This window comes from Harpia harpyja, chromosome 9 (assembly GCF_026419915.1).
Source record: "Harpia harpyja isolate bHarHar1 chromosome 9, bHarHar1 primary haplotype, whole genome shotgun sequence".
Lineage (NCBI taxonomy): Eukaryota > Metazoa > Chordata > Aves > Accipitriformes > Accipitridae > Harpia > Harpia harpyja.
Genome location: NC_068948.1, coordinates 35,834,026 through 36,102,831, shown reverse-complemented (window position 1 = coordinate 36,102,831; position 268,806 = coordinate 35,834,026). Strand labels below are relative to the sequence as shown.

At 40.0% G+C, this 268,806-nt stretch overlaps 1 protein-coding gene across 3 annotated transcripts; it reads right to left on the bottom strand.

Moving 5' to 3' along the window:
• Positions 1-37,209: 37,209 nt before the first annotated feature.
• TMEM132C (transmembrane protein 132C) lies at positions 37,210-260,459 on the bottom strand. Of its 3 annotated transcripts, XM_052797469.1 has the most exons (9): positions 259,918-260,459; positions 195,324-196,212; positions 134,185-134,331; positions 94,364-94,547; positions 67,919-68,062; positions 51,771-51,976; positions 51,016-51,289; positions 49,744-49,935; positions 37,210-40,228 (listed from the first exon to the last, which is right to left on the bottom strand). In XM_052797469.1, the coding sequence occupies exons 1-9, from the start codon at positions 259,991-259,993 to the stop codon at positions 39,029-39,031; spliced, it is 3,312 nt and encodes a 1,103-aa protein (XP_052653429.1). In that variant the 5' UTR covers positions 259,994-260,459; the 3' UTR covers positions 37,210-39,028. The 3 variants fall into 3 exon arrangements, with proteins under 3 accessions (XP_052653429.1, XP_052653430.1, XP_052653431.1); XM_052797470.1 differs by lacking the exon at positions 195,324-196,212 and having other exon boundaries at positions 259,918-260,429; XM_052797471.1 differs by lacking the exons at positions 195,324-196,212; positions 259,918-260,459 and adding an exon at positions 138,754-138,947.
• Between the last annotated feature and the right edge of the window lie 8,347 nt (positions 260,460-268,806).

The following is a 268,806-nucleotide window of genomic DNA, read 5'->3' as shown; positions in this document are numbered from 1 at the left end:
GACTTTCCAGGTGTCTTTAAATTCAAAGCACAACATTGAAAAGTAAGTACTTGTTCAACATGAGAGCAGGTATCTGATTAAAGTTCATTAATTTTACTCATAAAGAATTCTGAAAAGAATAAGTATGTATCTTGTAATGCCTATGCAATCTACAATCTAATCATGTATGAAGAATAGGTGCCTGGGACCCTGTGTTTCATTTGAGATTATAAGGTGGATGCATTGCTCATATAATTTTGGATCTTTCAAGAGTACAGCAAGACCTGTTTTCTCAGACCTTTGTGTCTACAGTTTATACTGAATATCCCTCCTCAGAAAAGGGGTGAGTTTTTTTCATTTATTCTGCTTATGTAAACTTCCAGAGTGAGCTTAATTACAGTAGTTGAGGCGTCCATCAGTGTTTCCCTTAAAAGTCTGTATTTAACTCTGTGAGTTATTTTTGTTTTGGTTTGGGTGGTTTTGGTTTTTTAACAAAAGTTGCTCAGGGCTGACACTTGTCAGACAAGGTTTCAGCTTAACAGTAAACCTGTATTAAAAGATGCATGGAGTTCTTAACTTTTTTGTGTGTTTGAAATTGCTTTTTGAAAAATGTTGTTCTAGTGATTTTGTTTATATGCAGGGCAAGTTGCGTTACTGCAGACAAGCCCTCTGGGGAAACAGATTACAATGCTTTCCATTTGAACAGTCAATAGTTCGAGATGCAAATTCGTTTCTGAGGAAGCAGAGAATTTGTAGACAAACACTCGGCGCTGCTGGTGGAATAATGCACATACCTGAGAGCATGGTACCTGCTGGCCCCAGAGCAAGGATGTAACTGCGGTGAAAGAACAGGGACGAGAACTAAGGTCAGAAGCTATCGAACGTTAAATATGTAGATAGACACTTTGCTCCAGGTAGCACTAAGTTCAGAATAGCAATGAACAGTACTTTCAGTCAAGATTGCCTAGTGACAGTTAATATAATCTGGCTGTTGGCTGTTTTTTCATGTCATGTAGACAATATGGTTTAATAGTCCTTTCCATCTTGGAATTAATTTTTCCATTACAGTATTCAAGGCATAGATTTTGTTCTGCGAGTCAGTGGAAAGAATAGTTGTCAAAACCTAGTTACATAGTAATTGGATCCACTTACAGGGGTTTTCAAATGAGCCTTACTACATGATTAGTAATCTCTAACCTACAGTCTGTTGGACTTAAAAGATCATAAAGAAGGATGAAAAACCTTACACTTTTACAAGCACAGAATTGAGAATTAATTACAATCCATCCCACTAACTTCAGTCTGCCAGTGGCTGTAGTAAGGCTTGAAAGAAGAGGTAAAATAACCTAGCATATTGAAGAATGATCACAACAGAAAGAACTAGGAAGTTTAAGTGGCTACTTTATACCCTGAAGGATGAAAGCTTACTTTTCTTTCCATTCTTTGATTAGTTCTATATTCCCTTATATGTTATTTTTTATTATCTTTCTTAAACATGCTTCCTTTATCAGCACATTCTCCTACAGTGAGGAAGTTTAAAATACCGATGTAACATTAATGGATGTCCTTTAATGGAAGGAATGTCTGTGCTCAGCTGAGCTGTGACTGCCTTTTCTGTAGACAGTCCTGAGCTAGCTAGATACAGATTAGAAGAACTACAGCACAGGTTGATATGGACAATCCTTGGCTAGCTCTGCTGCTTTACAGCAGGTGACAGTACATGTCATCAGCATCCAGCCAGCAGTCTTAGGTCTAGTCTACACAAACTGCAGGCACATTGAGACTGCAGTGTAGACATACTCCAATACTGTATTCCTCCTTTGGTGCATAGCTGCTGTACAGTATTTTACTGATAAGACTTCTCATCCCCCTTACTAGGAAGTGTTAGTCAGTAATGAGATTTAGTGATACAACAGAGTCCATAAATCACTTTTGACAGGGAATAGAACACTTTAATGAACAAGGGAAAGCAAAGTAAATATTGCTTAGGCTTTTGAAGATGGAACTTCAAACAGATAACATGCTTTCTGAAAGCTGTGAGATATACTTGACTATCTCTGCACATCTAATGCTGTACATCACAATCTCTTCCTATCTATCCCATCACCTTTTCAAGAATAGTTTTCTCTTGGCTCTGAACTCTCAGGAGACCCTAAGGTCTTGAATTGTTCTGTCTGCTGTAGCTATGGAAACTGGTTAATACTGTGTATCAACACAAAATGATTATAGCATATTTAAGTAAATAGTATTAACTTGATCATAATGACAAATGGTTTTACTGTCAGGCAAGATGCTATAAACTACGAGTTTGCAAACTAAACATCTGTGAAAAGCAGTGTTCTGCTCAGAGTTAGGATGAAGAGGCTTGAGGGCGAAGATGCTAAGGGCTGGTGTATAGCTCCAAGTTTTAGGCAGATTGCTATGCAGACACTGAAATAATTAAAATGTAGGGAAGGGTTTCCATTAATTAATTTCACATTTTAGAATTTTGTCAAAGCGATCCAGAGTTAAAGCACAACTTCCTAACATTGTCTGGCAAATTAATATCCTGCACAGGAAAATCTGGATTAAGTTCCTAGAGTGAAATAATGAAGACGACACCTTGGCAGACTTTGAAGTGAGTTCTCATCCCGCTCGTAGCAAGGAGGAGAATAATGCAGTTGCAGGAATTCTGGAGCCAAGGAGCATGAGTGAGATCCTAGTGATGCCTGTGAAGTGCAGCTTTACATTTAAATTCTTGTTCTTTCCTTTGAAAGATGTCCCAAGCATTTGATAAGCTCTATCCCCTCAATTCATGACACACTGCCTCCTCTGGGGAGAAGGGTAAACAGTCAGAAGAAGAAAAGCAGTCAAAGGCTGGCGTAAAGCAGATATACAGATGCAAAACTTCATGTACGTTACAACAAATATGATACTTCTCTTTCTAGCTTTGTCTGTACGTTTTGGGGAGGTGCTTTTTTTCTGTTGAATTAGAAAATTATCTGAAGGCTGGGGTGACTGCAGAGCGCTGGCTTGGCTATCTTATTTGGAGGTTTAAAAAGTAAAGCTATGCTAATAAAGCATTTCTAAAAGTGAGCTATTTTCTCTCTTTTTTTTTTTTTTTTTAATTTCAGTGTAACTTATTGTCAGTGAAGTACTCCTTGACAGCTTGATGACTCAGTATGATTTCACAATAACAGTTATACCCCAGCATTGAGCTCTTGGCTGGATAGATGTGAGCGCCCTCATTGACTTCAGCAAATTCCAGTATTGCTCTTAATGCTAAACATCAGGAATTTTTCTAAGACATTACTGACTGATAACCTCCATACCATCTAAATATCTGTCAGCTCATCGCAAATTAAAAGAAATGTGATTTTTGGTATGTGTCCCAATATTTCCTAGGTTTTTAATGCAGAATTTAATATTGTATTCAATGTCACTAATGGAAGGAATTCAATTAACCGTTACTTTACAAAAATCATTGGTGGTGGTCATTTTTGTTGTTTCTGCTGCCTCCGTCCACCAGCTGGCACAAAAGACCTTAGAAGCAGTGCAGTGTTATGGCAGATGGTTTATGACTAGAGGTGATAGTCTGGGTTTGAGACTAGAGTTCCTGGGTAAGAGAGAGAATGTGCCTTTCCCCTTCTCTTCCAAGTAATTAAAGAAAAGGACAAGCGATCCTCTGTGTGTAGGTTTGCGTGGAGTAAGACCGGAGGGATGGGACGATGTCATTTGGGCTCACTGCAGACAAAGGCTTTTAACTTCTATGGCATCTTGTGCAAATATGTCTTGAGATGTCTGTCTTGAGGCATAAAAGCCTGAAGACGACATTTCAAAAGGTTGAATTTGTGAAGGTCTGAAACCCTGCAGACTAGCCTGGATGAAATAAGCTGGTTGTGCATTTCATCTGTTTGGCATAAAAAAGAACCTTCTAGATGCTGCAACCTACAATTTAAGAGTTGATAAATTTCATCTTGATTCTTCCAGAAATGAATTAAAAACAACCCAAATGTTTCTACTTAAAAGCCTGAAGGACTAAAGGGAGACAGATGATTATTCTCAAACAGCAGACATTTCACCTCAAAGGCGTAACTTAGAAACATGAACCAGGTGTTCCTCTGCTTGTAAATACAGCACAGGCACTGTAAGAGGTAAATTACTCAAAATGGCAGAAAAAAAGTAGAATAAAAGTAGCAGAAGGGATCTCTGCTGTAATCCAAGCTTGTATGAAGTCATATATAGTTAAAAGGTGTGTAGCTTTAAAATTAATGAATTATTACTGCATCTTCTAATTTCTTCACTGTTGCTACATGAAAATCCTATAGAGATACTTCCACAGGGCTGTCAGAGCTGCACTGCAGAAGATTCACAAATCACTCGCCATAGTTTGGTTTAGTTTAACGTTGGTGCTAACAGATAATACAGATAATATTTTCTACAGTTACAATGAGGTATAACCCAGTAGCGGTCATGTTATATGATTAGTTATACCTGCCTTCTCTTACTGCTGTGGATTACACAGCCCCTTGTTATGGTAATTATTAGTGTACAGCCTTGGCTACACAGATTATAAAAATAACTTTTATTCAAATACAAAACCTTAGATTTGTAAGTTAAGTAGTGATGGGAATAACGGGCCATTGGACTACACCTCTGGTCTGTCTTATCTGTCAAAGGTGAAGCTATTAGGAAAAAAATTACTTAGAGGGTTGTTTGGATATCATGGTGCAGAAGGTCTCTGCTGTGATTTAGCAGTAGATTTGAGCACAGTGCTCAAATCTCAAAATCAATGCTTGAAGAGTTACTCTAAATCAGACTAGAAGAAAGAAGTAGAGAGAGTAGTCATAGAGTAAAGGTCTAGAGTAAAGGTCTAAATAGCTTATGTTGGGGATTGTCTACAATGGCAGATACCTAGGAGCTTATCTAGAAGATTAGTCTGTCAATAGCTGTTCTACATTAACTCCTTACATTGATACTTATTCTGTATGGACTATCAGTCTTACCAGTTTTAGCAGGTTTTATCTGGATTAATTCAAATGAGAAAAACATTTATAGTATGAAGGAGGGCTTAGAGAGATGTTTGAGTCACCTCTGACAACTCAGTGGTCACCAGGTGAGCCCCTGCTAATTGCATGTAGTTTTCATCTCCAAATTGTGAAGCAACACAACTGAACACAAACCCTTCCCTTGTATTGCAGGTATCCTTTTCATTGTACCAGATCACAGGGAGGGCAGGCTGAGAGCCCTCCTGTAACTAACTACTGACAAGAGCTCAACAGACATGTAATAAGTGCTGCAATTCATTCTTGTCTCTGAACCTAACAGGTCAACATAGCAAGTCAGCATAGACAAATGATTACACCATAAAATAAGCAAAACTGAATTTTAAAGCATTTTTGCAGCGTAGAGAAGCCAAACAGATACTAAAAGTCTAGAGAAGCACTTAAGTCCTGTTTCAGCAGACTTGAATCTTGGTAGTTTAACCATTACAATTTTTCCCCTCTTTACTGCCTTATGGTAGCCTGCACTTCAGTTGTGTAGCATTCTAATTCATTTACATCTATTAACTGTGCCCAGGAACAGTGGAGGATGGTGGGTAAACCCTGTCAGTGATGCTGTTACAGGCTTTCAAAAGTTTAATAATTTAAAAAACTATATCATGCACATCCACAATCCTTATAATTTCTAAACTCCAACTCATCAAATTTGATGATCTCTAATGTTATGAAATTGTTCTACACGATACAAAACTGTCCAAATTCAAGTACTTACAAAATCATGAAGTGCTACAATAATTTAAAACAGCTGTATGCTTTGCAAAGCACTCTCATATTGCTGGGAACACTTCAAATATTTTTATAAGGATGTCAAACTGGAATGTGGTCAAATAACCTTTTGAAGTAAAAGCATTGGACATCAAAACACACTCCACAGAGCAAGAAAAGCACTTGGAGCATCTTGAAAAATAATAATTTCAGCTCATTTCTAGCTTGCAGCTTTCTGAAGCAAAAGCGTATGATGATGCAGTTGAAGAAAGATATTTGTCCCCTACGGATGTGTTCCAGAGTTTGGGTCCTGATCCTGCAAACAAGTGTTTGCTTAATTTTTATAGTAGGGGAACTTGTGACCCCAAAGCCGAGCATGTTTTGTGGCTTCCTACAGGCTTCCATCCTAATCAGTTCTTTCGACAAACCATGGAAAGTTGATGTTGGTGGGAGTTCACATTCACAGTCAGCATTATCTGACCAACACAGTGAACCCAATGGAGCAGAAGAAAAAGGGAAGAAAAAGTGCTCTCGAGCACCGAACAACGCAGTCTGGTATCTCCTTCTGCTGTAGCAAAAGAAAACAACATAATCTGCAGATTCTACATTGTCCTAATTCTTACTAATTTCCATACCCAAGACAGCAGCTGGCTATCCACAGAAGTCTGTCTGCTCTTAGCTATCGCCAAAATATGTGGTCTTACCTATGTTATGTCCATACATGTAGTGTGCCTGCCTATGCATACACCAGAAAAGTTCTAGGAAACTTTACATGATTTCTCAGCAGTTAATATATGCTGAATCCAGCAGCCTGATTTTCATGTTTCTTGGAAAAGATGGCTAATTTGGGGTTCAAATTAGTTTTGTTTAGTTTTGCACATATGAGTAAGACTTGACAGGAGCTGCCTCTAATTAAAATTGTGCTACTGCATCACTCAGTCCTACAGACTATGTAGTGGGAAAATATGCCATGATAACATCCTCTTTCAATTTCCTCTTTAATTTTTGGTACAATAGATGTATTCTCTTCTGCTTTCTAAAGAAGAGACTAATGCATCCCTGAAGTTAATAAAATGATATGGGGTCATTTTTACTGAAAGAAAGTTGAACATCTGTTGTGTCTATGGCAGTATATTAAACAATATTTTATTATTCTCACTTCTCTGACCTGATTCATGTCTCTGGCAGGCAGAAAGCCCTATTGTCTGCTTTTCATATACATGTAGCAATTTAAAATGTGCCTGTGAAATAAAATTTAGAGGTACAGACCAGCTGCAGATACAAGCAGTCAAGGAGAGGTGGTATTAACGGTCCCTAGCTGTCCCACATAAGCCCACCTAGCTCGTGAGCCCTCCCTACTCCCCATTCTGTGAAAGGGCACCTGGAAATTGCTTCAGGGGACAGACATAGTGCCTTGCGAAGCAAGAGGAGTCCTTACAGTGAACAGCAGTGTTGCAGAAGGGCCCACAGCCCTCAGCCACTGCAAACTGCAGCAGTGCTCTGACCAGAGCCGGTGTTAGCAGTCCTCTGCATGGAGCAGCACCGCTGTGTGCAACAGCTGTACCTTGTAAGTTTGCTTAGAGTTCATTCCACTCCACTCACACAGATCAGCTAAGGGCTCACCAAGAAAGGAACTTCTTGTGCGTGTGCTGAGCATGATGCAAGTCTAGCAAGAGAGAGCATCTGGCCACAGAGGCATCTGGGTAATGGTATGCAGCGAGGCCGAGCACTGAGGCAGGACTTGCCCACACCTCTGCCAGAATGACGTGGGCTCCCAAGAGATCCGTGTGCCTGGGATGTTTAAAGCAAGCCTAGATTAACAGAGTGTCAGACCTGCTCTTAGTCTTTTCTAGCTCTAGTAGGAGTAGGATGCTACTAGCTAGTATGAATGAGAGGCACATCTTATTGTTCCGAGTTTACGCAGTAGGTGACAGATACTTTGTTTAAAAGGGTTTTTTGCAGATGGGAAACAGACTGCCTGACTGCTCCTGCATGTGAAAAGCAAAAGGCCTGCCCACAAACAACAACAAAAAAACCAAAAAACAAACAAACAAAAAGTGTTAGCTTACAGTCCCTGCAGTTGTCTGCTGTAGCCAGATCTCTTGAGTTCCCTCAAGGTACATGGAGGGGAGGGGGAAAAAAAAAAGAAAGAAAAAAAAAAAGTTTGGGAATGAGGAAGCTGTTCTGGGGTGGGTTTGGGTTGTTCTGGTTATTGGGGGTTTTTTTTGAATGTGGGTAATGAGGTAGTCTTGGAGAAATATGCTGATTTACTTTCCCTTAAGCTTTGTGGAAATTACAGCAGTTTTGGTAATGCTTCATATGTACTGTGGGGAAGCACGTTGGGAAAAGGAAGGCAGATGAACCTTTTTAGTTATTTCTCATCCAGTTCTGATGGAGTCTGGGAGCTCAGGGACAGGCATGAAAGAAAAACACTTCACTTCCTATTAACATTTCCTGACGCCCACTTAAGAGCCCTGTATGTGCCAGCAAAAAAACAAAACTAGAACATCCGTGGGAAGAGAACACAAAAGCGATGTGAGCGTAGCCAGAGCTGTGCTCAAGTGCAATTTACAGTGGGAAGGAAAAGACTGGCTGAGGCATTTGCCCAGCTCTAGATATTTTTTAGAGATGTTTGCCCCTAGTTGCCAGGATTTAAAATAGATTTGTTTATAGTGAGCGTAGTAAAGTGACTTATCTACTGAGAGGCTGACAGTTACAATTAAGCCATCACTGTTGGCATGAGATACAAATTAAAATAGACGGCAGGTTTAAATGGTATTAGAAAATGCCCATTCATTCCATTACTGCTTTTTCTTAAATAAAACCAACTGAATTCTGTTAATATATGAACTGAGATAAAGTAACACCTATTCAGGCCAACGCCTTGTCATTGGGCAAATCTGCCTTTGAACTCTGATTCTCGTGGCAGCAGTGGCATTATTTCAAGCTCAGCTTCCCAGCCCCTCTGCACCCCAGCATGGGAGGAAAATGGGTCTGAGGTCCTGCCGGTGGCTCTGCGTGCAGCCGGCACCCCATGGGCCTTCAGCAGGGTACGAGAGAGGTTTAACTTACTGCCACTGATTCCTGTCTGCTGAATTTGAACTTGATGTTGTAGCCCAGTGAGCTGCTGCTTCAGAGCTCTTACTGCTGTGTAGGAAAAGCAGCCTGGGCTGCCTGCAGCTGTACCCCAGCCATTGCTTCTAGCCCATTCTAAGCGGCACTGAGGGATGAAGTGTTTCAGGACAGAAAAGAACCCTTGCCCTTTCCCCCATCCATCCCCTCTCTTTCAGGTCTGTCACAGTTGGTCACAATTAAAAGGTAACTCATATTTATGGCCTTTCTCAGAAATCAGCCTCTCTGCAAGTTCACCCACCCTTTATTGCTGTGATGCCTACAAAAACAAAACTGTCAAACAGTTCAGCTGCCTTTTGTGTTACATGGCATTGCTTCCCTCTTCCCCAGCACTCTCTCATTTTTCTGTAAGCCAAGTGCACATCTAGAGAGATATAAAAGACACTTCAGTTCAGGATTTCTGCTTGTTCAGTGCTTAGCACGTTCCTGACTCGCCTGTTAGGGATTTCCTCAAAACAGAAATATCGCTGATGGAGGAGTCTCAAGCCTGAGACTGCATTTGAGACTAACCAAATGTCCTGCTTCATTTGCATTTTGTCTCGTTTCAAGTTTAGCAGAACCCTGTAAGTTTGAGTGACAGCGAGTGGCCTCATCTCCCCATACCATTGTGGTACAATTGCATAAAAGCTTGTGCTCAGCGCAAGCTGAATATTCCCCTTCTTCCCCCAATTCCCACTGCAGGAAGGCCTCAATCTACTCACAAACATCTTGCAACTTCTCTATGATGAGCCATTGACCAATTCACCACTTGCCTTAACTGTAATTCAGAAAGTAACTATTTTCTCACTGCCTCTGTGTCCTCGAAGGGTTACACAGCAGCCACAGCCCAAGATGCAGCTGTACAGCGAGTTTCAGTAACATCCATTTCATTAGTTAGTATCACAAAGCCTTTGTTCTTGTGGAAATAGTGCTGTAACTACGGGAAATGAGTGACTTTGTGCTATTAGCATGGATTGTGGAAGTCACTTCACAACCCATCGAGAGGTTTACATGTCAAGGGATGAAAACAAGCTGTGCAGAGCCCAACGGAGGGGCCCTTGCACTGCAGCACTGTCTGGAGACCCCGCTGCGCCTTGAGGGAGCCGGAGGGATGGGGAAGATCTCAATTTGATTCCTGACATTACTTTTTCAAGGTCAAATAACAAGTCTGTGGCAATTATCTGTGCCTCAGCTCCCCCCATTTGTATAATGAGTGTAATGATTCTGATTTATCCGACGGGCATTTTGAGGGTGTCTTCAGTTCATTAATGTGTTAATGCACCTTGAGAGTCTTTGTTTTAAGGGATTGAACTAAGAACTAGAATAGAATTAACATCTTGTCAGATTCAAGACTTCTTCATGTAAACTGTAATCACAGGCTTAGGTAATTATTGTGTTTCTATTCCAAGTGTGGCAAAATAAGACACAAATAAATAATTAGCATAGCCACATGTGAAATTCCAGCAATTAAAGCTTTTTCTTACTTCTGTTGGAAACCAAAGCCTGACCACGGACCATGGAGCCTCAGTAGCCACTGAAACCTCTTCCACACTCTCTTCTCATCTAGAACTAGAGTACAGAAGTCTCTGCACTCTCCAGCCCACAGCTTACAACTGCACATTACTCCACACACATTACCTACACTCAGCACCATCAGTTGTGAATCAGCCGTGAGAATTTCAGCTTTCAGGTGCAAAGAGGCAGGACTGAGTGTCTAGTACTAAGGTATTGTACAGTTTAGTAGAGCAGAAATAGGGATAAAGCCATGGCGTAGCAACACACATGACTTCTTAGGATTTCCACACCAAACAGCCAAGTCCAGAGCACACGTGCTCTGAAAAACCTTGTTTGGGCCAGGGAATCCAGTCCAAAACCCTCCACATAACCCAGGCATCAATGGTCCTTGGCTAGATTTGGTAGTGGGAAAAGCTTCCCCCCTGTGAACAAACGTTAAGTCAGAGTCTGCCCCGGTGTTATCTCCTCCTGACATTCAGTACACTTTCCCCTTGGCGAACTGCACATTCATGTTACCTTTTCTGGTGCCGCTTCAGTACACCCTGTGTGATGATCTTCATTTGTGTCATTCTTCCCAGTCAAACACCAAGCCTATTACCACTAATGCACTCTGACGAGCCAGCCATCAGGGACAGACTGTCACTGCTGTCCTGCTCACATTTAGCACTCACCCTCCTGGCATGTTAACTGCCTTTTGAGCGTGCATGGATCCAGCTCCAAGCACACTGGGTTAGGTGAGCCCACCCTCTCCTGGTGGCAGCACTGGTGGTGTCTGCTGGCTTTTGCAGGGAACTTTGTATTTTGGATGCTTCAGGCTCTCTAGAAAAACCAGCTATAGGACATCTTCTGGTTTTGTTTGTTTGTGGCAGGACTTTCTTTGGACTTCAATCCTGCATGCTATGAATGCCTCTCTCATTTAAACACTCGGGGGAGCAGCACCCTACTTGTAGGTTGCCAGAATGGCTCAACTGCCATGAGAACTGCAGCATCTTCAGGGGCCTCCCGAACTGCTCCCAAGTAGTGTAATCCTCCTCTCCTTGCCTTCTTTCAGTGATAAGGAGGGGATCCAGCTTTCCCTTAATGGTCATACTTAAATTACAGACTTGCACCAATTACGCTATCCTACCTATTCCATTTGCTATTCCATTCCCAGGGCCAAAACGCTGCTTTCTGCATGGCTGCACCATTCAATGAGCAAAGGCAGCTTCTGCTCCAGGGAGTCTTTCCAGACTTCATGAAATTCAGGAAAAAACTGAGTAAGAGTCCCTGCTATCAGTCCACTATCTGTATATTAGGAAGCATTTGAAGGAAATACGTTCTCCTTCCCCCCCCAGTTGTTTCCACCTAAACCCTTCATTAACACCATAGTGAAATTTTCCAGCTAGGAAATCAAACTTTGTTTTCCCCCAGGGCAGCTCAGGTGATAACTGCTTAGCCACTAGCAAATGTTATTATACCGACAGGTATTCTCCTTTTGTTTTCCATCAAACTGATTTTCCAGCTCTACTCTGTATCAGTCAATGCATTTGCTTCTCTATTTCTTGCTTGTCAGCTATGCTATGCTGTGCTTCGTGTGAAGGTGCGAGAACTGTGAAGCAAAGCTGAGTGCTGCTGTCACCTGAAGGGACACAGACAAGGCAAAAACTCATGGAACTAAGGCATGAAAATGCATGTGTTAAAATATTAAAAAATCATCTGGGCTTTGGGTGTGCTTTCAGAGTTTATGGTCATCTAGAGGCAATGATGCATTAAATTGGAAAGCTATTTTATTGAATAATATTGGAAAGGTTGTTTGCAAAAAAATAAAGGTTGGGGGACTACTGAGCTCCATCGGTGGCACAAGTACAGTTCAGCAAATTCATTAACTCCCAGTATCCTGGAATTTTTAACTGAATCAATGCATAGAAGTAAAAAGATAGATGAATTTTTTTCCCCCAGTTAAAACAAAGACTAGACTTCACATATGCATACTCCACTTGCATCATTCATAGCCACGACACTGCAATCACAGATTGTATCACAAGTAAAACAAAGAAAAGCAGCCTGATCAGGGATGCTTGTGTAAATCTGGCTGTCACAGGATCCCATTTTGCTCCCTCCAAGAAACCTGGGTGGGCACATTTCTGTCTCTCTCAATTATCCCCCAGGGAACAGGGACAGACCTTCTGAAATGGAGGCCTAAACTGCTCTCTTCTGGGAAGACATTAATTTAAATATTCAAAAGGATCAGCCTACACTCCTGCTAACACGAGATCAGATCTCTGCATTTCATCCTACCTATCACTGCTTCCTCTGCGCTACAAGGGGTAAGGCTCAAGAGCAGAGGTGAGGATACAAGCACAGCGAAACCTAGGCTGGCAAGGAAAACCACACATTAGCAGAGTACCACCACTTCTAAGCAGGCAACAGGGCTTGGTGGGGCAGTTTAGCAAGACTCAGCTTCCCCCCCCGCCCCCCATCACCATCTTCAAGCCTCAGATAAAGCATCCTGTTGTCCTTGACCTTGTACAAGCACGTAACCTAACCACTTTGCATCCAGACAGGCACATCAGACAGCAGACACCGTATCTACATCCCATGTGCAGAACTCAAGGGGGTAAGTAATTTGCCCAGATCACCTGAAAGCTTGGAGGAAGATTGGCAATTCAAGTCAGCTCTCCTAGACCCCTGCTTAGTGCTCCCTGCCCTCTCTCCTGCCCCGGCACATCCCCAAGCCTATATGCCTGGGGACTCCTTTACTCTGAATACGCCTCTCGGGGCTCAGCCCCATGAATGCTGAAGGAGGGGCAGGTTACTCATAGGAGTACTGGCTGCTGTGCCATCTATTTGCTTTTTTATTATCTCTGAGGAGCTGAAAGCCTCCCAGAGCTGGGATTTTTCAGGACACTTCATTTTCATAGTGACTGTCTTAACAAAGGTAAAAGCCTCACCAGGGAGCATCCCTGAATACAGAGGACAAACAGAGGGCTTGCTCTGCCCGCTCTGTGTGTAAGCATCACTCAGGCTGCTGGTTTTTCCTTGGTACTGTCCAAATATTGACTGTGCTCAAGTGCCACTAAAATAACATTCAGTGCTTGTGCAATCACTTCAGGCTGTGGAAGCTCTCCGAGAGAATAAATATTTTGCTGGAGTGCTGCTTTTAAAAAAAAAAAAAAAACAAACCACTTTGAGAAGAGTGTTATTGTCCCACAGTCAGTTTTAGAGCAGGACTTGAAGACATGAAGCATGGGCTGGCCTACAAATAATCTTTGGTAGAATGAAAGGAAGGAGGGAAGCAAGCGAGGAACCCCACAGCACTATAGTTTGGCATCTCAGAGGGGTTGAGCAGCCTGCACTGGGGCACGGGATGCCCCAGGAGAGCTAAATGCAAGTAGTTGGCTCCCGGTAAGGAGCAGCAAGATGGGGCCAGGACAGAAGAGGCCCCCAGAAGGGCAGTGTCATACAGACTGGGCTCATGTGCGGTCCTGGAAAGAGTCTGGATTAGAGAGAGCACGAGGAGAGAGTAGAAGAGGGAGCACCAAAGCCAGATGCCCTCTCCAGAGGCTGCAGTCCCCTGCGCACTCCGTGTCCAGCAACTCACGACTAATCTCCCAGCAGGGAGAATTTCAGAGGCCAGAGCAAACCCACAAGGCTGCAGGTTTCCAGAAACAAGTAACTTCTGACACAATGAGCAGGGCTAGTGCCACCAAGACCATCCAAGGAGTTTTCTTCCTGGTACCAGAGCAAATCTGATGCACAACATCCCAGGCTGCTGCATCTTTCAGAATATTTTTGTTAAGTGAAAAATGAGTTTTGAAGAAAACTTTAAAGCAAAGCATGAAATTCTGCTGCTCCTGAGGCTCTCTAAGGCCAGAGTCCTTTCCCTCCCATGTAACAAGCAGTAGGAGAGGTGAAATGACATAGATAATGAAGAACGGGAAGATAAATAATAAGGAACGAGGAAGTAAATGAGGGAAATAACTCTTCCATTGTTAGAACAGTCCTAGTGGCAGCTTTATAGCAACTTATCATTTCTATTTAAAGCCTGGTTTGGGGGCTATAATCTCTCAGCTGTTTTCTGTACCATCTGGCTGAAATTTAGCATAAAATTTGTTATCTCAGAGATAAATGAATTCTTTTCCCTTTATCAAAATTGCAGTATTTGGGCAAGGAAACGAAGATATAGAGACCCACATTCAGGAGTGTTTTGATCAGCTAAGGGCAATCTGCCCTTTAAAAATAGCTTGTTGAGATAATCTGGTCATGGGAACGATCTCCAATCCTTCTGCAGTATTTTTCAACATTGTTTGAACGCATGCCCTAAAAGTCCCATGTGCGAAGCCTCAAAGCTAGATATGCTGAAACAGCCCCCCAAGAAACTGCCAGGTTAGTGCCATACCCAGAGGGGTGTCCTCTCGTTTCCCCCAAGCCACTTGCCAGGGCTCACAAGCAGAAGCCCCATGGCCCAAGCCCAGGTCTGGCCACTGTGGGAAAACAGCACAGCCAGGGCTCGAGGAGCTTCTGGAAAGAAGTGTGCCATGGGCATCTCTGTGCAAATCCAGCAACTCAAAGCTATTGAAGCTATGCACAGCCTGGCACTGCATGTGCTGCCTGTTCCTACCTTCCAGCTTTGGCTTTGCCCCAAGTTTACTATATGTCCCTGGTCCTGTCACCTCACCCCACTACACTCATTGCATTGACTTCAGTCAAGCACTCGGAGATGTCCGGGAGGGAGAGCTTTGCTCCGCTGCTGCCACGTGCTGCTGTACTTGCCAAGGATGGACAACATACTCAAGCATCACTTCTTGCTCCGATTCCAGGCCACCATGCTTGGGAGACCGCGCACGCCCTGGAGGGAGCACAGGCTGGTTACAAGTAGCCCTGGGACACAACTCACAGAAGTCAGTGGCTTCTCACATGCTCTTTGCCCATCTGTTAACCTGAATAAAGGTTTCTTCCAGTCCTGGCCAACTAACAGGGACAAGAGTTACCACCTACCCATTTGCCCCACCAAATGCATTAGCTCCCATTTCACAAGCTTGGGATGCTGTAACTCCATTTCTGTGTTTCACAGCTGAACATTTCTTTTCCTGTTAAACCCTAGTCAGCTACTTTCTACTTCATTTTACATTAAGCTGATTATTTCCATGCTCTGTGCTGCTTCACCCCACTATCATCTTCAGCCATCCTTTAAGTTAAAGGTGTAGAGCTTTATCTGCTGAAAGGAGTCTCTATTTTGCAGTCTGGACTTCGATTATGCAGCAAATAATATAGCTCAGTGGAGGAAGGTTGTTGGAATAATTTGTATCTTTTATACAAACTGATAATAAAAATTTAGCTCCTTGATGTATTTTTCTCCCTTAAACTGTAGTTATGTTTCCTTGAATAGATAAATGCAAGATAAATTCAATTACAGCATAATTTCTCCCAGGATGAATAACCTTTAAATCAGCTCTGATCTCAAAACACATTATGAGATAACATACTGTCCATTACATTGTTGAAATTGGGGCTATGGTAGTGCCTAGAGTTGTCAGTATGAATATCAAATTATTTATGTTCGTCTTTGCATCCTTGAATACCAAATAAGCTCAGGAACACTGACAGCAAGAAGCCCTGTTTAAACACTGATTTTTAGTGGAGGCAAGAGGTGCTTGCTTGACAGCTCTTGAAATTGCAGTGCACTATTAATCATGGAGATCTGCAGCAGCACTCTGAGCTCCCATTCTGCTGTCACCTTGCCAAGAGTTTCCCCTCCTCTTGGCGAACAGTTCAGAAATGAAAGCTCAGTTAAGTCTTCCACTTGGCTGACTGCATTGCTGCTGCTCAGAGCTGGTGCTGAAATAAAAGGGGAGCCACCGTACCATTTTGAGTGGGTACTTCGGGTTTGAGCTGTTAATCAGGAGCAATCCTGAAATGCGTGCCTTTCCCCATCACCCCAGTCACAAGGTTTATGAGTTCTCTTTACCTCCTCTTTCATTTTCCAAGCCTGAATATTTAACACAGCTATTGTCTGCTTCTGGGGGACGCTTTTGTCAAAACAGTATTCATTACGAAAGTAACATGCCTTAATGTAATCCCTCTCCAAGGTTAGCAGCGTCACATGCTGGAGTTTTAGTGCTCGAGGAGAGCAGCAATGACTTTATGCACCATCTGAACACACTGTGCTCTGTGCCATGAGATTTCCTTCCCGCAAGTCAAGTTAACCCTACGTTACATGTGGCAAAGCTTCAGATGGTCCAACTTTCTGAGACCAAACAATCCAATATGATTTTAACTGCAGACCTGGGAGAGGGAGGGGAATTTTTTTTCTTTTTAAGCAAAAGGGTAAGTCCAGTTTCACTTGGGAAACACATGGAGAAGGGTCTCGCTCAAGCTAGAAATCTGCCAGGTCACATTCTGCAAAGCAACCTCTGTGCAGGTGGTTTGAGACATCTCTTCTGAAAAGCCACCATCCAACAGATACAGTTCAAAAAAAAAAAACCCCCAAACTAAAGCCATTTGAACAAGAGTCTGGGGGATCAAAATCTACACCAAAACAATAGCTGTGCTTACAAATGTTACTAGTTTAAACAAGAGGAAGTTCAATAGCTCATTTCACATCGGAGGAGGCAAACCAAACAATGAACATACAGTGGACTTGTTTTAGTGGGATGGATGAGGGGACGCTGAAGTAGTTTTTGTTTGACTCCAGATTAAATCCCCTTGGCTGACCACCTAACTGTTCAGTTTGGTCAGCGAGTGAAAACTAAAACCGAGTTACTAACAAAACCCTCCCAACAAGCTGTAGAACATGCTGGAGCTTTAGAAAGCAGCTTTTTAACTCTCTAGCAGTTGTTTTCTTTCCTAAATTTTAAGGCCATCAGCATGTCAAGCAGAAAATTCAGTCAGCTGTAGAGAGCTGTAATTATCAAGACTGTTTACAAGAAGCTTTGATGGCAACAAGCCTCTTGTGCAGGAAGAGGTTTACCATTGAAACAATTTGAGTGTCAAAGTCTCCAACTCAAGTGCCTGGATGGCTTGTTACTACCTAATGAAACGATGGGGGCAGAGCAAAAGGTGCCGTTAGAGCGGCTTGAGGCAAATAAGCGTGAAACAGAGAAGCCTTGAGCAAGGAGCACGGATCACCAGCTTCTCCAAACCTCACGGGAGCCTGAAGCACTGGCAGCAGACTGAGCACCCAGGTGCGCACTTCCTGATGCCGGCAGCATTCCCTGGACAGCGAGCTAGCAGCCGGCCACAAGAGTTCTCTCGAGTTCAACAGAGGCCAAAAGATACTCAGAGCTTGTCAGCAGGTGACCTCAGTGAAGGCTGTTGTACATTATGCCAGGCATGGAGAGGAAAAAAAAAATACCAGCTGAGCAATGCAAGTGTTGGTGGATACAAGAAGAGCCGAGAGGGAATGGGGAAGGGCAGCACTCTCCTAGGAGGAAATGGTGGTTTGTTTAATGCCCAGACAACAGGTGAAATGGTTGTTTGACAGAAGTGCCTGGAAGCTCCTATTCCTGGTTTTGTTGCAATTTGCATTTTCTTTTGTTAAATACTTTATGACAAAAATAACCTCCTGGGAATTCAGTACAACTCGGGGCCAGGCAGTCTATTTACATGACTAAAGTTATGTCTTACATTCAGTGGTCCTGGATATCCACTACGTTTTGGGGTTTTTTTTTGAAGACACAACCTAGACTTGAATTAAAATGCAAACACTGCACCCAGCTGACAAAACCGTGGAGCTGCCATGCCCAGGGAGGCTGGGCCTCCCCACGGACTCAGGGAGCACCGAGCTGCGGCTTCTCTCTCCTCATCCTCCTGAGGACACTAGCCAAGTACCAAACAAGGCTTTTTCTTCACTCGGTACCAGGCAGCCTTCTGCAAGCCACTTGCAATGTGCTTTCTATTTCCTACTAGACAGAGCTACCTCCAAAATCAAAGCCTTCAGATATAATTCAATACATGCATCTGATGCCGCTTACAGGGGGAATACCGGGTGCTCTCGGATGCAAACAAGCTGCTTTCTCCAAAGCAGGAGCTGAACTTGACAGTACAAAAAGCTGCTGTTGGTCACAAACCAGCCAAGGGCCCACGTTTATCACTGGGATTTAGATGGCCCCATTTGACAAGCCTCCGCTAAGCGACTCCGCAAATCACATTACGTTTATCTGCCTTTGTTTTCCTCCAGCCAAGGCAAGTCACTTTCTAAAAACAACAGCTGTTAGTCACAACCTTCCAGTCCCAGGGAGTCAGCATAACTTATGAAATAAGACTGCCGGGTGTGATTTACCAAAGAGGGAAAACCATTTAAATTTACTTGACATAACCAACAATAATCATTCTCTCCGCCTGAATTTTATAAATATCTGTGCATTGCTGGTGATGATGTATGAAGGAGACAGAAGACGATGCTTTGAAGCTGGGAAACGAGGCTGGCCCTGCAGGGCTGAGGAAGTATCTGTGTCGGAGAAGCACACACGTACAACAGAAGGCGTCATTTTTATGGTGCAGTGAAGCCTCTGTGACAGAAAGCAGAATTATTGTGGCAGTAATCTTTCTGAAGAGACTCTCAGGTGGGGAGGAGAAAGGAGAGGTCGTCTGATTAGATGGAGTTGTTCAGCAGCTGAACCTGGGAGTATTTCGCAGTGAAAATACATTTGGTAGGTACTGCCTGTACATTCTATGAAGTCATTTTGCTCTAGGTCAGCCATAGGAACCCAGACACGTTTTTGCAGCGAGAGGCAGCATTGCTCAAGGCGTACCGAGAGGGCACAGGGACCAGGCACACACCCTTATCCTGGAGTGGCTCTGGACCATTGGATGCTGAGGAAAGTAATTTTGTACCTCAGCCTCAGTTTCCCTTCATTTTAAAAAGGCCAAAGTCAGCTTTTTATGCTATTTAATCAACTTTTTCAGTGTTTTAAAGCACCTAATACAAGTGTCTCTGTCTAGCAGAAATTGAAACTCGGACTAGGCTGCCCATGACACAAGGCTACAACCCTGGAGAAAAAAAAGTCCACAGTAAAGGCAAAGCCTGGTCTCAGACATCACATCTGCTGTCCCTTTGCTGTGGCAGAGCTCTCACAACTGCCCAGAGGGAGCTGAGCATGAGCAAGGCTGAGGAATGGCAGGTGGAAAACAGTAGTGGGTCACATCAGCCAAATCAAAACTCTCCTGACCGTGGTGGGATTGAGCCAAAGTAGCCCCACATAGCTCTGCCCTATTTGCACGAGTGATCCCACATGGCTGGGCCCAAGCTGTGTTCAGAGGGCGGCAGGCAGGCACAGACCTGGACCGATACTCAGCATTTAATGCTCACCCTTGTCACCTCTGCAGTTCAGATGTGCGGCTTTGGCTGCTCCATTTCCAGCTCGAGAGCACGGCAGCTCACACCAGGCAAAGCGGCAGTCTCTTAACAGATGCGTTCTGCCTAATTATAAAGCTTTCGCATCTTTGGCTGGCTGAAGGTTATATAGACCCTCTTTGGTATAAAGTATGAGACCAAACTGAAGTAGGGTCAGAGCTGGCAGACCCATACCCCTGCCTGCCCTCCACGGTATCTTGTTTTCCTCTGAGAAGGTCAGTCCTGTGATTAAGACTTCACAGAGAGGTCCAGATTCTTCCTGAAGCCACAGGAAAGTGACTTCCACTAACATCTGCTAACTTGTTAGAGACCTTTAAATCCTGCAGAGGAGGAGAACATGATCAAAACCCCTTTCCTATTACTAGAAGCATCAGGGGAGCTGCCTGCCTCCCCTCAAGCTTTCTTAATTCTGCAACAACCTCTCCGGGAAAAGCCTTCCTCCCATGCGTACCCCTAACCATCCACCAGCGTCCTTTCCAAGGAGGTGGCTCCTGGGTACAGCAGTCATGTGAGGGTAGAACAGCACGAGTCAGAGCTGCCCAAGGACTTTACAAGTGCATCCACTGTCTGAACCATCAGAGATCCCTCAAGACTAAACAAAAATAATAATAAAAAAACCCCACCAACACAGAGCAATAAAACCAGAATCAACCCTAACGTGTTCACCTGCTGCATGGAATCTCTCCAGAAACTTACTCTGTTATTCTAGCCACTTGCTACACATTAAAGAGTTTCAAAACCTCCAGTTTTACGATAAACAGAACTTTCCTAAACAGCTTTTGTTTTATTCAAAGTTTTGGTTTGAGGCAGGCATTTTTCATTCACGAAGATTTTAAATGCAAGCCAAGCCAGATTCAAGAAGGCACTTACTGAGGAAGCTTCATCAAGGAGAATTACACCTTTAGACAAATGGTCGCTTTACTTGTATTACCTAATGCACCACAAGTGATTTAAGAAAGACAGTGTGGAACTTCCAGTACAGAAATTAATCTACTTTATGATAGCAGATTGCTCTACGATTCTTTTCAGAAAGCACTTGCACAATAATTAAGCTAATACGTACATGATCAACAACACACCATCTATTTTATCCATACATTTTTTTCTCCTTTAACTGTCAGTATTTTCCATTTTTACTTTGCAACTATTTATAACAAAATGAAACAAACCCCAGTATAACGTTTGCATATACACACACAGTTGTGGCTACAAACTGTAAAACAGAGCTTTCAGCAGCAGATTTACCGTGGGGGTTTGAGGGACTAAGTGTTTGACTCTTCCCTTTCTGTCTTGATTACTAAATGCAACACAATCATTCTTCAAAAGCAGCCCTCCCTCAACACCTACAGTGTTCTGCTACTAAGTTTTGCCAAGTTTTCTGCTTTTATGAGTGAAGAAAGAGGGAACCCCACTATGCTGGTGTATGTTCAGGTTCAGACTTCCCTTTGACAGCCTGAGCAAGGAAGACAATAGCAAAGTTTGCTGTTTATTGTACATGATGATAAAAAACATTGCCAATTAAATAAGCGATAGTATACATCCATGAAAGTTGTATACAAGACTTAAGGAGAACTCTGCAGGCTTACCAAAACACCACATGAATGGCACAAGGCAGTTTTGTAGCTGTAACAATGCTGAAGCTGGAAAGAAAGGTTTCTCATACTTCCAAGTAAAAATGGAAGCAATGGTGATTTAGGACTCTAATTTCTACTTGCAAGAGTGATTGAAACCATATTCTAATAATACTTTGTACACAACAATAAGGACAGAGCAAGATTTCTGAATCATTCCTGGGAAAACTACAGAATTTTAAAAGATTTCTAAAAAGTGTCAATTTTTTTTGCTACATGGGCCCCTGGATCACTTTAAATTATTAGCTCATCTTTTACATGATGCATGGCTTTCTCCTGGAACTAACAGATCTTGTACACGCATTGTGGATGCACTTAGCATATGCCACCCTTTGAGATCAGTCAAGTTAAGCATGCATGTAACAGGGCACTAGAAGAATTAGACAGGGGTTTATTTACACTGCTGCAAGCTTTCTGAACACAGCAGAGATGTAGAGTTAGGACCCTGGGTGAAAGTAATTATAGGCAGTGTCCAGGGCAGAGGTATACAGAAGAGACCAACACAGCGACAAGGGCAATTGAACAGAGCCTGGTGAGAGCAGAAGGAAGGAGCCAGACAAATGTATCAGTGCTCAGGTCGCAGCTTTCATGTTCCATTATCTACAGGCACTGGCTGAATAATCCTGCCTACAATGAGGCCCTTTGAAACGCCCCAAGAGATGCTGTGGACAAGATCAAACTAAGAGCCGAGTATGGGCATAGAGTGGCATAATGAGCTTCAAATGGTGACCGAATGTCACAAGAACTGTCACCGAGGCTGGAACTCAAAGGCAGGTTTCATGGGGGATGAGTCAGAGAGGCTGCAGACGGCACTGGTGGGACTTCTACCCAAATGGCGTTCAGGACCTGAAGTTTTTGGCTGACATCTATATTCAGAAAGCCAAATCCCAGAAGTTCTTAGTGGAAGAAAGAGAATAAAAATGTAAAATTATTCAGAGCAGAGTAAGGAAAAAGGAGAAAGGATACCCTAGCAGCTGGGGCAGAGATCAGATAATGGACATACGTGAAGTCACGAAGAGGAAACACAATCGAGGAGCATCAGAAGTGGCAATCAAACTTCAGAAGACTGATCACAATTCAGTCTTCCTGAAAAGGTCACAGTATTTCTTTTACGTTTGGGGTTTTTTCCTCCCAGTTCTAATTTGCCTTCTTTTCAGACCTTCCCTTACCTTTCTCTGTAACACAGCATCTCACTTTGCTTTTTCCAAAGTTTGTTTTGTATGGACCATGAAGGCTTGAATGCTGCTAGAGTACCCAAAAGAAAAAGCCCACTCAGATACTTGGATTATTTGTAGAAAAATCATTGCACAGTTCAGAATACAGTCACATATACTCTAAAAAAAAAAAAAAAAAGTAAATCCATTCATTGGATCAAATGGATGTTTAATAAGAGGGACTAAGTAGCTGTGAACCTGCAGGGAAGTCATGGGTCATCAGTGACACAGTTAAAGCTTCAGCTGTAATGACAGAGTGGAGCTCTCTGCTTTCAATCACTTTTGCCCTTCTACAAGCAGAATACTGGTAGAAGCTCATGCTCTTCTCTAGCCTAAAGCTGACAAATGCTTGATAACCCGGGGTGTGTTTTTACCATTACTTCGGTTTGTAAGTTATACTTCAGTGTGCTGAAAAATGAGCAGAAAGAACTAACTGAGGAAGGAACTGATTCTACCTTAGTCCTCCAGCTTACGAGCATCCAGATATAACTGATATCAGCACTACTTTCATGGAGCCTGAGGACAGCTTCTTTTCCTCAAGGACCATCGAAAAGCTCCCTATACCCAAACCTTGACTGGAGGCAGCAGAACTATCCCAGATCCACCCAAAAACATGGCAAGAGAAGCCAACACAAGCCAGTCCAATAAGGTGGCACATTGCAGCTTGATGACTGCACAATCCATTAAGAGCTTAATAAGTTGTGGGAAGTGCATAAGCATAAAGGCAACCCCAAGGTGTGCAGAGGCAGGCTCCCTGATGAATTAAAAGAAAATGAGATTTATGTTTCGACTGTCATCCCGATGCAGTGTCTTGGAGAGCAGCCAGGGATGGCTGGGGACTCGGCCATGTCAGGATCCTCCAGTTAGCAACTGGGCTCTCTCCCAAACGTGGGGGGGCATTTCAGTCCGCTGGGGCTCTTCTGAGCTCTCTCAGCACTCCTGAGAGGGCAGAGGATGGATTTGTGTTGAGGCATGTATTTATATGTAGGTGTTTAGGCTGTTCATAGGGAAAACAGAGAGGAGAATTATATGCCCTAAGAAGAAAACTGCAGCAGCACTAGAAGTGAACCCTAATCCAAGGCTGTTCCCCACTCACTAGCACAGAAGACCATCTTATCCTTGGTATAATCCAAGGCAGAAATCTGGACTCTGGCAGCATTAAGCTAAACCAAACAGAGATAAGGAAAAAAAAAGAAATATTTGAAATCCACAGTCCCGCATGAACTTTACAGTGGGCTGAATCGGTTCCTCTGATGGATTACCCTTCTTGGGATTCTTCAGTGGGTGTGCCTGGATCTGGAGAGGATTTCCAGAATCATAATTGGGAACTTAATGCCTTTTCCGGCTTCAGCCAACCTCCTTTGTCCTTCACAGGTCCCAGCCTCACCAGCTACTCATTTAGATGAGCCATTTGACCTGTCTTTACTCTGTAATCAAGAGCAGCATATGGGAATCAGAATGAACCAAGGCTGCTCACTCGCCTTCTGTAATTTTGTTTAGCTCAGTAGTGTGATAAAAGGAAATCCATGGAATCAGTATTAGCAATACCAAGTCTGAGGGCACTGGTTGTCCTTTTATTTTCCTAAATTCAGCCTCAGAAGAATGGTTTCCAGACAAGAAAATTAAAGCATGTCAACATCATAGCAATGGGATTATTTCCCCAAGTGCTGAAGGAAAGAGAAAAGGAAAAGAAAAAAGAAAAATAAGAGAATCGTTAATATTTGGGCTTAAGCACAATGGAAGCATCTGCTCGTAAATGATGAGGGAGAGAAGTACAGATGTGGCAATTTCTGGGTTGTAAATACTGCACGGCTGTGCTCACTCAAGTGGCCAAAGATGAGGTCTGGACGGACTTCACAGTTCCTTTATTGGCCCGATATGAAAAGATTAACCTATCCCCCATAACTACAACTCTGCTTGATGCTGAAGGGAAAAAAGAAAGATTTTATTGTACTTGCAAAGCAAAAGTAATTCTCTTCCATTGCTCACAAACTTTATGTGCTTTTAGCTTAAGGCAAGTCTGTGTGAATGGACCATAATGCAAAAAAGGAAAGGAATAACAACATGTGGGAGGGTTTGCTGAGGGAGGGAAGAGGCATCTGTGTTAAAACTTTTTATTGCTTACTCTACAAGATGGCAGGTGAAAGGGATCAGTTACTCCTGGAGCATTCCCCAGGAAAACATTTGGTATGAAAGTTGGTACCGGATCTGCTAGATTGCTTACAGCTATGGATCAAGGAAGGGAATTGATGCTCTGCTGCTGAGTGGGGTGAGTGCCCTTCACATTCTGATCTCTATTGTCATGGAAAAACACCCACTGATATACTCATGCCCCAGCCACCACTTCAGGCTGTGCTCCATGACAAGTTTAAAACACAGCAATAGGAGATTTTGTATGGAAATCTATGCAGAATACCCAATCCTCTTTTCTCAAGTACTACACAATGTTTTCCTTTAACTGCTTACCTTCAGCCCTGCCCCAGCAGGATGGTACAGAGCTGCCTTTGTCACTCTGTCAGGAGTGCTCACAGTGCAGCAAGGTACAACGCAGCTGTGCACTGGTTATTCAAATACTTGGGGGATGTCCTGGTTTTGGCTGGAATAGAGTTAATTTTCTTCCTAGTAAGTGGTACAGTGTGCTTTGGAGTTAGTGTGAGAATAATGTTGATAACACACTGATGTTTTAGTTGTTGCTAAGTAGCGCTTATCCCAAGTCAAGGATTTTTTCAGTTTCCCATGCTCTGCCAGCAAGCAGGGGTACAAGAAGCTGGGAGGGAGCATAGCCAGGACAGCTGACCCAAACTAGCCACAGGGATATTCCATACCATAGGACGTCATGCTCAGTATATAAACTGGGGGGAGCTGGCTAGGAGGGGGATCGCTGCTCGGGCATTGATCAGTGGGTGGTGAGCAATTACGTTGTGCATCACTTGTCTTTTCTTGGGTCTAATTTCTCTCTTTTTGTTATAATCCTTTTCATTACAAATGGTTTGGGGTTTTTTATTTTAGTTATGAAACTGTTCTTATCTCAACCCACAAGTTTTCCTTTTTTTTTTTTCTCCCCAATTCTCCTCCCCATCCCACTGGGTAGGGTGCAGTGACTGAGCGGCTACGTGGTACATAGTTGCTGGCTGGGGTTAAACTACAACCTGGGGGTACAAGAGGGAGGAGATACCCTGCAGCCTCCTCTTCTGCCTAAGTTAAAGTTAGCTTAGGTCATGCTTCTAGGTAGAAGCACAACCAAAGCAGGGCAAGAGGTGTGCACTTCGGGGAAGGGTCGTGAGCAGCCCAACTGGAGAATAAAGAAAGAAGGTGGGGGGGTGGCATATTCTCAGCATTAATTTACTTTGCTATAGCTTTATCTGTGGATAGAAATATGATTGAAGAGACCCAATTTACAATGAGGTATCATGCAGAATAGCCTATGCCACAACATATGTGTGAGGAGCAGCAGCATAGTAACCCTGGGGCAACAGGACCCGCAGGGCCACCTCACCTGGTGTTGAGTCCCAGCCTTATTTCTCTCCTTGTTCACGACTCTTTCTCAGTCAGGTGTGGACACACAGAGAGCCTGTAGCCTGAAAGCTGCTGCTTTCATAAAACTATTTGTACTCTGCAGAGATCATTAGCAACTAACATAAGCTTTTCTGATGTTCTTTACAACAAACAGTGATACAGAAAGCAGAAAGAACAGTTCTACAGGTTTCTCCCTCCCCGCCCCTTCCTTAAAAGTAATTTTTCTAAAGACAAGACACATTATGAAGTTGGTAATGTTTACTTGCTGCTAAGAGCTGCAACTCCACCTTAGGTATGATACATCTCCGTCATAATTATACTTTTCATCTTCATTTTTAAACTGCTATTCATTCAGAAAAACACTCTATTTCTCCCCCCCACACTCAATTATTCTAGGACGTCCCAAAGCTAGTATACCTGTTATATTCGAGGTGCAACTATAAATATTGACATCACTGTATCTGTATTTGCAGACAGAGGAATTCCACCGCAGTGGAACTGCACTATCCAAGGGCAGATCCTTCTCCCCAAGAGATACATAGTGATGCTAAAATTGTGCAATAAAACCCTGAATCTCTCAGCAAAGCTTGCAAGTCACCAAGGTAAGTATTTCAGCAGTGACTTCTTGTTTGCAGAAAACCCCCACCTATTTGCCTGGATCACAGACCCCTTTTAGGCATAAGGATGTAGCTGCTTACAAAACCTTAGGCTGTACTGATTATACAGAACTCCATCAGCTCTAGGTCTGTGTGTGCAGAAACTATTACCCAATAGATTAGGAGCAAGCAGATAGGACTCCAAAATATGTAGCATGCCATACTTTGAGTGCCATCTTCTGGCAAATAGTACTGCATGCCTGCATTTGTATACAGAGCAGGAGTACAACACACTGGTTAAGCGGCTAATCGCCTCCTGCAATCTTGGCCAAGATTTCTGCCTAGGTGAGCACTCGGTAGTTTCCCTTTACTATATCAGGTTAGCACTTACGTTCCTGAGAAATTTCTTCTTGGCTATTTAGGAATACACCAGCTCCTGATCTTCCCCACTATCAGCCTGGTTTTAATTAACCTTGAAATCTTAGGACTATCTTTTTCTTATAATAGATGCATTACAATTTTTCTTTATAAACATCATAATGACGAAACCTCTGGATGGAAGCCCAGGACAGACAGTGCTAGTCCTAAAGGGCACTGCACAATGCCAAATGAGTCTGGCTCTTTCAGATTGAAGATTTTCTGCCAGGTAATTGCTAATATTTCTGCTAGATGGGGAGCTCAAAGAGACGAGCTCAAGGATCAAGATTTTCTGGAGCTGAATTTTACTGACTCAGAACTGGGTACCTGGCATGATTTTAATAATTCTTTACTAGATCACATCCCTGAATTCAGGAACACCAAGTTACCACTTAAACAAGAGGATTTAGGCACTTACAAGTGAAAGAATTCATACCTAAAATAGCCCTCACTCTTCTGTAGTGTTCAGTGGCATTCCTAATGCACCTGAGTTTTGACTAACAGCCCAAGGCTGAAGAAAGGCATTTTCTACAGCTCTGCATTAACTAGGGATCTGCAAAAGCCTGCAAATTGCATTTTTAACCATTGTGTCACCAATATCTGAGGGAGATTCAGGAATTTCCAATTCTTGCATATCAGCAATGCTGCATGGAACTGAACTAATTAAACTTGTCTAATTAAAGCCACGGGGCTCTGGTGGGAAATGGCTAGCAAGCATATTTGCAGGCCTTTTTAGAACCAAAATTGCATCAAGCCTTGTTCAACCATCCATTTTCGTTTAAACATACGAATGCAGCTGCTTGTGTGCCACCTCCCTGTGAGTGCTTTTCCTTAAGGCAATTCCTGCACTACCTGAAAATGAATTCCCACTTTCCAATAAAGGCTGAGTTTTGAATTTCATGATTATTTTGGTTGCCTTATTTTGACCTTCCTACTAAAGGTCCATAGATTTGTTTCTGAATCTAGGGTTGGCTATGCCAGCTTAGTGCAATGAAATTCCCTAGTCCATACGGACAAGAAGTGGATAAATTTGCAGAGAGAATTTGAAGTGAATTTATTCTAAAGAGCAAGACAACTTGTTCTAATAACTCCAAAACACAAGTTATAACATTACCTGTATTAGTTTCCTAATTTAAGGTAGGAAATAACTGTTGTTAGACAGATGCTTGATGAGAGAAGAGACAAATGGGCTAATTAGGTTGATACTTTTTCTTAAAGTGACTTCTCAGCATATGGAGATTTTTATGTCCATTACCTCAGCTAGAAGGCTGACATCAGGCTTCCTGGCTGGCCTCCCCCTCTCTGCCCTCATGCAGCTATCAGAGTATTTCTGAAAGAACATATGCTTACTGCTAACTGAGCAGGTTTTGTGACGTGAAAAGGTCATTTATTATTGCCTTCGCTGTGCCATTGAAGGATCACGCTGGCAATGCAGGATGCTGCTTCACACAGACACCCGTCTAGAAGCAAGGGAGGTGGGAAACAGCCACCTCGTCTCTCCCCAAACTTCTCCAAGCATTACTGTGATACCTCAAGACACCACAGAGCATCATGGTCTCTAGCTCTCCTCCCTCCCCCATATATGGCTCTTTCTGCCATGAATGGGTCTGTAGCAGAGATTGGCATTCCTATGTTTAGTAGCAGTACCCTAGAAGGGAACACGAGGCTGTGAAATTCCCCCTTTCTCAGACACCAAGAGGTCTAAAGAGAAACAGGGTTGCCTACAATTCAATCAGTCTCCAGAGCAAGCTTGCTGGAAGATTCAGTGGTACTGAAGGTAAAAAAGCAGGACTGGGAGAAGAGAACAAGACATAAAGAGGCCCTGCATTTGCTGCAGATGCTGATAATTTCATGCAAGATATACATGCAAATCAATTTTCTGCATTTGTCTACACTGAGGTACATCCCTGGGAAAGGTTTAATTTAATGTCCCATTTGCACCTACTTCCCATGTGCCTATGCCCTTCACCAGCTGAAGGATTGTACCAGCCAAAGCACTGGTTTATATCATCAATTGAAAGGACTTGGCTTCTCCCTATGTTTTTCCAATGAGACCAACACAGAGCAATTCTTCTTAGCATCAACCCTATCATTGAATTTGATTACCTGCTGGTTTAATTTGGTGAATTGTTAATTTGAATCCACTGATTTATGGATTCAGTTTTAATAGCAGCCTTTGATTGCTGCATTATTCCATTCTGGTAGTTTAGGGAAATTGTACTGGATTAATTTAGCAATATGCCTGTTTCATTTTATATTTATTTGCTCATCTTTTTAATAAAACCTGTAAGTACATAGGACTGGTTATTTTATCAAAGCATAACCTGGTTCATAAATCCAAAGCTAAGGGCAATTTAAGCTAGGGTATTAAAAATATTGAACTAAAATAAGACACAACAAAAGCTGGGAAGACATACAGGCCTTCTCTCCTCCTTCTGCCCTTTCCACACACACTTTCACTTTCTTCTCCCCACCACTCCCCAGTAGCGTATGCAAATGGAAATGTAACTTGCTACAGGTCCACACAATATATGTCAACCTACTTAGGGACCAGACGAATACAGGAATATTTAAATACTGTGCAGTTGGCCATGCCCTACCTGTGGCGCTCCCATGCCATTCCCTTGGCCCCATAGGTCCTGCATCCCAGAAGCTGCAATATCAGGAAAAGCTTCCCATGGCAATCCTTGGGTCACCAAAAAAACCTGTGGGACATCCCCACACCTGCTCTGGTGAATAGAATGGCACTGAGAAGAGGCATGGGACATCTGCATCCTTAGCCTTGTGCTTCCAGCTACCTCAGTTTAACTAGACTAGATTTTTTAACCCAGCTTGTTCCCACTGCAGGGCGGGGAGGGGGCAAGAGGAAGACTTGATGAAGAAAAAAAAAACCAAAAAAAATCTGCTTCTGTGTCTTTAGCCTTTTCTAAACAGAATAATTGTGTTTTGATCTGCTTCTTTTACAGGTAGCAGCTGAATAAATACAAGACCTATTATAGCACTTAATTCATGGACAGATGATGCTACTGGAAGGACTGCCAGGAAGGAACCTGAAACATACAGGGCTCTCCAAAAACCTGTATTACAAGAGGTCTGTACTCACAGACCTGCGCAAACATGAAGCTCTGTGAAACTTCATGGGAAATGCTATACTTCGTAACCATTCATTGCTATGACGAACCACAGCACTCACTCACAATCGCGCATCATCACAGGTGATAATTCACTCTGGCCACTTCGACAAGAGTGACACACTCATAATTCTTATATAAATTTTTAATTTCTTCCTACTTAAGAGTAGCTGAATATCTCATTAGCACATGTTTAGGAATCTTCCCTTTAGCCACAAGTGTCAGGCCAATGCCAGGTTCTATCACCAGAGTCCACAGGCTTTTGTTCAGAGAGCAGGAACCAGGGCAGCTTTGGGGGGAGCTGAAGTCAGAGCACAGACATTCAGGTTCCCTGTCTCCTTAAAGCCACTTACAACTCACGCAGCAACAAAACCCTCACTCACACGTACCCAACTGTACCTACCTGGGTCCCACTGGTACTGCCTGAGGGAAAGTGCAGGTCTACAGATAACACAGCAGAGTTCTGGTAGTCATGGTAGAGCAGTGGAGAACAGCACTCCCTTTGTGGGGGAAGACATCTGGATTTATAACAGTTGTTTCTTCCCAGTTGGGAACTAATCCCTTGTACTCCACATTTGGGGGAAACTTCCATTTCAGCCTGCTTAGTGGGTTTCCAAAAAGCCCTGAAGTTGTCAGTTATCACACCCGCTCATTTCCCTCTTTCCCCAACGTGATTTTGCATTTTATTTTTGTAATAGTAGGCTTTAAAAGAATAAGACACAATGGCCTACAAAGCAGAGAAGATATTCTTGGAGCACTTTAAAAAAGTGTGTAAAACTCATGCCATGCTGATGGATGTGGTATGACGAAGCTAGAGGCATGATGGAAAAAATAAATGGCAGATCCCAAAACGCAGGGGTGGAGTGGAAGAATGGGAAATGGTGACTTGATTTGCCAAAGTGTTTCTGTTAAAGAATATTAATCTTTTCAGACAATCCATGAAAAGGCCCTGTAGCAATATCGTATTAAATTAAAAGAGTCTCATCATTATGGTAACCTCAGCTCAGTTTTATAAGATGTATAGTGTCATCATAACCAAAGAAGAGTCCCCAGATAATTATGCTCCTATAGCAATTGCTACTAAATGACACTGAAGTGACAATCGTTAGCTACACAGCATTTTGGGTGTCTGTCCATCTCGAAGCAGGCTTTCTGCCTGCAGTGCAGCTGTCCAACCAGAGCCTCATGAGCTGTACAATTCAGTTTGGGAACCAAAATCTTCCCTGTCATCAGAAAACCTACAATTATGACCTGCTCCTAGAATAAGTCACTATCACATACAGCCAGATTATCAATTATACAGACAGCCCTTACCAACAGTACTGTACATCATCCAGTTCCTCAGGTGTCAGCACAGACTGTCAGAGGGGAGGCTCTGGTACCTGCTCTGCTGCTCCCACTCTGCGTAAGGACAGCCAGGCAACATAGGCACCCTAAGTCTCGGGTGAGTTGTGTAGATCTTATCCCCAAACCAGGAAAATTATCACTCCAAACCAGGAAAGACCACAACAGTCAGGGAAATTATACATATGTTACAGAAAGCAAACTAAGAAAGCAATCCTAGCCTTCATAGAACTTAAGTCTTTATCTTTTCTCTCATGGGACTTTGTTCTCATCCTTCAGTTCTGCAACACAAACTGTCTGCATCTCTTTCCACCTTCCCTCTCCCCTCAGTCCACAAGAGATCTGAATAATATGAATTTGTACCACTGCCTTTTCAGTAGTAATGCTGAAAGTTAAATCAGCCGTCTCAGGAAGCTAGATGGCAGCTTAAAACATCCAGCAGTGGAAGAAACAAGCAGTGAATGAGCAGAGTTTGATAGGGCCGATGGCAGAACAGGCATTTCTCAGTCAGGTACCTCTTCCACTAGGCCATGTGCGAGACAGTGGCAAAAATACCAAAAGCCTTCTATAAGATTTCCCTCCTATCCTGCATTTGTAGCCAGACAGAAGTGCCCAGATAATTATGGTGCTGCAATCTGTTTATTAAGGATTCCAACTTAAATCGTGGCTTCCAGGAATGCAGTTGCTACTCACATGATTTGAATTCAGGGGATTAAATTTGCCCCTTGCAGCTGTCTTGCAGCACAAGGCTCAGAAGGGCTGAAAGCTACTCCAGCAGCTAGAGCACAGATGTGCTTCAGTGTCCCCTGCACCCACCACCCTAAATAGCCACAGAGCATGCTGGAAACCGGCTACCTGAAAAATCTTCAGGTACATGCTCAAAGGGAAAATGGAGATGGGGGGAAGCTACCAACTATCTCTAAACATGCTACTGCACCTCCAGAAAGATGCACGACTGGCTGCGATGTACCTGACAGTGCACAGAGCAAGCCCTCCAGCAGCCAAGGGGATGATTAGTACAGGGTGCCTTTGCGACATGATATGGCTCAGCTGAACATCAGACATTGTCTCCAAGATGCTTGCGGCTGGCTTTGACACCGTCACTTCACACAACGAGCTTTAATCCCTCCCTAGCATAAGCATAAAAAGAATGGGTCTGAGTTTGTCCAAAATAAGTAATCAAGAGGGAGAGTTACTTGGTAATTTGCATCATTATCTCTGTCTGCTGCTGCATCTTTGCTGACAGCTTATTTTTAAGCACTGAAATCCAGCTTAGGAGTCTTTCAAAACAGAGCAACGCTCTTGCTGCTAGGCTACTTGGTCTTGGAGCTTGGCAAGAAGGAAAGAAGAAATACATGTTCAAGCACTGGGGGGGGTCACTGTCCTATTTCCAGCCCAGCAAGCTGGGTGTAGCACCATGAACTAACTGCATCCCTGCTTTCCAAAAGCGAGAGCCTTTTTCACATCACCTCTCAAATTTAATCAACATCAAAGTACATCTAGAAGCTGAGGGCAAGTCAGCATGCTCACTGGTGGAAGGAATATGGACTTCCTAGCAGTTAAGCCGTATCAGAAGGATTCAGGATCCAGCATCTGATCCAGGATGTTCCATGTTGACTTTGCACTATCAGGTGTTCCCAGGCACATGTACCAGGCAAGCTGCATCTTATTCCCTTAGCAGTGGCCTTCCCCTTGCCAAAGGTAAGGCACGATCAACACACCGTTTCTCTTGCTGATTCCCAAACTCAGGACACCTAAGCAAGCAATTAGAGTTCTCCTTCCCTCCACACACAACCCAGTAATAAAAAAACCCCAAACAAAGCAGGACTCACTTTTCACCAAGGTCCATTCTGTACCAGCAGCCTCACAGCAACAGGAAAGCTCCACTTCTTCTCTCACCTTCACCTACTCTCTCCTCCTGCAACCATCGTTCTTCCATCCCACGACTGCCTCGCACCACGCTGTACTACCCCACCAGTAGCACAGCTTTCGCAGTGCTTGACCTTCATCTGCAACAACCCAAGTGCTCTCCTCTCCCCCAGCAGGCTGTTACTGACTGCACCAGATGATTTCACTAATTACCTCCCTCCAGCCGACAGGCCCGGCCCTCACACAGGTACAGTTGTGCTCCCGCGTTCACCTGGCATGTGTCGTTTCAGAAAATAGGGCCCCTTCAGCCCGCTCACATTTTCATCCTTTACCAACAATTGGAAGTCACTGAGCTTCTCAGATGAAAGGCTCTCCTCTAAGTGCAAATTATTATTAATGAATTTCCATCTTGGCTCCTTGACAGAAAAATGTACCTTGCAGTGTGTTATCTTTGCAGCCACGCACCCCTGGCACTCAGAGATTCCCTCATCTGGCAAGTAAGGCACGTTGCCAAGAGTGATGTTCAGAGCAGCTCTCTGCGCCCGATCCCAGTGCCTTTGTAACTGCAGCACAGCAAAGCTTAAGAAATGTAAATCCTGGCATTTGACCCAATGTGAATTTCTCAAATAAATGATATTTCACAGCCTGGTGGTTTGCTCCCTGCTGAGATATCATTTACGGTGGCTCACTCAGAATTGGGCTTTGACGGAATTTTTGGTCAGTGGAAGATAAATTGAAAAACTTCAGTATCCGCCTCTGTCTCTGAAGTATCACATTTTGTAGCTTCAGAAAAATTAAATGCGAAGGCAGGGCTGAGTTTTTCCCTTTTTTTAATTCCCTCTGTTGTCTCTTCAAATACAGCCTGTCTCCCTTTGCAAAGACCATGCGATTTTGAAGACATGCTCCTGTTCAGCCATGAGTTACAGGAGTCAAAATCAATGGCCTCTTCTAAGCATCCTCTGGGCTTAAGACCTACAAAGAGCACAGAGAAGCACAGTGCCAAGATTTCCAGAAAAGAAAGCAAGCCCCTTTGCAGCTCAGCCAGCCCAGACGTAGGCAGCAGGTACGTACGGCAGTAGGCTGCTGCAAGCAGCAGGAGACACTCTCCCTGCTTTGTTTGAAGCAACATCCTAAACAGCCAGGCTGGCAGGTGCTAGTAAAGGAAATATCCAGACACGTGAAACAATTCCTGCTGCTGAGGAAGAGAGCAGGCTGTGCCAGGAGAGGCAGGCATTGCCCCCATCCTGCCCAAGTCTCCAGAGCACTCCTGGTAGCCTTATCTCTTCCCACTTTCATGGCAGGGGGAAACAAACCCCTCATCCTGGGAAGCATACAAATTCTGTTCTATCATGTGGCAGACCAGCTTAAAACTCTTCCTAAACAGTCAGGGACTTCTCACATACGTTAGATCAAAAGTCCAGGCTCCTGGCTGCTGTCAATTAGCATGGCAATACCAGATGGCTTCAATGGAGACATACAGATTTACAGCAGGTGTGGATCTCAACAGAAATGCTGTAGCTGTGACTAACAAAACAGTTGAAGCAGGACTTTGGGACTGGAGAAGCTTCCCGAGTCCTCCTCCCTGCAACCATCACAGGCCTTGCATCATGTGGGCCTGTGGTTAAACATATCATGTCCTGTGTGAACATATTTTCCACATTTCAACTGCTATCACATATATGGTACAGAACCTGGAGCAGTGGTTCTTCTTCTTCACTATATTACAATGTCATATTGCAATAGGCAGTACATCAGGTGTCTTTCTCTTACAGCTTTAAAACCCCACCGTGTTGCCAATGTGGCGATTAGCTGAAGTCCATTAGTTGATAACTCAGGAACTAAAAGACATCAATAACAGGCATGTGTTAGTAAAAAAACATCAGAGAAAACCACTTTATGTGCTTCAGGGATGTTATGTTGCCATTTAATTTGCTTTGGGAAAGTGGCCGCACTGCCTGCCCCTGAGTGCTGCAGCACTTAAGAAACTGCTGCTTAAGCATCTCCCTTTGGCCATGCATGTGCTTATGTTGGCAGTTGTACATGATTATTAGCATTTGCAAAGTGATTATTATGGCACAGACAGGATAAAGAGTAAGTCAGAACTGTAACAAATGTCCATGGTAATCTGCAGCATTTGTAAAATGCCGTATGTATTTGTGAATGGCAAGCGTCCAACCCAGTGTTACAGGCTGCAGTCAATGGACTCTACGTGTGCAAGCCTCTGAAATCACCCACTTTGGAGAGACTCTACAGAGACTATTTTTTCTAATTTAAATATAATGATAAAATACTGCCACTGAGAACTGAAACGTGGCTAATCATCAGTGAAATCTTGCTCCCAAGGAGGCATCATGGGTGTATTGGCCAATGTCACAAGGATCATCATTGTATATTAAAATTAATTTTTCCAAAGGGTAGTTATTCCAAACAGACTGCCTAAGTCTGAATCTACAGACAACAGAGAACTATACGTGCAGCCAACAAACAAAAAGCAAAAAATAGTGATTATTTCAATTACTATTGAAACAATGAATAAGCTATAATTTTCCTATTCATAACATAAGAGCTCTGCTCCTCTTTGGGAGTGTTGCATCCAGTATGAGTTGCATTAATACAGGAGTTTGTCTTTCAACAAAAATTTACATCACTGTTTTTGAAAAGGAATTGCAAAATAGTTTCTCACAGGAAACTTTGATCCCCCACCCCCTGCCTTTTAATTTCAATGAAGACATGTTCATCTTTCTTGAAAAAAGCACTTGAGGTTTTGGAGAGCAGGTGAATTAGGAATAATGTTTTCGTTCACTTTTCTTAGACAATGCAGTGAGATAGCAAGACCAAGAAAGACATGCACATGTCACCATGAAAATACAGAGCAAGATGAATTCTCCTCAGAAGGTTTTCTCAGTAGCCAACTGTTTATGTTTGATGGAGATACCCTTTTCTCTTCTGATCCTATAAAGCCTCAGCTGCGAAAAGCCATGAGCAAAGTCAGGGTGCATGGACTAGAAACAGTGATTTACTAGTTACCCCTTTCCTCCCCAGCCAGTGCTGTACCAGTATCCCAGAAAGTGCTCGGGAGCACTGGGTTACTGGAGATGCCATTCTTCATATGTGCTGTAACAGGGGCTGTTCAGCACATTAACAGCCTTCTTAAAAAAGCACTTTGAACAATTATATTCTGCGCTACCAAGGGGTATTATTTTTGCTCCATGCTATTTTTCTGTTCCTCTGCTGTTGTATTTTGCAGCTCCATGCTGTGAATGCCTTTTTCACCTCAGAGACACCTATGTTTTCCCAGGAAGATATACTGATCCCTGAGGTGTGGCTGATGCATCACTGTGCTTAGCTTGTAAAGTAGCTTGGGGTCCTTTGGGATACAGGGTGCTTTGTATATGTCAGTTGTGATTCAGTGAAACTTGCTTCCATCTGAACCTACTGTATCAATCAGAGAAGCAACATAATTAATTATGACTGGGCTGCACGAAAGTTGCACACATCAGAAGCAAGAGTCCTGGAGTTGTTCATGCTGATGGTAGGCATGAAGATGAACAAGATGAATAGTGACACTGCCATGAACTGTGCCTGACTGCTGTCTTCTCCTGCCATCCATCATCATCACCACATGTTAGGTGGGAAGGGGAAGTGGTTCACAAAAGAAGGGTCAGAGTAGTGAAAAACTTTCATATATCTCTATTCTCCTCTCTTCGGAAAGCAGCTTAAATTTTGTTTCAGCTGTTAGGCAGTGGATGCAGTACTTCAATACAGAAATGACAGGAGCCCCCTCCCCTCAGAAGAGAGAGGTTGATTTGTCAAGCCATGTAAAGCATTTTAATTACAATTTGTATAACATGTATAAATAAATATTACATTCTTTCAGTCTACAATGCATACTAGGCATATCTTGTTAAAACGTCCATCTATGTTACTGGCTGGCAGGATTGATTTTGTCCAAGTAAAAAAACCAAACTACTGAGTTTAGTAATAAAAAAAAAAGAAATACATAGTAAAGACAGGACAATGCAAGTGCTTCTGGCTAACAGTCAGGACATAATACTGCTTTCCAAAAGGCTGGATATACCATCTTCCTTTTCGTTACAAAAGGTTTTGGATGACAGTGGTTTCCTCATTGTATAGATTTTGATCTCTTTCCTCCATTAGTGTAAACTGGCACTGAGTCAACACAGTTCTGCCAGTTTACACAACGAATCTATGACTCTATTTTGTGTTTGCTTCAGATTTATTACTGGTTTTGTATTTGTTTATTCAAAACATCAGCTTTACTATCTAGTCTAAAATTTTCAGTCTTAGCTGGTCCAATGGCAAAAAAAATCTATAAAATAGCTCCAGATATTTCTTGATCTTGCTTCAGCAATATTTCCCTCCCTTCCAACAATCTGTCCAGAGGCCAGCTCTCCCAGTACAAGGAAATAAAAGTTTTGGGACAATCAGTGTCTTTCTGTCCATTCTTCTTCTCGCTTTCAGAGCTTGTTGAGAGCTGGCAACATTAGAATAAACAGAAAAATACCGCACAAAACTATGAATTCATGGACTTCGCAAAAAACCAAAATCCAGGCTGTACATATTTGGCCTGTGATGGTCTCAGTTCCAGGTACATTTAAAATGCACCAGTGGGCACTCCCATTGGTTGTTACTCCTAAAAGCTAACATAAAAAAGCACCTTCCTCCCTTGGTGAAACATAGGAACTTTGGTTGTGGAAATTTAAAACAAACAACTAAATAAACAATCCAAACCTGAAAGTAAAATGAATACTTCTTCCAAACAGAACATATTTCTAGCTAGGGTGAAGCAATGGAGGCTTAGGCTTTCAGAAGAAACACCACATGGAAATTCTTAATCAATACTTATCCCCTGAATTCTTTAAATGGCAGGAGATTATTTATAGCTACCTTAGAAACAAAATGTTCTTGGTCCACTGTGAACTTAGTGAATGCAAAATTTTCCTGTTTCCAAGACATTTAAAAGAAAAATACAAGAGGGAAAATTATTCTGTTTCAACTTACAAGACAAACAGAAAAGTAAAAATAAAAATACCAGCTAATTTCTTCCTCCTTCATATGTAATGCCAAAGACACATCTTCACTTCAAATGAAGGAAAAAAAAGAAACGGCTTGAGTAACAATCTAAAAAGTCTCCCTGTGGGTCATATGTCCATAATTTTGATGTTTTATTAGAAACACAGGAAAGTTATTGTTTGTCTCTTGCTTATTCTTTTCATGCTCTTAAATTCTCTCTTTTATTTTTACAAATATTTTTGGTACTTTGAAACATTACTATCATTATTATTTCTATGACCCATAAAACAAATTTTCACAACCTCATCTTGCCCGGTTCATCATACGGGTCATACCATTTCCTTGTTCCTTTCTGCTATTTATATTCCACTTCCTAAATCCATGAGTAGCAGAAAAACTGCTGAAAAACCAAAATGAAGTGAAAAACAAAAATAAACCATGGACAGTTTGGCAAATTTCCTTCCCTGATTATATAAACTGCCTCATCGTTTCTCCTGGTGATTCCTTCCCCTCCCCCTCTTCTGCCCCAATATATACTGTAGAACTGAAGGCATCAAGGTGTGGTTAAACCCAAAAAAACCAGCAAGGAGCTACACTTTGTCTTTGAACTTCTCCATGTAGTTTCGTATCTCTTTGGAGTCCCCCAGGTCCATATCCTGGCACACCCACTTAATGTCATCGTCATTGCTACTTAGGATTGAGTTGACAGTAGGACAACCATCGTCGGGTGGGATGGTAGTGAATGTCGTGAATTTTACCCGCTTCCGCTTAGATGTCGGCGAATGTAAAGGTTCAGATTTCTGTTCCTTTCCGAGCTTGCCCCCTGAGTCAGCACACCTGTGAACCTGGCTCTGAATGTTCTTCTGAGCATTACCATTGAGGAGCTGGTTGCTCTCCTCGCAACCCGAGCCTCGGTCAATAATAGTTGTGTGCTCATCCTGCTGAGGTGATGCATCTGCTGTGTTCTCCAGCAGTTCTGCTTCATTTCCCAGCCAGACCCAGTCATGGGAATGGGTCATGGTGGCCTGTCCTTCCACCAGAACCTGCTTGTGACGGTACTTCAGTGCAAATGTTGCACAGTTTATTAGGAAGACTAGAATTGCCAGGCAGAAGACCCCTAGCAGAGCATACATGCCAATCTCCAAATCGCTAAGGCCCCTAGGTGTCTGCACCAGGTCATTTTCCTCCATGCCTGCATTGCCTTTTGGTAGGTCTACTTGAGCAGGGAAGTTGGTGAAGTCTATAGGAATGTTCTGCAGCTGGCTGTCATCCGAGAGTTTGCCACCATCCAGCCTATTATTTTTAATTACTTTATTTTTTATTACGGATTTTGCTGTGGTGCTGACTTTCCTGATGGCGCCTTCCTCTCGCTCTGCTGAAGAGCTACCATAATATCGTCCATCCTGGCCATACCGTTCCTGATCTGACACTTTGTGCCGCCGGTCGCTGGCATGGTTTTCAATCTCATCAGCATCATAATCTCCACCTGTATCAGAGTCTGCATCATTCTGGCCAAACTTGACTTTGATATTGCCATTCCCCACAGCCAGGACACTTTTCCTCTTGGACTTTTGGCAGGCTTCAGAAATCATCATGTCCACCTTGATTAACGTGCCCTGACCTTCACCTTCTGCTGCCACAACTGGCCATTTTAAGGCAGAGTTCTGGTGGATCGAGACAACAGCTTCATCTAATGATACAGCAGAAAGGGAGAAGTCCTTAGAGTCATAAATGTCCAGCGGAGTCACGGAGCTGTCACTGAACTGAATCCAGGTGCTTACTACAGCTTCCTGAAAGGAGAGGGATATGGTTAAAGACAGGGGCTTAAATAAAACAGCTCAACCCATTGCAGCTCATCAATCTCTCAGCTCTGAATGGTAGCTGCAGGAAATGGAAGACCATGGCTCTGCACTGCATTTAAAGCAAACCAAGCTTCAACTGATGGAGCAGAAAATCGGTCACATTTTTCACTAAAGGTTCCACTGTTGTTCTTCCTGCAAATGTTTTGCAAAAGAACATAGAAAATAATTGATATGAGATGTCCGTAATACCAAAGTACCCATTAGCAAGCTACAATTTACATGATTTATAAAGAAAGTCATTCCTGTCATATAAAACCTGAAAGAGACAAACCAGAAAAATTACTAGAGGCACTTGACAGAACACTTATTTTCCTCATGTTCCCCATGCACAGGTGTCACGGGGAGCTGTCAAATTAAGCTAGGCATAAATATCTTAGCAGGAATAAGGAGCTACCACAGTATATTGGAAATGGTTGGAGCAGAAGATTCACCTGAAAGAAAAAGGCTCACAGAACACTCGCCATCTTGCTGCAGAAAGGTTTGTTTTAAGTAAAATACACTTTATCCTTGAGATAATTAAAAAGTCTGCCACATTTCTGTGTCAGAGAGAGGAGGATGGGGATTCTGGTATGATCTCTACAATAAAAATACAAATGGCCTGGATTTAATTGGACTGTCTTTGTTCTCTGCAGGTAGCACTGTTAGAAGTCATCATTAGAAGCAAACACAAAGCTAGAGGTCAGCTCTCCGCCATTTGAAATCCCATCCAGATGATATAGATATTTACTTCTCCACGTCTCAGTAGCTTGCTTTGCAGGAGATTTTTTTATTTTTTCATTTGCTCTATGTCTTGCCCGTTTAGCCAGCAGACGTGCAGGCAGATTGCTGGAGTGCAACTTCACACAAAACTAAAGTTCTTTTCTTCCCCAACTTAAGCCGCAGATGGCCCTAATAACTTTACACTTGGGTGCATCAGAACAACTGGGCTGAAAATCACCATCCACCATCAGGGAAAAACATTGCCACCCTGTTAGCGTCCAGTCATAATACAAATTTACAACCTAATATGGTTTTCAATTGGCTACAATTTGTTACGCTATGGTTATAAACAAAGGGAATTGCTACCCTTCTAGTTAAATTTAAAGCTTTTCAATGAAAACAGCAAGGGGCATTTAGCTGTGCAGAAGGTTGGACTATAATGAATATTTGATTTCCAAAGTGCTATCAGCAAGTTCTTGAGGGACTGAAAGAAGAAAAATAAGTCGTGGCACAACAGGAAAGAAGGCAAAGTTCTTGATGATTCAAATGCACTTCAAACAGCTGAAATGGAGCCAGGGTAGCTCAGAAGCTGGGAAGGGTGAACTGTGTAAGGAAATTAAAACAGCTGATCTTTCATTAGAGAAACAACCCCGAAATGGCTGAACAGACAGAAACATAAAGCTGCAGGGCACAGCTCAAATATATATCATAGAAATCTATAGTACAGCAAACCCAGTCGTGGGAAAGTAAAGGAATTTTTTTTTTTTTTAATGGATATGAGTAGAAAGAAAAAGACGCATCTCCTCTGGCAATTCAACACCCTGTTGCCTTCCTTCTCCCTAAAACAAGAGGACAGCCTTGTGTACCACTGGGGAGGTGTGTAAGATACACCTACTTTTCATCAACCTATGGAAGGAAAAAACACCAGCATCATTTCAAGTATATATGACAACAGGCTTGACATTGTTTGCCAGTGGTGCTCTCTTTCAGAGAGCAGAATGAGAAATTAAGTGCAGAACTTTGTACAATTAAGGTTGGAAATTATGAGGCCTGTGCCTCCTCCCAGCTCTGCTGGGGGCTTCCACAGTTCCACATCTCTACAAAAGGATTTACGTTACTAAATCCTTTATGCATTCCTTAATAGCCAAATACCTACCTTAATAGCCTAGCATACCTAGCCTTGCAGAGCCCCAGATCTGATTATGGCCCTTACTATGCAAGTAGGTTTTACTGGTGGTAGAACAGCACCTCTGAGGGATCTGGGGTCTCCGTCCAGACACTGGAGAGGAACAAGTATGAGGAGCCATATATTCTTCTTTCCCATCTTCTTCAAGATATCCACATCCCTGTTTGGTTTTCTTATCTTGATGCCTGTCTGCTTTAACAGCCCTCAGGCACCTTTCAGGTTAAGCGTTAGCTAGCATAGAAAAATTCAGGCCAAATGGCTAGAATTTGACAAAGTTGTAAGCAACTTCAAAACAACTTTTATTCTTTACACTATTTCTCCACTATTCTGCATTCCTGGTTTTATGAAGCAGAGACAGAGAAAAATGAAATGGCAGTCAGCTGAAATTTGCAGGCACACATGTGATTTACTACAGATAACAGAGGTGTGCAATAGCTTAGCCATTATTTTCAACCAGCATTGACGTTTTTTATTTCCAAGAGACCCCTTTTTCATAGGAAGAACCAATTTTTTCACAACACAACACAACATTTTCACGCTTATACTATGGACAACATTACTTAAAAGGAAAGAAAACAAATGAGAGAAAGAGGGACAGAATTTCAAATCCTGCCAAAGTATATTGTATCAGCCCAAATATTCTATTTGGCAAGAGATCATGTCCTCTCATTCACATCATTAAAGGAAAGCTGAAGGCAGAAGAAGGAAGTGAATTTCCCAAATGATTTTAAATTCTGAAAAGATAAAAAGAAAAAAAAGAAAGAAAAAAGAAATGATATAGTACCACGTCCTTCAAAAAGCTGTTTCTGCAAATCCTATGTACCGCATCAATAAATCCCCTCCAAATCTCTGACAAGGTCCTCTAATTACTATCAGCAGATGAAGATGGATTGGAGCCTTCTTACCTGCAAAGTTGCTGCCCCTAGTCTGATGCCCTCAACACTGAGGTGACAGATGCTTGTATTCATTAATTATCAAGCATAAACAAATAGTTTGAGGGATCATCTGGCTCTCCAGTCTTTCTTTCTTCCACTTTTCCTCTCTCTTTCACATATGCACGCGCGCACACACACACACACACACACACACTCAGATGCACTGCAAGAACAAAAGGACCACAACTACACATCAGTGCCAGTGTTTCTTAGAGAACAGGATGATTTGTATGGTGACTGTGATGATGTGAAGTGAGTCAGATAATGTACATTAGATTATGTTCACGACAGCAAAATCCAGTCCAGAAGAGATGAAGAAACTGCTTCCCACAACCACTGTTGATTATCAAAAATCATGCTTTCCTTAAGCACACAAAAAACTTGCTTTATCAAGACACATTTTGAATATATTTTCCCTTGTGCCTTGCTGTTCTCTTCCCCCATTCCATGTATAACTTCAGCAAGTTGGCCAGTTCTTGATCTGCTGCAGTTCCACCACCTTTTCTGGCCTTGAATTACATTGCTGTTTATCGGTCCAAAGATGCCACTTGATAAATCTTCCTGGACAAACTTCAGTTTGCTTTTTGTTAGGAGTTTTATCTCCCTTGTTATCCACTTGTTACATTTCAGTGAGTAAAACAAAGGGGAAATTACCAGGGTACAGAAGTAACATGGCACTAATAGAAACCAACAGACCCTGAGGAACTCTGTTTTGCCTGACCTGGAATACTTCAAACCCTGCCACATGAGTCACCACAAACACTATTGTTTGCTGGCTATGTCTGTTCCACCTAGATAAAACAAGAAGGCTCACACTCCAAAAGGCAACCTGAATGCAGGAAGCAGAGCTGGGTTGGAAGCTCAGTAGAAAGCCCATCATACAGAGATCTAATGAGTCCCTCTGTGCTGGGACTCGCACAAGTTGCCTGTGAAAATATGGGAGCCACAGTGATGATTATTTTGCCCTCTAAAGCATCATACAGCATTTGAAAGTCTGCTTATCTTAGGAAGTTCCACTGAGCCCATCTGTAGCATCACAGTCAGTGATTACAAAGTGTCCCTTCAATACCTCCTCAAAAAGCTGGGGTCAGCTTGACACCAGGGCATCCTACCTTGTATTCTTCAAGCAAAAAATAGGGGACTAAAGTGTGTAGGACTGGTTGCATTTTAGAGAATTCTGCTGCTTAGAAACACAGATGTGAGGACTGATCAGTATATTTGATTTTATTCCACGCTCGGAATAAAGAGGCCTTTTAATGGTCTTCGTTCACTAAAGCACAAATAAAAGTATTTGTGAATAAACCCTCAATTGCTGGGGTCAGCTGCAATAGTCCTGGGGTGAGGCAGGACACCAAAGGCAAGAAATGGATGGCTGGATGGCTCTGCAGAAAACAAATACATCCCTCCCTCAAATAAAAGCAAGGGAATACTGTTCTCAGCAGCTTCTATTAGACCAGCTCTGATTGTTCTATCAAAGTATTACATGTGCATTTATTTTTAAGCCCGTGGCTTGTGTAGTAAAAATTGGGCTTGATCGTTATGATGTGGAAATGAAAGGCAGCCAAGACTCAGATCTTAATTCAAACCATGCATTCCCCTACTGTGTATTTCTTTCTCTCCTTTTTGTCCAATCTGCTAATGTGACAGTCCTTTCCAGTGGGAATTTGCTTGTATTTGCAAGGGAAGAATTCAGATTCTTATCTAACAATACATCCTTTCTCCCTTTCCCATGCTGCTTAATTCCTTTGTCATACTTGTAAGCCATTACGTTGCTCTGTCAGTTTAAAGAAGATATAAATACAGTTTAAGTGTAATTTATACTGCCAGGATGGGGTAATGAATCCACACCATAAAAATACTCCTAATATCTGTTACTTAACTGTGAGATGTCTGTGAACTCTCAGAACTAATCTGCATGAAGGACGTAAGCTAAAACAGGACAGTATCCTGTCAATTCAAAAGGCAAGGACATGTAAGTAACTCCAGCTTGTCACTCTGACTCAGGTGGTGCTGAGCACCCTCACCTCCTATCAGAGTGAGAGGGGACATCCTGGAGGACACTCCCTGAGGTTACAGATGACCTCACAGGGTTGGGTCTTTTTACTCATGTCAATGGGAGCTACACATGTGAAAGAGAAGAACTTGGCCTTTAGAAAGCACTAACGTTGCTCTTTTTCTCTAAGAAAATGTCTGCAGTTTTCCAGCAGCACGGAGATATATATTAATACACACAGCTGTTTATTAAAGGCTTTCTTTTTCCTTTCTTCACTCTCCCATTTCAGTTCATTAGACCACATGCAATACCCTACAGTGATGAAAAAGCTATGATATGACTGTGAGTTTCCCTGCAGAGCCAGCTGAAATTTAAGAGTCCTTGAAGCTCATTCAGATCAGAAAACACTTAAACACTGTAGGTTTTCTTTTATTTACATTTTGGAGAAGCCTTTAAGATGGCAGTGTTGATTTTAACAACCGTCAGCAAGCCAAATGGAACAGCTTTCCTACCTGAGCAGATGGCCACTAAAAATAGACTGCTCACAGCTACAGTTTCCAAATTTTCAGAATATATTTCAAATTTGATATTTAAAAGTTGGTCAACCTGCATTTATTTTTAGACACCTAAATCACTGATCCACTTTTCAGTGCCAATGAGCTCCCCACTGATGAAAAAAAAAAGAAGTATGGGCTCAGCATCCCTCAAGGTCACCTCAGGTAATTAGTTGCCCAACTACAGATAAAGATACCTAACTTAAGGCATCCAAGATAAAAAATTTTAGCTTGTCTTCTTTAGATTGCTAAGTACTTGGAGAAACTGCCAACTTTTCAGGACTCGTGTTTTGGCTGCTTTGTGCTACTTAAGCAGACATGGTGTGGTCATTATAATCAAGGAACTAATCTAGTCATTATATGCATTGAAAGAAAGTCACAGCGAAAATACTAAATTCATTCCTATGATATTGAAAGATCTGTAATAGCACAATCTGTAGAACGCTTTATGCTTTCCATTGCATGCTACAGATGTACTGCTTAATCTGCTAGGGACAATATTGTGCCTGCCGGAGTACCAATTACCCAAGGACGTTTGCTAATCTGTGTTGAAGCTTGGCTATTGAATGTGCTAACGTGGAGCCAAGGAAAACATTTGACTAAGAACACATTGACTGTTTTTTTCCATATAACAATGCTGAGACATACACAATCATTCCTGAGAAAAATAGAAGCCTCAGCTACCTTAACTGTTATTTTGTTTTTCAGTTGCATCAGTAAGGTTTGCATGAGTTATTTGGGCCTTTTTATAAACTTGTTTGAGAGGAAAAGACACACTTAAATAATGAAGTCCTTGCAACATTCAAGTATATGTTTAGTTCTGGGCTGTCTCCTTGAAAAAAACCCTCTTTCAAAAGGGCTTGATTTTCAGAAAACACTCAGCACTTGCCTTCTGAAATTTCAGCTCAGTAAGGATCTCAGCTGATATACTCCAAATCATGAGTCACTTCTTGCAAAATTCAGCCCCAAGTATTCCTACATTTGCATTAATTCTTCTAAGGGCAAGTAACTTTAATGTTATATCCTTCATCCAAACTGCAAATGAAAGGAAAAGATGTACGTGACTCTAGAGGCCACTCCTACACTAAGACTATTTCGAAACTTCAATGTATTTTCTAGTGTGAAATCTATTCCCATCTTATTTTTTTGGTGATGCAAATGCAAAGTGCCTAAGGTCTCTTTTCAACGGCCCTTCCTTGGGCAAATCCTGTCTATAGGCTGAGTAAGATTTAGGCCTGAGAACAAATGAGTGGCTTACAATAAGGTAGGAAGTGAATTGCACAGTATGCGGAATTAGCTCAGGCCTCCAGGATGAAGGCACTGCCAAAGTGCCCGAGTAACTAGGAACTGTGCTTACGATCCACACTGACCCGGCATGACCAGAATCAGGATCGCAAACACTCACAGTGCTTGAGCAGGAACTGACCCTCACAAATTCCCCAAAGTGAGGAGTGATGCTCACAGCGAAGCCTTCAGCTGGGAAGCAGGCAGGACACTTCTTTTATTCCTGATGAAGAGGAGGTGGTGGGAAAACAACCAGAGGCAATGGGGGTGGGCAGGCTCCAGACTGGAGGAGCTGGGAGGAGAGGCAGAGACTGAAGTGGGATTCCAGAAGAACATGCTGCTCTATGTATGCAGGAAACTGGGACAGAAATGCATTGAAGGAGTGGGAATAACTGAGTAATTTGGGACTACTACTAAGCAACCAGATTTCCTTGGGCGTTCCAGATCCTGGTGTAGAGAAAGTTTTCCACTGCCTTTAATAGTGTCTAGGTCCTGGTTTTTTTCCAGATGGAGTCTGGAGAAGAAGCAACAGATTTTAAGCTTCCTTTTACTGAGAAAAAGATGCTTGATTTTCTCTTGCCTCCTGTTTTACAGTTGGTATCTTCAGTGAGCATGATGCAGTAGTGCTATCTGTAGGCCCAGAAAGAGGACAGTAGGGACAGCAGCATCCCACACTGCCCAGCAGTACCAGAAGCAGAAGGCATTGCTCAGAATGAGAGCCTGATATGCCCAGTCACTTCTGTATCAGAAATGTGCCACTCTCAGGAAATTGAAATTGTCTCGCAAAAGAACATCAGCTTAAACAAAATATTTCACTAAAATTGTTCCGTAACACAGATGCTGGGAAAAATAATTTCAAAACAAACCACGTTTTGAACGTTTACACATTTTTACTCTTTTTTATTATTTTATAACTTGCCAATTGTAGTGATATAGAATCATAGAATCATTTAGGTTGGAAAAGACCTTTTAAGATCATCAAGTCCAACCGTTAACCTAGCACTGCCAAGTCCACCACTAAACCATGTCCCCAGGCACCACATCTACATGTCTTTTAAACACCTCCATGGATGGTGACTCAACCACTTCCCTGGGCAGCCTGTTCCAACGCTTGACAACCATTTTGGTGAAGAAATTTTTCCTAATATCCAATATAAACCTCCCCTGGGGCAACTTGAGGCTGTTCCCTCTTGTGCTATCGCTTGCTACTTGGGAGAAGAGACTGACACCCACCTCCCTACAACCTCCTTTCAGGTAGTTGTAGAGAGCAATAAGGCCTCCCATGAGCCTCCTTTTCTCCAGACTGAACAACCCCAGTTCCCTCAGCTGCTCCTCATAACCCTTGTGCTCCAGACTCTTCACCAGCTTTGTTGCCCTCCTTTGGATGCAGTCCAGCACCTCAAAGTCTTTCTTGTAGTGAGAGGCCCAAAACTGAACACAGTGTATAACGACACGTGATATCATATTTTGCCCTGCCATAATACAATAGGAGATGTCATGTTGTGCACTACTGAAATGCCCTGTCATAATATGCCATAACCTGCTGTTGATAAATATCTTTGCATACTCAGGACAGATCATCTATAAATCTGAGAAGTTGACAATATATCTGTGCAACTTTTCCAGATTGACAAGCTCTTTTATCTGCAAAGCCATGATTCTTCCAATGATGCTCTGTCCTACATAACAGAATTGGGTTAGGAATGGTTTAGCTTTTGCTTTTACAGTCTCTGTCTGAAGCCAGTATGTCTGACATGGTTTCTAAGCCCTGGAGAAGGGTATAAATGGGTTAATTACATAAGATTCTTATGTTTACAGGATGCAGTAAATGGAACAGATGGGCAGCATGTCCTTCTAGTTTGGACATTTTCCTGTCACTAAGTTATAAACCAATCTAAATTATTTTTATGTTCCAGAAAATTAGGTAGCAATAATCATGAAAATGGGCCATAAAACTTGACTTGAGATCTCTCCCTATCTCTGTGAGATGAAACATAGTTTCTGTGAGAGGAGTAGCTGTGGACAGACTTAATTGCATGGTCCCCAATCCTACTCTTCAAATCAACTGACTGAAAGAGCAATGAACATATAGTTTGTTCCACTGCTACTGACCCTTGTTTTTAATCTGTTCCAGAGCAACTGTTTGCCTTGATCTGGTGGTGTTGTCCAATCTTCTTTTCCATGTGGGTTGTGACCTGAAACATGCTGGTTGAAAGACTCCCTTCACAGAGACAGGAATTTGCTGGCTTAAATTAAGTAGGATCAGCACATGAACTGCATGACGAACCCCCCAAAATCCATCTAAAAAATAAAAGGAGAGAGGAGCCTGGCAGTCTGCCGTGACTCCAGGAGGAAAAAGAAATGTATTTGGCTATCTTCTGCCTCTATTTTATAGCTCTTCAAAATATTAAATTGTTGTGACACACAGAGCTCTGTGCTTTCTGGCATGGAAGACAAGGGCATGCTCATATAGCAAACAAGGATCACTGTCCAAAGACTGCCTGTGTTGCGAAAATAACAGATGTTGCATCATTTAAAGAAAGTTATTAAAAATGTACATAATATAAACGTCAGTGTAGCCAGAACTTTTACTGCAGATTAAGTCCATATTTGAAGTGAAGAAATGAGAAGACAATTCCAGAGTAACTCTAGAGGAAAGCAATTGACATGGACATGTACTACACCTATACTTTAACTTCTAAACTTGTTATGAATTATCACCTGTACTTCACATTTATAAAACACTGCCCCATCCCAAAAGGCAACGACAGTAAATATGGAGCGTACGCTACCTGCTTAGGAGTATGAAGCAACTCTTGGGCAATGGTTGTAGCCACAATAGCCCGACTACTTGCTGCACTTGGCTGAAGAAAGAGTGAAAGCCCAGCCACCAGCTGGACTCCAAGGTCTGTTATGGTCACTTTGTCATCTAGCACAGTCACTGTCTTCTCTGCCAGGATGGAGTCAGACAGGGGAGACAAAACCTTTGGAGAAACACAAAAGAATCAACTTAGGAAAAGGCTGATCAATTAAAATAACCTTTCTTAAGGTCATCACCCCTCCTCGTCTCCAAAGCTTTACACACAGGAATGAAACAGCAGAGCACACTGAAAAGGCAGTCTGATTTCATTAGCAGGGTCAGAAAAACCTTCAGTAGAGAGGTTATGGCTGAGAACATGGCATCCAATACTGAGAGCTATACTGTCTCAGTTGTGCTATTTGCATCACTTCACTAGAAGAGCTGATTTAAAACTTTCTTCCCCTGTTATTCTATGTCCCAGTATGGATGAGCTCATCAGACTTACTTCCCAACCATTTCAAAGGGAGGTTAGCAACATCTAGGATTTGTCCTTCACTGCTTTGCTTGGAAATTCTCATTTCTCTCTCTTTTCTGTTTCTGATGGAACATCAAGGTAGTATATCCTTCTCTTTAATGAAACCAAGGGCCATACTGCTATCTTTAGGGAACTAAGGATAGCTAGTTCATGGACATACTGTCTTCTCCACCTTCCTCATCTCATATCTACAGCCTAGATTAGCTATATTCACTCCTTATGCATTGACTTTAGTAAGGATTCAGCTGGGGCAGAACTGGGATACGATGTTGGCCACTCGTGTCTTGAAGGTTTTTAACCCTTGAAGGGTTATTAACCAGGTTGTATTTTTTTTCCTGAATTAATGTTTAAATAAATCAGAAGAAACTTGGCACAATCCAAAGATCTCCGTCTCAAAAAGCCAAAAATGGTGCCCGTCAGCTGACTGGTGGTAACCTGCATCCATGTGGGGCAAGAACTCTGACTTCTCACTGAGCCTGGAAATGCCGCCTCTCCTAAACACCTCTGAAGGCTCTATGGCTTCCAGCTCCCGGCCAGGCTGCATGCCTTGGACCGCCTCTAGCTTGGATCACTGTTGTTGCGTTAATGCTGTGTGTGACACTCTAGAAGGTCATAGGAATGTAATGGGAAATTATCCTGCTTCATGATAGCAGAACACTATACTGGATTTATGCCCACACACAGGTTCTCTATGGGAATGGCAAAATGTGGCAGTCTAGAGCACAGTACCTGCATCGTTGTCATTCCTACTTCCCGTCCAGTCAAAATCCTGCCTTCCTGCAGCTTGGCAATGTGAGGATCCTCCAGTTTCATAAAATCCTTCACGAGGTCTGTAATGTCAAACTGCCAATCTGAGCCCAGCAGGTAGCTCAGCTGACCCCAAGGGCTAGAATCCTCAGCTACAAATTGTGTGAGGACTCGCACCATGGCATGCTGGTACTGCAGAGTGCATCCTCTTCCTTTCCGCTCATCTTCATCCTCATCATCACTGTCTCTGGTGGGTCTTTTTTTGTAAGAAAATGAAGCATAAAGAAATGTTTTCAAGAACGTTAGTGAAAACTAACGTTAGAGTGCTAATGGAGAGTACCCCCTTAAATAACAGCCCTCCCTTCTGGTTTTTCGGACCATTGCCGATTCATGGCTATCTAGTATGATGAAGGACCATACAAATGGCCTATACCACTTTTTCATCTAAGCTGGTATGTCTGAACAACAACAACTCTGTAAGCGGACCTTACCAGAGCACCACACAGTACTCTGTTGCACAGGTCAGACATACACACAGAAGCAAAACTCCCACAAATCTTAAAAGCTTTATTGTATCTGCAGAAGTCCAGTGCAAAGCTGGAGATTCCAGTACTGCTGTTCCTCAGGGAAAGTTGCTGCGTTTTGGGTGCAGGTGTTGCAGCTGTTCTTGCTGAGAATTAAAATCAACTCCATTCATCTTACAAAAAGACCCAAGAAATTTAGCAACTCAAACTCACCTTTTGTTGGAAACAACTGGGACTCGCCAGCCTTTTATTTGGCTCAGTTCTGTGTCTGAAATGTCGATCTGAAGAGGCAAGCGTGGAACCCAGACTGTGATTTGCAGAGGAGCACTCAGATACTGATACGTGAAGTTCACAAGCGCATTCACCTTGCCCTTCATTTCTTTGCCATTGACAAAAACATAGTCACATCTGTCAGAAACCTAAGGGGGGGAAGAGAGAGAGAAAGAAGAAAAGGTAATCACTGTGACAAAACAAGCTCAAAGGGTAACCCTGGCATCTCAAAACCACAAACAAACAAAAAAGGCTCCCTTCTCTTTATGCATGTTAATGGTGGCCTTTTACAATGGGAGCAGCTGAACACAAAAATCCTTCATTGGTTTAGGAGGCATAATTATGCTGGAGATGCCTAAAGACTGGATACTATTTAGGAAGCTGGTGGTTGATTTTCTGTTTGTTATGCAGTGAGCCACTAGCTGATCACAGTGCTGCGGAATTTATAATGAACAAGGCTCCTTCATGGCTTGGTCAAGAGGAATCCAAAAAATCAAAACAGGTCTCAATAGAGGCAAGGAGCAAATCAAAGCTGTACCCTGATGGGTACCTTCATCAGGGGGTGATGCTGCTTTCAGTTGTCAAGACAAAGCTGGCTGTGGAGTGGATTTCATCCACTGAAGAGTAACAGAAGTCTACTCATTTCCTCCGCAATAAACATTATCTGTTTATAAATGTTTACATTTGGATTAAAGCTGTAAAGTATTTCTAAACACTGCAGCAGATTTATCATTAACATGTAAATGCTGTCCTGAAATATAAGCAAGCATTATCATAGTCATGTAAGAGTTATATCAGTAATCACTTCTTTAATCAATGTTGTAATTTACAGACCATTGAGTTTTCTCATTTATTACGTTACTGAGTACTAGTGATAAAATCACTCCTCAATATATAAATCATTAAGAGGGATGCAGATAGTATGAAGTGACTCCATGTGATAAAGTCATTGTCATATCTATTCCTAAAGGTGTCATAAATGTCTGGGGAAATCCTGTGGCACATTAATCATACATTAAGTGGCTAGCAATGGGAGCTGTTACATTACTAAATGAGCTGGTATGTCTGCAGATATTAACACTAAAACCAGCAGATCTCTTCAACTCCTGCTCTTGCTCCCATCCCGACAGAATTCTATTTCATCACCCATAATGAGTATCGTTAGTGGTGACAATGCATCTCCCCACCTGAACATATATTTATATTATCATCCCTTTTATCCGTGCTCCCATTCCCAGTATAATTTTATTCAAATGAAGATTATCAGCTGGAAATGCTTATGTCCCCAGGCTAATCAAACAGATGGATGTCCTCTGTGACCACAGATACAGGAGCTAAACTGTTCCCAGTTTGACATACACATCCCGTTTGTATCCTCTGTCAGGTTTTGGCACTGCTCACATTCTGGTAAAATATCCGATGGCGAGATTGCAAAATGAAACTTCAGAGAACATAATACAAACGTTTCTATGACTCATTGCCTAAGAGGGTTATGCTGTAACTGGTCTCTGTTGACTGAAAACAGTACTACATACTACAATACCTGACCCATCTGTCTATTTAGGCTTCTCCCTCAGACCATCTAAGACAGGTTTAAAAGTCTGAAGGTGGCATAAATTTATTCATTTTATCACTGTGAATGACATGCCCTATTTTTACATGTATTAATTTGAATGGCAATATAGAAAGGAGTTTAGTTCACACTAGGCTGTTTCAGAATGACTGATATAATCTAAAAGTACTATGCAGCAGACGTGCATAATACAATACCTAACACCATGCAGTAATTCAGAACTCTTTCCTAGATGGGCTGCTCTTTCTTTCTGTGGTGCCATTGCATCAGCTTCACCCTGGGAGAGGAAACATCATGAAAATGTTTCTCATGAAAACAACTCCAACTGCACAGCCAAGCAAGGGCTACATGTCAGGACTTACAGCCTTGAGCTCCTGACCATGGAGGCATTTCTGCCTAGAGCAGTATACAACCGCTAGCACATATTGGGGGCATTCAGCTCCTGTATTTGAGCTGCTGATGTATTTGAGCAAGCCCGTTGTCTCGCTGCTGTCTCAGTTACGTGGAAACAGGAACGGCCAGTGGGTGACTTGCCTCTCTTGATGCTTACTTACTGATGTGTTACTACCCCTCTCCCTGAAGGTCCCCGTGTCTCTCCACCAGAGATGGAGACCCTGCAAAGTATCTTAGACCAGATACCTAAGTGTTAGGTGGCTGAAGTTAAAAGGAATTCATATCTAATTAATATACCACATATGAATGTTACCTATAGCACAACATCCTCAATGAAGTTCAGGGTACAAGGAAGTCCTGGCTGATACAGACTCTTAATTTCTGTCTTCCTCTGTAACCTCAGGAAAGTCAGTTCAACTCTTTCTGTCCATTTTCCCCCACTGGTGTAAACAACAAAACCCAGGGAGCCTTGGTCAGCAACAGCCAGAGAACTGCACTGCACTTGGAGCATGGAACAACTTCTAGAGCCAAATGGGAAGTAATGAGTGTGCCTGGGGGAGAAGACCCTATGCCTGGAACATTTGACAAAGCAGCTTCAGATACGGCTCTTCTTTCCTTAGCCCTATCTTCCTTTGAGCAGAAGCATTTGGGAGGCTTGTCAATAAGATCTAATTTAATTCTTCTTGGAGCAGCAGCCATTGCCATCCTGAAACTGGTTCCATCCCATTCACTTCTATGGAGTTCATCCCAAAGACAAATGAATGAACTTTCTGAGTTAGTTGTATAAGTTGCTTATTTATGCACATAGTAAACAACACACACATGCTGATAAAAGATTTCTGGTAACATACTGGGCTTCAGACTGACCAGGTCTGGTCTAGATGTATGATTTAATATTATCTAAAGCCCAATGTTGTCAGTAACAGAACAAATGCAACTGCCAGGGAAAAAAACACAGTAACAATAGTAGCAAAACTGCAATTCCTAAACGGTTCTGGGCTGAGATCCAATCTCCATCTGTATTTGTAAAGCTGCTATATGCCTTCATGGGTATGCGACAAACAAATAGCTAAACAAATATATACAGCATCCTAAGGAGGTGGCTGCTGTAGCTACCACACAGCCTTTAGAATTGGTACAGGTTAATATTTATTACTGGACATGCATCAGCAATAGTGGCAGGTCTTTAGGAGTTGCATTGAGAAAAACATTACTCTTTTCACCAAGTACAAGCATTGCTAATGTCCTTACACATGCTCTTTCTTCTGTTCCTGTATTTCTGATAAAGAGGTAGTACACAGAGAGTACAGGAGGAGCAAAGCTTATATTGTGTTGTATTACTGTATGCATTTTAACTATTGTGCTTGCAGGTATCCATTCTTGAAGCAACACTGATTGCTTTTGACAAAGAAAGGCAACAGACTTCCCAACTAGTGCTATACAGGGGATGAAAGGGAGAAAGTATCTCAGCGTCTAATTCACCATGTGTGTGTGCTCTCCATATGTACAGGATTAAAGATATTCCTTCTCAAGAAACATTCAATTAAAGCTATTCCATAGTCTACAGCCTCTGTAAGCAACACATCTCAGCTAAGCTTAGCTATACTAGGCTAGCAGAATGAGAGCAAGTGGGTTTGCTTCCCTTGCCCTTGTCTCACACAGTGTCACTTGAAAAATAAATAAAAAGCATTTCTCAGCCTCAGAGAACAAATCCAGATGTACTGATTCTTCTACAATTTACAACATCAGCAAGCCACGTGTAAGGTCTGATTTTCTAAGCAGACACCCCTCACAAAAAAAGGTAGGGGTTATGTGGTGCAACAACAGATCCCCTTAGCTCAGATTAACTCAGATGGAAATAACATCACAGTCAACTTGTTTGTGGAGTTACTGAGCGCAGACTTGGCAAAACTGTTTTGATCTGTTCTCATACGGGGTTAAAAGAGATGGAAATAGGACTGGTAGGGACAACCTAAAACACTGTTGCATGGAATCATGGAGGAAGGATAGAAAGGTGATTAAAAAGAGTAATAAATTAAACTGGATCATATTAGAACTCAAATGCTTTTTAATTAAAAAGGTATATTTGTTCAAGCATTTTTGATAGATAAAAGTATCTCTCTGTTCTCCTCCAGGGTTTTGCAGTGCTTCTGGAAGGTCAGTGAACAGTACAATGACTGTCTCTCATCTGTGAGTCCTGCCCACAGTAGTCTAAGGAAGTTTCTAATTGAAGCTGGAGACTCTGTGAACAGTGATCAGTCTCTCATCTCCTGTAGTATTTATGCTTTTACTATGAAAACATCTTCCCTCTGAAAATGCCTTTTATCTTTGGCATCAGAAGCAGCGAGAGATGATGAAGGGAAAGCCTGCTTAGCCACCACCTTTAAGTGAACGGTTTTTTTCTATCCTGCGTAGCAGATCAGCAAGAAGTTTTGCATTTTAAAGAGCTTTCTGATGCTATTTCAGCAGTTTCTTTCATTATTAAGCTGCATTCAGCTACTTTCCCCCTTTTTTCTATTTTTCTAACTTCTCTCTCCAGATTAAAACTAAAATAAAGAAGCTAGACAGCAAAAGACAGGGCTAAGCACAATTCCCTAGAGGTTTCTTCTTTGTCTTTCTTTTTTCTGGCATTATATTTTTGTGCCCCTTTGTAACAAAGGCCATTGCCTTTCCAGATGACTTGGATAGATTCTCTCTGCAACAAATCACATTTTATTGAGCTGACAGAGAAAACTACTGCCTGGAAATCAAGAGACAGTCACTCCTGAATCACTACCTATGGCACTATGTGACTTTGTGATCTGGCGATTGAATGTACCTTTCCATCTCGTAATGAACAGATTAGCTGCAGTGAATATTAAGGAGATTCCTAGTACCGTTACCAGTCAAATGCAGAACCTCTGGGTCTTCCTTTACTTACTCCTTTCACATTAAGGTCTTGATCCCACCATGACCTCTGTATTGCAGAATTGCAAGAAGGGAGTCTGAGTTGCTTGAGGTCACCATAAAGGATGTAATGCCTTGGACTCTGCAGCCATAAAGGGGCTGTTGACACTTCTGTAAGAATATTGGTTTTACTGGGTTAAATTCTGCTACAGATTGCTGAGAAATCTTCATTCAATTACTGGTGGAGGCAGATAGTTTACAAAAGACAAGTTTCATGTCAAATATAAGCTAAGACTGTCTTTCAAAAGATGCTGAACTCAAACCACTGTCTGTTCTGTTTCCTACCTCTTGTACACAGAATTGGAAAGAACGACAATTGTAAGACCTAAAAATAAATGAGTGGTACTGACTCTGTGAGTCTAGTCTAGTCTAAGCTTGTTTATTTTCCTAGTGGTTTTTCACCTCTGGAGATATCAGCCCAGTCTCTGAAGGACAGTTCTGAAGGACAAAAAGAGACATTTTTAATATGGCAATCCTGTCAAGTTTATGAACACTGGAAATTTGTGAGGCATCAGTCCATTTTCTAGGTAGAGGTCTGTGTGGTTTGCCCTTAATTAAACATCCTGAGGTTTAAAAAGTCTCAGAACTTTAAGACTGAACCGAAGTGAGGAGATGTGATAATGGTAGATGTCCTGCTTGTATTCACCAAATTCAGAATCTTGTGTTTTGATGTGTAAACCCATTTACCCATTTCTGTTATACTAATGTAAATGTTGCTAAAGTATTCAAAGGTTACATAAATGTTTTAATATTTATGACAGCATTTCTATGAGCAAAAATATTTTTCCAGTATCTCTTGAAGGAATCTCAATTTCAATGAAAAAAATTTACAGGATAATTAGTAAAGAATAGTGATGTCCAGCACTTTTCAAATATACGACACTCCTAGTACTTCAGCTCAGTATCATCACTCTTACATACCAGAAGGGCAATTGAAGCTCATGGAGGTTAAGCTTTGTGAACAAAGTCATTCATTCCATTAAGGAAAACAGAGCACCAGAATGACTTATCCCACTGAATATACTGACACTTACATAATATATAGAAAATATTAGACAGTGATAATAATTCCACAAGCTTTTGGGACAATCCTTTAGAATTTTTTAATATTCATGTCCTTGCTATAGAATTTCTTCTAAGATATTTTTTTAAACAACATCCTCTGTAGAAAGGGAATTATCCTCTATTAAATTCTAGAGGTTTTGAGAGAGACTCTACATAGCTCTCTAGCCTTGATTCCAATTAAATACTATGGTTTTATACATAAAGGAAATCCTATGCTTCATGAAGATTAGGTGATGGTAACTGCTTCATAAAATGGATTTCAATGCCTGGCTGCATAATCCTGAATAATCAATAACCTACTACTACTGGAAAATGGAAGCTGTCTCAAGGCCCACACTACTCAGTTTTTCACGTTAAACTGTTTAAGTCTGGTAAGAGTTAAAGCTTCAGACCTGAGCTCTTCCATGATCTCTGGAACGATATTTACAGCTTTGTGACACTGTTAGAGCAGCCTTTAAAATGGAAGCATCCATTACAGGAGTTGCTAATTGCTAGTGTGACTTGACTTGCCAGAGCCACCCCTCGTTCCCACCAACTACAGCTGGAGCTGTGTTCAGTGACTCGGAAAGCGAAGTCAAAAGCTCCCCTCACAGCACGAGCGTAAAGGTAAATACAGTAATGCAGACTTAGCACTGGTAAGACTGTCATCTTAATAAATGAAAGGTTTGATTTTTCACATTACGTGCAAGAATAAACCTGAGAGTTGTTTTTACCTACGACCCACCAAAAGAAAAAGAATGTATTTGTATCTTGAAATAGTTGAGGAATAATTGCTCCCAATCTGGAAACAGTGATGAGGGACCAGGGCAAGTATTACACTTTAATAACTGATTTAAGCCTCATTCTGTCGCTCTTAGAACTAACCCTCTGCAATTTTCAATGGATAACATGGCTTGTGCGTTGGTGTTGCTTTGTGCTTGTAAACAGCTGCCACATTCCAAATGCGGTTTCAGTCCTTGCAATCAGTCCTCGGGCAAAGTTCCCAGCAACATGCACTACTAACATGGGGATCGAGCCCTGAGCACTGAAGAAGAGGAGAACTCTGTAAAATCAGGGCCATAGTTTAGAAGCAATTTGGAGACTCTGCTGAGAAGGGTCTGCATTTTCAGTATCAGCAGCCAGATTAGCAAAACTAAGTAGAAAACCCCCAAAGCTAGAGAGCATTTCTGAGGGAAAAGGCTGTACATTATCTAATCTCATTACAAAGATTTTGCTGGCAGCTTTGCAGAGCAGAAGCGGTACATTTAATTAACTGAATATCATTCACTACGACAGAACTGAGAGTAAAAGGGGCACAAAATGCCAGCTGAGACTGGAGGGCATCTATTTGCTCCCAAATGACCAGCTTTTGAAGCTGAACTGTAGCTGCACTGAGCCACAGGAGCTTTCTGCAGCTAGCATTATCACGTAAAACAAAATCTGTCTTGTTTTGTGCACTCTCGAGTCAAGTAATTTCTGAAAATGGGGCCGAACAGAGTTTGGCTTCTACTCAGTAGGGATATGCCAGACTATGTGTGCAGCATGGCCCCAAATATCTTGCATGGCAAAGCAGGATCACAGGGTAAAAGTAGGGACTTTTAATTCCATCTACAGGCTTTGGACAGTAGTTGCATATTTGAGAACATCACAATGCTTGTCATTTTCTAACTTAATATGTATCTACAGTATACAAATTCACAATGTGTAAATTACAGCTCTTGGCAGAAAAGGAAAGGAGACACAAACCACTGTTTCTTCTGACTGTATTACTCAAAAGGGTCTGGAGAAAACTGCTTATCTTCCCATCATATCTATAGCTGTCACAAGACTAATGTTATTTCTCCCATTTACTTTCCTGGTCTTGATCTTGCAGCTTTGAAGTTGATTTTGAAGCACTTTCTATGGACCTTGAGGCACTGTTATTGCTGCTCTGCTTTGATTTTTCATTTGGGATGTATAGGTTCTCCATACTGACATCACTAACGGAGGTAGCAAGCTGGGTGAAGGCATGAGATGACAGCGAAAGAAGTCTGCAAGGATATGGTTTAAAAGTTTCTTTAGCTGCCCTTGAAATTTTTGCATATTATGTGATGGCAAGGTATTTACAACTTTATTGCTGAATTTAAGTATCTCAGACCATGTCAATTTTGAGTTTCAATTTCCACAGAGGCTGACTGCTTGGGGAGTAGTGGTATACATTAACGATATAACATCTTACGTGAAAGCTCTATGTATTGCTGGCCTATATGCCATATTTGCATCTGACAGAAGTGTGTGGTAAAGCTTCATTTTTCTAAAGCTCCTCTGAAGTTTTTCCACTCTACTGATGTATATTGATCCCAGTAAATCACAGGACTATGAAAAGTATGGAGGAGAGCACGGAGGTGAACTTTCTATTTGCAATTCTGTTCAGAATATAACATAACATATTAGATTTACCAGAAGAAAAGCCTACAAAGGCACAGGGCTTCAGAACAGCAAAACAATGGAGTTTCCATGCTGTGACTTTCTTTCCTGTTTTTAAAGCTTTTCAGTTTCACACAAATCATAGGAACACATAGTATCAGAAGAGGAAAGAGGAGCCATGAGAGAAATAGGCTGCTGGGTTTGGACTCACAAAGAGATACGGCTTCTGCTTTCGAGGGCTTTCAAGGCTATATTAGGGTGTGGTGAGTAGGAACTGTATTTGCAGTTCATCAGCTACCGAACATAAACTTCAGGAAGGTCATTTGTGGTGGCCCTTCAGGGTATCTGCACCATGCAGTGGATGTGACAGAGATCCCATGCTTGTTCTGAGCCTGCTGGTGCGTCCCTACAGACCCATGAAGAGACCCTAGCCCAGGACCCAAAAGCAGCGTATCTGTGTTAGCTCTCAGCACGGCGTGACATGGTCTGAGCTTTCAGCTCCTGATTCTGGAGCAAACCGAGGGAAGACTTGCAAGCCTGAGAACGAACACACAGGCACCTTAAGAGTAGTCGTCCAACTTTTCTACATTCCTTCCAGAAAGTTATACAACTACTTCATTTTTTAAAATGAGAGTACTGCTACAGTTCTGACTGTGTGGGCTGAAGTATCTGAAAGAGGCATCAACCCTCCATGAGTAGCCGCCTGCACATTACAGCGGAGGAGGACTGGCAGTAGCTGCTGCTGTTTAGATTGACCCCTCCCTGCTTTCACTGAATCTTGCAGGACTGCCATAAAACCACAGAAGAGAGCATTACATTAAAGTGACTGCACAGAATATGGCCTGTTAGTAGACCACACTGGATTCCTGGAAATCCCACCTAGTATGACTTTTCATTTCTCCCTTTGTTTTACAGGGTTGAGTTAGGAATGAGACCTGGTTTAATCAGAAGTTTATCCACCTACTCGTTATTCAGCATGCTCAGCTCTCAAAGAGTTGCACCTAGCTAACAAACTCCAAACAGTGTTTTATTTGACCTAAGTAAAAAATGAACGATAAATCAATTGCATTATATTCACTGTAGGAGCTTTTTATTGGAAGTTAGTGTTCTTCTGCAATCAAAATAGCTGGTAGGAACAACCAGTTCTTTCTAGTCAGCCCCTTGTTTTTATTTTCTCCTATAACCTGCACTAAAAACATAATGTGAAGCCCTAAATCCTCTGAGTCTTGAAGGCTTTGCAATAAAGCCCCATACGAAGAATGGAGGTGTATGCTGAGGTGCAGAAATGCAATGCAAGTTTGGACGCTTACCCTGCTGTATGCAGCAGGAGCTGAAAGGTATGAGCGAAAATGTAACATGACCGTGATGTGCCAGGGTTTCTAATGGGACAAAATCTTCTGAAACACTGCTTCCCCTTGAAATCACCATCTGCGTCACACTTCATCACAACCCACCACATCATTATCCGCCTCCAGATGCTGCTGGTAAGAAAGCACAGGGAAGAAACCTTAGATGCCATGGGAAGCTTTGTTTTGAGCAGACTTAGCTTTCCTCTAACAGATACTTATGAGATTCCTAATTTTTATATTTTGGCAATATCTGTTATAATGTTTCACTGAACCAAGTACAATTATCTCCAAGCTATGTTTAGGATCAGAAACACCAGAAACATTGATTCGTTACAAGATCAGTTCTGTAATGCTCATGATGTAACACTTCAATTTCAATAGAAAAAGGACCAGATCTTGAATTAGCCCTGTGGAGAGTAACACACTAGATATTTAGGCCCTTCCTCAACAAGCTCAAGCATTTCCATATCCTTTAGCACTGCAGTGCACCAGGTATGGACATTCACACCCTGATTCCCATACAGGTTTTGACAGACCAATGTATTTTGGCACTAGCACTTTCTTTAATGTAACACTTCACACCCTTCCATCACACCAATGTTTCTGTCATCACCCATCCCCACCTCACCATTCCCTGGGTGCCTGTTTTGCTCTATCTTGGTTGCATGTCTGGAAACTTCAAAGGGATCCAGGGACCAGCTGAGCCCTTACAGTAAGTAGATCAGGTAGCAGAAGCTGGTGCTGCAGCAGGATGTTATCCCCCATCAGACCACCAGCTGTGGGGAGAAGCTGATCCCCATTTAGGTCAAGATATTTACAGTGTGCAGCGACCTCTGCTCTCACTTACAGAATATCAGGCTTACTTTTGCACGGATAGCCACACTTTTCTAGGTAGGGCTAATACAAACAAAGGGGAGGATGATTTCCCTTAGTGGTGGAAGCCTGCTTTTGAATTACAAAGTCTGGAATCCAGCCCCTATACTCAGAGAGCAAGTGATCATGTTGCCCCAGTACATAGTCACTGATTCAAGTCATAGTAAGTATCCTTCTGTTTGGTGCCTAAACAATATGATGAAAGGGCATCCATAGATCTTATTTTTATTAAGACTTTTTTTTCTGGAATAGCCATGGTACTATGATGAAACGTTAAGGAGCCTGAGGGACTGTCCCCATACCATTAAAACTTCAGGGTGAGCTTTCCTGATGGCTTTAATGAGTGCAGCCACTTTAATGAGTGCAGGATTGAGGCTTAAGAGTTCAATTCTTTAATAGCTGCCTGTAGCTCAGCCACTCGGCTTGGAACTGCATTCAACCTACTGGCAGAAAAATGCGTAACTCAACTTTTAATAAAAATACCTATGGAGGCTGCTAACTAGTGGTTCCTCTGCCTATCAAAGTGAAAACAGTGCTTCTGTATTTAGTTTTAAAACACATTTCAAGTTTTGCAAATACTGGAAAGCAAGGAAGAGCGGTGAAATTTCTTTGTAGTTTAATAAACAACTGTAGAGGTTGAAGCACAGCTGAGACAAGGGGAGCTCCCCTTGTCTCACAGCTATTTGTGTAAGATTGGGTATATTAAGACAATAGCAAAGTATCGTCTAAATAATGAAGTGCTGATGACTCTTCCTTAGTAAATAGGGTATTGTGATATGGTTCCAGATACACAATTTTAAAACTAAATTACTACAATTAGTACACAACTATTTATTTATCTCTTATGAATATGTCTGTCTGTCAGCTTCCTTATTGGCAAACTGAGACGTTCCTGCATCCTTTGTTTCACAGCATCCAGACTAACCTTTAATCTGAATAGATTCACAAACGGACAGCAGACATTTCAACATGAGTTTGGGTCTACTAAGAATTAATTTCATTTCATAAACTGTTTCCACAACAAATGGCAAAAACTCTGAAACATTTATGAATCCTAAATGACTCTTTCATATGAGTATGTTCCCTGATGTCAGCAGTATTCACAGTAAAGTTACTCATGTGTGTAAACGATTACTGGATTGGGCCTTTAAACAAGATCTGTAACCTTGACAGGTGTTAATAAGTCCCATCACTATTGCTTTGAAAGTGTCGATACCAGCAGTAGCTCCAGTCTTTTCTAGCTATTAAGCTAGAGTTCAACCATAAACCCCCCTAACCAGATTTTCAGCCCCCAACAGTTCACTGTTGCTTTGATCTGGGATTTTGTTTCAAGTGACTGTGATAAGAGAAGGACACCTGTGACACTCTGTCCTGGATTTTAGCTCCTAACAGAAATTCCTAACATTCTTGCAGTGGCCTTTACCTGCAGTTAATGTCATCCTCCACCCATCAGTCCCAATGAAGCCAAGAGCCCACTGTTCATTAACAACTACTGAGGGACATCTTAAAGGTAAGATCTGTGTTTCCATTTCCAGTGACAACCACAGCAGCTGCATGTGTGGACTAGTATTATCTGAATCCATGTTTTGATCTGAATACATCTCAAAGCTATTAATTCCATTTAAAAATGAAAAGAAACTAGTAAATAAGGTCTTTAGAGTATGGTTCAGGGCTAATACACTAAGACTAGTATCCAGCTTTTAATTTACCAATTATAAATAACAGCAATAGAATAAGAACACAATACCACGTATACAGCAACACAATACCTCACGTAACAATACCTCATGCAGCAACGGGGTAAAAGTTAGTCCAAGAATGATGAAATACAAACCCAAAATGTTTACAGTAGCTTCTGAAATACACAGCACTGAAGATTTTTGAACTCAGGTTATTTTAATTGAAAAAAACATCCTCAAGTTCGTAAGCATCATCAAGAGTTTTCAAACTGGAAAAGTCACAAGGTATTGCAAGTCTCCTGAAACTGTGCTCTTCTTCACAGCATGAAACCGCATCTGTTCTAGCAGCCAGGTGACCCTGGAATCCAGAGCAGTATTCGCTCTTGAGCAAACTGCACAAAAGCACCAGCAAAAGCAGCCATGTTCCACTTGAATTTCCACGAGATGAAAAGGAGCCTATGCATGTAACTGCAATTACTATTAATGGATGCAGATATATGGATTCTATTGGTAAATTCCAGCTCAGCAAAGTAAAATTTGGCTGTTGCTTCATTTTTAGTGCCATAATAAATTTTGTGTCCACTTTTAAAAGGTTGGACCACTGTGTGAAGGACTAGAGCATTCAAAGACTTTTAAAGTTCATGAAATCAACTGTAAATTTGGAAGTAAAGAGTTGAAACTATGAGACAATAAAGAAAGTAAAAGGAGTAGTAGTCAGCAGATTAAGACAGGACACAAACTGTGCACTGAGCTGCCTCGAGACCATGCCTATCACTGGGGGAACTATTACCTGTTATTTGCACATACATCTTACGTTTAGACTTCCACTGGGCTCTGTTACTGAGAATAATGTAATTGCAGCCAAACTGAAGGCACTGTTAAAATTAATACAAATAAGCTTTTATCAAATGGCCTTTCAAATTGCTGGGCAGAAACATTACCTTTAGGCTCTTTACATGAACCATACAAATGGACACTTATTTATTTGGTGACTAAATATTACAAGCCAAGTGCTAATAGGCACCGATCATCTTCAACTTCTAGCCTAATGCTGTTATGTTTGCCTGAATCCAAAGTTGTCAGAAATTCCACACAATTGAAATCAAACCAAAATATCTGTGTGAACCTCTAGATGACAATAGTCTAAGTATTGAATAGCTCTCATCAATAACTCCTTTTTTTTCTTAGTTTGTGGTTTAATCTACAGGCTTTCATACCTGTAAACGTGTTCTGGTTCTGCTATGACAGGGATGCTCAGGAACATGAACTGTAAACACATGCATGCATTCTTTGTTGAAGATACCATGATCTTTTCCCAGCAGATATAATTTATGATGACTGGACTTTTTTTTTTTAAAACAGAAAGGTTACTCCCAACAAGGTCTCTAAAACAGTATTTTACAGAGGAAAATGATATATCCAAAGAATTTAACATAAAAGCTTGATGGGGAATTTCAAAATGAATTAAGGATGAAAGGCCTTTGTGCCCCATTTGAAGCTTTCTGAGTGCTTTTTAAAATCAGAACCAATAGGAAGATGCCAATTTGACTTGAACCCCAAACTTCATTTCCCCATGTAAAGAAATTTCCTGGAAACTGGAACATTCTAGATGAAAAAAAAGCCCTTTTTTCTTTATGATGAGATGATAAAACCTTTTTGTCAAAGCATTTCATTGAACTATTTTTTAACTAGCTGTATGTTTTATAGCAGTTAGCACTCATGTCACAGATGCACTCCTCTAGAGATTCTGCATATATTTCTAAATACACAGAAGATAGTTTCTCTATTCATCTGAGCAATTTCAAAACATTTCTGAAGAGAAAGAAATTACACCTGAAAAATTTCTCTAGTTGATTCCAATAAACACTGTGCGTTAGCCTCCAGTTATTTGTTTCACTTCAACTTCAGAGTGGCTGGACAGGGAGGCTTCTAGAAGCCACTTAAAAATGTTCCGGTAGCGCAAACAGGCTCCATTTTAAGAAACCCTTTTAGTGTAGATAAATTATTTCTGTAGAAAATAAGAGAAGAGCACAGCAGGGTCCCATGTGCTAATCAAAGGACATAGTGCTTCAAGAAGACATGCTTTCCAAACAAATTGTTAGAGAACTACAATAGTCCAGGCTGTACTACAATTACTGCAAGAACACTCTTTTTTTGTAAGATTTGGGAATTTCATTTCTCCTTGATCAACATGCTCCAAAGCTATAAAACCCAGGAGTCATTTTTGCAGAGGGATTTTTATTTGGGAAATCATTGTGCTGTCATTTTCTATGCATCTTCTGGTGATGTAACAAATGCCCATCAGAAATATATTTTTTTCCCTGACCTGAGTTTTCCTCTGAATGGAAGAACTTAACACTGGTCATTTTCACTGTCGGAAAGAAGAAATCCCCATGGGGCTGGACTTATTTGGTGAAATTTTGTAAGCTATTTAAGCAAGATGGCTAATCTGGATGATCACAGCAGTCCTTTTCTAAATTTATTTTTTTTAATTTGTGAATGCTATCTCCTATTTTTTCTTACTCAGGAATGTGGTTTCCAATAAGGTTACAATCAGGATGACCCCTAAACTAAATTCCAGCTTTTACTTTGATTTGTAGTTAGGTGGCTTCCTTAGGAAAAAGGTTAACAGGAATTCTTTGAGATTAAAAACTCTGTAAAGCATCTGATGTATGGGAGCACTTCAAGCTCCAGCAAACTGGAGAGATTTGTTTGGCTCTGAAGGATCCACTGAAAGCAGAAAGCTTTCTGTAAAAGGCTTCTATAATGGCTTCATTAGTTCAAAGTATGACTATTTTTCCCACCTCCTTGGTTACTGGTATAACAAATGCTTCTACATAAATTCTACAATAGTGCAGCAAATTATTCAATAGTGCAAAAGTTCACAGGAGTTTTATTGCTCTCCATGAACCTACAAACTGAACTGACTGTAATACATAACGCTGCGGCATTACTATTTGTATACTGTACATCCAAGAGAGCTGATAGCATATTAAAGACACCTAAAGAGTATCATCACAAAGCCCACTGTGCTATATGCTGTAAAATCACATAATATAATAAAATCCCTATTCAAAAGAGCTTATAGACCAAGGGTAAAATCACCCTTGCTCAAAGACCATGCACCATGAAAGTCCTGTGTGGGAAGTGCAACGGGATTCATGCAGAGCATTGTCTTTGTACTGACACCCTGCACAACTGTGAATTTCCTTCAGGGCTTTGACTACATATTCACAGCTGAAATAGCTGTGTTGCCTTAAGACAATACCACCCCACTGGTGTTTGTTACTGTGCGACATTAAGCTGCTAGTGCTAAATTGATGGACCGGTCATGTGAATGCTTTCTAGCCACTTCTGTGCAGAATCAAGTTGTTAATTCAAAACAGCTCTCGGCAGAATGTGAAGTCGACCAGGATGACTTTGCATTGCAGTTGCTGAGGAATGCTCATCCAATCCATTCCACTGATGCAGCTGTGGAGGTGATAATCACAGCTGGAAAGGTGCTAAGAAACATCTGGAGAGTCAGTACTAACAGCAGAGCTGGTTTTGCAGTGAATGAACTCTGTGCACAGAGGACTTGAGGTGACATTACCAAGACATTTTAAAATTAGGACACAAAAATTAAACATTGAAATTCTACTGAAACTCAGTGTAGTGGCTGTACCGTTGCACCTAACTCTCTCTTTTCTTAAAAATCCCCTCCTTACGCTTCTGAAACAGCAGTAAAATTAATTTGCAGGATGGATTTAGCGGTTGTTCCCAGGCTATTATCCTTTTGTGTATAAAAAGACATGAAATTTCAGAAACCAATACATGGCATGAACTTACTTTAAGGACGTCTTCATCAGAGGATTTGCACTCAACTGATTCAGAGATGTCTGTCACAGCACTGTTCTCCTCAATGGAGACCACTTTGATGGGCACTGCCACTGTTTTTCCCGTGAGAATTGCAGTGTTCAGGATTTCCGTGTCCTGTACACAAAACAAAGCACAGCACTGTTCAGAGACAGCTAAAGAGATTTCCAAAAAGCAAGCATCAGCTCTTCAACTGGATTTACACTCAAGAAAGATGCATTAGTTCTCAGTGGCTAATGACTTAATCTCATCTTCTAATAGGCGCAACTTGTTAAAATGTAGTAAAACCCCAACTGTATTTTATCTGCTAAATAATCAGCTGCATTGCACACTGTTAAATAGCGAGCAACATGACTGCAGCTAAATTCAGCCCAGGCAGGCACACATCACAGGTAGCTTCTACTTTTTAAGTATGAGGGGCTTTTCCCAATAATTTACTTTCCAAAACATGAGTTCAGAGTTTTTACTAAACTGGATTGGTTTGGCAATGTTTGGAACAGGATACAAGAGCCTCGAAAGTAAAAATATTGCTCTTTGAATCTAAGCCCATTGCAAAGACAGGACCTCTCTGTGAACTTCGTATCTGGAACTGTTTCAAGATTATTTAATTTCCTTTGATATGGCCAATGAAGCAAAGTAAGGAATCCAGGAGGAATTAGTGATGCTATTAACTGCAGGGAAATAACAAGGAAATTTGAAGTTTGAACTTGGGTTGTGGCATACAAAGGCCTTTCAATATACCATTGACTAAGCCAACTCTTCTAACTCCTGAACTGTTTCAGCATCACCATACTTCCCAAGATTCCAATGCAGGAAGAACTTTGAAGTATTCTCCAAATTTTCAACTTCCAATTCTGTAACATGAATAAAATATTCAGCAAAATCCTCAGCACCAAAGTCACGAGGAATGCAGCCACTGACGTCAACAGCAGCAAAATGGGGCACTGATACTGTTGATACTGTTTTCAATTCAAGTTTAGTGAGTTTGAAATCTAGGTCAGATTTTCTTTTCATCTTGCAGCTTGTTATTTCTCAGGTTCTCCTACAGCTCTCATAAGAAATCCCATCAAATTAAAAAAAACCTGTTAAAAAAGGAATGTTGACTGTTCTAGAAAAGTAAGAACCCTAAATAATTCCTATGGCATATATGAAAACAAAGCTACCCAACACAGTAAATCAGAGCCAGATTTATAAATAACATAACTGGAAAGTCTAAAGCCATTGTCAGAACTCCTGTCTTTCAAAGGTAGAGCCGTTCCCCACACTAATTCTGCTGGGTACCTGGCATTTTTGAGCAACAGAGCGCTGTAGTGAAATGCATGGGTTTTGGAGCTTAGCTTCTGTCACCCACTCTTGAAAACTTTGTTCCAAAAGTATTTATTTCCATGTACTGGCATTTTGGTAAATCCAGAAACAGATGCAAAGGAGCAGATCTCAACATTTGTGAAAAAAACTCAGTAACAAACCCATCTACTCTCTGTCTGCGGTCTTCCAAAGCAACAAGCACTGAATAACCCATATCGGTTCACAAAAAAGCAGGTTCAACATATTTTCTGTTGTGTATTTGGCTACTGCAAGTGCTGTATGTCCTTCGAAATTAGTCTTTTGCCTTGATCCCTCAAAGCCTTATTTTCTGTGACTCAGTGTTAAACACTTCGAACTAAGGACTCCAGGGCAAAGGAGCAGCAAGAGAGTTTGTGGAAATGACAGGACATCTTTTCAGGCTATCACAGCTCTGCTTTGAAATGATTCTACTCAGATCCAGTTTTTCCTTAGCAACTGATATGTATTACTGATAGAGAAATCTAATTTAAAGGGACAGGCTCAGAGGAAGAGAAATCCCATAAATAGAAACGAGTTTCAGATATAAAACATACCCTGATTTACCCATATTTGCATTTAATGGTAATTTATGAAGTTCAAGACAAATCGGAAAATCATATACACACAAACCAAAAAGGAAACAAGCTCTGCACCACTGCCAAGAAGATAAAAGCAAAGACCTGATTATGCAATGAGGTGAAACTTTTGTGCCACAAGCAGCAGAGTAAATTCATCATCCAGGTTTAACTTGCAACAAACTGCCTGGCAGTCATTCGAACTTCCTCCAGCTCTGCTTTGCTCATGCCTGCAGCGTTGAGTCATCAGTGGCCTCAACATGAAGTCAAATGTTAAGAAAAATAGGAGAGAAGAGAAGCGGGAAGCCCAGCAGACAAGACCACAAGGCACTCTGACCCACGTGAGGATCCTGTGCTTCTGATTTCCCGGCCCTGCATGTCACCAGAAAAAGACCAGCTGCTTAGTCCGCTCTGGCATTGCCCTGGGTGATGGCGAGACTGCCACTAGCATGATGCTAAATCATGTTTGCTGCACCACCACCCATGGCTGCAGCTCAGCTCTCAGCCTACACCACAGCACCATGAGAACACTACAGGATAGGATTAATATCCAGTACTGCAGATAGGGTTTAAAAAAATGCGATGCAACAAAGTTAAATGCAAGTTGCTTCGTTTCTGTAGGCACAACTAATCCTATAAATACAGGACAGAAAAGATTCAACAGGAAAAGCTGCTCTTAGAAAAGCATTTCGGGACTAGAGTAGATCACAACTGAACACAAGTCAGTAATTGCATGCTGTTGTGGTTAAAAAACAAAAGCAAACCAACCAAAGAACCCTCCCGCAGCAAACTGTATGAAGAGGAGTATCACCTGTAAGATGTGAGGTACTCCTACTCAGCACTAGCAAGGCCTCAGCTAAAGGACTATGTCTAATTTTGAGAACCATACTGCCAAGAAAAACCTTCTCAAGTGAAAAGAAATAAAAAAGAACAAGGAGAATAAATTAAAGACTAGAAAATAAGATTCGTGACGAATGACTGAAAGAATTGGGATTGTTTAGCCTAGAAAAGATTATGGGGAAGGATGATTACTGTCTCCGTATACATAAAAGTTTTCAAAAAATGAGGAAGAATAAACTATTTTCTATGTTCATGGACAGGGCCTGAGGTAATGGGCTTAAACTTCAACAAGGAAGATTTGTTTGACATTAAGGCAATCTTTATTATAAAAATAATGATAACGAATTGATGGAATAGGTTGTCTGGGGCAGAAGAAAACGTCTAGCCTAAGAGATCTTTGCAGAATGCGTTATACATCATTCAGAAACAGCATAGGTTCTTTGAGTCAGGTAGAAGAGGAAATGGAGCAGGTGACCTCTTGTGGTTCCCTCCACCCCTGTATCTTAGTAGCCTCCATTTTTTCAAAATTGAATGATAACACAATAACCTATATATCTTGTTTTCTAAATAACCCTATTCTGCTTCACCCATCCCAAATAATATGATCCTTCTTCACTGAATAAAAGAAAATGATCTATACCTTTAAAATGGAAAAGCCTGACAGGCAAATGTGACAGATACTCCTGCTTTCTGCACTATATAGAGCAGAGCTGATGTACCAATTGTGAAGTAATAATCTGTCACTTCTGTTTCTGTCTTTCCAATAGGTCATTATTGGTGTATCTGAATTCTAAGTGGCTTTGATATAAAGCCATTATGACAAAGGTTAAAAAACCTTTTCAAATTTCCCAAGACCTTTCTGGAGAGAAGACAGAAAATTTGCCTACTGGCACATTATCAGCAATTAGAAACCTCAATCTTCTGCCCTTTGCTAATGGTTTCATTAAAGGAAGTAGTGTGCATCTGAATGAATTTATTTTGATTCATTATTTCGGAGATGCATCTGCCCCCAAAACTGTAAAAGGCATCGTTTATCATGATAAAGGGCTACCGAAATTTTACATCCCTTCTCTGTAGCCCGATATGAACTTCAGGAATTTCAAATTCATGATGTGCACAAAGGAGATGGAAACATATCATAGATATTATCTAATGGCTTCATAGCTAGTACCATTACAATCATTAGAAATCCTCAGCATTGTGAAGCAATTGGTAACCACCTAGCTACAGCTTTGAGCAGAGATGGAAACCTTCGTATCTCATCTCCACTGAAAGCAGTCATAACTCATCGGTATTACAGAGATTAAGAAATATTGAAGTATAAGCAAATTAATATATTACACACTATGTTAAAAGCAATTCCCAAATCTGCCACTTCTCTTAGTCTGTAAGTGCTCTATGCTATTCAACTGTGATATTTTAAAAAAACAAAACCAAGGAACCAAGTCTTGATTCTATTGTCTTTTTGTTTAGAACTAAAATAGAAAAATGTGTGTCCTACGTCCCTGTATATGGAATAGCCTTATGGCACAACTTCTGCCTCCTCTGTGTTTTCTTTATATTGCTGCAATAAAGCCAACAGCTTTAATGCAACAGAGAATTGACCCATTGTCTGCACCCATACACAAGCTGTTAGGCAGAAAACTCTAAATAACGTATGAAAGGATCCATGGTCCAAGACTCCCCAAAAGCCGAGCTGAAATTCATAAAAATAAAAGAAGCTTAAATAGAATTCTGTCTGCCTGCTCTGCAATAGTGAGCACTCTGAACGTGCACCACAGACAAGGGGGCTCTGATTCAGCACCCAAACTTGTTTCCCTTGCATTCTGCCACCTCCTGTAAAATCCTTGATTATCCACTAATAAGCAGAAATAACAGTTGACTCTTTAAGGATATGCCAAGCAACATTAAGAGAACAATTATTCTCACATCAGAACAGGAAATACGGTAGCTAGTATAGGTGGTGAATTTTATGGGTTTTTTTAAACGCAATATACTATCCTGTTTGCAAGCTAATTTGGGAGTATACAAACAAGATTACTAAGAAACCTTTAGAGAGACTAAGAACTCATTTAAAATGTAGGCGCTTTTCAAAATCACAGTATCTTGGCCATTTCCACATTCTTTAATTTTTAAAATCCCCCAAGAACTAATCTACTTTCTGTGCAGGCAGCAACTAAAGTTTTAAAATCAAATTTATTTTGTGTGGCAAAACACTGAAAGCATCTGATAGCAATGTTTGGACTTGTTCCAAATAAATTAAAAAATGGGGAAAGTAGTGTAAAGTAAATTGAAAAAAAACAGAAAGAGGATGAGTTATAAGTAAGCATCAATATCCAGGTTGGAAAGAAGTTTCTGTAAGTGTATTACAAACTCTAGAAAAGCAAGGGTTGTCATTTCCAAAGTTGAAATGGAGAACTAAATGTATAATTCTCATTGACTCAGAAGGGAGATTTGAGCTCTGAACTTCTTTGGAAGCCTCAAACTGTCTTTGCAACACAATGACCAAATCCCAACAACATCTGACTCTGCAGAGTTGTTTTTGTTGTATGAAGAACTACCTACCAATTCCCAATTAGGATGGTTCTTTCCTGTTACCAGGGCATCCCTTCAATGAATATAGTATATGAAGGAAATAATTACTATTTAAACATATTTAATTAACAAACAGTAGCACTAAAGAACATTTTTTTCTTGTTCCTCTAATGTTTACAGGAAGACTCTGGTGGTTAGACATAAGGCTGTAATCAAAGGAGATATTAAAAAGCAAACCATTGAATTGTGTGCATAAGGAATTACTTCAAAAATTTATTGGTAAGTTTTGACTTCAAGCTAGATCTCATAAACAGAACCAAGTAAATGTCTTCACCCGACATAGCATTTTGATCATCCACTAACAAAACATCTCCTCTTTCCCAGCCCAGACAATATCTTGTGTACTAGTCTAGCTCAAATCAGCACTACATTTACTTCCTCAAAACCCCAGCAAAGGACCTGAACCACCTGACTCTGCATCAGGGACACAGAATTGTACCTCCTCTACACAAACCTTCAGCGTGGTTCAGTGACTTCAGAAATGAAGCCCTGGGGTCACAACCTGATACCAAGTACAGATAAAGAAAAGCTTCTCTGCTGGCATATGTATACAGCAAGTGCGGTATGAAATCTTCATAACAGGAGCAACTTCTACTGCTTATCTGCCTTGCCTTCCCCAGATAAACAAAGAAAGTAAGAGGGCTGAGTGGCTTTCACACCTCTTTATAGCTAAGCACTTGATAAGTTGTGACTCAAGTGCAACTAGTTAGGACAAAGGGATACTCCCATTCATTTCTCTGCATTCTTGATTTGGGGGAAAAAAAAAAAAAAAAAGATTTAATCAAGAAGCCCACAGGCTAGAACTGGTGAGTTCTATCAGCCTACTGGTTTGGAACTCCTCTGTGTGTGCCTGTATCAAGTTACCACAGTTACGAATCTTGTTATTACATTTGAGTAGATCAGGAGAATAATTAACTGGCATTTCAAAGAAAAATGGTGAGACCGGAGTCAGGCAGGGAGTCAGACACTACATTATATCACACTGAGACCTGAGTTCAGTGAGACCATTATATAGAATTTGATGTATCAAAATCCTGAGACTTCTACAGAAGTCTCTGAGCTTTCCTGCTTGGAGCCAATGCTACGATTCAGAGTACTATAAACTTTCGTTGATACTCTGGTCTTGGTTACATCAGGGTTAATTTGGATAAAGTCCACTAGCAGTAGTATTTGTCTAAACATTTTCTTTCACAGATGCACTCGTGCTACTTCACAGAAAACTCAGCAGAACTGGTTTTCAGAAAAATCAGTACTTTTTTAGAAAGGGAAAATAACATCCATAAAGCTGATGTATGCTAGCCAGAGCTGAGAAGAAGTGTGTGCTCACATTTGGTCATTTGAAGTTAGGTAACACTACAGTTGACTCTGCAGGAATCTCACATTTTATTCCATCCCTGCTTCAGTCAGGGAACTTCCACCGATGTCAGTGGGAGCTCTGTGCAAAGAGCAAGAATACAGAATATGAGCCTTAGTTGCTTGAATTTAGCTGAAGAGCAAACCTTATGTTCATCCAACCTCTCAACTGTAAGAAGGCAAGCATTCAGCCTTGACTAATTTAGGAACTAATTCAACATTAAATTGCAGCAGAATGAGGAAGCAAAGTGACAGCTGTTTAATTAAACTCTAAATCCGATTAGATGGTGTTATCAAGAGAAATCCATGGGAGCATGAGGTCATGAGAATGGTCCTGTTTACAGGCTGAAACTCTGTAAGTGGAATCCCATAGAATGATGTTAATCATAGCTTAGCATTAAAATTTCTCCCTCACACAAACACACTACCTCATGAGTAACAAACCTATGCTGTAGACCTGAAGGTGTGACACAGAAATGCCAATTATGTTTTAATTTACAAGGAAAGCTTCTGGAAAAAGTTTGTGGAAAAGAGGCAGTTGGGCAATGTCTACCTTAAAATCAAAACACTATTTGTCTTATGGAAAAAGGACAGAAGCAGCATGCTTGTATGCTGTTGACAGCACTTGAATCGGTGGAGACAATGCCTATGCAGGAGAGCTCCAGGAGCTGTACTGTGCTTCCAACTATTGTTCAACCCATTGCCCTTGATGAAGAGTGACACCTTGGCAACACATTTACAAGAGAAGAAGATGGAGATGTGGGACATATAAAGTAAACTCCACATATGCCAGTTGTAAACACCATAAATAGTCTACTGATGAGCACTAAGTTATGCATCACAAGTTTCCAGGGCATCCTAGTTAGAGTGATGCACAGAGCTGTACTGCACTGCAGACAATTGTTATGCTGATTTGTGAGTCTGGTAACACAATGGTTGTAGATTTGAGTTATTAATACTACTAAGATTACAGCCGATTAACGAAATAACATTGTTAGGCAGCAGACTCTTTATCTACATAATCCTAGGATTAAAAGTAAATTATACATTGTGCTTTCTGCCAACTGGATTCTCTGACACTCCACATTCATGGACAGCATATACAAGAAGGGAAAGAAGCTGACATTCTGTTTTTAAATTCTTAGCACACAATTCAGAAGGACAGGAGTGTTTCTACAGACCAGAGTTTGCATGATTAAGGACCTCCCTGAGGCAGATTCACTCCACAGCAGGCAGTGGGCAAGGGCAAATTTTGTTGGTCAGGTTTTGGGTTGCTCTTTTCTTTCACTTCATTCCAATGCTATTGGCCCATCACATGTAAATCCTGCTCTGTTTCATTCATCAGTTTATAACATAAGGACTTTTATCTCATGAGTAATCTCACATTGCAAAAGAAATGGGGTAATGCCATCAAGCAGTAAAACCAAAGGGGGACAGCTTGCTTACTTACTAGTATCCCTCTGTATTCAAACATGGATCCAGATGGAATCCAGGTTACTCCATGACTCTAAGGTCCATACTGCCCAGGAAAATGTGAACTAATGAACAAATTAAGAGTGGTGAAAAATAAGGCCACTCAAAATCTACATAAGAAACAGACTTATTCAATAAAAGTTGCCATTTCTGCATTTTGTTTTTGACGAGCATAGTAGAACAAAGGATCTCAAAGTTTCTTTTGGATGCTAATTCTTTTCGACACATGACAACACTGTGAGGTATCTTCTCTTTATTAAATCTTTGTTAAATGGCCAACAACGTACATGGCACAAAAATTAAGGACAATACCTGCCCTGGAGAACAAATAATGCAGAAGTCAAACACAGATAAAGCATCACCCATGGAAAGACCCAAAGGTGCATGTTGGCATTGTTCCGTCCCTAGGATGCACAGCATTTGCTTGAAGACCTGGATCAACATGATGTCTGTGGGTCTCCAGGAGTCTTAAAGAAGGTAAGTGGAGGAAATGTGGAAACAGGGACATAAGAAAGGGATTCAGACTCATATTTCTCACCTCCCAGAAGAGTAGCTTTGACCACCATCGGTACACAGGTAAAATCCATGAGTGCACAGGCTAGGCTGGGGTCCCTCACCCATTTCTCCTGGGGCTGGACCACTGCAAGGAAAACAGTGGCAGATTCCTGGGGCCAGAAGGAGAGGAAGCAAATGGCACTCAGCTGGGATGGGAATGTCTTGGGCCCAGCACACTCTTCCCTGTAGTTTTTGTGAACCATGTAATTTATGACAAAGATCTGAGCGTCTTTTCAAAATGAGAACTCAGTGTTCTGCAAATGCAATGCCTTTTTAATCAATGATCTTGTCTCTGTTTAGTCTCCATATTGAGATAAATCTTAATTACTGGCCCCCTACATTAGCAACAAACCGTTCCATTTTATTCCCTGCTTGTACAGTTTTCAAATACCCTGCTAGTGGAATTTTTGAGTCCTGATAAATTATGCTCTGCAGACAGAAAAGGGGAATGTAGAACATATTAACAGATAGGGATGCAGAAAAATATCTTTGGATTCTTGGATGACTAATCCATGCTTTCCTTGCAGTGAGTCTACCCTGTTAGCATTCAGACGTGCAAAAGGGAACATATCCAATGATTACTTTGATTTAGCAGATGCCGGCTGTATTGCTAAATGTAATTCTATCATCACTCAAAAGTGAGCATCTCTTTTAAAAAGTAAGAAGAAACTGGAGCAACTGAACAAAATTAACCATGCCTTTAATTGCTTTGTTCTGTTTACAGTTAGTGATGTAAAATGATGGAAGAATGTTATAAAGCCATTACTCAGATTTGTGTATCAGTATGAAGGCCACGTTGACTTAAGGTCAGGTACAGAGGTCTGGACTCTACCCAGATTATTATGACAACAGGATCTCACTTCTTATTGCTTGTAATTTTGAATAAAAAAGTAAAATCTTACCAGAATAAACTTCCTATTTGCAAAGTCTGTAAACAGTATTCTGGCTAGCAGAAAAACGAGCAATAGACACAGCCTGTTTTATAATAAGGATGAATCCTCCAAACAGGACAGTAAGAAATATTTTGCTTCAAGCTGCGGGCTAATGAATGCCCTTTCTTCAGAGCTTATGGAAACAGCAATTATACCAGCAGACAAGGTAGCTTTCTGTGATCTGCTGAAGAGGGATAACCAGTCTCTGTCTCTCCATTTCCAACATGTTTGAAACTTGGTGGAATGAAGAAACCTTATTAGCCAGTAGGTTCAGAAAAGTTTAATGCCTCTGAAGGTCCTATCACTTCTTCCACTTCTGAACAACTGATAATCAAATTCAGATTTCTTTTAACAAATTTGTTTCAGAGGTATTTACTTTACTGTATTTGTTATACTAAGTTTATCATATGCAGTTCACAATAGCAATTCAAAACTTGATTTTGGAGCTGTAATAGTTTGCCACAGGCACTGAGACTAACCAAGAAATCTTATTTCCTCTCCCTTGTGGAATCAGGATCCAAGTGCTTCCATTAATATTTCTACCAGTAAAGTTCCACTGCCTGAATATCAACGCTACTTGTATTGATTATTTGTATAAAAGTAACCCCATTCTGGCTCCACATAATAGCTGGATATCAATATGCTGAGCAGTGACTATAATAAGAGACTGTTTCTACACCAAGGAGGAAAAAAAAGCAACCAGATCAACTGATTCTCTGCACATCTTGGTGAATAACTAATTCTTGTTGTTTTCTAAACAGATACAGGAAAGAGAAAAATCATTCCCACACCATCTGATACAGTTTGGGTTTGGTTTTCTTGCTGAATAAAATACTACAAAAATATTGAAGTGTTCTAGTTTTCTTTCCATTTTATTTTCCAAAAATATTTGGGGAAATATATAGCCCCAATGTTATATCATAACAAAACAAAAAATCAAATTAGTTTTATTTATAAATTACGGACCCCCAAATAACACTTTGGCTAAATGGGTCTTGATTTGATCCCTTATGGCTTTTTAAATTTTTTTATATATAAAACCTTTGTTTTATTTTATCTTAAAACCTGTATTTACCTAGCATAAAGTAAGGTGGAAGAGAAATGTATGGTCCTTCTCCCACAGACAGCATGGGTTCCGTTAAAACAATGATTGCTGACTCCTTAGGGAACCTGCATCCTTGGAGGAACTTAGAAGATCCAGATAGCTGAATCATGAGGGACCAAACTAATTACGAAGTATGTTGGAGAGGCATTCCCTACAGCAGCAACAACCAGCAAACCTTCTGCAAGGAAAGAGATGTCAGACAGATTCCCCCAAGACTGCAGACAATGAGTACAGTCTCCAAAACTCCTTCCTTCCACCTGTCACAAGAACTGTTACCCTGCTTGAGTCAGGCAGAGTAACGTGCTTAGCTCACACATGACAATGTATTACACTTGCGTTCAACCCCTTTTTTTTCAATGAATCAAGTCCTCAAGAAATAACTTCAAACCTTCCCTACCACCCTAAATTACTCTGACAAGATGATCTCATTAGATAATCTAACCCCCTAGGTGATGCAAAATGCAAATTAATAAGGACATGAAATAAAATCAACTGAACATTTTCATGCTTGATTGTGTCTTCCTTTACCACCTTAAAAGCTGCAAATGTGCATCGTTTGTCTTTTTTAAGTGTCTATCATAATCAATGTGTATCAACAGTGACTGAGCCTCTGGCTGGGGGCCTCTGTTTTCTAGAAGCTGTGACACTAAATTCAATTAGGTACAGCTCACTAAAACACAAGTATTATGCTAGAGCTGTCTTTATTTCCTGTTGCCTAGAACAGATATGTCAGGATCCAGTGGCAAATATGTATTTTCAAAGAAAGATGGTATTTCCTGCTGTGTGGAGGAAGAGTCTGTAACTGAAAACGACTTCAAAGGAAACAATTCTGGAACCACTTAAAACATAGAAAAAGTTTTAAGGACAACTGCAGGAGATGGGAAGCAGAAGCCCACACTTCATCTTTCTATAACTACTTAAAATATAGAATAAGGACATAAAGGTGACTGGAGAAGATGGGAAGCAGAAGCCCACATTTTATTTCTCTATACTTAGACACAAATGAAACAAAAACCCTGATTTTTTAGAAGATGCGTATGTGTAACACAGGAAACTACCTGCTCCTCTTTTTGAAATTTCATTCCTCACTTTCAGTATTTTGCTAAATTGACTTAGAAATGAAAGCACTTACATAGGAAACACATTATCTAGAGAGAAAAAATTGTAGTTATGGGCTGAATTGTGAACGATTACCTGAGATATTCCAACTCCAGCATCATTATTGGTTATTTTGAGCATAGAAAATGCAAACAGATGAAAAGCTGTGAAGTGACAGGTTAAAAGCCCTTATTCTGAGACCGACATACTTGAGAACCATCGCTGTTGTTGTTTCAGAGCATTGCTACTTATGGATATAAGTATACTTACAGATACTTATGAATACACTTACACCTGATGAATACAAGCAATAAACTGTCCTAAGTTCTCTTGAAAACTTACGTTTTTATACATTTATGTAGTGCATAAATTATACATATTTCATCTATAGTAGACATATGACAACATCTAATACACATACTCATATATGTAATTTTTTACCTAACAAGCACTCTTAGAAGAGTAGCCACGTGCTTGGAAAATAGAGTGGAGAGAAACATATTAAGAGCGTTAATTCAGTGACTGTAGCTACTTACAACATCCCCAGGAAAGGATAAATATTTGTTACAGATACCAAAAGCTATGCCAATAAAATGGCCTCAGAAACTGCAACACATTCTATCCTTTCTAATCACAAAAATAGCTTTTCATTTACTCAAACGTCTAAGGAATAATTGTCTGAGAAAGCCTTCAGCTATGATGAACACCTCTCATGTTTTCTCCATTGCTGAATAGTCCTATTAAGTTTATCACAGATGGGAGTGGGAATATTGGTAAAGCCTGAATGGGAGAGAAAGGCAATAGCCACCTGGTGATCTTATAATGGAATAGTTCATGGATTCTTAAGCAGCCATGGATGGAGCTATATAATATTTTCTTGCTGAAATAATTTCATGGCTTACAGTTCTCTTTTGTTGCAAAAAAGACTAATACGTGAAATCTGTCAATTTAAGGGCATTTTCTGGGCTCAAGATCTGTCAGTCATTTACTTTCCTCTTTCATGAGTCTGAGGAAGTTATTTGGAAATGGACCCTCAGTTAAATTGGGTTTGCTCCACCATTAAGCAGAACCACCACAGTTCTGGTGATGTCTCCAGTCTGTGACGACCGTGGGAATATAGCTGGTAGTAAAAAGGCAATTTTCATTAGCAATTTGAAATTCTTCCCATGTTCATTTCAATTAAACCTGCAGCCCTGTTATATAGTTGGCTATATATCTATAATAATGCTGTAATAGCTGTAATCAATAGACAGTTGCAGATTGAAAATATACAAGCATATTAGGACACACGCGTGGATGCACACACAATTACACACTACATGTATATACGTGAGAAATCTATATGCACACAAATACATACACAACTATAATGGAAACAAGATTATGAGGCATTCCTTGTTAACAGAAGCCACATACTTGATTATAGGCAGAGACAGTACTTTTCATTTTATATGTAACACATTTCTATCCCAGATATTTCTTACTGTAAATATTTTGCAAACATAATTTTTTAAAACCTGACCCCACTGAAATCAACAGTGATTTTGCCAGTGGCTTCAGTAAAGCCGAGGTCCATTCTATCAAGCATTATGGAGTAAACCTTAAAGAGTCCTCTGTAATGTGCTTTCCTTTAGTCAGACCCAAGCACTCCTATAAACCTCTGCTGACTTCCACCTGAAGGATTGGGGTCCTACTCCTCAGATAAAACTGATTGATTTATTTGGCTGTTACGCCAATAAGATATGACAGATACAAGGGGTTTTCCACCACTTAGTGATGATCTGGACGACAGTGATAATTTTGTTGTTGAGGGTTTATCCCTTAACATGTTGCAGATGTTCACTGTGGTCAATATGAAACCAGCATCATCATTGACATGGCTGGAGCCTGCACAGACATGGAGTACAACAGTAGCACAAAGTCATGCTTGGCAGCAATGATAGTAATCTTAAAGTGGTTTCTGTATGATGGGACTCAGGAAGAGCTTAAAGAAGCCTTACAGTGGGCTTCTGATGTTTACAAATACTTATGTACACTTTTTATTTGCTGCAGTTTGTAGTGCTGTGTTGTTCAGCAGTAGCAGGAAAAGCTGCCAAGGAAGTATAGTTTGATAAACTAAACTATACACTGAAGATATCCACATAGTTACAGACAAAAAAAAGATGGCATGTTTGGGGATGTGCTTCACAACAGATCCAATTCACAATTTGCAGCTCTGGGAAAAGACTGAAGTGCTTAAGAACAGAGTGCCATTTACATGCTCTTCAGTATCATGCCTGGCCTCCAGATGCTCCTCCATAAGGCCACCAGTCTCCTGTAGGTCCTGTGTCATACCTGGTAGTCCTGGATGGATGGCTCAGACTCTGCCACATCTTTAATGGTATTAGACACCTATGTGTAGGACCTGGATCACCTCCTTCTTTCTTCTCCTTGAATTAACTTATGCTAGTTAACTTTGCAGTCTGTCTTCTTTGTGCTTCAGCTCCCCATTTACAGAGGGGCTACTGCCCTTACTCCATTTGTTTACAGTGGAAGTAGAAACTCTATTACAGTCAATGAAAATAGGGTGCCTACTATAACCCACTCCTGGAATTTCAGGTGGAGCCCCCAGATTCTACTGAATATGAACCAAGTTTTATATAGTGCTACAAGCCACACTGGTGATGAATAAACTGTTCAGTTTGGAAAATCAAGGTAAAATCGTATCTAGCCTAATTGTTTCAAGGGAACGGCACAGTACTGATCACAGTGTGGGGTGGCATGCACTCTACAGCTGGGGTGAAACAATTTTAAATGCTTTACGGACTTTAAGGATTAAGTCTCAAGGACAATTTCTTGTTTTAAGTAACTGAGGTACTGTATGATACATGGATGATTTTTATGGCCGCTGTGGAGGGTTGTGAACTTGTTTTATTTGTGTAGATTAATATGTCATGTATTATTAATGAGTTATTTTCTCCTTCTAATAGGCAGTATTCATCTTCTATAAGTTCCTTAAGGTCCTCAATTTTCGGCTGTGGAGCACACATGAGCACTTGATTCAAGTTTGTGGATGTCGGAACTCTATTTAAACCACAGCGGAAGTGAAGCAGGCAGCTTCTGATAAATTATTTCAATTTAATTTAGTCTATTTTGAAATCAGCAAGAGAAGAGAGAAACTTGCTCTTTTCATATTTTGGCTGTACAGTTTTTAATTTTCAATAAGCAAAATCTGTTAAAACGACACAACAGAGATTCTTACAAAACTGCTATGAAAAAGTAGTAATAAAAATGCAGAAAATAGTCATTATTATTTCCTATTCTTGCCCCTAGATTGTTTTTCCTTTTCAAATAGTTTATTGATTTCACTGACTTCATAGCAGGTCCACATAAGCAAAACACACAGAGGGCAGGAACAAGATTACTGCATTAATGAGAGCAGATACTGTACAGACATCAGAAACTTACTACAGTTAAAAAGATGAGAGTGAGACAGGAAAATTAAATTACTGATCAGACACATGTCTAACAGACTGGTAGGCCTTATAATATATAGGAACTAAACCCAGCATATATGCAGAAGGAGGCAAATTAAATATATAAAGTATGTATAATCACAGATGCAATTATTTTCTCCTTACTCAAGAAAAAACATGTTTTACCTTCAGGGGTTGCTTTGCAAGATCATGCTGGCTAGAGGTTCACGGCTAGAAAAGCATCCTTGAAATAGGTTGCTATGATCATTGTGTAAGTCAGTGATATGAACGACAAAGGGATCAAATCCATTTGTTTAAAGCAATATTTTATTTGTTAGTATAACCTGGAGCAACCACAGTGATCATTATCTGAGCATCTCACAGCAACTTAAACACTGAAAGAGGCTTGAAAAAGGATCTATGTGCTTGAAAGCTTGGCTGTTTTTTCTAACTCTATTGAATGGCCTAATAAAAGACATCCCCTCTAGCCACAGACCTTGCTTCACTTATATTTTTACTCTTCGGGACTAGAACAACATTGCCAGTATTGAGTAGGGGAAACCGGCATTCATGTTTAAGCAGAGAATTTTCCTTTATAAAGAATCAGTAGTACAGAATGATCCTGTAAGCCAAATACTTACATGGTAACATAGGAAATATTAACTACTGTGTCCATTTTAAAGATGAGTAAACTGCTGTGGACCTGAGTGTTGCCAAAGATCCCAAAGAGGCAGAAGCTAACTCCAGACATGCGGCTCCCAGTCCATCAGAGAATTCCTATTTTTGCATATTGGAGTCTCCCAGTACTCAATGAGTAGTCCATAATTTGAATGAGGAATTGCTGAGTCTCGAATGACTTATTTATTACCACACAAAGCTCACTCCTGAAGCTTCCAGGCATTCTTAAAACATATGCCACAGGATATCTCATGCCAGCTGGCAGCTCCACTGTTAGTCACTGCTTTTCAATGCTTGCAATTGACATTTTGTCCCACATCCAGAATCTAAAACATAGTCTTCTCTGCTGGCTCAATCGACGTTTCAAGCCATATAAAAACTTGGTATTGGCACACAGGCATGTAGTACCCTATACAAAATGATTCCAAAGTACATCCAGGTCTTAGACTGATCACTTTGGTTTCTGCTGCTGACATAATATATGCAGCAGGAGGCCTTCTACCTTCTGTTAGCTCTCCAAAATGAGAACTCAAGATCACAAAGAGGTTATAGCAAGCCTTTTGGATCTCACTCAATTGTGCGCTGTTTCAGAACACAAAAGGAAGAGAATTCACCTTTCAATCACACAAGGTGATTTTGTCCACATGCTCTTTCCCCAGCTACATCCTGGTAAAATCTGGTTTATGCAGATGAAAATAAAAGTGTTATGCCAAGGTAAAAAATTTCCACATTAAAGAAAAAAAAGGAAAAGAAGAGATAAAGTGGTTCTCCCTGGAATGGCATATTGAGAGTAAAATTCAATAATGAACCTGAAGGTTTGAACTGTCAGAAGTAGTTTGGGGGTAGAAGGTATAGATAAATGGGCTATGCTGCAGAACCATACTATACGTAAGCACATTATGTGGTGCAGTAACATACTGGTGTGTTTTTCAATACTGAATTTACAGGCTAACGTTTCCCTCTATCGTTTTCTCAAACTCCCCAGTGAACTTGAATTATTTTTTTTACACTTAGTTTAATCAAAATACTCATTTCACAACCTCCAAAACATGCACAGCTCTGGTCCTATAGGGCCTTGGAGAGCAGAGTACAACACAGTCACTAATCCTGATAGTGACAGTCAGCATTCAATATTCAACCACTGTAATTAATAAAACTGTGCTGTTGCTATTTTTCACTAATAGAGGATTTCCAAAAGCAAATTGCAGCAATAAATTACATCATTACAGCCTATATTACTGTTCTGTGAGGTAACAAATCTTGCAGAAAGACAATCAGCTTTGCTAGAGAAAAAAATACAGAGGACAAATCAGACGACTAGGACCTGATTAAAATTAATGTCAGTGTTACTTTTGTTTCCATTTGCTTGCTGAAATTCCCCCTCTCACCCTAGCGTGCTGGTTTGCTGATGCTCATGCTATGGTGCTGGTGCTTTAAATATTAGGCATGATCTGTTTCTGAGGGGAAAAACAATCTTGATAGGTTCACTGTCTGTGCCGATTTACACTGCCAGGCCCTGCAGTTTAACTATGGTCTAAAGCACACACCACAGCAATGGGGCCACTGCCACAGTGTAGTTTTGGTCTGTTAATTCATTTAGCATATGTGCATCAATCTGGAGAGCTCGGGCGTTGCAGAAAGACCTTTGCATACAGCCCCTCTAGCCTGGCAAAGTAGGTTTTGTTAGTAGCACAAGCTTTGGTGTGGTCTTGGTACCCTTTTGATACTGGGATTATGAATAGATCAAATCCCATCCTCACCGCTGCTCCCCATGTCTTCATAGCAGCTGCTACGCAGGCAAAAAGAAAGAGCCAGAAGCATGGTGCTAGCTTTCTCCCCAGGACAGTACTGAACCCTGTTCTAGGTTTTAGTGTTTTATCTCCCTCAAGCAGAACTACTGAGTTTGAAGTACAGATTCCTAATGAATTCCATGACAAACACCCTCAGTGATGAGAGTCTGGCTGGATAATGAACTGTAAACTGAAAGCAGCGTAAGGCAAACATGCATCTAATAGCAAACTGAAGGTGAAAAGTTGCTGGGTTTTTTAATGCTTGGGGTAGCTCATTATAACACTGAAGCTTATAAAAGTCCTGGTGATTTTTTTTTCCCCATGCTCACTCATTATCTTACATTACAGTAAAGCACCTCCTTGTTGTCTAGATAGTTTCACTGTCCAAGCTGGACCACCTCAGGACCTCATTAATTAGAGTCCAGCCTAAGCAATTCATAATTCTGCTAGATGAGTATTTCACCTGATTGTGAAGAATGAGGTATTCCCCAGAAATATTAAAACTCTCGTTACAGATCAAAATAAACATTAGAAGCTGCCAATTAAGAAATTGTTCTGTTTTTCAGTATGGGTCACAGCTAACACACTTAATGCTCAAGCTGGCTGAGCAACTGCTGTGTTTGCAAACATACCTAGTCTGCTCTGGCAGACACTGTTCAGCCTGTCTCTCTTTTAAGTGACAGCATGAGAAGGTGGAGGCCATTTACTCTCTAGGGCAAACCACAAAGGTTTGTTTGTCTGGAGTAAGTCTGGGCAGTGCCTGGACTTGTATTTATCAGTTAGGTGAAGACAACAGATTGTTAGCTAAAGCTAATGAGAGTGCACTAGTTTAGAGGAAAACTAGTATATTAACTTCCCTAGAAGAGGGCATAATCTACCAATCGAGTCTGCTGAGTTCAATTCCCCTTCCAGCTCTGCCAGTACCTCATGAACAAAGTTGTGCAATGTTCTTCCATCTCACTTTACGTTTCTTCCAAATCCTTCACAGCAGAAGTGCAGTGCTGCAGGAGATTCAGAATCAGGCATAGCTTTTGCCTCCCATCATTGGCCATGGATGAACTCTGGTCGAAGTCTGAATTGCTTAACACAAGCTACAGTCTTACAAATCAGTAACTTCTCTGCCTTTAAATTCCACTTCTGTTTCAGCTGTAAACTTTGGCAGAGTATCAGCCTCTGAAATTGGTCTCCTGCTCCTGCTGCGAATCAGGGCTTCTCCGCCCTCCTCCATCTGATCTGGCAGTGAAGGCAACAGGGGAAAGCACCCAGGGTAAATACAGTCCTTAGCACCTACAGCATCAAAATACACAGCCCTGGGATGTCCTTCTCAAGCACTATCATCTGGGTCCAGAGCTCACTTTCTGCTCGTTCATTATTATGGCTCTGCATGGTCTCTGCTCACATGTGTGTGGCAGCTGTGAAATTGCCTTTGTGGTTATACTAAACATTCAGAATTTTAATCAGCTGTCACTTCAAATATAAACTGCTATTTAAGATGTCTTCTTTTGATGGACCAGTATCACAAACCTGAAGCAACACTTAAAGCAGTCCCCAAATCCTGCCCAATAAATCACAAGAACAAAAGAATCTCCAGACTTCACACGTTACACAAGGCATTGCCATGAACCAATACCAAAATTATCTGCAGCAGTGTGGACTTGACTCAGGCTAACTTGCAATGCTGAGAATCAGCGTAGGAGCACCTGGCTATCTCCGTGCAGCCCTGCACTGTGCCATGTTGTCAGCAGAAAGAGCCCACAACAGTACTCTTCTAACATGCACAAGTGATCAGCATCAAGCATGGACTGGCTGGGGGATCTCGAATCCCTATGCCTGCTACATTAGGACAAAAGTGTGATCGTATGTCCCAGCGTCAGCTGCGCTGTCCCTCTTTTCCCATTCAGGGAGCTCAGTTTCAACCAACCTTGAACAACACCTTTACTTTCATCAACTTGGCTTGCAGACTGAGAATTTTCTAGAGGTTTCTGACTTGTCTGTCATTTGTCTGTGCAGCACTTAGTGTTGTGAGACACTCCGAGGGCAGCATTTAGGTATTACCACAACACCAAGCATCCAATAATTAAGTCGCTGGCTGTCTCACTGCACATTCTCATTGTTGTGCAATTTTTCATTTGGTTTGCAGGATTTGTCTCCTGTCAAGGCTGAGAAGCATATATATTAAGCCTCATATTAGTATCTCTCTACTACAGGCAGGAAAATTAGCAAAGAAAACCAAATGTTCTCTATATGACAGAGATCTTTAAAAATCTGGAAGCTAGCTGACCCCATCTCTCCTCAGCATTTTAAAAATCCCAAAGTAATCCATTCAATAGCATTGTCAGATATGAGGGATGCTGGAAGAGGAAATTATACATACTGTTGTGCTGCATAGAAAATGACATACAACTCGATCCAATGGCAAAATTAATTCCAGCCAGCTGAGATAGCCTTATTGATCCATTCTCATTTCCTGCAAAAGGTAGGACTGAATGTGACTGTAGTAAAGAAAAGGAAAACAGAAGCTAGAGGCAGAAGTGCAGGGGTTGTAGAAATGACGACTGCGACTTAAAAAGACTTAAATTGAGCCATTTTGAATTCTTTATGTTGACTGCATCTTCTGACCAATTTAAGATCAATGAACAACAGTTGATCCTTTTTTTGCTTTTGTTTCCTGATGGGCAGACAACAAAAAAGCCAATTCTTAACAGATAAGATTAATCGATACGCATTGCTAGTCACAGCTCAACGCACTACGTGACACAGCCAATTTATAAGCAGGTATGCAGGCTCCTGAGTTCATCCGGTACAAATATAGAGCAATGACACAATCTTTAGTAAAATTATATCCACCATAAATCTAAAGGAAGGAATGCTATACTTGTTTAAACAATTGTAACCTGCCATGATGGAAATTGTAGGCATATAAGTGATTGTGGTTACTGCTTCTCCTTTAACATCAGAAGATTGTAACTCTGGTCTTTCATGGAGAGCACTCAGTCTTGTAACTGTAAAAACTCTTGACTTCACAGTATTATTTAGGGCTTCACAGTTGATTTGTCTCAGTTAGTATTACTAATAGTAATAGGATAGTTTTATATCAAATAAATTTACTTCAACTCACAGTGTTTATTTGATATGATTCATAATTAAATTAATCTGAGACAACACCTGTCAGCTGAAAAGTTTGATACGTAGATTATCTGTTTGTTTGTTTGTGATAAGCAAATCAGGAAATGGATGCATTTATATAGCCTCAGATTTTATCTTCTGGAAAGCTCCTCAGTGCCTGTTGCCCTCCCTGCTTCATTCAAGACTGAAAGATTAACAGGAGTGAGAATGCTGCACTTCTGTGACCTTGAAACAGATAGAGCTTTACAGTGTGAAGTCACAGACTGTGCAGGGATGAAAACTCTGTTTATTTAGGTCCAAATTTTAAAATGGTATTACAGGGATTTCATTACAATGAAATACCTTAAAAAAATCTTTACCTTAGGGACTGGCATACATAAATGTGTGTATAAAACAAACATTGCTTTGGGAGCTAAATTTTTGATCATCTGTATTTTAATGGAAAGCAAGTTAACAAGCATACATAAAAATGTCACAAAGTGGTTTTGGCTGAGTCACAGCTCTGCATGTTAGATGTCCATTCACTTCTGCAGCAGAACTGTCAATACATTGAGTTCTGAATGTAAAGGAAGTTACACGCAAACCAAGCACTTCCTAATTAAAGAACTTACCACTAAGCAAAAAGTATGTGTGGAATTGTGCCTAATGAGAAGCCGAGGAGAATCTCAGCTACACATCATTGATGGGTTTACCAGGGTACTCTACATAAAAACTCTGAACTTGGATTAACCAGCAGTACACAGGATGCTATTACACAAGGAAAAGATGCAGTTTACATCAGTAGAAAGGCAGGACGTGTAGAGACAGATTATATCTTTTATTAGACCCATTGCTATAGCTGGGGAGAAAAGACGAGCTTCTGAGCACGAGGCGTGAAACAGCAGCAACAACCTTTAAGAAATGCCTGAGAGCCATTCCAACTTCGATTTGCTCGTAAGCAGTTATCAATGGATTATCGAGCCTGATGAATGAAGCCTGAAAGACCCACTGAAAATTAGTATTATCTTAAAGAGAAATATGCATGGATGAGCAAGTTGCATGGCTTCCCATGGTGACCAATGTCTTTTGGAGTAAATTCAGACTAGAACTCTCAGAACAGACTCCTGACATTGGGTTTATGCTTCAGCACTTTAAGTACCTGGATTTCATGCAAGTCACAGTAAGAGATAAACTAATTCAGAGGGAGTTTATCCTGCTGTTGAAGGACTACTACTTCAGTTCCATATACAGGAACCCAGATGGTCTAGCATAAATATTAAACCATTGATTCCCCATCTTCGTCCCATGAAGGAGTTCTTTAATATTAATGTGCCTTACCGGCATCAAACAATGAACTTACACACAGGTCTTCTACCTTGTTCTATCCCAAAGCAAAATGTAATAGTACTAAAAATATGTATTATCCATTTAAAGCATGAAAACAAATCTCTTGATAAATTTCCTAAAACATGGTCTTGGGTTGGACACAAACATACAGACTTCTTCAGTGCAATTTGTCTGTGTGTGCATGCTCCAAATGTGAACAATTTGGGGTTTGTTTTTTAATCTAGTCAAGTGGCAAAATCAATATAGTTGGCTACATTTGCTCATGACAGGAGTTTGAGGAAAATGTGGAAAGTAAGTTAAGCAACCTTGTACACCTTAATTGGCAAGTTCTGAGGTTACTTGTGATTAATTGAGGAGGTTTCCAAAAGCAGCTTAGCAGATAATTAATTAAGCTCCTATGAAAGCACTTTCCTAATTGATCCTGCAACAAGTAACATGAAATAAAAAATGCCAGAACAGGGCACAACTCAGACAGTAGATTTTCTCTACTGGAAGATTAAATCTTTGGGGTAGATTTTTCCTGTCAGCAGACAGTGGGATATATTTTCTGTTTTGCCTTAAGAAATCTTTTTCTTTTCTTATTTAACTCCCCTACTTGATGAATTTTACAATCCCCAGTTTCTGTAGCTGTAGTATTTTGCAGCTGTTGTGATTTAAGTGAGTCAAGAGATCTGAAGGAGGGATTGTGTGCCTGAAAGAGCATCTATCTTTCTCCATCTCTATCAGATGGTCTCACAAATGACATTACCTCTTTACAAATCTTGCCTCAGTTAATTAATGCTATTCAATGATGGAAATATAACATATATATTTAATCTCATACTTTGAGTGAGACATATAGAATCTCATACAGCCTGCATGAAAGATATATTGAGTGGATGTTTGCACCAAGTGCCATACTCAAGAGTTTGGTAGCGAGAGTCCTGCATATGTCTGACTAGGATCTATTTTTGATGCATCACTCCTCACAGTACTTACTTAACTAAAATTCTTGTATGTGAGAGTTAGAAAGCAACAGAACCAGTTATAACATACATTTTTCTCTCTAAATACCTTGAAGGGTGAAATGTCCTCCAAAATTACTCAGATTGATTAACTTCTCAGGAAAATAATATGCTTACTTCAAATTTACATCCTATTTTTTCTGGGAAAAAGTTATTACACTTATTCTGAGCCCAGTACTTTTGATATCTCTTGCTCCTTTTATTTCACTGTAGGAGGATCACTGTGTTGCTGTTTTTTACTTGTATACACTATTTAGCGCAGTAGTTAGGCACACAGAGTATGGATTCTACTAAAAGCCTCTCTTTTTACCGTATGATGAATTTCCATTGATTTTTCAGCAGCTGTATCCTACCACTTGCTCCAATGATCCAAGAGCCTAGGCTCTTCTAAAATTCCAGGTTCAGTTCTTACTGACAATGTCAATTCTTTAATCTCTTTCATTCCAAAATACTGTAGCAACAATTGCACTAACCTTTTGAAGACCCACTTGTTTTTCATCTTACTACTTCTTTGTAATGCAATCGGGCATAGGGCAATAAAAGATATGAGATCTTTCTTCCTTCGTAAGTTTGGAATGGCTCACGACACATGCTTTACTCTGTGAGTCAGAGACAACCTTTATGTTATACTCAAACCAAGCAAAAGTTTGCTGGTTTCATTCTCAAAAGACTGATTAGGATGCCCATCAGACCAATAGCAGAGACTCAGTCAGATCCGACATCCTAATCCAGTACAGTATCTTTGGGCAGCTCCTTCCTTCCCTTTTTTTGGCCATTTGTAAGAATTCCGAATGACAGATTTTACTTTTGATGTTAGCAGTTTTGCTGTAGGAACACTCCATGCTTAAATCAACAAAATCTACTTTACCGTCTAGAGGGTTATGAAACACACTTCCTGATAAACATCGAGATCTAATTTCTGTGCACAATAATGTGCTGTTGCTTTACAGTGTGTAGTTGAGATAAAGAGCATGGTCCAACTTTTCAGCAGATACAGTATCACCCTCTCTCTTTTCAGTGTGACTCTTGTTTCTGAACAGGAGAACTGCCAGGTAATCAGCTCAACTAGAGATTAATGCCTAAATGAAGAAAGCACCCTGGCTTGATACGCAGTGTTAACTAACAGAAAACTCTGAAAATTCCCTTTATCTACTAACATCATGCTAGCAAAGCCAATTTTGCATTGGTATCCCATCCAACTGGATTCTGTTAACACAGTATATTTTGGCTCCAGCCAAGTGTTATCACAAGGTACAGAAATGAGATAAACAAACACAAGAAAGCTTTGCAAAGAGAAAGGTTTAATGATTTCATTGTTTGAACCCTTTGCACAACCCAGAGTGCTAATGGTACATCTGTTGGGAATAAAGAATCTCACCTTATATGATTTATGTAAATTCATTCATTTAGACCTCCAGTTCTTAAAGGAACCCTTGTAGGTAGATGAATTTTAATCTAGAATAGACACAAGTCTGCAAGTAAATCTTGAACCTTCTACGCAAATGCAAAGCCATTAGACCCTGACATGAGAGATTAAAAAAAAATCTTGATTCCCTCAGATATGGAATACAGAGAAGCAACTGATTAATTCTTTCAAGAAATGAACAACAAGATGTTAAGTCTGCCAGTAGACAGATGTCTATCATCTACTGGATGGCATCTATTTCAAAATAAAATCTGACCACAAAAGCCTTCTTATGCACGTTCTTGAGTCTTTAGAGGACAGATGCTCAAATATGTATTCCCTGTTCAACTCCACAGGTAATGAGGACAATTATTTCCCTCTCAGATCTGGAATGTAGCACAGGCTTTCTGCTGACTTAACAGACTTCGGGAAAATTGGTGGGCATGACCTCATTTGATACGAGCAGCAGTTTTACTCTTCAAAGGGGAAGAATATATTGAAGACTAGGACTTCCAGGAAATAATACTCATCTAATTATCTGCTTCAAACCACTGAACACTGTTCAAAGAAAAGAATGCCAGAATTTCACCACCAAGATTATGCACAGGAGAGGCAAAATTCACAAATGGAATGGATATGTCTAACTCTTCTTCCAAATCCTGAGCTCTAACACTGACTAATGGTAGCATGTGCAGTTCCTCTATTAATTGCCACTTGGTCCTGTTCTAGGTAGCTGGCATCTTTCCGCTTCTCCCTTTCCTGAGGATCAGCAGGACTTCCAAAATAAATGCTCAGTGCCTACTTCACCTGTGAGCATAGAAAAAAGTTCTCAGCACGTACCTAAATCCCACAGAAAATAAAATGCCTACCTAAAAACAGTGCACCTGAGATGTTGGAGACTCCAGTGAAACTTCTTGTTTGCTTGACTCAGAGCAGGAATTTAACCCTAGGTTGTTAAGGGGGGGGGGAAGAGCAGGAGGCCCTAACTCACAGGAGGGGGCCCTAACGGCTAAGTCTCAGTGTTCCCACTGTCTCAGCCTTGCTTTGCAGAAGTAATTGTATCTTCACTGGGCCAGAGGAAGAGAAGGAGACACTGCTTCCACAAATCACATTCGTGAGCCTTGTAAAGACAGGCAACGGGTGTGATTTCATGGGGAGTTAGGTAGCCCGCAACTGGTGCTACAACACTGAGCAGAGCAAGTAGATTTTAACCCAAGGCATTTTTCCACATGAAAGTCCATATTTCATTTTTCTTAAATATATTCTTGAGGCTATTATTTTTTTCCGTTTCTTCCTTGAAACGACAGGTTCTTATACTATTAGGGAAACAGCCAGCAAAATTAGTATCAGCCTCAGCCTACTAAGGACCAAGCAACTTATGCTTTAGCAGAAGGTGCTCGAGGCCCTCTAAAGTTGCTCTACAGCTTGTGAGTTCAAGCCATGTAATGGCAATTAGAAATGGGAAGGTAAATATACTTGGCTTTGTGTTACCAGCTGGTAGCCTGGAGGGAACCATGCATGACAGAAATTCAGGATTTAAAGTCTGAGAGAGATTTTTAAAGTGGCAGCATCCCTTTCCTCTGTGGTAAGTTTATAAGAACTGAAATCTTGTGATGTGTACAGACCATTAAATGAGGGCACGATTTTAGCAAGTAGTCCTATACAGCTATAAAATGGGGAGGCAGGGCAGAGAGCACTCCTTTGCAAGTCTGTCTGAGGCCTGGTATACGTTTTCCCAGACCACATACAGATCGGATGGAGCAACATGCTGAAACAGTTTCTTACCATTGCCAATGGAACTATTCCAACAAGATCCTTCTGGCAGATGAAGATTTCAGACAAGGTTATGTCTGTTGTCCCCTTCCGAGGATATTCCACCTGCCAGGTGATGGGCTGCGTTCCAGAAAGGCTGCTGAAACTGGCTATTTCAAAGTTCATCTGCACGACCTCATTGAATAAACTGTTACTTCTGAAAAAGGAAAACAGGGAAAGGGAAGAGCTATTACTTTTGCTGAAGAAGGCAAATGAAGTGAATCATATTAGCTACTGGAAAATGCAGCTATTTATATGCAGATATAACACAAGGCCTTTTCCAATCTACAATTTCTTCAGAGCATACAAACTGGAATTATTCAAAATGGGTCAGCTGCTTTTAGTATGAATACTATGTAGAGGGATAAAATTCAGGATATTGTATCTGATGAAAGCAAAATATACTTATTCCATTACATGTTTTTTATGATTTTGCAAGTACGATTCAACCCTACTGCAAGATGGATTTGACCCCCATCAACCAAAGTTAAGTCCAGTGCAGCTCATGAAGACTGAAGAGCCCAGAATTAGTGCAGCCCAAAAGAAGAACAAGATTCATTGTATATGTCCACCATCAAAATCACATAAATCCATAGCAATGAAACTCAGTGTAACTGATGTTCATATATGCTGCATGGAAGCTGTTAAAAAAATTAACATGATCAAATGGCAAAATGACAAGATTAGTCTAAACTTAGAGGTATGCTCTGGAAATTAAAAACCCATGTGGCTGAGACCGAATAGAAAGAACAAAGCTATGGCAGGCAACATATACTATGAAGTCAGGAGGCATAAGATAATTTGAATAACAAATATGAAAAGACATGCTGAAATTCTTTCCCTGGCATTAAATTTCTTTAACTACCTCAGAAATAAAAAGAATATATGAAAGAAATTATCTGCTAGTTTAATTTTTAAAAAAAGTACAAATTATTTGCATCAGAAATCATACATTAACTTTTCTGGAACTTCCCAAATATCTTTCCACAGTGTAGAAAGTCTTACTATTTCACAGAATATTACTTCAACCTAACCCTACGCTGTAATAATTTTAAAATGAAGAGAAAGACAGGCATCTTCCTAGCTTCAGTAACCCAATCCCAGCTCCATCACACCTTTGGATGCATTCATCACATAACAGCTTCAATTTTTCCTCTTTTTTTACATACAATACACAAAGGCCCATTTCTCAGAAAATCCATCAAGAACTGATCATGTACAAAGCACTTATATTCTCAAGTGCTAGACTTTCTTTTTAACTCTGAACAGAAATCACCATTTTTTATTACTTAAGGCATATTCTGTGCTTTACTTTCCATGATTACTTTGAAAGCAAATGCATTCCCCTGATAATTATTATTTTGATTATGGGTTTTCATTTGGTTGGCTTACTCTGAAAACTCTTAATACTGCCTAATGCTTTAAATTTATTTCCTTGCTGTTTTCTTGGTGTGTCAAAAGAGAGACATTGTAACACTTCTGCAATAGTGGTATACTTCCTCCATGCATTTAAAGAGTGATTTTGTGTAGTAATGCAATAGATGGATGGGTTTAGCAATTCATAACTCAAGACCAGCCTATTCCCATTTGAAGAGTTCCTACTAAATAAATCTTACAGCTTGTAAATACAAGGCAACTGCGATAACTGTAGTTTACACACTTCTGGGACATCTCAAAATGAATACATAGTAGATTGAACTTTGTAATTTATTTGAAAGCATGATTATATGCAAAGATACCTGAATCACCTGAGCTACAGTGTTCATTTAGCTGTTAAAGGCACCATTATGCCTTAGATTAATGACACCCGAAATGCCATTATTTTCACCATTTCTAGATCTGATGCTTAGTAACTGACAGAGGAAAAGTTTTTACATGTGATTGACTATCTCAGTGCTTTCACTTACGCTAAATAGAGAATAAATTTTTGTACACATCAAAGCTGTTCTAATAGATAATATATGTCAGGAAAGTTTTCCTGATAAGAAGTCTACGCTTCTCTAAATAGCCTCTGAGCAGATGTGCAGTGTGTAGCTTTACAACAGAAGCCCCACAACTCTACTGGTAGGATCAGAGACCTCTAGGTGGGAAGCTGTAGGTGGGAAAGAGGCCATTTCCAGCCAGCCCACTGATTCCTGATGCATTGACTTAGGTGAAGGCTGATCACCTCCTTCTGGCTCCCAGCTCTCAATTCACAACACCTAATCTTCCCTGGTCCTTCAGACAATTTCTAAGAGTTGCCTAGTGTTCTGCTCATGAGCTGTCCATACAGTTTACCTGCAGCACACACTCGAGCCTGGGTTTGAGCTACACAGGGGAAATACCCTGAACAAAATCTTTGGGCATCCTGTTTCTATGGAGCATTTCACAGTACACTTGACTGCAGTGTGGACAGACCACAGCCTGCTGAAGCTGGCCATATCTAGGTATCCACACACCTTTATAATGATGTCCTATGATTGAAAATGGGAAGTGCAAGGTGACCACATCTTTACTACAAGTCTTGCGATCCCCTGCAGCATGAACCTTAGTTCAGGCTGGCTACAGTTAGCATGCACACATGCATACATGTTTGGGAAATTCTCCAGGGATCATGTTGCAGGCAGGGACTAGTCAGCTCTCAGTGTAGACATAGTTTCTTTAAGTTACTGGCTCAGTATTCCTATTTTGTATTTCATACATTTATATATATCCTGTAGTTTACATGTGAAGGGATTCTTCTTTTATTCCAACGTAATAATACATAGAGGACTCCAGTACATGGTTGGGATTTTATATTTTAAGTCCACGATGCTCAATGACTTTGATTATTGCAATCAAAGAAAATGTCAACATTTTTTCATCTGTTATGTACACACACACACATTTGGAGAACTACGTGGCAAACTGCACAACTGTAATGTAAACTGCACTTGACTGCTATTGCCTCAGTTGCATTCTCAGCAATATTATCTTCACTGGAGCCACAAACAACAGCCTGTATCTCTAAGAAGCACTAAACTCCACCATAAACAAGTCTGACATAAACTGACCTCCTTCCTCCCAAATGTAGAATTATCAGAATCACTCCTCCACCACTAACAGTTACATCTGCCACCATCTGATCTAGGACTGAAATGAGGGACTTACTGTCCATGCTCTATTTATATACCATCTGTTGCAGTGGGGCTTGATGGTCATAACACTCCTAAGTTTCTTCTTCGTTCCAGTGTAGACATAGCTGTCTCAGTTTTGCACATGAGGACTGAAGGAGAGGCTATATGACACCCATAGGGTCATATGGAAGACTGGGACAGGGTAAGGAACTGATCTCTGCTTTTCCAAATCTCTTGTTAACCACTGGACCATCATTTTGGTATCAATGGAAATGGGAACCATAGCACTTGATTTTATAGTTTTAAATGGTCTTCAGTGTATGCATCTCAAATTCCAACATCATTCTGTACATGAGGCATATTTTTGATAATTGATGAGCTATTCTGTGAAAGAAGTCACTGCAATCACCATTTACAACACTGCCTCAAAGACACCTGCTTTATTTGGATTTCCAGTTCTCACCGAGCACTTGGTACCACTCGTTGAGCTATTTCAGCCAAGTATCTTCAGCCATGACAAAGATAGGCTGCTTCTTCCCAAGATATCAAGCTCTAGTGGTGGAGAGATACAAAAACGGTACCAAAATTCTTCTACAGAATTCTGTAAAACATGGCTAAAATGTTTCTTCTGTAAAATACGTGATGCAAAAATGTCCAAAAATATGCATGGTATAAGATAAAGGTTTTATTGGTACTTTCTCAGGATGACCTGCATAATTATTTCAACGTCTGCATTTGTGAGTAATGCACCCATCTCCCTCCATAGCGATAAAGCCTTTATACAATGTCACACTATCATCAGTTTCCTCCTTCTCTCTTCACACAGAAGAAACAGAGAGATGATCAACAGCTGGGAAAGCATCCACTTGAAAAAAAATATGCCTTCAGAGATGTGTAATGGCTGAGAAAAAAACTCCTCATGAAGCACATTTAATGTTCAGAGCTTGTTCACTGACTGAAACAGCAATTCCTTAATATCTAACATTTAGAACTGCTCAGCAGCCGGAACAGCAAGTAATTATAAAACTTTTCTAAAGTACACAGTATGCAGTGATTACAAATGAAGCTTCATGAAGGCAGGGCTTCTAAGGAATTGCTCTGGGGTGGATATATGAGCCTAATTTCATTGGATTGAGAGTTCTCCTGGGCCAGTTCACTCCTTAGATTTATTTTAATTTATAAATATGCTAATCATTCAGGGCTAGACTGGACCACGCGCTTGCACAAGGGAGCAAGGACTCCCTTTGATCTGCTAAACAGGCACTCGGGCTCTGGGTCTGAGCACACAGGCATAAGTGAGGAGCACTGAGCCCATAGATACTCCTTTGCTGGAGCAGATGGGCAATGACTAGGTGCTACTTATTGGCTACAGCAGCTGAGCCAGCAAGTTAGTGATGGGGTTAGTAATTTACTACTGGCATAGGCTAGCAGTAAATTATTACCCCAGGAGAATGAGGAGGAACTGTGCTGCAGAGCTGTGTGAATGCTTCTGAGGAGCACAGTTTTAGAAAAAGAAGGTGGAACAGAAATACTCTGTTAATGGAAAGGTAATAAAAAATGCATAAAAGACAAAACAGAAGTAACATAGGGGAAACTGCCATGGAATTCACCAGCTCTTGCCAACTATATGGACAGAACACACACTTTTTGATATCAGCTAGCGTTAACTTAACCAGGATTCTTGATTTTAGGATATTTTTGAGTATGATATTAAGCATTCCTTTGTAACTATTTATTGATTATTCAAACCTTGGGTGCCCTGAGAAATATCTACCCTTGGAAGGAGATTTTTCTTACATAGATACCCAGGACAGGCTGTATCAAAAGCTGTACTTAACCCTCTCTTCAACATAGGGGATTTAAAACATGGTATCATGTATACACAACCTACATATAAGCCCACGGATAGACTTCCAATGTGGGTAATACCACAGATGCTAGAATGCAAAACAGATTCTTTTTCTCTGCAGAGGTCTAGTAAGAGGTGGAATGATGTTAAACTTGTCAACGCTGAAACAGCTTGTACTGGCCACGCATGGTGAGGGCTCAGCGGAGCCCAGAAAAAGTGAACCACAGGCCCAGTGCTGCAAAGGCATTCACAGGGCGCAGTGGGAGAAGGCAGGCAGATAATTACTAAGAAAAGCAGTGCAGAGATCTCAGCCGATGTAAGATCCATAAACAGAAATCTTTGTTGAATGCCTGTGTACATGTGTAGACCAGGAGTCTCTGATGAGAGATTTCAAAGTGTTGGGTTATTGCTCTGAGTAATAGAGCAGTTTCGACTCTTAAATGAGTGAATCTTAGGACTGCTATGGGCTAAATCAATAATTTCGATTTAGTACAGTGGCTCTCAAAAGAGAAATTTTAAAAAGCCTAGATTAAAAACATTTTTTAGCCATCCTTTATTCCAACAGACTTTTACTGAAAGTGCCTAGGGATCCGAGAATACTTTGACCTGCTGAAAATTTAGCAACTCCTTTCCTCTTCAATACCATCCAGTTTGACAGTGACATCTTAATGCAAGATCAGCACTTACTAAATGACATAAAAAATTGAAAAGAGTGCAAACCCCATTATTCCTCAGTTACACTGCACAACTTACTCTTCACTAAAATTAATGTATTGAAGTACGTTACTACCATGTACAAACTCTCATCAAAAGCCAACGGTCAAACCGGACCCCAGAGCAATCTGTAGTTCAGCCCACTTAGATGTATACACCAATGCCTCTTCCCATCTTGGAAAAGACTGTAGTGGGGTACAGGACATACGTTCCTCTATTCCAGCTATTTTCAATTTCTTGCTTCTCCTGCACCTTTTCCTAACCACATTTGGTAACTGGGCCATCTTCAATAGACACACTCTAGGATCAGGATGAATCACAGCAATTTAAGAAAAATTAACAGACACAGAGATTAGAACCTGATCTAAAAAGTGTGACTGATGATGACTTTAAAGATGATGAAATTATGTGGGCAGCTCTTTACACATCAATTCACTTACATAGTCAGCACTCAATGCTAACAAAAGGTGGGTCATTAGCAACCCAGGTTGCTTTGAATCAGTCACTTATGAGCTAAATGCTATAATATCCACCACTGGGACCTTAAGCCATCCATTTCCCTTCTGAAACACTTGATCAAGTGGAGTGAAAATGCTTAATATAAGTTTCTTTCAGCAGGTCCTTAATAAGAGCTGTTACAAAGCTAATCCCTTTGAAAAACTGTGGAAAGGAGGTAGTAGTTAAAGAAGAATGCCAACTACTGGAGACAAAATACAGTTTAAATTTCTTATTTTGCAATATTAGCCTAGCTTTCATCTTTAAACCATAAAAACCAGCAGAGGAGAAAGAAAAGGATGATCTATTCTGGCAATTAACAGATACGGAGGACATAATTTCATGGAAAACTACCACATTAAAAGTATTACGAAGGTCTTCAAAGGAAAATATCCGAGGTATAACTTAGCAAACTCTTGAGCAACATAACATAATATACATGCATATCTTCAAAAGGATGATATAATGCTGTACTTGATTTCTTCATACAGTCCAGATGAGAGTTAGATTAGTTAATAAGGTTTCTTAGCTTTCTTGTCATAAACTGTGATATAAAACACAGCTTTTTGATTAAGGTATTGGACTAAGACAGGAAATCTCATTTCACTTCCCAGCTCTTCCACAGCATCCTTTAATGACCTCAGGCAAGGCACAAAGATACAGATCCTTACCTCTAAAATAAAATCAATAGGAATTAGGCATCATGGGGCTTTAAAAAACCTCTGGTGTCTGCTACTTTAGGCACCTGAGTATGGTACCTTTATCCCATTGGTCCTGAGCCCCAGGATCTCAGCTGGGTTCAACCACATGCCACATAGGAAGGAGTCAGAAAACCACTCATGGTTGAACTGCTGCATTATGCTGAGAGCTCCCACTTGCAAGGGAAATTCTTAGCTGATGAAATATGCACTGTCTGGGTGGCATAAGGTAGACAGAGCCTGGAATGTGATCTTTCTGTGCCTTTATTGCCCAGTTGAACAAGGTGAATAATAATTTTTTCTTCTAGTCTCAGAAAAAAATCAAGAGTATGCGGTGTCTGACTTCTCTGTACCAGCCTTGCCCACAGATGCTAATCTCAGTGATGTTAACTGCTATCCTAGAACAAACAGCAAAAGTCATGTTGCTAATTAGAGTACAGAAAAACAGAAATGCTCCTCTCTTGGACAGGCAGAAAGCTGAATGACATAGTCCCTAAAGGAGGGAGACCTGACTGTGGATCACAATAACTCACCAATTCCTTTTATGCAGAGTATTTTTTTTAGAGTCACTAATCACCTATAAATGCTGCAGTCAAGATAGCAGGCTCATTAGTCTTCTCTGATACTACCTCACATCCAGGCACAAGGTAGATGAGATTGATTTTTCCCTTTTCCCAAAGGAAGCAGGCATGCAACCCTCTGCCTCAGACTGGTGCCATCATATAAATGCTATGTGCAAATCCCAGTACTGAGCTATCATCATCTCCCACCTTTATTTCATTTTCCATTCAGTTTGCGCAAGATATTAGTCTGCTAATGTCCTCATTATAATTTCAGATAACAAAATACATAGGCAGATTGGTCAAGAAACAAGCTTTCACAGTGATTCATCATCTCTTCCTGCCTCTGAGAAGGACATTTTCTACTTAGTATTCATTCAGTCCTGGAATCTCTCCAGAATCACTGTAAGTAAGCAGTATTTTCCTCTTTCGGAGACAGCAAATGTGTAAGCACTGAAAATCTTCCAAGGGACATCACTGGAAAGGAGACCCTAAGCAAAGATTTTCAGAGAGATTCACTCCAAACCCAGTGCTTTCAAATGGAGAAAGGAAGTCAGAATCGTTCCGATCATCAGCATTAGATTATATGGCTCTTTCAGCCTGCTAAAAGCAGCAAGATGAGATCAAATACACAAAAGTATGTTTTATCATTCACTTTTAATTGCTTACTTTAACAGTTTGGGAGCAGCCAGTGAAACATATTCAGAGACAGGAGAACATCTTTGAAAAAGCAGCCTATATAGCATTTTCTGGTTACAAATATCTTGCCTGTGTGTTTTATTACATTTATAAGCAACAGTACCCCCGGCATTGATACAGAACAAGGTACTCCATTTTCTAAATCCATTTATGAGTTGGATGGACTCAGCCTCCTCTTTCAGTCTCCCCTTGTGTCTGTCATTCATACCAAGCCCTACCTGCAGAAACTACAATGCAGCATGACTCAAGAGACAGACCACCAATTTCTTGAGCATGCACTCCCAGGTGCCAAACTGGTATTCTCCGGGGGGATATAAAAAAAATCAAGGTACGCACAATTAGCAATGACATTTTGAAAATATGATCAAAATGGCACAAAGAAATAGAAGGGTCTGGTTACTAGAGTAGCCCCACACAGGCTACCCCCTCCAGTGAAGATGTGTCAGTTGCTGTTGACATGACCAGTTGATTTCTATAATAACTGGCTACTAATACTGGACTGTAGCAGACACTTGTGGTCTGTTATGCCCTCAAATGACACATTGATCAAAGAAAGGGATGCAGCCTAACTCCTGATTGCTATGCATAATATCCCTCCAGGTACCGCTCACGTAGATGTAAGCATATCAGGCATTTGCACCTGGTTTGAAACGAACTGAAGATGAAACTGCATTATGAATCAGGTGGCAAGACAAATCACATTTATATGTAACTGCATATGTAAATCAGATGTGTGATATGCACATCTGATTTTCAAGTCAGGTGTCTTCAGATTCCAGTTCCTATAGTTTTTACTGTGGTTTTTTTTCACTGCTCTGCTAGCATATCTGCTTTGGGGCTATGCTTGAAACTCCAAAAATATTTGTGCATAAAGATCCCTGTTCCTTTTCAACAGGGTAGCTGCACTTGCCTACTGGAAAAACACATAGAAAGTCAACCATTCACCAGGCATGTAAAGTTGATAAAATATCTGCATTTCGTAGAGGCAATAGATGTAAAGAAAGCATACATTTAATGGCATAGTAAAGGAAAAAAATCATGTAAGTAAGTGTCGAATATTATGGTGAAACAAGGAAGAAAATAACCCAAAGGTGAACTAAAGCAGTTTCTCAAACTTGCTGGCCATGAACAAAGTTCATGGGGCAATGAAAAGTCAAGCTGGTGGGTGACAGCCCCATGCTCTCCCCTACATTCCATTTGGGCACTATTGCAGTTTTTCAAGTTCAAGTGCACGAAGAAGGTAAAGGGATTTTTCAGATCAGAAGCAATGATCAACAACTGGTTGGTGGAAGCTATCTGAAGAGACCTCAAATTTAGCTGAAGAGCTTTTCTAGGTGCCTGTGAAGCTGCCTGAATAGAGAGTAAAAGATCTTGAAATGAGCTGCATCCGTTGAGAAATAAGCTCAACAGCTGCAATTTCATCACAGAGCAAACTCAGTTTGTGTGGAGTCCCTCGGACTAAAAGCTGCAGGGAATTGAATAATACTGTGTACAATCTAGAGCTAGAGAATACCAGCCTGGGGAAGGTAGAAAAGTAGTTTTATTTCTAGAAAGTCAATATATTTTTGCAAGCTTCACTAAGGAGCAGTCTGCAAGCAGGAATGTATTCCTTTTCCCCAATCTCAGGTCATAACTCCTGTCTCAGATCGTATTATTCCCCTTATTAGTATTTGTAGAACATATGATAAACTCTTTTAATCCTACTCCTTTCTTGTAAATTCTCTTTAATGTTGTATGCTGCACGCATGTTCTTTACTATGCTAAAGTAAAATACAATTAGGGTAAAGCAGAAACCCAAACTGGTCTAAGGAAAAAATAGTCTGAGCAGTAACAGTAGGATAAATATTGAGCTCAGCTGAAACTCTGTGTAAATGAGAATGACATAGGTGAAAATTGACAGGAAAGCAGAGTCAGGTATAGTGGTCTAATTTGGATCTAATGATTATTTGCAGGTATACTTAGACTTCAGGACACTGTCCTGGACAATTGTAAAGACTGGTCCACTCTGAATACATATGTCCAAAAGTTATCATCACAATCCTGAGTAATAATATTTTGTTCTTTCACAATCTCTGTAAACTGCAACTATGCAGTATGATCTTGCAAGGTCAAACTTGCAAAGGAACATTTTACCATCTCTTGGCATAGCTTTGCTGCAGTGCATTTAGTTTATAGTATAAAACTGTGACAAGCACTGTAAAACCAAGGCTGTGCATGGAGAAGTGTGAAGGACGGGGGCGGGGGGCAGTTTTGAAAGTACTGCTCACATTAAGCCTTCCATCCCTCAATTCACTATTTTGGCATCGTCAGGCTGGCCTTTACATGGTGACCATAAAAAGAAAGTGTAGATATCCAGGAAGAACACACATCTAATACACCTCAGCGTACATTATGCATGCAGTTTACCAAATCTGTCCTCAAAAGACAGGAAAGGAAAAAAACCCAACCCAAAGCCAGAAAAGTGAAGGATAAGGTGCACACTGACATTAATCAAAGTCCACTGAGATGGGGAAAACAGTAAGGCAGCACATATGACACTGAGTAACATCCAAATACCCCAGCATAAGGAGTGAAGTTTCCTAAAGTAAGACAGAGGAAACATAGGTTAGACAGCAATAAAAAGGGAAGTTTTAGCTTTTTCTCTCTATCTTTCTCCTTCCCCTGAAGGAGTAAAGAAGGAAAGGAAGCTGCAGGAGCCATGTTAGACAAAGAATCTTCATTTTGAGTGTACAGTGGAAAATCATAAAATGCCAGCAGTGGTTGCTGGGATGTTTTATTCTACTTTCCCTTTCACTTCCTTCTTCCTTGTCTGTTTTCCCTTTCTTTTTCCCTTCCCCTTCTTTCTGCATGTTTAAAACAAAAATGTATGATGGAGAGAGCTGATGCTAGTGAATATCCTGGGGAAATGAGACAAAAATGCAACCAACTTCTTCAGTCTGCAGTTATAAACCAGCTCTTACTCAAATTTACAAAAATCACGGACCCCAGAGCTTTCAGCATCTGTAGTTCTGAAGTCTGATGGACAAACCTTTACTTTACAGTTCATAAAGCAAAGCTTAACAACACTGCCTTCCTAATACCATCCAAAGCTCTCATTTATTGTAAATTTGAAAAGAATCTTATTAAAAGCAGAACCAACATAAATACTGGAGGAAGATCCATTACATTTCATGATACAGTTATTTGGTGGCTAACTCCAGTAGTTCACTTCTGTTCAAGGATAATAAAAGGAAAAATGTCCTCATGACATTCAATGGCAGAAATGTCATTGCTGAAATGCCTATGATGTGCAATTAACATTTTTAAGGAGTCATTTAAAAGGATACTGTCAAGGCTGATAGATTTGAGATTACACCAACTACCTATGTTTGGATTTCTGCATAATTCAGCAACTCCCTAGCAAGTTCACCCTTTCACTTCCAGATATTCCTATTTTTCTTTCTCTTTATGTCTACTGTATTGAGGGTACTATATGTATTTATCATTGACTTCTCCCCCATTGCAACATTATAATGTTGTGTTACAACTGCAATCATCAGAGTTTCTATCCAAAAAGTTTTCATTTTTTTAATGTTCTGCTTTCCTCAAGCAATTTGTAATTTTCACAAGAAAAAAATATATCATTTTGGAGCAAAAAGTAACTTGTGGGGCAAAAGCAATTCGGTGTTAGGGTGGAGTTAAAAAAAAAGTTAAGTTATTTTGTGTTACTACTGAAGACAACGTCACCAGCAGGATGGAGACTCCAGGTCTAGACTCAGCATGTTTGCGTGGAGAAAAGAAGTCCTGGATCTTTCTTTCTTGGCATTCATATCTGACACTTCTGCTTAATAGAATGAAAAAGCAAGAAAATACAGAAGATATTTGCTGTAGTAGAAAAACTGTCTTTAAGCAAAATGTTCATCAAAGTTTCTACGAGATGCCAGCTACTTTTTAAAGATTTCATTGGACGACAACTGAATGTTTGTATTTGCAGCTAAAACATTTCTTCTAAGAGCTGATAGCAGACATCAGTTTTCAGGCAGAGTGCAGACGTTCCTGTCTGACTGTCAGGCACATGAAGAGCAATGTGTCCTCAATATTTCAAGAAGACAAATGAAGGAGATGCGATCCTAATGTTAAATGGCCTGTGAGAAAAGCAAGTGCCTGCTCGACTGACAAAACACTTACAGATAAACTCCAAGAGCAACTTTGAAGTGATGACTCTGACATCTCTGGTTCTGTCCAAATCTGTTTTTTTCCCTACAGCACCTCAATTAGAAAATAGCTATGTCTAATTTGTTGGGAAGTCTCAGTTTCAAATTTACTAAATCAGGCCCCGATTCAAAGCAAGAAAACTCAATCGATTTGGATGAGGCTTTTGAGAGATGTCATGCTTTACAGAGGTAACTTTCCATTTGCTGGGAAAAAAATTTCATCTTAACTTGACCCCCAGGAAGAGTGTAGGAGTGCTAGGGGGAACCATAGGCTGCATGATATCAGAATACTCTTTAAACAACAGCGAGTTTTTTATTGCAGAAAGTAATAAACAAGTCTAGCACAGAATCTCTCTATGCACCATATAGTTATACATTTGTCTCACAGCCCAAAGCAAAGATTTAAAAATCTACTGTGATTTTTTTCCAAGCAATCCTTACTGCCTTTTTATACCCTTCTTTCAGTGCCTTTCTGCACTAGGTGAATTGAAATAGGTTTCTGTGTAATTATACAAATGACATTTAGGGGACACTGTCAGAAAGAAGGAAAAAAGATTCTGAAGAACAAGCCTTCCCTTTGTTACTGATATCTTCAACAGTATTAGTCACCGCTCCTGCTCTCTGCTGACTTTCGACACTTTGCTTGATCAGACAGGTGAAATTAGACTGATGAAAGTCCAGCTTTCCAAGGCTCTGAAGAAATGCAAAGCCAATAGCGAAAACTCATCTGCATATATAGCATATATATGTGGGATTAGAGTGGTGCAATGCTCAGTGAGATGAGAAAGAGTACAAAGAAGCAGGAGTAATCATGTTCACAAGGAACACACAAGTTTAAGATAACACACCTGTGATAACACTATTTCTTATGAAATCATAATCTGTCACCAGCAGGCTGATGGCAGCACAGGTCTGAAATAGCTATTTAGGATGCATGGGAAGAAGTAGTGGAAATTAATGATTTGCAGTCACATGGGGTGAAATTCACCACTGTCTGAATTTGTCCTACACAAATCCATGTATCAGAGCTGAACTCAAGACTGCAGACAAGGAGAACACCTGCTGACTCACCCCTGAATCACAGATAGGCTTCCTTCTGCTGCTTCAATCTAACCAGTAGGTAAGTCCAATTAGTTTAATTTCAAAACTAAATTAAGGGTTCTCTTCTCTCCAAGTGAAGATGGAACAGAAAAAGAGTAGAAAATCAATCCTACAGGGAAATCCTCACAGAAGTGTGCATCATCAGATTCACAGTCCTCTTCTCCTGGCAGGTACTTGCAGGAGGCGATGAAGCTTGATGAGATTTACAGGGGTGAGAGCGCCACGTGCTCAGGTTCTTTGCTGGTTTCTAAGGGTGGAGTTTATTTTCAAAGAACTGCCCACATCACACTGCACTTTACAATACAGATGGTCTGAAATGGTGTGAGTTTCATACATAAAGGTTTCCTTCATTTTATAAACAAGATTTAATTTGGATCTGTAATAACTACTTGCTAATGATCTTTCTACTAAATCTCCAGATCTCGAATCCTATCGATTTGTCTATCAGCCATCTCTTGGCCCAATTTGCTCCCCTGTAATGCTGCCTCAAGTACTTTTGCTGGAAGCAAAAACTTCATGCCAGCAGACACTTTAAAAATTACAGATGTCATTAACAATTTCTTCCTTAACCCCAGGTCAGAAGGCCCAGCCTTAGGAGCGCAAATGGCCATGTTACTGTGGATTGCCATAGCACGACTGCTCAGCTGAGCCCCAGTAGCTCATCTCAGTAGATGAACGGTTCAACTGGGGTAATTCAGTTGTATTTACGCCTTTGCCTGTATGTTAAGAAATCTTCTTACACTGGTATGAGAACACCAGCAGAATTGACTCCACAGCTGTGTGAATGTCAGGTAAGAGACAATTCTTAAAAGACAACCATTAGACGTCTGTCAGCCCAAGCTGTGCTACACCCTCATCTGAACTGCCAATGGGAAAATGCACTTATAGCTGTACGCAAAGAAAATCCAAGAATGCTGTCATGGATTCTTATTTGATAAAGCACTCTTGCAGGAGCAGTATGAAAAAAAGGTTAAAAAGGGGGAAGGATGACAGCCAAGTAGGCTGGGTGGTCTTGGAAATTAACAGTACAAATATAAAGGAGTTTGCCCCTTCCAGCCTCCTCCCAGCTACAGATCCTTAATCTAGTTTGATTTTCCTGGGGTAGCAATCTGTCAGATGCATCCCATTCAGAAGAAGATTATAAAAGGAGTGAATCATGGACATATTATTATTCCCCTCAGCATGCAGCACTTTTTCTTTAAATACAGAAACCGTAGCGTGCAGGAAATGATCCATCTATTAAAATTTGTGTCAACATCTCTCAAAACTGTTGAAGCTGTACAGTGAATATTGCTAACCATTCTCCTGTGTCTGAAAAATCAGTATGATGACAACACTGAAATATGTTACATGCGACACTTTGGTCCTGACCTTACTTTCACTCAAGTCAATCAGCGTTCTCCTTTTGATTTTGATGGGAGTGGGGCCACTGTTCCATTGTCACCTCTCTTGTACCCTCAGGTGCTCTCTCCAGCAGCACTGTCAGCTTAGAGAAGCCGGGGCACTTTCAAAGTATTTTCTGATGCCCAAGGCAAACCAAGAGATGACCTTTTCCACCAGCAGAGAGCTGCTTATAGGCTGCTATTGAATATTCGACCAACTGTAATGCTCTGCTCCCGAAGATGACCTGGCTGCATTGCATATTAGATGGGTTTTCCTTTTGCTGTCCCTCTCCCCCCATTAATTCAATGAATTGGGGTCACAGTCTGATTCTCCTCTGTTCTGCACCTTTGTTATTACCTTCACCTGGGACAAGACCTATGCTTTAGCATCACTTGGCAGATTATTCAACAGCAGGCTACAAAGGACTGGACAACAAACAGTAACCCTTTCTTTGCTTGGGGATTATTTCAACAGACAGAGATTTCAGGAATGCACATGGCTGAGTGATTGTCCATGCCTGGCCATGAGAAGTACATGTTTGTGCCCTCATTTTTTTGGTCACAAAATAAGGAAATAGCTGTAGCTGAAGTGACCTGATTCATTAGGTGACCTGAACCGTTTGGGTTACCTCCAATACCCTGATCAATATGGTGCCTCTATATCACAACAGAAACGCAGGTGTTGTTGGTTCAATGGAATTCATGCTAAAATCCCTGAAGAAAAACTGTCACTTCCAGAAATTTTAAATTCTGACTAATGCAGAGATAAAATCTCTGTGGAGCAATCTGACATTAAGAGTTGAATTTCCAGGGGTGTTCAACTCTGCTGCTCTGGTGAGGGAGCAGTGCTAAGCCAACATGGTACATACAAAACTGTCAAATACGAGTTATAAATCATGCAAACAACCTACTGTTGCTGACTGTAGAATATACAATTTGTACCAGAAAGAAAGAGGTTAATGTATTCTGGATGCGACGGTCTTCACAGTCTGTTATACATTCTAAACATGCTCATATCTACATGACATTCAATTGAAAAGATTTTTGAAAATGGACAAATATTTTCTTAATAATTTTCAGCAGCATTACCAACTCTTCCAAGAACTACATTTCACTAGGAAGTTAGCTGTTATTTTTGCAGATAGGATGTCTGTGTCATCGAGTTATTTCTATAAAGAGACTTGGCCTTTATGACTAATTTAAAGGGTTTCCCAAAGCAGATGGAGCGTTTTGAGTATAGAAAAAGGGATTTATAGGAATACTGAGCTCCAAGTATTCAAATATAAAGACAAAATTGTGTCTAAGGCAATACTGGGAAGTAAGAGGTGCTCTAGGCTATTGGAGGTTGTCTCTTCATCTCCACCAGATGTCACGTAGTGTAAATTGACATTATTCCTGACATCAGTGGATTTTTGTTCGATTCCTCTTGCTGATGATCTGGTTCACAGAATGAAAATGTCTTGGTGAAATGGACAGAGAAAGGGAAGAGAAGAAACAGAAGATATCTTAGCTGGCTCTATTAAATTATTGTACACTACTTCCATGTTCTACCTAAGCCAGCAGACAAAAAAAAAAGGCTTCTGGAATCATTGATGTAATTTACTGGCAAGAACAAAAACATCTGCAGCAAGCCAAAGAACTGAGGACATCAAAGTTGTGAATGAAATGCTGTGTGTATGTGTGTGTATACATATATATACAGTGGGAAGTAAGACAGACGCAAGAAAACATGTTGGACAGGCTGAATTTGTCAAGCTTAAATTACACCTACTTCCCTTCCCCATTCTCAGTTCTCAAATTATACATTAGATTTACATTATCCTTAGCTAGCCAAGATCTACCGTCAACCTCCTATGATATTAACCACACAACCTGGGCCCTTTCCATGCAGGGGAACATTGCCAAAGGGGATTCAGATCAGATCTTCTATTTACAGATAAATTCTCTTGCTCACTTGCTGCCCCTTTCCCTATTTCAAAGCTTTGGTAACTGGCCCTGGGTTAAGTGGCAGGCATCTCTGTTAGCTGTATGCTGTTGGCTTACAGAAGTAACACGTGGGCTAGTGTTAAGAGTCTGTGTCAAAGCCCTTTCTGGGGTCACGGACTAACTGTATGATCTCACACCAGTCATTTGTCTTGCCTGTCCTTCTATTAAGCCTGTCAAGAGAATTGGCTCAATAGAAGAAAAACAGGAGCTCCTTAAAAATGTATTGGCACATCGGAGTTGAACCTTTTTGGGTGAAGAAGCTATAAAAAATGACTCTGCAGTGAACTTTGAAATACCAATTTGTTAAAGAGGCAGTGATCTCCCTTCCTGAACAACGCTTTCCATGGTGTGAAGCCTTGCAGAGGGAAAACAATGTGCATTTAGAAACATTTTCAGAAGTATTTATATGAAGGACTGGTGATGAGAAATGTTTCAAAAAATTTTAAGGCTGCCTAAATATCTGTTCTCTAGCGAGCCTAAGTTACAGTTTAAATCCTGGCAATGTATTTATCAATATTTTCATTCCTGGCTGCATTTCCTGACATTTATGCCAAAACAAAATTCTGTAAAAGGTCATAACAGGACTCAAGTGTTATTAAGTGTGTGATCTAACAAACAAAACAAATGACCTTCATTCACACTTGCCTGATCCTTCCGTGAACTCACAAACAATAGATCCTGACCACTTTCTCAGACTCAAAGAAATATCCATCTTGGGTGAAGTCATCCATATGCAGAGAGTCAGCAGATGCTTTAAATGCCTCTAACATACTTCAAAGCAGGACTGAATTATGGCTTAGATTCTTTGTAACTATTTTCCCTTCTTTCTTTTTACAGTATTTCACTGAATACTGGCACACCATTGTGCTAAGTGGTATATTACATAGTAGAAGATGGTTTCACATAGCAGGAGACCTTGTGACCCACACAGACAAAACAAATGAGAAAAAGAGTAAAAGGATGTTTATTAGTTCCACTTATAAATGGAAAAATGAGGCCCAGAGAAAATCGAGTTACTTGTTCCAGATCACACCAAATATCTGCAGCAGCTAGAAACTGGACCTAACCTTCATTACCACGTCTGGATTGCAAGGGCTACCCCTTCCTTCCACACTGCTGAATAGCACTTGCAAAGTGAACGCAGGAAATCTGTGGGTGATGTGCGACCTGAAGCTCTATCTGCCAAATCACTGGTGGCTTTGCTGCAAGACCATCCTTGCACTTCCTCTTCCATGAGTACATTTCATTTCATTTCTCCCACACCGTATCTCAGACTTTTGGGATATTTCATAATACCACACCAAAGGCTCCCAATAGCAGCCAGAACTGCTTTTACTGCTGTTTAACACAGTATTGAATTTAAATGGCTAATGTATATGCCTCTCTCACACATGAACACAAACTGCTGCATAGCAAAACTTTAATTTATCAAATTAAAATGCACTATAGCACGAATTTATTGTATCACTGCTCATAAATGTTTTTATGCATTTGATTTTTTTTTTTGGTCTTTTATGGTTTTGGCAGTAGATGGAAAGCAATCAAGGTTCCATTTGAAGCAGCCGTGTAAGCAATTCTCATTTAACAGAAGACAATGAAAAATTAATCTAAAATGAGTGTAACTAAGTTTTCATAGAAACAACAAAACCACTCAGACATTATCATCTTCAACAGCTGTTTACTGTCTTCATTTACAAAAGTACCTGTCAAACTTCACTATTTCCTCCAGGAAAAAAAAGCCAGCCCCAAGTGCCTCTCTGAGTTAATATAATGCTCCACATGTAACAGGGATATTAAGGATCCCTTTCTTGCAATCATAATACTTAGCAGGGATGATTGAGGTGAAGTAATGTTCAACACTCCCACTCCTGCAAGTTTCAATTCTACACTTTTAACTACAGGAAAAAAATTCAAACACGGCTGATTGGTAAAAGCCTGGGTATTTTCCTCTCTCTCTCCTACTCTATGGAACATCTGTCTCCTCTTTTCAATGGGCAAAGCAACATTTGTCATTCCTGGAAAGTTGTTTACTACAAAACAATCACAACTTTCTCAGCATAAAATGAAAACACTTGAAGGAACTAAAAAAAGGGATAATAGCAGAACAGAATATTTTTCTGGTGGAAAGCTTTATCGTCTGGGGATGCATCTCCCAGTATCAGTTTGTTTCAGTGATGAATTTGGTCTGAAGAATTTGTTTAGCTGGGAGAACACTTGCAGTTGGTTAATACTATGCAATGGGCATGATGGGAAGGATGCCAAATAAACATCAGAAGGAAACCAAAGGGTTCAGGGAATGTGCTGCCTGGCGGTCTGATCCCCTGGCACAGAAGTTAACAGGGGATGGGCCAACCTTCTGATAATTGCAGGAGCAGTTGCTCACCCAGCAACAACAAAGTCAGCAGCTTAGTATCTCAGGAGAGAGAGGAAGACAGAAGTAAGAAGACAAATACAAAAGAGCTGAATTAATTGTCCCTTACATGCATATTCCCAGGCTGAATGCTCTCAAAGGCTGTCTCAAGTACTGTTGCTGTGCCTGACTCCAGATTTAGGAGATGGGAAGGAGTTAATTATTGAAGGGCAGCTACAGTGAGTGGGATGCACAGCTCCTATTGACTTCCTTAATAGTGGTAAAATGTGCAAATCCTGTGGACTGTAGCTGAATTTAAATTACAATGATTACAAAATATAAAGCCTAAAAAAGAGGATTTATACATGAGCAGATTTAGCCGAGACACAGACTCCCTCAAGACCTACATTTTGTTTACATGCAAAGCAGACTATGCCTCCTGAATGACTTTAAATCCTGATGACAATTATTTATATATCTATCCACTCTCCTAACATGGTTCTGTACCATAATTCCTGCTGCTAAATGCCTTGGGGAATATCTACTAGTTATAGGTTCATCCCTATTTTCTGGCCATTGTCCAGCAAACCACTTTCAATGTGTAAAGAGTCCTGATGCCTTCAGTGGGTCTACTCATATGATGCATAAGACCATAAGGACATGTTGCTTAAATAGATACATAATTTCAACAACAATAGCAATACGTTTCTCTTACTGCTTTCGGACAGAATTTTTATGCACAGCTCTTGGGGGTACAGTACTATTAGCCTGTTTTATGATATGCAAGCTAGGGAAAAGATAAATGAAGTGACTTGCCCAAGGTCATACAGGAGTTCATCAGAGAAATGAGGACACAAACAATAAGTGCATGTTTAAATTGAGTCCTGAGGATTTTGCAGAGCTCTGCCTACTATGTGAGTGGGCCTTTGAGTACTCTGACATTGTTATAAAGGAAATCAGTGAGGTTATATAGTAGGAATCAAATCTTTTAAAAATTATTTGCATCTACTATCATGTTAACCAGTCCACTTCCATCTCATCCAGAAAGGGCAATGAATGTTTAATTCATGTTAAAGCTAAGCAATCACAAAATGAAGGCTTTTATATACTCCTGATCCAGCTGCAGGAATAAACTTGAACACTTTTCATTGTTCTAAATTCCTTAACAATAATCAATATACAGTTAATTAGAATGGATTAAAAAAACCCCAAACATACAGTGCCATCTTTAAACAAAACCTAGTAGCTTAAAAGGTTTTGAATTCTGAAAGTGGGAAATATTTCTTGAGAAAAAGAAATGGTGACACACCCAATAAAGCCCTCACAGCTTCCTACAAAAAGATTTCTATCCACAGTCATATCCATATGGATTTTACATTCTCTCTCAATCACACCTATCAAAGACTTTGTATATGGTCAAGCTGACTGGTGTGGGAAATGTTAACAGGAGAAACTGCTACAATCTGTATGCAGTAAAATGAACCAGAGGCAGACTCAGACTACCGTTCTGTTTGGCTTTCACTGGCATGTTACTGTAATAAACCTTGGCAATTTGTATCCATGTCATCTGGATCCAGGAGTAAGAGTGAGCACTGGCTGCAGTTTACCAACTGAATTTTTGTCATCAGAAAATGCAATGGCATCAAAATAGAACTGTTTCCATCAAGTATTACAAGTCTGAAAAAAAGCCATATTGCTCAAAATTATATGGACTTTCAGATTTCATTGTCCTTCTGCTCAAGGAGTATCACAGGGGAGGACCACTAAGAAGTTGCTGCTGTTCCTTATGTCTTTGATCAACAAATTCTCTACAGTCTCCAAAGCTCTCAGAACAGCCGCTTTTCAGCAGTATCAAATTCACTGTCGAATGAAAAAGGAAGGAAGGTGACATAATCCTGGAAAGTTATGGAAACTGTCCCAAATAAAATTGGGTATTGAAACATTATGAAGATGGGCCAGGGCACTGAGAGCTCTCATTATGAGCCTCCCCTGATGTTAAATGGCCTGGAGATGGCTGTTCAAACTGCATTGTGTGCTGTTTCCCCAGACTAGTCATTTCCTTCAAGGCACAAAATTAAAGCAGTGATGGATGGACTACTCTGCTGTTTATCTGGCCCAGTTTCACAATGTGGCAGTGAGGAACTGTTGAACTCCAGTTAAAACAAAGGAGGTGCAATAAAAAGTTTCTATGAACATCCTTATTGAGCTTAAGGGAAGAGTTTATTATTGCTAAGTCACATAGCAGAGAATGAAATATAGGAATGAGGATTGTCACCTGCTTACACTAGAAAGGAACAAGAACAAACATGACTATCGATTTCACATTAACTTTGCTATTTTCAGCTGTCTCCCTCTTGCTGTTCCCCCTCCTGCCTCAGACAACATGGACACCAGCCAGGGCATGCCAGGCAGCCAGCACAGGAGTGATCCACTGCTCCCAGAGCGTGTTCAGCACAGCCCTGCTTCCCCCTGCAGCTCCACAGGGCAGCTCCAGAGCAGGTCCCTGCATCTCCTCTCTTACTTTCTCCATTTCAATGGCACAGTTACTTCTGTGCACTTCCCCTGCTTTGACCTACATAGCTCCCTGACTCTCATGCATCTCATGGATGTTGCTACCACTTTTCCTAAGCTAGACTTTTAAACCACCTATTCTTTTATGTCCTCTACTCATCAATCTCAAGTCTTCCGTCTTCTCTGTTGTCAAGCTCAAAACAGAGCTCTGCTCTTAATGCCAAGTTCTTCCCAAATCATTCTTGCTATCCCTCCCATTCCAAAGCACTGCTCAAAAGCTGGCATACTCTCTCTATGCTGGACTATAGCCATATCTGCCTTTCCTGCCCATGTTCAGTTTGAACCAGTAACAGAAACAGCATCCCTGGTGCCCCAAATGCCCGTGTTTTCAGTCTCAACTGTGTCCTCCATGCACGTTCTCAGAATCTATAGGCAAATTTGCAACAGAAGGTTCCTATTATATATGCTACCATTTTACATCTCATTTTTCTACCCCATTTTAAGAAATACTCTTGGTTTTCAGGTTCTGTTGTCAGACGTCTGGTTGGGATGGCAGGTGAAATTTCTGGAAGTACCTAAATTCCACTTTCAAAAGTGATGGGGTAGCTCTGAGGTTTTCAAAAGCACAAATTCCTTTCAAACTCCAATTGCTTTCAAACACATCTGCTTTCTCTCAGGCAGTGGGAATTCGAGGCCCCAGAACTTCTGAAAATTCCAATAGGTGTCAGACTGTTGAAATAACTGCTTTTTTAAATTTAGGTACTACAAACTATAGTCATCAAAGTATTTATGCATTGCTTCACTTGGCACTGCAAAACCTAAGTGAAACAGATGGCCGATGCAGGTTTCCAAAAGTGACTCAGATACTCAAGAGCTCAACTCACACAGGAAGTCAATACCAGTTTATCTTCTAAATGTCAAATGGCACTTTCGAAAATAGCACTTTCCATTACCAATAAGGACCTGAAACTTTGTGCTTTTTAAATGTTTACTTTGTACCAAGTAATACCCCAGGCTCCACCTGTCTGTCTTTTCATGTTCAAAGGACAAGTGAATACTTGAATAATGCAGTCCTTACAGGCAGGTCATCAGCAAACCAGCCCGCTCTGGAGCACTATATATTTTTTCTTGTAAAGGGCATTTTTAGGCAACAAGCTTAAGGCTTGGTGAGGGGGAGAGACCTAAAGAACATATATACTTAGAATTAGCTGCACAGCCTTCCCTTGCTTGCCATAGCTTTAGTTGTAAGGTGCAGAGGCTGCAACCACCCCACATAAGAGCAAAGTTCTTGTCTCTGGGGGCTTAAGCAGTGTTTAACAGAAATTTAAGCTGAATGAAGGAGGGCTGTGTTAGACAAGCCTGGATGGCCTTAATGACAATGGGTCATTAATACATGGGCACTGCTGAGGCTCCTTCTGGATCCCCTGTGACATATAATCCAGCTCTTCTATAGCACAACACTCCCAGAGCACGGACAGCTTTCTGGTCATCGTCACACAGTGGCAGATACCATGACTCAGAAGAGGTTGAAACACTAAGAATTAAGAAATGTTTGGATGCTATCCCACAATGCAGCACCTAGGAGAAAGTGCACTGGGTTTAAAGTAAATGTTATGGATACAAGACATTAACTGTTTCCCCCTTCTGACATTATGGACCCCGAGACTGGCACAGGCCAAAGCTCTGCTTGTGATGGTGAGTTCCCATGCATCAGCCATTAGATAATCTAGAGGTCACCCGAGCAACTTTCAGTATATTTCTGCTGCAAACGGGTAATTAATCAAATCAATGTCCTCCCCAGAAATTGACTGAAATTAGAGGGAGGACTGAGTTGAGTGCATTTCGTATTTTTAACCTGGAATGTCAAGTAGAGGAATAATGGCCATTATCTCCAGTATGTATCTTAGAAGAGGGAGAAGTTAGGGAGGTGATTTCTACCCACATCAGTAAGTCTAAGACAGAGTAAAAAGACAGATGAATGTGGAAACTGGTTTACAGAAGAGACTAGAGGGACGCCAGTCCTACAAAGACTTTGAAGGTTAACTTTACACACTTTTAGGAAACTCTGGAAAAGCCTGTAAGTTCCAGACTTGCAAACCTAAGTTTTCAGGTATCATCACAGTTTATTTTATTTTCAATGGAAACAGATTTGGATTTGGATATATACATTCCTTTGTACGAATGTCAAAATACTGTCACTGACTGATGGCAATATGGAAACTCTCTGTTTCCACAGCCTAGTGGGTAGGAATGCACAGAAGGAAGCCAACACCATAAATGGTATACTGTAAACTATAAAGTTATATATTTAAAGTATATTTCTAATAATTTAGATCTCTATTCTTTACTTAGTACTATGCTGTTTTCAGTACAAACAAAGAACCTTATGGTATTAGCCCCAAGGAGAAATGTGACTTCCCCTATAAAAAGAACAACCATTACAGTTTTAGATTCCCTTCCAAGAGTAGTAACTTCAATACCTTCTTTTAAAATTTAAACTACATCTAGTTAGCGAAGAGAGAATGACTTTTGGCATATTTTTCCTGCATCTAATAATCACTTCCATTCACATAAACTACCTTTTTCCCTACAGAGGATTATTGTCATTAAGCTACTCAGAGTGTGACAATAATTGAGAGGTTTTGGCTATTGGAGTCAGAAGCATTAGGATTTGAGAAAGAGTAATACAGAGACATGGAAGACAGAAGTTGAAATGCTTACATAATCTACACTTGATTTTAATTAGATACAGAAAACTTTTAAAGGCTCAGGAGAGATTTGGTCTGGACAAGCACCTCTTTGCTTCTATCCTACACACAGTTGTAGGCTGGGTTCCTACAGACACAAGTTGGTGACTACTATCAGTAGCTGACAGCTCTTGAACTTTAGGGGCAAGAACCTCGGCACTTCAGTGCCTAGGAAAATGCCATCTCTTTCCTTGCTTAAGATGAAAAACTGGCAGCAACTATAAAACTAAAGGGTTTATACACTTTCCTGAATCTGTCTTCAGAGATATCTGGAATAGTTCTAATAAACACACTAAAGAGAGCATTAGATCTCAACAATTACTGACTAATTATATGCATAGATGTTTAAATAGCAGCATTTCTAAATCTTGTAGGGTACATACTGTAAAACTTTCATGTAAAGGAATTGCATAGAAAGGAATCCTCAAACCCTCTTTAACATCTTAATTGGAACAAAAGATCTTTCTGTACACTCTTTGACATTACTCAGGAAACAGCAAATTATCTGATTCAATTGGCTCATGAGTAAAATAGCAGGGAGCAATTAACTCTTTAGAAACCAAATCCCTCTATGAGAGGATTTATTATAAGAAAAAACATCAAATATATAATAAAATAAGAAATAAAAGAAATTAAATATAAACAAAGGGAAATGTAAGAAAATATAAGAAAAAATATAAGATTAAAAAGAAAAAATATTCTTAAATGTAAGAAAAATTCTCATGCAGGGATGAGCTACTCAGCAGTCATTAACATTACAAAGGGATGAAGTCTCCAACAGTCTAAGTAATCTGAACAGTTAAGTCACCCACCACAGTCCACAAAGACATGGCTTGAAAGTAGGCAGGATTAATGGTCTTGCTTCCTGGCAAAATGAACTCATGCTTGTATATATGTGAATAATTTTACAGAATACAGGAACAGCTATAATAAAGCCTGACAATTACTTCAGTCAACTGTTTACTCCAAATAAGCTAGGGTTTTTATCTTGAGAGACTGTCACTGAAACTAAGACTTCTTTCTCTAAGGTACACAAGGAACTCCAAAACTGGAACCACAGAAAATATGATAGATATTGATGAATACAAATGATTTACTGCTTTTTGGTAGTTAAAGCATCTGTCCATCCAATGTGTGGGTTACAGCCAAATTGTGGGGCCTGGGTGTACTCTCTTGCTCATGTGTCTGTGCATGTCCATGCTGCACCCTTGCTCCACTTGGGTCAGACTGTGTGACCCAAGTGCAAATCTTTCCTTCCTCTGTATCCAAGTTTTATGGGGAGTGAGCCAAGCCTCGGGCCAGAAGGAGCCTATAATGTGCTCCAGCCAATTATTTCATATTGTTCATGAGACCCTGGCAAGAGCTGTATGTGCTTTCTTAGAAGGAGGACCATGTGGGTTCAGATGATCTCAAGAAGAAAGGAATAAAACACAGGACTCCCACAGCTGGCTAATGATCTCTCCACGGGAGCTGCTGCCAGTGGTTGCTTGGTGCACACTGAGGGCAGAACTGGATGCCTGATTTTTCTTCAATTCACAGCTAAATTTGCAGAACTATAGAAAAGAGGAATATCCTTTCTAGCAACCTAGGAAATTACTTGAGAACTTGGCAAAGGAACAAATAGATCACTGGCATGATGACAAGTTGACATTATAAGCCTGGCAAATACAAACAAAAGAATATATATTCACACACACAAATGTTAAAGCTCCTAATGTGAAAGGCATGCTGCTATATTACCCACATGAGGAGAAACCACCACAAACTCTTCCCCCTTCCAGGATCCATAACTCCAAACTAAGACTTGAGTAATACTGTGAAAGAACTCAACAGTTAATGCAAATCTCCTCAGTGGCTGGGAAAGGGGGCATCATTACACAGAAAACCCAATAGTCCCATAAAAGACAGACTAGAGGAATCTCTGTCAGGTTATTTGACAGGATACAAAGAGACACTAAGGCCCAAACCCAGACTGGAAGACATAAAGCAGATCCTGCAGTAGATGTTGTCATTATACCAAGAATCAATAGCAAATTTCATCCCAAACCTTTAGTTAGTAAGGAGAGTAAAACCAGAATATGATGAAATGGTAAAGGTTCTTAAAAAAAGACAACAGAAGGGAGAGGGATGTTGGAGCCTGCACATTGAGCAGGTCTAAAAAGAGGCTCTAAAAGGACTTGGATGGGAAAACCTGAAGAAAACAACTGAGAGTTGCTGAAAGGATATGTTTTTTCATCTTCTGTCCTTTAGGCAGCAATTAACTTGTGCTCAGTGGTGTGCATAGTTAGTAGTTGTATTCTTAAACATATTCAGGATGTACAAGCTGTTCTAAAGTTCTTCATCACAAGCAGGACTCAAACCTAATGGACAGTCTTCTCTAAACTTCACTGAATGCTGAATCAGGCTCCAAATTAAAAACCTGGTTATTTCTTTCTGTCCTGATAGTTAGGTATTAACACCTATTAAAAAAGCGTAAATTCTACTGCAAATTACAGACACATCTTTTCAAAACCAGTTGTTGAGGTGTAGCACTCAAAGCAAGCCAGTGAAATCAGTATTCCTCTGGGAGCGGATAATGGTGAAGAGTTCACACTTCTCAAACATTTACAAAGTCAGAGCCTATTTATGCACAACATAGTCAGCAGGGTCTGTAAAAACCACTGCCCTCAAATGTCCTGGGTTCTGCTCTAAATGGAAGTCTGTTCTGTGACTCTGGGTATCTTCTGAGATATTTTTTTTTAATAAACCCACACGGTGAATTTATATGTGATCCACAGTGAACCACAACAAATCTCCATTGATTTGCGTCACTGAAGGATGTGGCAATTATATGATGTTTGACGCTATGTGTTTCATCTCACCTCAGCCCCAGGAATACTGAAAAGAGCAGGAGAGGCTGCCTGTCAAAATAATTAACACAGCCTTGATTAACAGAACATGGCAACAATCCCCTTCTTGGATGGTTCTGGGAGTAATGTTAGCAAAAGCTGAGTTTCTAGCCAATTCCTAGTGATCAAGTCCCCTATACTTACCACAACATTTCTAGGTTAACTTTTCTAAGTAAGAGTACTGTTAGGAATAGCTTGTGTTTACTATGCATTTAAATAGTGTTCATCTGTAATGCATAGGAGTTCACCAGCTTGTTGTGAGGAAATCATAGCAGGTATAAATAAACTATGGAACTATGCACGTATAGATAGCCAGAGAGATATGCAGCAATAAACAAGATCTGTTTTTAAATATCCCTTCCCAGTCTCATTAAATTTCTGAACATTTCTCAAGATAAAAATTGACAAATAGCATCTCCAAGTGGAGACCCTCATCACCCTATTGCACTTTTTCAGAGATGACAAAAACACCGTAAGAAATGATAATCAAATACAATTAAAAACTCTAAACCTAGCTGAACAATTGCTAAACTAACCAGAGAGATTATATTCCTTTGAGGATTGTCAGTGGTACTTGCTGAGCTCTGATCTGGTTGAAATCTATTATAACAGCATATTTCATGCAAATCATATACATCAGAAATTTCTTTTGCTTAGTACATGCCAATGAACATTGCCACACAGAAGCTGTAAACTATTTTGGGTAAGAGAACAGATATAAACATTGAAATTCTTGTTAGTTGGTCTATCAGTAATGCTTGGTTGACAGGGCACCTTGCTTTGAAGCCATGCAGTGGCATTGTTAAATACGCCAGTCTCATTAAAAATAGTTGAAATAGGAATGAATTCAGTGGCTGAGGTCACTCAAATACTCTGGCAGAGTCATTACTGAATTTCTACTAGTGTGATTACAAAGAGTGCATGCTCAGTCCATTAATTTGCAGCATGGAAACCAAAAATCAATGGGGTGCTACTTAAAACTCCTTTTGTAATAATTACCATCATGTATGCAGGTATACACATGGAAGGGGAGCATGTAAGCTGTTGTTCACAGCCTTGAACAGGAAAGAGATTATCTAGTTTTCTGGGCTGTATGTCAGAGAGAAGGAAAGAGAGAAGAGTAAAAATTCAGTCTAAACTTGGGGTGAAATTCAGACTGCAAAAGAAATTTTGCCATTTGCTTCAATGAAGCTAAGGTTTCTTCCCTGGAAATTTAACTGGAACTGAAATTCCTGGCAAGCAATCAGGAATTCAGCATTGATCTATCCAAAAAACTCTCTACAACAAGCACCTTGGTTTTCTTTAATAAACTTACTTCCCCATGAAATTACTAGCATGTTGGTAAAGTAATAACAGGAAAGTTGTAGGAGTTTTTTGTGGATAATAGTGGGACAAACTGGTATACATTGTTTCAGCAGACCTACACTGATTTATACCAGTCATTGACACTCTTCACTCTGACCCTTTGAAGTAGTAAGGACACATCACAGATTTTTTCAGGAAAAAGTACTGAATTTCCTTGCTTAAGCAAAAAGTGCATTCAAAAAACACTGGCAACTTTAGTATAATATTGCTACTCCCATTTCATTTTTCATTCTTAATTTTGAAAGTGTTACAAAAGAATATGCTTACAGATCTTAATTGTCCAATATCATATACTGAAAGAAACAGAACCCCAGGGGTCTTATTTAGCCAGGATTTGATGGACCATAACCATTTTTTCTGAAGAACTCACAGACATCTACTACCTTTCAAAAGAGCAGCCCACTTCTACCTTGTTCAACTGCCAGGAAATATACAGTATCCTCCAAACACTTCCTATGTCCCCTCCGACCCACCAATTTATGTAACAAAAACCAACTCAAAACAGGTGATTTGTACAAGCACTTGACACAGCAAGACAAACTCTACACTGATTTACACTCAAGGGACTGTGGCTGCGTAGCTCAAAAAAAAAAAAAAGTTGCCTTTTAAAATGTCAGTATTTGGTGATATTCACCATGAAGTGATAGTGAAGAAAAATAAGATCTTCATTCATTTCCAGAACGTGAAATACCAGAGGTCTCCTTGCAGCCTGAATTCTAGATAAATTATGACTTGCAAATGATGACTTACAGAAGCTAATAGAGTTAACTACTCTTCTTGTGTCAGTTATGTGTGCAAAACTGCAATGATCTCTGATACAAGCTACTTTTATAGACCCAGGAGTTGCTTTGTCTGTAACAGGCAAAGATTTTTACTTTCTAAGTTTGTAAAAAAGCATGTATTATCTCTACCTACTATGTAAAATGTGCAGGGGGAATTGAATGGAATCCATCATAACAGAACTCGAGAAGTCCTTGGTTTTGCCGAGTTGTGTTACGTCCAGCTTGAATTACATAAACCGTTGTGTTTGCTAACAACTGCTCATATGCTGTAAAGTGTTTGCAGAACAATAATGATGCTGCTTCATTCAGCCTGAAGCACTGGTAACGTGGCCTATTAGTAGTTATGCAACAAATTAGTATTATCCCCATATCAGCCTGCAAAAGTTTCAAACATGCTTCACACCAGGAAATGGATCCATTCAACTATTTTCAGGCAGAGACACAGAATTAACCAGATAAAGGACGTGATTATTTATTATTAAGAGTAGAAGCCTTGTCATAGGCTAGGAGCCTTGTCATAGGCTAGGACCCTGCTGCATACAGTACAAATAAGCAACATGCTGCCTGCTTCAGCAAGCCTACTAGTATAGACAGCAGATGGATGGAGACAGACAAGAGTACATGGAAATACTGAAAAAACCACTAGGGAGTTGTAGGATGAGAGCTGTATTTGTTAGCCGCCCAGCTATTGCAAACATTTTTCTAAGAAGATAACTGAAGAAGAGCAAGGTTTTCTAAGCCTGAGACGTGAGTGTCTCAAAGAAGCAAACACACCTGGACTGATGCACTAACACCACCTGTCAGATCAGGTCTTCAAATTGTTCGAGTTCAGGACCTCATGCTGGTTTGGCATTCAAACCAATATATTTGTAATCACAGAACTGGATACTACAAATGAGTTTAAACAAACATCTTATGATCGTGTAAGGCATGACCCTGGTTTAAATTACAAAAGTGAGAATCAGTAGATTAATTTCATTCAACTCAGTGGTGTTAATGAGACAACAGCTAGGTCTGCCAGGTGTTTAGAAGACTGAACTTCCTCTATAAACCCTGTATCAACCATATAAGTGATTTTAAGTGATAATTTTAATGTGCTTATAAAATTAGGTTTTTTATTACAACTATCTCCAACTGGAGGATATGCAATGGATATAATAGAAGAGGCTAATGAAATGCATTTAAACTAATTTTGAATTTTAAAAAGAGAGAAAAAAAATGCAGTGCGTAAAAAACACCTGAGTTCTGTCTTTCTATTATTTAGGCCTGGTGGGAAGTACAACAACAAAAGACAGATGATGTGGTCTCTGAATGAAGAAGGCAGCAGGAGTAGTGTTTAACCATCCCTCACTGCAGGTATACAAGTAACATCACTTCTTTAATTATATACACGGGTCATCTGGGAATAGAACTTAATGATCTGAACCAAAATGACAGCCAGGAGTGGTGAATGGAGGGAGAGCTCTGCTATGAGTGGGGAGTAGGAGCCCACAGCACCAGCAACATGCCATAAAATCCTCCAAGTTAGCAGCTACCATGATCTGCCGGTTTTCTTACCAACCTTGCTTAACTTGTAAGACTTACAACACAGACTTAGCATCTATATAATAATTTTCCACCTGTTTCATAAAGCAGTCACCATTATTATATAACAAAAGAAAGAAAAGAAGAGATTTTTATCTGTACTTTAAATAGGCAATAACACATCAAACTAAAGTAACTTTGAGTGGAAAAGTAAATCTCAGCAAGCCAGTGCAGAAACAAACAGTTCACCTGTCCAATATATTGTGCTTTATCTAAGGAAATGTAAAGGTCTTGGATAAACGGTGGTACTTTACCACTGTCAGCTGGTTAGTTGCTACTGACCTGACAGAGGCACGAGATCAGAAAAATGTTTAAAATCATCTAATTCTCTTTTATGAGATTGTAGCCTATTTCCAGAGGTCTCTCCTGACCAGTTTTAAGTGTCTTGAGTTCAGAGGAGTTTTGTTATTATGAAATTCCTCAAGCAGCAATGGTACAGAGGGCTTACATGTATAAGAAACATATTTCAATTTGCCCTGCCGAATACTAACAAAGATCTTATTCACTTTATTCTTGAAAGGTTTGGCTTTTGGTGCTTTTTCCTAAATTTTCTTCATTCTTTACTGCCTGATTTATTTCCTCTGCTGTGGAAGTTACAGAGGAAAGCAGAGTTGCTTGGCAGCATGATGTGGTATTGCTGAACTCAGCTGTTTATGGCTTTCAGCAGATGTTTCTGCTTCAAAGACAGTGTGAGAAAAAATACACATGCACAAATTCCTCCCACCCAGTTCTGCATCTTTTGTCTCTTATCTTCCACTGTCTCAAAATCACAAGGAAGGCTACATTACAATAGCTGCTAAAACATCCATACCATGCCAACTGTCACAGATAAATAAGAGCTGACCTCACCCCAAATTAGAACTCATTATTTAAAGTGCAAAGAGAAAAAATTAACAGAAGTGTCGGTCCATGAATGTGCTGCATCAGAAGGAGATTTTCATGGATGATGTCGCTATGAATTACAGCTTATTAAAATGGAAAGTGATAGGGATTGCTGAGTACAAGAGGCAAGAACCCAGCAGCTTTTGGTAGACGATGCAAGTGGGACAGCCAGCTTTTCCTACTGCATGTTCCAGGAGCTCTGCAAAACACATGCTCAGACATAAGTAAAAGGCTGAAAAGTAGACTGTATGTTTTCTAGCCACTCTCTGAGAAATGATTACTTTGTCAGATATCAAAAAATAATCTCACCCCGGACATCAGGAATTACAGTAATTATTGAACCTGTCTATCAATTTGGAATGGATGTAAAGCTGTTGTCCCATTATTCCATGACTGCACATCCTATTCTATTTAATATGTGTGGGGCTCTGCTCTATTTACATAATAATGAAATAAAACAATATACCCAACCTGACTGGAAAGCAGGGAAGGCACTGATGGCAGCTTTCTCAGCAAGGCTGGGTTATTGCATGCACTGGCTAAGCCTCCAGCATTTGGTTTTGATAAGCATGTAAAAAGCTTTTCCAAACTATACAGATTTGCTGAGCAAACAAATTTGATGCTTTCATTTGGGCAAGAAATATGTGAAGAATGACCTTTCTCTTGGTGCTTCAGCCCTTCTGCTTCCCAGCAGACCCAGGAACTCCGAAGTAGACAAAAAAAAAAAATTAATTTATTGCAACTGGGCTGGAACTTCTGTAGGGATCATGGATAGATCTCATTTCATGCATTTTGTTATCTCATTTCTATTAATTGATTTCTTTTCTTGGAGAGAAAACTCATGGGAATGCCTTACTCCTTGGCTAATACTATGTTAAGTTATCTATAAAGACTAACGTAGTATTTTTTGAATGGTGAGGACCAAGTCTAACACTGGTTCTGTTGAAATCCAACATGAAAATTCATTTCAATAGTGCCTAACAACAGGCTTTCAAAAATCTCATCTTAGATTATAACATCTTGCTTTGAATTTCCAACAGAAGAGAGAACGTTGTGACATACCTGATAAGAGAGAAAATACTTTCATTTAGTATCTTCCACAACACTTGTGCAGACCCTATTGGTTTTCTGACTCAGCCCTTATCTGTTAGAAAGCAGGTATTTATGCTGATGGCAAGTTAAACACAAATTTCTATTGAAACAATTGATTGATAATAGTGTTGTTGGATTTTGGTACGGCCAACACTTCAGTTAAGGATCAGGGCCTTGCAGTGGTAGGTGCTAGATGAAAACTAGACAGACGTATGTTGTTGCCATGACAATTGCTATAGTTATCTCAAATCAGATCTTTCTGAACTTGCATTACTGCAAGTATTGAAAAGAAAGGGTCCTTCAGGCTCAGTGAGAGTCCTTGTCTATGAGGGCTCCTGTGGAATTTGCTTTTCCTTAATGCAAGCGAGGGCTGCCCATTAAGTCGAAACCACTCAGAATTTGTAAGGTTCAACAAGTTGCCCTTCTCCCACAAGTACTCAGTAAGACAGTAAGGTGTAAGGAACAAACATTCCCTCTCAAGACAGTTTGTGCAGACACTTGCTTAGACACTGCAGCACACAGAGAGAGCGAGGCAACAGCAACAGAGCACCCGCCTCCTTCCTGCAGGCAGCCTACTCCTGAAAGAGACACGAGAGACATTCTTCATCCTTCCTCCCTCCCCAGCTCGGGGCTTTGATAAACACTCCTGACATTCAAAGCAGCAAAAGAGAAGCCATATGAAAGGCTCCTTTGGGAAGCAACCTTCTAACCCTAGTCTTCTGTGCCCTAGAAAAGATATTGTTACAAGGCACAGCTGGCTGATCCTCCACCATATGTGCAGATGTCCAGTTTGTCTTTGGCACCTACACTGTATGCTGGGAGACATCTGTGCCCTAATTTAACCTGAAGCAGGCATCCTAACATAAATAGAAATCTTAAAATGCAAAGACAGCAGGCAGAGATAAATTATTTGGGAAATCAGATGAGAAAGGGTGGAGGGAAAGTATCTTTAAGGCAGTAGGTAAAGGCTTAGCTATATTATTCCTTATAGTGTTATTGACAGCTATACGCATACATTCCCACGTGTCATTTTAAGCAGACAGATGCACATCACAAGAACGACTCACCTTGGAAGCTCTGAGGGTTGCACTGGTAATTTGCCAGCAGCCTGAAACACTGTACCTAATTTGCACCAAAATATGCATGATGCTTAAAACAAAATACTCAGGAGGCCATAATACTTGTTCATATGTGACTTTCTCATAAATGAATGGAAATTGTTTCTATTTCAGGGTTAATAGTAAAAGAAATCCACTGCTGATGTCCTCCTCCCAAAGTATTTCTACAGTTTGTACAAATCAGTTTCTACAGACACAGATGTGACCTCCTAAAGACGTATACAACTTCCCAAGCAGCTACTATTACAGCACCGGCATGTGCCACTCAGGTCTCATCCTGCCTTAATTATCAGTCAGAAGGATAAACAACTGTAATGAAAAAATCCTGACCTATGAGCACCAAACCTTTGAGTCCTTGTGAAAACCGTGTCCTCTGCTCAGACTGCAAGGTTTTGAGGTCAGCAGGCACCACTGCCACTCTGCTGAGCTCTGCAAACCACTCTGACCCAAAACTGTGCCAGGGGAAGATGACCCAGATTCTAAAAGAATTAATAACATCTACCCTGGTCGTAATGTGTGAATACTCTTCTCAGTGTCCATATATTGGGCACAGACTGACTGTCTTCAGGTATAGCAAGACACACACCACACAGCTTACAGATTTCAAGTTTGAGGCATTTTGTACATATACACTTTACTTTTATTTTTCAATTGCAAGAGAATTCACTTTACTGACATCCCTTGGCAGCATATGGTGCTGCCAGACAGAGGAGGGACCTGCACAGAATTGTAACGGCTTTGTTGCTTTTCTCTGTGCCCTGATGATATGAAACACAACCCGGTAACATCATTAGCTGTTTCCATGTGAATGCAATGATACCCAGACAGTGTTAAAAAAACCCCAACAAACCAACCCCCAAAAATGTGTGCGCATGTGGCGAGGGGGAATAAGTGATTATGACACAGTCTGAAACATAAACATAACATCTGGAAGCACTCTTCCTGAGTCTGCCTCTTTATCAGACAGATGGCTAGAGAGCTGTAAGCCCACAGGCCTCTCAAAAGGTTCAAGGCCAAGAGGATAAAGTGCTACATCACAGCAGTTTTCCATTATGTCAGTTTTTCTAAACATCTCTTCGTTCTCCCACACTCAGTTTCTCTACCCGGCTGACAGAAATCAAAAGCACTGGGTGACTCCATTCCTCCACAAACAAAGTACAACATCCACGGGCAGAAACGTCAGCCCAAGAACAGACTGAAGGCAGCTTGTTCCAGCCCACTTCCAGGTTTGGAGGAGCAAGAGGAGTTAGGCCTAGATTAGCCCCAGTTGCTGCTTCTCAGTTCTTGACACCACATTTATAGGATGCTCTGGCTTTGGCAGAGAAGCCAGCTTAAGAAATTCTCCTAACCCTCCTTGCTCTTACCCTTAACCCATCTTTCTCATCCCCACAGCTGACAGCATACCAGCTGGTAGAGGTACGCTATTAAAAAAAAACAACAAAAAAAGACAATTAAAATTACTTTGGTCAAAAATAACCTTTGCTCTGTCTTGGAACAGCTCTTGCACCCTGTGGTGGCAATCCAGAATAAACTACACAGCAAATACAAGCCCTTTCCCTGAAGCTGTTCTCAGGGTAGATGTGCGACACCATAAATCAACCACACAAGCCTTAGGCTGGAACCAAACAGAAGCAATACTAAGATACGGAAACAGTTATAATAGTAACCAAAAATATCTTCATCTACCCTGGGGACACATTTAAAACCTACCAGCTTTCCTCCAGAAACAAGAAACAAGGGAAAACAAGTGACCAAGCAGTAGTCAGACTTGTTTTCACTAATCAACACTGTTGTTATCCTCATCAATAGCTACTTGAATCTCAGCACAAATTGCATTATAAGGCACACAAACATTGTTGATTTCAAGCTGTTTTCAGTTACTTGCTATAGTGGTAAAGTCTTTCTGAATAAATCTAAGTTAAGAAGCTACGGCTCTTGGCTTTAGCAGCACAAATTCAAAGAGAACAACTATTACTTAAAAAAGTAAAAAAGTGTGACCCACTTAAAATGTAATGGTAAACAATTATTGATGTGATGTATCTAAAATATGTCCCTTGGTTTTTATTATATAATGTGAAAGGTATATTAGCTGCTAAGTGGTGTTGCATTAAGATATAAACTGCTTGTTTCAAAGTGCTTACAATGTAATTATATCCACATACTAATGATAGTAGAAATATGCAAGAAGAGAAAGACAACATGGCAATGAAAACGAGTAGTTTTACTGAGTATGGGCATTTGTTTCCCGTGATATGAAGGGGCAAGAGCGCAGTGGTTCTCCATGGTGCATCAGGGAGATTTCCAAGTAAATGAGAGCACATAAACGCCAGAATTTCCTGTTCACGTGCTTAACAACTCAACACATCACTCTCCCCATTATGACCTGAATGAATCCTGGATGCAGTTTAATCTGGCTACCACAAAATAGTTTGTAGGAGGCAACACTCCAATGCACTGAGAATCTATTACGAATTTAAGTAATACTCTGACTTCACAACCAACTGGGGACATGTGACAATACAAGGGGAGAGCCAAATTACTTCTGTTGGTTGCAACAGAGGAATAAGGCACAACTGTGGACGACCCTTCATTCTTCTTTCCTGCTAGCTAATTCTCTGAGCTGTGCTAGAAACAGCTGGTCATGTAAAGAAAAATAACATACTATCATCTTCTTGACAAGCTGTGTGAATGTTCATAAAGCATTCAAGAACTATGAACTTGCATTTACTTGCTTTTCAGAAGCTCTTTTGCAAAGACAATGGAAAACACCTCTCTCTGCTTAAATTAACCAACGTATTTATGAGTTGGCTGAGTTTGCTGCAAAAGAAGATTAGCCTGTGTTGATGCTGGAACTCCAGAACAGTACCTCACATCTACATTGACCTTGCTACAGAACTGCACATCACCCAAACAAACTGCACTGTTAAACTAGCCTGAAAAAGCTGGTGGCAGCACAGAAAGATCCCATTAGGGACTTGCAATTCTCAACCAAATTAAATTAGCTTAATAGAATATTTGTGCTCTGCGCAGAGGGCTCCAAGTGACACTTAAAAACTCAGTAACTGTAATGCCCACTACACTGTATGCTTTCCCACTGGGATCTCAGTATACACAACCCCAGGTTTCCTTATCCAGCTCTTGTACGCAAACATTTCATTCAAACCTAGGTTCGTCATGCTTTCAGAAGACAGCAACTATTTACATATACAAATGAAAGAGGCATTAATTAAAACATTGACTTTTATTTGCATAATTAGTGCTAAAAATATTTTTATGGGTTAATTAGACTTTATGCAAATTGAATTGAGAAGATTTAATTTGGGGTTTGATAACCTGACTATTATAGTTCTGCAGTTGCTAATACACTCAGTTACATGCTGTTCTAAAGCCATGTCCTCCCTTTCAAACTGTTTTGGTTTTTACTTCTGGCAAGCTCAAATGATATATTTTTCCTTTCCCTTTACCCTCCCTGAGGTGGGTTGACCCTGGCTGGACGCCAGGTGCCCACCAAAGCCGCTCTATCACTCCCCTCCTCAGCTGGACAGGGGAGAGAAAATATAACAAAAGGCTCATGGGTCGAGATAAGGATGGGGAGACATCATTTACTAATTACCGTCACGGGCAAAACAGACTTGACTTGGGGAAAATTAAATTTATTACCAATCAAATCAGAGTAGGATAATAAGAAATAAAACCTACATCTTAAAACACCTTCCCCCCACCCCTCCCTTCTTCCCGGGCTTAACTTCACTCCCGAATTCTCTACTCCTCCCCCCGAGCGGCACAGGGGGACAGGGAATGGGGATTGGGGTCAGTTCATCACACTGTCTCTGCCACTCCTTCCTCCTCAGGGAAGGACTCCTCACTCTTCCCCTGCTCCACCGTGGGGTCCCTCCCATGGGAGACAGTCCTCCATGAACTGCTCCAGCATGGGTCCCTCCCATGGGCTGCAGTCCTTCAGGCACAGACTGCTCCAGCGTGGGTCCCCCGCAGGGTCACAAGTCCTGCCAGCAGACCTGCTCCAGCATGGGCTCCTCTTGCCAGAGGGCCACAGGTCCTGCTAGGAGCCTGCTCCAGCACGGGCTTCCCATGGGGTCACAGCCTCCTTCGGGCATCCCCCTCCTCCAGCGTGGGGTCCTCCCCAGGCTGCAGTGGATATCTGCTCCACCGTGGACCTCCATGGGCTGCAGGGGGACAGCCTGTCTCACCATGGTCTTCATGGGAATCTCTGCTCCGGCGCCTGGAGCACCTCCTCCCCCTCTTTCTTCACTGACCTTGGGGTCTGCAGGCTGTTTCTCTCACATATTCTCACTCCTCTCTTCTTCAGCTGCGGTTTCTGTGGTGCAGGGTTTTTCTCCCCCCTTTCTAAATACGTTATCCCAGAGGCACTACCACCATCACTGATGGGCTCGGCCTTGGCCAGCGGCAGGTCCATCTTGGAGCCGGCTGGCATTGGCTCTGTCCGACACAGGGGAAGCTTCTAGCAGCTTCTCACAGAAGCCACCCCTATAACCGTCCTCCCCCCCGCCACCAAAACCTTGCCATGCAAACACAATACTTCCCCCCACAAACTCTCTACTGAAAATCTCACTAACTGCAATGACATCAAGTGTAAATACATTGAATCAGTGAGTTCCTCACGACAAGAGAAATTTCTGCACTTTACAGAAGTCTAATATTTCCAGGCACTCTGAATGGGCACAGAATACAAATGTTAAAGTCTGCTCAGGTTTTCTGTGCCTGAAGATAGTACAAACCAACCGCATAGGAAAGTAATAACCAACTCAGCATCCACCAAAGATTTTATGATACTCTTCAATGAGCCCAGGTTTGAGGCTAATAATAAGCACAGAGCTAGGGAAGCATTGCTCGGATCTGTACAATGGAAATCCTCTGCGTGGACTACATGTACAGTGGTGTTCTGAGAATTTGTTAAGATGATACCCAGCAAGAGCAAAATAATTTCCACTGAAAGCAGCAACATATGACTTTACTATGTGCCACAGAAGACAATCATACTTACTGAAAAAGCACTGCTTTTATGTCTGTGGAACAACTAGACCAAGTCTCAGTAAAAACACATTAAACAGGAAAGCAGGCACTGGCAGGCCAGTTCATATCAGTGCTCCCTGGAGTGCACTGCCTCTGACAGTTACCAGTGTATGGCTTAGCAAGGGAACCTCCAGTTCTGGAATAAGAAACTCTTTACAAAAGGGGATTCTTCTGCATTACATACAAGACACTAAATACTGAAAGGTTTGAATTATCCTGTACCAATGCTTGAAAGTTACAGTGGTTCACTGTGGAAGAATTCATTGCTTGCTTGATGAACCAGCCACAGAGGCTGTGGTATGTTCAGAGAAACAAGGTCAAAACTATCAAGCCAAAAAATTATGTTCAGTAGAAACCTGTAAAATTAAGGATATTCCTATTCATGCCAAAACGACACCCCCCACCCCCCCCCAACGTAGGCCTATTCTATTCATTTTTTAATTTAAACTGATGAATTTTATTACCTGGAAACTAAGATGCTCTGTTATAGATCAGCAGATGGTACCATAGTTAACATAAGTGTCTCCAGATTTCCAGGCTACAGGTTTAATAGCTATGAGTAGTGGTAATATGAGCCCTAAGTCTTTCAACCAATGAATGGTATCATGGATATAAATGAGTTTAATGTGCCGAGAATATGAGGTTTCATACCTGTTCCTTGAACTTGGTGCTATCCTCTGACAAATAACCGTTGTGGTCGAATGCTTTCCACCATTCCCCACCTCTTGTTTCACGTCCCACTGCCGGGGGTCACTTGTCTTTGCACTCAGAATGTTTACACCTTTCTTCACCTTTGCCCTGTTGGAAACAGCAATTGTAAAAAGTTTACAAGAGAGTAATTCAGGACTTTTACCTTCCAAATGTAGCTCAGGCATGGAGATCTCAATATACCAGCTTTAAGCTAAGTATTAGCTATGTTTCTAACCCATCAGTAAATAAGAGAGTGGTATCACAAATGCAGATCTAAGGCAACATGCCACTTTTTTTGGACAGAACCAGCTAACTGTGTGCCTTTATATGTTCTGCCAACAGCAGGCTGGAGTTACGATTAAGACCGAACCTGTAGGAAAACTTGCATTCAAGGTTATTTTCTCTATTCTGGCAATAATTTCTCCCAAAGAGAAATTTGTCCCAAGGCAGAAGACTCAGGAAGGTTCTGTTCATCTGTATCACGACAAACTTGTGCTTCATCATTGCACAGAGGAATACTTCACTGAAGTTTTTTAAATAACCCATTTTTATTTCATATGATATTCTTCTACGTTATCAGTGGGCAGGTTGTTGCTCTTCTGCTTGACAATTCCCTCTTTGTCACACATTCCCAAGGAAATTTCTGTTTGAAATCTCCAGCCTGGAGAGAACACAGCTGTTGGTTAAGACAAGACTTTGTAACTCAGAGATGTTCTTACAGGATGCAAATTTCTGCCACTGTTAGTTGTTACATCCTGTGGAAAAGTTAACTGTGTTTATCTAGTGATGCTAATAACATCAGCAATAACTGTATGGAGGTTTAATTAAAGAGGACTTGCTTAATTAAGGAGCATTTGTATAAAGAACTCCCAGCAAACATACTATTTGGGTGCGGAATGTTCAATTGCTGATCTTCAGTCCTATTACAAAGCATCAGGAATGAGAAATAGAGATACTTACATAGCCTTTCTCTTCAAAAGACACTGAGGGACAAAATTCCACCAGCCCACCGGACTCACACAAGATGATGAATATGTGGGGAGCAGGATGCCAGTTAGAAGTACCAGGCTCTGTGAGTAGCTTGGCCTCAGCTTTGGATGCTTAACTTCACCCTACCAGAGTGTCCTGGTTTCAGTTGGGATAGAGTTAACTGTCTTCCTAGTAGCTGGTACAGTGCTATGTTTTGAGTTCAGTATGCAAAGAATGTTGATAACACTGATGTTTTCAGTTGTTGCTCAGTAGTGTTTAGACTAATGTCAAGGATTTTTCAGCTTCTCATGCCCAGCCAGTGAGAAAGCTGGAGGGGCAGAAGAAGTTGGCACAGGACACAGCCAGGGCACCTGACCCAAACTGGCCAACGGGGTATTCCATACCATGGGACGTCCCATCTAGTATAAGAACTGGGAAGTGGGGGCGGGGAATCGCCGCTCGGGGACTGGCTGGGTGTTGGTCGGCGGGTGGTGAGCAATTGCACTGCGCATCATTTGTACATTCCAATCCTTTCATTATTATTGTTGTCATTTTATTAGTGTTATCATTATCATTATTAGTTTCTTCTTTTCTGTTCTATTAAACCGTTCTTATCTCAACCCACGGGTTTTGCTTCTTTTCCCGATTTTCTCCCCCATCCCACTGGGTGGGGGGGAGTGAGTGAGTGGCTGCGTGGTGTTTAGTTGCTGGCTGGGGTTAAACCACGACACAGAGTACGTTCATCATGGCCTCTACTCAACAGGAACCGGCTTCACCACAGCAAAGAGGCTAAAGCATGGTGAAAAATTGTATTTTTCTAAAATACTTATGTAACACAAAAGGTTAGTTATTGAGCAGAAATCACCATCTAAAAAGATGTCGATATCTTCTGGACATTTATGAGGACTCAGCACCTAAGTAAGTTCCTTGGAAAAACTGGTCTTTTTGCATCTTTAGACACTAAAACACTTTAAAAATGTAGTCATGAATGATTGAGAGTACTTGTCTTCTCACTGCGGTTTTTCAACAGTGAGACAAAACACAATTAAAGGCATCAAAAAAGAAAACTTCTTTTTCTCAGTATAAAAGCATAAGTGCTTAATTCTCTCATTTGTAACATGAAACACCATGGAGCTTCACAGATTACTGACTTGCTCTAGTAAAACTAGCACAAAACTGATGCATCTCTAATGCCTTCAGTTGAATTACTCAGAGATGAAAACAGAAAAAGTAAAAGGAGAATCAAATCCATTACTGAAGGTTCATTAAGGCTTTAAGTCCCATTAAGTTCTCCAGTATATTACAGTTCAAATAAATGAACAATAAATAAACATTTAATTAACAAGAAAACACTACCACCAATCTTGAAATCTGTATAAATCCACCAGTGTGTTTTTGGTAGTATCTATTTTAGGAGATGTTCGGATGTATTTTAGGATACTGTTATTTAGCAACTGGAGAGAAGTAAAAACTGATCATTTAGATACTTTGTTCAGCTGTTCCTGAAGATGGGCTCTGAAATGGCGTAACGTCAGTCAAAATGAGGTTCCTTATGTTTGGATTTTCAACAGAATTACAACTTTGACAGAAGCTGCAAATTGCTCTTTCCACCGTGTAGCTTGACATAGTCAATACCTGGGCTCCTGTTAATTAGGATGGACATTTTGTATGGCCTAGGTTAGTGGTAAAATACACTGCCAGAGGATGAAAGACCGTGGCTACAATACCATTTTGTTAATTAACTACAGTATGGGGCATTAAGTTGAGTGGCTTTCACATATGCCATTATATAAAGCCCATTAAAAAAAAAAAAAATTCCATCCCAGGGTAAAGTAGGTTATGTTTGGTGAGAAAAATCAATGTTGTGATTGCACTTAGCACTGGAATTAGGGTATGAACACCCAGAAGATTGAACTTCCTAAATAAATATGCAGAAGCACAATTTGCAACTCTCCCTCTAAAAAGGGCATTGAGTTTTATATAACAAGGTCAATGGATGAATCAGAATAAAGTCAGACAGTACTGAGCCCCATACATTTTTAAATGCAGTCCATACGCATATGCTACAAATGTTTTCACTTAAATTTTTATTTACTTGGTGTTTGAGTGCTAGCAAGGAAAATTCTATTTAATTCTTTACTAAAGATTTGTTGACCTTGTTGTATGCTTGTGATTAAATATTAATTTTTTAAACCAATAGTGCCAACTTTGTACATAAAAATTTGTAAGTTATACTACCTCAATAAACCCTGAGACTGAGGACCTGGAGGCCAAATTACTTGACGGTCTCCTGTATTTACCCACCTAATCTATGCAGTATATATACGTTTACCATGTTTACTTAAGGGAGGCAGGTACAGTGACAATAAATGGAGATGACAAACAGCTGAAGTACTCCAGATTTCCTTAGTGCATAGTTCCCCACTCCAGCTGGAAAATTCTCCCCTTTGCCACATCTGCTTATTCACGAGTAGATGGTTGTCCTCACACAGAGGCTTTTCTGCACAGCTCTACAACCTGCAAGTATCCACCAGCCATAACTTGTCAGCTTGGACTTCCACCCAAAGTGGAGTCAAAATCTTCCCCTCCAATGTTATTCTAAACAATTATTGTATTTTCTGTGGGTGTAACTAAATTGCCTCTGTCACTTTGGCTATATGCTCTCAACAGTAGTAGTAACTAAACCACGGCCCCAAGTTCTGCTGCCCAATAACAAAAATCACCCTTTCATCTTTCTGGATCTAAACACAGACCCTGCTAATCAAGTCACCTACGTATGTACAAAACCTAAGGGCAGCAGCTCATTTATTTGCATTTGATTGTCTATGTGCTGAAAGTTAAGCACAGTTTTTGATCTTCTGACAAAAGCAGACCTTGCAATGGGAAGATGAAAGACAGACCATCATTAAGAATGGTGCAGAATATCAGAGGTCAGCTTCAATCCCACACTGGATAGAGGACTCCATCTGAGCAGGTTTTTGAAGCTTTATGAACACATGGTAGCCAGAACAGTGAAAGACTTTCTTGCTTGAACTTCTAAGGTTATTAATTCATAGCACAGGAAATGTCTGCCTCAGCTTTGTCTCAAAGTAACTGTCTCTCTTTAAATCTCTCAAATACAGATTTAAAACGTTTTGCTGGCATGCAGAACAAGCAGCATCTCAAAGACATTACAGAAAAACTCTCCAGCAGCTTACCTAGAAATCATTACTTAATTTTTGTCAAGACCAAGTAAAAACATTTACTTACACAATCTCACAGCAAATACACTTATGTAAACGTGCAATTTCCAAGCAAATATTTCATTTCCAAATCAAAGCTTTTAGTTGTATACAAAGATTTCCATTTAGCACCTTATCTTCCTAACATGTCAAACTTAGAAATGATGCTTCTAATTAATACATTCTGATAAACTACAGATGAAAATCTAGCTGTTCCATTTCACTGTCCTCAAATTACAAGAAATCTCAGCAGTATTTAGGCATAATACTATACAGCTGATAAAGACAGTAACTGAAAGGCATTGAATCAGCAACAGCCAGAGCTGAAGATGTGACTTACAATTTCAGGAGCTCAAATTATAGTTTCCTATTTAAATTTAGATTTTAATCTCGCAAAACTGCTATGGCCATGGAAGGGTTCTGCCACCTGCAGCAGTCCTATAGAGAGGGCAGACTGCTGAGTACTCCACACAGTTCTTCACATGCTGTATGATTTTGCTGACGTATGCTAATCCTAGAAAGCATCACCTCTCTTATTCCAGAGAAAGTCATCCTCAAAGCACAGATCCAAGCGGGGCTGCATTGCCTGGATGTGCTATGATACAGATAAGTAATATACTGGCAAAGGAAGAATCTGAAGTTACAGGTAGGCTAACACCGCACAAAGCTGATTAGGAGCCCCTGGCTGTACAGGTCCCTAACTCCTTTTAGCCTGACACTAACACCCAGCTGACTCACTGGCAAGCTAAATTGGTAGCATTAATCAGTGGGTAATTTAGCTTCCTGGATGGCTCACTGCAAGATCAGATAAGCAGCAATATCACTGCCAGGGAAGTGCAGAAGCACAAAGTGAGGTGTGGAGGGGGATCAGGGCAATACCCTCAGCAGCATCAGGTACCTCTTACATGGGGTTAGAAGTATTGTCAAACTGTAGTCCAGCAGAAAGTTTCACTGCAGCAGGGTAGACAAGGCTGCACTGAAGAATAAAAAGCTAAATCAATACTAAATTCCTATAATCAGTGAGCTTCATAATATGTGGAATAGTTTTCCAGACACTAAACCTTCTGGTTCCTATTAGACTGTTTGTTTCCAGAGGGTTACTTAGCTCTGCATCTTCTGTGCTCTTCATAAATGCCATGCTATTCTCCACATGATGTACTTTGGTCTGAGAACAGTCTGGTTTTAGATCAGTGACCATTGCTTTGTACAGACAGTCTCTTTAGCTCGCATCTGTTGTCTAAGCTGCTGTGCCAGAAGACTTTTCTTTATGAAGTATTCAAAATGTAAATATTAGAGACAGATGCAGGTTCAGTCCAAGTGGAGGGATCGGCTCATCTATAAGGTAGTCCCTGGGTCGCACGAGCCAAGCGTGGGCATGCCATACCTCACCATGCTGGGCAAGGGAGAGGATCCTCCTGCTAAATCCTCCTCATTTCCACGTGTAAATCCTCGTCTGTTTGTATTTGTCAAGTTGGTGCTTCAACTTAACAAATACTGACCCCTTTTGGTCAGTCTTCTCTGGAGCCTCAATGTTTCTTGCAACTCTTTGCTAATCCTCCTCCCTTAGTTGCCCAGACCAGTAGAAGCCCTTGACATTACTGACTGTCAAGGTCATATTGTAAGAAATTATTTTACTGTATCTCCCGAAAGCCAGGGAGTCTCTCCTGGTGGCCTGTTTCTGGGCTGCATTTTACAGTAAGTCTCTAACCTTCCCAAGCTCTGCCAAAAAAATTTCAACTTCTTCCTGCCATGATTTAAGTTCACTCCTTTTCTTCTTTGTTCCCAGAGTAAATCAGGAGATTAAAGCCAGCTGCAGGAACCCATAAAACCCAGGCAGGAGACTAACCACAGCAATTAAGCAAGATTTGGTTTATTAAGTAAATCTTTTTCCTTTCATCTTTCTACGTGAAAGGAGTTGCTAGATCTCACCGCAGCTCTGAATGAACAGGACAGACATCTGCCTGGCAAAACAATATTCATTAAAAGCCTTGTTGTTGGCCTTAGTTGAGAAGCCAAAAGCCCAACAGAAGAATATGACCTGGTTAGCCATGTCGACCTTTCAAATACATTCCTTTAATTTGCAAAATACACGGACAGAGTAAGTGTGATTAAGCGGCTACAGCTCTGCTTAGGGAATATGGGGGATCAGGTATCTTGCGCGAATCCGTACAAGCCAGAGGAGCCCTGTCTGCCTCCGTCCTACTCTAGCAAGCAGATTTCCACCAGTGCTTTATGCGGCCACCGCTTTGTTACAGAGGTTTTCATTTACAAGCCATATGCACAGGTAAGCAGCAAGAGAGAGCCCTGTCTCAACTGGGGAATTTAGGTACTAAATTTATTAGGTAATAAATTACTGCTAATAGTAGTATTTCAGATGTGGTTCCCATTAAGAAGGCTAGTCCAAAGGGCCATCCATACAAGAATTTTGTTTTCTTTGATTTCTAGATTTACAACATGGGCTAATCATTAGTAAAAGTGAAGATCTTGTTCCTCAGACCATCTTTTCTCCTTCAGGCATTTTCTTTCTCTTGGAAAATCTAGTAAAAGCCTTCAGGAAACAGCTTTTGTAAAGAAGGGTAAACACTCTTTAAAAAGTCAAAACAGCTAATCTATAGGTATTTAGGCCTTGCTCTTTGCTCCTTTTCCTTTCACTTCTTAGAATGCTGGTCTATTTGAAACAACTTTGAAAAAAATGCCATGTCAAAACAACAACAAAAAAATTGAAATATTTTAATTGAAATATTTTACTTTGAAAATGCAGTAATCAAATCCTTAAGAATCTCCAAACCAGAATGCTTAAGTTTCTTGAATATAGGTGTAATTCTGCAAGCAGCTGAGGCAGATTTCAGTATTTCTGAAACCTCCTCTGTCAGCTGAATTGGACTAAATTCAGCTTCCCCCAAACTGCATATTTTGGTGATTTCACTGTCCATCAAAATTATATAAATTCTTTCCATTGCCAGTGAGGAATCCTGGGATTCGAAATTTTTCAGGGGCTGTTCCTTTGTAGTGTTTCTTACGTAACTGAAATTCCCTGAGACCCTAGGAAAATCAGCTGTCAATGGGAATAGGTGCTTCATATCCCCTAGGAAGCTTTGAAGAGCTCAGCTGCAAGGCACGAGGTGGATGCTGTCAGCTGTATTTTATATTTTTTTTCCCAAAAAATCCAATGTGCTTTGGGATGTTCCAGTGACAGAGTTCTTTGGTTTGGGCTGATTTCTGTGGTTAACTCTTTGTTAGCATTACCAGTCCTTTTGAGATGTCAGGTATCCCATTATTTATTTTAAAAGAAATGGAAAAAGAAATGCTTTCTGTGGAGCCTGGATACCACTACTTAAGCCACAGAGATAGTCATTTAACCTCCTAATATATCTCACGGCAAAAGTGCTGCTTTCTCCAATACTCAATGTTAATAGCACTAGTTAAGGGATTAAAGGAAAGGCAGGAGGAAAAAAAATTAAAAATATATAAATAGAAGCAGGAGAGAACTGTACAACACAGAGAATCTGGATTTGTCTTCCAAGCTGAGAGGAAACCCAATCTGAATTTACAACCTGCTAACATTCTCCCTCCAGCAAAGATAAACACTGTAAACTCCTGACATTCACAGAAGCTGCCACGGAGCTGTTACTGCATTTAACTCCAGGTCATCCTGCTTTCAGAGAAACAATCACATGTCAGCCCAGATATTACTGAGGGGTTCTCAAATCCACTAGTTGGGTTGAGTATTTAAACCTTAAGCAGGCTCACAGGAGCTCAAAACAAAAGGGAGCTTTTGCAATGGCTATGAAAAGCTCTACTTTCTCTCTGCCTTGGCTCATTGCATTTATGGGGCCACTTAAGTGGCAAAACCACTGTTACTGAGCTCAAATTATCAGTGCAGTAATGAGATAGGAGACAAGATGGTCCAAGGTAGAAGAAAGCAAAATCATGCACCAAATAACTCCAGTTCAGCATACACCCTCCTTTTCTTAACTTCCCAATCCATAGCTTCAATAATTTCTCTGGACATAGCAGTTGTCACCAACTCCCACAATTTTATGTGAAGTATTGCAGGGTTTAGATATATATATTGTTTTTAAACCTCAGCTCCCAGCGTCATTTGGAAGGAATCCTCACAGCTATTAAGAAATGGGGAAGAGGGAAAACTGAAAGCAGAAGAGTAAGTGTTTTCAATAATAAGAACCCCATATTTGTTCTTTTTATAATCCTTAATATTTTTGTAACACTTGAGGTTGGCATCCCAAAATACAAAAATCCATTCCCATTAGGAAGGATGGAGATCCCCTTGTGATAAACACTGTCCAAGTCTGGCACAGAAAGATCTTTTCCTGAGAGTTGACAATTTAAGTACTAATCAGCAGATGGGAACTTCTAATTTGGGAGCACAAAAACACAGGAGACAAGACTACTCTTTTCAATCCCCTTTTCATTGCCCTTTACCTGTTACTCATGGAATCAGCAAAAAATCTGGGTTCACAAGAAATGCAAGTGAAGCTCTTACTGAGAAGACCAAAATCTTATAGTGCCTGAGAGGTGTTTGCGGCAGTGCTTTAAAACTGTTGTACTTCTCATACTAAGCATTTTAGATGCTTAACCTTAACTGACTAGGGGACAGTCTGAGTTTGCAGTTTTCTTATGACTTATTCACCCTTTCCATTTCCTTACAGAGTGAATCAGTAGAAAGGCTCTTTTATAATTTGAAACTCTAACCAATGGGTACAAGTCAAAGATCCATCTCATGGACTCTGCAAAGAACTGAAAGAAGTTTATGCACAATCACATCTAGGTAAAGTCCCTGAAAAGTCTTTGCCACAGGATCAGTGTCTGAGTGAACACTCATTTATAAATTCCTTATACAAGGAAACATTGGACATCATGCTGTCTGCTTTGCTGTCTGTTGAAAAGTGAGCTGGAATAAGCATCTCTCACACCAACACATGCCTGCTTGCAGAGCGAGGCAGAACAGAGAGACAGAGATGGGTGTTGAGTAAATAAAAAACCTACCAGGGTGAATGAGTGCAAATTCAGCTGTACATGCTAAACACAAGCTCATCGCCTCCACAGATCTATTTTATAGGACCAGAAACACTTTTTAGATAAGTAAATGCTTTGAGATTATATTCTCTACTACATGCAGTTTCTATTATTACCCCAAAAAATCTCTAAGCTGCGTATTTGTGACATTCCCCCAGCTGGCAGAGCAATAGCAGTGCTGAGGAAAATACTTAACTGTTTGCAGTGGTTATTAGGATTATTACTTAGACCCCAAGTGACTTTCTGAAGTAATCTTCCTATGCAGTCCCTTTGTGTTTTTAATCCCATCTGCACTCCCCATTCAGCAGCTGTTATGAATGCAATTTTGCCATCAGCCATGCAGCTACGAGGGTTGTGCTTCCTTTTCCCTTAGAAAAATATAATATTGCTGAGATCAACTGCTAGAAAGGGGATGGGGCAAGTGTCCTTAAAACATCAAGAAAGAGAAGAGCCCTTCAGTCACATAATTGTTTCAAATGTTATGTACTATACTAGGTATTTGTACAAGCAATGAAAGAAAAGACTGATTATCAGGTGGTTTATCCCCAAGACGCAGCACTGTCTCTTTTGCACTCTAATGAGTCTAACTTAAGTTGACTCAAGGATGGAGCATTTTACCATTGCCCTGGAGAGAACTCCCTCCAGACAGCAGGGAGTTTGCTGACTCTGTGGGTGCTGTAATAACACGTGCTTCCATCTGTTTATTCCTGCCTCCTCGCGCTCTCTCTTTGAAGTACCGAGCAACACCAACCAGAGGCAACCTTTTGGCATAGATGAGTGCCAAAACTGCAAAGAACGAAGTGGAAAGACTGCTATGAAAGATAACCGTAGAATAAAACAAGAATTATGGCAACATGTTTCCTTTATATCCCTTGTGCCATGACTCTGGTATTTGGTAACAGTTCTTTCTTTGCTCATCATAATCCTCACACTTGTATATAGTCACTTTAAGGCACATTAACACTACTGCTATTCTTGATTTTGTTTCAGAACAAGCACACCTTGTGTTGTAATCTGCATGCAAGAGTGTGATAGAAATGCTACAAAGAAGGTCTAGGGGGATACAGCAGACAGAACTGCTAGCTTTTATGTTTGAATTGAGTCTTAATCTAGTAAAATGCTGGCAGTGATCTGTACTACAGCCTCCAAATTGGGTTCTTTCATGCTTTAAGTTTACCCAGCAATAGCACAAATCCTTGTGCCCTGAGGCAGTTGCTGGTAGTTTGTGTATTTAGGTACAGATCTGAAGCCCCTGAGACTTCGGTACGTCAGCAAAAATACCCCTGCTGACCTCAAGGGCCTTGGATCAGATGCATAAAGCACACATGGGTTTCCATGGGGTCACCACCTGGCCTGCCAGAGTCAGTGGGCACTGTCAGCAGGAAGGGCACGTGATGGAAGCTCATGTGGCTGAGGAGCGAGAAAGCAACACTAATAAATTACAGATGGGATGTGGCTTAGGGAGTTCAAGTAATGTAGAAAACTACTCTCATCCTCCTGCAGCCTCTTTCGTAATTTAAACAAATATTTCTTTTTTTTCCAGAAGTGACTGAGTAGAGACAGACATAATCTTCTCATCATTAAGAAATACTTCAAAACCTGGTGGGTTTTATCTTGTATGTGCATGTATACACTTGTCCACAGATACACACACACAGAGTATTTCATAGACAAAGTTTTCTTGTTTCTCTCTACTTTGTCTTTTCCACGTCTGTCCCTCCACATTTGCTTTCTCTTGGCTTTGTATACCTCTACATTTCCTCTTGTAATACTCCTTTTTCACTTCTCTCACATTTATTTTCACCTTTCTCTTTCATTTAGAAATTTGACTAAACCAGCCGAGTCACCACTGAGTTACAGTTCTAATTCCAACCCATCCATCCCTGCTCTCCTTTAGCTGCATTGAAAGGGCACCCTGAATCTAGTCCTACATCCTCAGCTTCTTATTTGTCTGACCTCAGTTTGCAGTTGTGTCACATCACAGTGCAAAGGCACTTATTTTATTTTGTTCTCCAAAAGAAACTAATACAAAAAAAAAAAATCATACAGTTGTTTTCAACAAGCGTGGACTCATGGCCAATTCACCGAGGCTGCCAGATGGTAAAACCACAGACAATGAGGGATCCTCTTTAGACTGGGAATTTTTCATGTCCAAAACCATTTGCCAAGTTAAATGAAAAATTTCTCTCAACTCCTACACAATTCCTTAGTGGAGAAACTATGTTCCCACCTCACGATTATGCCTGCTGTCCCTCCTAATCAGTTACCTGCCCCTCTTCGGGACACCCTCTTTCTGGCGTTGGGATACACTGTCAGAAAGCTAACTTGTCTTAGCTGGATCTAAACAGCCTTGACTAATGTATCCCAACAAAGGAAGCCCCTTAAAGTCTTTCCACGTTAGGTAAGTGGTGTCTGATTCCTGTTATAGAAAACCAGGAATAAATACCGACTGTAAGAGAAATGAGCCTGTCCAGCTGTGGGACTGTTACACCAAAGGACTAGGTACAAGAGCTGGGGCAACAATTCACTTGGAAGTTGCTTTCTCTTTGTATGTTTGGTTTGTCTTGCTCCAGGCTCAAGTATCTAATTGCAACAGCAATTACTGCTGCAGAGCATCTCAACCAACTCTGCCTTCTCTGCCCACAGAGGGCTGCTGTCAAAGCCATCTTTAATACTAATTACAGACTATCAAAGAAAGGGCTTTTCCTACAGAAACTCCCCAGCAAGAAAGAAAGGGAATAAGAACTGCAATCAAAATCAAAGCATGACTTGACACTTTTAAACAAGGCACTGTTTGCCCTTTTCAAAAGGCTGAAAAGTTTTTGCGTGGAGACAGGGTTGCCTTAGGAGTGAGCAGGCAGATGTCTGCGCATTAGAAACCACAAGCCTTCTCTTTATTGCTGTACAGTTACAGGACCAGGTTTTACACCTTTAATTTGCCAGGGCTATTTAGGTCCTCTATATTATCTCAACAACCATTTGTTGGACATGCCCAAGGGCAACAGTTCCCTTGGGCTACCATCAGCCATTTCAACAGGACGTTTTAGGGACACCCCCCCCCCTTTTTTTTTTTGGAGGCTGAGCCTGCACTCGAGGACAACTGTGGACTCTTGAAGCTATAATGAACAGAGGGAAGTCTTGAGAGGTCAACAAACTGCTGAGCTCCTTTGACATACTGCAGGAATCAGCGGGAAGATTCTGGGATGTATCAAAAGAAAACCAGCTGTCAGTGAAAGCCAGGAGCAACAGCTTGTTCCTGGATGCAGGTATTAAGGTCATGATATACTAAAAACAAGAAAAAACACCCACAAGATGAAATAGATCAATACGTTTCTAACTCTCATTGTGTTTATTCCTTCTCTTTGTGAGGATTACAAATCAGTGTAAGTCACATTCCCTTTATGATCTCCTGGGGAGGTTTTTTTTTCCCCTCGTTGACTCTTCCCAAAAGTCATTTCAATTCATCCAACTGTAGCCAGCTACTAACTGCAGGGATGAAAATCATTTTGTTTCAGCTTGATGCAGCAGAAACGCACTAGACCTAAATAGCACATGACAGGGCACACCACAAGCACCTGATTTAGGGCTGCACAGGCTTCAGCAGCAACAAAGGATTTGCTTTCTGAAAGTGCTGAAGCAGCTACTCCCAACACTGTCCGTATCAGACTAATAACATTCAAAATGAAATGTTGGGTAAACAAGTGCATGCATGGATAGGTGAATACACATACTGAGCAACCCCTGCAATCAGACTTGAAGCGCTGCTACAGAACCTCGATCGTGCCCTCTGAAGTTCTCCAACCTCCTATGCAATTTCTGTTTATAGTTACAGTCATCTCTAGAGACAACAGTCTTAGGCTGTGGAGATGAGGTTGGAAATGTCATGAGTACATTATAAGGGTTCAAACAACAGTCACTGAACAAAAAGAGCACTACTATATAGCATTATACATCCTCCTGCCACTCCCTTTAATTTGGGGGCACCTGATTCACGACTTTCAGATGCTCACGACTGGCAAAGTTGCCACATGTTCTTTTTTGGGCCAAAGACCAAACCAAAGCAGTGTGGGCTTGGGGTGATCCTCCGCTCCATTTCTATGTTATTCTGCAGAGTACTTCTAGAAATAGATGAGAAAAACTTGGTTTACAGGCCTCCTCTTGTTAAAGTAACAACCAGCCTGTCATTGTGAGGGATGTTTTAGCACTGGCCCCTATCTACCAGAAAGCTGATGAAGTTGCTCAGCAGCCACGGAGGGTGGTGTTACTGGACTTGCACGTTACATATGCCAGTCTATTTAATGCCTTAGCAAACCTCTACCTGTCTCCTAAGCCATTCACTTCCTTATTTGAAAGGCCTTAGATAAAACCACTAAGAGTTATGGGGTATACAACAACCATGGATATAGAGAAATGACAAGTACAAAGAGAGGAATATGAGTAATACACAGAAGAGGCCATTATTCTATGTACTGAGGGAAAGTGTTTCTGCTCCTTACAAAAGGAAGGATTTATCTTCCCCTGATCAGAGGTGACAAAGCTAGAATGTTAATGCTAGCAAAACACAGGGAGGGCAGGAAGAAGGCTGCCAGCAATTTCACTTTGATTTCATCAGCCGATCATGCAATTATATGTTTATTTTTTTTGTGAGCAGCAGACGCTTTCACACTTGGAGTATCCCAGGGGAGAAACAAATTACTAAGTCTCACAGATCTTTCTACAAAATTCTACACATATTTCAGTCAAGCAAGACATCGATGTTTTCGATCTCCTGTCCTTTAGGCCTGACGCAGCTTGTGTTACTGACTTTAAAGGGGACAAGACTGGTCATCAGGTAGTAAGTCTTCTCTTGGTGACAGAAGTTTTATGCAGACATAATTCAAGGCCAGCTCTGATTCTACCTTGCTGTGGATGATAAGCAGGTCAGGCCTTTAGTACCTAAGGTCCCTTAAAATTACAGTACATTCTCTCCATCTATCACTAGGTCCTCTACTCCCCTACTCCAGCCCATGTGTCCCTATGAACTTGCAGCTGGGGATGCTTATTAGCTCTCAGCAACATCTACTATGTCAGAAAACATCACATAAATGCAATTATAATACTTCTACACTGAATCTAGCTCATATGCACCCACTATATGCTCTGCTTTAATGCTCACAGTGCTGAGTTTAACGTAAAAGCAACCATGTCAGTGGGAGCATACCTGGAGATATTTGCTGGAGCAAACACAGAGGGGATAAGGCAACCCAAATGAGACCGGAGATTGGACTATACCATTATTATTAGCAGAAATAGCAGCCTCAGGAGAAAAGCTAGCAGCTCTGCTATGCTGTCATACTAATGTACTATTAGAGAGTTTATACCCCAAAAGGGTTTGTTAAAGGGAAAAGGAAGGGAAAAAATTCACACCATAAATTGTTGGAAGAGCCCTGATTTTGTTTGGATCAAACTACTTAAGGTCCAGATATTACCTATTTGCACATGGAGCTGAAAATTTATCACAGTCCCATAGACCTGTTGTTTCTGTCATTAGCAAGGAAAGTGGGTACTAATTTTCAGCAAGGAAAACTGCTAGGCTGAATAAATATTAACAATACAGTTGCATTATATGGAGCAAAGCCGCCATGCAGTTAATATGCAGAAAGTGTGCCAGCCTTGCAATAAACCAATATTGCTATGTTGTAATACTGAACTATCCACAGTAGTATGCCGGTCCACAAGATCATTTGTGACTTCATTTTATGTCATATGCTGCGAGGCCATTTTCCACCTTTTTATGACATTTTAAGGCCATCCTTTCAGCATATAAAAAGTAGCAAAAGAAGATGAGATGGACTATTTCAAATGTTTAATTATTGTTACTGAAAAGTAGTAGTGGAAAGTAGATGAAAAATCTCTCAAAATTAACGCTGGATTAAGTACTTAAGTTGGATACGTAAATTTAGGACACCCTCACTAGCACCAAGTAGATATATCTGAGATACAGGGGTGGACTGCAGGACTGGCTTCTTCATCAGCCAGCTGAAATACAGCTACTAAAGTATGCTTTTAGTTGTCACCTAATTTAGTCTTTCACTACCAACCTGCTCTCTCAATCCAATTTTACTAATTTTTAAGAACCTTTGCCCTCCTAATCCTATTATATTGGTAATTTAAAAAAAGATTTTGCTGCAATTCAGAAAACAAACACCACCCCTGCCACCTGCTTCTACTCCTTCTTGCCCCCCTAAAATGATGACTTTCCACATTGACCACCAAAACCCCTTCAGTACTTTGGAAACTCTTTGAAAAGAGATGCTTGGTTTTGCCTTTTTGTGCAGCCCTTCTAGCTGGAATTTCCCAGCCTCTGTTTGCAAGGGTGGCATTTGGAAGACCAATGACCTATTTTTTATTTTTTATTTATACCCCTGCTATTCGCAAAGCTTAAGGCCCCAGGATGAATGCATCTTCCCCAGTGCATGCCGGATCCTCTATTGGCTAATGACATTTGTCTAAAGCTTCTGGTAAAAACAAGGACTGTGAGCTGAGCTGCAGTAACACCAAGGGTAATGCGAGGTTCACAAAGGCAATAAATCCATCATGTGAATGGTAGCGGGGAGATTTACTTTTTAGTGATAAGGCAGAGAGCTGAGAACTGGGAGGTTATGAAATCATTGCTGGATGGGAGAGGGGTTTAAAAGAACAAAATTGTTGTATTTCTACCTTTGTATTAAAACTTTTACAAATGGAGTCAAGTGAGGGAAGAAAAGCAGGGAAATAGTATTTTTATTCCCTTAGCTGAATATTCATAGTATATTTTAATTATTAGGATTTGCCCTCTATATACACGTTAAATGAGGCTTTGTAGCAGCAGTAAATAATGTGAACCTTACAAAAATATGAAGTCACCTTGCAGAGGCAAAATGAAGCACGTGAGCTGATCTGTGCCTTCTTTATTGTGATTTCCATATGAGAATGAAAAGGCTGCTTTCACAGACAAGGCTGAGGCCTATGGGCACACAGTCTGAAAAATAACACCAACTTTTCATTTGTAATCTGAACAAATTTAATGTAGAAGCTATTGATGGAAAATGAACGTAGAACCTCACATTTCTATTTTTTCCAGGGTAGAACTGCACTTTAAGTCACAGGCTTTATTAATGGAATAAGTGCATTTGTCTCTTGCAGGCCTGAAAAATAAAGCACTGAGAAGTAACATATGGAATATGCCTTGGGCAAGAGATTTTCTTCTGGTATTGCTGTTTTTCTAATAAAATTGAAATCATGGCATGAGTGCACATGTTCCTGTAAAGTGTTTCACAGGGGGTGGCCTAAAATAGAGGCACCCAAAAACCACAGACATTTTTTATAATATTGCTAATCTCAACTGTTCAAAACACAATGATCTGGAATCATTTTATTTCCTTCCAAGTTCTCCACTTTTGAGTCTGTCCTTCAAGTCAAATTCCTGGGGAAATTTCTCTGAGTTTCCTCTGTAAACACAAGGGCTCGAAACTCATTTTATAATGGGAAGTTGCAATCCTCCTGCCATCCCACAACTGCAGCAGGGGATGCTCCTATAAAAATAACTACTGAGATTAAAATTCTTTAGGAATTTTTGAAAGTTAGCAACACTGATGTTAAAAAACATGGTGGGTGCAGACTTAGAATTCTACAAATTCAACTGAGCTTGTTTCCAGGCTCACAAAGTAACTGTGAGGGGGTGTCAGACTGGTTCTTTGGCTACTATCACTGCACAGACAGACAAGCCGACCCCAACATAGACATATGCATCTTAGAGAGCCTCTATCAATTTAAAGCTTCCCACTAGTACATCTTAGGCCTTTGAACCTTTGCTCTAAGATTCAGATACAGAGCTATCTGTATCACTTCTGCTTTAGGCAGCTCTCTGCCTTAATTTCCACATGTTCCTATAGGTAGAGTTTCACCACCTGACCTCACAGCTGTGTCCCAGTCTTTCTGTCAGTATTAGTAAAGAGCTTTAGGGCAGAAGATTGCTAAGCATTGTTAAGTGAAAGGACTACAGAAGAGCCTCAGGCACCAAGATTACCTTTACTTTTGAACATCTTGGTGCAAGGTCCTGGACAAGCAACACGGTTGTCTTATGCTCAGTAAAAATGTACGTTCTTCCATTCTTGTCCCAGTATCTAGCTAAGCCTAAAACTGAACAAAGTGGAAAAAAGTGATTCCAATAAGAAAGTCATGACATTCAAGGGGGCTTTTACTCTTGAAAACAGCACTGCGGTTAAGTCTGCCTGGTTAAAAAACGCCCAAGCAAACAGTTTAACTTGCATTGAGTCTATTTTGATTTCGAACTCACAATGTCAACAGTTCCAAAGGAAAGTGCTTTCTGGTTTCTTGTTTCACACTTACAGAGTGGCTAATTGAAAACCTAGGCAGGGAGAGAACTGGGAGTCTCTGAAATGCTATAGAACAGGAATGTTTTGCAACAAACAGTCTGATACAACGTCAAACCACTTAGAACTGCAGTTCCTATCACTGTCTCTTATTTTAGCTCTTCAGTTACACACAGTGATCCACTGGCCCTAGAGATACTGCCTCTGTATTTTTTTCCCACAAAAATTAAGAAGAAATCAAACGGACACCTTTCCAGCTTCGGTTTTCACTGGTAAACAGTTATCACACAAAACAAACTTAAGTGGCGTTATTTCTTCCGAGCCAATGAGTTAACAGATCATGTTTAGGTTTAGTAAGATGGGGTAGGAACCATAATCTGAGTAACAACCAAAGGAAGAAGCCCGGAGCATCTTTTGCATGTGTTGAATGGAGCCACGTGTCTCATGGTGTGTTCCTAATTCAGAACCAAGCTGTGCCAGCACCTCTGGGCACACAGCTATGCCACAGCGCGACTCAAAGAAATGGTATCACGGGCTACAGCAATGCCTAAGTAATGTCAGAATTGCAGCATATCTGTGCAGATTTGCCCTACCACTCAGGACAGTGAGTTATTCCTAGGCACACTGTTGCATTGACACAAGAGTTCAGTTTTCAAGGTCTGAAAACCTGCATAAAAATGTCCTGAGCAGAGACAGCAAGGGCTAGAGTGGCAAAAATCCTCTGCTCCAAGGTAAGCAAAAAAGACAGGGTTTTGGAACTGTTCAGCCTCCAGGAAAAAAAAAAGAAAGATTTCATGAAGAAATACCAGATATACTACACTGTCATATTTAAAATAGTTAAGAGAATCCAATTTAGCACCAGTAAAGTCCATGCATTATCTAACACCAAGAAAGAATACTTGTCTGTGCTGATGCATAAGCCGTAAAATAACAACTTAACTAATGAGCAAAAAAGCTGGAACGGAAGTTTCACTCCTCAAGGTTTCAAAACTCCTGGTTCTAATAAAATACAGAAAAGTTATTTTTTTGTTTTCTTTTCACTGGTTCTAATAAAACATAGAAAAATGATTCCCCCCACCCCCCTTCTTTTCACTGATAGTGTCAGATTCGTCAAGAAATATCTAGCATAGAACCTATTTGATGATTCCTATCTACCACAAAGCATCAGGAGCTTGTGTTTATACCATATACGTACGTGGTATATGGGGTACCTTATGTAGAATAGTCAGCATCAGCAAACATGTCTTGTGAACTACAAAGTATAAAAAAATTCTATTCTGTAAATGTTTTGGCAGCAAAAAATGTTTTGCATAAACTCCAGATTCCATGAGTACATATCATTATCTGAAAGGACATGTGCGGTTCTTCTGAATCTGAAGCAGAAATATAATTAATTAAATGGAGGAGACAATGAACAACAAAATTTAACACGACAAGTTGCGATTAATGTCCTGTTCCCTTCCAAGGGTTTAGGTAATGAATCTGATTTTACACTTCATGTTTTCAACAATCTCTGCAGAGATAAACTAATGGAATGTCCATTACCCTGGTGTAAGATTGACATATTCTCATAAAACGCTTTGTGATTGTATAAATAGCATCGAACAAGAAAAAATCAAGAGCATATAGCACGTACAAAATGTCCGTAGACACCTCATTTTTTTCTATTCAGCAAGAAGCAACAATGCAAGCAGAGAACTGGAGGTTATATTAAGAGGCATTTGTGCATTTCAGCATTTCTGTCTTACCTGAAGATGCTTGATAAGTCCAATGCATATAAATAAAAAGGAGAGGGAATGGAGTACAGGCAATCCTTGGTGCTGATGCTGACTTTTCATTGCTAAGGTTCTAATTCAAATACAGTCCACATTAATATTATTTATAGATGATTATCAAAGCTGTCGCACTTGCAGGCAGGAAAAGCATTTTTGTTTATGATCCAAGCCATGCTAACACTGTTTTGTAGAGGGCAGGCAGCTCAAAAAGGTTGAATGACTTATGCAAGGTCACACACTGACTAAATTGAAAATAAAGGAACAGAACACGTAACACCTGATTTCCTTTCACATGCTGTCTTGTACACCATGAAATCTAATGTTATCAAGTGACTGGTTTGTATATTTGTGTTGGGAGTCTGTCCACTTACAGCAGGAAATATCTCCTGTTTACTGGACTCTCCAAGCAAAGGTCAAAGAGCAAATAAATGACAGAGTTAAAGAAAGACCACTCCACTTCAGCTATGAAATGCCTGGGTGAGATACTATTGATTAAGCTTAAAGCTTTCCTTCATCATACTCCACAGCCATGTAAACAGATAAAGGATTCCAGGTCAGAGGCATTTCCCAAACCAATTGTGCAATCCCAGACACAAACAAATAGTGAAAGCTGAGCTTTCTGATAGCTCTATCAGTCCAGAATATTTACCTGGGGTTTTTGGTTACAACTGATACTGACATGGTAATTTTCTCTCTTATTCTGCAAGTTACTGAATTTATGAAACTGTCAGTCCTTCAGGACACCCATGGCAACTTTTATAAGATGGAGATCAAATTTTTTTAGCACGTCAAAGTCAAATATTTTGCGAACATAGTTGGATGATGTGGCATTTCCAAAAAAGCTTTCGAAATTGTGCAATCATTTCCCCTCCCCATATCAGCATGGGATAAGCTTAATGAACGGTACAGAATTGCACTAGAATAAGCCTAGCTTGCTTCTGATGAAACTTCAACTCACCTAGAGTGAAAATCACTCCCTTACACACAAGCAGCCTGAAGCCTATTCACCATTTAAGTCTTCCAAATAGGATTAGGGGATTTAAGTAGTGCAGGAGCTTTGCATTCTCCATCTAGTTTCTTAATGAATTTTTGCATTAATGGGAGCGAGCATTACAGCCAAGCATACAAGTTTCTCAACAGGGCTGTGTCAAGCCTTTGGAGCAGACAGTTCCAAACACAGAGAATGCATGACCTCCCCAATGCTGAGCAGCAAAATGTTGGTTGCTTTTCTGCTGAGACAGGATTTGAACTCAGATACACACAGGTTAAAGTGATGAATTTTTCCTACCTTTTCATTATTATAAGGGATTTTTTAGCTTGCTGGTTTTGAGTTGGCACTCAAAGCCAGTCTTGAATAGCTTACTACATGCTGTCCTTTAAATAGATCTTAGAAGCAGTTCTTGACAGTCTCAGCAACCCCGATCACATTAACAAAGGTATTTAAGAGAGAAAAATGAACAGCCCACATTAATTAGCAGCTCTTTATTCCTTTTAATAAGCAAACACATAAAAATGAAAACTGGAAGTCACCCCATCATCACAAGCCATGTTAATCTTGGATACCCTGCTACACAAAAGTTTACAAACTATATTTCTTGGCACTTTATGCATCTGTGCAGGCGGACTTTTATCTAAGGATCTGAACACAGCACACAAGCATTAGCTAATTAGATTTCTTGCAACTACTATAATATCAGAAGCACTCAGAAGAGAGATAAAGGTAGGGTTAAACCACAGAACCAGGTCTCATGAGACCTGCGTATCAAATGGAGCTCTACCACAGGCTGCCCACACAACCGCTGGACTTTTCCTATGTGTCGGCTCCATCACAGCATTTTTTCCAGCTCTCATAGATAGGTTTTTTGTTCCATAGTATTATATGCCTAGAGGCACCAGTCACAATCAAAACACTAGACAAACTGGTAGGAGGAGAAATTTCTACCCGCACATCAAGGTTACAAGTCCAAAAGACATGGAGTGCTGCACTATGCCCAGCGAGATGAACTGCTCTGCCTAACTTGCCCAAGTCTGCAGGAGAAATGCAAACTGGACCCCTATTTCCTATGTCCTTACCTGTCAACATCAAAAAGTCCAGAACGCCTTGGGTTTGCCACACACACAAATCACCTGTGCAAGTACATCCTGACTAAGTCCAGTACAGACAGGTCTGTTGTGTATGCACTATGTAAAATCTGCATATACAGAGTAACTGTTTATCTAGGGTGCATGAAAAGCTATTAGGAATCACCTCTTACCATTCATACAATTAAACGTCCTAGATGACTGCTTAATGCTTGGATGGGAGTAGAATGGCAAAGAAAGTAGTTGGTATTTGGAAAAACCTGTAAAAACAGTAGCCTTCCACTCCCGACTAGTAGAGATCAATGGTACATCTAATCCCTTAAGTGCAGTATCAGTTTACTATCATTATTTCAAATTTGTAAAGTGTTAGGAAATACTCTTTTAGGAGCTAAAATGTAAGTACAAACTAGTCCCACTAATTTTCAATTCACTGAAGGTGAGACGTCAAAAGAGGAATGAAGGAATGGGACAGCTAGGAATGGAACGAGGCTGTCCTAGTTCTCCTCTTCAACTTCACAGAACGTTTAAGAAGAAAAAAGAACGAATGCAATATGAGCATAAAGGGGTCTAGTCTCCAAACCAGACATATGCCTGCCTCTCATTAGAGTTCCTGGGAGATGTAAGCAAGCATCTGTCAGGAGAACCAGACCCTATGAAAAGTAGTGATATAAAATCCCAGATCCCTTCAGAGAGGCAATAAAAACAATATGGAAAATTTATAACAATTCAGTGTAATTGTTCAAAGGTAACTGCTTCAAGGACTCTTATGAGGCTTGTAAAGGTTTTTCAACTGATAAAAAAGGTACACCATTTTTAAGATGGGATAATTTAAAGCACTATTCAGCACAGCTTTGCAAGAAAACAGGATACTGATGAGCATGTGTTGGTTGCTGATCTTCTAATGTAAATTTAAAGAGAAACCATTCTTGCTAGTGAGATATGATATTTATTTTTGCACAAAACATTTTTAAACAGAAAATCCCTTCAATCCCTTTAAAATTTCATAGTTAAACACTAAAAAATAAGTTTGCAGGTCCTAGACTGACAGCTTTGTTTGGCTGGGTGCAAGAAGACATCTACTGTCTCGATCTATGACATCTTCAGAGCTTTATGCAAAAAAGGTATGACATCTGTACTGATCTGAGTACCGCAATGAAAGCATAGGTTGGCATGTTTATAGTTCAAGAATGCTCATCTTTGATCACATAGGTCAGGGAAGCTGTAGTTTTTGTCCTTGGAGCTGGGCACTATGAATGATGTGGTCTAGCCCTTTCTCTGTTATCTACTCACCCTGCAACGAAGTTGTTTCACCTTACTATGCGTTGGTCTACCCTTTAAGTAGAGCAGGCATGAACATAACTTTAAATACCACAGAGGTGTGCTGCTAAGGCTTGAAAGAATACATTTAATATTTAATCGAAAGTCACTATAATGCTGCCTAACAAAAATTTGGAAATTATCATTGTTTTCAAAGAGTCCAGCCCGTTCTGAATTCTACCATATTCTTGGAAACTGTGTTATCACCTGAAAAGTAGTTTTACGGGTCTGTTTTATAGGTCACATATAAAATAATTCCTAGCTTCAGGAGATTTAAATCTAAGATATTATTTTTCCCTTGAAAGTATTAATTTCCCTCTGAATACTTTCTTAGTCTATTCAATTACTTCAGAATTTTTCTCTGTTATTAACAATGCATCATTTAACCTCATTCTTGTTTTAATCATAACAGAATCAGGCCAGGTGTCTGCCTGTATCTGATAAATATCTTCCTTCAATATGTGAATATATAAATATTAGCAGAAACCAGCACAACAACCATTTATATTCAAAAAGAAGTAATAAATATTATGGGGTAAAATACCCCTCACTGGGAAGGAACATCAATACTGAAAGCATAAAACATACAATGGGTCTTTTACAGCATGTTTATTTGCAATAATATAGTTGTCACGTTTACTTGTTTATACCTCCTTTGAATTTTCTGAAATTACTGCTGGAAAATGTTAAAGCCAAAAAGGTAATTACATCACCAAACCTTGCCATCAATGATTCAAAGAAATGGAGCAAACCTGTAAATTATAACAGCTTAAATCAAGCTCAGGCCATGAAGAGTAGCATAAACTACAATTATGTTCTCTGGCCAAGCCAAAAACGATGGGGAAACAAGACAGTTGCTCTCTGCAAAACGGCCAGTGTGCTGCAAATTAGGTGTCAAGGTGTGCACATATTTCGGTGAGCTTCGACAGCATCCTTTGCTGCCTAGTGAGCAAGGACCTAGAATGATGTGCAGGGGGTGTTATGTGTAGGCACTGCTGCCAGCTTTGGGAACAGGCAGTATGTATACAAAAATTATGCAGGTGCAGATTCACCAAGGAAATTGAGAGCGCCTTTGTCTCTCCACCAGCACAAGCTATTGATGTGGCCATGGCTATGCAGTTCCCTCTTCACAAGGGGGACAGCCCAGATTTACTGGCCTCCTCTTACCAGTATGCTGGGAACCAGGACTCCTGCGTGATAGATTAAGTCCTGGATAGTTAAGGACCAATATCCAAAGGGGTTTTGCAGGCAGACAAAAGCCTGTCATTTTTCTGCTGCAAAGTGAGGTTTTCATGTGCTGGAAATGTCAGATTTTAGACTGAACTACTTAAAATTAGAAACACAGAAAGCCAGAGAAAAGACACTGAGATCATTAAATCTTTATAAATACCTTAAAATTCTATTGACAAGAAGTAACAGATTAAAAAAAGGATGGAAATGTGGTAGACAACAGCCATTGTATCACAGTCAAAAAGCAAGAAAGGGTCTATTTGCAAAAGTCACTGGTAATTCCTAGTCTGAGTTAACTTGCTGATCTACTTTTTATACTAATTGGCAAAAGAAAAGATGATGCATTCAGATAGATAGTGCTTAAGTGATCCTTTTTTTACTATAGTTAGCTTTATACTCTCTTATTGATTTTTTACGTCTATACTCACACTCCCCTTCAACCTTCTCCAGATCTCCTTTCTCATTAGTATTCTTTCCATAGCATCACAGAACAATACAGGTTAAGGGACCTTGGGAGACATCTAGTCCAGTCCCCTCCTCAAAGCAGGGTCAACACTGAATTCAGACCAGGGTGCTCAGGGCTGTTGGATTTTGAAATCCTCCAAGGACAGAAATTCTACAGCCTTTCTGGGCCCCCTTTTCAATCTTTCCTCTTCTCCAGGCCACACAAGCCCAAGGGTGTCATGCTGTCCTCTCAGAGGCTACCAGCACAGGAAACTGTTTTTCAGTACTCTCCAGCAATAGCCCTACTTCCTTGTCTCTTCTGGTCTTTTGCTTTAATTCCTACAGTAAGTATGAAGACACAGCAATGTAGCTGAATCGCAAAAACTGGGTGACACTACATACAGGAAATCCTGATGAGGACTCTCAGCCTGCTAACATGCATCTGAAATACAGTGGCATAGTGGTTTGAAAAACTTGAAAAATTCCAGAAGCAGCACTGTACATAAATAAATGCCTTGCCCGCATACAAGACATCTGATCATAGGCTATGTTTGAAAAGTGAGCACTAAGGTTAAGATCAGCTTTTTGACTCTGTCTAGATGAATCATTGTGGTGTCCATTTCTGAAATGAAATCAACGAGTAGCACATCAGCGCTGTCTTCCAAACATGAACTGAAATATTTGAGTATCCCTGGGAAAGCAATTTTTTCTTGACTCAACGCTTGGCCATCTAACCTTGAAATGCTAGATGTTGTAAATATGATATAGTGCTGCTATAAAAGTGGGGGAAAGTGCCTGAAATTCAAAATGAGAAGGTAGTGGGAGGAGGATTTCCCCCCCACCTTACTGCTACATCATTCTGATACTTAAAAATAAAATCCTAAAACATGTTCTTGCACTACAGAAGTAGTCATTTGTACCTATTTGAAATTGCCAGAGCCTATACATAATTCTCTTCTCCCAGTCACAGTACATTTCACATCCCCTTTGCCCACATGTAAAAGTATTAGTGAAAACTTGCTGCAATCAATAGCCATCTAGTTGATTGTGGTAGCCTTTGGAACAACAGAGGTATTTTGCAAGGCACAAGATCCTCTGGATACACCTGAGAGAAGCAGAAATTCATCAGTTTGGGATTCTTCTTTCACATTTTGTATCAACAGGGTATTGTAGCATAATCGATAGACCTAGTGCTGACTTCTTTTCTTAGCAGCTCACCTCTCAGAACAGTAAGAAATCTGTGCAGCTTCTGTATTAAGCCTTTCTTCCCTTGCTGAGAGTTCAATGCCTTAAAAAGATATGTATGAAATCACAAAACAGCTAATGGTGCTGGGCTTGTTGCACTCTTGACATTGCAAGTCTTTGAGGCAGACGTTAACAGAAATGGCTATAGAGCTGTAAATGTAGGGTGTTGGTTTTCTGCGTCTTTGAAGAGCATCTTCAAAATAAATCATGGTTAGAACTTTTTCCTTGAAAGCCTGTACAAAACCCTTAAAGTAAGTCCTTAAAAGTATTCTGTCAGTCATTCTGCATTCCGCTGACTAAACAGTAACATTACATCCATGAAGAGAGTTTGGTCTCTAATAACAGAAACAAATTTTTGTGCTTTTTTAAAAATTTTTAACATCAGGGTTAGTGATGAAGGAGTTTGAATTGAGCAATTAACTAGTACACGCCATATCCTCAGAGTGTCAGAATTCTCAAAGTAATTTCCTTTAATAACGAAAGGAAAAATCCCATCTTCCTGACAGCATTTTTGAAGGAACTAACAGAATTTGTTGTTGAAGTCCCAGGTGTCACTCTCAAACACTCACAGACACTCTCAAACAAATGACTTAACTGGTCCAATCCAGGGCAATTCATCTGATTCTAGATATCCTTTGCTTATGCATTTCTTTGTGATTCACTTTTTCCTGTGCGTAAACTGTTAATAAACATATTAATATTCACTTCTGTGAAATGCTTCAAGAAGAAAAGACTCAAACCAACATGACTGGAAGGAGACATGTTGCTACTTAGGCCATTTCTGATCTTGATTCCAGCCTCCCTGTCACAAGCCCGTGAGACTCTACACAACATTCACTGCAGAACAGTTGCTACTTTAGGTATTATCAGCCCCAGGTGTTTGTTACCACCCCAGTACTGGACACTGGGTGCTCTTCTGTAGGATCTTGAGGAAAACAAAATCACCAGGTGCTTCTAATGCAAGCCCTATTATTATTACTCTCTTTTTAAACTGAACCCACCAATGAACTACAGAAAAAGACATTAAATGACCTTCAGATAATACCTCAGTTAAGTCAGGAGAATAATGGAAGAAAAATGGGCATATTTGGGATATCTATGAAGAAGGACTGATCGCAAGCTACTAAAAAGCCACATTTGTTTGGCAATTCAGGGCAACAGATGGAGAGGCCAACTGAGAGGCACATTATTCTGTAGCACAATGATGGGTGAAGAGGCATTCTCCTATCTAAACATAAAATTGAGCATAGTACAGGGAATACAGTAAAAAGGGCGAGTATAGTAAACCCCTCATCTCCTCAGGAATGCAGTCAACCACCTTGAAAAAACTTTCTATAAAAGAGCATGAGTTATTCTCAATGGTGCTTTATTTGCAGTTGTAGCAGCTGCTGCTCAGGGCCATGACTGTTGCTTTGACGATAATTTAGGAGGAGATTTTGTCATTTTCTGTAGTAGACACTAAGATTACGGATAGTATTGCTGAATCACAGTGATCAGTATTTTGTAATATCTGGTGTCTCCCTCAATACACTAGAAATGCTATATGAATATACCAGAATACCAGCTGTAATTTTAAAAATACATTTCTAAACCTCGTAGTTGGGCAGACAGTGCTTGAGCATGTAAAAAGAAAAAACCAAATCCAAATACACATTGTTAAAAAATTATCCTCGAGTCAATTTCATTATTTTAGGGGGGTCTGGGACTTTGCTCTGAAATGCCTGAAGTAGGCATTAATTTATCATACTCTGAATGGGAATCAGATGAAGGTAAGTATAACAACTGCAGAAGTGAAATACTACATACTGTCAAGGTAGGAGAATTTGCTGTTTCAAATGTCTACAGAATTGCCAAGGTTTCCTCCTGCTGAGGAAGCCCAAAGATTCAGAACCACACGGTCTTAATGAGATTCAAATGCACATGCATTTTCCTTATATAACCTATATATTCCCCTGTTCAGCTGCGAAAAGCTGCCTCTTCCTTTCCTCCCCTGCTCTGTTACCATGATCAGCTGAATTCTGGAAGCAAAGAAGGGAAACCAACATAGAGACCTGCCCTGAGTTTTTAGAATATGGTTTTATTTTAAAGTGTTTGCTTTAGGACAGCCAAAGAGATTCAAAGCCCAACTTTAAAAGTCCTTGGGCAACACCACAGACAATCTGAATTTGCACAATGGCACATTCAGTTAACTTCATTAATACAGAATTACCTCAGTGGAAACAGTAGAGGCTGATACAGAAATTTATGGAATTCCAGAAAAAAATCCATTCTGCTTCTAACTAAAGATTCTCTCTACAAAGCACAGAGCAAAAAGTAGATGAACAAGGACAAAAAGGGAAACTTTCAACCTCCCTTTATTGTCAGAAATACTTAGGTTTCTAAACTTCTTACACCTCTCACCCCTGCCCCCAAATCTGTCTATAATCATTCTTTAATGCAGGATGGGGTATAAATTACAGCAAGTTCTTGAGGACAGAGTCTGTCTTTCAGTATGCAAAGCCTGTCTGGGACCCCTAAGGCTCTACTAAGGTACAATATTTTTATGAATGTTTTTCATGTAATGGAAGCCATTAAGGAACTGATAGCCATTTGTTAATGATTTTCTAAGAGGAGTCTAAATAATCTTATTTAAAAACCAAAACATGCAACACCAGTCAAAAGAGAGCTTCTAACACTGTTTAGCCATACTTCAAGTGTAAGCTGTTACGGCTGTTTGAAGTACTAGGTCTCTAAGGACAAAATACAGTTTCAGTGCTGCTCCAGGTGTCATGTATGAAACACTCTTTCAGTGCTGAGGCCCCAACTGTGACTTCAGTTCTGCTCTTGCTCGTCACCCAGCATACCTGGCTCTCAAGTCCTACAACTCTTACAGATTACAGCAATTTCGCTACTCCCTGGCATACCAGAATTAAGACAGACTCTTTATTGTACAAAACCAGGATAATTCTCAACTATCAAAGAAACTGCTATGGCTATGGTTAGCTGCAATAAGCAGAAATTTATTGAAACAGGATAGGTTACATGATTGGTTTACTCCCAACTGTCCTGTTTGTTCAACTCTGCTTCTGAATCCTCTTTTTTTTCTTTTCTTTTTATACTGGTCCATAAGCACAGATACATGTCAGGAATAAAATGGCTGGAATCTTCCCTGCAGCAAAAAGGCAAGAACTGTTTGACTGAACTTGAGTGGGTTAATCATATAATACAGTCTTGAACCTCGCGAACAGAGCCACAAGTCAATGCTCAGACACCCACAAAAAATGGGAAGATAATCAAAGGAATGCGTGGGTCATTCCCAGAGCAAGATAAGCCAGCTATTACAACTCTGGTCTGCTAGAATGCCTGCTTGCATGTGTTTGCAAGGCTTGTTGGAAATCACAGGCTGCTTAAAAAAGGAGCAGAAAAATCCCTTCTAAAATATGCTGCTCTTTTACTATAAGGTTTCCTTACAAGCTATGGATTTTGGACCATACATTTAAGAGTTGAGGAACAAATAGAAAGCTTGGTAGAAAATGGTTTAGCAAATAGAATGGCCAGTGTGTCACAGCGTAAGAGGTAGCAGAAATGCCTATATGAATTTAAGAAAGTTTGGTTTACTGCCATAGTTCTTGCCGGTGTCAAAACCAGGAAGAGCAACTGCGTTCTCTAATCCTTGGCGTAATTCCAAAGTAGTGACAACAAATTAGCCATAACAGTGACTTTATATGGGCCTTATCACCACAATCATCAATAGATTCAGTCCCACACCACTCTCATTAAATAGTTTAGTGCCATCATATTAACAGACAAACCAGGAAGAATAAAGGTACTCAAAAGATTTGTTCATCATAACACAGAATTCAGTAGCAAAACAGGAAAATAAGATAAACTCCCAAATTTCACGCAGGTACCAGATGACTCCCTGACTTCATCTCTGAGTCCAACAGAGAAAAGGGAGAACAGAGAGACTGCACAGCCTCCTGTGCACAGGGCGCTGCACAGGGTATGGAGCTGTAACAGCCACTGGTACTACATTTTTCCCAATAGAAGCAACTGTAGTGCTAAGGAATTGCAGTTCAAATTTTGCTGGTTTAATCTAGCTACATCTGTTTGTAGCTTTTGATCATTTCTAAGTGGACAGGAATCCAATGTGGAAACCAACAAACCTGCTGTATTACGAGGCTGTTTGCTTGTTTATGAGCGGTTCTGGAATTTGGCCTGAACTTCTGACTTTACAAGGAGATGTCCCAACTGAGAAGAGTTGAGGTAACAGACAGATGAAGAAATAATAGAGAACTTTCCCTGATGAAGCTCAACCAGGACTACAAATATTTAATTACAAAAAAAAGAAGGTGGGAGCTTATTTGAGACAGAATAGAAAATCAATCACACACACACACACAAAGGGAGGGAAAAAACCCAACTTTTTCTTCCATGTCTGCATACACATCCAGGTAACAGCACCATCAAAGGAGACAGAACAGTAGAATTCCTTACTGGTCCAAACCATCCACATGATTTGATCTCTTGACTTGTGGTCCAGCACTGAGATCCATAAACAGGCAGAACTGACTCCTTATGCTGCTCTATCCAGCCCTCGAATGGGAATTTCTGATACTGGATCCAAAATTAAACTGCTTAACCTCTGAATTTTACTACCTGACCTTCAAAGCTGATAAAAGCATATTTTTTTCCCTTGAAAAGAAATAAAGCCATTAGGGAGCCAGGAAGTGCTTTATCTTCATCTCATGACTCTCGCCAAAAGCTTGCATTACGTTTTTCTCTCTCATTTGTGCCAGTGTGGTAATGTGATTAAGGGATGGTATTACTGGCTCAAAGGTGGCCACTACACAAAACAGCAGAAACTTGCCCTGCCTTCCAAAAGAAGAAAACCCATGTGAAAGATATATATAAATAAAATGGCATTGGTCTGAAGACTCAATGGGAAATTCTGTAGAGATTTTACATCAGTATGTGCCAACATAACAGTGCTGAAGTTAACAGCATTTAGATTTCTTTCATGCATAAGAATCAAAACAATTCTCTTACAGACTAATTGCATGGTGCCTTCTTTAACAGGATTCATACACAAAAGCAGTTTCTTTCATGATAGGTTGTATTTTGTACACTCACATGTTACAAAAGCAGCTATTAATGCCTTTAATAACTACATCTTCCATTTAATTAAAAGTATGTGATTGTGTAGGGGAAAGTAGAAGGATTTAGACTTCCAGACAGTTATGTTTAATAGAGAAAAATCACCTGCTTTGAGGAGAGGGTGCAATTTGCTGTGGAACAACCTATCTCCTGCCATTCTAGAGCTGTCACCCTATTTTACTGCCCGCCAAAAGCCTTTAGAAAGAAATTAATTTTGTAGGAAAAAAAGAGCCAGAAAACTATTAGAAGGGTTTGGGTAAGTTGAGTAGATGTAGCAGAGATGGTTTATTTAACCTTTAATTAAAGGAAATGACCACTCATCAGGAAGATAAACAGGATCTAAAAATACCCTCTCACTGTGGCCACAATACATTATGCAACACGCACACCGCGAGTTCTGCAATGTCTGGTCCTCAAGAATATCAGCCTAGTCTTGCTCATTTCTAATGCTCTGCTTTCTGGACATGGTAAGTTCATCAGTCCCCAAGAGTAGCAGAGCAAATCATGTCCACGTGACTGCAATTTGCCATCGGGTGTAAAGAAGCCTAGTTTTGCTGGAAGCAAGATTTTATTTACTCGTTTATGCATCTGTCTGTTGAACATCTTAATCTCTAATGCCTGCAGAAGGTTTTGAGGCAATGTCTTATGTAGCATTTCTATACCCTGCCTCATCATAATAAGTTAGTATTCATTAATTTTAGAGATTCTTTGTCTTGCTAGAAAGAATGTTTGAACCAGCATATACCCATTGCATCTAATGAGGTTTCTATTTAATGCTGCTTCTTTTTGTTCTTGCAGATTCTGCTTGACTCCAGGTTTTAGGAGATTTTGTGCCACCACCTAGGACACAAATTTTGATTTGCTGTTTTGCTGGGGGAGGTTACAAAGACGCAGGTTTTATCACTTGACTTTTTCCATCTCTTCTATGTTTAGACTATCTGTGCTGTTACAATCTCAAATGCTGAATGCTCTCTACAGCTGCATAATGTATCACAGATGCACAGTAAGCTCCTCTCTATATAGCAGCATTGTATGACAGCACAGTGCAATGGATAGGAAGCTATTCCTGGATACGATACCAACTTCTTGTGTGACATTGGACGAGGTCTCTTAACCTCTCTGTCTTCATCCTTCTTCTTTGAAATGCTGATGATGATATAAACCCACTTGATTGCAAAGAACTTTGAAATCAAAGGAGGAAATTTCAAAAGAAATGCTATTTATTTCTCTACCAAACCATGCACATCTGTGATGAAAGAAGACACTGCTCTCCATACCTCTGTCTCCATCCAGCACTGAGATGCTGGGTTTTTCCACCTCGATTTTCTCTCCAGCTCTCTCACTTCCTTCATCTCTCCCAGTCTTGCTGTGCACTTTGAAATTTGGCCCTAATGTGGTTTTTTAGAGCTATATGAACATCTGGTCTAAAATCTGGAACTTCAGTAAACACTGGACCCAAGTTATCACTTTACTATTCAGACCAATCTCCTAATTTAATCCAGAATCTGCTATACTTATCTGTATTCATTGCTAATATGTCCCTTTCACAAAAGCCTCACCCAAAGCTCTTTAAAGTCTATAATACCACAGCACGCACAAAGAAAGCAGAATCTGTCCTTCAGTGCTCTGATGCTGGAGAATGAAATTTTGCCCTGGCTACACAGCAGTTAGGTGGGAAGACCATGAAACAGAAACATTTCTACTTACTGTGACACTGACCCAGAGCAATACATGACTTTTTTCTCTGTTGTGAGAACAGTACCAACCCCATAAACAGTAAATAATACTTCAAAGCCCACTTAAACGAAGGAAACCTGACCATTTGAATTAGTCCCCTGCATTCTAAACAGAGCTCTTGACAAAAGAGGAGCCTAACAAAGATTTACCACTCTTTCCCAATTTATACAAACTATAACCTACCAGCACCCCGTAAGACATTACTCAGGTATTCAAAATAATAATAATAAAAAAGAATTATGTGGACCATTACAAAGAGACTGTGTTGTAATTTCTCCTCTTGGGATGTCCGAATTTTTTCTACTTCAGTAAGCACCCTTGTCAAGAACTCTAACGAGAATCAAAGTATTACTTCAGATTTCACTTAATCTCACTTAAAAAAAATGTGTGTGAAGGCACCTAGGTATTTTTAACATACCATAGTACCTCTGAAAACCATTCAACATCACAGAACTCAAATGGGTCTGGTACACAAGTTCACACATGACATTGAAAGGTAATAGCCACCTCAGGAGAATACCCTGCTTGCCAGCTCCAGAATGGAAAGTCAAACTTACTATACTTCTCTTTCTTTCTTTTATCCCTAGCTCCATCACTCAAATAATTTAAAGACTAATAGCATAGTCTGCAATAAGTCATATTATTTTTGGAAAGGTCATGAACTGAATACCAAGTTCTGAAATTGAACTGAACCCAAAAGCAACTTCTAGCCTACAGTGCCACCAGGCATTCTGATTATGAGAGGACACAGGAGGAAAGAATACTGCAGATATAGCTAGTTCCCTACTGAGTGAAGCGTGCATCAGAGAAGCAGGTGAAAAAAGCCAGTGAAGGACTATGTGATGGCTACATCCACAAAGAGCTATGGGGGTAAGAATAGCCTACAATTGTTTATTGCAACCCATCAAAATTTACACAAGCACCTCTTCAAAAGGAACAGAAACACCGCACTGCAATGCATCCATTGCATACACATATTTTCTTTTACTGAAAGCAAGTATAAAAGGAAGTGCAAGAGAAGGCTGAATCTTTTTCTCAAAAAAAAAAAACCAACCCCAAAACATTTTCAAATTTTGTTGGGGAACCAAAATGAAATAGACTTCTTTTGTGTTCAGCTTAATCTCCATTGCATGTTACTAAACCATCATGCATAATACAGAGCATTTGACAGTCTGTGTACTAAACATAGTGCTGGGTTAAGACAGCCTGAAAGAGACACTGCCAAAACCAGAACAAAAATAAATACAGAAATCACCCATCTTTACAAGAAATTTTTCTATGCCATTATTTGACCTACAGATTGCTTTCTAGAGTAGTTTCTGAAGATAGGTTTGGACACACAGGAAAAACATTTAATCAGAGGATTCATAGCCCTTATGTTTCTGTAGATGTCCTGTGAGACCCTGTGCAAGTCATTTAGTCCTTCTATACATCTAAGCAAAGGGCAGAATTATTTTGGAGCAGGGTGGAATGACAGTGCCAACTTCTGAGCAAGCAAACTACTGTAAGACCAAGAGTACTGCTGTTCTTCCTCCAAACAGCACCTACTTTGACTTCATACTTGTTATCTGAAGATGCTTTTATCAATTTGGTCTTAAGGGATAATCCTTCAACAGAGAGTAAGCATATTTGATACGCAAGTTATACGTATGAAAATGCAGTAACTTTATCTCTAATTGGCAATCTCATACATCTGTATCATCAAATACACGACACACAATCACAAGTGATCGGGCTTATTTTTGAGATGAGGCACTTTTGTCCAGGTATAGTTAAACTGTCTGTGCAAGTGTAAATAGGTAATTCTCCATCTAACCAGCTGCTGCTGCATACAAGTATCAGATAAGCAAATTAGGCAGGTAAAAAAAAAAAATCTAGTAACTGCTTGCTTTGCAGCTCCATCAATATTTAAGAAGATGGACAACTACAGAAAATAATTCTTAAAAGTCACTGGGATTTGTAAGTGAAAGTATGGGAAAATAAAAAAAAAGCATACTCAGTAATGATGAAGAAATAGAGAAACCATCTTCAGACATAATCAATGAGAACCTAGCATAGCCAGTGATTTCTGGCCCAAATTATATCTGCATATTTTTCCTGGAAAGATGTCACTAATGCTTCAGTCTAGTTCCATGATAAACATGAAATGGAGCAGATTTTGTTGATTCTCTTCAAGATGGTGGCAATCTTGTCTTCCTTATTCAAGGACAGTTGGTTTCCACCACACTTGGAAACTAACTGTTTTCTGGCAACAGGAAGTGACTTGGAAAAAAACCTCAATGCATAAGACTCTTATGGTCTGGGAACAGCAGGAATACAACTGCAAAGACAGTGATTGCCCCAGTAGGATACTTTAAATTGCAAAAAGAACTCACAGCATTTTTAAAGGATATTAAAAAGTAAAAGCTCAGAAATAGAACTTCATGAGTAATTAATTTGGGGCTTGCTGGTCAGATTAAACCACTAACAAAAGTAAAATTATTACTGTCAACATAGAATAGTTTTGGGGGTTGTTGCTTACCAGAAGGCAGTAAAAAAATGTTACTGGATGAAGTGATTTTTTTTTTTTCCCCCTCCCCATAAACTGAAAGCCTCTGTTTCATTTTCAGGTTGTTCAGCTCTTTCTTAAATTAAAATTTGACATACTAATTTCTTTGGCTGCCTCAAATTTGTACTCTTCACTGAACACATCATTTTGCCGAGAATTTCAGCCAAACTCAGCTCCTACTAATCCTGAGCTATAAACACCACAACAATGAATTTTTTTCCATTATTGGAAAGAGGAAGCTGTATAGCATTTCATAGAAATAGTGTTAGAGGCAAGAGCAGAACTGTTTATAGAACTGCAGCTACAGAACGGATTTTGAGAAGATAAAAGATCTGAGGTATCAAAGACAATATGACATTAAAACACTACATCTGAAAAGGAGCAAGAAAGAGTTTTGAAACAACCATAGCTAGTGAGGCTTTAGATTGCACCTCACCTAAAAATCAGGCTCTATCATGAGACTTGGACATTTTTAAATACTTGGAGGAAAAAGCTCTCTCTCCTGATGCACTCTATACTTCCATCATATATGGTAGAGCCCTGATTTATCTATTCAAATGGACCAACCATATCTCATTATATTCATGAGAATCATAAGGCAGAGAGAGTTCAGATTTTTTCTAAATTTTCTGTTCTCATTTACAATGCCAGACTCCATTTTTTGCTTCTGTGGTAGACCATGAACTGTCCTAGGAATGGTATTGCAAAATGATAAATACTTGAATCTGGCATTATGTATCACCGTTTGCTACAAACAGAATAGTTTTCTGTGATTGCAAAATACATTGCTTGCAATCCAGCAGATATGGTCATTTGTTCAGTTCAAAGCTGTTAACAGAATATTCATACTTCATATCTTTTATGTTTACGGTGTATGAACTAATCAAATTTTCATCTTATCTGTGCCCTATGAAACAAAACTAGTCTTTAGACACATTAATTTCCAGCCAAGATTTTTCCAACCTGAAAACATCAGATTCACAGGCTAAACACTTTGGTTAGCACTATGTTGTCATAAAATGAAGTTCTGATTGTAGTTTTCAACCGTGTTAAAAATTGTATATAGATATAGCTTTCATACTGGACTCAAAAGTAACACACAATCCTGCTCAGTCCTTCTAAAAGGCAACATTGCTTTATTCTTAGTGTTTATGCCCCATGCAAATGTGATTACTGCTTTGATGGATTGAATTGTTTTTGTTTAGGTTTTGATTACATGACTAATCATAGACTGATAGGGTGAATGTTGGCAAAATTCAGTTCAAAATTTTCTTTTGCTGGCCTGTAATTAGAAGAACTGGTGGTAACATGCACGTTGGCCTCTTACACATCTATCATTTTTTCTGTAAATTTCTACCTGCTTTATTTTGCTGGTTTTTGCAACAGCATTTCAGATCATTTTCCTACTTCAAGGAAAAGAGGAGCTTTTCAAATGACTTCTAACTGAGCAATGGGAAAATTAGATCTAGCCAGAGGAGCAACACCGACCATTCGGGGCATAGTACAAAATTCTATTGCTCACGGAAGGAAAGTAATTTTTGCAATGAGTAAGAAAAAGAGTCCTGACCTACCTTTCTGTCTATCATCATCATCCTAGTGAAGACACAGAAGCAGGTTTCAGGTCTGAGCTCACAGGTTTGAGTAACAATTTTGCAACATAGACTTGGCAACTATTTTGTAACAGTTTAAGAAAAGACCAGTTATCTGTAGTGGCTATGCAGGTGGGATACCCCTTTAGTTTCTCAGGTTTGGTATGACGTACAACTATTCCTGTTAGAGTGTCTTACACTGGCCATAAAAAGAAAGACTTCCAAAATTACATTAAAACCTACCCAGATTTTAAAAGGTATTAAGACAACTAAAAAATCTAGAGAAGGATGTAATACAAGATCCAGTTCTAAGAAGAGCCGGACACTCATTCCATGTTGGATATCTTATAACCTCTCTTCAGGCACCTCAAAAAGATAACCTTCTGAAAAACTAATCCAAAGTTAGTTAATGAAAAGAATCTGCATTTGAGTTTTTTAATACTGTATCCAGCTTCTTGGGGAATAGATGTGTTTTCATCATGACTTAATAATAAAATCTGGTATTGGAAAGGGGAGCTTAGAGTTTCCTCATACAGTGGTAGAGTCTAACAACCCTCAGAGAATGAAAAATGGAACTGACTTGCACTGTCCAGTGGTAAGAACAGGAAAAAAGGTTTAAATAATGGAAAAATACATTTTAGATTTCCTTAATTTTGCAAGCTTGTCTATTCCATATAGCACAGGGGAATGAATATAAGAGGTGAAATAATCTGTGACCCTATACTTCAAAGACTTTGCAAAAGTATTTACAAACTGCAGTGTGCAAAAAAGTTAAAAGATGAGGGAAGAGATGCTACAATGCTAAATTACCTTTAAGCATGTCCAATTAAAAAAAAAAAAAAAAAAAGAGAGATAAATGTGCCTAAACTATACTCTGAGAGCAGCAGTATGTCTACTTTGCAACTTCTCCCACATCAGTGATCAGGAAGGTCTGTCAGGGACCTCACTACCTCTGACCATGTACCTTAACTACTAGGTCATGCTAAAATATATAAGCCTAAGTGTAGAGTAGTACTACATGCCCTTCTCTCTTACTCTGCTATTTGTACTACAGATTTTTAAGCACGCTTTTACCCCTTGGGAAGAGAAGTAGGAAGGGGCCAGCAATGTAATTTTATGTGGTTCCTAGTCTGAGTAGCATGATCATTTGTCTTTTGTTACTATGGAAAACACTGCATAGAGAAACTGTGCATGGGCGGCCAATTAAAATGTCAATAAAAGTAAATACATTTAAAGAGGTCATGTCCATGCATTATGTAATGAGAAAAAAAAAAAGGCTTATATTTGTATCATGCTAATTAAATTGACATGGTTACTGCAAATCATTTTGTTTCACCTGGAGCTGTAATTAAGTGACACCACTTAATGAGAAGGAACCAGCGCTGATTGAACATGCTTCTGTAGCAAAGCTCCTCTGACAATGAAGGATGTTTCTGTTTACATGTCTCATCATTTCACATTCCCAAATGCCAATGTCTTTCCAGTGAGGTAAACACTGTTTTCTAAAATAAACAATTACAAGCATTTGTAATTTTGGGCAACCTTTAACCTAACTTTTCACTAGCTATTTTGCATGCTGAAAAAAAAGATCTGAAATAATCTACAATACTATTTCTCCTAAAGATAGGTTTTAAAATCTAATCAACACAAAAATTAAAGTTTTAATTGCCTTTCCAGTATGATTTATTTAATCTGGACATACTAAGCACAATTCTGTTCTCTTTTATGGTGATTTTACTAGGATTATTCCACATTTAGAGCAGATCTATACATCAGTTTGGCCCCAGAACTTCCAAAAGAAGTTCGTATAGTCAGAAATTCAAAACTATTTGTATTAAGTGCTTATATAGTATACAGAGACAGAAAGAGAGAAAGAGATACTAACAAAGCTCAATGTTACTATTTCTTTTTACTCTGATTTCTTTGCTTTAAGCTACAGTCTTTCACCTGAATGCAGAACACACACCAAGTTTATTTTAAGGTGCAGCAACAGCTTCTGCTGACATCTCCTGCCACTATGTGGAAGTGTGATGGATGGCAGGAAGACGACGTACAAATGAGACTTCAAAGGATTTTGCCGGCATCAGCCACACCAACCATATGTCCCTCATTTGCATAGCCAAACTTGGCAGAATTCTTTCATTATGGTTCATTTTGTGGTCTCTGCAGATCCCATAAATATTTTCCTACATAGAGAAACCTTGCCACATTAATTATAATAGGATTGCTTTGCTAGGCAAATGGGAACACTGCCAGGACCTAATAATTTGGCATCTTGGTGCTTAATATTCAGAACAACTCAAACACAAGATGTATCTGGAATGCCTACTGGATCTTTCCAGTGCACCATCAAATTGGGATATCCAGTGATTTTTTTATGCTTTCAAACTTGAAAGTGAATTCAGTGCTTTTCTAAAAGAAGGATAAATAGAAACAGTCTGAGCCAGGAACACTGTTGGCAGGGTCTGTGAAAACTCTTTCACCCATTTCTGTGAGAAAGATACTATTTTTATCCTGAGCTGTTCTTAAAAAAAGACTATCCTTCAGGTTTACTGTATAACGCAGTCAGAACAAGACTGAGAAGGGAGCCTGGCAGATTTTAAATTATTATGGAAATCGTATTTCCTAAGCAAAATCTAGGTATGTCTGGAGAGAAGTCTCACTAGAAAAGGTTCATTACAATGCTTCATCCTCTTTATTATTGCTCCTAGAGGCAGCTCAGAATCTCTTAATATCTTTATGTTAGCAGGAATGAATTTTCTTAAATCTGTCTTTAGCTGAAAGGCTGAAAACCAATACTGACAAAATGAAATTGTTATGATTGTTACGACAACAAGATGTATGTATCTGAACTAAAGTGAATGAAGGTGAGACCCAACTCCAAGGAACCCTAAAAGTGAATTCACTCTTTGGAGGAAAACTGATTTCCACCACTCAAGGTAATAAAAATCTCAAATACAGCTAATAGTTGTGCCATTTTGAACTCTGAGAGCTCAGGAGACTTCAAGATCTGTAAAACCAAAGTCCAGCACTCACCAAGTTCAATACAGAAAATCAAACTCCATTTTACATGAGATCTGCACACAAACATTGCCTCCATGGCAGACTACTGAATCTTTCAGCTTGAGTTTAGCACCAGGTGTGAGGAAATATTTAAAGAATATACATGCTTCCTTCTGGGTAAAGCAGCCCAGCAGCGGCAGGGATTTTTATCTCAATGTGGTAAAACACAATCTGTGCACATTTGCTCCCTTATCAGTCACCCAAAATCATGGATCTAGTCCTGTAAAAATAACAAAGACAAAATTAGATTTTAGGACATACAATGCACTAAGAGCCCCACTGTGGATGCATACCTTGTTTAACTTGATTAGAAGTCATTTAATATCCGCTTACAACAAGGCACTGTCAAAAGTCAGAACAGCAAGATTCAGTCACTTCATTACCAAAGGTGGGTAACCAATGTTCTCACAAGACAGACAGTCGGCCGTCTTGAGATCTGTCACTGGCACTACATACTAATAAGTGCTTGCAACCATCCATCTTCACAGGCAGATCTGTCTGCTGTCTGCAAATCACTAAGCAAGCTGGCAAATAGCCAAATCCTCTGCTCTTTCTCTCCTTCCCTTTTTTTGGGCCAGAGAGAAAAAGGAAACAATGCTGAGACAACCTTGGCAATTCTCCCTGTGTTTGTCACTATTATCTCGTTTCAGCCATTAAAAGTATTGCAACATACATACAAAGGCAAGAAGAGCATCTGCATGGAGGGGAAGGCAAATGCTTTGACCCAAGTCCTATTCTTTGCCTAAATCTAGTCGCAAGTGCTAGACAGCATGTTGATAGGGGATCCAAAAGTGATGTCTGAGGAACAGGTATCAGCCTTTTATGTACTTACATTAAGAATCTACTTTTGGTGCTTCTAGAAAAAAAAATAAAATATGTATGTACGTATTTGTATAGAAATACATACATTTATTTCAGTAAGCGCCAAGGTAAGAAAAATACAGATCAGGAGACTGAAACCATTCTACTGCAGGCTAGAGGCTATTATTCTAGCTATGAGCTTGCCCATCTTTTTGCACCAAGGCTTTGAAAGGTTTGTATCAATTCTGTTGACTGTAATCCCTTGATGACAGTCACAATCAGTGTTTTAAATGCACTTAACTTGATTAGGTCTCAGTGGATTGTTTGCTTTTCCAACTATCATACGCTTAGGAAGAGTGGAATACAAGCCTGGCCAGCTCTCAGGCATTCTTTTATTGATCCCGACTCTCTCATCCTGAAGGTGGTGAAGCTCCCACTGACATCAGTGAGAGCTCTTTGCCTGTGTGAGAGGAGTTTGTCATATGTTTATTTAAAAATAAACAAAGTGAACTGAATCAAAGAGAGTGGTGGGTGTTCAGCATCAGCCGTTGGAAAAAAAGCAAGCTTTATTCCATCCCAGGAAAGGCAGTGGAACCAGAATGGTTCAGTGAATAGGGCCTGATTTGACTTCATCCTACCCCACCTTCAAATTTCAACTTTGCTAATGCATATTTTTTGGAAAGCACAGCCAGAGAGCATTCCTGAGTTACTGCTACCCAAATGTTTTCTGTAATAGGCAACCAGTTTTCATAATGACTTTCAATAACTACAAACCTCAGGTGGTTTCAGGCCCACTGCACCCCACAAAGTTTTTACTGTATAGCCTATCACCAGCGCCCCTAGTCCTACAGACCTTTGCACACATAGCATAACCACTGAAAAAAATTTCTTTTAATTACCTTGTCCTCCTTTCTCTTTCTAAAAAAGCAATAACAACTTTTTTTAATTAACAATCCCATTTTAAGCTTAAAATACAGCCAACAGGAGAAAATAAAAAATTAACTACAAAAGGCCAGAGTTAGAAGTCACACGGCTGAAGCTAATAGAGACCATATTTACATAAGTATGTGTATTTAAGTGTTTCAGGTTGAGGATAAGATCCCCTTTGCCAAAAATGTGGCAGCTATATTTGCTAGTCTCCATGGGAAATGTTATAAAGAATCAAAAGCAAACAAATTTTCCTTTCAAATAAACTTGACCCGTATGTTTTAGACATATGTTTCCCTTTGAATCCTTGTCCTTCTTTGATGGTGCTACATACTTTTCCCCCTTTAAGAGCAAATACTTTGTTGTTATAGCAATACTTTCCCACAATTCTACCATGAGGGCCTCCCTGGTTTCTGAAGCCAGGGCTTAAAAGTCATCTTCACTCCTTGCACACAGCTTCTCCAGGCAGGATGCCCCAAGCCCTTTCTATAGTTCTGCATGCAAATGTTAGCTATTGCACTGCCATCTTAGCAACTGGAAAAAAAAGTATTTTAGTGGCATATAACTCTGTGTAGAGGGAAACAGGATTCACTTCTGAATTATCCATGATCCCTTGCACTTTTCTGTTCTCTCTTCTTGCACGCTAATTGATGCATTTTTTTAATCTTGTTCCCAAGCTCTTTGTGTGGAATTAGCTCTAGCCCTCCTCCTTTAGCCAGGATGAGAATTTTTTAAGCTATCTGAAAAAAATCTTGTCTTACTGTAGCTTACACAACTTTTGGGTTGTTAACAACATTCTTGTTAGTTTAGAAACAAACCCCACCCAAATTAACACATTGGGCAACAGGCTGCCAAAGCACCATACTGGACTGTCCAGCAGAACTGAACACAAGACCACCGAATCCAGAAACAGGAAATTACAATTGCAAGTAAAAGCACTTTAACCCTTTGCTTGTAAGCAACAGCAAATTTAGACTTCACTATAAGGCCCACCCACCACAGGGAGATAAAGGCTCACTCCAATGTACTCCAGAACTGTAATCGCTTTTCCATGTATTTTCTGCTAATATACTTACAGACCTCCACCAATGTACAATTAAAAAAAAAGTTATGGTGGTGTTTTCCCCAACTTCTATATCAGATCCCTCTTGCTTCTGTTCAGCCTCACTCTGTACTTCTGCCCTCATTAGCACTCCTGTATGAACAACTCTGTAGGGAGTCTGGCACTTCAGAAGTTACTTCTCTTTCTGGACATGTCTTGTTTTAATTATCTGTTTTTAACAGTACGGCTAATTGCTGAAAGAGGAAACTGTGATAATCAGGAGTTGGACTGTGGTGTTACAGGCTACTAGTGCTTAGCACAAGTACTCAATTGTTGACCTAATCATGTCCTGACTGAAGTCAATGGAAGCTTTGACATGGATTTAAAATGTCACAGGATCAGATTTGGGATCAATTGAGATCTGTGTCATTAACTGTAACCTTTATATAGCATTTACATGCATCAGTAGCTGAATTTTATGGTACTATCACAACACCCCAAAAAATCCTGGGTCAGAAATGGGTGAGGTCATTAGCCTGAAATAATTCCTATTAATATCTATAGTAAGAATTTATCACTGATTGCAACAGGACTAACACAGAGCATGTGGCAAAAGTGATTTTTACAAAGAACCAAGATGATTACATTTAATGAGAAGCACAGTTTTTTCTCCTCTATCTCAACACTTTATCCGTTTAGAGTTTTATCAATGTGGAAAGCTCATACCTGGGAATTTCATGGTTTCCCAGAAGGCCAACCATATCCTGGCCTGCATCAAGAACAGTGTAACCAGCAGGTCAAGGGAGGTGATTCTGCGCCTCTACTCCGCTCTGGTGGGACGCCACCTGCAGTACTGTGTCCAGCTCTGGAGCTCTCAGCATGGGGAAGACATGGACCTGTTGGAGCGGATCCAAAAGAGGCCACAAAAATGATCCGAGGGCTGGAGCACCTCTCCTGTGAAGACGGGCTGAGAGAGTTGGGGTTGTTCAGCCTGGAGAAGAAAAAGCTCTGGGGAGACCTTATAGCATCCTTCCAGTACTTAAAGGGGTCTTATAAGAAAGATGGGGACAAACTTCTTAGCAGGGGCTGTAGCAATAGGACAAGGGGTAATTTTTTAAACTAAAAGAGGGTAGATTTAGACTAGATAGAAGGAAAAAATTTTTTACAATGAGGGTGGTGAAACACTGGAACAGGTTGCCCAGGGAGGTGGTAGATGCCCCATCCCTGGAAACATTCCACGTCAGGTTGGATGGGGCTCTGAGCAACCTGATCTAGTTGAAGATGTCCCTGCTCATTGCAGGGGGGTTGGGTTAGATGACCTTTAAAGGTCCCTTCCAACCCAAACTATTCTATGATTCTATGATTTCTAAAATTTTCTATCGTGTGAAAAGTATTTCTGCATGAAACCCCTTGTTACGACAGGCTTTTCAACAAAGTTCAGAAGAACTCATGTACTGATGAGGGGAACCAGAATATTGTGAAGTACAAACGCATCGTGAAAACACAGGATTGTTTGTATTAATAAAAAAGTTGTAACATGGCAAAAAAGGTCCCACTCAGGATCCAAGTCCCATCATACCTGACACAGTACAAATGCATCCCCAGACATTTTTCTCCTGACACTGTTCTCCTAGATAATGTGCATGGAAGGAAAAGATACTAGCTAGTCTGCTTTACAGGATGAAACAGAGAACTCTCAGGAGAATTTCATGTTGCAAAATAAATGAGCATGGATATCTAAAATCAGTTACATGTGCCATCTAAAAGCTAAGCTTATTTAATTTCCTGTACAGGTCAAATGCTGCAACAGAAATCTACCTTGCACTTCTAGTTTCTTCACACTTCCCCCTCTTCCATCTATCTATATATACACACACAGAGGAAATAAATTTCTCCCTCATTCAACTGTTGCACAGGGACTTAGTAATCAGCTCTGAGATTGGTGAATGCATAGGCAGTATCCAGAAGACCACAGCCGAGGAAGAAATCACGACTAGTCCTCTTCCCTACCATCTCTGCTGACCCTAGTAGGGTCACTCAGAGCAGCAGAAACTTCTGGTACCACCAGGATGCAGACTGGTTAGCTGAACACTTGACTTCCCATCTATTTACACTGTAATCTCAAGAAAGAGTGTTCCTTGGGAATGACGATGCCCTCTGCGTGCAGGACAGCCAAGATGCCCAGCAGATAGGATTCAAATACGAACACTGGCCCTGGAAAAAGTGAACATCAGCTTTTGTTAACTCTGCTAGATCTGTCCTCTGCTTGTACATTCATACTAGAGGTTCAATGCTTGTTAAAGTATTTTATACTTAAGCTATAATGAATATAATATATAAGTAGTACAATTTGATTTATATATTTCATATATATTATATTCATATTGTATACAGAAATATCTTAACACTAGGCTTACTGGCCAGTCATATACTCTTTGTCTCTAATGAATTTTCATTCAATAAACAAACAAAAACAGAAAACCCCAAGAAAACCCTCACTGATAAATGTGCCTGTTCACAGGGCTTTCACTAGCTGAGTTCAGAATGACAAATGAAAGACTTCAGATCCATTTTTTGTTTTCAATAAAAATCTTGTTTAACAGTGTCATGAATATTCATGTTTTTGGCACAGCTCCAGATTAAGCAAGAAAAGCCAAATCAAACAAGAAAACAACAGTCCACTTGGCTCTACAAAAAGATGCATTGGATTTTGTATGCTAAAGCATGCACTTAAAAAAAGGTACAAATCAAACTTTGCTGCGACTGTGCTCAAAAGGAAATAAATTCCCCCAACACCAAAAGCAATCTCTTAGTATGCAAAAATAATAATGCTGGGCAGTAGTAACTAACTGACCCAAAGTCCACTGGCATCAGTAACATATCATATATTTACACCACAGGAGTACAAAGGTTGAGGAGCTGCTGGTTCACAGCTGCTGCTCATGGTGGCAGTGGTGGCAGAGATGACCCAAAGCAGCAGCTTCCGGAGGCCCTCTGGCTAAAACAGCTGCATAGCCTCTGGCAGTGCCCCAGAGTGGTCTGAAAGGCGCTGCCTGCAGACCTCCAACTCCTCTCCCCAGTGCAGAGGGGACAGGGTTATAAATTGTGCTTTCTTGGAGGCAATCTAGCAGCTGCCTGTGGTGTCCTCAACTAGTCCTTGTATGTAGGTAGGTCAAGGACTGGATTTGCAACTAAACCTTGTGCAACCATAGGAGAGAAAAAATAACACCTAGCAGACTTCTTTTTTCTCCTAAGTCTTTGTATACTTGCATGGAAGAGTCACAAACCCTCTCAGAAGGATCACCAGATCTGTTGTGAGTGGGTTCAGTGTTATAGTCCCAGTATGCTGATGGACGTGAGACATGAAAGGATCGACTGAGTAACGAAAGACTGCAGTCTCATCTAGTGGCTCTGGGAATGGCATCTTACTCCATGACCTACTGCTTTAACCATTACATAGTACCACTTGCACCAAGGGAGTATACTTTTATACATATTTATGTAATAAACATGTAACACACCCACTTCATTACAATAAATGGTAAGAGACATAACTTGTCTAGAAGACTAGAGAAGTCAGAGTCATTCTCACCATTATTATTTTCAAGCCTGACCACATGGAAATTTAATATACAAACACTGGAACTGTGATAACATTCTGTCCCCTCTCACCGCATGCTGGAAAGATATTATTACTCCTGTATAAAACAGCCCAAGCAGCGTCATATGAAAAGCATTGTGTTTAATCAGATGAGAGAAATTACAGCTCCAATCTCCGTATTTCTCTCTCTACTGAGAATGTAAGGAGTGGAAGGTGCGGATTAAGCAAAAAACTGAATAGGTTGCTTAAAGGGAAAGAAAAAGAAAGACTTAGCCGAACAGTTGGGTGTTCATGCAATACAAATCTCAAGTTCTAGTGCAACCAACGCTTACTGACATACATAAATTTACTCATATCAGAATATAAAGCTTAACTAAAATGATCCCATCAGGATCTGCACAAGAAGCACACTAAAAGTTAAACACAAGAATTAAGGTTGAACTTAGGAAGAGCTGGAAAGCATCATCCTGTCTCTCTAGAATGTACAAAAAAGAACCTCTGTTCCACACATCTACATCTGAGAGTTATGCGTCTGCAATGTCATCATGCTTGTGCCTATAAGAAAATCTGTTCTAAATATATTTCACAGCAGGGCAGGGGTCACAGCAAATGTTGTTCAGGGACTTGTGATGTGTCTCTCACATACAACAGGCGGTCAGTGAAGCCGTTTGCTAGGTTTGAGAGCAGTCAGAAGGCAGCAGCGCACGCTCTTTGCAGAGACGGCCTTCTGCACGCATATACCCACAGACTCGATGGAGGAAGAGGATGAGCTGTCTCTTGCCCAACCAGTAACTAACAGAGTATTGTGGATTGACTGTGACAAGGAGGAAACAGAGGACAGTGCAGTGGAAAGAATAAAGCGGTAACACTAGACTAAGAACAGGAAGTTTTATGGTGATGAAGAGGTGTTCCTGGAGCTCGATTCAGACCAAGTTTTTAATCGCTTATCCACTCACTTGAGCTGGGCATCTCTACCCTACATTATATGGGCATCTTTGTTCTGGATCTCCTCTTTCTAAAGCATTTGAAAACAGCATGAAGACACAGCACTCCAGAATTCCTTCCCATCTGATAAGCATGATCATGCAAGGCTCTAGTCAGATGAGCAATCTGTACCCACAGAACCTGCCCCGGAATTGTTACAACTGTCTAAATTAACCCGCCTTCACAATATAAGGATTTCCAGACTCAAACACTGCCAAGTCACTTTTAATCAGAGGTGACAATTAAGATGTTTAGGTCAGGAAAAAATAAAAATTAAAAAAAAAAACCAAAAACAAAAAAAAAAAGTCAGACTATTAATCACAATCAGCTTTACCTACCAGGTCAGGAACACTCATTTGGAATCTTAGAAGAAACACTTCTCTAATGGTGTTTTAAGCCTTAGGTAACATACTAAAAAGATGTAAGAAGCATAAATGGCCAGATTTAAGAATTCCCTACCAAAGTCAATCCAGATTCCAGTTTTCTCCAGGATACCTATCTGAAATGAATTCCCACACAAGGCTCTCTTCTGGTCTGAATGATGATGCTCTAAAATGGAACAGAGAATAGTTTGCCTTTTTTTTTTTTTTTTTTTTTTTTCAGATCATAAGACTATGCTCAGACTGAGTTAACTCAATTTCTGTTTCTTATTTTTCTTTCCTTTTTATATTTACAGAAAAGAGAAATAAAAGATAAAAACAGTTATTCATTGAACAGACACTTGAGTACATGTATATTTCAGAGCAGCAACTGTGATTTTTATGATGACTAACTAATTTTCTCATGTTTGTAAACACTCAATTACTACAATCCTCTTGCATTTTTTCCCCTCTTCTTTCATGTTTCTGACTCTGAATCAATTGAATATTTGGCAAAAAGGCAAATCATAGAGCCAATGTAACTAGCCCAGGGGGTCCCTTAAGCACCACTTAAACAATTATCAAAGTAACATTCCTTATCCATTGAGATTTTTTTTGAGCAGAGAAGGACGCACGGATGTTCACTTGCTCTTGCCATGAATCTGTTAAATTTCCTCCTTGAATAGCTAGGACTTAAATAAAAAGACATAATAGAAATGAACAGCAGTGGGATATGTGGAGGCGGATATAATTATGCAACACAACAGGACAATCATTGCCTTTCTGAACAATCAGAGCTTCCTAGAACAAGAAGTTCTTGACCATTTCCCATTCCCAGGAATCGCTCTTACATCCAGCCGAGATCTAGCCATGACTCACTCTCATTTAGCACTATGAGAACAAGAGAGTTGTTGTGGCTCTTTCTATTGAGTCCTCTCTTACCTAATATGCCTACTGTACAATGTTAGGCAATGCATCCCCAAAAATGACACCTTCTGGCATTAGTTTTACTAACATGGAAGAAAGCGTCCTATCCCCAAACCAGAACAATCAAATATTTAAAACGTAGCTAACTATACAATTCTTTTACAGTAAAATAACTTCACAGGAGTAGGAAAGTATCATCTAATTCATATCAAATGGGTAAGCAATTAGACCACTTTCAACAATATTCATTGCAGTACGTAGCACATTTCTATCTGGAGGATTAAATAGCATTTCATAAAGCGTGATTTTGATTTTAAAAGTTACTGCACATGTTTAACTTTGGCCACAGCACATACAGCTAAGTGCATGAATAGTCTTTTTGCAGAACTGGGGCTTACAGCTTCAATTCTGCAAACACTTCTATCCATGCATAGCATTTTTAATGACATCACTCCCAATAGAACGGTCTATCAGACTAAATTGTGCTTGATTTTAGTGCAAGGTGGTACAGAGTCATTTCCTCATGGGAAATCCCTACAATAGTTAATAGAGATGAACCTAAGAGGGCTGTAAAGATGTTTAATGAGGTTCTACCTGAATCACTCTAAAAGCATATAGAATATAATACAGAGCATGCAAGCCTCTCCTTGTACATAATTTTTTTTTTTTTTTTTACTCTAAACCAGAAAGATAATTGCTACATTTATCAGATAATTGTGATAGGGAGCAGGGAGAACCCTAGAAAACACTTGCAGAAAGACTTTTTCCAACAGCGTTTTTCCTTTCAAGAAGAGCCAGACCTAAGAGCTCTCCCCGGTGGGGGTGGCACAGGGGCTTCTGCATATTAGGACTCAAAGCAAATCACCTCCCCTACTGTGAGGGAGGAACTGTTAACACTTTGTTCTGCATTTGCATCACTCCACAGAGGTTTTGAGGAACCGCAGTCTGCAGGGAACTGAGTAGCAGAGCTTTGGGGAGGGGACTGAGGCTACCACAGTTTCACACAGCTTTTCATGAGACATTTGGGTTTTTTTAAGGCAACGAAATAGAAGTATTAACACAGGAAAGGAACTGCTACTCCTGTCATTAGCGTTCAGAAAAAGGATAGGAGGGATTTTGAAAAACTGCCAAAAGTTCATGGGATCAATTCAACTTCAACATGGAGCTGTTTATGAGCAAAAACAAAGTTAGCATGTCTCATCTGCTATTAGATCCCATTTCCCCTTAAGCACTCACCAACACACAGTCAGGGACTGTTTCCACCCTGAAGTATTTGAAATCTAATTAAACATGGGTAGGAGTAAAAACAGAGTTGAAGTAGCTGACATAAAATTATGCGTGTGCTGAAAGGCGAAACCAGTTATATACCAGGGCACTAGACTTTCAGTTTATTGCTCTCTATCCACTACAATCATGACATATTTGCACAGCTATGGCATCCATTAGGTGTACACGATGAATAAAAAGAACACGTTACAGTGGGGTTTATGTCAATGTTTACTTTGAGTAAGAAATAAAAACACCTGTTACCATAGCAATGGACAAAGCACCCATCACCTGAGATGCTATGAAAATTAAAGAATGCAAACTATAGATGACAGCACAGCCATACTTTAGTAACACGAAGAGAGATGAGGCATATTCATTTCTGAACAACTATTCAGGATTTGTTTAAAGATCTTTCAGAAATTATTAAAATTAACCAGCTGTCACTGTCCATAGCCAGCCAATAAAATCTTCGCTCAACTATGTCAATATTTCTGCCCAGTGTTAATTACAATAGCATTGTCTCAGACAGAAAGAGAAAAATTCTTAAGCAGTACTCTCGTGTCTTAGAAAATGGAGATGACACATCATCTTCACGCATTTCTGTCCAGGCTAGACTGCCACTTTCAACATCCTTTCTAGGGCTTTGAACGGCTTGATTTAAGATACTAACAATTCACCACAAAGTCACTGGGGAATTGCTTCGAAGCTCAGTGTCACCTAGCTCAGACCCTAACAGACCTAAGCCAGGAGGTTGCTGTTACTTCCCTTCAGAAACTCTGTTGCGAAGTTGAGCTTGTTAGGTCTGGAATCACCACTTTCACATGTCATCACAAGCACAGCAGTAGTCACCAGTAAATCAGAGTCCAGTGTCAAGGATCCAAATCACCTACTTGAATGCTGCCACGACGTTACCTGCAAGGTCGTGTGACCCTCCTGACACTACAGCTGACTTGTATAACACTGCCTGCTCTCAGTTCTTATATTTGCCCTGAGCCTCCCCATTCAGACCGGCCCTGTTCTCTGCATAGTGTACTGAGTAGACAAATTAATTAGAACTCGAACACTATCCTTTCATCAACTGCTGTCTCAGAAAACAGTATTACAATACATGTAAATGTACATTGTCCACTGTAATCATACAACCAACAGCAACTAAGTACATACAAAAAAAAGGTGTGGTCATTCCCTTCTACTGGAAAACTGTAATCGGGCTGCTATGGAAGAGAAAAGCAGAGGCTGGTGCTACCATGGCCTCTCATGAATATCTCAAACCGAGAGGGATAAAAAGCAGCCTAAAACCTGTGAATATTCTCATTACTTCTGACAGGACTAAATTTGGATACATTCCTAAGTGACAGGCTCCTACTGTGGGTTGGTGTTTCCTTTCCATAAGAATAACTTTCTATGCAATCAGGGCTTTTTCTAAGCTAGACATAACTTCAAGCAGAAAAATATTTTTGTTGCTACCGGGGGTATTTCTACAACCTGCTGAGACCAGGCACATCAAGTGACTCAGTGACTCCAGCAATTAGCATCACAGCACCTAATTTTTTAAAAGCTATAATTTTTATAGTCCTCAGCAAGCAGCCATGCAATCCATAGGAAAATTTAGTTTCCTCAAAATAGGTTCCACAAATGTCCAAAATGCCAAATAAGGAACCCCCTTACACTGGTCAGCAACAACATTTGTGCCTTAATGACCACCTGTAGGGCTGAACTGCCTTCCCCAGCCCTCATGGGGCGAGTGAAAGACTAAGTATGACTTTATGGTCTAGTATGTCAGGCACTCTTTTATCTGCAAAACCAAGTTGTGATTCATGATCCACAACTATTTATGTGTGCTTTTTAACGACTAATCAGGGAGGTCAAGGAATCGAGCTCTGGACTTTGGTGTGTAAGTACCACATATTCCTTTTAATGAGCCTGTCTCTCTTGTACAAAGAGCTCAGTCTCATAGCACTTAGGAAATCAAGGCTTACATCTGAGAGCCAAAGCTTGTAAGAAAAAGCAAATCTTTTTAAGCAGCCTGACAGCTGAGAATGCAGAGGGCTATGTCTGAAATGCTTACCCCCCATTTTTCTTTTTTTTCTTTTTTCCTAAGATGTGCACTATTTCTCAGGTTGTCTTTTCTCAAGTCTTGCTGGTCTAAGCAGCAATATCAAAACCTAAAATGATGTTGTTGGAAATGATTAGGCTGTTAGTGCAAATTAACCCCCTGGCAGCTCTGCTAATAGAGACATTTTGTAACACACCAGGAACCAGACAAACAAACAAAGATGCTGAATTTCTTTTTAACCCAGTCCCATCTAAACTATGAATTAATCGGCTTTTCTGTGCACTGAAAGTCTATAGAAATGCAACTTTCTTTTTGAGAGAGTACTACACACAACAGCATACACCTCTGAAGAGGCAGCACACACAGGGCAGGGTGGGATTTCAAGGAAATGCAGAGCACCCCAACGGGTTCCTAAGGAAACAGTGACAAAAATTAAGAGTCAAATGCTTTATACCTTATAGAAAGCTCAGCATTCTGTAGAAATTAACTTTTAACTGCAGAGCAGCACTTCCTACCATCCCCATGCCTTCTGTGGAAGTTTTAACTGTAAAGTGCCAGAAGAACATATAAACAATTTAAGGTTTTTGTATATGCGCTATCATGAGTGAGGAGCAGTAGTCTGCCAAAACAGAAACTTCAATCAATCTGACACTTTCTGTCTTAAATAATGAGCCCCACAAGCACCAATAAAACAATGCAGACAAAACCATCAGATCTTACAGTCCTACTAGGCCGGGTACCTACTCTTGGATTACTCCCTGTACTTCCACCCCATCCCAAATCCTAACCCCTGCAAGCCCTGAGCTATGATTTGCTGATGTCCCTCCCAGTATCATTCCAGCAAGTCACTAGTGCTTTTACAGCTTTAACAGATGCACTAGGTTTTAAAGCCTTGTCATACCATTTTTTGCAGGGATACTAATTTCCATTCAGACCTACAGGCTCACGCACTTCCTTGCTTACAGTGGCCTTGGAACCCAACAGCTTGTCAGATAATCGCACTAAGGATTCCCAGGAGATTCCCTAATGCATCAGATCACAGCCTTTTTCAGACAGCCAGAAAACATTATCTTGGTTCAACTAAAATCCACTCCCAGTAGTATGAAGTTTCCCTCCCTACTGCTGGTTTGGGAGGACTGGGGGTTTTATGGTATGATCTTTTAACGAGCCACCATTGTTTCTAATTAGGCAAGTAACCAAGGATTTAATTAACTGTTGTAACTTGAGTCATACAAGTGGCTAACAGTCTAAACAGAAATTAAGTAGAGGTGCCTTATCTCATCTTTAAGCAGCCTTGCACATGCACAGGCTTTTGCAAAGGTCAGGCAGAGCAGAAGCTAGCAAGAGACATGCTGCCCCTCAGAGCGGCATCTCAAAACAGGACAAGAGCCAGTGTGCATTTAGCAACACGTGTTGCAGCATATTTGGAAAAGAAGCCAGGAATGACTTCACTAGTTTGCCAAGACTAAAGAGGATGGGAAGGAAAACTACTTACAAGAGGGAATTTTAACAAGATACCTGAAGATGAAGTTTCTGAAGCTCAGATATGCACGTGCATTTGCCAGAAGTTAAGCAAAACCTTCAGCTCCAGCACTTGAAGCAGCATTGAAAGCTAGCAATTCTCTGCCTGACTGCTGATGGAATAATTTTGTTCTCTTCCATTTATGGTCAACCCCAACAACAGCCCCCATCAATTCCTTCTACTTTTCCAATCGACATACTAGGGAAAGTTTTCAAACATACAAGCCTAAATGACAAAAGTCCAAATGTGTTTTATAGTTGGGTTACATAAAGTTATTATATAAACCATATATATATAGTTCAGGTTTGTCTACACTCAGCTGATAGGATTTCATGTCTTAGTCTGCACTTAGAAAAATGTAGGTGTTACCTGTCACATAACCAGGAAGGCTGACAATCACGCAGAGATAGCCCTGGATTTGTCTCAAAGATCAGACTTCAAGTGAACACGCACTTTGGAAACACCTGCTTTCACGATACAAAGAACATTCCCACAAGTATTATACCACTGGTTTAGTTAATTCTTGTAACAATTCTGCATGATAGGAATTCCACTTTACAGGCAGCTGATCAGGGTGTTAAGGATAACGTTTTCAAAAGGGAAGCTGTAACTTGTGATTCTCAGTGCTGAGTACTCTATGGACTTCAGCACCATTGAACTTTACTGCTCAGCTCCTGAACATACCAGGGTCTAAGGTCTCTTCCTAGTTCACTGGTTGCAAAGCTGTGCTCCCGTGACTCAGTCGTCATCAATCAGCAAATGACTTACAAAGTAAGGAACATAGACTTAGCCTTCTAACAATAAATCCATAGTTTATTCTCAGTACTAAGAAGTACATTGCATTGGAGATGTCAATAGAATTGTTCAGAAGGTTTCTCAAGCGCCACGTTTTTTTAAAGGCTTTTAAAGAGGGTCAGGGGAAGAGTGCCCGTTTTCTCTTTTCTAGGTAGCTTCAATTTCAAGTCAATAATCAGTTCCTTTTAAAACTTTACCAAACCTGACTCATTGCTACCACAGACTCAAATAAGCTCTTCACTTGTTCTGGTGAGAAGCAACTTTTCTCAATCTCTGTTTAAAGGACATCCTCACCAGCTTAGCATTTTTGAGAATGAGTTATTTGTTTGGAGGACCCAGCTGCCTCTGATATGACACTGATGTCCATGAAAATTGCCTGCTAAGAGCTAATGAAATTAAACTAACTGGAGTGTGATACCATTCTCTCAAAATATCATTAACATGTTCTCTTTGAAAAAAGTATTTTTTACATCACAAATGCTTTTTGAAGTTATATTGGGAAATATTTACCCCTTTTACTGTTAGTCTGCCATATTCTCTAGTAAATGACAATTAGGAGTACTTCAACAGACTGTGTCCCCATTGCTTACTGAAGCAGAATATAAAAAATGATAGCACGATTGCTATGAATTTTTAACCACGCATTTACTTTGGAGAAATCTTAACAAAGTACTTGCAAGGTGCTATTGCACTTCGTTACCTGCAAAAACTATAATCCCCACAGAGTAACAACTTTTGGATGATTTCGTGTTGCTTGTATTATGTAATACCAGATGCCCTATGAGGATCAGAGGCTCATTATAGTGAATGATGCACACAGAGCACGGCCCAGTTTCTTCCTTGAATTGTGTATAGTACAAACAAACAATCTGAGAAGGTGAAGATGTAAGCAGGGACAAAATGATATGCCTAAAGTAACACAGTAAGTCCTGAATGGAAGTAGGAAGAGAATCCAGGTTTCTTGACTTCCTAGTGCATGATAAGGGCTAGACCACTACCTTTCTTTCATTAACTTGCTCCACTGTAAATTTGTAGCTGAGTTGTTACTAATCATTCTGTAGAAAGCAAAACCAAAAAAATCAGTAAGAATTAAAGTTTCACAAGGCTAAACACTAGAAAATGAAATATATAAACCCTTCATTAATGAAATACATAAAACCCCTTCAAGCCATAATTCACAGCTCTGAACACTTTTGCAAACTACCTCTGGCCTAGCACCTGACTTTATGGGTCCTACCAATACCATAAAATAACTGGGAAACCCCTTTGATGGCTGGAAGACTGGGCAAGAGTTTCTCTGAACCCTGATTAAAGGTTCATAAGCAAATTAATTGCTTTTACTTTCCAGTCTTGACTTAATAATTGACTTTACTGAAAAAGAGATACAAAGAAAAATGTGAGCAGAATAGTCTGAAAGATCTTAGTCAGGAAGGTTGCATTTTTTTTATTCAGGATGGAAACATGAATGGAGAAACTATCTCAGGTGAGAACAAACAGCGGTTTGCTACCCAGAGTGCCCGAGATGCATACTTTTCTTTATACAGTGTAAGAATTAGCCACTTAGTTTTATCTGTGCCTCAGAATACAAGATGTACGTCTAAAGAGAAGGCTTAAGGCACTATGAAAGGAAATCTAGTTTTCAGAGACTGTATCTATGTTATTTTTTACATTCATGCAACAGGTAAAACTGTGGGTCTGAATTTTTGAAGATGAGACCTTCCTTTCAATTGAAAATGGAACATGAAATAATGAGACAACAGAAGCAAGTCTGAGGGCTTCAAACTCCTCTCCCTTCAGATGTCAACTGAAACGCTTTTGTGCAGTGAAATAACTTTTAAATATTTAAGTAATGCAAAGCTGCATAGGAAATGAAAAATGTTTTGTTGCAATTCACATCTGGAGACACACATGTACACCCAGAAGAGCATCCCACCAAATCATTCTGTCTCTCTTTGTTTCACCCTGAGCTGCATTAGTTTTAAAATATGAAGCAGTACAAAAAAGCACACTCTTCAATTCACAGTTGGAAATCAGCATGCCATTTACTGTGGAAAATAGGTACTTGGGATAATATGCCCCAAATTATGGGTTAACACAAACCATAGAGTGGCCTCAGCTCTGGTTTTGGTCTCATATATTCTGGTTAACTTCAGCTTCAGTTAGTCATTGCAATGTCACTTGCATTTGCAGTGATGCTACCACCACACTGCAGCATTAAAAACTGATAAACCAACAATTAAGCACAGGTGAATTTCAGGGTACTGAAGGTTATTCAATCATAAGGTAAGATTAAAATGTCAGTATCTAAAATTAAACAGTAATTGGTTGAAAATTTTGTTTCTTTTATATACAGCAGGTAGAACAGCTGAGGGCAGTGCCAAGCACAGACGGCTCCTCTGAGTGGTTTACTCCCTAGGGAGGCTCAAATAGGTCTTCCATGCAAAACAGGTAGAGTTAGTGCTGGAGATCCCCTCTTTTTTCATTACTAGTTCCTCCAAAATGGCTATTTATGGCCAGATCACAAAATCTAATGTTTGAAATATTGAGATTTACAAGCAGGCAGTACACAGATGTTATGATCACAATCACTTTTTCTAGCTATGGCTATTCTGTAGTGCTACTCTGTGTGTGCATCTTCCTCTAGGTTTTTAGCTGTTCTCAATACCACCTAATACAGCACTGCTGTCAATACTCATTAGGAACTGACATATAAAGCTGCCTCAGCTGATGGGTTTAATAGCTTTCCTCACTGCAGTTATCCTTTATCCTTCTTCCAATCTGTAGATTTATTATCACTGCTAATTATCCATTGTCTTGGGTTGATTTGTTTGCAGCACAAAGGTAATTCAGTAACACTGTTTACAACCTACATCCCTTTAGGTGCAATGAGCTGCAGTGCAAAATCTGTAATAAGAAGCCTGAGGTGAAAAAAAAAGTACCAGTTTTTCACCTCTTTAATCAGGACAGATAACAACTTCATCCCCTTTCTCTTTACTTATCCTGCTCAATACCTCCTATAAATCGGGTTATCTGGTGGTTCAGCACCTTCTAGAGTGAGTTAGAGATTAGCTGCTGCCCAGCAGAGTAACATAAAACACTTAGCACTCCCACACCTTTTCTTTGGCCCCGTGCTGGACAGTGCTCTGCTAGATCAAATGTGGCATGTCACGCTATGAAAAACAGATGGAAGGATCCTTTAATGGCATATTAGCTGGAAAAGTATTTAGAGCTACAGAACAAACACAGCAATGCACGCAGGCCAGCCTTTTCAAAGCTGCCTAATGCATTCAGCTCACCAACTCCCCAGTACTACAAATAGAAATCAAATGCCCAGCTTCCTACTTACCTTCAAATATCTCAGCATACACAAGCAGCTACGTGTTACTTTCTGAAAGTTAACCTCACAAGAAGAGCTTACTTTCAGTATGGTTATGATTTCTCTCCTTATTTGTAGCCTGCTGGGTGTGAGGGCAGTTCATAAAAGCTTTCAAGAACAGGGTCTTGCCCTAAGGGTTTTGCTTTCTAATCCTTACAGACAATACACCCAATATGATGACTCAGATTAGAAAAGCATGTGTACGCAGCAATTGGTGAAGCAACAATCAATCATGGTAGCTCTGCTAAAGTCAGTGGTGTTAATTTATAACAGCTCTGGGAAGTGCACAGAAGACCTAAATGATCTTTATTTTAAATATTGCTAGTTTTTTGCTTTTCTATCCTATATGGATGCTACTCTTCTTCTGTTCATAGTTTACCCAACTGCTAGAGATAACGGTAATTTTCCTTACTGAGCAGTCAGCAGTAAATGTAATTCATCTCTCTTTTGGGGCCCTGGAAATCCTTCCCAATGGTAGGAATGCAGTGCAGTATTTTCTTCCCCTTCTCTATTTCTTCGTCTCTTTTATCAAGATTTTCCCATTCATATTACTGTTGATAATATATGGCAAACCCGAAACCCCTTCCATCACAGGAAGTCAAAGTCTTTTAGGAACAGGACTGAAACAGGCTCCCCACTTCTGAGAGTGATGCTGACCAAGTGTTCGCATTTTCTACGCTGCATATAGAAAAAGCCTGTAAAGGCTTACCAGAGGTGACACAGCAGGAGAGGAACAGGCCTGTGAACAGAACCTCTAACCTATCAGTATTGTTTGAATTGCTTTCGCAATAGCCCTGTGCTGACTAGCCACAAGGAAGGAAGATCTGTGTTTATTCAGACAGTGCTCCTACTGCGTTAATGTACTACCGTGCATAATTCGGTTCACTCCCTGTCATATTAGTCATTCTCTTTGACTTTACTGGTGTTCTTGGGCTGATAAATTTATAGATACAGTAATAGGATTCTGAATTAAGACACAATTTAAGAACACAGTTTCAATTGCAATGATTTGTGGATATGAGGTCATTTAGACCAGTCTACTTTCCTTTGCCAGAGAAGATTTGTAGCTATTATTCCCGCCCCTGCCCCCCCCCCCCCAAAGCAATGATCACATGCTGTTTGCTTCAGCACTGGATGTTGCAATACCTCAATGAATAATATACAAGAAGCAGAAAATAAACAAACCCACTATGCCTGGGGATAACATGTGGTGTGTTTTTCTTTAGAATGATTAAATGCGAATGCATGTCATAGGATGTAGGGATTGCTCTGCTGGGGACCCGTGAATATGAGAGCATACAGCCCTCTATCTAACCAGGCAAATGGCCACAGAGAAGGTTAAAGGAGCCCCTAGGCAGACCCAGCATATGCACTGGCTACTCCCTGGCTGCTGTATTTGCCTGGCTTTTTTTCCTGTAAAATACAGGCACTTCATAGATTCCTGGGTCAAATTCCATAGTCTTTCACACCTAGGAAGTTTCACTGAAGACAACAGATTTCCACCACAGAACCAGGAAGCTTAACTTGGCTTTGCCAGCCTTTCACCAGCCCTATGCCACTAAAACCAAAGAAGCCTTTGCAGCCAACAGAATGGGCCACACAGTTCATGACTTATGGGATGGTCCCACACATCTTTCACTAGTGGGCATCAGCTGTCCCTTCCTGTTCCAGCATCAGGAAAACATTTAAAACCATTTCCTTTTCTTTTACATGGAATTACTCTCCTGTACACCTTAAGCAAAGCTTCCATCTGATGCCTTAACAACTGCACAGATCAGCATCTTTGGTAGATACAAGAGACTAATATGCCTGCAAGACTAAGTTTTCAAAACCAAGACTGCTTTGGAATCTCTCACATGGATTTTCTTGCCTTTAGCGGTAGAAAGGAGAAAGCACACTGAACAGTGCTGATTTTTAGAACGTGAGTTAGCCCTGTACTACATCTCAAGACAATGACCACCTGCCCAGACCCACTGGAAGCAAAAGCCATTTAAAAAAAAAAACAAACTTAGTCTCTTCAGTCTCTTGTGTTCTTGCATCTGGTTCAAAGTAATTTTAAGCAAAAATGCAAATCCTCTTTTCACCAAAAGGGTGTTTCAGCAAGAAAATGTGGCCTGAGCTCTGCATCTGTGATAACACATAACAATCAACATACCAACAAACATGACTAATTTATTTGAAGTGAATAGTCTGACCTGTTCTCAAACCCACAGCCAATCCATTTCATCCATAACGGCAAGTCACACAGGCAACTACTGATGTCCCACGTTATCATCTCTATCTATTGCACCTCTCAGCATGCAAATGATATCCTTGCCTAGGCAGTCAGATTCATTTCTCAGCGAAGAAATACATCACTAGATTTCAACAAGCTTGTTTATCTTCAACTCACTTTTCAGGAAAATAAAGACTGTGACAGACCTTCAAAGGGTGATCCCCTCTCCCATCCACCCAGCAAACACCCAGTTCATTGCCTTTGGATTTCTTCTTTCACCACAGCTATGCTTGTTATGTGGAAAAGTATTCTGTTTCTACTCCTTTGTGAAAAGGATTTTCAATAAAAGATAAGCAACAATGTCAGAAAAGACCTCTATAACGGAGGTTTCACTCAGTAAACAGGTGTCTGAGAGATTATCTCGCTAACTTAACCAAAGCTGCAAACATCAGAACGATTCTGGGATGACTAAAATCCCCCTTTTTAAAAATAAAAGCCTTTTATCTGCCAAGCGACACTTCCTGTTCTAAAGGCTATTCTCCTCGGTAGTTGTCAACTATGTATTAATCTAATTCATATAAGCCTTAGAAATAAATACTTTCATGTGCAGAATCTTTTGGGAAACTCTGATTCCCTGAGGCTTTAAAAAGCAATTGTTACTTATCACCGTGGAAATTTCCCTTGAATTTAAAGCCTGGTAACAAGGAAAAAAAAGATGCATCAAATATTTCAGTGATTAACAAGTTTCCCAGTTTTTGTCATCCTTAAAGGATTTTCATCTGATCAGTAGGGAAACTGCTAAAGAAGAAAATAAAAGGAAAGTGATCTGACCCAGTCAGGCAGTTCTTGCGTTCCCAGGTCCTGTATTCGCCACTCCTGTCGAACATAATGACACTCACTTCTAACAGTCCCTTACAATCAACAGCAATATCAAACACATTAGGCCTCATTTTAAAGGGTATATGTGCTGGCAAAGACAAACGCTACTTAACTACAAGTAGATAGTTAAACCTCTCCCTAAAGAGCTCTCATAACAAAACCACTCTGTGTGGGAGAGGCAAAGCACTGCCAGAGCACTTAAAGAAAAGCAGGTAATTGAAGTTTTGTTACATTTAAACTCCATGCCTGTGCAATAAAAAACTGATTTTAAAAGCCCTGTAAAGCTGAGAACTTTTCTGGTGCCTTACTGTCTGTCATTGCACAGAAATGGCCCCACTAAAGCAGCGAATTGCCATGGTTTTGTTGCATAATGTGGATAATGTGGGCACGTGATAAATAGCATGGCATACATGTTAAAAGCCTCCTAGTGATGGAGGCTTTCAATCCTCTTCACAGCGTTCGAGGAGGAAAATAATATATTTCAGTGACTAGGAGCAACATTCAGCGTGGATTAACTTCAAGTTGGTTGAGATTCATCCCATGTCCCCAATGTCTTTGTGTGCTACCACATTAGAAACACGCAAAAACAACCTACCGTACCTGAGTATGAACTGATCCACCGTAGAATTGTTGGCAATTGTCACATAAACATTCACAACCTCTCCTTGTTTGACAGGCTTTGAGGGCAACCAGACAACAATATTACTATCCAGCCGTAGCTCAGTTAGCTGAGAAGTCTCCTGGCCTCGATAGAGGCTGACAGATCCAATCCTCTGTAAGTGGGACATGGTTTCATCCATGCCATCTTTTCCTGGCCGGATAGCATTTCCCTTCCTTATATCCTCAGTGGTACACTCTCCCTTCTCGTCTCCTGGTTGAATAGTATAGTAAAGCTCCACAGGGCTCCCTTCAAACGGATCTGGTGGCTTCTTACGGCCCGTGACAACCATAGGGGGGTTAAACCAGCTTGGCAGGAGCTCCAGCTCTGCCACACACAACCCCAGATCCCCTTTCAGCCTGCAGCTGCCTCTGACTTCCCGCGTCTCTCGAAAGGCAAACACCCGCAGGCAGGGCAGCCATTCCGTGGTGCTGTAGTCATCCCAGTCCCTGCCCACAATGTAGAACAGGACCTGGACTTTGGGTTTGCTCAGGTAAATTTTGTTGCTCATTATGTAGGCCTGAAGTTTCCAGTTATAAGTAAACTTGTTGGCAGATCCAAAAAAGTTGGACGTTAACATTAGGTCCTGGGGCACAACTTGCTCAACGGAGAAAGGTCCATAGCTGGCATTTAATATAGGTGGTCTCTTGGCTTTATATGGGAAGAACGATTCCACCCTGGACTGCAAGCTGGAATTTCTCATAAAGTCCTGGTTGGCTTCTTTGAGAAAGAAAGATGTCTCAGCACTGAAGACCCGATAGCTCACAGGTAGGTATGTTGGTAATGAAGAAAATCTCTGATTACTGTCCAAGACCCCTCGACACTCTGCCACTAATAAAAGAAAAGGTGATGTGAGTTAGATCAAATCTGCTTACAGGTTCAAAGGGACATTTACTACAACTTTAGCAGAGCTACGTTAGGGACAAGCATTATTTCATGCAAAAAATATTTACAGTGTAGCTCTATGTTTAGATGTAGCTAATTCTTTTTTGCATTACATTCACAAAAGGAAAAAAAAGGCAGGCTTTAGTGCTACCTTACATTTATCTATGATGTGTGATGTACAAAGGGTTGTCTGCGGCATGATCAATTATTCACACTTCTGGAAGGAGCAGGAAGAGGAAGGTTCACATAGGAGAAGCAACACTTGTCCCAATAGCCATTTTACGTGGCTGAACTGAACTGCAGCAATGCTTTGCTAATACACAGCAAATCTATAAAATACTCATTGAATACTTTGACTATCACCTGGGTGAGAAATAAATATATTACTTGTCACTCCTACGCGATGTTTCACCTCCCTAACAAAAAACTTCAAGCAAACTTGTGTAAATTTGCACACACCAATTCTCTTAAGGACTGGCCACCGAAGTCAAAGCCTTCCAAAAGCAATTCTGTAAGTAAACAGGGTATCTTTTAAATCACCCATGTGCTCGCCTTCCCCACTCTTTTTCTGGTCATACCACCCCCTACTAAACTTTCTGCCCACTTAGAAACTTCCCTTCTGTCTTTCCAATCTTTCTGTTCAGTTACAACATGCATAAGGTATTTGGTACGTCAGTATGGTCCACTGAACCACAGCCCCCAAAGGACTGCTAATCACTATCCCTGCAGGAACACTGGCCAGGAGATCAAAGATAGTTTCTGTTCTACAGCCAAAGACAGAAACTGCTTTTCTAAGAACTGACACGCATACCATTTCACACTCTTCCTCCATCAAGAAACTTTGCTCTCATATTACTGTTTCTAGCAGTTCTAGCAGTCTGTTTCTATGCCTCTCTAATTTAATATTGACAGTACTTCAGGTTGCTAAGTTATTTAAATGCAGATGCACATCACAGGCTAGAAATATTTCAACAAGTACTAATATATGATGCACACAGAGAGAAATTAGTACATACTGGCCAATTTTAAGTTTCGGCTGAATATCAGATCCCTTTTGACCTATATGTTGTTTTCCTGTTATAAAGATTAACAACACGTATTGTCGAAAGGTAAAATTTATTACCTAAATTAGGGTAGGTAACAATGGAGAACAGTTAAAATACATGTGGATTACATAAGACTACTCACAACCCCTCTTCCTAACTCATACTGAAGATATTAACTATGGGTACAGAAGGTAAATGAATGATGATGCATTTAGTGCTAGACTGTCTTTAGTATTTAAAAACAGACCTTGCCCTCAGACATACATCAGTTCCAATGTCCTTCGGGAATCCTAACGGAGTCAGGATTTAAGGTCCTGTGTAAGTAAGTTCAGCTCTTTAGAGAAGAAAGGCAACCGTAAGGGCAATGCATAATGTGCAGATTCATCTGAAAGTCAGAAACACCTAAAGATCTCTAAAAAGCCTTATAGAGACAGAATCTTTTATCAGCTTTTTCACAAAGGGCTACAGCTTGAGGATTTTTGCAAATAATAGATTCACTGTCCTTCTGGCATGTCTGACTGCTCGCATGCTAATTATGCAAATTTAATTAAATGTTTTCAAGTAATAAATAATCAATATCTGTCATTACACCAAATGACTACTGCTGACAGACTACTTCACTACAATCCTGTTGAGTGTGCACATAGCTAGCGTGCTGGCACTACTTGGTGCTGGGAAAGTGAACAGCTTTGGAAAGCAGGTGTTGGGCAATTAAGAAAAGAGGAAAGAAACAAACATGGAGGGGGAAATAAGAGCTCTCAGGCAGCCATAAATTTGAAATAAGGAATTAATTCATGCACCACCAGTGGATAGTAGAATTAGTTCTCATAAATGAGCAAACTGCCATGACTGGACAAAAATAAAAAAAAAAATTAGAAGACAAAAAGAGAAAAAGGTAAGAGGCCTGTCAATGAAAACACCAGCACATAGTGAATTACCAGCATGACACCTTCTCTGTCAAGTAGGTTCACATTCAAAATACAACATCAGTTTAGCACACTGTTACAGTCCTGTAACTCTCCAATCTTTGGCATACATTTTAATTCTGCTGGAAAGGAATCTACAAATGTCACCTCCTGAGCTGACTGATTTCCCCTTAGCTGAATCAAAATATTAATCTGTTAGGGTTACATCCCAAAGTCCTGCAACACTTAAATAAGGTATTCAAAGAAGATCCACTTTGGACCACAGACCTTTCAAGAAACCAGCAAAGCCTAAGTATTTCTTCTGGTCCAGGAGCAGAACAAGAACTTGTTTTACTTAAACAGTAGCAGTTCGGTCTCAGCTTCCTCTCTAAATCCCTTCACCTGCCCTGGATGAGCTGGCTGAGATTTGGTCAGCTTCCTGCAGCCCTTTGCAAAGAATAATCATTGACATTCACATGACACATACCACCATTCTTTTAAAAACACCAGGTTTGCTACACAAGAAGTCAGCTTCTTACTGGTCAGTTTGGCCTGAATTTGACTTGACAAATCATTAGAATTTCTTTATTAGGTGTCCTCTTGTCTCAGGCCAAGTCCCTTGTAACATTAGAGGTCAGCAAGCTCTAGTTAAAGAAAGCATGTAAGTGCTTCTGTGAATGTAAGCACTAATTGACTTAAGCATGCTGGTACATTTTGCTGAAGTGTTTCCATGATTAGATATACTCTAGATCTGGCACCATTGCTACTAAGGGATACCTTTGGCTTCAACAGATCTGCAAAAAACCAGAAATAAGCTCAGCAGGCTGCAGACAAGTGAAGTCCTGTGATTTCAAAGGGCTGTTGATCAGGACCTATGCTTGAAACTTAACAGCTGTTTTTTTGCAATTCCCAGGACTTTTGCTGTAGCACGTTATCCTCAGACAGACAGTGGTCTCATTTTTGCAGGCACTCCATTTATCCCGGATCAATCACGTGGATGAGGTATGTAGGACTTGACCCAATATTAAGAAAAACAGCATTAAGAAAAACAGCCATGAAACTTCTGCTTTAGTAAGCTGAAGGCAAACAGCAAAACCTATGTGGTCAGACTGACAGCAAAAAAAAGAAAAAGCTTCACTTTTTTATTGTAGTCTAAAGATTTTCACCCACTTTTGTACCGTTCATAATGGAGTGATATATTTTTATAGTGATGGCTGTACTTTAGACAATTTATTTAAGCACTTTAAGCCTTTTACTGATAGAACTGGTAGTTAAAATTGTCTATTTTATTTTAGAATCCCAACCATGTGCACCAGCAACTACAGGCCATCATTTAAGGGACTTGTTCTATACTCTTCATCTCTACCCAATAACCTTCATGTCCTGGTATAATTAATTACCAATGTTTCCAGAGAACATTTTTGTATGCTTGATCAGCTCAGCTACAAAGTTCTTTAATTTATCAGAGAATCTATTTAAACAAGATGCCAAGGTTTTCCTGAGTTTCATATCACAAGTTATTATTTTAAATAATCATTAAACATAAGATTACTTTGTCTACCTGAAAAATAAACAGACTGCCTGTTAGGAGGCGGGGGGGGAAGTGCTTTCAGGTGCTCTGGAACAGATTTTTCCATTTTAAACTTTTTTCTGTTCAACCACTGAAATGTATTTCCAGAGGTTCATGTTAAAGCAAGGTGTAAATTTAAGCATTTTATCCCTAAGACAGTATCAGTTGTGGGAGCAATATTTCACGGCCACTTCAGACTCTAATGTGGGCACAATTATATCAGGAAAATGGAACTGGGTTTCTGTGACAGAAGTGCTATAAGCACATTTATACAAATATAACTTACATCATGGAAGTTTAATTTCCTCAAAACAGTTTAGCTAGAGGGTATAGATATCCTGAGAAAACCCCGGATGCTTCATCTAAGAGTCCTGATCCTTAAAGATGCTTGTTGTCCTTCCAATTGGGTTCAAATAAGTGAAACTCACATTTCATGCAGGCTTTCACAAACTGAAATGGAAATCAAGAATACAGGGAAGGGTAAGAAAGAAAATGCAGAAACACCGCTTCTGTACTGAAGACTAACTGATTACAGCAGGCCTGACTTACAAGCAGGCAGTAAGTGCTTTACCCTTCTAACATTATCAAACAAGAGTTACAACTTGTCCAGCAATGAAGTCCAGCATGGAAAAGATTAAGAACCATCAAACAAAGCTAGTATTAGCCAAGAACAAAAGTTAAAGCTTACAAGTAATTACTCCTCCTTTGTAACAGCCTGCTGACTTTTTAATCCTTCTTCTGGCATCATATGCCTCTGCAGCACTTCATCTGAACCCAAACAGGCATCTGTTAAGCACATCACCGGCTCCAGTGTGACAGACCAGCTCAAATTCCTATAACATAGCAAGTTCATTTTTGGAGCTGGATATGAAATGGTGAATTCTGATCTGTATTATTATTTCTTGGATTCCAGTGTAAGAGGAATTTTCTTTGGGGGGATTTCATATGGAGCTGGAGCCCTGGGTGCTGGATTCACTGGAACAGTCATAAAAGCTTAAGATTTTTAAGCCATTCTTTTATGAGATTGGTTTGAAACAACTTTCTTTTGGACTGGGAATTAAGGGTTTAGATTGTGGGTGGGAGATTACTGGCCAATGGCCATGTATCTTCACTGACTGATGTTTGATGAGCCACTGAGCCTTCAAGGAAACCATCTGCCTGTCTCCTCAGCCAGAAGGCTCCTAGCCAGAGAAAGCCAGTAAGAAGCAGAAGACATCTGCCTATGCAAAGAAGGAGTAATGTGAGAAGCTTTCTCTGCACCTTGTATGGCCCTCACAAAGGCACATTTATAATTACTCCTTCCAGGAAACAAACCATATGAAAAGTGGTAGACAAATTTCTATCTCTCTGTGTTCTCCTGTTACCCTAGCACATCAGTACAGCTGAAGCTTCCACCAAGAATTCTGTAACTTTTAAGGCAGGATCTTCTCCTTCCTTTTCATAACAGCTTTACCCACTGCCTTGTTCCATTCTTAAGCGTACCTATAATTGAATGCTGAACCATATTGGGGTTTCCCCCCCGCCAAATTCCATGCCACTAGAGTTCTAAGAAAAAAATCCTAGTATTATTTACAGCACCACCACCACCACCTAAAATCCTGCAAATCCTGCAAATATTATCCCCCCTACTTACATGGAGTCCCATTCCCATGCTGCCCCTGCACCCAGAGAGGCTAACCATACTATAAGCGCATTATACAAACCACCCTCTCACAAAAGTCCCCACCCTTGAATTCTCTTCTGTGACTCCATCTTACACTACAAACCTGTCATCCTCTTGCACAGCAAACCACGTATTCCAGCTCAGGAAATACAGAGTAGGGAAAGAAAAAAAGTAGAAAAGATGCACTTAAATCAGCACAGATGTTTCCTTCACCACAAAATGTCAACAGCTACGTTTTCTGGTTCATTTTCCTTTAATTTTCTATACCAGCACCACATTTAGTGACTTCAGAGTGTACAAAATCTTTGTACCAAGTATTTTGCTTAGAACAACCTTAATTGTACTCTCATCCCCTCCATGTTCCCTTTTCTTAACATCTAGAAAAGGGAATTTTGCTGTTAGAAAGGCTGAGTGGAACTTAAAACCAAACAAGCTCGAATTCAGAATACGGAACACATTTTTACCTGTGAGGTTAACTATAGCAACGAAAGGAGCAATGGCTTGTCCATGTCTTCACATCAAGACTGGATTCCTTTCTGAAAGGTACTTTTTTCTCAGCATAAGTTACTGTTTAAGTACTGGGATAACTGGAGCCTCATACTCTGTTCTGGCTTCAAGTCTACAGTTCTATGACCATTCAAAAAAATCAACTGGGAAACCTACATGACAGGGTAATTGCAGAAGCCACATTTTCTATTTCTCATGCTTGTCCATCAGATATGCTTTCTCATCCAGTGAGAGAACAGAGAGACTCTTTGACTAATTGCACATAGGCAGCGTCAAGTGTTACATGCTTATGGCGAATGCCTGAGACCAATTTGTGAAGTTAAAAATAAACTGTGGAAACAAATCTGCCAAAGAAATCCATATAGCAAACATTTGAGGGAAATTGCAGCCTATTCTCAAATATTCTGTGAGCACCCAATGAGGGCAATTTCATCAAATAAATGATTGCTAACAAAATTATGTTCTCGGTTCATTTTAGAATCCAGATTTTATTAAACTGAGACCTGAAGTCCAAGGATAAGTTTATAATAGCAGTGATTTGTCAATTGACCTGGGACAGTATATTCCTATTCACACATATGGGAGTAGACACCCTTGGTAACTAACCAGACATATTTTAAGCCCAGATGTAGATGGAACCTTATTTAGCCTAGATCAGAGTTCAGTTAAACCACATAACACAAAGATTGTCAGGAGACACTATAATCAGTTATTTTGAACAAATTTCCTATTTTATTTCAGTGGGACAGATTAACTTATTTCATTCACTATATTGTTAAATGAAAAACTGCAATAATATTCTATTAAATAGGCTTCTCTCACATACTGAGAGTATATCCTTAAAGAAATTATCCTTTGTATATTACTGCAGCCAAAATCGTCACTAACTCTCAACAGACATTTGTGGATTTAGTACAGAAGTGAACACTTCCCCCATTCTTCTCCAGCAGAGGCCGAACACAGAAATTTCAGAACTGTCAGGAAAACGACAAAACTACCTAAACCAATGAATGAACAAAGGTATACCAGGAACTTCTGCACTTCTTTAAAACAAAGGGATGGTCACCGAAAATAAATGATGGGAATTCGAAGTGGATAAAAAAAATATTTCATACAGCATGTGACTAGATGATAGAGCTCATAGCCAGGGAGGAAGGCACAGAGGACAAGAACTTATCCAGACTTAAACTGACTATTTGAGTGTTTGGAAAGATATACAAACCATCTAGAGTAATGTCATTAACTACATGTAAAACTCCTTATTTTAGTGTTTATCTATTAGAAACCAGGATTAGACATCTGCATTATAAAGCATTACTCAACATCTGTCAGGTTGTTCCATTTTCCTCAGGATTACTGACACAACAGGCATGTGTATAAACCTCAAATAGCTGTTTTGTGATATACAGCCTTTTCACAAACAGAAAAGAGAATCTTTAAAGTCTAATTTGAAAACTTTCAGAAAACTGCACATTAGAAATGTATTTCCAATCTTTTAATGACAGCCTACAAGCTCCAATTTGTAATGGTCTCAGGTCTATATATCTCACCCTTTGACTGCAGAAATTCCAAAATATCATTTTATTGCAAACCTATCTTCTCTATCACCCTCAATTCATATAACTGAGACATGTTAGTCAAAGACTGTCTGACATTCAGGACTGAAATCTATAAACTGTTTTCTCAGACTGGTTGATGACCTTAAAAGTCTGTAAAACAACAGTGTATATGCAAAGGTCAGTGAAGGTTTCAGAAATCACTCCCACTCCCGGTGCTGACATTACCTGCTGTCTGTACTGCTGAGGCCATCTAACATACTTAAGCTAGTTTACTGTTTAGAATCAAAGATAAATATCTGGAACTCAAATTTCCGCTAATGAAACCTTTTGTTAACAGATAAGGTTTCGAAAACTTCTATATAGACACCATTCAGGTATTCAGACTTTCTTCCCCTTGCCAGAAGCTGCAAATGTCAGTGTCCTGTGAGCAACATACAGTAGGTAAAATGTCATATGATGGCCTTTTGTTCCAATGGTGTTTGCCTCATTGTGGTAAACTCCATGGATTCTGCATTCATTCATTGTGTCAGCACTAGAAGTCCAAAGCAAATAACACTTAAGCTGATTCTGTCTGATGGCTGTAGAGAAGAGGAGAAGAATTTAGGACACCAGAGTTTATTCCCAGCTACATCGAAAACATATGGTAGTCACAGGAAACCTCTGCAACCCAGTTTCTCTAGCAATGAAGTGAGAAGCTATCACTAAGTTTGATTGACTTGTGATTAAAAAACACATTGAGTTCATCAGACAAAACACTAGGTAAAACACTGTCTCTTTTTTTTCCTTTTCTTTCTTTAAATCAGGCAAAAATAACCCAGTGGAAGTCACAAAGTGGGGAATAAGTAGACAATATGGTCAGGATTTTCTAACTTAACCAATAACTTTTTAGAGATCTGGACTGTTTCTCTCCCATTGAAGACACGCTGCTGAAGAGGCCTAATTTTCATGGGAATACAATTATGTGAAAGATGGGTATCTGCAGAGGATGCCTCAAATTCAGCCCTACAAGATGGCTCACAAAAAAACCCATGAAATTTTAAACCTTGGCCAGAATGTCATAATGATTAGTTACATGAATATCACAGCTAGATTTTGGGGTTTTTTTAATTACTGAAGTGCCACAAAAATGGGGACATCTAAGATATAAGTTACAAACACAAAACAAATAGTTCTGGCCTTGGCAATGTATCAATTGCTTGTCCTCCTGTGCTTCTTTCTCTAGTTTTTAATACCACTGTGCTTTCCTCTGCTGTTTAAGTCTTTGTTAGATGCTGATAGGCACTCACTCCTCTGTTTAGACATTAAATTGCTTTGCACAGGCTCCTTGTTTAAAAACAGATTAGGGTCCTAAAGCCTGAATGGTGTAATTTGCTCAGCACTTTCCACTGCCACAAAAATCAACAAGAACCAAGAGTACAAAGCTCAGCAAGAGTAGTGCTCAGATCCACGCAGGATGGAGCTTTCAGCTACAGAGGTGTAGAAAGAGGACACAGAGCACTCAATAAATGAATTACAATGCTTTCCTCCTTACCATCCAGTAAGAAAAAGGGAGAATAATTTTTCTTGTAAATAGGTACATTTTGAGAAGCCAATTAAAAATAAAGCCAACCAGCGACATAAACAACAGGACTTTGTATGACATTAGTGCCAAAAGGCCCACACTGAGATACAGTCTCCACTGTGCTCTGCATTACACAAGTGTAAGGGATATCACTCAAAGAGCTAGGTATAACCTGGCAGTGAATAATTCCAAGGCTGAAAATGAAAAAAGGATTTCTTACCATCAGATCTGAACCAGGCTTTCCCTGGGGTTAATAATACACTTTTAGCATACATTGTGACATGTTCATAACTGGCATCTCACGTTTCAGGGCCTGTATTCTCAGGGTCCTGGACTCTGCCATGAAGTAAACCCCTTCCAGACCTATCACCCCACCTCAGGAATTAAATACACAACAGATTGAAGAATTTTTCCCACCACCTAGATAGGGAACTGAGGCAGTGTAACTAAATTGAGTTTTCCATGAGTTTTTATCAAAGCTAAGCACAGAAGTCAGGCATCTTTAGACTCATTTGATGTTGTTACCCACAAATCCAGTCTTTCCATTTCCAAACCTCCTTTACACCTAGATTGATAACAAACATGTCAGAAGCTGTGTGATTTTTTTAGAGGTTGGGCAATTTAAACTTGCTCCTGCCAACAGTAATCCCATGCAAGCCAATGGGAACACTGCAGCAACAGGAATTCCTGACCTGCAAAATGAATTGCAGGTTTGGGCATCACATCTGGAAAAGAACTGTTTTCAGGATCAGGTATTTAAAATACACCATGAAGGCCCACACCACTGGAAAAGCTGAAATAAGCTTTTAGCATTATGTGGCCTGTTCCTTAACACAAGCACCCTACGTTTTAAAGGCGATCTGAATTATCTTTAGGCCCTATAACATACCAACTGCCACATGGATTCTCTGGGGTTTTGTTTACATGGCTGAGAGTTTTCCATGCTCCAACAGACTGTGCCTCCACAACCCTTAGATACTTGTGACAGAGCAAAACCCCTCCTGGATAGCAGTTCCATTTCTTCAATAGCACTGTCCTTAGACTTGTCATCATAATGAGAACATTTACACAAGAGCACTGATAACTGACTAAAGGGGTATGTGACTTGGATTAGTGGTAGTTTTAAACAACTGCCCTCAATAAACCTTTCAGCTTCCTATCTTATGGTCTTGAGGGAGTTTTATTTTTCAGAGGAAGAAAAATGTTATTAGCAAAAACTATTTCCATCATCCTACTCAGTATTTGTTGTACAATCTCTTGTTTTGTTTGCTTTAATTTAGGTCCAGAATCTGCAAAGCTTGAGCTTGGTCGCAGACCTCTCAATGTACCTTTCAATGTTCGAGATCCACACACAGAGTCACACGGAAAAGATTTTGATGACTGCCTAAGGTAGTATCACACCACATGGCAATTGTGCTGGTTTGCATTCTGGGGAGACAGAACATAGCAGATCACAGGTAAATCCAACTAGCTGCACGTGGCACATGAAGTGAGTGACGGTGGCATTACACTGCACATGTATCAGGTGAAAGCATCCAAGCAAGACAGTCTAAGAAGGTAATACGATGTAAGAGTCTTACTGTTAATGTATGAAACTTGGCAAGACAAGGTAGCAAATGCTTCCAAGATTAGACCCTAGTCTGTCAACTTGTCTGAGCAGTAACTAAGTGCCTCAATCTCCACTACCTGGCATCTCCAGGAATCTATGCAAATTTGGTGTAAAATATCTAACTTGTGGAGAAAAAGACCATGGAAGTACTGACTTAGATTAGCTTTAACTGTTGCAGGATTTCACCCTTAGAAAAGTTTCACTGCTGGTATAAATCAATAAAGTTCCATAAAAGTCAGAAAAATTACTACATGCTACACTAGCAATGTCCCAGCCCCAAAGATGTTTTCTAATTGCTTCGTGAAAAAAAAAGAAAGTTCATTATTTATACGAAAATTTAAGAGTGCAGACAGACACTTACCCTTCTTCACTCTCTTCTCCTCCTGCTCTGTGGAAGAATTTGGAACAGTAACAGACATAATGCATGTACATTTTTAATACTTGCATGCATGCACGCTGTGACTTAAAACATGCCAGAATATCCCAATATTCTGGCTACAACCTGGCTAATCATCTCCATTTCAAAAATGCAATGAGGATTTATGAGGAGATTAATTGAGAAATGAGGCTGAGGGGGTGGGGGATAGCTTTACCCATTTGGGAAATGAACTCAGCGTCACCTTTAACCTCCAAGTAATTCTTTGTCACAGAGCACAAAGCAACTCATCATACCAGAACAGCAGCAGGCCAGAAACCAAGCGGAAATCTATCTGGTTAAACACCTTCTTTCCCAGGGATTAAAAGGGATGGTTAGAGCACTGGTGGTGTTGTGGTCATAGCACCTCCAAGGGCTGGTTTTAAGGTGGTATCTCCTAAAAGGTGACCTAGCTGCTGCTGCTTAAGAGAGCAAAGACCAGTGGATACCAAGGTGATCAGCTGCTCCCCAAACCCCAAATTGCTGTTTCTCTCAAGTATGCTGTCCTGACTCAAAAGCTTTGTGCCAGCATCCCAGCTCTCCACAGCAGCCACTGGGTGGTCTGCTTGGTGACTATTGGTGCAGAGGGCCAGAAGCAGGAGGGAAGAGGGTCCTTAAGCCCCAGTCCCCAGAGCAGCTGAACTTTGGCCATTCTGTAATCTCTTCTCTCCAGTTTACCTGCAACAGAGAAGTAAGCAGGTGAAGAAATGACAGGAAGAACAAAGCACTACGGCAGTTGTGCTGTTTGTTAGTACTGGGTATGGGAAAGTCAAAACTACAAGAGGAAGAATGAGATCTAGAAGAAGGAATCCTCCAGAGGGACACAAGCAGACCTGACAGAATACTAAAGCATAGTGAGGAAATGCAGAAGAATTATGTATAATGTGTTTTTAATTCTGTTTTTATTGTTTAAGGTAGAGAGGATGATTTAGAAGTCCCTCTCTGAAGTCTCTTTTATTTGCTCTAATGGTCTTGCTATAACCTGCCTAGAAAGGTTCAACCCAAAACACACCACCTGTGCCATACCTCAGTAAAGTGTCTGGGAGAAGACATCTGGCAATTCCAGTTTTGGAATTAGGATGCAGAAGCCAACGAGACCAAGTTCTTCTTTCCAAGACAAAGGTTGTACCAAAGGAATAAATTCAGAAGCCAAAAAACAAGGCATGCCTAAGATTAAGATACATTACAAGAACCTGGATCCAGTCTGCAAAGCAGAGCAATGGTCTGGCGAGTCTTCCAGAAGGAATGATGGAGTGCATTAATGAAAGAGACAAAGTTGGCCTGCACATCTCTGAAGGTACAATAGAGTAAATCTGTATTTTCTGGGGCAGGTAGAAAACCGAATTCTTTTCTAAGAATCCTACCTTACTGTTGCTTCTCAAGTATCCTTAAAGTCATTGGCAAAGGCAAATGACAACGATGGATGCAAGTTTGTTATGCTGAGTGCCACAAAATTGCGCAGAGCAAATGACTTATACCGTCTTTCTAAGAGGTTGAATGTGTCATGCTCCTAAAGTGCTGTTGCTCAGGTATCAGTGAGATCTCCCTGCAAATCAATGAAACAGAACCTTGCTATACATTTTGCAAGTACTATTTTTGTCCTTTCCTAATATAACTTCCAAACCTTCCTCCTTCCCCATGTCCCTGCCACAGATCCCCAATTCACACAGCTGAAAACACAGAGTGCCTCCTACAATTTTTTCCAACAGGTGCAGTCCTTAAAGATAAAATTAATTTTTTCCTTTCTTTGAAAGTCATCTTCATTCAGCCTGGCTCCTAAGGGAAATTAATGAGCACTCACTGAATATGTTTACATAAGATCTCCTCAGGATTTATGCTATTAAGCATTAGGAGTGTTTTAATCTGCCCTCTAAGGGACAGAGAAGCTGATATGGCTGGCTAAAGATGTCTCAATACAATGAATGCTGTCCACTCACTACTGGCAGCACTGGCTGCACTAACACACTGTTGGCTTTGCAGCAGGCAACCACATCGGCTCTGGTGACAAAGAGACTAGCAGCAGAGGATGGGGTTACAGCTGAATAAAAGCTACTGATTTAATCAGAAGTGTTCAGGGCTCTATTGTCAGTGAGATGCTGCAAGACCAAGGCATGCTCAAAGTCCAAGAGGCTGTAAGACCCTGGCTTTGAGCACAGCTCGCACTGCCCCTACAGCTAGCCCTTGAGCTACCACACATGGCTGTCCCCACTGTCAGCAGCAGTGACTCTCCATGATAGTAGGGAGACCTGTTGCACTCCTAGTAACACACAAACAAGCCTGTTGTGTGCTTCTGCATACCCACATGTATTTTCTCACATTGATCTATACTGGACCCCAACTGCTCATTCCCAGGCAGTGTTTCTCAGAAAAGCCTCTCTGCTGTAGGAATTTCATCACTGAGTGTAAATTCAAGTTCCTAGTGGACTCCACAACCACAGCTTAGCCTATACTCTCTGATATAGGCTCCTTTGGAGTTAGAAAAATTCTTTTGCTAGCTCTTATTTACATAAAAGAAATAATATAGTTCTTTATGTAACAACAATAGTATGTATCTTCATAGTGAAATATGTACTTGTGTATGTGCAAGCATACGTGCAATATATATTTGCGCACAAACACACAAATACAGTTCATTTCTATATAATAAACTGTAAATCCAACTCTTGAACTCTCAGACTGACTGGTCATATCATGTCTAAGTGAGGAAAAAGCCAGATACCTTCTCCCTGTTGTAACTTTACTGAAGTCAGATGTCTCACATCAGAAAAGACTGTGGTCTAGCACAGCTATTGGATCAAGACAATATGATTTCAGCAATGATTAAAGACGCCTGTGGCTTCTGGGCACACAGGAACAAAGGAAACCCTTCTGTTGGAAGAGGGATTAGATGAAATTCACTGCTGCTTCCACATTCACAATTTTGTCTCCTTCATTAGTCAACAAAACAATAGACTCTCAGATTAATTAAAAGAAAAAGGAAACAATTACTATATACAGACCAGTTTACAATGCCTATCCTGCAGTTTCTTTTGACTGCATGTTTCCCCAGGTAAAGCTAGCCAGCTAAAGGAGAGTGGCACAAGAGCCATTATGTCATGCAAATTCAAGAACCAAAACTTTAATGGGAATCATTTTTTCTTTTAATAAAGAAATATAAAGCCAATGCCACCCTGAAGTCCCAGAGTACTGTACTAACACTCGTGTCAGCTGTAGGGCTTTTGGACTGCTATATGTTGGGGTTGTTTTTTTCTTTTATAAGTCTATTTAAACCTGTCCGTATTTCAGTTTGCTAAAGCTGTTTAGTCACATATGAACTCCATTCATGGCCAGCTGTAATAAACGTTACATGCTGTAACCCAGGCAGGCAGTTGTGCTAGTTTGCTGGAGGTCCTCATTCAAAAAAAGGAAGAGAACAAGAGTAGTTTTAGAGATGCTGTAAATGCTGAGCTGCTCACTGTGAAAACTAATGCATGGTACTTGCTCTCCATGGAAAGACAAGGCCTGCAAGTGGGGTAGGAGGGAAGCCTGTTTACACCAGGCTCCTCTGAGCTAACAACTTCTTTGTGATGATTTACTTTAGAGGCAATATCATACATTTGATTTGAAAGGCAGATATAAGCATCTTATACCCTTGATGGATACAGAGCAGACTATGTAAAACTCTTGCCCTGTGGGCTGCATGGTAAAGAGCAGAACAAGTCTCTTCTTGGTATAAATTTAAAGGGAGGACCTACAATATGGAGAAATCTTCAAAGGCCAGCCAGGTTTCCAGTCCAGCAACCCTGCCAAGTGTTCCTTTAATCCTTTATTTACCAGTAAATCTGCCGCTCTGTTCAGCAGGCTTTTACTGGTATTGGGTTTCAGCTTGAAACCCAAAAGCTGTAAGCATATGCTGTGTAGCCCTAATGAGAAACTCAATCTATTAATGGGCAGACCTTCTCCACAGGACCAGGTCTTGGCAACATGAGTCAGTTCCTGAACTTTCACCTCCCACTTGGCAGCATACCAGACTAACTCCACATCTCTCAACTGGCTTACATTATCAGCTCATTATTAACATACATCAGGGCCAGATCTCTTTTACATGCACCCAGCAAACAGGAAACTACACAAGGGGAGGGCTCCTCATTTTTGTCTGACTCTGGAGCTCATAAAAATGACTAATTAGAACCAGCTATAGTGGAGGCACTCTGCAGAATTGCTCGCATGTTCTCTGCCTGTGCACCTTAGTCCTGACTTTGGATAGACACTATGAAATGCTATGGTAGTCCATGGCTGGCTGCAATAATCAGGCATCCCTTCCCCCTGCCACAGTATCTTACAGTTCTTTTCACCAGAGCTTATGTGAGGCAGAGATGTGCTATTCTCCTTACTTTACAGTAAAGAAATCATTATGCAGACAGAATAACTAACTTGTGTAACGTCACACAAAGTCTACAGCAAAGCAAGCTGGGTTTCTTGAAATCAGTTCCTCTGCATGGACTCCCCTCTGCAATAAAGAGAACTGTGGGAACTCTTTGCAGCCAATTTCAAAAGAGAATGGTGTGTATTTTAGATCTACACGCTTGCATGGATTCAGAGACTTGGGTTCACAGCTTCACTTTGAAGTGCTCTGCAAACCCCCAGCAATGTACACACCACACTTTGGGAAAGCATTACAGGGAGTCTCATGATGAGAGTTGTCTCCCATCAAGCATGGAAGATGATTCTCTTGCACAATAAGCACTATCCTTAATAAAATGCTACTATTTGTTATGAGTTGTCCCACTTTTTTTCCCCTTACACTATTTACTTTTGTTCCTCCTTACCAGTCACCCTTACGCTCAGAAGATTTGGCAAAACAAAAAAGAATCTCTCTTCTCCAGATGCCTGGTTCAAATCCAGTCCAGCCAGGCAGTAACCAAAAGTTGCATCAACCTGATAACTGTTTGGGTATCATGAGAGCACAGGTGCCAGTGCACAATCAGTGCCCACATCAGAAAATGTAAATGGAGACACACTCGGGGACCAAGAAAGGTCAGAAAAGTCTCCTCAGGTCAGAAAGGGAGGGTTATTAGTCATGTGGATTAAACTAATGCTGTTACACAGCATTCTGTACCTGTAGTCATCTTAGATTAAGGTATGTATCTCCTCTTAATGCATAGAGCTTACAGCTGTTTTGAAACAAACTTTCAAGAAAACTAGCCTTAATACAAATCAATATAAAATCTGCCAAAATCTCAGAGCCTACACAAGCCCCTAATTTTCTTTGGCTGCTCAAAAGGTAGCAATTTATATTCCTCTTTTAAAATTAGCTGTGGTTAGTATTATTTTTCAAAGCTGATCTCATTACATAACCTTCCTCCCATTCAGACTGAATTTATGCACAGATGCTCAAAGCCAAAAATCTGTTCTCATTTAATCCACAGCAGAACAGGTAAAGAGTAAATATATTCCACACAGGTTCTTGTCTTGCTGCTTCAACCTCCCATAGCACAGCAGTAGGCACGATGAACTTAGTAGCTGCCAAATGACCTGCTGTTCCAAAAGGTTTTTGTCAGCTCTGTTCCTCTGAAAGTTTTCACGCTGATAACTAGAGGAGAACTAATATAAATAGTCTTATAGTACCAAGATCTTTCAAACGCAAAAGAGCTGGAAATAGATTTTTAACTATTTAAAATGCACCATCTTTTCCAAAACTATAGTTCAGAAGGCTGCAGTGATCAAAAGCTAAGTGACTCTTTGTGGAAGCAATGGTGATCAGAAAAACAGAATGCTTCAGATCAACTGGTCAAGAATAAATCATACAACTCTTCACTGTAATTACACTAAGATGGTAAGCTCTGAATTCAGATCAAAGTGTTATTATCCACAATAATTTTAAGGTAATCCCACAATAGAGGCACCATATCTGCAATTCTTCTAGAGCTGCCGAATTACCTTAGGCCACTCATTTCTAGGTAGATAGAGGCCCCAAGTAAAATAAGTAAGAGTTCTTTTGCAGAAAGAAATGCCTGGGGCCTTAACTATTGCTCAAAAAATGGTTTGGGACCTTCAAAAGGGTGATTATGTAATGGAAAGTGGTATTATTAAAATTATAAACCCAAAAGATATTAAGGTGCATCAATACATGATGGTCAACTCAAAGATAAAATGTATATTTGAACATATTTTTATAAAACTAATTCATTCATATCGTTCCACATGATGAGAGAAGCCAACACTAATACAGGATGTAAAAGAAGAGACACTAGAATTTGTTAGATATTTGATACCAGTCTCATTACAAAGAGTTGAGAAATTTAATTCTCAATGTGTTATAATACATAAAGAAAGTATGACTCCTCTTAAGAATAAGGGTATGATACTAATCCACTTAAGCCAATGAATTTACTCCTCCTGACTTTCTTGCTACTTGGGACTGAGCTGTGAAAATCTAGGCAAGGTAAGTTAAAAACTTTTCCACTATGTGAAGCTACACTTTCTTCTCAAAAAATAATGTGGATTCCAGCAGCATTTTAAACAATCTCCCCAAGACCACTATTCAAATGCAACTCATGTGCCCCATGGTAGGCACCTACACCTAAGAATGGGACCAGCCTCTTTATTTTGTCTTAAATACCTGCACAGGCAACCTGATTTCAGAGTTGCTAACATCCCTCAAGTCTCAGCAAAATTAGTCCCATTAAGAAACAAATCACAGTCTGGTGCTTACATATGGATTTAGCAATTTTACTTCAGGTTACCCAATTAGAAAAACACTGGCTCTTTTCCTTTCCTAAATGCTTTCAAATTCATGAAAAAAATGCACATGGCAATGGCTGAACAAAGATTTGTACTTGATGGAATTCGCATGTAAATCTGCCAAGATTCAATCTTAAGTAGAAGCAAACTTAAGCAAAGTGTTTACTGCTCAGCATTTCAAAACGCCACACCAGCCTTATCTTATATTTAAAGGTTTTAGAGGCACTGATACTACTTTTCATTAGTGTATATGATGTTTTCAGTTTGAAAGCTATAAACACTGCTTTTTGCTGAATAAGCTACCAAATATCATTATTAAAACTATCTGCCCTAACACCAAAGCTAAATATGGCAAACAAGGTGCTGACTCATGGCTGTCCTGTTACCATTATCTCCTTGGTCTATCTTAGACCTTCCCATTGCACATTCAATTCTGACAGTGAAATGGCAAACAGACACCTGGTTTTGCAGCCAAGAATCTGTCCTGCCCTGGCTATGAGCCAGCAGAGAAGCCCTTTGAGTAACTTAATCAGCAACTTTCCTGCAGCACCAAAGTTGCCTCTTTAGCAGGCCACATGGCAAAATGAGTTGGTCCACCTCCATACCTCTAAATCAGACACATCTTCCATAAATTATCTGAGAGCAAGCACTGGTACAACAGTTAACCCTTCTCCTAACACTACTTCAAACTACCATCAAGGGATTTCTGCACTGTTAGATATTGCAAAGCACTGCTGTGTAATGACCGTTAGTGCAGGGTAATCTTATGGTAACCAACACCCATCTACCTACCTGGTCAAGCCCCTAGCAGAGAGGGTATGCTTGGTCACAGAAAAAACACTGCAACAGTCATTTAATATCTGATCTCCATTAACTACAATATAAGAGGACTACTGGTAACACATTCAAGAAAGCAACCTAACTTCAGAGGAAGTCTGATAGTCCCTGATCACTTCTGATTTTCTTACAAGTCCAGAAGAATATTAACAAGTTTTGACTGTAGCTAAGCAGAAAATATAAGAAAAACATTAATCAATTTATTTCCTATACCATATTCTTTTTCATGGTTGGAAATCTAAGGAATAACCTATACGCAAGTCTTAAATACATGAATCTCATTCAATAAGTCCATATTGACTAGTTAAGTATGCTACTGATTTCTAAAAGATTAATGGCAATTGTCAGAACTACCTGCAAACTTCCAGTACTTATACACAAGCTGGAGCTGTATTTTCTGAAAATTTCTACCAACCTCAACCATGCACAGCATAGATGACTCATCTTCCTTGGTCATTCCATCCACCTAGAGTGCAGAAGGAAACCTGGTTCCTGCAAACGCTGTATCGGATAATGTGTGTGCTTGGAATGACAGGAATAGACCTACTGAGTATTTTCTGGCAAATATCTCTGTACCACAGCTGCAGTTACAGGATCAGCTCTTCGCTATCACATAAACCAGTATCTGAATCCGATGTAGGCTAGGAACATTTCCCCACAAGTTTTAGCTTCATTTCCTTTAAGAAAAACTCCTCTCCCAATTTTCCTTCAAGCTTATATACTTGAATTACTGTATCTCCTTAAGCAGCAACGAACCATAACAGCAACAGATTTATGAAATAATAGTGGCACTATTAATGTAAACAAATGGTTTTCTGATAGCATTTTTAAAGTTACTAATACAAAAGTATAAATAAGCCCCCTTGATGGAATATTAGTATTATATGCTGGCAGGAATCCATTTCATGATACAGTCAAGTAGGGAACTTCTTGGGTATACTTATTTCCTGTAACTGGCAACTAACAGCATGAACAACTTTGTCCTGTTAAATCTCCTTCTGCTCTACATTTTCCATTCATTTCCTTCCATCCTCAGCACTATCACCAACTCAAAATGCTTCTACTGAACCATGACAAACCTCACAACAAAAATCCTCAGGAACTAAAGAAGATAAACGTTCCTTTGGCTTTTTAAACTTCTGCAGTACTCATTAGAAATGCTGCCAATTGAAACAAATCTTTAAAGATGAGCATGGTCTAATGGTCAGAGCAATAACCTATAAAATGGCACACCTAGATTTTATTCCTAATCTCTAGATTATTCACTAAAATACTAGATACTGGTTGTTTTCAATCTCATTCAAGTAGTAACTTGCAGTCAGGATCATATTCTTCATACAAAGCAGGATGAAACTCTTACCATGACTGACATGCAGCAAATAACAAATTTCCTGCTAACATGAGATAATACCCATCCTAGCCATAGCTCCACTCATGCTTTCAGCATGCTGCAGGAAAGACCAGAGACACACACAGCACTACTACTTCTTCAGTCCTTCAGAACAGTCCTCCCAGGTTGGGGGGGGGGGGGGGGGGGGGGGGAAGCATTCTCAGCAGGAAATCATCAGATCCAAACATTTCACCCAGTTAACCTTTCTTTCTAAACCCCCTCAAATCCCACATTTTACATACAAATCCTTATTCCCATCTCCCAGAATTCCCTTGCATCTACTATGAAAGCATCCTGAAACACTTGGGGAAGCAAAGCAAAACAGTTGATCAAAATCATGATTAAACCAGCATGTTTCCACAGTGGGTTTAGATTTGTCTAGGTTTTTGTAACTACAGATACGAGAGGGATTACTGGGTGTGTCAGACCTTACCAGATGTGACACTCAATAGCAAAGGAAGAGCTCAAGAAGCAAAAAGACAATTGCTTCAGGGAAGATGAAACCCAGCCCCATGAGCAAAGAGAATGAACTTGCAGCAAGTCTCTTCTTTTTCAGTGTGCCTGAGAGGTTGAATAAGGCACTCTTCTAATGGATAATATTTATTTATTTCTGTTACAGTATGCCTGCCAAAGAAGTTCTGAGAAACATGCGTTAAGTATTTCCTTACTTAGCCATCTGAAATGTAAATGATAGTAGAACCTTGCCACTATATACTAAAAAATTATTGAAGATTTAACTGCTGGACTGCCACCAAAGTTAAAATCCTATATAGTACTCCAACATGTTAAAATTGAATCAGCAGCTTTTTAACTTCTGCTGGATGGACAGAGGAATAATATGAACTGCTTTCCAGAAGCAATTCCAGATTTAATACACACGGCAAAAAAGCAGATCCATTCTAAAACAGGAAAGTTACTACAGACTTTTCTTATTTGTGGGTTTTTCTTTCTTTACGTCATCTGTCCAAGCTCTACATACAGCCACTGTTGGAGTAAATGTATTGGTACGTCTGCATCTCCACAAAAAGGAAGAACTCTGAAATAAACATGTCCTTTATTTATTCACAGGTACTGCTAATCATGCTGTTTAAATTTCAGTTATTTACATTTTACAATTAGATACAGTAGCTATACTTAAGGAATGCAGACCTGATGCAAACACCTGTTATGCTTCAGCATCACTTCCCTTCCCAGTGGAAGTCAATATCATTTCCATAGTTTTAGAGATAGTGAAACTGAGGAACAGATGAAAACTTGCCCAAGTCATGGCAGCAATAAGACGAAAATCCATCAGCAGCACAGGATGGCACAGCAATTGCACAAGACTTCAGACACCAGGAAGAAAAATACTGTTTTGCGCAATTTTTCTGTTATGCGAAGGACAATTATATTCATATATATCAAAAGAACTTCATCTGCTTTACACGTATCACAAGATAACCTCTAGATAGTCCTAAACCACAGGGAAGTTAACAGCCAGATTTAAAGTCTAAATCCTATCCCAACTATTTACAGAATTTCCCCATTTCTTCCTTTAAAGACATCTGAGATTATTGCTGCTCTAGTTCTTGCCCCACCAGAAACTTAGCTAAATTCTGTCTTCTGGGTATGTAATCACTGCACATTAATGTACCAGTGAAACAGAAGGCTGTTCTGGTGTTAAATTCCCTCGTTACCCAGATAACTGCTTTCTCTGTTCATTTGCTAGTTGCTAGGAATCTGAAGGTTCAGTGGTAATTGCAGTGGTTAAGACTTTAGCGTTACTGGAAATGAACCAAAGTCTCTGAAATGTGGCAGGAGGTGCAGACTGTCCTAGTATATTCACTGCTTGTGCTGATAGTTCCCTCCCATCATTAATGATTCTTTTTTTTTGTTTTAATGGCGAAGTGTTTGCCTTGAAATTTTTAAGCGATCCCAGAAAACACAATGGCCTCTTGCTTCAGTAAGACATGCTCAGGAGATCTGGAGAAAAGAAGTATCCTGAGGGCAGAAAGAAATACCTTTGAACTCAAGGATGATATAATGATTATAAGGAAAAGAGCATCATAACACATCATTCATTCTACTGCTTATTTGGGGTTATTTGTATTACACCAGATTCAAATAGAAAAACTAGTCTCTCCACAGACCAGTTTCGCTTAAGAGCCAGACAACAATGTATTTACACTCAGAGTTTTTACCCTGCCCCCCCCCCCCCTTTTTTAAATAAAATCATTCCTAGCATGGTTTAGGAACCTCTAGATCTGCTCTAGAAAACCAAAAGAAAATATTAGAATTCGCTGAGAACCTCCTAACATCCTAACACATGAATATACATACAGCAAAAAGACTTTGAAGAGTCTCAATGAAAAGATATTAGTAAAAAGTTAGACTAAACAGTTTTCGTCTAATTTATTTCTCAAACTGAATAGAGTTCACTTTTCAAAATGTAAAATTCAGCAACAGACAGACAACTGATACAGAAAATTTCATTTCCAATTATGATGCATTCATAGACAAAGAAAAAAGGCCCAATAAGAAGAAATACCAGGCAGCCTCAACTCTAGATGGCGTTGCCAGCTCCTCTTAGAATTCATTAGCTTGCCCCAAGGTATCAAACTCATTGTAATTTAGACTGATAGTCTTACTTCAGTCAACAAGAAGTATTTTTACTGAATTGATTGGAGAATTAGAGAAGTCTGTGTTCAGTAATTCTAAAAACAACTGAATAGTTTAAAAGTATGTATTCATTTTGTTGAGAATTACTATTATATTCCCAAAGAACTCAGTATTTATTAACTATTAGAAACTATTTATATATTTCTGCAGAGAATAATTATGCCAGTAGGCATGAACTGTGAATGTTGGCTTGTAATTCATACTACATTGAGTAGGCACAGGTCAAATGGTATTACTTCCCTGATTACATGATTCACACGTGTTAAAACCATGAGTGAACTGCAAATTCCTCAAACAGACCATTTGCATTTTTCATTCTGTGACTGAGTTGATTCACCCAAACAGGAATCCCAAAATACAATGATTCCCTATATATTTAACCAACACAGCTGCTGAACAATAAGCCTGATTTACTTCTCATCTACACTTCTAGCAAGGTGATGTCTTTTAGGAGGTACAACTGCATATCTCATCTTTGTAAGGGTCACAACTTTCAATTTCTGCTGATGCTGCTATAATGAAGGAAAGAAACACATTGAAGGAGAAGCAGGCAGGGCCTGTGCTTATCAGGTTGGGAAATGGAGATTTCCAGGATAGTGAAGGCTGGAAGCTTATGACCTCTGGCACCAGGAGGAAGGTCTCTCTTCACCTGCTGATCTGCAACTACCAAATAGGTTCAGTGCTCTGGCAGCAGAAGAGGGGCTGGGAAGTTTGTCCAGCAAAGCATCAGAACTGGCTAAGCCCAAACCACTCAGGACCACCAAGTGTAGTGGGAGACTATCTGCTGGGGGGGGACAGAGGCCTCCATTTGCCAACCTCATCTGCTGTCTAGGGAAATTTGCTGCTTGCAAGGGACATCATGGAAGAACCACTGATGCCTCTTTGGCCTTCAGACTATTACCCTGTGCTGCTCTTTCACACAGGCACCCACTGCTAATGGAGACCTGGAACATTTCAAGCATGAATACACAGCTCTAGGGATTACGGTCAGGGCACAAGGGTCAAAGTGATTTTTCTCCTTGATCTCACCAAAGTGCTGCCAGCAGGTTGAGGGAGGTGATCCTCAGCACCAGTGAGGCCACACCTGCACTACTGTGCCTGGTTCTGTGTTCTCCCATAAAAGACAGACATAGACACGCTGCAACAAGACCAGCAAAGGGCCACTAAGGTGATTAAGGGACTGGAGCATCTGACATATGATAACTACTGCTTCTAGGCATTGCATTCCAGCCACTTCTCTGCACTGACCAGGTATCATTTCATTTCCTCACAAAGCAACTTGAAGTTCCCACCATTACTCAACTCTCTCTAGTCCTCACTTCTAAAATGAGCAGCAGCATCTGTACAGACTCCCCATGAGCTAGCTGACTGCTGTAACTGCTGATCACTGAACAGGGAAGGTTTACAGTAGGAAGACAAGTACATAAGGGGAAAAGCTGAATGCAGTTTCAGTATCTAAAATCAGTTAGTGAGTGCTTATAGCATTCAGATCTCCTAGTCAAGTCAGAGAAGTATACAATGTAATGGTGCCCTTAAGTCATACAATTTTAAAAGTGGATATGGAAAAGAAAACGTAAATATTCTTTCAGTTTGGCCATGACATTCATTGTTTTGAATTTATCACTGTTCTGCTGCCACATTTCTTTATTGTTGAGAATCAATTCAGTAACAGAAATAGCTCACACAACCAGCCAGAATTGATACACATGCTTTGCACATGTTTCCAGGGCACACGCCAGGAGAGGTCTGGCTGCCTTACCATCTCACAAATGACATCTCTCTAACTTCCAGAAGAAAGAGATAAATCATGCTCAAGTAATACCTGGCCACTCAGGTGAGTATGACCAAGATCTGATGACCTTTTCTTTCTGTCTGGAGGGGAGTTTTGTAATTCTGTCCACTCCACAACGGTGCCTTTCATACTACATTAAAATGCTGCTTAAGTCTACTTCTGTGACAACTCTTTATTTCAAATGATTGTTTATGAAATTTAATAGCAGCAGTTCATTCCTGGGTGATGGTGTCTTTGACACAGAACACTTAAAGTGAAATGTGAGTGGCATTTTAGTATGGCTCCTGTACTAAATATGATTGCATCCCTGGCTAATTAAAGTGCAGATGAGCTGTCATTAGGTCTGTATGAGCTAATTGCCCTTCTCAGGGACCAAAATTAAAGTTACAAACATCTAGGGTGCAATCTTGTAGTCATTAACTCGTATTACTACACTTGGAGTCTAGTAGCAGCCAGCACCCAGAGGCAGTAATTCTGAAACTCAACCTACAGGGCTCTAGAAATTTGGTCATTTCTTTCCATATTTACTTGATGGCTAAGCTCTTTTGAAAATCTGGCGTCTGGGGTTTAAGCAAAATTCAGTCTGTGGTATAAACTCCCTATTTTGCAGTTGGAAGTTGATGTCAATGATTTTTCCACATACTGATAAAGCAACTGACATGCAAGGTGTCTCCTCACTATAAATAAAGAATCTGAAGTATAGACAGGATTTTTTTTTTTAACCTTTCTATTTCTAACCTTACTTGACTTTGCCATATCACTATTAATTTACTAGTTCAGACAAAGTGAGCTCAAGAATACTCTAAGTTGTTTGCTGAGACCTAAAATCCAAGCCTGAAACTTTTTTCTTGGAAACAGCTTTGTTACTCAAGTCTGGTAAAAAATTTGCATTTTTTTGTTCCTAATCTAGATGAGAAGCATAAAACCATCTACATGAGAAAAAGCTAAGGGAAAAAAAAAATAATCCCTCCAGTACCAATAATCAGATCCCAATCAGTAGCAAAGTACGAAGAACCAGCTGCAATAGAATGTAACTGTAAAATGGTCATTTTGTTATGCAGACTCAATAGCTCATTTAAAAAAAGTGCCCAACTCTTCCCTGCTCTCCCTCCCCTAAATTTTTTGGCTCCTTTCTGAGAGTATGAGTCTCTCACAAATTACATCCATGATAAAAAAATCACTAAATCACTGCTGCAATTGTTCAGGGTCTGGGCAAATATAGGAATTTCAGAGAAATTATAGACACAAAGATAGTTAACTGCTAACAAACTTAATACTTAACGGTAGTTTCTTGATTATGAGCTACTTTTAACAAAAAAAAAAAACACAAACAAACCACCACCAAACTTTTTTTTCTAAATTAACCACATTTTCCCTTGATTTGGGTGCTTACAGGATATAGCAAGTCAGAGAGAACAACACTGATGCCTGAATGCTGGTGTTGCCTAGCGTTAGCCTTTGTAAAATGTATTGAATGTCACCTATTTGCTGCTACTTTCAGTGGAAGTTTAATACATCCATCTGCAGCTAAATCTACTTGCCTAGATTCATTCATTTACTTTTAGTCTTGCCTTTAAGCATCTCTCTAGATGTCTGAAAAGAAAGAGAGAAAGCAATTACTTGATTTCATCCTTAGGATTTTAGCTCTCAGCCTCGGCATGGTGCCTCTTTAGTGCTTGATTATTGTCTAAATTCTCCACAGATTAAAGAGGGTTGTCTTCTTTCTCAGTGCATTATACACATGGAAGAGAAAAGAAAAATCAAAGGGGTCCAGACTTCAGTGGGTGTAAATCAGCTCAGTTTCTTTCAGCTCTGGACAGGCTGTGCCAATTTACACATGGTAAAGATCTATCTCAAAATATTTTTCAAGCATATATATGCATTTAAGCATGCTATAAAACCTTAGCTATGATTTTAGAGTCCGAATTAATTCCATAATAAATAGCCTCTTTTAAAGACATAAATATGATCTCATCAAGTCAGCTTCTAGAATAAACTCCACAGGATGTTTTGAATCTGTGCCCCAGAGATCATTGACTATAAATTGGAAGAAGAGAAATGGTTTGCTCAATACATGAAGTAGGGCTGGGCACAGAAAAATAATTAGAGAAAGCTACTGTTGTAGTTCTCTGGTTTATTTCTGTCTGAAAGTCCTTGAATAATGATCCAAAACACACCACTAGTGATTACTGTTTCCCAGTGATTAATCAGCTGCAAAGTCGTCGTCTTTTTTCTTCTTCATCATCTCCCTGAGAACAGAGAAGGAAGCTGTGCAGTGACTTTTTGAAATGAAGCATTTTGTTGAGATGCTCTGTATAAATCCCACACGGGGGCCACACATTTCAGACTTCAGGCCCTCTTTCTGGCCTGAAATCCTTAATCTGTGAATTATTTGTACAAATGGGGATTAAAAGGAATTTGCCCTCTTTCCCCCAATCTCTTCAGAGTCTGCAATTTTAAGACAGCTTTCAGAAGCACTCCCTTTTCTGCTCTGTAAAATATATGTAACAAATGCAACAAAACTTAGGTGTGGGAGGGAACATCATAGATAAGAACTCTCCTGAACAAATTCCAGTCTCACAAGAGAGAACAGAGCTGACCCCTCCAGCTATTTTCAGATCTCTCTCCATCACAGGACTGTGGTGTAAGCATTTCTGTAAAATACTGAAGTCCCCAAACTTCCAGGGCCTAATTGGACTGGTTCAAACGACTCCTTAATTTACATGGGCTATTTAGTCAAAGATAACAGTAGTAAGTTCAGATGTTCTTCCTTTTCTATGACTCATATGTACCCACTTATCCTGCTATAGTTATCATTAACATTTTAACCTAGTATCAAGGAATCAGATACATATGTAGGTATATTAATAGTAAGCAATAATCTAGTCTTAAATTTGTAATAAATATTCTATCACATCAATTCAAAGTGTGAATATAGTTTCATGTCTCTTTCAGAAAGCCCACAAATGAAGCAAATGAGATTATACATTACGGTGATTGATCTAAGGGATAGAAATGCAGCAAATATAAATACATAAAAATGCAGAAATGCTAAGTTTCTAATTAATTTTGCTTAATAAGGAGTATTGTAAATGAACTTACACCATATTTTTCATTTGATAATCTCCTTTTACCAAATAGGAAGGATCTTGCTGATGGTATACCAAGATGCACTGTACAAACTTTTATTAGAGAAGCTGAGGAGAGAGTTCCAACAGCATTCCTACTCAGAAACGTGTTTCAGCGCATACTTACGAGGCCTTTGCTCTTACTAGCAAGAGAATTCTCACTGACAGAAGCCTTGCAGTGTTTTCTGAATGGCTGCTAAAATTAAGAGGCTATAAATTCAAACTCTAAAATCCTTATCTGCAACACAGTTTCAGATAGATAATGTGCATACCTGTCAGAGCTCAACCCTGTTTTGATACCAGAGGCATAGGCACACCATGGAAATAACTGAGAAGAACCAAATGTTATTCTAAAACCACATCTCTGACAAAAACACTTAAAAAAAAAACCCCAAAAACTGGCATTTAGTACTCTGCCCACTAGTAAGTCGTATGTTAAACAGAACAAGCATAAAGTTAATACCAAAAAGCAAGAAATCTAGACCTGAACCTTATGAGGAAAAATACAGGATGTAAGTTTCAAGAATGAGAGCTGTAAAAGAAGTCTGAGAATCATTTCCACTTCCACAGTGCAACCTTACCTGATGTTTGCCATTTCTGACAATAACGGCTGCAGTTAACACACTCCAGCTGGGAATTAGTACTAAGGTGCTGTTTAAAAACTCAGCCTTTGATGCCCTGGTGAAACAGACCTTGCATTTCTTTCTACATTTACAAACCACCTTTACAGAGCACTGTTAGGTACTGTAATCAGTCAGTCCTTTTGGTCATTGCCTGCTAGGACCAGAATTATGTGGCCACAGGATAACTCCCTCCTTATGCCTGGAAACATAAAACCAATAAAGGTATAATCTATGGATAAAAAGAAAAAGATGGAAAAACACGGTTTTTAAAATGTATTTATAAATAATAACTAGAGTTCTAGCTCAACAGCTCTGTCATTAGAGTATATTACTTCATGGGGAAAAAAAAAAATCATTTACTTTTGAAGGCAGTTAATGTGGGTGTTCTAAATATTCAGAGGTGTTGTATGTTGTAATTTGAAAGGCATGTTTCAGCTTGCTACTCGGGTCCCCAAAACTGTGATAAAATCTGGGGGGGGGGGGGGGGGGAAGTCCTGTGGTCAGCTGTTGAAAGGGTTTTGTTTTATTTAAAGACAGACACGTAAAAAACATAGCAAACCTCTGTGCTTCTCTTCCTTCCTACCATAACTTCACCAGAGAATTCAAAGGGGTCAGACCACACAAACACATGAATCACGTTTGATCCCGGTTTATATAAGTCAATGGAGTCATACCACAGATGGCCTTTAAATCTGCTCTGACCTGGAGGGCTGATCAAATATACTTTAGTTAAAGTACAGTGGATATTTTTTCGCCACTGTCACCATAAATATTTTAATCTTGAATGTGCTTAGTTTCAAAGCACCCCTATGAGACATTATTATCCCTTCTTGTATCAGGTGAACACAGACATAATTTGCCCAAGGTTACACAGCTTGTGGTGGCAGAGCAGGGGAATTATCTACATCTTCTAATTTTACATTTACAAATGTAATACCAGCAGAGGTAGGTAAGACACCAAGTTTTTCTTACTCATAATACTGAACTCTTACTCATAAAAATTGCTCACTGACATCATACAGACTATCTGAAGATCATGATCACAAGTCTATGGACAGACTCAACAGCACAGAATTTCTTATGTTCTTAACACATGAGTCCATAGGTACTTATTACAGTTTTTATTTAATATAATCTTAGGAAGGACCGCTCCAAACTCTGTAATTAGAATCTCAGATTCTAATTTTTAATTACCCATTTTAGGACAAAGAAAACTCTAGTAGTATTAATGAGGTAAAAATGTTATTCTACATCATGAAATTCAGCCAAAATGAGAACTAACCTAAGAAAGATCAGAAATTGAATGTCATTTAAATTCAAAGCCACAAACTCAGATCAGATGCTTTTATACCTTAAGGGTAGTCCAAGTTGGAAATCTGTGATGAAACTTGAAACCAGGGAAAGTCCTATGTGCTGTTGCCAACACAGTCAAGAGAACAAAAAGCCACAGAAACTATTGTGCATTTTAAACAGAAATAATATCATGGTTCTAGAACTGTATCAGCATCCATCCTTTCAGAAAGGAAAGTCCATGTGAAAGGCTGCTAAACAGAAGACAAAAAAAATGAGGGGATGGGGAGAACTGAAGAAATATGATGACAGAAAATAAATCCAACTACAGAATAAAACTGTTTTGGTGTCAACCCGCCCCTCCCCAGTTTTAGGCATAAGGGCAGGTCCATCAGCTTTCAGTAGGAACTAGATTATTATCTCTGCTAGTCCCCTTGGAAAATTACACCCCCATCTTCTCTACAGGTTCATCTACTCAGGCTCCAAATGAATTACACCAAAGATTTTGCCTTCTTTAATGTCTTTACTGAAGAGCATATATATTCTTGAACTGCCCTCACCCCATTTTCTATTTCACTTAAAGGGGGGGGGGGTAGGTACTCAGTTTAGTTTTCCCTTTTTTAAATCCACATCTTTCCTTCCTGCACTCAGCAATGGCAAACAGATTCAGACAGCCTTAAAACACTATCTCAGCAATAAAGCATGCAATGTGCTCCATCTCATCTCTCCACTCCAACTGAGTTTACAGCAGTGGGTGGTTTTCAAACCTAACATTTGATCAAAATGAAAAAATGGGCATTCCTTTCACCCTATGACAGGCAGGCTGATATAAATCACAGCCTTCCCAGCAAGGGTTCTTCCACAGACAATGAGTTGTGGCAGTGTCTCAAAGCTCAGCCCTGGCCATTGTAAGAGAAAGTTTCAGGTTTTTAAATCAGGCCTGGGCTTTTTACAACTGCACTAAAACCAAAAGAGGGAAAAAATTTATGGTATGGTTGGTTGAGGGCTGAAGAAGAAGATGTTTCCCCTTCAGAAGTTGTATTTTCAGTGCATTGTTCCAAGTAGGTTTTTGCCAGTTTCTGCTTTTACTATTTGTACTTCAGTAGCACTGAAATCTCCAAATCAGGGCAGCCTCACAGCATTTTACACACACACACACACACACCCCCCCATCCACACACTTCCAGGAAAAGTCAGAGTTCATGCATTGCTCCTTCATTGTTTTATCAGTAAAAAGAACTGCTTCATTAGTCACCATCTCTGGAAAAAGCTCTCAGATCTGTCCACTCAAGGAGAGGACTGTATCGCCAACACCCTCTGGTTGTGATTTAGTAATACAGAGAGTGTAGGTAAACGTTAAGTAGTAGCTATTAAATTCATGTGTGTGTGTGCACAACACTACAATATCTGATCAAAGCAAAGCTGATACCGTACACAGTACCGTTGCTTTTCCTTGCTAACCCAGTAACCCATTAGAAATGCCCTCCAGTCTCAACAATTTTAAGCCTTGACTTCAAAAGATCAGCTTATCCTTCAGGGCTAAGCTGACTGACAGGTGGGGTCAAGAAGAAATCCAGTCCCCTCCCTCCAGCCCAATCATATAGAGTTGCACAATTGGCTAGGCACGTTAGGGGGTTTCTTCTGCATTCCTCCGAGACATTTGAAAAAGGCCACCTCCAGAGCTCGGACACCGTATTTGACAGACCACTCATCTGTTCCTCTATCCCAGCTTTGTGTAACAATAGCCAAGTTTACATGAAGGCTGTACCACGAAGAAGCAAGAAGTTGGTGTTATTGTAGAAGCTAGATTATGCAAGGGAGCTGCAGCAGTCTAACTGCCTTTAGAGATCCACCTACCTGCCAAAGGTGGAGGATGTAAGTGGGATTTGAGCAGCACTGCATGTATCAGCTGGTCCCACTTAAACAGATGCCTTCTCAAACCCTTGGGGAATCCAGCAAGTATTTGAAAGGATGTCTATCCTAAAAATCTACTGTGCTGCAGAACAGTAAGCATTAATAGCAGTAAGAGTACAATGAATATAATGAATGCAGATTAAAAGAGGAATAAAGAAAAGCTTAAGAACATGCACTGAGGAAAGAGGAGGCAATGGAAGGAAAAGAAAAATACAGTGCACACAGAGAATAGGGAGAAAAGATGAGGCACACACGATCTCAGTGCAGGAAGGTTTTAGAGCCATCCACCGAGGTGCACCTGGAGAGGCACTCAAAGATTTCCCCCTGGGGGTATACATATCTGTGATCAAAAGGTCAAGAACTGCTGCAACAGACACTATGGTACAACTGTCTATCATGCTCACATTCAGGAGGAGAGTCATGAGCTTTATACTCTACAGATTTGTATTCTAGATGACATAAGTCACACCTGGTCAGCGTTATTTTTTAAAAAGCACTCAAATACCCTCCACCAAGAGGCTCTAATTGTACTTTTCCCCACACACTCTCTTCCTAAAAAGAAGGAATATGAGGACAATGCAAGAATCTCATGGAGTTGGAGACTTCCGCGCACTGAGTTCATCCATACTGAGTTTCTGAATGTTCCTTTCTACCAATGATACTTTTTCTTCCTGCAAGTGTATCTGTTAACTTGAAGCACTTTGCTGACTAAGCAGAAGCCAGGGTTATATTCCAGCGATACAAGAGTTGTTTCCATCAGCTGGGAATGCACTCCGCTCTACCTTACCAGGTTTGGCCACATTACTAGTATTCAGGTAACACATTCTCATGTGAACCATTTGCAGTGCAAAATGTAAGAGATATGATAGTAGATACAAACCTCAAACTCGTTTTTCCCCACAACAAAATGAATCCTAAATTTCTCTTCATAAATCTTGGGACCCAAGCCAGGCAAACAAGGCTAATAATTACCTAATGAATGTAGTGTTATTTCTCTGAGACACTAGAATCTGCTGTACTGAAATCTACAACCACATTTTCTTCCACAAAATACAGGAATCTGGAGGAAAACCAAGAAAGAGATGATTTATGCAAAATCCAGATGGCAGAGGGGGGACAGGATGACAGTTCAAAATTATAGGGAAACCAGCTTGTCTGTCTTTAGAAGGAGATGCACACAAAGCTGGCTTTAAAAGCCTTTTCCTGTTTTCAGTCATGAATTTGGATTTCTGCAGACCACTGCCACCCAAACCAGGCCACAGCTTCAAATTCAATAGCCAATTCACCAGCACCAGAACTTCCCAGTCACTGCACTTCAGCTGTGTGTCAACTCTGTGAAGTCCCAGTATTAACTAATGCAGGAATTTAAGCACAAGTCTTGGTGCAGCAAGCTCAGTGTCCTGCAATCACAGGCAGCTGTGCTAGAGTAACTCTAAAGACCCACCGAACATCATTCACATGTCATTGCACATCTCGATACATGTCTAACAACTGATTTTTCATAGATGAAAAATAAGAATAATGAGCCACAGGAGGAGAGCAGGAGAATAACACAAGCATATGACAAAAACAGCTGATCAATTTAAGTTCCGTGATTGTCAGCATTTTAAACTTGCAGAACAAATATGCCAGGCTCCCTGAAAACTCATGATAATGAGATAAGAGAAGAAACAATACTTGTCTGTACTCAGATTTAACTATGTTTAAAAATAACATTTCCTTTCTCATATCAGTATCATGTCAATACAACTTGGTACACAAACTGATGCTAATACAGAGGACCAGATCCCCAGTTGATTTACATCACTAATTTTAAATAACAATGCATGAATGGACAAAGTGCCTGTTTTATAGTATCCTCCCTTTCAACTTTTCCCTTGCCTCAGTTCATTTCCCTGTGGCATGCTTTGTTCTTAAAGCAGTCTTAACCACTCATACATCAAAATATTTAATCAACATTTCTTAGTCAGAAAATAATCCTGCTTTAGACTGATTCAGTGGGAGACTCTGCAGTGGATTCAACATAAAAAAGGGTCAGAATGCATTTCCGAGGGTGCTTTAGAAAAACCAATGCTGACATGTTTTTAATGAAAATCAATATATGACATTAGATAATGAAACAAACATCCAGCGGCATTGCAGGCAGGCCATTTAGGCCATCAGTTTCGGAAGCAACCAGTGAGGTTAGCACTTGAGCGTGCAAGTAACATGTGCTTAAATAAAGTACTACTATTTTTTTTTTTTAATGAGAATTTCAAAATCTGTTTCCTGTGAACAATGACTCAAGGGCTTACAATTTCCCTTCTCCCTTTTCCCTCGCTCCCCCCCAACTCCAAGTAAATCAGCCTTAGGAACCAGTGTCACGGTTCCTCTAACACTGTCTCTCCATTGGGAACCACTGACCCGTGGAGCTGCCGCGAATGCTTTGACAAGCTGCGGTGCAGCCTCAGCAGGGGAGAGAGATCCATTAAAAGCTGAAGTTGTGAAACTCTTTAGAAAAGGCCTGTCCCTTCTCAGAGTAATTAATTCTTTGACTGCCACACTGAGATGCAATGAATGAACACATACTCTCAGGAGTAACAACTATGCTAATGGGGAGAAGCTGTGCAGACAAAGAATACAAGTGCTCACTTGAATTGGGTTAGACTCTCTATATGTAAACCAACCGTGCTATACACATGCCTGAAAATCAACAAAACTCAGAAGAAACCTACCTCATAGACCAATATTTACAATGGACATTAGTTTACGTTTGCATATTCTTTATCTACATCCTGTGGGAGCCACCAATAACGCTTCTGCACAATTGATAACAATCTTTGCATCAATTTGTAACCTATAAGGTACATTCCCAAAGCTTGGGATGTAGGCACATGCAAGTTCTCTCCCAGCCACAAGGACGGTCATCTCAGTGGGAATACAACATAGCCACCACTCCATCAAGATACAGTATGCAGACCTGCCGACTGAAACAATGTGCTTGAAAAACATTGCTCTGGCCACTGTAGGACTCATTGCAGCATATAAGCGCAACAGAATTGGTCTCGCATGCTTTTCATGCAGGGGAGGAGGGATTCCATCTACTTAGGCTCTGTGCATTTGATTAGGATCTGAATAAGTCATTCTCAATACCAAACAGCCCCTGAACTCGGTCAGTATCTTCCTGAGTCTAACTGTACCCATGCAAAACTCTGTGTTCTGTTTGCAAGTTTTAAACTGAAATAAAACAAAACAAAACAAAAAAATCAACCAGCTTGGTAGCAGAAAATAAATCCATTTGAGGAAAAATACACATGCAAAAGTTACTGATCAGAACACAGAAACAAGTGTTCATGTGTTCGTTATTAAATGACCTACCAAGAAACTGGTGGCTGCAAGAATAAACCTTTCCACCTAGAGATACACAGCAAACCCTCACCTCTGTGCTAGTTCTATGTATGACTCAGCTAAAAAAAACACAAAACAACAACAAAAAAACCTAAACTGTAAAATATAAACAGCTCTCATCAGTTCCACTGTTTTAAATCCCATTGTTCCAAAACTAACACAGAAACAAACAAAAATATTTCCCTAAAGGGTATGAAGTATTCACACTTTCCAGGAAAGTTAGCAAATTGAGTAAACCCTAGCACAAATGTAGGATGCATTCTACATTTCAATGAAAACTAGCAATATTTGAGGACAGATTTGGAACAAAAGCCTACCCATGGAGTCAACAAGACGACTGCAAGATTCATTACAAAGTCAGACATGGTGTTTTGGCTTCTGGCTGGACAGAAGGCTGTAGCATTAACACATGGTTCATTACAACAGAATTAGAGCCTGGTTATTCAGTACCGCAGAAATTAGGGATGGTACAGATCAAACGGATTTTCCCATGAAAATACAGGGCCTCCAGCCCAGCCCTAGAAAATCACTAATTATGGTGCAGAACCTATTTACATTCACAGAATACAACTTCTGTTTGGCAGTTCTCTGTCTTGATTTTTTTTCCACTGCAAAGGATTTCAAGGTCATCTTCATGAAAAGATTTTTTTATATTACAGCAGAAATTTGAACAGAATTAAGATATAAAAAGACACACTAACAAGAATGAATTTAGTATTTTCTCTTAGCAAGTGTACAATGATGTTTTATTAGCAGGATAAATTACTTTGCACCTCATAAGCAATGACTGTTACATTGAATTACTGTTGCAATTCAGACAGTTACATGTAATCAATCAAAGAAGATTTTAAGTCGCTATTTAATGGCTAATTCCTCAAAACACAAAATATATGAGCTCATGCAATTAGTCTCCTACAGAATGTAACAAAGATGTCACAAAATAAGTAAATGTTTGAAAGCAAAGCAACCCAAAGATCTTGGGGGGAAAGGGGAGCTTCCTTAGTATTAATAAAACACTTTCAAAATACTTCTAATGAGTACAGTATTCTATTTTGATTTCTACTGAAACTCTCATGGTAAAATATGCTATTCAGTATAACAAAGAACACTGCAGTCTCATTTAGCAAGTTAAGATGCATTTGAAGAGTTTTTACTGAAAATAGGTTCAAGTCACCAAGAGCAGAAAACATAACTGCATGAATGTCTCTATTTTCTTAACCACTATTTATAGCTGATTACAATTTTTAAGTACCAGCAATGAAAAAAGGCTTCTTCCACTAAAAAAAATGCATTAAAAATATGCAGCTTTTAAGCATCTTATTAACAGTCTTTTATCTAACGTCAGATTCTCAACTGGTGCAAGTCAAAGGGCTCCTTCAATATTAATGGAGATACCGTATTTTTTCCTCCAGCTAAACTTTTGTGGCATTTTAATTATACACAAGGTTTTACAGAAGATACAGATAAATGAGGCAGTATCTCAACAGTTTACTTCTCTTGTTCTCCACTTCCTTCTGAAAAGAAATAAATCATAGTTTTGATGCCACTAGGAACCCGGTTTTTGCAATTCAGTTTCCAGTAAGCCCATAAGCCAATTATCTGAGTGCCATTCTCCTTAGCTTGCAAACTCTCACCCACCTCCTGCTCACCATTGACTGTAATGTGAGCTGGCCTGGGTCCTTACTGACAAAAGCAGGATAAAAAAATAGTGATAAGGGATGCAAATATAGGTGTTTCCATGATTCACCCGTGAAAGTATCAGGAGTTTTCTTTTGAGTTCATGAGCCTTTAAAGAAGGTGAGAAGGGGGTAATTGATGACAGGTGATTAACAGTATAGAAAACAATATGAAAGGAAGCAATATGGGAGGAGCTGGGAAGAAGTGGACTCAAAACCAATACATAAGTCTTAGCCCTTCCAAATTGATCCATGTACAGGTATTAACATGAAGGTGTAACCACACTGGAATAAAAAAAAACATGCTGCTGTTTATAATTTGAAATGACATATTAATAAAAAATACTATTTATTATAGTTGTTGACACTGTTCGTTTCTCTTTTACATGGGCTACTTTATCTAGCAGCCACTTGGTCAGTTCTCTTCTTGACACTTGCTAAACTAATCTGATTAACTAAATTAATCCCCAGAAGCAGCTAGCACATTTTCTAAACGGCTGGCTAGCCAGAAGGTTTCTCCTGCCTTATTGCTACGGCTGACTCAGCTGGATGGATGGCTGACTCTCCCCAGAGGACAGCCAAATTAATGGCTTTATAGCCCTGGTTCCCCTGGCAATCTGTCACTGAGTTTAAAAGCAACCTTCCAGTTCCTCATGCCTACTGGTTACAAACCAGTGCATCATTAAGCAAACAAACCTGAAGTAACATCCCTGCCACCTTTCAACATACAAACTTGTGCATGCCAAATGTAAGTCAGACATAGAAGCAGTTCACCAAAGTATTTTTACATGTACATTTACACACATACATATTTTCAATACACACACGCAAAGAATTTTTTTCAGAAAGGGAAGGAGCAAAGGGAAAAGTCAGGAACGCAGTTTGAGTATGTATTTTTAGCCTAAAAAATGCCAAAGTAAACAGCTAAATTAATGTACTGGTTTCTCCGACTTATGTATCTTGATTATAGTAAAGGCTAATGAAGCCTCATCCACTTACAAAAGGAAGAGAATAATAACTTCTATAGCAAATTTACCCATTCCAATGCAACACTTAAAGCATGCTCACTCAATTTTCAATTCAGGTTTTACTTTACTTTCAAGTACTAGGTGGGGAACAGCCAGATTATAATAAATCTTACTCCAAAGTATCACTTGGATCTAGCCTATCACCCATAGGCCCAAGTGCCATTCTGACCCTCTCTGGATCCAGGATTCCTGAGGTCAGACACAGCTCAGAACTCACCACCTTTCAGTATCAACTCCAAAGCTCTACAGACTCATTATCAGCTTTGCAAGCTCTACCACTTGGCAGCTTGGTGATATATTCCCAGTGATTTTATTAAGCAGTGGCAAATATTTAATTGCACAAGAATTATTAAAAAAAAAAAATTAACTCTGGCAGGGGGAGGGAGAAGTCTTAAAAGATTTTCCCACTCTCCTCCTCCTGAATAACGATTCCATTTCATAAAAGACCAAGAGGGACCTTATATGTCAATCTGTACTAACAAAAATATAATGAAAAACTCAGTCACTTCCTCAGTTACTGTGAGGGAACATAAATGAATTCCACAAAGGAACAACTGAAAGCAATCAGATTCACTTTCTGCACAGTTGGGAGAAATGCAATGCTTTTACTTAAGAAAAAAGGATTAAAAAAACCCTTAAATTGCTTCCTTCAGAATCATCAATCCACTTGAATGAAGAGAGCCCACCTTTCAACTACAAATTCACAGAAGTAGTGAATCATCACAGCAAATGCTGTGCCCTTCAAAGCTACTATAGAAAAGTTTTCTAGGCTTTTCAGAGGTAGAACTCCCTCCACATCTTCAACAATCAACATACTCCTTTATCCACTGCACACCAGTGCCTTTGTTTGCTTGCTGTGGCTGGACAGAGGTCATAACAAAACACACTGCAAACTAGATGCTCAGCTTATATCCTGTCTCAGAACTACAGTTATTAGATCAATTTTCTTGCAAATGACACTTGAGAGAATCCTCCCAGACAACACCCTCATCACATATCTGGCCATATCACACCATATATCAGTTCCACAGTTCAATGTATCTAACAGTCAATTCTCAGTGAAAGCATCTCTACACTTACTACTGAGTATGCCCAAAGAGCCCTTCTAAACAGTCCCAGGAGTGCTCTTTTAAAGGGTTTCTGTACTTGGCAATTTGGTGAGAGGTGGATACTCAGCCTCTCTAGATCACACCTTCAAACCTAGCAGGATAGAAAGCCCTGGCTCACATGGCATGAAAACACCTGTCAGGAAGGGCTGACGGAGGGGCAAAAGGCAGAGCTGTACTGTTTGGCTACTACTAATGCAATTAGCCCGAAGGAATTCACCCAACCTCCTCACCTTCCTGAGTCACCATGTGGAAGAGCCAAAAGAAAAATACATCTGTTGATCGGTTAAACAATCTTCACTGACAACAACCGATATCTTTTCTGGGGCATACAGGATTTGCCAACTGTGTTATCCAGTCCAGTCATGCTGGCAAGCTGCCTAGATACCCTGACTAATACCTTCATACAGTAAAGGTATTGAAAACCAAGGAATATAGACCTTCCTTAGAACTGCATCAAAGCATGTTCCTTGATGCATAAGCTTCTGAAAGAGGAGTTGAAGGTCAGGGGAATAACTAGAATCCACTTAGCACAGACGAAACCCGCAGCTTAGCTACACATGTAACTGTGAAAAGCGCTCACTAACGAAATACTCCAAGGGAACAGATGAGACCAAGTCAGTCCTTCCCACACTGAATTCAGACTTCACTAACAAATGCATTACACCTGGGACTGTAAAAAGTAAATCCCAGGCTGAGGGAGCTTCTCACCTTCACTGAATAGTTCCTAGTTACACCACTGTCACAAGTGGCAAATAGGATCATGATAAAGAATAGCATTCAGCAGTCATTTTTAAAGACACAGCACTGAAACACTTTTACCAAGAAGCATGATACCTTTATAACAGGTACACTGGTATTGCAAGCTAGCCCAATCAAATGGAAATGACTGCCAGCAAGTACCAATGCTATATTTTCAGAGGCCTTACAAACAATACACCAACTCTCTTGTCATAGTTTGTCCCATAAGGAGCTGGCAGATGATCAAGTACTCAGACACAACTGAGTTTGAAAATCAGCAGTAGGTAGACATAAAGATAAAACTTTCATTCTCCACACAACTGTTACTATATGTCGCACGCAAGCTAAAAAGCTACTCATCTATAAAAAGTTTCTGTAAGCAGCTACCAAATTATTTTAACCATCATGTAGATTTTGACCTTCAGCTGGTGGCAGATATCTCAGCAGCATGGGATCGGACTCCCCTATTTGTTTCTCTGGTCTTCATCTCCTTGCCCCATGCTCAGCTACAGGAGGGATCACTGTCCATGACAAAGTGCTCTCTCTGCATATGAGGTTACCACCATTACTGCAGGTACCCCCAGCAAAAAAAGGAGTTTTAAATGGCAGCTCATACTGGGATATGGAAGAGAAGAAAACAGATTTTGCCGGGGGCAGGGGAGGAATGGAGCTGGAGGAGGGGAGATGATGATTTCTAATAGAGGAGGTTAGCAAGATGGAGTAGTGAAGCTCCAATTCTGTTGCACCTCTCCAAGCTGTTAGAGGTGAAGAAATCTGTTACTTCAGGGATATCCGTAAGAACACTGGTGATGAACAGGGAATCCTGTGCTACACACCACTGGGATCCATTCCTCCCCCTTGCACACTGCCTTCCCCCATCCCCATGTACCTGGCAGTATTCCCTAGATGCTCACCAACTGCTGCAAGAGAGAATTGCACCTGAACTCTGTGCAGTCTGAATGAGGGAAAGGAGAAAAAGGGAGGGAGCAAAAGAGAGTGATGCAGAATTACTTTTTCATTCAAATGTGAAAATCCAGACATATGCATGGGTACAAGTAAGGGCAGAACAGAGCCTTAAATATTTAGTCTTCTCTGAAGCTTTCACACTAATCATTTAAGCCAATGTAACATCTTAAAAATCTACGGAATTATCCAAAGCCTTTCTGTTAAGCTAGTTGTAAGGACACAATCAGTTCCTCTCCTGCCCTGACATCACGCAAAGTGACTCAAGCAGCAGTTAATAAATCTAAGCCCCTGTGATAGATTTCATCTCCCACAGAAAAAAAGCTGGAGAGGAAACCAAAAAATAAAAGAGGATCTGAGGAAAATTTATTCATTGATCAGAGGAACAGGAATACTAAATTCAGCTGGCAAACAGCAGCCTGGCAAAGGATTCCTCAAGACCGCTTCCGAGTGTACTGTCACAGCTTTGTCCTGTATTATATCAATTAACTTGGTGAGAAGTGCAGCATGGTTTTAATATGCACCCAATCCAGCACTCCAATAGTCAGACCTTTGAGATCCAATTTTTGATCCATTCAAAACAGCACTGTTCTGTGCAAATCCAGACCCAGATTTTAAAATTTCTCCATGCCAAAAATGTGTCAAATGATTAGCTCATCTGTAATTGGCATATCATAGTGGAGAAATCCCCACATTCCATAACAGAGGCAGTCTCACAATGGTTACTTTCTTTTCACTGATCTCTCTAAAACAACTTACAGTAATCCCATATCTAAGAAAACAATAATTTAGAAGCCATTAAAAAAAGCAGCCTTTCCCCTATACTACAGGGGATTACACATAAATTCGAGCACAGATTTGTTGAAGAGTAGAAGGGGTTAAAATCTGTAGAAAATGAGAAAGAAGGCTAAAAAGCACTACTGCAGTTAATGTTAAAAACACTAATTTCAGTCCATTTGTGCATTCAGAGGCATTCTGGTTTGAGTTTCTTCACTGAAACCAGATGTCTTCACTGATCATCAGAATGCATATACTACAGCATAATCAGCTTGTCCTGGGAACAAGCTATAGCACACTTTGTGGCTACAATGCATCTGAAGAAATTAGGGAATCTCAGAGAGAAAGCAGCTAAATGCATAACTTGATGATTACTCAGAAACACAGCTTTCAATGTTGAAATTGGGAGGGGGGTTGGAAAAGGACAGCAGCAGTTATGAATCCTGAACAGTATCAGAGTATGAACACAACCAGGAAAAAAATACATAATCAAGAGACAAAAAGCTTCACAGGGAATTAATGCTATCTAGTTGCTCTGTCATTGCATATAATCAAATATATGTTACAATACTGAGACAGCATGTTACAGAGACAGCTGTAATAATTAGAGCTTTAAGAAGCTCTAACACAAAATGCTACAACATGGCAGTGTCATGATCATCTTCACTCTCAAGCTGTCCAACTGAGAAGGGAGGCTGTGCTTATATTAGCTTATATTAGCACACCACTTATCTAGTTTCTAAAAGCAGAATTAAAACCTTCTGCCATGTGCTGACACCTGGCTGCTGTCCAAACTCATACTTCATTTAGCATTATCACTGAAAAATGGAAGGCTTAAGCAAAACTGGAGGGAGATGAGAAGAAAGACGGTTGCCCATTACTGTCAGTTCATTCCATGTGCCCACTCCTCCAGCCTTCAGGAGACAGGAATCCTCCAGAAATCAAGTCACAAAAAAATTAAGTTTACTAAATTCACCTATTGGTCCCCTTTTTTTGTCCCCAAAAGCTTATCACATCATCAATTCTGTGCAAGCAGCCTGGGTGTAAATTTAATCCCAAAGATGAATTTTCTGGGTCTGTAATACATGTTTTGTGCATAACGAACATCCCTACAATGTATTTCCTGACTTCAGAAAACAAGATGAGCATTTTCTGGAAACGTGAGCCCCACACGTAGGCTTTGCATAAAGTTTCTAACATTGTTTCCCACCAACTGACTCCTGCAACACTACTCCAATGCTATTCCTAGCACAGAAACAAGTTGTTCAGCTCTATCCCAGCTCCATCCAGTGACACAACAGGAATTGTTCACTCTAGGCTAGGCTGAGTGCACTAGCTCAGTGACAACTAATGGTTTCTACCTCCAATACCCTTTCCCCCCCCCCCCCTTAATCACAGCATATCTGCTTCATTGTTAAACCCTCTTTTCCCTATATTCCCAGGAATGTAGGAATTACCATTTAACTAGTTTGTGAGCCTCCAGCAGCCCTGTTTTCCACATTCCAGAAGTTCCCAGAACCTTGCCAGAGCAGCAGTATTTTACATGCCAAGCCTAGCTAGATGACAGAAACATGAATATGGTGATTTGTTCAGCAATTTGCATACATATCCAATAAGGATAATATGAGAAAAGTAATGAACAAAGAACATAGCAGTCCATAAAAGAAAAAGTGAACAAAAGATCGAGCAGGCAGGGTCATGTATTTCAGCAAAGTTTCCTACCTGTTTATTAATCAAAAGAGACAGCTTTTCAGAAACCTTATAGCAACAGGGGTTCTCATTTATTCAACATGAGCACAATTTAACTGCTAAAGACCTCTACCTGGAAGAAAGTATTTTTGATGTCGAGACAAAAAAAAAAAAGTAAAAATCACACACTTAGAAGAAATTAAAAGAGTTTGAAGGGACAAAAAGAGGTTAAGGAAAAATACCATCTTAGTCTGTCATAAACACATAACGGTCCTAGACCAAAGGGAGGAAATATCTTCTACTCTCAGCCCTATGCTATCTGACCTGCTGGATAACTTATTCCATGAAGCTATTGCTTTGCAGTGGCCATTCCTGTATCCTTAGAAATTCAGAAAAGAGCAGGACCTGGAAAGTATGTACACCCCAACACTTCTTTCCATCAGGAATGCCATTCATGGAGAAAGGAAGGATAATAATAGCCAGGACTTACGGTTTATCATTCTTTTGACAGTCAGAAAGTAAGCTTGAAGTGCACTCCTTTTATCCAGTCCCACCCTTTCTCTCACTGGGTCTGTCTAGTGCATGGGGGCAATTAAAGTATTTTACTACCTCACTGACAGCCTAGCGCTCCATGAGCTACAAGGCTATAAAAAGGCATGCATATTCCAGAAGGAATGTAAACAGAGCCATAGAAAAATATTCAGCAGTCACCTGTATAAGCGTTCCTAAAAATCAGGAAACGCTCTGCAGAAGTTCCTTACCCCCCTCCATCGATTTTTATACTAAAAATCAAATCCAGTCTCAAGTGAACAAAGATAAGACCATGAACGTTTTCATTTTCCTCTAAGCATTCAATTTTCTAACACATTTTAGCTAAAATTCCTGCTTAGTCACGCCTGACACAATCTAGTCTTTTAGGCAAACATTCCCTCCATTCTATGTGCTATGGCTGCCAGCCAGTTTTCAGTTGATGTACCCAGCGTTTTTCTGCTTGTATCCAAGCACAGCGAGATCTCTTAAACCTGCTCTCACACAGCAGTTTTATCCTTGCATATGCTCTCCATTTATAAACAAAACATATGCATATTTATGTATAGGCAGGTCTGAATATGTGCACATTAATTTTAGAGATATCAAACAGAAAAACATCAGATGCTCTGACTCAGGCTATACACAGAAAATATAACAACTGTATGTCCTGAAACAAATAAATCTTTCTGCAAACAGCAAATAGACATTATTCTTCACCCTGGCATTAAAACTTTGTTGCAGGTTGATCTAAATGAAAGGCTTTGTCTCTATGGAAAAACACCAATAGAAAAATAATAATCATTTCCATTAAAAAAAAAAAAAACATACAAACTCACACAACTTTCAAGGCTTCTACAAAAGGAAAGTGAAAAAGAGGGGCAGACCCAAACCTTCCAATTAGACATCAGCCTCAGAAATTGTGTCACTGAAAATACTGTTCAGTAGCATTGCTTTCTCAGGTAACTTCTTTAAAATCCAGTGAGTTGTCTAAGATCACAGACAAGATCTTTGTCAAACAAAAGGAGAAAGGATGCCCAATGTGTTGGTCCACTAACTGATCACCATTCTCACTACCAGGTCCTGCCCAATTTAGCTAACTACTCAGTCTTGATATTAAGGGCAAGAGTGGACTAACATGTTCAGAAAGAAAGAAAAGAGGAAATAAAAATTTTTCCTGTTACCTGCAATAGTGCTCTTTGGTGGATGGCAAAGCGGCTTCCAAAAAATTTCTGCCACATCCATATAGGCAGATTGGAATTGGAAAGCAAGGGCAGAAAGTTCAAGTCCAACTTGCAACCCGCTCTCACTGATGCTGAGGTGAAACTCCTCTGCTCTTGGCAAGTAGCAGGTAATTCCACCAGAGTCAAGAAAAGCTGGGAAAGAACTTCTCAGCCCTTCAGGCCACCAGCAACCTCTTCTACTCCTGGTACAATACAGCCATGCCCTATCCTTCTCAATACTCTGGAAAATTATTAGATCTCAGTTCTCTTCCTGTGCTATTCTTAGGTTTCTGATGCCTGAAGCTGCAAGCATATCAAGTTTCCTTAGGTTGAAAGAGCACTGTGAATGTCTCCGAACATTACAATCTTTCTTCTCTTCTAAGAGCAGCAAGTCCTTTCTTCAATTGTGCCTGCTCAAGGGTTTTCCAGAAATGCAGCAGAATAGCTCCTGTTCTGGAAACTGTTAATTGTTCCCCAAAATATGATTAATTTCTGAGTGATTGTTTTAAGATAGTTGGTCCATTGCCTCAGCTCTAATTACATTTCTCATGTCAATTAATTAAAATCATGCTAAATGAAATGCCAGTTTTTATTTAAAGTTTAGGGGGAAAAAAATCATGGGATACAATTAGATGTTACCAGACGTGATCTCAGCAGGTTTTCAATTATTCTATGTATAATAGGTCCCTAATTCAATACAAAGCTGTAATTAAGAATGTAATTAACTTGTGGCATTCTACTGATGTCATACACCACAAGAACACATAATGAGCTACAGTTTTTAGTGCGGAATCCTTAATGGATTGGTCTGTTTCATTGAGAATGAAGTAGGTACATAAAAATAATTTACTATGGAACTTGGCCAACATAATGGCCACATTTAAAAAACAAGCAAAGTACAAAGCAAGAGCCAATAAACTTTGTCCTGTCAAGGACAATCTGGCCAGAACCCAAATCTGCACCTGGTACCCATGGCATGGAATTGGTGGACTTACCTTCATAACTAACAGAGAGTTCACTGGCTGTAACTACACAGCTTCTGATAACAGGTCTAGGGATTGGTAAAAAGCACAGCGTGTTTGCAGATATATCTACTTATAATCTGGATGTGGGCAGCCTGTTTGAATAGGAATAGCAGCAAATTAAGCTGCCTGATGTTGTTTTGGTGATATATTGAGCTGTTCTATGTACACAGCAGACAGAGTCCCATGTGCTTTGCAGATCATCTTCCAGACTTGAATGAAGCAGAGCTTCTGGGTTCACTGTCTGCATTAAAATTCTGGATTTCAGTCTGGGTTCTATAATATACCACGATGCATCCAATCTCTGTGCTATCACACCACTCACTAAACTGATGAGAAACCCTTCAGGTCACTTCTGCTTATTAAAGGAAAGCTTGTGCTTCTGAAACACAGACTGCACTGCTGTGCTGTCTAAATCAGAGATTCCTGTTCTCAGTTACAATTATTTGAATGCCATCATTTCCTTAGGTTTGTTTTTTGGGGTTTGTTTGTTTGCTTGTGTTTTTAAATAGATGACATTTAAGGGGAAAGAAGTGAGAGAATAAGTTTCCTGAGGAAACCAAAACAGGTTCCAGATACAAGCTATCAGAACTACAAATAACTGGTCTATGTTCACACAGTGAAAACAGAAGTGCCTACAAAATATTTCTTTTTCTTTCAAGTAAGCCCTCTTACAAGAAGGATATGAGGATAAAAGCCTGATTTATCAGCTAAGGAATCTCCTGCACTATAGTTTGCTGGTGATGTATAAATAAACAGATGAAAATATCATCATGTAAGGCACTAACACGCACTCTAGGAAGTATCCAGGAACTCTATACCCATTGAAAAGAATTCTCTGACTCTTTAAAAGAAGACACCTCTGTTTTTCTTTTTCTCTAAACACTTAGTATTTCTCTGTCTTTTGGAAAAAAATATGAAGTAATTAATGGAGTGTCTTATTACCCTATTTCTGCTACCCGCTGAAGGAAATTACCACTTTGACATTCAAAGAATGAAGTTTTATTTTGTAAGCTGACTGTAAGGAACTTCTTCATACAACAAAGCAAGCCATTCTCAAAACATTAAGCACTACATTCAAAAATCTGTAAATGGATTCTCCCAAAAGCTATTCTTTTAATAGCTTAATTAGCAGGAAAATTTACAAAGATCTTAAAGGAAGTCTGACTACTTTCTTTGTAGGAGCCTAGAAAAAAATTTAAATGCAGACCTAAAAAAATGCATCAGATTAAAAACTGGGAGAGGTTCTTGTAGTATTCTTATCAATCACACAGGTCAGCACCATTCTTGACCTTGAACACGGTCAGCCTTTTCTGCAATGTGTTGAATCCTCATTCCCTGACAGCTGCAAAAAACTTTTAGGGGATTCTATAGCATCTGAAATCGGGGGGAGGGGGGGGGGATTTCTTCTGCATGCAGTGTAGCACAATGGAATGCAATAAAGTGGGAAATGATAAACACCTGCACAGATTAATTCCATTAAATCTATGCATTTAACTTAAGTTCTCCTTCAGCACTTCCTATAATTAAGAAAGAAACAAGGATGCTTCCAGAAAAAGTCAGATCTCAGATGGCCTCAAACACTATCCAGTGTTGTCTTTCAGGCACAGAACTTTGTCCTCTTCTAAAATAAGGTAGCTCCTGGATAACATACCTCAGTTAGTAACTACAATCAGCTGAAAATAATCCACTAACCGACCTGCTCAAAGATAACTAAGAATTATTACAGAACAGCAGCATTAATTGAACTTAAAGTTAGTAAGTCTCAGCCATGGCACTGTATTAGCTGCAAGTCCAATACCAAGATCACTGACTTTGGCAAGATCAAGCCTTGAGCTGCAGCTTTGACATCAGTGTTGCCACAGGGTCCAATTCCATTCAATCCTAGCTTCTAGGCTATGCACATGAGAAGCCATTATCATTTTTCTTGCAGATCAGCAAAGTTACACAGGTAAGAGACAAATAAAGTTTCATCATTTATTTGTGTACAGTTTCTGCTGCTCTATCTCACCAGAAAGCAACTGAGAGCCATCTTATAGAAGTGTTCCTAAATCAGAGATACTTCTTAAACAACTCAGAGCACATACACAAGTCATAAACATGGCCACTTGACTAGTTTATATGGAAACATCACTTTGATTTTATTTTTTTCCTGCACTCTGTTCAAAGACCTAATGAAAAGAAGGAAAAAAAAAAAAAAATCACAGGTTCTTCTTCCCATGACCTCTATGGTTGGTAAATTTTCAGAACATGCACTGCTCCAAGCTGGTTGCATTGTGGGTCCACCACTATCCTCTACAGGTATGCCAGGTATTCTAACATCCTTCCACTGAACACTTCCATTTTCTTTTGCTTCCCCACAACTTCATTCTCCTGTTATGAACTGTCAGCTAGTGAAATGGAAACACACAGTGACCTGTCCTACACCAGGACATTAATCATTTGAATGTCACTAATATAAAAATGTTCTTGAGTTCATCTACCCACGGAGAATTTTTTCTCTACGTAGTTATCATATACAGACATGTTCAAAAGTTACCCAAGAAATATCTTTTAGTTTCCTAAAATACCATTCCAATAAACCTGATCCAGATGCTGTCTTTATACACTTTGCTAATGCTATCAGTTTTTAATCAAAATGGAAATGATTGAATTAATGGCCTTAATTAACAGTAAAGGTTCTTTGAATCACAAGATGTCTCTTTCAGATCAAAGTGGCACAGAAAGAATCTGAGTCCAAATCTATTCCCATGTATCCAGGGTCTTTCTTTAGGATTCTTACTCTTTTTCCACAGCTCAAGATGTTGGCACTTCATGAATCAATCTCAAAGGATATTAAAAGCAGCAGGAATAGCCTACAATGAGCCAGAAGGTTCCTTCAGAAAAAAAGAATGTTAAGTTTGCCAAGGAAAGCACCAAAAAAGTAATAAGGAAATCCAGACTTAAACTTAATTCATCCCCACATACATATGCATTAAGATACAGCCTTTAATGACATATTATTTCTTCCAGAGAACTTCTGCCTAAGGCTGACAGAATGGACAGCTGCTCGCCATTTTTTTATCATTGTGTATAACCCTGTATGTTAATTCAAGACACAATATTTAACTGTTGCACTGGATTTTTAAAATTCTGATAAACTTTTTATGCAGCTTGTCATGGTACTATACAGAACACTTCAGAAATATTAATACATTTACTTACACAACACTTTCCTGGAACAGAATTTTCTGTAATTTTAAAAGGGTGAACTGCAGCACAGCAAAATTAGTAACTACACTCTCAGAAGCATCTGCTAATACAGATGCCTAATTTAGAAAACCTATGGCCTGATTTTCTGAAGAATACAGTATTAGTGTAAGTTCTGAGCAAATCTCTTGCTTACGTTAGGGACAGCTATAAAAAAAATATGAAAGCATAACAAAAATCTGCCTTTTTTTTTTTTTTCAAAGCATAGCACTAACTCTGTTGCAGGAACAAGAACAGAATATAACTCCCCAGAGTATTACTAAACACCTTTTTATCTTTCTACAATCTTTGCTCCTTCCATGAGGTACAAGTTAACCTGCAAACTTATCCAGCATATCTGGCTATTGCAAGTAAAGATAAAGGAAGGATTCAGAAAATGGAGTCCTGAATGCCAAGGGAAGTTTCTGAGGTAACATAAGATGCTTAGAAGCAGATATCCTCTGCCTGTCTTCCTTCTGTAGTTTGCATTTGGCTCATAAGGACAATCTTGTGGTCTTTGAAGGGCTATTAAAAATATGTTATAGGATGCTGTCACCAACACCAAGCATGAAAAACAGTGACAGCCACAGAGGCTGTTTATACTCAAAAATGCCAAAGTTCCTCTCTGCATAAATTCAGAAGTTAAACCCAGGCTGAGCCTGTTACATCTACACACCTTCCAGCTTCTGTAACAAATGAAGCAGAAGTCCACAGACAATAACCTCCTTCAGTACAAAAACTGGGATTTTTTCCCAGGAAGCTATCCATCCTGTGTGCAAAATGAGACAGCAGTCCTGTAGATAACCACCTGTTCCTTAACCCTTGTCATGCCCCGAGATTGCTTCCTCCTCCTTTTCTGCATGAAATAGAATAGAGGAAGGAGGCATTCTGAGAGTGTGCAAGAGCCTCTGTGGCTCCACAGCTTTCGCCCTGGAAACTGGGCCCATGACAGTTAAACTGGGCTTATGACAGTTAAAGAGGAACATACCCAACAAAATCCATATGCAGCTCTGGTATCAGAGATGCAGTGTGCTCCACAAAGACAAGATTCTCAGTATAATGCTGCTGCCACCCTCTCAATTCTGCATTAAGAATAGACTAAACCCAATTTTCAGACTTAGAAGTCTGGCAACTTTGAATAGATTTTTCATGGAATTAGACCAAAAGCTATACAGCTTCAAAAATATTTTTATCCCCTTTTTTATGTGCCTTTTTCTAATGGAGGGACATGTTTGCAGGAGTTATCTGCAGTCATGAATCTTACTTAGTAAAAATGAATGCTAGCGTTCATACATCATCATCACTTCAGAAAGAGAGATTAAGGAAAACACCATCCATCTTTGCCTCTAACAGTGAAAATCACAGGATTTAACCCAACTAGTGCTGCTCATGGAAATGATTCTAGCTGGCTAGAACTCAGGATTTCTAGCTGGCTTTGTTCTCAGAAACAACTAAGCCACTTCACAGAAACTTTTCCAAATCAGTCAGAAAATATGCGGCATGGAAAACTTCAGCTACAACTGTTACAGCTTGAGAAAGTCCCGTTTTAAAAGGATGTTACAGTGAAAAGTGTTGAACAGTTAATCTAGATGTGATTTTCTGATATACAGATATCTGCCACTTTTTAGATAGAAAATTATGATTAAACTCATTTTTTAAACTACCAGTTCAGACCAAAAAACCCCTCAATTTTACCGCACTTCCCTGACTTCTTTTTCAATATAACACCAATCCGTCAGGAAATATCACATATGCAATGAGTTAGACCACAGACCTTTCATCTCAAACGGCTTTGAAATGTTGTTTAGTAAACCCACTAGAGTTCGTTCTTCCAATGAAGAAAGATTTCTTCACTAAGTCTTCACGTTGTGAGTATACCATATGGTTTGCATTTTCTGTTTCTTCAAAACAGTTTCCCAAAAGCTCACACTGTTTAATTTCATTTTCAGTTAAGAGGAGCTAAAATCTGAAATATGGTGAGACAAATTCAAAATTACAAGGGGGTGGGAGGGGGGGGGGTGTCATATTCACCCTGTGCCTATGTAGAGTGCTATTTACTTTTGTGCCATGTTAGTACAGAATTTAAATTTCAATATAAGTCCAAGTATATTTCTTCAAAGATGATTAGAAATTAATAAAATCATAGCCTAGCAACCCACAACTTGCTTCCTAAGAGGGTGGAAGGTTGGATGACATATATTGGAGTAACAGCTTTGGATAACCAAATCCACAAAACATAGCAGAGGTAACAGAAAAGGGAGCTTTCCAGCTCCGTCCAGCTATGTCATTTAATGCACAGAAGTACTAACTGGTGTGTTTCATTATTTTTCAAGCTTGGGGGATTTTCAGTTGCATGTCCAACTTCAGTCACGTACACCCAGATTCATCCTACATAACTGAGGCATCTAAAAACAGACCTTACTTGTCCAAGACTTTGATGATGGAAGAATAAAGGCCCTTTTGGAGTCAAAACATCGCATCAGTCTGAATCACCCTCTGGAAGCATTTGTTACTCTACTATGATCATAGGAACATAGAGCAATTTAGGATCTTAACTTATATACTTAAGTTAGAGTTTGAATCTGTGCAAGCGGGATGGATTTGCTACAGGGCCATGTACTCTTTGAAAAATAAGTCTATAAGGGCTGAATTAATCTCACCTATACTTACAATGCTTCAATATCAACATCTATATGTAGATAAATAGTTGTTCTCACCACAGTCAAAGATACGGACAACACTTTCAGCTGAAACCTAGGGAGAAAATCAGCTCACTCTAAAGCAGACATGTACATTTGGTCAGATGAATCACCCTCCTGAACACCAAAGACCATTAACTAGATCACCAGTAACAATAACTGGAACAATAATACTGACACCCCAAAATGAAGTGAGTTTTAAGCCCCAACCACCAGTAAGAACCAAAACATTCAAACTCTATAGTCTACTAATGAAAATACCGCCCTTTCTTTCCACCCCCCATCCCTCCTCTTCATATCACTCAGCTCTATCAGGTGGAAAGAATACTAACATTCAGGAATACTCAGCATTAGATGAAGACAGAAACCACTACACGAACTATTATTCAATAAAGCCACAGATGAAATGAACAACTGCTATGCTGATAAAACTTCAGACAAAACTTCCACCAAAACGTCTGAGTTTCACTGCCTCCAGAAGCTGTGCAGGGTTACTGCAAAACACAGGGCAGAATAACTGAAAATTCTGGTTACATATTATTATGTTAGTTTTCACTTCTAAAGAAATAAGTAACCAAGGATAAACATATTTTAAACGCCTCTACTTGTAACAGCAAAATAATCTGGATTAAATGTACTTTAAATTATTTGAACACATGGACTAAGATGAATGGTTTTAACCATCCTCCCATGAAAGATGCTGAAATAGAACTATTTGAACTGCACCTATCATTTATAAACATAGAATAATTAGCAGAAAAAGAAAGAAAAAAATCACTTCAACTCTGACAGGCTCTAGCAGTGCCAAATTATATCTGGCTTCCTGAACTAGCCCACCCTCTTCCAGCAAAGGAATATGTAAATGCTGTAAAAGAAGAATCCCTACAAGACTATTCTTTGCCTGTGAATAAGACACTAATGTCCTCTTCATCAAATCTGTTTCCCTTCATAGGAAGAGAAATTGCGTGGTAAAATGAGGTGGACTGAAGACACTTTACCAAGCAACCATGAATTGTTAGAGATATATATATACAGAGCAATATATATGTGGGTTGAAGTCTTGATGAATGACAAGACTCCTACTGAAATAAGTAGGACCAGGATTTCACTTGCAATACATAGGGCATGACAGAGTGCCCACGGAGCAGAATTTGCTTCGTTACAAGAGCTAGAACTTGATCAGCTAACAGCTTATGCCAGTGTCTTGGCAGTTATTCACGTATGGGTTCTAACATTAAAATCTAATCTTTAATTTCAGAAAATTCCAGAGTCATAAAATAATGAACTACAAAAAGTCAAGAGAAACTAATAAGCACTGGTGACCCAAGCCTTCAACTTGACATACTCTTATTAAATGATAAACAGAAGACAGTAGGTGCAAGAGCCACGAAGCACAAAAAAGGTCAGAACATTCCTAAAGTTTAAGTGGGTCTGGACCACTGTTAGTTTGATTCAATATACGAAGTTGAGAGATCCATTTCAGGGTCTATATCAGGATCCAAAATTTTATAGGCACTCAGAACTGTAGATTCAACTCCAACTTTACACATCTGTGCTCCTGACAAAAGTGGACCCTTTTCCTCTCCACAAACAAAAACAAATCAATATATGTACTCTTCAAATAAACTATTTGCATTTTGTGACTTTCCTGAACAATATCGCCTAAGGCATGATTTTTACCTCAAACCAGTTCTGACATTACTGCACTACATGATCATGTTTAAATGTCATCTGATGATTCCTATTAAAGTGCCACAGTTTCATCACTACAGCTAATTTAATTCTAAATGAATTTTCAAAACCAAGACTAAAGTTCAATGGAAGCCTGAAGCTTTGAGGACTTGTGAAGCTTTGAGCCTGAAATATAGTGACATCCAACTTTAATCCATGAAATAGCCAAGACAACACCATGAATCTATGGTTCTTTGAATAACTGTATAATGTAATAAAGTAAGACCTTCCAGATGGACATTGCACTATAGGTGTTTCCAGACCAGTGTTTGTCTTTCAAGACCAGTCAGCACCCTCCTTTCATCTCCAGACTGCTTGTGACACTCTGAAGGAAAAAAGAGAATTTACTAATTCCATTATGTCACACAGAATTGGAAAAATTCATTCTACTAGTTTGCTGACGTTCCAAAGCACAACACATTAGCTTATGGAATCTATATAAAAAATATGACTAATGAGCAACTCCAGTGAATTGCTGAGTACCATCATGTGCTACTGATCTTCTATCAGAGTGGTTTTTTCCCTGGGTAAAAATGAAACAGTAATAACGCACATTACTATCTAATCAGTTGCAGACATTATAAATATACATCTATTGCAGATATTGTAAAAAGAGCTTACAATTTTACCCCAAAGAAGAATATATTTTTTCTACGCACATTATAACAAAAAGGTAATCAAGTGCTATAGTTATTCCCATTTTACAGATGAACAAATTAAATCTGAGAGGTTACCTAAGCATTCACATTTGCATGTACAGCTGGAGAGATAATTAAAAGGGAACCGTACTTACAATTTCTTGCTCTTCCCATTAAAAAAAAAAAAAAAATCCCTTTTCTCACTAAGAGGGAATGACAAGAGGGCATGCTAAATGTAAATATATGGGAACAGAGTTCCCTATTTCTGAATTCTTTTAATAGATTTCCTTCTGAAATTGTCAATGGGATGATTATGAACAACAGAAGCACAAAGGCATTTAAAACAGTATGAGCTCAATAGCATCTCTCATAAAAGACTGTCTTTTTGAACACCTATAAAAGATGGGAAATATAATGATTAGTCACTATGCCAAATAAAACACAATTTATTATTTTTTAATAGTAAGCTTTGTCATCTAAAAGACTAAGATTCAAAGATATACAATAAAGACATACCAGAACAGACACAAGAGACCCAGTCAAGAATAATCACAAACTCATGTAATGTCACATCAGCTTTTCCAAGAGGCACGGGCTTTACACTTACATTAGGCATGTGCAGTTCCCTTTGGCTATTAGTGCCAAAGCGTGTCACATAGAAATTCACTGAACAAGCATTTTATAGCACAGATGCTGCCTCCAGAAAACCTTTTCTAGTTGTGCTACCCGTACTCTGTATGACAAGTCCAAATCCCAAATTACAGCTATACACAGAGAAGCATCTTTTCCATCTAAACAGTTGAATACTGCACACCTGGAGCTGTTAAACACATTATCAAGTTTCAGAGTACCCACCAGAAGAACAAAGCAGGTAAGAAAGAAATCCTAAATTAAACTCATAATTAAAAAATGCAGAAACGTGAGGAACGACAACCTAAAGTTCATAGTAAATATGACAAAAGTGTAATACAAACTGTTCCTCTACAAGTTTTTACATAATCTGTTGCAAAACTGAAACTCTCCTGAGTTTTCAGGCTAATGCTATTCACAAGCAGGTATCCACCCTCACTAAGGGGCAGCCAATTTCAATCTCCCTTTTCCCTGATGTTCCGATCAGTGAAAATTAGCAGGTACTGAGAAGTCAATACTATATTACCTTCTCCACAGTAGTTATTTGTTGTATTTGCTACTCTTTTATTTCATGCCAGCAGAGTGATAGGTCATTTGATTCTACAGAGCAGAAACAAACATTCTGGCTCTTTCTACAGAGATATGAAATTAAAAAGAAAAAACACCACACCAAGTCATGCAAAATTAATCAGGTTTAAAAGAATAAAGATTGATAAGGCGTAATTACCTTCTCCACCAGCTCATACACACCAACAACCGAGCAAGCGCTAGAGATGAGTGTATGTAACAAACATGCTATAACAGCCCAGTAAATACAGGCCACCTGTCAGTTAGGTTCCACTGTCTCAAGACAAGTCTAATGGCATTGTACAATGATTGACAGAGTAATTCAGCTGCAGACAAGAAGAATTAAAATCATTAATTAAATCAGAAAACAGTTGGGCCTGACTCCATATCCACCGATGGCAACAGGAAGGTTCTACCTGGTTACAATGGGCATTGCAACGGAAGACATTACAGTAGGCCTGCGCCCCACCTGTCTAACTATTTCTCCTCTATATACAATACACCACTACTACAGGAATGCATTCTGCATCCCAGGATCTGCCAAAAAAAACATGCTCTAGTAGCTATGTACTTGAACATTTTGTTCAAGCCTGAATCCTTATTTCCATCAACACGACTGAAACCCGTATATGCTCCCCAATATATTTCTGTGCATTTGTCACTCCAGTTCTAGCCCCCAGCTTCCTCAGACATTCCCTTACACAACCTTCATCTTTCCTTAGTGTTTCTCTCCCAAGGTTCTCGTCTTTCTGCAAACCCGCATCCTCACTTTTTCTTCCACACCACCTTCCATTGTCACTCTTCCCCCAATTAGTCTTCGTCCTCCTTACCCAGAAAGCCTGACTCTCCCTCCCACCTGTCCCCAAACTGATTCTTGTCCTTGTCAAAGTTCAGACCACACTTTCCTGCACCATTCTCCTTTTGCCCGTTTCATTCCCCACCTTAAGCTCCAGTTTTGTCCTTTCTTTATTCCTATTAGGCAGTTTCCTCTTCCAGAAATCTCCCTGCAGCTAGGGAAGGGGATGGAGCATAGAGAGCACAAGGATGGACACTGCCCCTACCCACAGCTCTTATGCTTTGCCCAGGTCAGACTTCTGCAGTGAAGATCTGTAATTGCAAGGAAAGGAGAGCTCACCCTGACACGGCATATGTGCAATGCATAGCAATTTTCATAAAATTCAGCTGTAAGGACACATCAAATCTTTCCTTGTCACAAGCAAATTCATTATTTCAGATGTTGCTAACTTGACATCCCTTCAAATCGACCATGGACTGTTTTCTCAACAATCTCACAAGTCTCCTCCTGGCAAGTTCCACTGGCGTATCAGTGCTTCTCAAAGAAGAGGTCAGCAACTATTTTTAAACAAAGGAAAATCCACAGTTCCTCCCCCCCTCCACTAGCTCTGTTCTTGTAAACCACTGAAGTCTTGGCTGAAGTTTTGGAAAAGAAAAAGATGTATTCAATCTAAGGCAGATGCTTGGCATGGAATATTTTAGCTGAAACAGTTACTGGTCGGGGAATTTATAAGAAACTAAAACCAATCTCTTTTAATGGCAATCCTAATAAGAAGCAGTGCTACCAGTCCTGTTTGTAATAATAGTGCAAGAAAGTTGGGATTTAGGGCATTTTTTGTTGGGGTGCGGGGGGGGGTGATGATGGTGTGTATTTGGTTTGGTATAAGTTCAGGAAAATAGTTTTATCTTAAGCATCAAAAAGTGCATTCTACCTGCATGAGAAAATGGTGATACATTAATGTAAGCCTCAACTCTATTTGTTCAAAATGATACAGAATCAGCAAAATGAGAAAAAACACCCAATACAGAAATCAAAGCTGCGTCATTTACCAAGTGCCTCTCATGTTCTCTAACCTCTCAGCGTTTAATATCCTGCTTTGGATATATAATGTAAGCAACTCCCGTAACAATCTCTTTTTTTAGTGTCCCACGAACAAATTAAAGCCATACCACTGCAAGTGCTAGGCTGCAGTACCATAGTTGTTCAAGCTGTCCCTCCCGCACTGGGCCCATCCTCTTTTTTGCTTATACAAGCAGTAAGTTGATCCCAAGGTGATACAAACTTACCTTTTATATTAAAAAAAAAGTATTTTATGTGCTTTATCTCCCTGAACCAGCTTACAGAGGAATTAGAGGCATGCCAGAGTTGGCACAAAAAGACAGTTGGGTTGCTCAGTTTGGGAGAGGGCAGAAACCTGGCAGCATCAATTTACATTGGCTCAAACTGGTAAGGAACTGCACCCTCAGGCAATACAACTGGTTAGAAAATGGAATTTCACAAGGACAGAAACTAACATTTTGAAATGTACTTTCATTCTCAATCAGAAGAAAAAAAAATTAAATTGTTATGTAGAGTTAAAATGCTTTTCAAAAGTCATTTAGAATGGCAAATCTTCATAACAGTTACAAAGAGCTGGTTCATTTTTGTAATATCAAAACAGTATTAAAGAAAAATACTAATGATGTACTCTATAGAGTATCTATGCTATTATCAGTTTGTATTTGAGTACATTTACTATAAGTCAAAATGATAATTTTATGTGAAATAGTTAACTTCACGAAAAATATTAAATTATCTAAGTAAGTTTTAGACGCAAGCACAATTTTAAAAGTAAATTGTTTTGTAAATTATATTAGTTTCAGAAATATTTTCAGATTAAGAACTGCTCAGCTGAAAAATTTTATCAAGCAGAAAAATACAGCAATTATATAAGTAATACAACATTAGGTGTATCGGTAGATATATTTCAACATCTATACTCTGTGATTGCATGTTGCAGCTAACGAGCAGAATCTAGCGGACCAACCCCTCTGTTGCATCAGTATCATGGGATATCAGCTTACCTTTTATTTACTTAAGATTTCCTCTTCATGTACAGAGAAACTGACTTTTAGATGCTCTCAGGAGACCATTAAGTCTTTTTTTCCATCCAAAAAGCATAAACTTTTTTCAAAGTCTTTTTTCATTATCAAGCAACCCCCCCCCCCCCCTTACATTCTTATTTAACTTCAAAGTTTTCATATAAATGTCAAATTCCTAACCACTGTTTTGGGGCTTAGTGTTTGCTTCATAGTATTGAAAAGGGCAGTTCACTTACAGTCTCCCCTTGCAGCAGGTTTGTGTTTCCTGATCTTAAAGAGAAACACACAACTAAAAGCACCAAATGCAGAAATTCTGGTAGCAACAGACATTAATTTATTTATGATAAAAATATTAAAATTTTCTCGCTATCCTTCTAGAAAATTATAGAAACTTTGTAACAATTGTAGAAGAAAATGGAAAATATTATGTGAGAAGAAACAATTAACAAAAAAAGTGTTTAACCTTACACATGACACTTGTAACACTAGCGGATGGCAAGATCAAATTCTTACTGCAGTACATAATAAAAGAAGTGTCCACTTATGGAGAGTTGTCTAGCTCTTTACATCTGTCAAGCTGCTAAACTGCACAGTTGTAAGAGAATGCTTTTGATAATGACAGTGGAACTACGATTAGTATGATCGGTGTTATTCGAGCAAAAGAAGTGCCAGAAAAGGTTGTCTCCAAGCAGAAAGTTACTGACCCAAGATGTCAGTGATGCAATAGGAAGACATTAGCACATTTCTTAAGTGTAGTGGCAAAGAACCACTTAGTCAAAATGTACTTCCCTGAAGAAAAGTTCACCTAATTGACCAGTGCTGCAAAGATGCCTGTAATTTTAGTGATGGGGATGACACTTTGTTTATGGAATTCAAGTTCAATAGATTAATATGCTTTAGAACAGGAAAGAAAATAGAAGAGTAGACTCACTGGGTCATTTCACTAGATACAGTTGAAAGGAAAAATGGTGACCTGAGGCTGTGTATTGACCCAAAAAAATGTGAACAAATAGATAAAGAGAGAGTATTTCCATTTGCTAACTAAAACAGACACAGGCACTACTGGACTGAAATTATTTCCAAAGCTAGATGCATCCGCAGGCTTTTACCAGATACCTCTAAGTGAGGAGACTGCAGAAGCTATGAACTTTCAATGCACCATTTGTCCGTCCCTGTTTCAAAGGGGTCACATCTGTCACTAGAGCCTGAGCCAGTCCACAGAACACAAAACAGTACAACTGCTTGAAGAGCTGAACACTGTGAAACTGTTTTGCTAGGGTACTGAGTCTGTAGGGAAGACTGAATAAAATATAAAGGACTCGGGCCTGTAAGAGCAAGTCAGAACAAGAGTTTGAACTAGACAAAAGCAAGTTTTCTAGCCAGAAAGTTAATGCTTATCACTATGAAGGACAGAGCACTCAAATTTCAGCCAAACACCTTAAGATAACACCTTACAGCACCAGCAAATATTACCTGTATTTGTATCACTGTAGTGTTTAGATACTAAGCAAATAAAAAGGTCCCACTGGACAAAGTGGCCAAACCAGGATGAAGTCTTTCACCAACTAAATGACAATCACAGCGGATAAGAGACAGGTAAAGAAAGAAGGAAACGAAGTGGTATTCCTGACAGCAAAGGCAAGGTCTGATTTGTGCTACACAGCTTTCCTTTCACCAAATCCGCTTTCTTCTTTGGCATCAAATCTACCTCGTATACAGTAAATGTCTCCTTCAAACTGATGGAAAAGTATTAAGTCACCCACAATACGTGTTTGCTTTCTCTTACATCCTCAGTTTAGCTTTTTAACATCCATATTAGATGATTTTCAATTACTGTCTTTACACACTTAAGTTCTCTCAACTTGTTGCTATTTTACATCTTTTATCATAATATGCTTTTTGTCTCTCTCAAAATAGCTAGGACACATCTAGTGGAGTCTGCCAGATGTGAACTACTGCCAAAATCTCAGTGCGGCAGCACAAACTGGCATGCAGCATATGAGTAAATCAAAGGGTTTACCAAAGCCTTGAAGAAAATTGGGATTCAGCACAACAAATCTCTGACACCTCTTCAATGGCGTGATCATACTCTGAAGATTCCAAACTTTCATTTACTTATTTGCCTCTTGACTAACTGCCTCAAATAGGCATGACCCCAACCACAGTTATGAACAACAGCTCAGAGATATTTACTGCAGAGGGGCACAACGTTGAAAACTCTACCCAGGAAAGTTTGTATACCAAATTTGCCATTATTCATAGAGTTTCTAGCTATTCCTTACAAGCCACCTTTCCAGTGGTGCTGAACTACTGCTTTGTCAGTAGAGATTAAAAAGAAAAATGCAGTACGAAATCCCAATTCTCAATAAAATCCCCATCCTTTCACCTCAGTGAACACAGTTTGTCAATACTTACTAATATTTAGCCATTTAAGAAAACATAATGGTGTGCTGTTTATTACTTCATTTCATACAAATACTTAGTTCCCCTATAACAAACAGTCATGCATTTAGAAGCATGCTTGAACAGACATTTATATACATATATATACACACACAACTACTGGGTATTTTACTACGTAAGTACAGTGTCTAATAAACTTTAAGATCTACTACCAAATATGAAAACAAAGTAAATTAGAATATTAATAGCACTATCTCCGTTTTGAAAGTGTTATATCCAAAAGAGATATTAGCCACTTACAAAACTCCATGCAGTTATAATTCAACATAATGCAAGTCCCTGCTGTGTGCTTAGCTAGCACTAATGCAATAAAATTAAGAAAAAGAAAATGTAGGAAGTTTTCCATAACACTAGAGTATGCCATGCTATGGAACTTTCAAAATAAGATATTAAAAAAAACTCACTGCTTGAACAATTTAAAATTGGAATGAAACAATATGCAAAATAAAGAGCCTCAATCAATTTCCACATCAGTGTAACTAAAACAAGGATGTAGCACATGACTGTGGTACAAAGAAGAGCAGAACCAAAGCAGGTGCTACACCAACCTCTGGATGTACAACTGTGTTTGCATTTGTGTTCCAACACCACTTAAGTACCTAAAATTCTGGTAACTCCATGCACCTTTAATATCTGCTCACGTTCAATACTTTCTTGCACATATGTACTTCTTGTGCAAATGAATCAATCCTCTAGCTGTGCATCCTTAAACTCTTTTTTAGGACTTAATAGATTCTGTATTTCCAGTTCCTATGATTCTTGTTCTAGTTCACAGCTAACATGAAACCGAGGATTCCCAGTTACCTATGCATTATACAATAAAGTAAATCCGTACACTTACGTTCGCATTTATGCTCTGATTCAAGAAAACAATTTAAAAAAAATTTAAAAAAAAAATCTTACTTCAAGGTCATGAATACCTCCTATTGGCTATAAAGAGGCTTAAGCACATGCATTAGCACTTTGCTGAAAAGAGGTCATTTCCTGAAAGGAATATATACGCTTGGGATTTACTTATGTAAATATGGTTTCACACACATACTCTCCACCTAGGTAACAGGCATCCAATAATTAGTATGTAAAACACGTGCTTGTACCTAAAGGCAAGAGCACTTTTGCACACTGACTTTTTATACATCCTGGTCTGACTAGAGGCATGGCTTAAATCAAATGCCAAGCTTCTTTCTTGAGATTGAATGGATTAACATTATTGGCCAGATAATAACCACGGCATAATGGCACACTGAAGCCTAAGGCAACATTTCAGGAGAATTTTCTTAGAAATTCAGGCCTGATAGGAGATGCTAATGAGTTCAGAGAAGTAAATATAGCTCTTCAAATAGCAAATGACAACTTGTCTATAATAGCAAGTTTCTCAGCACATTTACAAACATTTTTGCTTGCAAGTTATAAAGTGACTTTCATTTAGTTGGACTTTAGCTCTCAAGAACAATCACTGTCCTAACACGCCAACAAAAAGAGTGCAATATACAAGGGGAGCGCAAATTAAATGCTTGTTAAGGCCTCACAAGGAAACCAAACAAACACCTTTTAAATAAGTTTAATTAACCGGCTCTTTTCTAAATCATACTGTGCCCAGCAATGCTGAGAGGCAAATTCCCTGCTCAGAAGCTCTGCTTTTCTTCCCTGAAGGAAAGTAGTATTTTCTCTTTTATTCTCAAAGAGCGCAGCGCAGAAACGCCCAGCAGCTGCTGCTAGCAGTGGCACCACTACTGACTTTTTTACAGCATGGCTGAGTCAACACTGACCCAGGTTCCAGCAGAGAAATGGTTTAACGAGGTTGGGTTGTTTATAACCTCTCACTGTAGCACTTTCTCCCACCCTTAAGAAACAGCATAACCTACGTGTTTCTCTTATAAAAATATTTTCAGACAGAAAATGCCCATATACCAGTGCCTAACTCAATATATTAAGTCTAATGCAAACGCTTATTGGAGAAGATGTATTTGTGACTGTCAAAGCTGCATGGCAGAACAGACATACTGCCCCAGAAAAATGCCAGACCCTCTTTACAAGTCTTAATCTTGTGCAGTCTCTGAAGGTGAGCACGAGGCTAATATAATTCTCACCTCCAGGCTGCAGCAATCAAAACAGAAACCCGTATTTTAGATTCTTCACATCAGCACTTTCAGAGCATGTCGAGTCACTGGGATGCCCATTAATTTTAATGTACTATATTAAAATGACCGGCATTAAGAGGCCATGCAATTTTCTGCCAAGTACTTTGTTTTCCCTACTGATCAGGGTGGGAAAAGTCCCTTTATGAATTGCTACTGATTCCACCCTTGCGTCACTCTTGAGATACTTCTGTATATCTCACAGCTGCCTCTACAATCAGCTACCCTGAGAGAGAGGTTGGCAGGACTGGACCAAACTGAACAGTGAAGAGTCTTTTATTAGTAATCTTCTGTGTCAGTCAAACAGCACTGCTAATACCAACAGGATAAAAGGCAAAATTATTTTTTTATTCCTAGGGATGGCAACAACAACAGGAATTGCAGAGAGCTTAACAAGTTTCCATCCGCCCCAATGAGGGAGAAGGATATCGTTTTGGAAAACATCCACAACTGTCATGGTCTGAGCAAGAAAACAAGAAATGTTGAGACATGGCAGTCACCTACTATTCTGCACAGAAACCCCTGTTTGGATCATGCATGATTTGCATTCCTGAATCACTTTAGAGAAGATTTGCCTTTGTCAAAGGGACTCTGATCACAGAAGTTCAGCAATGAGAAAAAACAGCAGACCATTCAAAGGACCCCTCTGCTAAGACAAACCTGTTCCCCAGCTGTCCCTTTAATCAAGATAACAAGCATCTTGCCCAGTCCAGGTAACAGGGCTTCCATCCAGTCTCTAGAGCTACCACTGCACAACTCCGATATAATTTAAAGGACTCTGTTCCTAAACACTGTCATTGTACTCCTGGTGCCTCTTAACAGCTTTTGCTGCTCCCCATATTCCGTTCTAAACTGGGACTAGGACACCCTCTTCCATAGAGAGGATCCCTTTAACACAACGCAATAATTAAGACGCATTTGTAAATATCATCATCGTTGAGGCAGAAAAAAAGGAAACTTTCCCTGTTTCTCATTTTAGTCAAATACAATCTTGCAAGGTTTCCTACCATTCAAATAAACAGGAGAGAAAAAAAAAAGGGGGGGGGGGTGAGAAGCAAAATTTTAAAACAGCAGAGAGGCAGGATTTAACGGAAAAGAAGAGGCAAGGGGAAAAGAAGGAGGGACGGAGTAATTTAGTCCACACGCCGCTACGGTGGAAAACAAGACGCTTGCTCAGGAAGGAGTTCAAGTCGCTGCCCGCCTAGCTGCAAACCAGCCCAGCATAGCCTGTACGCGATCAACTGGTGACTCCACTCCTCGCCCCAGCAAAGCACCAGCCGGCTCACCCCCACCCCCCCCCCGCCCCGCGCAGCCCCGGCAGCGCCCGGCGACAAGTGCCTCCCCGCTTACCTCCGCAGAGCAGGGCTCCCAGGAGCAGGCTGACAGTCGGGCAACGGGGCCCGCCGCCGCGGGCAGCCCCCGCCATGCCGAAGAGACGGGGACACGTCCCGGGCGCGGCTCCGGGGGGCTCCGCCGACGCCGCTAGCTCTCCCCGCCCGCCGCCCGCTGCGGACGCGCCATCGCCGAGCTTCACAGGCACACCTCGCTCCGGAGCGCCGCTCAGCCCCGCGGCGGGCTCCTGCCCATGCCGGCTCCGCTCCTTCCCTCTCCTCCGCGCCCTGCCCTAGCGCCGGCGAGGGCGGGCCGGGGGGGCAGCACCCATGGCGGGCTGAGGCTGGCGGGCGCCCCGGCACCGCCGCGCTCCCCGGGCAAAACTTTTCAAGCGGGCGAGCAGAGGGCGGGGAGGGTCCGGGAGCCGGAGTGGGGGGGAGCCGGCGGGGCTGGCTCGTCCCCCGGCCGCTGAGCCGGCTCGCTCCTCCGCTAAACCCGAGCGCCCTCCGCTGCGGCTCCAGCCGGCTCCGCTTCCCGTGCCTTTATCTCGGGGCCGCCGGCAGACGCGCGCACACACACTTTTCCCTCAGAGGGGGGAGGGAGGGGGGACCGTTGGGCTCGAGCCGGCGGCCGTTGGCGCTCGCGGCGGGGAAGGCGGGCGGGGGGAGCCCTACCTACGGCTGCCCCCAGCGCGAGGCGGGAGGCGCTGAGGGGACGGAGACCGTCGGGCGGCGGCTGAGGGGAGGGATGCCCGGCACCGAGGAGGCGGGGGGGGGCGGGCGGGAGAGCAGGACCGGGTGTCGGTTCCCTGGTGCTGACCCCCCCGCGGGAGGAGGCTGACGAGGTGAGGCGGCCGCTCAGAGCGCCGGGGCTGCGAAGGGAGGAAGGGCTTTTGCCAAGGCGACATGGCAGGAGAGAGGGGAGTCCTGCCGTGGGGTGCGAGCTGGCCAGTTTGGGGGCCGAGGGCGGAGATCAGGAGGGGGGCACGGGAATGAAGGGAGAGCTGGCCCTAGGGAGTAGGGAAATTCCTCCCTGACACGAGGGACCATCACTGACCTCACTGCCCCGTTTCGGCACTCCTGCTTTCTCAAGTCCTGCTGTAAAGCAACATATATTAAAAGTAGAAATCCAAAAGAAAAGAGCCTTACCAAAACACAAGACTTTATTGCGCACGTACGCTTCCCTGCAGACAGAGGGAAGCCCACTGCAAACCCTAAAATGAAAAAAACAGCGTGACACACCTGTATTTCATCCAGCTCCAGCCCTGTCATTACCTACTCATCCTCTTGTTTTTTCCTTTCCTTTCGCACACTTCTTCAATTCCATCTTCTAAACATAACTCACAGGCCATATTTTTATTCCTATTCATTTAATTTCATGCTTTCACCTGGGTATCCTGGATAACTTCGGCTGGCATCTCTTCCTCATTCTTGTAGCAAAAAATGTAAACGTTTGTGGCCCAACAGTAAACATACTTTTAATAATCTTTGCTAAAGCTGTGCCATACAGCAAGCAAGGTGTAGTTTTGTAAGAAGTATTGAGTATTTGAAGTATTTTAGTGTAAGAAGTACAGAAATCACCTAAGCGGGTAGCTTTCTTCCCTCACTCTATGACAAAGCAATGCCTTAAAACAGTGACTTCTTTTACAACCTGCTGCTTTTATCCTGAGAAATTAGGCTCTGATCTTTCAGGCAAATACTCACAGCCAGTCCTCTATGTCTGGCTAATCAACCAAAATTGGTGGGGTTCTCTCCATCTGTGGTCAGTTACTGAAACAGGTGTCAAAGTTTATCATTAGATAGTACCCCAAATAAAATGAGTAAAACATATTTTGGCTGATTCTAAAAAGCCTATTGTTCGTGCAAGACATTGTTCCTGGTTTGATAAGCCAAGTCAAGAAAGAGTACCTTAACATAGAGATTTCTCATGAGGAACTGCTGAGAACTTTGTCAGGATTATGCTTTATATGGTCATGGTTTACATGATTTTATTGTCAGTAGCAGCTGATTCAAATGTGGAAAAAGCAGAAAGAGGATATCACACAATTTTAACACATTTTTTTCTCACAAGAACGTAAAGAAGCATTTCCCAGTGAAAAACTTGTGCAAAAAAGTGTAACAGCTTTAGTCTCTTCTGCTCGATTGTAAATTCTGCTAGACACTACAAATACTTGTTAGATGAGTTTAAATATAAGAATCCAGCAGTCGACAGTAAAACACAGCAGCTAACAAACATTTATGTCCTGCACTTGAATTTGTAGATAATGCATGTATACAATCCATCTGATTTGTAAAAGAAAGCAGATACAGTGAAGACAAACGCTATTTCTTTCCAAGGCAACATTTACTAAGGGACCAAAACCCAATCCTATCATCATTCATAAGCTACCAACAGTTGTCGTCTTTGAATTGTGAAGAAAATTTCAATATGATGTAAATTAGATGGAACACGAGATTATTTGGAAATATTGACAAGTAGGATATGTCATATTTATGAAATCCTAACTGGAGTGTCTATGTTATTTGCATAACATGCTCTGAAGAAAGTTTTGGAAGTTGCACATAGAACCCATTGGCAGAGACTTTCATGGATACGAAGTAGAAGTCATATAACAAGGTGATAAATATGGTAAAAAAGTCTAGACAGAATAGGTTTTGCTACAGCTATTCTTATTCCTTTGAAATTTGATTTCTTGTTGTAGGTACACTATTTCAGTACCAGAATGTTCAATAAAAGCTATACCTAAGATGATTTGTTCAGGCTAGCATTTGCAAAGGAAACCAAAGGAGTTAAATACACAAATCAGACTAAAATTCAAATAACCTCACTTAATTCCTTTCTTAATACATTTATAATGAGAATATGGGTTGCTGTGAACAATTTATAACAACAGAACAATTAACACCAATCACAAAAACAAGAGAAGGGGTGCGTCTGCAGGCAAGGGAGAGTATATATGGAGTCCTGAAACAGGAAACCGTAACATTGAGATAAAAAAATATGGAAAATGTCATTACTTAACCTTTGATACAGTCCAAATTACATCTCTAAACATGTAAACAAAGGCATTCTCTATATGTTAAATTATATGTAACCCTGAATCTGTTTGGATTTTTGTGATGTTTATTGCTGCAGAGTGGTTTTGTATGTTTAAAGTCAGATTCCCACGTTTTATTCATGTTGATTATTATGCTACTCCTCAGATTATCCTGTTGAAGTCAAGTAGGTTAGTTCGCAGGAACTATATAACATGAATGGATATTAATTTAGTCCTAAGAGTTCAATTCTGTTCTCACTGAAGTTTATGGAAATTTTATCCCCAAGTCCAGGTCTTACCTTGTCAAAGGGTTACTCAAGTGAGTAAGGAGAATTGGTTAGGTATTTTCGTTTCTGGTGATTTTTACCACTAGCTTAGCCCTAGACTTCAGTACATCCTAATAATGATGTGTCAAGGTATTTGTCTTGAATATACAGAATGAATAGTATGAACTTAATTTTGAATAGTATGTAACTTAATTTTATATAGATTTTGTCACAATTTTTTTGTTTTCTACTTGTAGTAAACATTTCATCAACAGATACTTTTAATGGAATTACACAAATTTATTTCTCTGAAGGAACCTCAGGAGTCTAAGTTTTGAAGTCTTTATGGGCTCTTGTGACTTGTAATAGGCAAAACTGAAATTTTCAGTCTTACATGTAGCATATTCCCTGCAGTAAGTGTAAGGAAATAAGGAACATGCTCAGAAACAAATAGAGCAACAGAGGGCCAAAGTTGACTTCTTAGGGTCAATCAGCCTCCTAAAATTTTCAAAAGTACCATACAGTGTACATTAGGCTGAAAATGCAACCTTCGTTGAGGTCTCTTACAACCCTCTCTTTATATTTTGCCAGCTGCAATGTTGAAGTCACATGCCAATTCACTGACCCAATGCTAAAAAATGAAAGCAGAAGAGAAATCCATCAAATCAAAGCCCATATTGCCATGTGCAGATAGCAGTTGATAGTGGAACTCTCCAGTCTGTATGCAGGCGTTCAGGTATTTTGTACAATTTGTATTTTGTCAACGCACCTATTGCATCCATGCAGAAGTTCTGCATGGTGAATATGTCTCATCAACATTTCTCAGTGAAAACATAATATACTTTGAGGAGTAACATATTGTGTAGGTGATTGAGTGTTACAATAAGTACTTACAGCTATTCAAATTGCTATTTTTTGTTAGAGACTGAAAAAGCTATAAAGTTGTCTTATAATGAGCATGGGAATATATAACATTCATCACAAAATGGAAAACAGTTGAAGTACAAGATTTTACAAATTTTTTTCTTAATGTGAAAATGTGTTTTTTAAGGCAAAAAATGACCAAATTTTGTGCTATGTAGACTTTCAATAAAAAAAGAAAATAAAAAGCTGTCAACCAACCCTAAGACTGGACTGAAAGCAGAAGTGTGTCAGAAGGAATAATCTGATAGAACTTTAGAAAACAGGTGTTGGGATTGTGGTGTTGCCAGCATTTTAGTACTCATGACATAAGTGAGTATAATAGACATTGCAGCCTGTAATCTTGATTTTAATCATTCTGTAATGAAAACTAATCTTTGACCACTACTCTGTAATTTAGCCAAAAACATAGATTGTCCTTGATACATGTGAGTGGTTTTGGATGTGATCATTTAGCACTGACTATGTCTACTACTTGAAGGCCCATTTAACTTGTTCTCTGTTTTAGCTTGCCATGTATTGTTATCCTTGACGCTATATCATACAAATGACTCTGTCTTTCAGTGTGACCTTAAACAAGTCACCTACACTATCCCTCAGTGTCCTTATATGTATAATGGGATAATGACACCAAATAGTTTCATCAAGTGCATGAACACATAGATAAAAAAAAGCTACATATATATTCTACCATTCTTTAAAAATAATAGGACTAGGTGAACAAATAGCTTTCTCATTTAACGTATGCCTCTTTGCTCACTTATTTGTAATTATTCAGAATTATACTTTTCTTAACTCTTTTTTTTTTAAATATAACATTTTAAATCCTTGGAATGTGATCATGGCCAGTTCACTGCAAGTATCCATACCAAAACGGCATTCTGTATTGTTCCATGTATACAAGATTCCAACAGAAAGAAAGGGAGAGTGGTGCACCCCAAATTCTGCCCGAGACCTGAAGTCACATAAAGGAATAGAGTGAAAAAGTGTTCAGCATTCAGTTTTATCCCATCCTTGTACCTGGGTGCATTATCATCCCTCTTCTGTCTTCTATGCTTTGTTTTGCAGTTAGGAGTATTGCCATTTAAAGTGATTTTATTATACTTCAGTGTCAGCATCTATCCTTGAAATAGAGATATAACTTGTATCTCTTACAGTTATTCATTTGTGCTGCATGCAGACAGCATGGCATGGGTTTATATTCAGTACATCTGAAACGTATTTTTCTGCCATAGTGCCTGGCATTGTCATCTTTTTGGTTGACAAATGTTTTTAACAAGGACTTAGGATCACAAGATACCACTATTTGCAAAAGGAACGAGCTCACCTAGTCACTGTGATCTTTCCTAGTTATTATACTCCTGACTGTAAGCAATGTACACGATATGTATCTATGGCATGGATCAAAAATTTGGGGTGCCATGGGTGCATACCCTTCAGTTTTACATCTGAAGATATGGGGTTTTTGACTAGAAGACCACTCCTCAAAATACAACTGAGTATATAAAAAAACAGTAGATACTCAAATCACGGATATCAAAGGGATTCAATATGTAGCCTTCCATCCTACCATTTGACACTGCTACCAAAATAAGGTAAATTTTGGTAACAATGGAGACAAAATGCCATGTGGCTAACTTTTAGGTATTTATTGTCTACTGCTATTCACATATAGTTTAGTAAAATAAGGGAAGTATCTTTCCTCTGACTCCTCCCTTTGCCAAATTTATCAGTTAGAAACTTCACGAAAACAGGTCCAGCAAAGCAACTATAAGGTAAAGGGCATATCATTTAAAATGGGGCATTTGATAAAAAAGCATACAGGGATCTATGAATCTTTCCAACATTTTAATTTCTGGCTGCAAAGGCTTCACCTGACACATCAGCTTTGGAAAAGTCATGCCATTAGCTAGATGCAAATTTAATTTTCTGCACTTATATAAAAAAATTACTCTTATGTGCATGCAAAAGCTTTTCCAAAATTTTCAATAACTGAAATTTTTGAAGAATCTGATCTTTTTTCCTCAATGCGCTAAGAATCTCTATAATAATACTAGCTGCACTGAATCAGACCAAAGGTTCACCTAACATGTTTCTGACAGTGGGCAAAACCGGATGCCTTGGGAAGAGTACAAGAGTGCAAGTGTGCAGTGATAGTCCTTTCCCAGGCTCTGAGGATTTGAAGCTCAGACAATTCCTGAGCCAACAATTGTATCATTGTCTTTGATGGATTTCTTTCCCCTGAATTTCTCCAATTGTTTTTGAACCCATCTACGTTTTTGAGCATCCAGAAATCTGTTGTCTATTCTAAGGCCAAATACCAGTGGGTTTATACAAAATAATGATGTCACGTTCCTTAATTTTGTTAATTCCCAAACTGTGATAACAATATTATAATGGTGAGATTTTCAGGATGTCCATACTTGTAGTAAATATTCAAATTACCAGTAACATTTGGGACTATTAGCTTCCGGAGACATAAAATGCAAATATAACTTCATCATTTGTGGAAAGTAAATGTGAGCAGAATTTGAACAGAGCTAAGACTAAGTATTTGGTTTCATATAGCAAACACTTACTGAAATCCCTGGCAGTATTTCCTTCATCTGTAATGTTTCTTCTCTTTGTTTCTTTGTTTTATCAAGTATTATAACTTGACAGTACATACTCTTGGGAAGGACAATGGGGGACTAATTATGATCTCTAGATTCTATTGCAATAGAAGTCTATAAACCAATAATGCCTGTGTCTTATACAGCATTTTTCATGTGTATATACTGCAGCATTTACATATATGAATAACCTTTGGAACAATTAATTCACAAGTGTTTCTGATCCCTCTTATTCCTTCTTTTATTTTTGTATGCATAAAGTAAAACAAATCAAGATATCTTGATAAGCTTTAAGTACATATACCATGAATCACTCTAGTATGTTTTCTGCAATGTGAATTAGTTCTCTTAATATGTACCTACCAACTTAAGAAACAAAAATTCTGTCAGATACAATACATTTCAAAGGCATTTGTCACTTCACTACTGCATGTTTTGATTTGCTTGAAGTTAAGGCTTTGAAATACTCAAGACACATCTGTTGCAGGTTGCATTGTGAAAAAGGATACCTACTTCAAAGTGCTGTGCCCAGGATAAATTGCTAATCCAGGTGAACCCCTTGACACTTAGGTTAAGTTCAACCATTACTTTAAACACGTGGTAACAATTATTAGACTCTAAAGTTGTATTCAGCATACCAGATCTGTTGTGACTCTACATGTGAATGGTCATATTAATACCATATTCTCAGACAACATCTGACCAGGAGTTAGGAGAACTATCTTTTAAGGTGGATTTAAGCTCTAAGGTCTTCTGAGTGAGTTTTGTCCCAAGGTTTTGAATCACGGCGGGAGGGGCGGTGTCCAGTTTGGCAGTCGCTTTGCCGAAGGCGAGCGATTGCTTTTGCAGTGCGAGCAGTGCCCCCTCGTGCATCAGTCGGGCCTTCCTGCATCGCGCCGGAGGGAACAGCAGGAGCAGAAGGTAGGCTTGCTATTTTTTCCAATGCATCTGGTACTCAAGAGCAATATGAAAGCGCCAAGTCTCATTAATGTGGCGTACAGATAAACAATTTTCGGCTCATTCCCTGATCATGATGGATTATTTGGCCATAACAAGCATATTATCTTTGCTTAATGAATGGAACATGCCATTTCTTCCTAGCCGTTGTCAGTCTTTGATGCAGTACAATTAGCAGAGGTTCTCATTTAATTACCTAGCATAATAGGACCTGAAATGCTGAAATTCAATCTTTCATATAACTACTGCTTTTCAACAGTCCCCTAGGCTAATGAGGATAATGTTCCAACCTAACACATATTATTTATAAAGAAAATGTTGCAAAACAAATAGTCTTACAGGAGTATAAGACTTAAGATTGCTTTAGGAGCTGTTTGATTACTGTGGCCAATAACTGTTGTAAATTGGTGAAGATGCAGTTAAATAGTCCTAGTTAAAAATTAATAATAATCTAGTGAGGAGTAAGAACCTTTACATGTTACTTCTGCCTGGGTTTTTTTCCCGATCAAATGAAGGAAACTGACAACAAATAGATTTGTAATGACATTTTAGATACAGCTGTCTTTTTAATAATAAAAATGCTGACTCTTGCCTATGTTAGGACAGATTTAAAAAAAAAACAACAAAAAAACCCAACAAAACCCAGAACTAGGGAAGTATTAAAAAAAACAGTTTAAGCATCCAATGGATTAAGATAGCCATCTAAACAAATTTTGAGGAACATATGCTCGTGCAGCAGAAACTGTTGCAGCCTCTTGGCACTTCTGAAGATCCCACAGACTTTCTTCTATATATTGATTTGCCTATTTACTTTCAAAAACTTCCTCCATGTGCCTAAATCATATCATAAATTGCAACATTTGTAGAACTAAGCCATACCTTACGACTGTCTCCAGAAAGTGAGAAACTTTCAAAATTCACTTCACTATACAGTGTTCACTGTTCAGCCTTTTTATTATACATTAATTAATTAGTAGGCATGAAACAGGCTATGAAGTTCTTGTTCTCTGCAGAAACACTGTAATCATCTCAGATATGACTCATGTCAGGGGCTTGTGTTAGATGGCCTCCAGAGGTCTCTTTCAATCTAAACTACCCTATGATTCTATCTATC

What these genes read in the sequence shown, in the direction of transcription:
- TMEM132C (XM_052797469.1), bottom strand. Translation starts at nt 259,993, where the DNA reads ATGGCGGGGGCTGCCCGCGGCGGCGGGCCCCGTTGCCCGACTGTCAGC. An exon ending in GTGGATCAGTTCATACTCAG is followed by an intron (nt 134,332 to 195,323) that starts GTACGGTAGGTT and finishes TGTTTCCAACAG; the next exon opens with GGCAAAGGTGAAGAAAGGTG. An exon ending in GCACCAAGTTCAAGGAACAG is followed by an intron (nt 94,548 to 134,184) that starts GTATGAAACCTC and finishes TTCCTTTTTCAG; the next exon opens with AAGTAACAGTTTATTCAATG.